This window comes from Jaculus jaculus, chromosome 1 (assembly GCF_020740685.1).
Source record: "Jaculus jaculus isolate mJacJac1 chromosome 1, mJacJac1.mat.Y.cur, whole genome shotgun sequence".
Lineage (NCBI taxonomy): Eukaryota > Metazoa > Chordata > Mammalia > Rodentia > Dipodidae > Jaculus > Jaculus jaculus.
Window position 1 is genome coordinate 92,112,708 of NC_059102.1, and position 288,358 is coordinate 92,401,065.

General features: G+C 39.6%; 1 protein-coding gene across 13 annotated transcripts; it reads right to left on the bottom strand.

Annotated features, from left to right (window-relative positions):
- Positions 1-1,050: 1,050 nt before the first annotated feature.
- Elavl2 (ELAV like RNA binding protein 2) lies at positions 1,051-231,391 on the bottom strand. 13 transcript variants are annotated; one of them, XM_045132325.1, is made up of 8 exons: positions 231,328-231,391; positions 151,931-152,021; positions 148,969-149,212; positions 119,876-119,979; positions 95,118-95,271; positions 91,868-92,093; positions 84,552-84,590; positions 81,142-83,967 (listed from the first exon to the last, which is right to left on the bottom strand). In XM_045132325.1, the coding sequence occupies exons 2-8, from the start codon at positions 152,000-152,002 to the stop codon at positions 83,637-83,639; spliced, it is 1,170 nt and encodes a 389-aa protein (XP_044988260.1). In that variant the 5' UTR covers positions 152,003-152,021; positions 231,328-231,391; the 3' UTR covers positions 81,142-83,636. The 13 variants fall into 13 exon arrangements, with proteins under 13 accessions (XP_044988334.1, XP_044988260.1, XP_044988280.1 ...); XM_045132345.1 differs by lacking the exon at positions 231,328-231,391 and adding an exon at positions 219,908-220,456 and having other exon boundaries at positions 81,142-83,964; positions 148,969-149,209; XM_045132339.1 differs by lacking the exon at positions 231,328-231,391 and adding an exon at positions 219,908-220,456 and having other exon boundaries at positions 148,969-149,209.
- Between the last annotated feature and the right edge of the window lie 56,967 nt (positions 231,392-288,358).

The following is a 288,358-nucleotide window of genomic DNA, read 5'->3' on the forward strand; positions in this document are numbered from 1 at the left end:
TCTCCTTTGCTCAAGCAACCCAGGTTTGCTTTCTGCTTCTGAGGTCAGCACAGTTATACCTGCTTCCACTTGGGTGCCTTTGTGCATGTTCTTTCCTTAGTACTTGTTTCAAAATACACATATAATAAATAGTTGAATCTTCTCTAACTTGAGAGCTCATCTTAGTAGCCCTTCTCCCAAAATGCCTTCCCTGTCCTTCACCCTACAAGAGCATTATCTGAAATCTTCATATTCCTTTACTTGATTATCATGTGTCTTCAACATTAGAGACCAGGATCTCCTGTCCTATTACCTGTATTACTAGTGCTAGTCCCCATTGGGCCACTTTTTTGTATGTGGGCCATCTATCCTATCAGGGATACTGAGAAAACTGATCAGAGGGTACCTGGGATGGTTGGGAGACTCCAAGCTACATGACAGAAAGGGGAAACTGGTGTGTAGTCCGTCTGACAACATGGAAGAGACTACAGCTATTTTGGTAGCTTTTTTGTTTGTTTGCAGTGGGGGGACTAAGAGAGGGCGGAGAGAGAGAGAGAGGAGAGAAACTATAGGGCCTGAGATATTTATTCTAGCAAAAATACTTTTAATGATGCATATTCTTCTCAGAGCCTGTAGGGCACCATGTAGAAGAAGGTCTAGAATTGGTCTGAATTGGTTTCCAAGAGGAAAGACTACAGAGTAGAAGCCATGGGAGTAAGATTTCAGGCCCATTTTAGGAAGGGTAGTATAGAGAAAGTAAGTCAAAGTACAAAAGGGCCCTTCAAAGGTTCAGGGTTTCTGTCAGTAAAGCTGGTTAAGCAGAAGCTGGCCAACTAGTCCTACAGAGATGAAAAGCTCTGCATAGGCAGGACATCAGAGCAAATAACTAGTATCTGTATGTCACTTACTGCATGCCAGGAAGACTCTTTCAGGTAGATGACAAATACTAACGCATTTCATCCTTACAAAGACCTGAGGAGGCAGGTGCTATTATCATCACTTTACAGAACACATCAAGATGCAGACGTCAAATAACTTGACCAAGTTCACCTTGCCAGTAAGCGGCAGAGCCAGCTTTTCAAATGACCTTTAATGTCTGCTCTGTATTTCACAGTAATTCTTTTTTATGCCCCAACTGGAAATGAGTTGCTATCCTATTTTTATCATCTTCAGAAAAAAAAATTGTTCCAAAATGTCCAAGCGTGACTGTCCAGCTCCTCAGAGGCTCAGCGTGTAGGTGGTATATAATACAGCCCTTGCCTGAACAGACACCCTGAAATCCTGGGCCATACGGAGGGACTCAGCTCCTCCCAGAACATGTATGTCTTCATTTTCTTTCTAATATATTTTCTGTCAACCTTCTGATCCACCCAGGATGGGATTTCATTTTGTCAGCTACTATATCCCCAAGTATTAAGCAATATTTGTTAAAAAATAGAAGAAAAACAAAAGGAGAGAGGAAGAATGTTGGTATCTTCAAGGCTTCTTTGACCTGGTGTCTACTCCAGGATCTTACAGTCCTCTTCATTGGAACCTGTCGAGAGAAGGAAAGCACTGAGAAGCCAGATCACAGGCAAACTAAAGACATAGCCCTTGTGGCTTTAAAAAAAAAAAAAAAAAAAAAAAAAAAATCCATTGCAAATAGTTTGGCTTCTAGGTTAAAAGGAAAATAAAAACAAGTATTTTTCAAACCCAGTACCTGCAGCATGGATAAAAGTTTAGTGTATCTCTGGGTTGCTGTCAGAAATTCCACTCTGATTAAATGTAATAAAATAGAGTCAATACTAAAATATTAATAAAATGCTGTTTTTCCCCTAGTCACTAGCATCTAATAAAGGTGTTTTGATCCTATTTATGAAATAAATTATATTACTTGGTACCCAAAGGTGCTATTTTGTCTGTGGGAGGTAATCATATTCTAATTTAATGACAGAGGAGAAAAAAAATCATGCATGACTAAAATAACTCTAACACAGGCCATCCAGCTTCGAGAAGACTACATCTTGTGAGAGGCTACAGACATGCCAGTGCTTGTTAAAGTATTAAAATTAACATGTCTAAATTTTTTCATTTACTATATATTCAGTTTGCCTTCTTCCAGATCCCAGAAGCCCACACTATCTTTCTCATGAATGTTTAATTGTCCCTCCCCCCCCCCCGCCCTGGGAAGTCAACTCCGCAACCACCCCTCCAGAAAAAGAACTGTAAACAAGGCTGAAGGGAAAAGTGAGAGAGGAGATGAGGCGAGCACAAACGTAAAAGGACAGATGGCGAAGCTAAGCAGAGCATCACCGAGTCACCCCCCAAGGAAGGCAGAGAAACAATTAGAAGCCAGGAGTGGACAGATAAATTCTGGAGTCATTTAAAGCTCTAATACCTTCCACAAATGGAGAGGTGGGTTCTATTTTGAGGCCAAGAGGAGGTTTATAAATACTTTATCATGTTTGCATTAGAGAGCCTGTGTCAGCATGAATAGATTGCATCCTTTGGTTGAGTAGCCACTCTCTGGTCAGTGGTTAGAAATTTTCAATGTCTTCTGTGAAACAAACTTCCTGGAGGCTGTTGAGTCACCAAATAAGGTGATTTACAGGCAGACAGAAAACCTTTAGTGGAATAATGAACTACTTCGTATGCATCCCTTGGGCTCAAGTGTACACTTGGCCTCCCAGAAGAGTTACATAGAAACCATTAGTGTACCCACATTCTGGATGACATAGACAACCAGAGAATAGTGATATCATCACTTCCTACTTTTAGTTGCAATGGAACACCTGGGATGTTGCTCTGCTAGAAAACAGTTTAGGGGTCACAATGATTTCTTAACATTCCTGTGGTTGAATCCAGATATCTAGGAAGATCTTCTTGTACAATATCCAGGTGAGCATTACTTTGCCTGCCCCACTGTCAAAGCACATTTTCCTTTACATGAGCATGGGAAGTACTATGTCTGAGTCCTAGATTTAGAAGAGTTACTGAGGAAGTACCTGCTTTCCTATAAGACAGCTAAGGGCTAACTATATTTTATGCCTAATTAACTTCATTAAAATGGCATGTGGCTAGAAAAATATTTTATAGTTTATGTCCCATCCCCTGCCAGAAAGGAAATAGTGTTGGATAGTGGAATGGTCATGGGAATTGTTTCTGTAACAACTCCAGCAAAATTGAGAGGGGGGGGAGGGAGGGAGAGAAGGAGGGACAGAGACAGAGACAGAGACAGACAGACAGGAAATGAGAGAAAAGCCAATAGAAGGTTCATTATAAATAAATCGTCAGAATGAGCATTTGGAGCTTTAATCCAGTGAGAAATTCTGAGAAGTAGCCTAGAAAACACTCAAACTTACCCTAGCTGGGAGGAGGAGGTGGTATAGAATAACAGATGCTTACTACAGACTGCTGGGGTAAAAGGAAGGTCTTACTTGTCCAGGCATGCCAACCTGCTGTGTGCCTGCTAGGGGCTAAGTGGTGGCAGGGAGGGCTCCAGCATCAAGAGAGGGTACTTAGGAAAGAGGGCGCCTGTGTTGGCACTGGAAATCAGGCTAGTATATAGTGACAAGCCAAAGGTATAAGGGACATGGGCAGTGAAACATGATGCTACAGGAAGAAAGGGCAAAAAATATGCACCTCCCATAGATTGGGGCTGTTCACACTTTTGGTTAAAGAAGCTTCTTTTTGTAGATGGTAGTGAATCCCAGGGAGACACAAATTGATTAAGGTGCTGAGAAGAGACAGTGGTACCTAGCATTGGATGAAACATCTGCATCATGCCCACCACAATGCAAGGAACATTGTATGAGGTGGCAGAAGGAATATTAGTGCTGCTGTCACTGCTAGTCAGAGAAACTTCTTGATGGAGATGGTGATGGACACTGAAGACACTCAAAACTCATCAAAATGCTGAATGTGAGAGCCCACTAAAGAGATATCTCTATCAAGCCCTTCGAGGTTCAAGAAGCTTTATGGATGAGGGTTGCAAAGAATATAAAAGCCACAGGGTAAGAAAGAGTGTTTCTTGGCAGTATTCTTTGGGCACATCTGACTAGTGCATTCATGATCTCACAGTAGAGGTCATGCATCCACAGCATCGAGCCCAGGAACACTCTGACACAGAGAATGAAGTAGGACAAAAAATAATGAGAATCAAAACAGAAGGACTATTTGGAAAGAGGAGGGTGTCCAGTGGAAAGGGGGGGCGGTGAGGGAGGACAAAAGAAGGTGATAGTAGGGAAATGCCATGAAGTTACACATACTAAACTCCTCAGTGAAAAATGAAAACAGAGGTGCAGCTGCAGATGGACTGCAATGAACTAGCAAACATGGGCTGGAAGCATACAATGCATAGCTACCAACATTTATTGCTGGTACCACTGAATCAAAAAAAAAAAAGTGACTTGCACATACTCTGCAGCAGTGGCAGTAGCAGTGCCATCCAGTTACCAGAGCAATCAGACATGAAGCAAGGCAGGATTGGACCCTAAAGGGCCCAGATGAAACCATGGGTTGAAAACAGGTGCCTAGAGCCTGGGTGTGAGGAGAACAGATCCCTCCATCCTGGTTCCAACCCAGGCAAGGATTGTGTGAAAAAGACTAAAGTAGTAGATGAGCAATGTTAACATCACTTTTCTTGCTTGTTAGTGGAGGATAAGCATATGTACCTATGATAAAATTCCTCTCCCTCTAGTTTTCAAGTCTTATGTACTTTTCTACAACTCACTGTGCTGAGGGTGGCAGAAGACAGTGACATCCAGACCGTCACCATGGTCAGCACTTTCTCTTCTAATACCAGAACTCTAAAATGGGTGACCTGAAGGCTAATTCAGTTGTAGACATCGATACGGCACACTCTAAGTGCAATGTTTAAAATGCTGAAACCAACATTTTTCATACGAGATTTCACATAAAACCCTGACTTCCAGAAGAAAAAAAAAATCACAAATTTTTATATACAGGGGCAATTTCCTGGTAACAATCAGTCAAACAGTATGATTATTTAAATTGCTCAAATCCCTACCAATAGTTGCTGTTCTCCAAACATCACACTTGTTTTGTTTCAGTATAAAAAATGGCTGGGCCTATAGGTCAATGCCTTTAATTCCTTCACTTAGGAAATAGACAGGGGGTCTTGAGTTCCATGCGAGCATGGGCTCCATAGTGAGACTCTCCAAAACTAAACAAACAAAACCAAAAATTATAAATAAATAGATAAATTGGGCTGGAGAGATGGCTTAGCGGTTAAGCGCTTGCCTGTGAAGCCTAAGGACCCCGGTTCGAGGCTCGGTTCCCCAGGTCCCACGTTAGCCAGATGTACAAGGGGGCGCACGCGTCTGGAGTTCGTTTGCACTGGCTGGAAGCCCTGGCGCGCCCATTCTCTCTCTCTCCCTCTATCTGTCTCTCTGTGTCTGTCGCTCTCAAATAAATAAAAATTAAAAAAAAAATAAATAGATAAATTAATAAAGGAAAGCTTGTGTATCTAGAACATTGTGCTATGGGGGAGGGGAGGTAAAAATAAAAAGAATTCTGTATACTTCTCTATGGAAGTAAAGAAAAAAATTATATTCAAAACAAAAAGTGTGTGCTACATATGTACTTTCTAGAGTCCTTAAGGGTAACCTTTATGCTCAGAAAAGATCAGTCTTATAGTATTTTGGTTTTAACTATTAATATATTTTATTTATTTATTTATTTGAAAGTGACAGACAGAGAGAGAAAGAGGTAGACAGAGAGAGAGGGAGGGGGGAATATAATGGGCATGCCAGGGCCTCCAGCCACTGCAAACGAACTCCAGACACACGTGTCCCCTTGTGCATCTGGCTAACATGGGACTCCTGAGGAATTGAGACTCGAACCAGGGTCCTTAGACTTCATAGGCAAGCACTTAACCGCTAAGCCATCTCTCCATCCCTATCAATATATTTTTCATGCAACAAATTGAAAAGCATAGTTTTCCTTCAGCTTCTCATTTCAGCTTACAAATTCCATTTTGTTTAACATCTAGGAAATTTCAGCAATTGCTTTTAAGGGTACTTAGAGAAATATTTAGCTCCATTTACAAACAGTTAATTAAACCTCTTTAAACATTTTAAAATTCATTTATAAATTTAATATATTTGATTTGCTCTAAGTACATCAATTGTCTGACTTAATTTTTCCTCAGTAATTAAATAAATCTCTCAAATCAAATGAATTAAATTGATAAACATGGTGGATCAAATTTTTAAACATTCCAACACTGTAGATCAATTTAGTAATATTTCAACCTAAAAGCCACAAGTCTAAATCACCAGTTAGTAATGCATTTTACATTGGAATTAAGAAGTTGCTTGTACAGTCTTCAGCAATACCAAGTCTTAAAGATCAAATCAACAGATTCCTTTTTAATATAAAATGCATTTGTCTTAGCTTTAATTCTCTTAAATGTGTTTATATTTCATTTAAAGCCTTGTTTTGTCAAAAGGGAAGACTACTAGTTCTCCAGCTTATGAACAGCTATGGTTTTGATGACTGACTTTTATTGAACTCTTGCTGTAAAAGTAACAAAACTCCTGAGCCATATTCACAGTCTGGAAGAAGAACTTCAGGCTAATGTACACCTCACCTAGCAGGCTCCTGAGTTTTGGCTCACATTTTAAACACTTTTAAATGAGAACATTTATGCTACTGCCACTCTGATGGCTATACCACTTGATTGGATAATGCGTATTTTTTTGGCTTTAAGATTATATGCTTTGTATTTTAAATCTAACGGCCTAGGGGATAATGGCAGAACACCCATTTCTCTTGAATTTCCTACCTCTACTCTCTTTTGTTATATAGCTAAGATGAGACTACTGTCAGTGTCTCATGGCAAGGCCCCTCCAGGACTTACCTGTTCTAAGTAGGAACACGTATTGGCCACCAGCAAGACACAACTAGAGAATGGCAAACCTAAAAGCACTTAAAGTATGGACTCCAGGAAAACCACCAGCACTGAAAATGACAAGAGGAATGCACTTTTCAGTTGCTTTTAATGTTTTAGGGCTACTAATATATCAGTGTATCTGATAAAAGTCACAGACCTTTTGCATATGTAAGTTCTGCTATTTATATTTCTCTGACATTCACTGGTAGACAAGAAAGGTCAATTAAAAAAAACCTTGGGCTAGATGGATCTCTTAGGTCCTTTTCCAGCATGGCACTGAAAATAAACTCTATCAAGGTGATACATTACAGAGTAGATATCTCAAGTTTCACTCAGAGGTTGTCCTTCAAAATGACTAATACAGAGAGCTTGTTAGAATTAAAACAGAAATTAAATAGAGTGCTTTTCTTTCTTTAAAAAAAAGTTGGAGTCTGTCCTAATTCCCACTGAAATCTGTGTCAAGGTAGGGTACAGTGAAAAATTAACCACATGGTTAGACAACAATTTTATCCATCATCCTTGAGAAGCAGCAATGAAGAAAATGTTCACAATTAGACTTCCAAATATGTAGAGCTTTTATGTAATGGAAAACAATGAATTTGTTCTCCATCTTTACAGAAGATAAAAAATACTTTTGCACTTGGGAGACTGAGGCAGCTGGAAAGTTCAAGGCATCCTGGGATATGTAGTAAGGCCTAAATAAAAACAAACAAAACAAGTAAAATACGCTTTTAAGCTATAGGAAGTTTTCTTTAGTCTATCTATGTGTGCTTTCTTTTCTTTTCTTTTCTTTTTTTTTTTTTTTTTTTGATGAGTTACTAAAGGTAATATTGAAAAGCCTTCTCTAGAAATCATGACCTCAAGTGGTCCTCAACTGCCTGGGATAATTAAAGACAACTAAAATGGTTAATTCTGGTTTTCAACTTGACAGGATTTAGTATCACCATGGAAACAAATCTCTAGACATGAGGAGTTTATTAGATTAGGCTAATTTAAGTGGAATAACCTACCTTAACTGTGTGCAATACCATTCCATGGGCTGGGGTCCTAGGCTGCAGAAAAAGGAGAGACCTGTCTGAGCATCAGAATTCATGTATCTGCTTTGTGACAGAGGACTGCATGTGACAAACTGCTTCCCATTCCAGCCACCTCGATGGCTGGACTCTATCCCTTTAAACTACAAGCTGAAATTGACTCTTCTTCCAGTTGCTTTGTCAGGTATTTTGTCCCAACAATGACAAAAGTAACCAATACAACTAAGAAACAGTAAGAAGAATTGCATGTTTTGTAAATGAAGGAATGATCTTTTAGTATTCCTTGAAAACACATAATCCAATGCATTTCATAGGAGACTGAGGTTTTCCATTAGTTTCCACACATTTGATGCCATAATACATTACATACATATATATGCATGAATATTTAACAAGTGATATGGCTGTATTTCTGAGCACTTACATTTTATCTAGGGAAATTAGTTCTGTTGGGCTTTGCTAACGGCAAACTTATAACATGGTTTTACCTTCTGGAGTATTTTTGGAGGTGTGGTTGGGTTTGAAATGATTTTATCTGCAGAGGCCCCAGAGCCAGGCTCCTGCACTGAACACATTTAGGGCTTGAGTTTCAGCTGCCTGGCTCTTAGAGTAACAGAAAATAACACCCTGAAGTATGAGGCTGTCCACAAACGCAACATGCTTTTTTCAAAGCTGTAGTTCAATAACAGCCTTATGGTAAAGGTCTTTGTGCCTTTGAGACTTCACTCCAAAGCTCTTATTTTAAGTCATGTTTTGTTGTTGTTGTTGCTAGAGATAGGAACATCAAGGTGATCACAAATACAATAGGCTTGTAGTGAAGAGAAAAACAAGAGGCTTGAATCCTGTGAACTTGGAAACCTCCTCAAACCCCCGTGACAGAGCAGTGAGAGTAACAGCTAAGATGGAGAGACAGTGAGAAGGAGGGAGCACTGGGTCACATCAAAGTGTGGCTCTGCAAAGTGCATGCCTTCTCCAAAGGCATTCAGATTTGAATTTTAAAAATGCAGAAGGAAAACACATTCATGAGGTGGAACTAGCCCAAGGATTCAGTCTGAAGTACCTTTATTCTTTCTACATTAATGATCTTGATCTATACAGAAGTTGGTAAATTTCCATTTTTTTTTTTTTTTTAAAGACAAGGTCTCCAGCTGGAGAGATGGCTCAGTGGTTAAATGAGCTAGCCTGCAAAGCCTACTGATTCAGTTCCCCAGTACTCACATAAAGCCAGATGAGTAAACTGGTACATGAATCTGGAATTCATTCACAGTGGCAAGAGGCTTTGACACACCCATATTGTCTCTCTCTCCTCACAGTTAAAAAAAAAAAAAATCTTTTAAAAGAAATAGGGTCTCATGTAACACAGGCTGGCCTTGAACTGCAATGTTGCTGAGAATAACCTTGAACTTTTGACTCTTCTACCTCCACCCTGCCCCTCCCCAGTGCTAAAATTACAGACATACACCACCACATCTGATTTGTGTGGTGCTGAAGGTCAAACTCAGAGCACTCTATCAGCTAAGCTACATCCCCAGCCCCTCCTTCTATTTTCTTGTACAAATAGCAGAGAAATTAAAAATAAAATAAAATAAATCTATGAGGTTTCTCTGTGCTTTTGTAGCCAAAACTGTCAATGACTTAGTAAATATTTCTATTTTACCTGAATTTTCTTTAGGCAAGGTCCCTCAATTTCAACAGTGCCTATTTTTCAAAGACTATTCTAACTAGCAATTGGAAAATATGTTTCATATTTACATATTAGAACCTAAAGCCAGGATATATAAATCCATAAAATAGATGCAAAATGACAGGTAACCATAGGATATATATTTTAGTTCAATACTATATAAAATCCAGAAATGATACTGAGCAATCTCTAAAAATGCACCATTCATGTCTCATTCAGTTTTTTATTTAGTCATTTGTGGTCCTGCATTGAGATCTGATGAAATGTATGCTTCTTTAAGGAGGCTGGAACCTGACAGAGAAAAGTATGATGATCATAAGAGAACACAGTGAAGGATTGCAGATGATGTTCTAGCAGCCAAGAGAAGCCATATCTTGTCCAAATAAGGGAAATAGGGGTGATAAAGATTCTTGAGTAAAGAGTTTTAAGGATAATCATGAGATAGTTGGACAGAAAGGATATTTTCAAGTTTTTAAAGAATTTTTTTACATATAACAAATGTATGTCTAGTATGTAAGAGTATTCCAAGTCTATTAAATCTGCTGAAGACTCTGATCTGATCTGAGCATAGCCAACAAAATTATACCTCCAAAGATCATTGGAAGTTGATGTGATTTTTTTTCCTCATGTAGGCTGTTATTCCTCAGATGGTATAGCGTACAGTGTGGACTCTGTGGTGTCTCAAACAAATGCAGCTAAAAGATACTAACTCCTTCTCTTCCATGTGTACACACACACACACACACACACACGGACCCCAAGAGCCTTAAAGACCTACTCTTACAAAGGAACATTCACGTCCTGTTCCAACAATGAACTAATGAACTATTTTTGTAAAAGGGGAAAAACTGAGTGTCAGTCAAGACATTTATTTGAATTTGAAATAAATATGTAAAAGGTGATATAAATTTGTATAATAATCTTCCATTGTCTCAGTTTAGAATCCAAAACTAGGAAATGTGAGTATTAAAAGTAGCTAGTTCTGTGTTTTAAAAAGGGGGTGGGAGAAACTACCTGACAAACATCGTTACCAGGTTGGGGAAATAGCTCAGTTATTAATGGACTTGATTCACAAGCATGAGGGCCTGAGTTTGATCCCCAGTACCCATGTAAAATGTGAGGTGCTTTGGTACATGCCTATAATGCTTGTGCTGGAAGCTCACTGACCAACCATGACTGTCTAACTGATGAGGTATAGACCATCAAGGGACCATGTCTTAAGAAGCTGTGAATGGCATACTTGAAGATAACACCAAAGGCTGTTGCCTGGCCTAAACACACACACACACACACACACACACACACACACACAGAGAGAGAGAGAGAGAGAGAGAGAGAGGGAGGGAGGGAGGGAGGGAGGGAGGGAGGGAGAAACCCAGCTATAAATATACTTAAGGAAAAGTAATTTCTGATTCTATATATTCAAAGAGAGCCAGAAGATAGGTACTTTCATTCTCCCACCTTGCTGAGGTCCCTTTTGTTATTAGCTCACTGTACTTTTATCAATGCAATGTATTTCCTGTCAAGGTTTAGCAATTTTAGATTTTTGTAAGTACTGATTTAATGGCAGTGACATTAATGTTTCTTTTCTACTGGGTCACAAAAAAAGCCCACTGAACTGGGTTGCAGAAGGAGAAGCGCTGAATACCAAAAGGAGTGGGAGGGCAGAGAGATGGATGACAATGTGATCGTCCTGCTGTACAGACACGAGAGCTGGTGCTGGCTCTAGTTATTAGCTCAGCATGCTCAGAGTCTATCAAGAGCTTCTATTGGGCCTCCTCCTGATAAGAAAGGCCCAGGAAGGAGAAGGCAAGAGTCTATATTCTTTGATCTCAGACACTGAATCAAATATGCTCATCTCAGTAGAAACAGCAGAGAAACAGGCCAGTATCCTACACTGGTTCTTTTGAGCTTTTCCCATGAGCTTCAGATCAATTTGGCTACCCTGGTGAAACTTGGAGATTTTTATAGTAATATATAAAACCAAAGGCTTTGAGGAGAGGGGAAAGACATAGGAAGGTGACCAAGAGTTTCAACTTTCTATGCTTACTCTAAACCAAATACTCTTCTATACAGGAGTGAGGCAAGCATTTGTAGGAAACAAGAAAGGTACTGAAAAAGACAACCAGGGCAGAATATTCAGATGCTGCGTAGAGGCAACCAGTATTCAATGCTAGTCCAGAGTATTACCATAATACTGCACACCTTGTGAATGGCAATATCTTACATTTTACAAGAGGTAGAACACATATTTTAATGTGAAGGCTAAGGATGCAATTCAATTAGCAGAGTGCTTGCTTAGCATGCATGATTACCTGGGTTTGATGCTACTGCTGAATATATATGGCGGTTTAAGATTAGTATGTGGTATTCAAAAGATTTTAAAAATTCTAGTGAAATCCTCCAATTATGATATATTGACCATGAAGGTAAGGCTCATAAAGGTCACAGAGAATGTATCTGATATCAAACACAGCTGGTAGACCACTAGTTCGTATGATCTCATCAGAATTATAGGGGATCATTTTACAGCTATTCTTAGTACAACAAAGTAGAAGCCCTACTCAAATTTGGGTTTCTGAACTATGCTGCTTTTTAATTCCAAAGGACCCCAAGAACATACATACTTCTGCTGGTCTTCAGTATAAATTAAATGTTTTTTTTTTCCTTCTCTTCTCTCAAAATAACCTTTATTAAATTCAAGATTTCCAAGGAAGAGAGATAAAAATTGGAAGTTTTAGTATTTGATGTTTCATTTTCATTTCTTTCAACTAAGTCTATATTAAATATTTTAACTATCAATCTTTTTTAAATTTTGACAATTTCACTCATGAAATCAATGCATTTTGATCCTCTATGCTATCCCACTACAACCCCTCCTTCTCATTAAACCCTCATTCTACTTTCATGCCTATTATTTATTTATTGTTTGACTTGTTGACTTAAATTAGTCACTTGCATCACCATGAGCAGGAGGTGGTGACTGGAGAATGGGTAACCCACCAGTGGCTGTACCACTAAAGTGTACTTCCCCTCTCCTAACAATCATCAGTTAACATTATTTACTCTGGCAAGTGCGGGGTCTCATGGACTTCTCCCGCATCTATGAAAATACTGACAGGCTCAATCTTATGCAAGAATCCACAGCTGCTAAGAATTCATGGGTGTAGGGGACTTGTATCCAGAGATGGCATTCCACAGCCCTACTTGTCATCTTTCTTGCTTTTTGACATTTCTGCCCCCCCCCCCAATGTTCCCTTAGCATCGAAGGGGGAAGTTTATACATCATGCTTAGGGCTGAGCACACAATAGTTGCTTATTCTCAACAACTTTGCAAGCTATCTCTGTATTAACCTCTGCCCTTTTTATAATCAAACTTCTGTTTGAGGATGACAGCAATACCAATCTATAGAAACAGATATGTAGAAGGCAGTTTGACATGCTATCTGACTAGCATAGTTACAGTACTGGGCTCCCCCTAGAGCTCAAGTACATAGGTATAGACTTCTGGTCATATTTATATTACTGAACATGATTTCCCCACTGAGGAGCAGGTCCAAATCTAATCAGAGAGCAGTAAGTTACTCCCATAACTTTCATGCTACTATTGCACCAATGAACCTCACCTTGCCTTGCAGGTCAGTTGTGAAGCACAGTTGATGCCTTTTCTTCTCAGCAGCTTGTACAGAGCCTTCTGGCATGAAGGAAGCTGCCAGCTCAGTTCCAATGGTAATAGCTAATATTGTTTTAGGGGTCTCTGTGGTCTCACTAACCAACAACTCATTGGAGGGGTATCTCATTCCTGGGACTCTTTTCTTTTTCAATTCATACCTCATGGCTTCAGATTTCTAGATTACTGGGTATAAGTTGTAATAAATATCTATAGAAGTCATAACGCTAGGAAGAGGCCATGGTGAGGTGGTAGATGTGGTTATTCAGGTGGTTAGTAGAAAAGAATGAGACAAGAAAATATAGGAGAATAACAGTTGAAGGAAAAGGTTTAAGCAGGGATGGGGGTAGGGAGAGATGGTGGTAGTAGAAACTGGGGACAGGTGAATTAGTCATATGGAAACCTACTATGTAGTGAGCCAAGGTGAAATATCAATTTTAAAAAATATTTAAATGAAGTTCCTCTTTATGTACTTGGAGTTTCTTTTAAAGCTTTTATGGGTCATGTGGCAGTACCAATCCTATATCAGTTTTTGTCATTGACATGAATTTTCTAGTTCTTGTTGGAATAGATCTGCATTCTCAGGTGACTTACTTTCATAGTTACTAGACAGAATGATCTGAATTCCCTAGTAAATTGCACAGGTAACAGGAGTGTTTGCAAACATGCCTCCCAGAGCCACAGTACCTTGTAGGGGAGTGCTGTGCTGAACATGTGCTTCATGCCTGTGGGCTGAAGGAAGCCAAGTTCCAGAGAGCTCACAGTTACCTCCACTCTTCATCCTTTTTGCATGTCCAGCTAAAATTTATGCATGAATGAAAAATTTGGCTTTCCTTAGTATTTCAAGGGCTATAAGAATAATATCATTATACAAGGACATCTCAGCTGAATTTTGTGCTGTCCAAAAGGAGTTCAAAGATAGAAGCCATTTATAAGCTACAGGGCTACTTCTCCAAAGTGGGTAGGGGATAGAAAGCATAGCATCCCAAACAAGCAGAGCATCAGCAATGCCTTCTTAGAATCTTTAGCAAGCTACAGTTTTAGGCAGGCTGATGTAGTGGAATAGGAACATACATTTGCTCAGCAAAATGTATTGCCTACTGCCAAACAGATATCAAAGTGGGTAATGGGGATCACAGGAAATTAAATGATTTGTTGCACTAATAAATAAATAAACAGGGCTGGAGAGATGGCTTAGCAGTTAAGCACTTGCCCGTGGATTCTAAGGACCCTGGTTCGAGGCTCGATTCCCCAGGACCCACATTAGCCAGATGCACAAAGGAGGGTGCAAGCATCTGGAATTCTGCAGTGCCTGGAGGCCCTGATGGGTCCATTCCTTCTCACTTTCTCTCTCCCTCTTTCTCTCTGTGTCTGTCTCTCTCAAATAAATAAAGATAAAAAAACCTTTATAAATAAATAAATAAACAAACCAGTACACAAATATATAACACTAGAAAACACCAAGTGTCACATGAGAGGAAGGAAGTAACAGTCAATGGACAAGGAGACAGAATAACAAGGCTGTTTTAAAACATTTTCCCTAAGGTCACAGAGAATATTTCCTGGACAAAAGAAGAAGGAATCACATGATCACAGTGCAGTTCTCTGCTCACATCTTACCTCACCTTGGGGGTGGGGAGCAGTGATGCATAACTTTGAAGCCAAAACTGGTGAGGACATGCATTCTTGGGGTGCTCATACCTGCTGTATTTTAGTTTACTCAGCTGTAAAGTGAGAATAACATTGGTCAACCAGCTCAAATGATTAAACATAGATTGCATGTGTCATCACCAAATATACTGTGCAGAGAGCTGGGAGAGAGTTCAGCATCAGTGCTGCCATATTACAGAATACTGCTCCATCTTCCAGTCACTCACTTGGCTCCTTCTTTCCTTCATCAACATATTCCTTTGGGAGATGGCCCATGGTGTCTGTGCACATGAATGCCATTATTTCAGACAAGGAGGCCCTCAGCACAAGTAGGTTATACTGAAGATTAACTGGGGCTGAAGGAAGCTAGAAGCTCTCCTTGAGCAGGTAGTAGTTAACTCATCTCTTCTTCCTTTCCACAGGCACAGTTAAATTTTAGATATGTAGGCTGGGAAGATGGCTCAATGGGACAAGCACTTGCACTTGTTGATGCCCAGAACAAACTGCAGAAAGCCAGATGTGGTGACATCTATCATCCTAGACATCTTATGGGGAAATGGGAGGCAGACAAAGGAAAATTCTTGGAAGTTCAAGCCAGTTAACCTGGTACACACAGTGACAAACAAGACAGCCTGCCTTAAACAAGGTGGAATGCAAAAACTGACACTCACTGTTGTCCTCTGACCTCCACATCTGTGCCATAGCACATGTGGCCACACTCACACAAATACACATATGAGCACCAATAAACACACACACCCAGCTTAACAAAACTACAACATGAAGGTAGAATTAGGCAAAAACTTGCTAAGACATATTAAGACAACATAATTTTTGTGCTGGACACATGAATCAGCAATTAAAGGTACTTTCTTGCAAAGTCAATTAGCCTAGGTTTGATTCCCCAATGCCCACGTAATGCCAGATGCACAAAGTAGTACATGCATCTGAAGTTACTTTGCAATGGCATGATGCCCTGGTGCATCCATACTCACTCACTCTGTCAGCTTCCTACTCTCTCTCTCTCTCTCAAACAACTTTTTAAAAGACTAGATTATTTCTTTCAAAAAATTACATATTAATTTTATAAAATGGGCTTAACTGTGACATTGTCATATATACTTTAAATATCTTTATCTTCTCCTACTTCCTTTTATTTCTCTTATAACTCTTTCATGGTAACTTCACACTTCCATTAAAAATTAAGTTGCTAAATACTTTTGTTTTCCTTCTTTGAAATGCTATTGTCATAATGGGACATGATGTTAATTTACATTGGTTGACGACTGTCAAAAAGTTGAATAAATTTTCCAATTCAAAAATAATAACTTGTAGGATGATAAATATTCTCTAAACATATATTTGATGAATAAATTTGGGCACTAGTTATATTTACAGATTTTTCAAAGGTTGTTGAAAACAAGTCCCTTTGGCAATGAAGGTGAGAGAAAAGTAAATAAATTGATTTCAAATTAAATTTACAAACTTAATTCCACTGCTGCTTACTTACATTTGGCCAAATATGAACTTAATATTTTTCCTACTCACCATTAAAAAGAGTGTACTGTCTCTTGAAAAAAAATGCCTCTAGGTAATCTATTTGAGAAAGAAGAAGCAACGATTAATTTATGAAGAACAATTAATTTGCAGACGTGCTACACAGCATATAGTCAGCATTTCAACAGATTTATTCCAATTCTTTCAAATTAATTTCACATATTAAATCAGAAGCTGAATAAATCACAATATATTACAAAATTAAAGTTTATTTCTAGTATCAACCTATCTAAAGGAGAAACCATGCCAATTAATTTCCGTTTGGTGTCACAGGTAAATGGACACCAGATCACCATATCATATCTCTGACTCACTTAAATCATGAATCTGCCTTGCCAAGTCAGTTTCCACTATCTGTACAGAAATTTCAGGTAAGCCTTGACTCCAAATAACCAAGCCTAGCCTTCAGTGCATTCAGGATACTGTTTGTTGAGTTCTATTTACTTTCTTAGCAACATCCAATATAAATGAATGCAAATCTAAACCTTTTTATCACTATATTTACTGATGAAAGTTATTCCTCATCCCAATTCCAGATTTCCTTCACAGTATTCTCTTTTTATATTCACAGGTCTTCTTTTGTGTCTGTGTGTATATGTGTACAGTTATGTGATATATAACATTTTGGTCAGTAACAGACTTGTGAACAATGATTGTACTATAAGCTGATGGTGGAACTAAAGAATGCTTAGTATCACAGTCTTTTTAACAACATAGCCTGAGGTATTATGAGTTTGTGATGGCGCATGTATAAATAAAACTATTGTGCTGCCTTGTCATAAAACTATGGCACATGGGATAGGGATGCAGCTCAGTGATAGAATACTTATTTTTAAAATGTGTCAGGCAGTGTATTCAAATACCAGCACCACATATAAAAGAACTATACTACATACAATTTCATATGGTGTATAATACTTGATAACACTAACATTTACATCCTATGTGTTTCTGGCTTATGTATGTAGTCTGCTATAGAATATTTCTGCTTATGGAAGAAGTTTTCCATGAAACAGCATGATCCTTGACTGCATTATTTTATTCTTGCACTGAGTTTAATCTTATATTATTTTTCTAAGTCATAGACCCTAAGCCTATACAACTCACTACCAGTATTGCCTATAATAGGCATGGTGAACTATTGATGGGAAAATGAAATGAAAGTGAGTAAAGAGCCAAAAGGTGGAAAATAAGTGATGGCACTGCAGTCAAGCAAGCCCCATCCCACCAGAGCTACGATCTTGAAGCACAAAGTGATGGAAGTGGGTAAAGGATCTGTTTCATTCAACAAGACTAAACCTTGAGAAGGGCCTGCCATGAAGAAATCTCTAATAATATGAGTTGAAGACCAAATATAGAAATGTAGCTCTCTTAGTACCATGATCATGGTGATACTGAGAGAAGAAGCTAGACTTGACTGTGCTGATGAACTTACCATTAGTTCTGGATAAATGAAACAACGCAAGCATTCTTAATCTGTCACATAATGTAAGAGTGAGCAGTGAGTCTATGACTTCTGATATGAAGACAGCTGGAGAATTTCTTGGAAACCGTAAGTAAACTGATTATGGAGAAAAATTATTTACCAGAGCAAATTTTCCATGTGGACAAAATCTCTTTATTCTGGAAATGGATTCCTGCAAAGACCTTCACCTGTAAAGAATCTAAGTCAATATCAAGTTTCAAGGATTTTAAGGACAGAGTTAACACTCTTACTCAGGGGCAATGGTGCATGCTATGATCTGAGACAGGTCACAAGGACCTGGCATAGTGACAGTTCCCAGAACTTCAAACAAATCAATAAGCTCACACTATCCATGACCTAAAGAGATAGGAAGAAGTCATGGGTGACCCGGTTCTCTTTTCCAGATGCCTCTGGGATTGCTAAATCAGAGAAACCAAGAAGCAGTCTGAAATGTAACATACTGCTCAAGATTTCACTTCTCAAAATTTGCATAGGTATACTACAATGTTTACACAATGATCACATAGTTTCATAACACAGTTCTCAAAAATATATCCCTTCTCTTCAAGAGATGAGTGCCTATACATACTATGTGTAGTGATTGGGGCCTATTTCCTGTCTAAAGAGGATAAAATACCTGAGGGCATAAATCTTTATTGTGTTCAAGGATATGCCTAGAACAACTAGAATATGCACAGAACATAGTAGGCTTTCAATAACACATGTTGTGGATAAATTTACATGCATTATAATACCTCATTAGCTAAACCAATACCGAGGTAGAATTTGGGGTTTTTCCTGTCGTATTTTTGGTAAATGAGTTTTTCTTTTATTTAAAAATGCACATTCATTTCCTAATTGTGAATTTATACCTTTCTCCATCGGGCACTCTTAAAGCAAGGAAAAAGAGAAACAAAAGGCAGTTAAACTACCATGTAGATATGTGGGAACAGGAGGAAAAGGTATGGAAATGCTGCTCACATCCTCATAACCAGCAATCACAGAAGTAACAGCTCTAGGCATATAATTTAGAATACCATGTACCAAAATATTTACAGACTTGCAAGCCTGGTCAGAAATCAAAACCATGCCATTGTGACATTAATGCAAAGAGCAGACCTCCCGCGGGTGACAGCCTCTAACCTCAAGTATTCATTTGGCTACAGGAACAATTTCATCTGTATTTATGCTCACTTATTTTTCTCGTCCAAGGCAAAATGCCAAAATACTTTAGCCGACCGCTTTCAAGAATGAACATAATTGTGAGGTGCAAAGCTCTCCTTCAAAGGGACAGTCAAATGCCTCTTATGTATGGTTTTAAGTGAATCAACAAATCAACATTTCTTTTCTACTTTTTACCATAAAGGAAAACATAGTAAAATTACATATACTAAAAAATTGGTCCTCTGATCTGAGTCCTGTAATTTACCAGCTACATTTCCTAGGCCAAGCCATTTATATGCTTGCAGCCTCAGTTTCCTTCCTTATTTTTTAAACTGATCCAATGCCATGCATAAGGAACAAGGTTCGAAACGTTGGATGCAAAGTTGTGACCTTGATTTCTAGTACATCTACTGATGTAATAATTTTAACTTTACTCCCAGTTGTAAGAAAAAAATCCTGAGCAATATTTTCCCCATTGCAATAATGTATCAGCTTGGGGGGCCTTATCTGAGGACTGAAAGGAACAGAAGGCAGCAAGGGAAAAGAATGGAATTCAACTTCTCATTCTTACCAAGGCATGGGTTGGAAGAAATGATTTTACTTGGGAGAGGGTAAGGTTAGCCTTCCTTGAAGTGAGAAGGCAAATACTCTGCCCAAGAGAATTTATTAAATGAAACATTATGGTGCCTGGAAAGGGTGGACCAACTTCTCCAGCTCTCCAGCTTTTAGCCCTGACAATGAAGGCTGTGCCTAGCTTGCCTTTAAAATGCATGATGCTGATGAGTTATTCCTGACAACCAATGTTTATAACAACAAAGAACATGCAGCAGAATGTCAAAGCTGTACCTTGGTCTCTTACAAAACTCTAGACAGATAGTTTGAATGTGAAATGTTCCCCAAAGGCTCATGGGTTTGAACATTTAGACCCCAGCTGGAGATGCTATTTTCCAAGGCTGTAAAATCTTTAAGGTGGAGTCTTGCTGTAGTAAGTGAGTCACTGAGGTATTATGACCCAAACCCACTTCCTGTCTGCTCTCTGCTTCCTGTTTACAGATAAGAGAGCAGAGCAATACACTCCCGCAATCATGGAGCCACCTGTCTCCATTCCTTCCTCTCTAAAAGCAACTGTATCCTTGCAAGCAGTAAGCCAAAATAAAACCTTCCTCCCTTAAGTTGTCAGGTGTTTGGTCACAGCAATAAGGAAGGTACTTAATGCAGAAAGGTCTCTGTGTTTCTCTGCTTTAGCAAGTAAGGGCTTAGATTCAGATTTGAGACTGAATAGTGGAAAAGGGCAGCATTCATACACCAACATGTTATCAGTCCATGAGGCCCCACATTGATTTTGGGGAGGGCTGTCCTCTTTGAGTGGGGGTAGGTGGAACTGTCCTCATTTCTTTGAATGACAAATAAGGGCATATTTATTATTAGAAAAAATGGCAACTAAGGGTATATTCCTGTGATAATTATCATCTCACTGAATCTTAACCAACAACCAAGCAACCTATTTCTTTTCTAGAGGAAGAATTTGGATTTGCAGAGGTTGCATAAGCTGTTGAAGAATCAACTACCAAATGTCAGAACTAAAGCTCCAAGACCCCATTTCTTGCCTCAAGCATCCTTCTCTCGCATGTGAAAGCATCTCTGGGCTTTTGCTGCTTTCAATTCTATTGAATCAGAGTTCTCAATGAGCCACCCTGTGTTTTGCTCTTTTACCACTCCATGAACTATGCCATAATTACTACATTTTCCATCCCACACTGTTGGTCCTGGGAGGAAATCAGCAACTACACAAATCCTTACCAGAGAGAATTTGTGTAAGAAATTAAATAGGTGTTATGGAATTGAAAAAGTAACCCAAGAACACAGGCAGCACAAAAATAACAACCAAAGGAAACAATAACAACCTCTAGGGAGCAAAGAGTCCCATGTAAAATTAGATGCACAGGGTGGTGCATCTGGAGTTCATTCCTTGCAGTGATTAAAAGCCCTGGCACACCCATTCTCTATCTTTCTCTGCCTCTCTTTCTCTCTCAAATAAATTAAATAAATTAAAATTATTTTATTTATTTATTTGCAAGGAGAGAGAGAGAGGGTAGGGGAAATAATAGGTACACTGGACCTCTAACCACTGCAAATGAAATCCAGATGTATGCACCCCTTTTTGCATGTGTCTTTGTGTATACACTGGAGAATAGAACTAGGGTCATTAGGCATTGCAGGTAAGCACCTTAATTGCTGAGCCATCTCTCCAGCCCAAGAGACAGTCTTTTGCTAAACTCAGAACTCACCAATTTGGCTAAACTAGCTGGCCAGCAATCCCTAGAGAACCTATCTCTGTCGCTTCATGCTGGCATTACAGGCATGTGTGCCACTGTCTTTTAGGTGGGTGTGTGGGATCCAAACTCAGGTCCTTTTGCTTGGGCAGCAGTTACTATATTGACTGAGTGAATTTCCCAGATCATCACTCCATTCAAAAGCAGTCAGAAGCTGGGCGTGGTGGCGCACGCCTTTAATCCCAGCACTGGGAGGCAGAGGTAGCAGGATCGCTGTGAATTCAAGGCCACCCTGAGACTACATAGTGAATTCCAGGTCAACCTGAGCTAGAGTGAGACTCTACCTCAAAAAACAAAATAAACAAACAAAAAGCAGTCAGTTTTGCTTTCATACAACACAGGCATTCCTGATGATCACTGAGCTATGCAAAATCTCAGCGACTAGAGAAATGTAGTAAGAACAGCAGTACAATGCACAATTTCCTGCATATTAATTAAGAAATACATAACAAGTACAGAAAGTATGGAAAGTTGCTTTGAAGTGGGCCTACCTTTGCTTGTGGAAGATGTGTCAGATGGGCTGGGCTGCAGTTTTTGAGTGAGTTATTATGAAATAGCAGAAATTAGAGGGGTAGTTGTGGTGGCATGGCTTGAGGTTTTGTGGAGAACTGAGTTGTAGAGGGTGGACTTCTGAGAGCACTGTGTGTTTACTTTATCCCATAGTATCTCTGGGCAACTGGCTGCAGTTAACTCTGTGTGGTCACCTAATGTGTCTCACTGATAGTCTCACATTAGTGCAAAATCCATGGTAGGATCAAAATGTTCCCTCACAGATCAATCAGATTGGAATAAATTAATGATTTCACAATATCACTAAAGCACAAGTGGCTGTTTCCTGAAATCCAGGAAACATCATCTCCTCTTTTACAGAAAAGAAAACTGATTCTAAAAGAGTAAACGTCTTGCTGAAACTCCTCCAAAAATATTTTTTAAAAAGTCCCATTCTCTTTCTTGGGCCAGCACTGTATTTTCTCATTTCAGATATATTACTTGACAGTATGAGGTCAAAGTAGGACCTGAGGGCAGTTAACAGCGCAGTTTTGCCCATGACCTTTTTCAGGTGGGTGTAATTGCCCTGGGATGAAATGGCTGAAGATCTCAATCTTTAGGTCAATGTTTAACGTACAGCTTCCGAGCAAAGGATTTCATGACCATTCTGTACTTTCTCCTAAATGTACTTCTGGACTGAGTCACGGTGATTCTTAAAAGATGTCTGACGACACTTGAAATCCATGGAAAAAAATGTCCCAACCTCTACAATACAGAAATAAAACAAACCTTGAAAGTCTGCACGCATTCTTTCATCCTGTGCTGTAGTGAACTTTCTAAAATGTGTTAGTGATTTCATTCTCTCTCTTTATATGTTGCTCTGAAGCTAAGGTTCAAGTTTCTCAGGATAGGGGAGGGGCCCTTTCTACACCTCCAGTTGCATCTCCGGCTGACCCTCCCCTGAAATACGAGGATGACGAATTATCTAAATGAAAGCAGCCAGTTATCCTGCCCCATAATGAGTTCAATTTAAACAAAATATACAAGATAATAAAGATAGATCTATGATGTTATAGCATGGAACACACCCAGTGGCTGGCTTGTTTGGAATTTTTCTGGATCCCCATTCTTCAAGAGCTCTCCTGAACTCAAGCATCACCTACTTTTTACTTTCTGTAGCAGCAATGTCAAAAGTGACTCACCATGTTATGGTACACTCGTAACAAGGTCTGCAGCACATTTCTTGAAAATGTACAGACCAAAAATATATCCAGTAAAAGCCTAGTTCTACTTCCCTTGTGAATTGAGTATTTCTTTATGGGGGGGGTGGACTAGGAGGCAGGGGACACATGTCCTCCTTAGAAACGATGGCCATATGGAAGCTTGACACCTGTTCATTCATGGGCTTAAGGAGGACTTCAATGGTGTGTCTCATATTTGCTCAGACTCCTAGGTCTAGGACTCTCTGTGCATGGTCTTTTGCCAAAAAAGCGTTCTGCCTAATAGTGCCATTTCCTATAATTATGACTGTTAGCCTAGTTAGCTTCAGTGGGTAAAACATTCAAATCATTTTTGAGCTCTAGTTTATCTGCTTTCTCACAACTCTCATCACTTCTTCCCTTCAAATGTCAGTGACACACAGACATCTAAACCTTCCCTTGACCATGTTGTGGAAGCACAGCACATATCCACTTAAGCAGCTGTTCTCCAAAACTCTAGGCCTCCTTTCTAGAACTCAGATTTGCTGCTGGGAAGCATGTGCTCACCTGGAAATTCTACTTCTATGGTATGACGAGTTGGTGAATTCGTTTTGGCCTCAGAACGTGGGCAGAAGGGAGGTGTGACCCTCCCAGGCCAGGCGTGGCTGATGAAAACTCCTTCATGATATCAGTTTATGTTATTTCTTCTCTGCCCACAACAATAAAATTTAGGAATTTTAAAGTAAAATGGAAAAATTGTTGCTCCTGTAATACACTGGGAAAGAAAGTTACACTCTTTCCAGTAACATCCACATTTAATGGATAATAAAAATAATTTTATTGTACTAAGACTTTAAAATGCTGGAGTTTGCTTTTTCTCTGCATAAGAAGTAAGAAGATTAGAAGTATTTAAGGTTGTAGTTAAAGCAATCTCCATGTAACTGCCCTTGATGACAATCCAAATCTTTTACCACTGCCTTTTGAAAATAAGGATTCTATTTCATGTATGTGAAATAGGTACAAGTTTTTAACCATTTCCTGTTCTAGGCAGGATCATACTACGTGCATCATGTGTTTTTGTTTTATAAAAATCCTGCAAGGCAGCTTTTGCTGCTATGCCTCTTTTGTGAATAAGAAAGCCCTAGAAGTACAAGGTAAACAGGCAAGCCGCACAACTACAGAACAACTGAAGCCCCACTCTCTGTAAAGCTTCTACCTTAGCCCTCCTCCTTTAAGGGGAGCAAACAGGCAAGCTAGAGTACTGTACGACAGCTCACTTTCCAGTGACTATGTGAAATGCTGCAGTTAACACTGTGAATGTCAATTTGTTTCCACCAGTTTTCATACTTTAGTTAACACCCCTGAAGTATCCCAGAAGTTTAGCTCAAGGGTTCCCCAGCACGACAGCTCCACAGCCAAGATACTTCTCTGCTGTTCCTTTCGGCCTTCCCTGTATACCAAGAAGTGTTTTACTTTTCAGCCCAGGAGCCCCTCACATAGATGATACCAGCTCTACCACCTCTGTCCATCCTTTAACCACCCCTTGCAGAACCTACATTTCATACTTTTGTTTTTAAATCAGGAGATCTCCCCAGGAACATGGGCTAAAGGGGAAAATGCTAAATGAATTTTCACTGGCTGCCTTGATTTTGTTCCTATCTTCAAGAAAATCCATGACAGTTGACTTGCCTTGTATCTTTTAAACATCTTAAGAGACATATTAGATCAAACAACAATTCCACCATAATTTTTAAGTTAATGATCTTTATATAAATAACTTGTTTATGAAAGATATAGCCTTCCAAAGTAATAGCCTATGAGAGCTGCTAATTCCATACAATGCACTTCTCTGACTGTGTCTGACAAAGCATTGCCTAGTAGACAACAGGAGTGCCAATTTGTACAATAGAATAACCAGAGATGACAGAGGTCACTTGTCAAAGGGCACTGACCTTGTAACTTCCAAGGGACATTGCACAGGTATTTTTGTGCCAATTTTGGCATAAAATGCAATTTGCTAACTTAAAATGAAGACAAGGATAAATTAGGCACATCCATGAAAGTACTGATTTTTTTTTCTATTGCTATGGTAACAGGACTCCATTTTAGGAGAGGAAAAGAAAGAGTGGGCCTTAAAAATAAGCTATAAATTTTGTCAATGATGAATCCAAAAGGACTCTAAAAAGAGATTCGTTTTAATTATTTCACGACCAGCAATATATCCAAGAAACTAGTCTGACAAATATGCAAAAAAGGAACACATAAAATGCATATCATAACACCTTATGCAAGAGTCAAATATTCCACAATTAATTAAGTGGGGGTACGTTCACATAGTGGAATTCCGGGGAGCCAATCCAAGTTAGGTTGTGTATATATAGTCACTGACATGGAGGCATGCTCACTGTGTATCACCAAATACCAAAATTACAGGACAACACATTATTTGATTACAATATGAAAATTTCTCAGATGAGAAAGCATCTGAAATATTTGTCAAAATACTAATATCTAATATATGCAGTTATTTCTAGTAAGACAAAATTTGGAGTAAATGGAAATGTTTGTCCTGCACTTTCATTACTACCTGTGGATTTTTTCTTCATTATTTGCACAATAAAGAGAAAAAAATAGACTTATGGGGCTGAAGAGATGGCTCAGGGGTTGTGACACTAGCCTGCAAAGCCTAAGGACCCAGGTTTGATTCCCCAGTTCCCTTGTAAGTCAGATGCACAAGGTGGCACATGTGTCTGGAGTTCATTTGCATTAACACACACACATAGTTAATTATATCATTTATACAGAAATATCTGATGTCTACTTCTATGTGTCTCCTTTTATGGGGGAGGTATAATTTCTGCCTCCAGAAACACTGCGCCTAACTCTGGGCCATGCTTAGATTAATATAAATAAAATGTGAGTGGAAGGAATGATATGTGACCCCTAACACAAACCTTGAGAGCTAACCCTGCACTGCCACAGTTTCTATGTCCTATTCCTTGAGACAGGATTGTTCTACAGAGGAACTGCTTCTTTGGCCTAGATAACTACAGAGACAACAGGAAATAGATAGGAGCTGACTGGCAATGCACCGTGGCTCACAGGAAGCCACAGTGCATAAAAGAGTCTAGCTGTGTGATGCAGCAATTTTACACTGCTCCAATAGGATCAGACTGAGTGTAAGTAAAACAGTCTTTTAATACCCTACCACCAGGTACCTACCTCCAATTCATTCTAGAGCTTCAAGTTTATGAAATGTAAGCCTCTCTGATGTATTCTATGGTTGTTTGTGGGAGAGTTCACTGCCCCACTATTCCAGCTTCCTCCTCCTTCCTTTCTGCTCCCCAACAACCTCCCCCAGTCAGGCTGGTTACTCCTCTCTCTCTTTTTGGCCCTACTGTCCTCCCTCCCTTTAAGCCGGGCAAGTTTATTTCATGTCTGTCTTTGGTGGTCACATGGCCAATAATACTACTCTTCAACCTTTGTCCTAAGTTTTATCTTGTAGACAAATAATTGTATATATCATGTGTTTCTATATATTTAATGTTTACATGTATAGAGTAGGTACCATGTGATTGTTTTGATGTACATTTACACTGTGAAGATGATTACATCAAGAAAATTAATAAATCCATGACTTCACATTTTTATGTACTAAAAATCTTTAAAAACTCTTTCCTGTATGTGTGAGTGGTATGCATGTATGTGAGTTCACATATGTGTGGGCCTACATATGTGTAAACATGCATTCATAAGTGTGTGTTTCATGTTCACATGGAGACCAGAGATTGAGGTCGGGTGTCTGTGGTTCCTCTTCACTTTTATTTGTGAGACAGGGCCTCTCACTTGGATCCAGAGCACGCCACTTCAGTTAGTCCAGCAGGCCAGCTTGCTGCAGGAATTCCCAGGCTCCATATGGGCAGCACTGGAAGTACAGGCTGGTTGCCACAGCTAAGTGGCATTTATATGGGTGCTGGGGATCTGAACTCTGATCCTTATGCTTACAGTGGCAAGGAGACCTCTTCCCAGCCCCCAAACTACTCTTTACGTTGCTATTGTTGGGGCTGGCGAGATGGCTCAACAGTTAAAGGCACTTGATTAAATTACCGTTGTTAATAACACCACATTTGTATTGACAAAAAACTAGAATTAACCCAGAAAATGGTTGTACAAAAAGTGGCTTAACTGGAGTACTCTTCAGCAATAAAAAGAAACATTTGAACCTAGAAAAATCTTGAGAGGAAAAAAATATTCCAAGAGGTTACATACTATATCATTCTATGTGTATTTTCCTAGCAGAATTATGGGCTTTATTATGACATTTTTGCACATGCATATAACAAAATGTGATCGTGCCCACCCCCATTACCTGCTTTTTGTATTTGATTCACTAAAGTCATCAGTCAGAAGTCTTCCTTGCAGCTGTCAGAAAGATTCATTCTCCTTCAACACTGCTCTATGCCAAAAATGGTTCAAAGGCCCTTTAGTATAGAATTCAAGCTGCTACTGTGTTTTTCAAATTCATTATTTTTCTGTGATAAACCTTCAGCACCAGCCAGACTTCTCCAGCCCTTATGTTTTCTTCACACCTCATATCTCAAGGAGCATCATATTGGTTGTAAAAGAAGAATTCCATGGTGACTTGATATACTACAAAATAGGTAATGTGGCCTTGAGAGACATATGATAAGAGTGATTAGATAGGTTAAAATCTTCATATAAAGCACAATAGTGGGCTGGAGAGATGGCTTAGTGGTTAAGCGCTTGCCTATGAAGCTTAAGGAGCTCGGTTCGAGGCTCGGTTCCCCAGGTCCCACGTTAGCCAGATGCACAAGGGGGTGCACGTGTCTGGAGTTCGTTTGCAGAGGCTGGAAGCCCTGGCGCGCCCATTCTCTCTCTCTCCCTCTATCTGTCTTTCTCTCTGTGTCTGTCGCTCTCAAATAAAAAAATAAAATAAAAATTAAAAAAAAAAAATAAAGCACAATAGTGCCTCCCTTCCCTGAACATAGAGCCTACTTCTTTGCTCTTAGAATACAGCAGTTTAGGAACTTGCTGTTATCAGTAAAAATGTGATAGGAATGATGCTCAGACTTCCAGGTTCTTCAGAAACAAGGCAAGCTACTACTGTCTCAGAGCCCCCAGACTGGACTCTGAGACGTCCAGGGCAGTCTACTGAAGGATAGGGGCCACATTGAGAGAGGCTGTGGGGATTGAGTGGTCATTTGGGACTGATCTACTCTGAGTTTCCAGCTGACTCAAGCATTGAATTTACCAGAAACCAGTATGTGGAGCAGAGAAACTGCCCAGAAGAAACAACACAACCTAGAGATTGTGAAGGAAACAACCACAGCTCTATGGGAGTTTATTTCCCAGCAGCAGACAGCAGGTGTTCTTACTATACTGCCCTCAAGGATAGCCTGCAGGACAGAATTCTTGGCACAGGAGCAGCACCAAGATGTCCTTAGGTGACTAAGCAGACAGAGGATTTAAGCAGTGAGAAAGAAGTATACATGAAGAGAACAAACACCGTACGACCAGTACTGCTGATAGATTAGCTTCTCAGTCAGAAGTGTGTCCACCTAGGAATGGTGGAAGATTCCTGCTAAAAGTGTGGTCAAGGACCAGCAAGACTGATTACTTCTGTATCTCTGTCCTGTCCCCATAAGTTAATAAGAACTCCAAAAAAAAAAAAAAAATCAAGTGGCATCAATCACTACTACATGTAGCCCACTTCTCACAGTATCATGCTATAGCATCGGGAGAGGCAAAAAAAAAAAAAAAAAAAAAAAAAAATCAATCAATCATGGGCAGAAGCACAATCTTTTTAAGCATGTCTGTAGATGTGCGTGACCCATGCACATACAGGCAGAGGCCAGAGGAGAACATTTGGTTTCCTCCTTTTGAACATCCATTGAGATTTGTTCATGCTTTAGCAATGTCTCATTTATGTCCTCCTGAAATATGCCAGTAGCCTACAAAGCATTATTTACTATCTATACATGAAAATGTTCTTCAGTGCAGATATCCAACAGGGGTCTCTAGATGCTCTGGAAATGTAACAAAAGTCCTTAGCTATTATCAATATCCAAAATTCTCAAAAGAGACTTTATACTATGCTTACTGGCTAATTAAAATATCAATCATATTTGCTTTTGACTAGGATATGTCACGTAAGCACAGATACTCTGAGGACAATTGGAAGCTATGAGCTAGTTAAGGCAAAATAGCTGTTAATTTTAAATTAGTCAATATAATCTTTTATTAGATTAAATAATAACAGAGATGTATACTTATATAATGATTTAGAACCAAATGCCAAATATGCACAGTTGGCTCATGTTTTGATTTTTCTTAAGAAATTTGAACCACAATAGGAATAATAGCAAACTCAAAGATTACAAAGATATCCATAAATATTACTTTATCTTTTTGAAAGAATCAAGAATGAATCTTGGCCACAGTATTAACTAGCTGGGTTACGTTGGGCATGTTACTTAATCTTTCCAAACTGACCGCAGTTTCAAGTAGGGCTTATTTCACTTACCTGCAAGGGCTCAGACATGGGGCTTATTTCGTGTCAGCTGGAATGGTAGGGGGAGCTTCTTGCTGGTTCAAGGAGAGAATTCCCCCTCCCCATTCAGCAGGTCTGGAGTGGAGCCTAGGGATTTGTATTTCTAACCAATGTCCACCATATGCAACAGGGTTAAAAAGAAACAAACAGGGCTGGAGAGATGGCTTTAGTGGTTAAGGTACTTGCCTGCGAATCCTAAGGACCCAAGTTCAGTTCCTTAATATCCACATAAGATGCATAAGGTAGTGCATACATCTGGAGTTCGTTTGCAGTGGCTGGAGGCCCTGGTGCACCCCTTCTCTCTCACTCTCTGCCTCTTTATCGCTCTCTCTCTCTCTCAAATAACAAACAAACAAACAAACAAACAACAACAAAAACCCAGAACCAATTAAGGTGGTGTAGAGGCAGGGAAAAGAGGAGAATGGAAATGAGCCTTTCAACTTTATGAATTTTAAGGTACTGACCTCCAGGCCTGTGGGCCTGACAAGTGTTTAGCATGCAGGGCAGGCCAGCAGTCCTGAATTCTGGCAGCCATCCATGTTGTGGACATGAGTTTGTCTGGCTAATCCAGAAAGGATTCCTCCCTGTCCTGGAGACCTTGTTCTTTTCTCTTAAGGCCTTCAACTAAGTAAATGAGATCTACCCAAATCACAGAGGACAATCTGCTTTACTCAAAGTCCACTGACCACATCTAAAATAACACCCCACAGCAACATGGAGACTGCTGTTTGCCCTGGAGCCCAGCCTAACTGCACCTAAATCATCATACCAAGAGAGGCTGAAGTCCTCACGTTCCTCTACGCACCACTGTCTGAAAGAACTGTGAAGATAAATTAGCTAAGAGAAACACCACCATTTGGTAACAAAGAGCTTTCAGTTGTAACGACCTCTTCTCAGTCTCTCTGCACACATAATGCACACTGCACATGTGCTTTAAGATAAGGTCTTGCTGTTTTATAGCCAAGACTGGCTTTGGACCTACAATCCTCCTGTCTCAGCCTGCTGACTGCTAGGATTAAAGGAATGTGCCACTAAACCCCACTGTCTTTAAAGAGTTGATCAACTTGATTTACCAGGTTTTGCCTTTTTAATATTTTAGGAGGAATATTGGGTAAAGAGAGCATATAAAAATAAACATCTATGGTTGCTGCCCAATTCTGACAAGCATTCTGGGTCAGCCACTTTATGTTCCCTAAGCCCATCCCTAAATGTAAATATAAAGTGTTAATTGAGGTCCTGATATCACCATTCTCAAAGTTAACGGAGAGAGACACCTAAAAAAAGTCAGCATTGCTTTCCATATAGCCCTGAGATTTCTTAAGCCTTCATAGAGATAAATTTGGAATCCTAAATTTCAGTCAATGCTAGTATTCTGGATAGGCATTTAATAATTACACATTACATAAATATGAATAATTTTGTATGTTGAAAAGTTGTAAAATGATGATACAAATGAAATGTTAATTATTCTCTTTTAAAAAGGAGCTGTTTCCTACTAGGATTACATTCTTGCTTTTTTTTTTGACACATCTTAAAAATCTGCATTTCACAGCAGTTAGGAAATAGCAGAGTTTGATTCTGATTTAATCAGATGAGAACTAATTCAGCTTCAGGCCAAAATGACACTTGGTGGGAAAGGTTGGAAGGATTTCACACTATGTTTAAAAAAAAAAAAAAAAAAAAAAAAAAAAACTCTTTTACTCTTCCCTGAACTTTCACTCAGCTTGATACAATTCCTTGATTTTAATTCCCATTCCCCCAAGGGAGAGGAAAACACTAACTGCATGAAAATGTAAGACATCTGTAATAAGGTGGTTATGAAACTGGGATCAATTGAGCCACTAAAAAAAAACTGATTTGAACAGGTTGTGGTGACACATGCCTTTAGTTCCAACATTCAGGAGACTGAAGAATAAAGATCAACATGAGTTCAAGGCCAGCATGAGTGAAACTCTACCTTGAAACAAAACAAAATAAATAATAATAATAAAATAACTGATTTGAAGAAAGGTGACAATAGTGTTGAAACACATATATACACATATCTTTTTGACCTTTGGTCCTATCATGCCAAAACATTTGCATGTCCCTTATCTAAATTCAACATGGCTGTGTTTCTCACATTATGCTCAACATTCCTTGTATGAGGCATTTAAAAAAATCAATCACTCAAGCTCTCACAACCTCTTATTCTAGAAAGTGCCTGTCTGATATTTTAGAATGTTAATGCTCACTGTGGCTGTTCAGACATGTACATGAGTATAAAGTCATCATTAATTCCCAAAGTTTAGTGTTTATGAACAGTTCTATTATCAGATACATCCCAGGTTTTGTATTTTCCTAAAACCACACTAGAAAGTGGCTTCAAGATGTATTCCAGAAGAATGAGAACTGATGGACTTCCATTTAAGGAAATGCTTACAAATATCAGACTCTGTGATTCTGAATCAAATTAAGGTCAAGTCTTCAGCTAAGGAACAAAGTAGTCTCCAAGCCTCCACATTCTAAGACAAACATTTCCCTGTAGTAGCAATGATGGTGTTTCAAATCAGTATGGAAACATGGCATAGCAACTGCTCAACACTCTGGGGAGAAAACTAATATAATGTAATGGCAGAAGCTAAAATGTCAATAGAGGTCATTTCTAGATTGTTAAACTGGTGAGAATTTTTGCTTTACATGCTCCTTTCAATTTTATAAGTTTCCTAAAATAAGCTATACTTTTCCAGCAGAAAAAAAATACAAACATTATTTTAAAAGGTGAACTAATACAGTTTTTTCTCAGTGGAACTTTTATAACATAAATAGAGCATTATTTTCATCTTCATAACCCACATAGAATATAGAAAATCTAGGGAATATAGAGAGCCCTGAACTGAAATTAAAGCTAAAACATGAAACCTGACCCTGACAAATGCCTGTTTTCCCTTGTCACTGTATGTGAGCTGTCCATTAAGAAAGGAGAACTTTGGATTGGGGGGGGGGGAGGGAAGGCAGGGGGAAGATACTCAGTGGATAAAGCGCTTACCTCACAAATGTAAGGACCAGAGTTTAGATCCTCAGAACCCACGTAAATACTCTGTGACTATGACAGCCTGATGGTAGTTCTAGGGCTCGGATGGAAGAGGAAGGGGTCCCTGAAGCAAGTTGGATAGCTACAATAGCTGAATCTGTTGGCTCTCGGTTCAACTGAATGACCCGGCCTCAATTTAAATAAAGTGGAAAGTAATCAAGAATACACCCAACATTAATCTCTGTCCTCCACATACACCCACATGGCCAATTACACACATAAAGAACTTTCACACGAGAAGGGCAGCTGACCAGTAGAAACTTGTATTTTTGCCTAGCCAGTACACAAGCTAGAAAATAGTCAGTAATAGATTCACTAATCACAAAAGTTACTTCTGGAATGGCTTCTAATGCCTATGGTTGGTTCAAAAATGCCCTCACTCCCCAAACATGAACACATATACCCACACATATTACGTCCTACTCTCTGGAATCTATGGCTATTACTTTACACAGTACAAGGAGATTTTGCAGATGTGAAGAATTTAAAAGTCTTGAAATGGGAAGACAACCTTGGATTATCCAAATGGCATCTACATTCAACCTCCACATCCTTAGGAGGCAGAGGGAGGTGTGACATAGGCAGAAGAGGAGATGGCTTGTGGCCACAGGAGCAGACTGGAGAGATGTGGTCACAAGCCAAGGAGAGCTGGGAGCCAAGTGACAGGGAATGAATTCCCCCTTAGTACTTCTACAACAGAGGCCTGCTCTGTCAATGCTTTGATTGTAGCCCAGTGGAGCTGACTTAGAATTTGGTCCTTCAGAATGGTGACAATATAAATTAAATTTGTTTTTAAGCTGTCAAGTTGCTGGAGATTTATGAAAGCAGTCCAAAAAAATTAACATAATCTAAGCTAGGAGAGGGGTCCTGATGTACCAGTTTACAGGAGCCTAACATGACTGATCTATCTCTGAAAGCAACCTCAACTGTGGGTGATGGTGGTTACCCTCGTACAGGAGCAAGCAGGACACTGGCTTACAACCTCCAGCTACACAGCGTTCGAGTGGCATGCTATTGAAGGGTGTTAGCTCTGGCTGGGAGCAGTGAGCACAGTCACATGAAAATGATCTGGGATAACACCAAAAGAACTTGACACAATTATGTATACACTTACAGTCCTGATGTCCAACCTAAAAATCAGAGAACATCTAAAGTAGGGAACAGTAAAAAGAGAGATAGTTCACTTATCTTAGTTATTGATTAAACTTTGAAAGAATAAAACATATACTGTGGAAAACACTGGCAACTGAGGAAAGAACTGCAATACTTGCAGATCAAATCCATTCCACTTAAGAGCTCCATTATCTAGTGGTAGTACCAAAATTGAAAAGAGGTTATTGGGTTTTAAGGTTTAATTTAAATTTAGGCCTTTCAACAGCAAGTTTGGTGATTTATCACACTGATTGAATTCTAATTCTCTTACTATGTTGAATTCCAGAAAACCATTTCCTTCAAACACTAGTACCACTGAGACATATGCCACACATTTAGGAATGGCTTAATCCTCCAAAAAAAAAAAAAATAATGCAATCTATACATCACTTAATAGAAGGAAGTAGTGTTACTATCACATACTAATAAAAATAGAGGTGCCTGAGGCAAGGCAAAGACAGAGGTTGCCTTCTGAAAAATCTAGCTTTTTAAAATGCTAAATATTGACAGATTAGTGTGCTAAAGTATGGGAAGAATCATATATAATTCTAAGAGAAAATAAACAACTCAATTTTCCCCAAGAGGTATTTAACCTCCTTTCAATCACTGTTCTCCATACCACTTTCTACACAAAAGTGGCTTACTATCTCAATGCAAATTCAAGTAGGAATGTAGATTAGTTCTATGTAAAGGTTATGACAAAACACTTGTTAGCTGATACATAAGCCATTTCATTTTCTTCATGAATGCATAGCTATACTCAACCTTTAAGCCCCACCCAGAGTTGAAACTTGGCTGAGCAACTGTAGGTATAATGATGAGCCTTGAGTGCTTCCTACCCTTGCCCATCAACTCCCAAGACAACAGTCCTCTATATTTCTCTCCCTCCTTTACCAGCCTTGGAAGCCACATGTTCAAAAAGGCTGGCAAAGCGACAGAATGGAAGGAACCTAGAAAAATAAAAAGAAATGATTGGCATGTGTTTACTGCAGTAGTTAACATTAGCTGTAGTAGGACAGTGGTTCTGCCCGAATCCCTTACTTGACTCATTTAAAACACTTACATGCCGAGTGCTCAGCATACACTGGAAGACAAGGAAGTGAATGGAAGCCCACAGAACTCACCAAGTCAAGCAGCAGCACAAGTAGCAAAGAGCCAATGACTCATGGTCCTAAGTCATCCAGATGAAATGTATGCTGGAAGTTTTTGTGGAAATGGAGATTCAGAATTATGGTAGGAAGCCCTAAGTTGATTCTTAAGGCAAGGAGATGGAAGGAGTGGTCCCAAAATCCACCTGCAAAAGCTTCAGGGTTCCAGAGTATATGGGCCCTGTGGGGTGGGGTGAGGTGGGGCAGGGCAATTAGCAAATGATAAGGCAAGGGTGGTTGGCACAGACTCAGCAGCAACACCCTTCACACACTGATAATGTTAATGTGTTGTCTATGATGTCTATGCAGATTGGACTTCATACTGAAGGCAAAGGAAAGTCATGGGGTGGAGGATGAGTTAGAACTGTGATCCGGGGAAAGCAGCTCCACATTGGGTAGTAGGGGGGCTTTCTCCTTCACATAGGAAAGATAGAGAAGCCCAAGACGAGCTATAGGTAGATCACATTTACAAGCAACAGGAATTCTTACATGGCTAATCAAAGGTTCTGTACCCAGCTCTTAATATTTCTTTCAAAAAACATACAGGGCAATGTTTTCTAAAATGCATATATTTGTTTAGGCAAATCACTCCTTTATAAATCTAAAAGTTGTATCATAATTGTTTGAATTATTTATAGATAATTTCTATTACATGACTTTTCCTAGGATATTAAAACCAGTATGTGTGCGCACGCACACACACACAGAATGGGACAATAAAACACCCCAGTAACATAACATCTCTTCAGAGTTTGGCTGTCAAGCAATCATACTTATGAGAGCCATCAGAAAGCACAAAGGTCTTTGAAAAATAAAGAGAGATGTCACACTGACTACTGTAAGACACAGTACTACAGCACTTAATCCCACAGGAAAGTACCTCAAAGTCAGATTTTGATAGTTCATGTTGTATGGATGCAAAACTAAAGAGAAAAGGTAAGCTTCTAATTTTTTTTAAAAGATAATAAACTTTGTATTTAGAGGATTTTTTTAGGGCCACAGAGAAATTTTGCATAAAGTTATACATTCTCTATATAAGCCCCCCATAAACAGAATTGCTATTATTCTTACACTAATGGGCTGTTGTTAGGTTAATGGGCTACTATGAGTATTTTAATGTTAATATTGCAAAGCCCATAATTTGCATGAGAGCTCAATTGAGGTGGACTTGCTCTGGGCCTTTACAAACACACAATGGTATGGATTCATTTCATAGTATTATTATGATACAAAGTTATAAAGCCCTAAAAATCACCTTTGCCCATCAGTTCATCCTCCACTCCTCTATCCTGAACAGCTGTCAATTGATTTATTAACTGTCTCCATAGCTGTGCCTTTTCCAGAATGTCATATAGAAGGGACCACCCATTGTACATCTTCAGACTGGCTCTTTCCTGTAGCAATATGCATTTAAGTTTCCTCTGCGCCTTTTCAGGGCCAGACAGCTCATTTCTCCTTATCAGTGAATAATATTCCATTGTATGCATGCACCACAGTTTGTTTATGCGCTCAACTATTGAACACCTTGTTTGCTTCAAATTTTTGCCAATTATGAATAAAGCTGCTATAAACATCCATGTGCAGTTTTCCTGTGTGGCTGTAAGTTTTTAACTTATTTTGGAAAATAACTAGAAGGCTGATTGCTGAATTGTATGGTCAGACCATGGTTAGCTCTGGAAAAAAAAAACTGTCAAACTGTCTTCCAAAGTGGATACATCATTTTGCATTTCCATAAGCAAAGAATGAGTTGATTTACTTCTCTCCATATTTTCAGCAGTTTCTGGTGTTGCAAGCTTTTTAGACACTTCAGCAGGTGCATCAGAAGTTCATTGTTTTAATCTCCAATTTGATAACAACACTGGACACCAAGTATCTTCATATAAGCTGAATTTTCATCTGCACACATTTCTTAGTGAAATATTTATCTAAACGTTTTTCCTACTTCTTAACTGGCTTTTCTTTGTGTCTGAATTCTGAGATTTTTGTGCATTGTAAGTAACAGTTTGTAGCATTCACATCACTGTGAAGACTTCTTGGGGACCAGGACTCGTGTCTTTATTCTGGCACAGTGGCTTTTGCGAAGCTTAATAGTTTTCTTTCATAGCTCATATCTTTACTATTACAGCTAAAAAACATCACCACCAAGCCCAAAACTACCTAGATTTTCTAAGGAAGCTTAGCAGTTTTACAGATGTATTATTTTTAAAACCAAGATCCATTCTGAGTTAATGGTTGAAAAGGGTTTTTGTTTAGGTTCAGCTTTTACATAAGCAGTGTGATCCAGGTGTACCAGCACTGTTAGGAAGAAGAACTCTCCTCCATCGAATTGCTTTAGCTCTTGCAAGAAGCAGTTGACAATACTTGTGTGATCTTTCTTCTGGTGTTGCCTTTCTGGTCTACTGGTCAACCTTTCTGTTGACCAACAATCACACTGTCTTGATTACTGTCACTTTATAGTAATTCCTGAAGTCAGGAGGTGGTTTCTCAACTGTTAAATAGAGGGGAGGGAGGGGGAGAGAGAGAGAGAGGGAGAGAGGGAGAGAGGGAGAGAGAGAGAGAGAAGGGGGGGGAGGGAGGGAGGGAGAGAGGGAGGGAGGGAGAGGGAGGGGGAGGGGGAGGGAGGGAGAGAAAAGCCCTGTGATAAGAAGGTAGATGAGCAGCTCATTATACAATCTTGAAGCAAAGGGAAGTGCCTAAGACAAGCCTAACTGTCCTTAGTCACAATCCTAGCATGAAGACAATGTGCACAGAGCCTCTGGCTGTAAGGGCTGAATTAGCAAGAAGTAAAGTTATGCCAATGAGTTTTGGAAGTTTTTGATTGTCACTTATTCAAGCAGGTTCATTTCAGCCACAGAGCACTGCTTTGAGAATAGTTTTGACAACTTCAATGAAGGAAAATCACTTTTGATCTCTGAGCTCTCCAAGAACAGAAGTAACACCCCAAAATGCTCCTCTACATGAAGCCATATAACATTAGACATATAGGTTCTAAGAAACAGCTCAAGCTCTCGGCTTTGGCAGATGGAGAGAGGAGCCTCAAACAGTAATCATTCACATGTTTCAGGGAACTGGTAAGGAAAAGATTACCAAGTCCAAACTTCAAAGAGGCAGGAGTCTTATTATGCAACCAAGTAAAATCTCATTCCTCTCACCACTGCAGAGGCTCAAAGTATGGGCAGGAAACCAGTGTGGGTTGCTGTTGGAGCCTCTGACCACACCCAGGGACAGCAGTCCCTGACAAGCATTTGTGAAAGAAACTAGATAAGCATAGACGAGCAATGCAAAGATTCTGTGCTTAAAGATTCAATCAATTTTGTTAGAAGAGATTGAGAAATCTATCCATGAAGTCCTATGGGAAGGACAAGAACAGGGCAGGACAGGAAGACCATCTATGGAACTCACTGGATGAAGGGAGATTATGCTGAGCCACAAGGATCCATGTCTTCACCAGACCCATCGTCACTATAGAGTATCACCGTCTATTCCAGAATTTCGTAATTAATGTGCATGGTCACGTTTCAAAATAGAGGAAGCACAATAGCCATATCTACTATAGTGTATTATCCGCTAATAATGGAGACCTCAGAAAACTAGGTGTGCCATCCCAATCCAGCTGCTATGGGAAATAGTTTCCTTGGAACACAGCCAGGCTAGGGTTGTATGTTATATGAGTCAGGTGACAATAGAGGCGAGTAGTTGCCACACAGACTACATGGCTTGTAATAGCTGAAGCATTTACTGTCCGGTCTTTTATTCAGAGAAAGTGAGCTAACCCCTACCAGGATGAATTTGGTCATCTCACAAGTGCTTCTTTGGAGGAAACTCAACTTTTTAAAGAACATTTCTGTTAGGTCAGGGCAAAATTTAGTCACAGAACATGGCAGGATGGTGACTGACACAAGGAAGCAGGTTATGCACTTTCCTCAAAAAACTGCCCAGCTATTATCCCTTCCTTGTCTAACAATGCTCCAGGTCTAGGTCTCCTGCCTCCTTATCCCCTACCTGATCACTTCTGGTCTCACGACCTAGCTATGTGAAATGGCTAAAGAAAAAAAGGAGTTCCTTCCCTTCCTCACCTTCCCCCAACTGAAGAGCTCTATAAAGCTCTTATAAAGTTGACTGCTCTGCTCCTGAGAGTCAGTCCTGGAAGCTTGAGCTTCCCTATTTGCCTCAGGGTGGTCTCCGTGGTCTTGGTCACTCCTGAACCTTACAACTTCTACTATCTCTATTTTAAGGGTCCTATTTATAGTGGCAAGAAAATGTTTATGACAGCTATTCTGAAGACAAGTCCTCAAAGATGTGGGAAAATAATCTTTGTTGTATTTGATTTATATTGACCACTTTACTCAAGAGTGGGTTTTTTTGTTTATTTTTATTTATTTGAGAGTGACAGAGAAAAAGAGAGAGAGAAGGAGAAAGAATGGGCATGCCAGGGCCTTCAGTCACTGCAAATGAACTCCAGATGCATTGCCACCTTGTGCATCTGGCTTACATGAGTTCTGGGGAATCAAGCCTTGAATCGGAGTCCTTAGGCTTCACAGGCAAGCACTTAACTGCTAAGCCATCTCTGCAGCCCTCAGAGTGTGTTTTATGCTGAATTTCTTTTTGTGTATGGATGCTCATGTATGCACACATTTTTCATCTAATTAAAAGATCATTCTAGGAACCAAATATACGTTAATTAGAGGTTTTATTTGGGTTCATTTTTATTTAACTCAGCAATTATAATGGGAAAGTATCCTCAAATGATTAAGTGTTGAATGACTGCTTATAAGGGTAAAAAATAGAAACTACCTACATATCCTATTTTTCCCTAAAGGGACAGCTTAGGTGAACTCTAGTACTTATACAGTGAATGTCATGTTTTCATTAAAGTGCTGAATTAGGTATACATGTATATACAGGGAAATATGTTAACAAGGATTACATGTATTCATAGGGAAATGTGTTCACTGAGAAATGCTAGATTGTGAAAGTATGAATCTTATACTCCTATATTTATGTTTAAATACGAGTGTGTGTATGTGTGTATGGACATTGAAAAGATTGAGAGAATATGTCAAAATGTTAAAAGGTACGCATTAAAAGGTAGTGTATTTTTTCCCTTTTGCTTCTCTGCTCTTTTAAATTTTTCGACAGTGAATGCAGGCTCCTTTTTATTATCGAAAAGAAGAAATTTTTCAAAGATTTTAGAGTAAGTAGAATTGGGACACAAAGGAAGTGGTGGGGATGCCGGCCTGTAACACCAGATGTCCACAGTGTGAAAATTGATCAAGCAATGTATGCATGTGCACTTTGGGGAAACAAATATACACAATTCAAACTGCAAGCAACAAAGTTGTTTTAAAATGATCATACAGCTCACAAATGAGGAGGAAAATTTTACTTCATTCCTTATGCAATTTCTTCAGTCAACATTACCTACTACCTCCCATAGACGACTACACACTAAAAATGAACACAGCATTAAAATGAAGACACTCCAAAGGAACTTTTACAGAACTCGAAAGTGTTACATGGGCAACATACACATGAGCACACAAATGAAGTGATACATGGATGCAAGCTGTAGGATCTACTTAATCCATAAATATGCAGCTAAATTAGTTGGGCAAAACGGCAATTCCTTGGCCAAGAGATTGCAAGAAGGGCTGAAAAGACAAAACTGATCCATCTTAACCAACAGTTCTCACGTGCAGACGATTTTGTACCCCAGGGAGAGTGGGTACCATCTGAGGACTGATGCAGCTGTCCCAACTATAGGAGGGCTAGTGGCTTCTGGGAGGTAAAGGGCAGGGGTAGGATGGTGCTACACACCTTCCAATGGCCATGACAGCCCTGGACAACAGAAAGTATTTGGCCCAAAATGATAATACTAACAAGGTTTAGAAATGCTGACCTGGGCCTGTGTTATTAAAAGTGTGGGCTAGGGAGATGGCTGAGTCTGTAAAGTGACTTGTTTTGCAGGCATGAGGACCTGAGTCCAGCCCCTAGGGCCCATATGAAGAAGCTGGGCATAGTGACACATGCTTATTTTCCCAGTACTGGGGAGTTAGAAACAGGTGGATCTCTGGAGTTAACTTGCAAGCCAGTTAACCTACATGGCAAATTCATGGCCAAAAGAGACCCTGTCTCATAAAATGAAGACAATGCCTGAGGAACAGTATCTGAGGTTGTCCTCTGGCCTCTACGTGCATGCATAAGTACACAAGCATACACACACACACACACACACACACACACACACACACACACACACACACTGTAGTCTGGTGACCAGTACCATTAAAAGTAGTTAAGATTCCAAATCCTTGCCCCAACCCCACTCTCAGGTTATCTAAATCATAAGCACATAAGTATGTCTTGCTGCATGCCATTCCTTATCTCACCATAGATTAGATTCTGCCTCATGCAGCAGTCTCAGCTGCTGTGGGTTGCTGAGGTTCACACTGGACTTCTCCTGCCATAGGACATATCCTGATTCTCCTCTTCAGATGCTGAACTTTCCAGAGTCACCAAGGAAAGAGAAGGGAGTACCTTAAAATAAACCTATATGGATGCTGAAATTTTAAGCTGCTCTGGGAAAAAAAGGTTCTGGGGAAAAAAATCAGGACATTTGGCAAGGTAATTGAAAACTCTGGTCCAATATTGTGTTACACATACTATGATAGATTGGGGAATGCATTAATGGGAAGAAAAAAAGTCCTGATTTTGCCCCTGAGGTTGTATTCTATTGAACAAAAGCAAATAGCCATGCATACAAAGAAACATTACAATGCAACCACAAACATGAGGAAATGGAGAGGAGGAGGAAAGTACTGAAAAGACAAGAATGACATCCTAAAACACCTAGAGCATAAGGACAAGTATTTTAGGAAGGATTCTCCAAATGAGGCATAATGTGGACTGAGATCTGAAGATAAGAAGCTAGGCAACTGAGGAATTACTGGCACTTTGCAGAGAGATCAGCACATGGGAAGAGAGGGAAGAGAGCTTGGTAGGTTCTACCATAGGAAGGCAAGGTTGAGGGAGCCAAAGAAACATAGATGGATCACAGTGGGGCTGGGCTGTAGCAAGAGGGAGAAAGCAGGCTGGGAAAGCAGGATGAGGCAAACACAGCCAGGCGAATGGACAAACTGGTTCAGAAGAGTGACTACCTTACAGAGCTGTGTGGATGACAATCGATATGGGAAGAAATCTTACAACAGGAATTGGCTAAATCTGGCTTGATTGCCTCTGTTGAAGGACAATATCTTCTTTTCACATTCTTAAAATGTCACATTTGAAATAGTTATGTAATTGTTACCTGATCTTTGATTTTGCTTGGTCCACAACACCTAAAATACATATTGTGTGACCTTTTCCAATGAAGGACTGTCACAGAACCAAGAGACCTGTGCACAAAGGTTCAGGAGGGGGCAGCCATCACTGTCATCAGCAGGGACTGAGACTTCCAGTAGGCACTCCCTGAGGCTCTACATGGGACCTCCACAAGAATCTCCTCATTTATAGCTATGACTCAGGCAGGTGTCGTCCTAAGAACACACCACTTAACCATTTCAAGAATCATAACACAGAGTTATGTATCTGAAGCCCACAAACTTCCAGATTGGCACACAAACTCAACACATGCAAAGCCTCCATCAGTTTGTTTTCCAAACACTCTGTCCTGTGACTATCTGAGATACAGACACTTAAGACATAAGTGAATGAATCTAGATAATGTTGCTTATTCTATGACCTAATAGAAAAGAGTGTGAATATAAGAATGATCTACTTTTGAGGGTGGTGTTTAAACTATTATGCCTCTTTTTACTTTTCTTCTTCTCCAGGTTTCTCTCATGAATATGCTACTTTGTAATAAGGGAAAAATACTTATTTTTATATAAAGAGAGAAGGCAGGAATAATCAGCCTCACCCAGAGTGTCTACATTGTACTTTTTAAAGATGGCACTATTTTGACAGCCAAGAAAAAAAGACACTTAGAAGTGCAGCATTACAAATTCAAGATCATGTCTATGAACTTGGCTTAGGAAAAAAAAAAAACCTCCATAAAAATACAACCTACCATCTGTACAATGTATTCACAAATGATTAGCATAGTATGAAAAAATAATGCTGGAGCAGCAGATTTTTTCTTTATTGTTAAAGAATGTTTCCTACTCACTATTCTTTTTTTGAATTCTCCATGAGGTATAAGCAAATAGAAAATGAAACATTAGGTCAGGAAGATGGAAACAGGAAGAAAATTAAGATGTGAAGAAAACATTAAATACTCTTAACTAAAGACATACCACTGTTCCAGAAATCTCACCAGAGAGACGATCTTTGTGTATGGCAATGTTGATAGTCCTGGAAGCCACCCATGTCTGGCTCTATGTGTCAAACCTGGCTTCTACTTACACTAGCTCAACAAAAGCTGTAACCCCATTCCTCTGACACCAGACTCTCACTCATGTAAGGTGGGTAAGGGATGCAGATGTATGGAGTATGGAAAGTGCCTCCCACAGGGCAGCATACAGAGCCAGGGATGTGGAACTCGTGACAGCAACCTGTGGCCTTCTGCCTTAGACTCTATTTCCCCACCCACTAAGAACGTCTTACATAAGTTTCTCAACCTCCCTGAAACCTGAAGTGAAAATAAGGACATAAATTTCCGGTCCCAAAGCCACTCTATGCTTTTCCAATTTAGGATATAGAGACTTGTTCACATTTGTATGAACATATTCTAATAACATGGATTCTAAAACAATGTCAGTTTTAGGAAATCACAATCAAACTATAGATGTTCAAGTATGTTTCCTCCAATGAAAAAATATTAAATGTGTCAAATTCATACTTAATGAAAATTATTTATCATACTCACATGCAAGACTTGGATCTGAGAAGCAGACTGGGCATGTTTTGCTTATCACTGTTCCCAAGCTTCTGTCTATAGGAAAACTTGGCCACAGCAAGAAGTGATCCACAGAAGGACCTCCAGCCCTGCATGCGGGCCAGAAGCTTGATGCCTGACACAGAACATATCTTTATGGACAGAAGTGCCAGCACGGCAAGAGATAGTACCTGGAGACTGCAAATTCAGTGTGGTCAGTGGTGAATACATCAATCCTCGCTTTTCTTTCTGACAGCCTTCTTGCCCACTGACATGGAGCTAATGAAAGCCTAGTCTACTTCCCTGCCAATGCTGCCCAGCTCACTGCCTGAATGACAGAGGAAACACATCAAAACCCCAGCATAGCAAGTGGTTTTGTTCATCACTCTGGATACCTCCAAGACTGCTCCAGTTTCAGAAGTACTTAATTAATTGGCTGTTAGAACAGGTTGGGGCTCTAATGATGGTGAATGCAGTGCTCCTTTAATGCTGGTTGACTTCAGGCTATAGACAGAAAAGAGAATGTTACAAGTGACTTTGTTATTGCTGAGGTATATAGGGTTAGATGACATGGACATGTCAACATCAACATGTTTTCTCAGACTGCTGCATAAAGTGGCACCTTAACACTGTGGTCAGCAAAGAATAGGTAAGAATTTTTAGGTTTTGTGGGTCATATGGGCTCAGTTGCAACTACTCAGCTATGTTGTTCTAGGGCAGAAGTCATTATAAAAAATACATTCAAAAAATGAGGGAGACTATGCTCCCATGATGCTCTTTATGGATACTGAAATTGAATTTCATATAATTTTTATAGGGAATAATGTATTTTTCCTGTTTAAAAGCACTTTACCAACTATTTACAAGCATAAGAATGAATCTCAGATCACAGAACATACAAAACCAACAGGTGGTAGTTTTTTGATTCCTTGATGAGAGATGACACCTCTGTCCTATTCAGTATCCAACAACAGAACTGGAGAATGGAGACTTTCTGTATGAGCTTGGTAATATTTGGTTCACCATTTCCTTCCTCTGGTTGTTTGAATCAGATGTCCCTAGTGGACACATGCATTTTGAATACTTGGTCCCAAGCTGGTGGCAATTTGGGAAGGGGGTGTCTTGCTAAGAGCAGGCTTAGGAGTGTTATAGCCCAGCTTCCCCCTTGCCAGAGCACAGCTCACTCTTGCTATTTTCTGCCAGCTGCTGTGGAAAGATGTGATGTCTAGCCTCTGCTCTACCATCCTCTCCCTGTCATTCTGAAACTTCCCCTTGAGACTACAAGGCAACATAAACCCTTTCTTCCCATCAGCTGCTTTTGGTTGGCTGTTTTGTCCCAGCAATGTAAAGATTTCTACAACATTCCCCAAACCTAATCTCCAAAACAGTCCTCTGATGTATCTCATTGTTTTTACCTCTCTTGTCTCTGCTCCTATCACCTCCCCAACACCTTCCACCTCATCTTATACAACCTCACACTTTTTAAAAAGAATGATTAAGTATCAAAAGAAGTGGGGTTATGGCTAAGCTCCTTCAATAGCTGACCCTTAAATAAATGCCAAATCTCTTTCCATGCCTCAAGGCTCTGCTTCTCTCCAGTTTCCTATATGTTCATCTCCTTTTCCCCCTGGCCTGTGAGATCTTTTTGTATCAAATTGACTGGACCAAGGAATACTGCAATATCTCACCAAATGTTTTTCTGAGTATGTCATCAACTGAATGGGATCAGCAGTTGAAATGGTAGACTGAGTAAAAGAGATTATGCTCTGTATTAGTCAGGATTCTCCAAAGACATAGAACTAATATGATGGAGAAATAGATATGTATTCTAAGGAAGTGGTTCACATGACTACAGAGTCTGAAAAATCTGATGATCTCTCATCTGCAAATTGGGAGAGTCAGGAAAAGCTTGTGCTATAAATTACAATCTGAGAACTGAGAGTGTTAAGATTTAAGTCCCAAATACAAGGGCAGGAAATGACTGACATCTCAGCTAGGCACAAGGTTAAGGACAGTAATCTTCTAGTTTGTTTAATCCAGCCATTAAAGGGTCAGATGTTGCCCATCCACATTGAGAAGGACAGTCTGCTATCTTGGTTCAATTAAAATGCCAATCTCTTCCAGAAACACCCACAGACACATTTGAGTGTTAATGTTTAACTAAAATCTGGGAATCTGCTAATACACACACACAAAATTGACCTTCACAAACTCCCTAGCTCTATTTGACCAGCTGCAGTTCTGTATAAAACATGATAAGCTCTCCCTCTCATGATTTGAAAGGGACGCCCCCTGCCTGACTCCTCTGAATGAGCATTTCAGCTTTCTTCTGTCCTCAGACTCACACTGTGCCATCAGTTCCTCTTGGGTCTTAAGCCTGGCTCCTTTGAACAGGAACTACACAGGTAGCTCTTGCCCTTCTGAGGCCTTAGGGCTTGATTGTTACACTGCAGGCTCACCAGCTCACTGAGTGTCTGTAACGTCTCCATAACCGTATGAAGAAATTCCTTAGAACCGATGTCTTTACATGTATACACCCAAGCATAGACATAGCCGATTGGTTCTGTTTCTCTGGACAGTCTTGACTTACGCAACCGTGGACTGTCACACACAAACACAGGATGCCCTTTTCACTACAGAGCTTCGGCACATCTTTCTTTGGTGAATGTTTATCACTCAGTCTTCTCAGCAAAGAGTCAGCTCAAATTTCTCCAAACCTAACAGTCTTTGAAAAATGGCTTTCTTTTACTCTCCAACTCTTTAGTTAAGCCTCTATTTTTTAAATTAAAAAATTTTATTACTTTTTTGAGGGGGGCAGATAGAGAATGGGCATACCAGGGTCTCTAGCCACATGCTGGTGCATGTGCCCTCTTGTGCATTTGGCTTATGTGGGTACTGGGGAATAGAAACTGGGTACTTAGGCTTCGCAGGCAAGCACTTTAACTGCCAGGCCATCTCTCCAGTACTAGGTTAGCCCCCTCTTAAAGATATTTACTTGATCTGTAATTATTTTGACTATTTACTTATTTCTGCATATCTTCCTCAACTGGAGGGAAAGCTGGAGTAGATTACACACTATGTCGGTGCTCCTTCTATGACATTCTTTCAACTAATGATGTGAAATGAATGAATATCCCATCTCCCCTACCCTCTTCTTTGGATCATCCATTTGCTTTCTTAGAAAATGCCCTTTGTAGGAAGCAAATGACACTAGTGGTGATGAAAGTCCTTCATTCCACTGTGAGGTCCTCTGCCCTCTACACTGGTCCTGCTCTCTGGACTCATCACTGAGATGAGAATTTGCTCTTGTCAAAGGATATATATGCCCGTGTAACTGGGTTCACATTGGTGATTCGGGTTAATAGGTCATTCCAAATCATTCACAGACTATTGTATTTTGCAATACCAGCTGACATGCAGCTTAGAGTTGAATACCTCCAGATCCCAGGAACATGGTAGGTGCTTAAGATTTGGCAAATGAAATCTACGTATCCCTTCCACTTCATTAATTCACTGGCTCCTCTTAAATCACAATAACCACAGATAAGAATGCTGGATCAGCAGTGGGATAAAACTTAGTATGAGCTGGGTGTGGTGGTGCACGCCTTTAATCCCAGCACTTGGGAGGCAGAGGTAGGAAGATCGCCGTGAGTTCAAGGCTGACTTGAGACTACAGAGTGAGTTGAGTGAGTTCCAGGTCAGCCCGGACTAGAGTGAGCTCTACCTTGAAAAGCAAAACAAAAAAAAATTAATAAGTATAAACTAGAATAAGAAGTCTTTTCTAAGAAAAGTAAGATTTGCGAGCTTGCCAGCTTAATGTCAGTTTCCAGTATAAAAATTACCTTTTCTCTGTAATTAAAAGCAACCTTTGGCAGATTGCACATAGTTACTGCCTCCTCTCTGTTCCTTATCCTGGCCTATGAGGAGAGTTAATCCTTCTACACAGCAAGTGAAAGTGAAAGTGAAAGTGAAAATGGGGTGGGATTCACTGATTTGTTTATGGTTGGCAAGTGTTGAGGCTTCTCACTGCTATACCAGCTCCTCTCTGGGCCTTCTCTCTTGTTTCACAGACTGCAACAGGAAGCACAAACTGAACTTAGTGCATGCTACAACTTAACTGAAAATGAAATAACCAGTCAGCACTAGTTACTGAGTTTGCCCCCTATACCTCAAAGGCCCCAAATGAATGCAAGCATCTGAAATCTGCCAGCAAACCAGGAAACTGCATTTTGGGAAATCTTCCTTGGCTAGAACTGCACTACTTCAGGGAAAATCACAGACCCTAAAAGATCTTTAGGCTCTATGTGCCTGGGACAGTATCCTGCTCATTTAGTTATTTTAACTTATTCAAAGGAGGAAGGGAAGGAGAGAAATTATAGGCATATCAGGGTCTCCTGCCACTGCAAATAAACTCCAGCTGCATGCACCACTTTGTGCATCTGGCTTTATGTTGGTTGTGGGGAATCAAACCGCAAGTTGTTAGGTTTTGTAGGCAAGTGCCTTAACTGCTAAACCATCTCAAGGGGCTGATTTTTATAAAATATTTCTTGTTTTCATTTTTAATTATTTATGTGCAAGTAAAGAGAGAGAGGAGGGAGAGAGAAGAGAGAGAATGGGCACAGCAGGGCCTCCTGCCATTGCACACACACTCCAGATGCATGTGCCACTTTGTGTATATGGCTTTACATGGGTACTCGGAAATCAAATTTGGGTCATTAATTAGGCTTGCAGGTAAGCACCTTAACTGCTGAGCCATCTCTCCAGCCCTACAATACTTCTTTACATGGTTCAAAGTACTTATTTGTGAGTTATTACTAAAAGTCACAGAGGGAAAAACATTCACTGATCATGCATCTCCTAAAGCTGTATTTCCACAATCTATGGTACGTGCTGCAAATGAAGAAATGTCTCAACCTGTCCACATACCTCCAAAGAGGCTTTCTTATAAGGCTATAGGGAAAAACATTCCCTAGCACTGGAATAGTAAAGATTCCCATGGCTGCGAAGATTAGGTTTCTAACAGGACTTTGCCACGGCCTTCTCTACTACATGTGAGAGAAATACAATGGTCTCAGTTTGATTCCCTGAACTTAGACTTTGTTTTTCTTAGGTCAAGGATAGGCTATTTAAAGCCAACTGCAGGCCAAGGGAAGAGACTGAGTAAAGGAAGGGTGTGTGTGTGTGTGTGGGGGGGGGGTCAACCAAAATTTCAAACATTCTGAATAAGACAAATAAATGCCCACATTTTTGGATAATGGCACAACCAGAAGCCATAGATTGTTACTAGAAAATTTTCAGTGCCAGGGATGGGATACCTTCCAGTGAGTTCTTGGCCAGGGAGGTCCCTGTTGTCTCTAAAACATTACAGGCTATTGCCAAGGCCTTTGGTTTACAATAAGAAACAAATAGTAAGACCTTACTGCTGAAGACTCCACATGTCTGGGCAGCACGGTCATTGAGAAATAAAGCTGAGGCTGAGCTGAAAACCTCTTCTCTATAGACCAACTGACTGAAAGCTGGAAAAAGCTGCACTGTATGCAACCCCATGGGAGACAGAAGTCATCAGTGGTGAAAGCAATAGACACTGGATAACTCAAGATTGGCCAGGCATGCCAAATGAGCAAACAGGTGCAATAATGGCATGTCTGCTCTGGGGAAAACCAACTGCTCTCTAATTTGACTGGAGACCCACTCTATGGGAGGGAATACATGCCTGGTACTAAAGACATAATCAAAAGCCTTTGACAGGCGAAGTCATGAGCCTTAGGGGTATAAAGCCTGCTCTTATCTGGTTAAATGCATATATAATGCTTACCAAACTATCCTGTAAGCACTATACTTAATGTTCATACTCACATACTAATGATACTCACACTTTTGGTTAGAAAAGTTTCTCTTTTCAGATGGCTATAACCACTGGGATGACCCAAAAGGCAACACACTGCTGAGAAAAAGTGACAGGAGTGCTCAGCACTGAACCATCTCTATCACACCTTCCAAGGCTCAGGGTCCATTGAGGAAGAGGTGGCGGAAAGAAAGTAAGAGCCAAAGGAAGAGTACGACTCCTTACAAGGCAACTGTCCAGACAGAAATTGGCCTCAATATCCATGATCTTGCAGTGCCTAGCCATACCTTCACAGGACCCTCCCAATAGGAGAAAAAGATGACATCAAAATAAAAGAGAGACTAATGGAGAGAGGGAGGGGATCTGATGGAGAGTGGTGTTGTGAAGAGAAAAGTGTGTGTGGGGGGATTATGGTTTATTGTCTGCAAGTATAGAAGTTGTCAATAAAAAAATACACATTAAAATGTGGAAAATGCCATGAATGTTGTAGTTGAAACCCACAACATTTTATTTGGACACCCCACTTCTCCAAGAATTTTAGATCATAAATGCTGATTGAAGTAACAAGGTATGTCTATCCCTACAATCACAAGACTGTAGCATTTCTGAAAGTGAAATTCATTAAGTGGAGGAGGCAAACTTATTAGGAACAAATAAGTTCAGAATAGAGAGACACATAAAAAGTTTAATGGGTTATTTTCTGTAGACTTTCTCAGAGCCTTTAATATTCACATATAATTCTGTCTTTGAAACCTTTTCCCCAATAAATTATTTTTCATAAAATGTTTAACATTTTGTAGGGCATTTTGTATGCTCTGTAGAATCTCTGGAATAAATAATTTAAAGTGTCTGAAATATTTTATTACCCGCCTTATCTTTCATCCACATACATACCAATCTGCCTTTCTATTGTAAAGACTTTCTGTTCATGGCAATGCACAACACAGCATTATAAAAGAGAAAAGAAACAGGACATTGACATGGTTCAAAATGCTCTTCCATCACAACTCATTTCCCATTGGGCTGACACCTTGAGCAATTCTGGTAAGGGGTTTTCCTTCAAACCAAAGGGGATTTGATGAAAGCATGAATGAATAAGGTGAGGAGCTGCAGAGAAGTGTGACTGCCACATCTGTTAGCAGTGCACTTGGTAAGCCTTCCACTGTCACCATATAGATTTAGAAATAATGACAAAGAAATGTAGTTCCTCTGGGCAAATGAAATGGAGGTGCAAATTAGAATCGCACCTCTAGTCTCATTTTGGTATCACTTCTTGTCTAGATAAACAACACTTACTCTCACTCTCTTACTCATGGCAAGTAGCCACTGTTAACACTTGCATTAGGGATCAGTCACAACAAATTACAGTTAAGTTTCACATTGCACTGCAGGAGGGAGCCTGGGCCCCAGGAGAGTACAGAGTTAAGCAGGGCTGCATTACCAATTTTGAGATAACTAGCATTGTAGCTGAAAAGGCCCCTGTGCTTCAGCCACATGAAGTGGTTAAAATTCTAATACTCTAAGTGGTATCTTAATATTTCTGTGTATGGGAGTTTATTATTCTCTGTGGAAAGCAGCAGTGGGTAGCTGCTTGCAAAAGGGGTGATTTTAATCACCAATCATTTTCAAGAACACAAGAGATCAGTGGCACTTGACTGTGAAAGCTCTACTGTAATGAGAAACTGCCTGTGTGGCTTAAAAATACAAACAGATTTCACTTCAGGATAATTGTGTTGGGTGTTAAACTTTCAAGTTCTGCAGTGTACTTATCTGTAAGCCATGGGCCCCATCAAAATATCCATAGGAAAAATGAGGAAAATAAGACTTCAGACTCAGGTCACCCATGAATTGCCCTATCCAATAGGTGGGCAGAAAAGAAGGGGGTGGGGAGTTATGTAACTTAGATCCTAGGATGACTAGTAATTGCTCAGCTAGGGCAAAATCTACCTTTAAGTAACAATTATAGGAAAATATGGGTGAACAATGTCTTTAGAATGTATGCAATTAATCTTTTTTAAAAAACATAAAAGTAAGGGACAGAATCAGTATAGTGATATAAATGTAACTAGTGTCAAACAATATTTAAATAAAACAAATATAGATGAACTCACTTATCAGATTTACTACTTCCTAAGGCACAATACTTTTTCAGGGCACCTGTGTTTCCTGAGAGATCTTGACTTTTCAAGGAAGGGAGGAACTGAGGCATTGTGTGGCACAGAACCACAAGACTGCTTGAAATCTGGGGAGAGGATTCATTCCAGAATTTGGTAGAGTGAGGAGGGAAAAGGTTTCTGATATGCATTAATACCAAGTCCAACACAGTTGGGCTTATAGTGCTGGAGGTTCTCGTTTCCATAAGGCTTCCTGTTGGTGAGCCTCAGGAATCTACCTAATTCTCTGAAGTAGAGAAAATGAGGATGCATCATTTAACATGCTCTGCATCCTACATTCTGCTTTACCCATGTCTGTTTATAGGAAGTCACTCTGTGAAAGGTTCCTCCAGTATGTGCACTGCTGCCAGCATAGGGGCAGCTGCCATGTGTCACACCCAGCACAGGACAGTGCCTTACACCTGACTTAACCCTCCCACCAAATCGGCCAGGGGAGTTTTACTACACTCTGTACAAGTTAAGGAAGTCCAGGCTCAAAGATATGAGCTACGCTGCTCCAAGTTTCAAAGCCAATTAGAAATATGGCATTCAATCAACGCCATCCTGTTTTGACTCCAATAAGCACATGTATATTTTTATTGAGAGGGAAACTAACATGAATAAATCATGACATGTGCCATCAATGAACTTCAGACTTAGTGCAGCCAGATGCATGGCCCATTGGCCATGGCACAGACCCCACAGCAGGAGAAAAAAGTGGAACTCAGGAAGAGGAAAAGCGTTCTCTTTCTCATTAGAACCCTACTTTTGTCTCCAGGCTGACAGAGCCCAATAAACAGCAAAAGACATTAAGATAAAGGGGAAACGGGGGTGAGAATGCAAAAAAAAATGAAGTTCACCTGAGAGCTGATAAAAACTGAAGAGCCCAGGTGTGTGAAGGTACAAGCATGTGAAAAGACCGTAGGACCAGAAATGTAGGAGACAGGCAATTGTGCAAGCTTTGAAATTTTCAGAAACATTCTTACCACTGGCAGAGTCTAACAATGCCAACCTTGCACTATCTGGTGTGCTCTCCTTGTCTACACAGTGGTCTCCACTGCTTGCCCCTGGCTTATGGCAGTGCTACTCAGGCCCTTCCTCATCTTGACTTCAAGTACAGGTCAGAATATGTCATCATTCCTCATCTGAAAACCTGGTTTCATAGAGCTTTCCTAGACCTCTGTAACTTGGGTTCAAGTGTCATGTTTTGTTCAGTCTCCTTGGGAACATTACACCTTAGGTAAAATGGCTTTCACAAGAAACAGTGAACTCATTTCCCCAGTCCTGCTCTTCCGCACTGTTCCTCATCCAACAATGAGCTTCCACATATGAACAGATGATGGCAAACACAAATCCAAGAGATACCTCAGCATCATTCCAAGTCCTTCGTTTTCTCTGAATCCAACCATAACTTTGAAAAGCCTTCACAGGCCCTGATTCCTTTATAGAAGAGTATGATATGACTTCCCATTTGCTTACAGAAAAATCATTTCAATGATCTGTTGCCAATCTTCACTTTCTCCCAATCCATCAGCCAAAAATTTTCCCCACTTAAAACACATCAAAGTATGTCAGGTGTCTGGTGGGAAGGAGGTCATCCTTTTTATAAAATTATATTTATTCGCAAGGGGGGGAGGGAGAGGAACGGATGGAAGATGAGAATGGGCACACCAGGACCTGGTACTCCTGGGGACAAACTCCAGAAACATGCACCACTTTGTGTATGTGGCTTTACTTGGGAACTGGGAAACTGAACTCAGGCCTTCAAACTTTGCAAGCAACCATCTTTAATTACTGAGCCATCTCCCTGGCCTGGGTTTCTCTCTTTGACGTGAAGTGTGTGTGGTGGTTAATCTTGTAAACAGTATTTGTAGTTCCTGAGAGCACCTAGGAGATAGTGCAACACACTGGTGTGTATGGTTGGAAGGGCATTTCCAAAGAGCATGAACTAAGGGGAATGCCCATCCTGCCTGCACGGAAGAAAAGCAGGGAAAGGAAAATGCTTTCTAGCACCATCATTTGGTCTTTGATTTCTAGCTGCCATGATGTGTGCTGCCATACCCTGCTGCCATGAGGGACTGAAACATCTGAAATTGGAGCAAAAAAAATTCATCCCAGTGATTTTCTCAGGTATCTCTCACAGTAAGGACAGTCCCACACAGATCACTAGGCTACAAATGTTTGGCTTCACTCAGATCCATTATTCTAGCCTTTTCCATCTTGTCCCTAGACTATGGTTAAAAGCAACTATTGGAAAATTCCCAAGTCCCGCATACTCTTTCCTCACTCCTGATATTTACACAGCATTGCTCTTGCCTCCCCCTGCTTTTCAAATGTCTTTAGATATGTCCTCTCATGTTTCTGAGTCTGTTTAGACTGTTTATGTCATCGTGTCAACACTAGTGTTCTTCAAGTATAATCAGCACCCTCATCACACTTCCCCTCACCATTTCACACCAAAGTCCTTCCTGCTCAGCTTTCTTACTCATTCTTGTAAGAAGCTATTGAAGATCACCAGACTGGAGAGAGGCTCTGTGTTTAAAGTGCTTGCTTGCAAAGCTTAGCAGCTGGAGTTCAATTCCCCAGTATTCACGTAAAGTCAGATGCACAAAGTAGCACATGCAGCTGGAGTTCATTTGCAGCAGCAAGAGACACTGAAACAGCCATTCTCATATAGTCATTCTTTCTCTAATATGTATTTGTAAATAGGTAAAATTTAAAAGAAGTTATTGAAGATCACAACTATATGACCTATACATCAAAAATGAACTGGTTTCTAAAGAAGCTAATACTATATTTACTCATAATTACTATTTGTATGCTTTCATAACTTCCTGCAATTCTGAAGGATAAAGAGATTTTTCCAATACTAAAGAATGATAAAGGAAAAATTATTTACATGTTTTCTGCTCTCTTCCTTTCATTTCCTCTACTTTAAGAAAGAAGCGATTGCTGTGGGCTCTTTGGAGGACTCCACACTGGTCGATATAAAATACAGTAACACTGACCTGTAACTCCCAGTACCAGCATGGGGCTATCATCCACAATGAGCTTTTGATAAGAGAGACCTACAAGGTTTTCTAAAAGAATGACAGATTTCTGTCAGAGTACTTGATGACCCACTAAAGGTTAGTGGTAAGACCCTACTGCTGAAGACACCATATGCAGTTGACACGTAAAATGGAATGGCATGGCTGGAAGCTAGAAGAGAGACAGTCAGCGCATCTAGTGCCAGAAGGTGCTACATGGGCGACTAGGGGAAAATGACCAATATCTGTCCAAGCAACTCATGGCCTAACCTTCTTAGCAGCAAATAACCTGTTTTGATGCCCACACAATGCAATAGTGGCACACAGCCATGGTGGGGAACCAACTGCTCTTGATTTGGCTAACTGATCCCCTCAGTGGTGTGGGACCCATAGCTGGAGCTGGGAAATAAGTCAGAACCATATCCAAACATTAGCCCACTCTCCAATATCAAGCTACCATCAATCATGGACTACAAGGGGGCCTACATCTATTAAATTCTCTATAAAAAAGTAAGGGTTATCTCATTTGTCCTGGTGCTAACTTACTCTCCACTGGAAAATCTGCTTCTCTTTTGCAGATAGATGTAGATCCTAAGGACAGAGCCACCCCATCATACCTCAAAAGGGCCCCAGGTGAAACTAAGAAAATTGGCAAAACAAGCAAGGGTGCTGTTTTCCTGATGAACTAGATACCAGCCCAAGGAGGAAGGAGACCATCACAGAGAAAAATCAACTCCTACCAAATCAGAGAGCCAGAGCCTCAGAGGCCCCCAACACCTCATCACTGAAGCAGACCAAATATAAACCCAACATGGCTCAGGGAAATTTTGTGGAAGAGGGGGCAGAAAGAATGTCAGAGCCACATGTTGGGTCATGATACACAGAGACATTTATCTTACCCATAACTTTGGGCTAACTCCACAATGCATGGCCCATATACCTCAACAAGGAGGGGCCAATAGGGAGGGGGTAGGTCACAGATGTGCCTAATAACGGTACCAAGCTGACTGTATTTGCTGAATACAAAACTAATTAATAAAAAAAAATTTTTTTAAATACAGTAACAGTCAATAGAGTCAACTCTGAGAAGATCACAGGCAGTAACTTCAGCTACCATTTTTCACGGGACTGCCCCATACACTCTGCTCACATTAGTTGCTGCCTTGAAGCTGGATCCCTGGGTAGGAATAAGATGGGAAAGTCTATTTACCCTCTATCTGTCTGTTACAGTCATGTTTGCACTGCTGACAGAAATCATCCAAGAGCAGCTTGTGGGGGGAGGGGAAGGTTTATTTTGGCTTACAGATTCAAGAAGCTCCACGATGGCAGGGGGAAATCATGGCATGAGCAGAGGGTGGACATCACCTCTTGGCCAACATCAGGTAGACAATAGCAACAGGAGAGTGTGCCAAATACCAGCAAGGGAACACTGGCTATAATACCCATAAGCACGCCCCCAACAATACACTGCTAAAGGAGGCATCAATTCCCCCATACCACCAGCTGAGGAGACTAGCATTCAAAACACCTGAGTTTATGGGGGAACACTTGAATGAAGTCACCACGTTCTGCCCCTGGCCCCCATAAACTGTTAACCATCCATGGTGTAAAATGCAATGCATTCAGTCCAACTTTGAAAGTCCCTACTTTTATCAATCCTAAGGTCTTTCAATGGAGCCATAATACCAAAAAAGAAAATACCCTGCCCCAAACCCATAATGGCACAGAATAAACACACTGCAAAAGATGGCACTGGGAACAGAAAAGAAATATTAACCAATACAAGATTTAAACAGGGCAAACACCAAACTCTGTAGCTCCAAGTCCAAAAACTCAAGTGCAACAATTATAACCAACTAACTGGAGTTCCAATCTGCCCGTACAGTTAGGCTACTCACAGTCCTGGAAAACTTCGGGCTGGCAACTCTCCTTGGCAGCCATCCCGTGGTCCCTGCATCTCCACTGGGTCTCCACTGCAACCCACGGTTCATCCTCACAGCTCCATCAGGTCTCCATGGAAGCAATCCTGCTTCACACTGCCCATGCCCATTTCCAAAACATAAGAATGTGTTGCAAATTCAATGACCCTCTCTTTCTTACCTTTCTTACACTCCACAATACCAGGTAGGATGCCAATTTATTAATCCAGGGAAGGAATAAAACAGACTTTGAAGAACAGAATACTCCTTGAGCACTCAGGCCCCTTCAAAGAGTGTACATTCTTCCTGTTGCCCCAGTGTAGGTCAGCTGGCCCAGTCTCAAAGGTTGTAATCTCTCAATTGCAGCTGAATGGGCAGCAGTTCACCCAAAGATTTCATTTTTTTCTGTGCCATATCTCTCTGCTCACACCAGTCCATTTCTACGCAATGCAGCCCTGCACGACTTCTCAGAACATGGCCATAACAGCAAGCCTCTCACACAAACTGCTTCTAGCCCAGTCCAGGCAACGCTCTTTCTTATCCTCACAAGCCAAACCTCACAGTCCATAGTTCTCACTGCATTCAGGTCTTTCATCTCTGACCAGAATAGTCCATCAAGCTGTACTTAAAGCACTGCAAGGTGTTTTTTAGGCCAAGTTTACAAATCCTTCCACATTCCTCTTGAAAATCAGCTCCAAAAGGCCAAAGCCACAGAATCAGGTGTTTAGCAGGAATCCTACTCCTAGGTACCACTTTACTATTGTAGTCAGGTTCACATTGTTGTTAGAAATCATCCGACCAAGAACAGCTTGTGAGAAAAAGTTTATTTTGGCTTACAGACTCAAGGGGAAGCTCCATGATGGCAGGGGAAAATGATGGCTTGATCACAGGGTAGACATCACCTCCAGGAGGCATTAATTCCCAATTACCATCAGCTGGGGAGACTAGCATTCAGAATACCTAAGTTTGTGGGGGACAGCTACATCAAACCACCACACTGTCTCTCTATTGTTCTTCACTTTTCTATTTTATTCATTCTTGTCTCTCAGTGAATTCTCCTCAGAGATGTACATATTTATATATACAAACACATACACATATATGCACACATACATCACCCTTAAGCACCTAAGGTCCTATTGGTACTAGGTATGTTCATGGAACTACTAGATGTACCAGATTCTAGATGTGCCTGTGGCTCTGCTGGATGTACTTGATCTGAGATGTGTCCTCAGATCTTCTAAATGTACTGGGTCCTAGATGTATCCACAGATCTACTAGATGTATTAGATACTAGATGTGTCCACAGATTGAGTAGATGTAGTAGGTTGTAGATGTGCCCATGGATCTGTTAGACATACTAGATCCTAGATGTACCTACAAATCTGCTAGATATACTGGATCCCAGATATGTCCACAGATCTACTTGGTCCAAGTTGTATCTATGGATCTACTAGGTGTACTAGATCCTAGGTGTGTCTATGTATCTAGTAAATGTATTGGATATTAGAAGTGTCCATGGATCTCCAATATTGACATATCTAAACCAGGTGAAGGTAATTCTGCCTCTCTTGACTCATGTAATCAAGGAAAATTAAGTCTCAAACTGATGTCGAGGGGCTGGAGAGATGGCTTAGCAGAAAATGCATTTGCCTGCTAAGCCTAAGGACCTAGGTTTAATTCTCTAGAACCCAAATACGTTAGCCAGATGCACATGGTGGCACATAAATCTGGAGTTTGTTTGCAGTGTCTAGAGGTCCTTGAGTCCCTATTCACGCTATCATAAATAACTAAATAAACTGATGTAGAAATGTCATTCTTGTCCTTTAATCACCCCAAATAAAAGATTAATATCTCTCCTTGTCTGTAAAGTTGATCACAACAGAAAAGCAAATACTGCACCACAAGTAAAATGATGTCTCTTTAAGCAGGATGGCTAAAATAGAACTGTCAGATGGGCACAATTACCCTTGCACCAAAGAGAATGAGGGTAGAGGAAACTATGCAGAATTATGCAAACATCTCACTGGTACTCAAATTCTAGCTCAGTTTCTAATTCACTTGCCTCAACAGTTAACCACCAGTCTGGGTATAAAGAATTTCAGCCTAACCAAGAAACAGGAAACATGCATTCTATTACAAGTGTGTTTATTTTGGTGGCTCACATCTGCAGCTTTCCCCTCTCACTGTATCCTTTCAGAGCCAAAACGGGGACAAAAACAAAGGTACTGGGCCAAACTCCATCACTGTGATTGTGATGTGCCGAACCACCCACCGCATCATGAGAAGGAAGTTATTAGTCTCATGCTGAAAAACTAACTCCAACCCACATATGGGCAAAGCCAGAAGTAAAGAACAGTCTATTAAACATGATTAACTTTATTCAGTACACTCAAGTGATTGGGCTAGAAACACTCTGTTTCAAGTAATATATAAATGTGTATGTTCTGATTGACTTTCAAGGGCCCCAGTCCTATGCTGAGAGCCCAGCAACCACCTGATCTTCTTGGCATTATGTGTGGGGCAAGAAATTACTTCCTGTAGAGAAAAAAAAGTCAAAGTGATCTTAAATAAAATCTACAAAACCAAGAGACTTGACATCATCAACCTGAACAATTACAGTGCATGAATATTAATTTTTTTACTGAATTATTATCGCATGGACCAAAGGACCACAAACTATGTTCTAAAGGCCAAATCCTGCTGAAAATTATACCAATAAAGATGTATCAGCACATGGCTATAAGAGCTTTTTAATCCATTATCTATAGCTGCTTTTGTACAAGCACAGAAGAGGTGAAGAGTTGAGTAGCTGTGGCAAAAGTCATGTGGTGGCAAAACTATAAAATATTACACAAATGTTTTATCAATTCCTAGCTTAGAATCATGGGTCACTTGCATTGCTCTAAAAAACCAGATCCTGGAAAATTATTATTTTGTCATGATTCTTTAACTCCTCATTGAAGATCTCAGTAGTTAAGGCTTTGGAACTGGTCCAAAGATATCCCAGTCCTCTTGCTTGGAGACACTATAGGAACACGTCCAGGTGGCAACCCCATAAATCTGAACAGATGCCTATTTTTCTTGTGCCCATGAGACAGATGGTCCTCGGAGAGGGGAAGAAGAATTAGTCCATGAGAGAGAAATTTTTGTGCAGCACTAATTTTGGAAATACGTCCCTGATCCATCTGACCAAGGAGGATTCCTCAGGAGTGCCTTTGCTGTTCAAGTCTGCTTTGCATTCAGGAGAGGAATCCTCGAACCCAAAGCTAGAACCTCAAGTATGTACTCTGTCAAATGTCAACACAGCATTCCAGCTCTGCCCTCCCTCCAGACAGGACGTCTGAAATAATTAGAGGACATGTGATGCTAAGGATGAAGTTGGTGGTAGCTCCTCACCCAGGAATTCCATTTCAGACTGTCTTCACTTTCCTGATGGTGACCATTCCCTGGGGTGTAGGAAAAAAAAAAAAAAAGAACACAACAGAAATTCCTCCATGCACACAAAGTAGGAGGCACCGTCCTTATTTATGCCCTGCTAATAGTAGCTTTCCTCTGCTTGGTACAGCATGCTTCCTTCCCATTAGCCACTCTAATTCATCTTTGATATCTCGACCTTGTTACTCCACAGCGTATTTCTCCCTGAACAACAAACCATAAATTTACAAAGTTAATTAGAACTCAGGTCTGACATTTTTGCCTGTTCCGTTCCTAATACTTCACAGCATGGAATGCTGGCACATAAATAGGAAAGAGATAAAATTAAGATTAGACATAGGGGAAAAGTTAGATAACAAGAAGCAGAGGTATTAAAGGAAGCAACTGCTGACAGATTCTTTTCATTTAGTCTCAACCAACAGGCTTCTGAAGTCTGACAGACTTGGGCTCAAATCCCTGTTCTGCCATTTACTACCCAGGTAATCTGAGTCCTTGTCTATAAAACAAAATAATAACCTACCTCCTTGTAGCATCATCATGGGGATTGAGTAAAATGCACATAAGTCATGTAGCTATGCCTGATTTACAGTAAGTCCTCCATGTGAATTTAACTATCAGTACTGAATAAAGTTCCCACTAAGAACAGCTGCTGTCTAAGGCAGACACAGAACAAGACACAAGAAATATTTTGTAACTTTCTTCTAAAGTATACTTAGAAACACACAAAAAAGAAATTACATTAAAAAATGTTTACACACACACACACACACACACACACACACACACACACGTATTTGTGTAGGCATGCCAGGACCCTGTGCTATTGCAAATGTCAGATCACATGTCTTCTTGTATCAGTTTTACATGGGTGGCTTTGGAATTGAACTTGGGCCAGTAGACTCTGCAAGCAAGTGCCTTTAACCAGTAAGCCATCTCTGTAGTCTGCTAAAAAAGATAGCACTTTCTATACTCATATTCTTACTAGGAATACTACAATTCCCACTTTTAAAGTTCTTTTGGTCCCATAACACTGTGTTGGTTTCCCTTGCCAGGCTAGTAAGCCCATTCAGCACTACCTCAGAGTTTCAGGATCAGGGAGAAGAGCATCAAGTCTGGTAACTGGAGGCTTGTATAGATGATGCATGGTGCATAAATCCATCAGGTTATATTTACGTACCCAACATTATGCAGGGTTGTGAAAGAGTCTCTTCCACAAACATAGTATTAGTAGCTACAACATTAGGATGATTGTATTATAATTGACCTTAATGTGGGAAAGTACCTACTTACATCCAGATTCACAACTTTTTAACAGTTTTCAGTTTACGTACAAAATATTTAATAGTTGTCTAAAATTATAACTCCTACATGAGATTTCCTAATCACATATGCAAAATGTAGAGACAGGGATTGCAGTTGTTACTTTTCTCCTTGCTGTGGTGACATACCTAACAGGAAGCAACTCACAGGAGGGTTTATTCTGATTTATAGTCTGAGAGCATTATAGTTTGTCACGGTAGGGAAGGCACGGCAGCAGTGTGAGGCTGCCTGCTCACATCTGTTGGGAGTCAGAAAGCACTCAGCTCACTTGCTTTCTCCTTTTTCCTCCTGTATTCAGTTTAGGACCTCTGCCCAAGGGATAGTACCACCCACATTCAGTTTCTGTAGCAGTCAGCGCCATGTGGTTGGGATCAACTTCCAAACCAGTTTATTTGAGGAAGGGATTTATTTGAGGCTTACACATCCAAGAGAAGCTCCATAATGGAGGAAGAAACTCCTCCTCCCCCTGCCCCCGATTAACAGATCCAAAAAGAGAGAAACTACTACCAAAAGCAAGCACAAATGGATAGCAAATAGCAGGGACCCAGGCAGAGCTCAGAGTACTCCACATACCTTTTGTTTAAAATTCAGATCCAGCCCCAGCAACATCGTAGGGCTGGACCCCATGATCCACCCACAGTGACACTTCTTCCATCCAGGTGGCTGGAAATCCAAGTTACAAGCTTTAATACCCAGGTGTGGTGGCACATGCTTTTAATCTCAGCACTCTGGAGACTGAGACAGGATGATCACCATGAGTTCAAGACCAGCCTGAGACTACATAGTGAGTTCCAGACCAGCTTGGGCTAGAACCAGACCCTAACTTGAAAAAACAACAACAAGCCCATGTGAATCTCGGGGGGACATACATTCAAATACCACATCCTCCCTAAGTTAAGACATACCCAAAGGTGTGCCTTTTTAATGCCCAAGGAGTTTATTAAATCCAATTAAGCTGATAATCAAAATTGAGCATAAAAGGGACAATGAATACATCTTAAAGTAAGAACTAATGTGATTTTCGTGACAACCAGGATGGGAACAAAGAAGACAATTTATAAATAAAACAAATGCTTGTGTTGTATCTGAAAGCAAATACACAACACAGATGTAATGACTTTTAGATGCTGATCTCATAAAGCTCACCTCTAGGGGCACTCCTAAAGCAAACCTATCCTGTCTCTGTCAGATGCTTTTTTCCTAGGTCCCTCAGTTTACATTACATCTGAGCTGACTTTCACACATGTTGTGTGAACTAGTAACAAAGAATCCAGGAATGTAGAAATGAACTGAGGTTGCTTTAACAAACCTTAGCACCATCTGCCAAAATATTAGGAGGACTGCTTAAAAAGTTGGCTGTCAGAGAAGAAGGTCAAGGCATAGAGGCAGGAGCTTACTGGTGCCCAAACAGCATGCCCCATGGAGACAACACACAGACCCAAAGGGACCTGAGAGACTGCGGGCAGCATGGACTTATGTATTTCCACTACTGAGTGCCACAGCTGCTGAGACTCATCTGCACTACCTGCTTTACCTTCTGTCTTGCTTCCCCGGCCTTAATTGGCTTGTGTCATTCATGGTCTACCTCGAAGAATGAAGAGTTCACACAGCTGAGGCCTCACACATGAGCATGGACAGCAAGGACTGCTGATACTCTAACTTCAGCTGGCATTATGGGATAACCCTGAGAGGCTTTATGCATGGGTAATGTGCTGCTCCTGTACTGAAGAGAATGGCTCTGTATCCTGCTGGTATCCTGCCTCACATTCTTGGCATGTATACACATTATTGTGTAAGTAATGGTAAGTACCTTTACAATATAATGAGCACACAATATTATTTCTGTCTTGGAAGTCTGTGTGTAATAAACACACAGAAGAATATACTTGAAGGCCTTTCCTACAAGAAAGTGCAAGAAAATACTAGCAAGGACAGATGGCTAAGTTAGGATAGGGTTTCCTTCTCCTCCTCCTCTTCCTCTGTATTGCTTATTTAAAAGTCCTGTTTATCAGAATTCAAAGTTGCCTGGGTCCTGATTTCCACTTACCAGGAAGCTGGTCATTTTTCTTCATTACGTAGAGGGTGGCTCTGAGTTTAGCCCAACCATCTGTCGTCCCTCACAAGCCTGAGGGATTCACAGCAGGACCAGGAGAGTTTGCCAACCCTCTCCAGCAGGCTCTCAGGGAAGAGGTGACAAATCACTTCCCAGGCCTGGTTGGACCAGACAGAAAGAACACTACCCTTACCCCATGACTAGACAGAGCAAGACATTCAGGGACAGCAGGTCACAACAAAAGCAATGTCATTCCTCAGAAAGAAAACCCACCCTGCAACAACAACCATCAGTCATGTGGGTTCACACCAGACACAGCCTTCAAACTCTAAAGTTCACTCCAGAACAAAAAGGCCAGTTAATGTTCTTGTGGCAAGAAATACCTTCAGACCTTGCAAACAAAAATTAATGATGTTAACACAAAGCTGTAACACAAGCCAAAAGATCAACAAATCTTTACAGTAAACATGATTCATCCACTGGAAAGAATGCTTAACTTTAAAACTGGCAGAGCACTAAATCATAATCTTCTCGGAACATTAATCTCTGAAGACATGAACATTGAATATGACTGCATTAGAACCCATCTATTACCCATTCCATCTAGGCGTTCCTCAGCACCATACAGCCTCCTATTGCTGATCCTTTTAGAAAGGAGGAGGGGTTACATTTTATATCTCTCTATGTGAAAAGTTAGGATCTTGAAATATTCTTGCTTTACAACCTCCTTGGCCTATTTTAATAGTATTTGTGACAATCTGATAGATTAGGCACCAGACATCATATCATACTGGATGTCTACAAGAGCAATAGGAGCAAATGTGATTCCAGACCCTGACATTTAACAGCCTTGTTACATTCAACAAGTCCTCTAGCATGGGAGTTTCAAATTCTTCCTACTTGACTTGCCTTCATCTCAACTGTAAGTAAGGGATTAGTACTTTCCCTATTCACTTCATGTAGGTACTGAAGATTTTCATTCTCCACCCCCCTTTCTTCCCTGCCTCACAGATGCAACTGCTCTAGTTCACATTGGCCTCAAACTCAATGATCTTGCCTCAGCCTACCATGGTGATGTGCATGCACTACAATGGGCAGCCTTGATATTTTTCATTTCACTTTTGAAGATACAAGGTTCATGTTGAGAATCGGTTCCAGAGCCCATGTTCAATTCACAAATTTAAATATCAGCTCTGCAAATAAATCTTGGCAACTGATGCTCCTATTTTCTTCACTGTAAGTGAGTGGAATACACAAGTCATTGTTGAACTGTGTCATGCCACACACAGAACTAGGGTAAAAGTGGATACTCAGTGAAATTCAGTTATCTTCTAACCTTCTGTGTCACTTGTCTCTTTCAACTAAAACCTCCAGAATCAGCCCTGAATAAGTACATGAGAAGGCAAACTCATCATGTACTTAACAAATGCCAGGACAAAAATAAACACAAAACCCAGGTATCCCTAGGACAGATTTTTCAGAACATATCCTTCCAACTTTAAATATATATATATATATATATATATATATATATATATATATATATATATATTTGACAGAGAAAGAGGGAGAGAGAGGGAAAGAGAATGGGCATGGCAGGGCCTCCAGCCACTGCAAATGAACTCCAGATGTGTGTGCCCCCTTGTGCACCTGGCTAACAGGCATCCTGGGGAATTGATCCTAGATCCTTTGGCTTTGCAGGCAAATGCATTAACTGCTAAGCCATCCCTCCAACCCCCTTCCAACTTTTAAAACTCATCCATTGTCCCCCCAGACACCTCTATATAAACTAAAACAATACATGCGTAAGAAGTCAAGCTTTTAAAATCTTGATGCTTGTCACAGGGGGACTTCTCTTGGTAGATATTTGCCTATCAATGAATGAGTTACTTTTTATTAATAAGAGCTAATAGTGGACAGTTACAAGGCAAATGAGCAAACTCTCACATCTCCAAGCTTCAAGTAGAAGAGCTCGCAGGCTGAGGCTGTAGCTAGCATGCCTTGCATGTGCACATCCTAGGGTTCAAATCCCAGCACCAAAAAAATTAAGAAAACAGTAATAAAAGTAGAGCTTGCAAATACTGTAAACACTACAAGTAGTGAAACCATGCCTTTATTTTTCTTCCTGAGTATTTAATGCCAACACAGAAAATCCATGATGGTTTATAAACCAGAGAGTAAAAAAAAAAAATGTCTAGGAAAGAACTTACTTGTAAAATGAGAATTTCCCAGTGCCACTGTTGTTTAAAAAATTTGTGGTTCAACAAATAGGCTTTAACTCAGAATTTCCATTGTGTCAAGAACACAAACATACGTATTAAAACCCACTCTGGGACTATAGAGATGGCTCAATGGTTAAAAGTACTTGCTTGCAAAGTTTGACAGCCTGTGTTCAATTCCTCAGTAATCCAGATAAAGTCAGATGCACAAAGTGCCGCAAGCGTCTGGAGTTTGTTTTCTGTGGCAGGAGGACTTGCAACACCCATTCGCACTCTCTTTATGTCTATCTCTTTCTGTCACAAATAAATAATTTTTAAAAATCCAAGAATCCTTAGTGCAGCCAGTCAAGGTGGAAGTCGTCTTCACTTCCTGGCCATGCCCATCAGCAGACTATTCAGGAGCCTCAAATGTGACCACTTTCCCAGGAACAAGGCAGACAGGTGCCTAAAGGAAAGCAGCAGACAGCCCAGGCCAGCTACTGAGAATGGCTCCAAATCAACTTAAAGAGGAAAAACTAGATGGCTATCAGAGGTAGAGTTCTAGTCTGTGTTAGTGGTTCTAAGAGGTGTGAAATTCTAATTATATGGCTAGAGCACAACATCTGTCAAGTCAATGGCTTCTGCGTTACCCGAGTTCCTGTCAAATGAAGTCATTTACACTACTGTATTCACAGATGTGTACTCACACCACTGCACTAGCATGCATGTCCAACAGAAAGCAGCAGACAGAAATGGCTATAACCATGACTGAGGTAAGTTTCTGGCCTGATGAGATAGTTCAGCAGTTAAAGGTACTTGCTTGAAAAGCCTACCAGCTTGGGTTTAATTCTGCAGCACTCATGTAAAGCCAGATGCAAAGTACTACATCCATCTGTGATCCCAAAGTGCCTACAACACTGGAAGATGGAAACAGAAGAATCTAAAATTCATGGGCCAGTCAGTCAGATGTTTCTTTGCAGTCTGGTAGCTTATTTGCAATCTTAAGAAACCCTGTGCCAAAGAAGGTAGAATACAGATACCTCAAAGTTGTCCTATAACCTACCTACCTACACACACACACACACACACACACACACACACACAGAGGCATGGTCACCCCACAGAAAAAACTTTAAAAGAAGTTTCTACATACAAAAAGCAGTAGAATATTTGATTATCTCCTCATCAAAAGAACAAGTACTCCTCTACCTTCAAGAGCAGGAGGTTTGTTTTTTTTTTTTTTTTTGGTTTTTCGAGGTAGGGTCTCACTCTGGTCCAGGCTGACCTGGAATTAACTCTGTAGTCTCAGGGTGGCCTTGAACTCATGGCAATCCTCCTACCTCTGCCTCCCGAGTGCTGGGATTAAAGGTGTGCGCCACCATGCCCGGCTAGGAGCAGGAGTTTTAATCTTAATTCTATTCCAGTGCATCTTCAAAGCTTCTGACTTCATAGAGGTTCAGATACCATAAGCCAGAGAGGAATTACCTGGGAATTAGTCCCAAATTACATCTCCTGGTTGCACTTTAGTTACAAGTGTGTCATATGTCAATTACACATCTACCTAGACAAATAACCCTTATTTTAATTTTATTTACATATTATGATAGAAGGTAGAACATTTATACTCTATTAGCAATTATTTTGCTTCCCCAAACCTGAGGTTTTCCTATATGTAAAATGGGGTAAAATGTTAATTTCAGAAAACATGTATCCTTCATGAAAATTATCCCAGCCTAGTGACTTGTTTATGGTAAAAGTCAAACAACCAAAAGCCACTTAAAAATATTTTTTTTTTAAATTTTTATTTATTTATTTGAGAGCGACAGACACAGAGAGAAAGACAGATAGAGGGAGAGAGAGAGAATGGGCGCGCCAGGGCTTCCAGCCTCTGCAAACGAACTCCAGACGCGTGCGCCCCCTTGTGCATCTGGCTAACGTGGGACCTGGGGAACCGAGCCTCGAACCGGGGTCCTTAGGCTTCACAGGCAAGCGCTTAACCGCTAAGCCATCTCTCCAGCCCAAAAATATTTTTTAAATGAGGTGAGTCTGACAATAATCAGAGATCTCTGGCTACATACACTTTAGAACTTTGAAGAGTACACATATTATCCTGATACGCTTCTTTGACTCTTAGGACTAGATTTTGTCAAGAAATGGCATCAGTCATACTGTAAGTTTTAAGCAGAAAACATTCTACCACTGTGAGTAAACTCAAGCCAAGTTACTTTCTGAGTATCACCACGGTATTTCTATCAAAAAGGAAAAAGCTACTATGTCTTATATTTATAAATGTTCACAAAATACTATTCACTTGAGAATCCTGAGAAATACAGCTGAAGGCATTTCACATACTTTTCTGTCTTTCTTACTAACACACACATACTTATTCAACATAGAATCAGTTAAAACTTTATCCAATGAAAACACATTGTAATTAAATGTTCATCTCTTATATAAGAAAAAAACATTCATACTAGAAATCCTGTTAAAGAACAAAATCAGATTGTGTAGTAAAATTCACTGGGTACATAGACTTGCACTTTGTCCTAGGGCCCAGTGATTCCCTGTCTTGTCTATACAGCTGCTGGAACTGTTTCTTTTTTTAATAATGCAAACATTACTTTTATATTATCTTACTATCAAAGCAAGTAAGAAAACTTCAATGAAAAAACGTAGTGCTATGAATTGGACAGGTCCGAGTTACCTCCAAAATTCCACATATTTCAATGCAATGTCTACTGTGACTGTAATGTGAAATGCTCTGACTATGTTTAGGGTACCATGTATACCTAATTTGGGGAGAGGCAATTGGGGTTAGATGAAGTTATCCCACCAAATGCTTGAATCCATCACACACAGATGTGCACACACATGTACACATAGCACTTGCTGTGTGACATTACATGCCTTACACTACCTTGGACCTCTGACAGAATGGGGCCACTGCTAGATGTGATCCCTTGATCTTGAACTGGAATTGTAAGCAATATATGCCTCTTTTTAACTTACAGAGTTTGGATTACTGTGTTATTACCAAAGAAAATGACCATTCCACAGGGACATGATCGTATCTTTCTGATACACAAAATCAAGTTTAGGATGAACCTTAACTGAGTAAGCACCAGCTCCTCAAACCTCAGCCTTTATAAAAATATACACAGTACCATTCTGAGCAATTGTGACACACAAGGCCCTGTGGCAGACCGACTGGGAAAGAAGCAACATGCTGAACTGCATGCAGAAACATACCACACTGAGGAATTTTCTGGTTTAGAAAGCTAGAATATAAACAAACATGCCTATATGTTATGGCTTAAATACAAACTGTTCTGCACAGGCTCATGTGTTAACTACTTGGTTCTCAAAAGTTGTGATGTCTTAGAGGTCTTAGAAATGGTAGTTGAGGGCTTGGTGGTTAAGTGCTTGCCCATGGAGCCTAAGGACCCCAGTTCAAGGCTCAATTCCCCACCACCCACGTAAGCCAGATGCACAAGGGGGCACACATGTCTGGAGTTCGTTTGCAGTGGCTGGAGGCCCTGGCGGGCCCATTCTCTCTCTCCCTCTCTATCTGCCTCTTTCTCTGTCTGTTGATCTCAAATAAATAATAAATTATTCATATATATGTGTGTATATGTGTGTGTGTGTGTGTGTGTGTGTGTGTGTGTGTGTATGAATGCTAGTTGAGGCTCAGCTAGAGAAGTATATTGCTAGGGGTATGCCTTTGATGGCTATTAGTCTCTACCCTAGGCTCCTGCCACCAAGTGTTGTGTTTCAACCAAAGTCCACAATCAAAACAGCCAAGGACTGTGGCTGAACCTTCCAAAAGGGTGAGTGAAACTTAGCCCTCTCTGGAAGAAGTTGCTTATATCAGGTATTTTGACCAGTAGCTGGTATTATATTACAAATAATCCTCCACTTTGAAATAGGCTTAGCTGGATTGCTTTCCAAAAGGTGTATTTTCAGTACTAAAACCAAACCACCTCAGAGAGAAGAGTCAATTTATCCTATGGCTGTCCACTACCAACCAATGGAGGCCTTAGCCCAACAATTACTAATTACAGCCTTTTAAGTTTTTAAACCCCTTAGTCTCTTTCCTTCCTATGTAAGACAGGGGTTATTGGAGTGACTCCTTCATTACATGAAGAAAACTACAGATGAATGCTCAGTACAGTGTGTGGTGGCTTGATTCAGGTGTCCCCCATAAACTTAGGTGTTCAGAATGCTAGGTTCCCAGCTGATGGAGATTTGGGAATTAATACCTCCTGGGGGGAGTGTATTATTGGGAATGGGCTTATGGGTATTACAGCCAGTTTCTCCTTGCCAGTGTCTGGTACACTCTCCTATTGCTGTTATGCACCTAATGTTGGCAAGGTGGTGATGTTCACCTTGTGCTCATGTTGTTGTTTTCACCTGCCATAATGGAACTTCCCCTCAAGTCTGTAAGCCAAAATAACCCCTCCCCCCCCCCCCAAGCTGCTCTTGTCTGGGTGATTTCTGCCAGCAATGCAAACCTGACTGCAACAGTACAGTTGGTACCAGGGGAGTTTCTGCTAGATACCTGTGTGGCTTTGGCCTTTTGGAGCTGATTTTCAAGAGGAATTTGAACCTGACTGCAACAAAGGGCCTCACCCATAGCATGCAGTCAAAATAAGTTTTCTATATAAATGCTGGGGTAGGAATAGGAGCCAGGGCTTCATGGAACCTGAAAAGACTCACTTAGGGCAAGAACACCTCAGGTTTTCTACACCATCTTCAGCTGGTGCCAGCACTAACAGTGTGAAGCTCTTGTGGCCAAGACAGCCCTTGGTTATGGAGATATGTGGAACTCACTGCAGAATCTCTGAATGCAAACACAAAGGGCAAACTGAAGCCTCTGTGGGAGAAATTGGAGGGTGATCACCATGCACATGAGGAAATGTTAACTATTTTGGTATTTGCCTTACATATGATTCAGCTAAGATCCAATGTTCTTCTTGGAGGTGAACATGGTGCTACTTTTTTATATGCAGTTTATTTATCTGTGATCACCAACTTAGCAGCTCAAAAAGAAAAGTATAAGGTATTTTGACAGATCATATTCACAGATCTTTTTTGAAAGCATCCTACCTTAATTATTCTACTTTATTTTTATCATCACCACTATTAATTTTACTATTATTACTATAACTGTGTCTAACTATCACAGTTCTCTAGGTCCCTAAAGAACAAATTATAGTCACTAACATAAGGTTTGAGATATAACATTATGACTTCTTAATGGTACAGCAGAAATAACATTTGATAGAAAATGTAATCTGAATTTTAATCATTTCCCAGGCTGGTATTCACTCTGTCATCTCAGGGTAGCCTTGAACTCTCGGCAATCGTCCTGCCTCTGCTTCCCAAGTGCTGGGATTAAAGGTGTGTGCCACCACGCCCAGCCACTAGGGGTCTTAGAAAGTACTCAAAAACCTACTGAAGAGCTATAAAATCTTTTCAAACCTCAGTACCCTTAGCCCAAATTCCATTCAAAAGTCTTTCTAATCAAGTTCCTCCTGAATCATCAGCATCCCTTAACCTCAAGTTCATTCTACAGAGAGAGGAATGAGACCAAATGGTACTGGTGTGCTTTCGTTGAAACGCTTGGCCCCACCTATCTATCCTCACTCACAGATAATTCTGTTCTTATCGTACTGATCCATGCAACTGCTGAGTCCCTAATTCATGCAAGCCCATCTTGTTATCATATTGTTATCAAGGATACTTGTCACCTAATCTATTAAAAACATGTCTAATGGATATGCTTCAAGTCTAAGATTTTTGGTGCCTAAGCATATGTTTTGGGTTCCATGCAATTAAAATATGAAAATATATTGTCCATAGAGTCTCAAGAAATGAGAGCTATCAATAATTCATATCCCTACAATTTCTTAATTTTCATGAGATGAAATATTACATTTTGTAGACACTTCTACATGATCCTTTCCAAACATGAAAATAAAGTCATCTAAAAACACAAAAATTGTTTACAAAAAAACCTTCACTAAAAAAATTAGATGAGGGCTCAGTGGTTAAGGCACTTGCCTGCAAAACCTAATGAAATGAGTTCTATTATCCAATACCCATGTAAAGCCAGATGCACAAAAGAGCCACATGCATCTTAAGTTTGTTAGCAACAGCTAGAGGCCCTGGCATCCCCATTCTCTTTCTCCCCCCTCCCCACTTATAAATAAGCAAAACACAATTTTTTTTTGAAAGAACAGATGAACTTTGCATTTTCCAGTTTTCCTCCTTCTGCCATTAATGAAAGCCACTGTTGGAAAGGGATGTGATTAAAGAAAACTCCACCTGACCAGTTACAGATCCAAGCTGGCCAATCCACAAGATTAACAGCTGGTCAATCAATTGACACATGAAAAGCTGTTCTAAAAATAGATTCATGTAAGTGTCTAAAATCTCACCACAATCTAATGATTTCTAATTTCGTTAGAGTAGCTGCCAGGAAACAAAATTTAAGTATACACTTTAGACTCCACTTGCAATACAATTACCAAAGCCTTCCAAAACTCTCAAATTATCCTTCCACCAAAAAGTCAACATACTGATTCTACACTATCAATAAAGCACTAAATCATTATTCATGTAAGAACAATCTCTACTAGTTTTTGACATCAAGTTGAATCTACCAAACTCTTTCAACTAGCAGTAAAAATATAGAAAATATGCAGATTAAATGGCTGTAGTACAGAAAAGCGAGCAGATGGCTGTCCACTCACCAACTCTGAGTTGTTCATCTACTCTTCTATAAAATGGGGACTAGATAGAATTGTGCCTCACAGGTGACCATAAGAACCAACTTTTAAAATGTACATAAAAGCATACTATGACCCCTAAGCGGGAAGGTAATGGAAATGGGCAGAAAAATTCAGTCCTCCCTTGAGATGACCATCACAATAAATAATAATACAACAAATAAATAAAAAAAAACACAATAAATAATAGGGAAACAATCCCTTCATTTGAGCTATGGTATGTGTTAGACATTAAACTAGAGCCAAAATACATTAAGAAGCTCTTCTCAAAAAAGACATACGTGGGTACCAAGCTGTACTTGATAATCTCTTTATCATAATTGTACATACCCGGCATATCACAAAAGCCTCAGCAAATCAAATCAAGAGAAGGCAACAAGAAGACAAAAAGAAAAACTCCCAAGAAAACAATATAATGTGCTGATGAGTCACAACCAGGTTTGCACTGGGAGGATCTGGAGGAAGGAAGAGTATATGGTTACTGCATACAGCATTTCTAGCCTTCATGGCTCCCACAACCCAGCAAGGTGCTCAATGACACTGACCGGCACGGCAAGCTTCCGATCCTGCAGCACACTTGACTTGGCTCACAATGGCCCAATCGAATTTGCTAACACACTACACTCCAGAAGAATCACCCATTAAAAGCCATCCATATACAGACTCTCAGTGTGCAGGAGGCCCTTTGTGATCTCCACTGGAGCTCATAGTATCTAACAGCTGCAACTGTGACTGTTCCAGCTAATTGCTCTCAGCAACAAAAATAAACAATCGCTCTAGGAAGAAGACTGTAACCATCAAATATTAATGAATTTTTTAACAGTCAAACTTCAAATCTTGGTTTAAAAGCCTTGCTACTGGTAAAAGTCTCAAACAACAAGCCTAAGGCTGAGTAGCCTCCCCACCAAGTCCCTGTTTTGTATTTAACCCACCCCTCCACCCACCTCAGTCCCCTCAAAAATAAAAAGGGAATGTGCCTCAAGTCTGGAAGAGCTTAAGCAATCTGAGATATTTTAACTCATGCATAACTTTTTAACATATGGGGGAAAAGAGTCACACTGATTGGAGCTATTTTTAAAGTGTAGCTCTATCATAAAAATAGACATTTACTCATAAGGATGCTTGAATAGAGAACAAGCCCAATCTACGTCTCATTGTTAAGAAAGGGGTGAAAAAAGGCTGGTACACTTCAGAGAGCCTCCAATGGTCCGCCTGTGACGTCATGGCAAGATCCAGGTGCACTTTAATGAGACTTTCAGTCTCCTCAATGCCTTTAAAGTACCCTGCTACCATCAGCTCCATGTGTGAGCACATGCAGTAAGGAAACAGTATTTACCCAGACCCTTTTCAGGGGAAAAGAGTGCTGCAATCAGAGACCCAAGTAAGGAGAGAGAAAAATCACTCACCACAATGGGTTTAGAGGTGTCGCCTTTGTCCCCATTAGGGAAGAAAGCATCTTCTTTCGCTAAGGAAAAAAGAGGTAGAAGAAGCTGACTTTCTGGTGCTCGAGGGTATTGAGCTGGCCACTGACCAAAAGAAAACACGTTAGTTTAATGCTCCTCCCCTCTCCATCAGGACCCTGCTACACCAATGAGGCCTGTAGTCAGCCTTTCCCTTGAAGGTGATGACCATTATTCATTCAAAGCATCTCCACTCCAAGGTTTAGTTTGGGGAGACAATCCAAGTTTGGAGTTTCAACTTGTCTTTAGTCTATTTACGCAAGCCTAGAAAATGAGGCATTATGGGAGAGCATGTAGATTTACAATTATATGCCTTTCTTGACATGTCAGCAATCATCAATACAATAAAAAATAACTAGAGGGCTGGAGGGACGGCTTAGTGGTTAAGGCGTTTGCCTGCAAAGCCAAAAGACCTAGGTTTAATTCCCCAGGACCCAAGTTAGCCAGTTGCACAAGGGGGCATACACATCTGGAGTTTGTTTGCAGTGGCTGGAAGACCTGGCACGCTCATTCATTTTCTCTCGTTCTCCTCTTTCTGTCAAATAAATAAAAATGAAATAAAATAACCATGTCAGCTTTTATCTGACATGGCTTATACCCAAAATGTATTATTCTTGGCTGTTAAAAATGTTTTCATACACTGAATAATGACAAATATCCTATCAAGGGAGTAGGGAGCAAATACAAAAGTTTAAAAAGTATATGAAGGCTGGAGAGGTAGATTAGCAGTTCAATGTGCTTCCCATGCAAGCATGAAGACTTGAGGGGACCTGAAACTGCAGGGAGTTACAATCTCCAGATTCCAAATAAATACATGGCCTGTAACTTCAGTCCCTTAAAGGGGAGCAGACACTAGGGTAATTGCCTAGGCTCATAAAAAGCAGCAAGCTCTGGTATCAGTAAGAGACTCTGGCTCAAACAAGAACAGGTGGAAGAGTGATGGAGCAGGAGACCTGATGTTATGCTCCAGCTATCACAAGTGAACACCTCCCCCCACTGCAGGCCAGTGCTACCTGCTACAGGTGAGTACATGAGGTACCACAAAGGCACGTACATGTTCATACAATATACCACACATATCACATACACACAAACTAACAAAAAAGTATATGTAAGTCAGGTCATGGGGGCTCACACCTTTAATCCCAGCAATTGGGTGGCTCAGGTTTATGAATCGTTTTTGCGTTCAAAACCATCGTGGGCTAGATGAGATCCTGCCTCATAAGACACAAAAGGCATATAGAAAAAATTGTATACATAATCTAAACAAACTGAGAAAGAAATTAAAAACCTCTTTAGTAGAGGACTAAGTAAATACTGACATAATTTGTATACTTTCTACAGTGACTAATATTGAAATTATTCACAAAGATATAGATGATAATAAGTGTACCACAGTAAAATCCTATAGGCATTTGCCTGTGTTCTACTTCTAGATGTCATCCATTTCCTTTTGATTTTGAAATCAAGATTCCACCCAAGCAAGTAGCCAAGAGCTACTTCCCTTGCTTTTAGTGCTTCAGTGACAATGACTGTGGGGTTCCAACAGTTAGGAGAATTGGGTCAATTCTGCTAATAAAGCAACCTCAGGGACCCTCATTTCTCTGTCTGGTTCCTATAACTGCAAAATAAGGTGAGTCTCCTAAATGTCTTCTAGCTCAAAACAAGAGCGAAAGACAAAAAATTTTCATTCATGAAACATGTAGTAATGAACTTTTAGTAAAAGAATAAAAATTTAAAAAGAAGCATTACTAAAACAGAGCTTTGCAAACTGTGTACTGCTGACCCTGAACATGTAGTTTTGTTAAAATAGAGTTCCCACCAGGACAGGAGCCAATACTATGAAATAATTAGGGAAAATACTTTTTCAAATGTGCTACCACTGAAGCACAAACCAATTTTTTTTCTATGTGTCAGGCTAAGATTACCAAAGTTTTTATTGTGTTTGTTTTAAAAAGATAGAGTATTTGTCTTATCATCTGGTATGAAGGCTTCTAATCTAAAACAAACATGAGCTGCATCTTACTATCTTTATGCAACCTATGGATACAAAATGGAAACTTCTCTAAGAACAACTTCTGAAATACAGAATACTTTTAACAAACAGTTGGGTGCGTAGGGAGGACACAGCAGCAACATTGAGATAAACTTGTATTGAACAGTTTGTGAAATTATAACTTCTGGCTCAACATTCTGAAAGCAATTTGGAGATTTCTGGTATTGGCATTTTCATAACCTCTTATAATTATGACTTAATATTTGCATTTACAAAACCTGCCTTTAAAAATAAGGAGAATTATAGCATGTATGTCAAAGTGTTACAACACAGTACTCAATGTTTTATTTGGTACACTGGTTTTAACTTACAGTCCAAAAAATAAAAGCTCTCCATCTGTAGAATGCCTGATCACCTATGTTTATGGCTCTAGCTCACACGTAATCACCTTTGCAATAAGGTTGCAATCCACTTCACAAAGCTACCTTGCCTGCTGTGCTTCATGCCAAAGGGTGGCTCACTCTGAAAGACAGCTGCTGGTATCGTCATAACAGCCAGGAGATTCACAGATAGGATAGCTGCTTCTGAAACATATTCAGTTATAATGAAAGACATGACAGAACACCAACAAAAAAGTGGCAAAACTATTATGTTCAAGGGTCTCAAGCTCTACCTTATTTATTAAATGTCTTTTCATTTGATTCCTTTATTTATTTATTTACTTTTGGTTTTGGATTTTCAAGGTAAGGTCTCACTCTAGCCCAGGCTAACCTGAAATTCGCTATGTAGAGTCAGGTTAGTCTCGAACTCACAGCAATCCTCCTACCTCTGCCTCCCGAGTGCTCAGATCAAATCGTGTGCCACCACAAAAAAAAAAATAAGGCTATTAAACATGTTTCTATATAGAGTAAATGCTAACAATCATTTTGTCAGGGATAAACTCTTCATTTGTAATTAGAAGTAGATCATATTAGTACTCTATTACTAGGGAAACTAGGGTTGTGGTTAGTCTCTTTGCACATAGTATATAATGTGCTCCAAATAAATACCTCCTAAAAGATAACATACTTGCTAGCAATATCTATGCAACACCCCAAACCACATACAAATGTATTGTGTTACAGTCAAAATGGGCACAAGCACAGGGCCAAAGTTTCAATATTCAGGTACTTTATTTTTTAAATATTTTATTTATTTTTTGGAGAGAAGGAGAAAAAAAAAAAAGAGGAGGAGGCAGATAGAGAGAATGGGCACACCAGGGCCTCCAGCCACTGCTAATGAACTCCAGATGCATGTGCCACCTTGTGCATCTGGCTTACGTGGTGCCTGGGAAATCAAACCTGAGATTTTAGGCTTCACAGGCAGGCATCCTAACCATTAGCCATCTCTCCAGCCCTTAGGTATTTTATATTTCATCATGGTGTCAAATTTCTGACTTAGATATAACTGAACAAAGTGGTTATAGAAGTCACAGGCCTACAGTTAGTATAACTGAGGATGTTAATTTCCCAAAAATATTAATGGCAGAGGCTTACCTATGCCTGTGGTCAAAGAGTTCTCTTCTTGAATTATTCCTTCTCCCAGTAGCTTTTAAATCCCACCTAATCTCAATGACCATTGCAACTGCTACCACTTTTGTAGGAATTAGAATGTCTGTTCCACTAATCCCTCAACACCTCTAACACATTAAGAGATAACCTCTCCCTCCTTTTAAAACAATGTACTTTGTGCACAGGACTCTGATGTTTCACTGAGCATCTATAGATGTGGAATACAAAACCTTCTGGACTTCTTTAAAAAGGTCCAAAGACAGCAGTAAGGCACATCTTCCACACATTATGTCAGCATAAATAGTTTCTTGCATTTATGTATGTAAATATGCTGTAAGATATTTGGTTTGAAAAACTAACACCCATAAGTATTTCTAAGGATCCATATCAACTTAGTACTAAAACTAAATCTTTGGTTATTCGAACTAAAAGTAATGTTTTTATGATTGAGTTTGAGGCTCAAGATTCTAGTGTAACTTAATTCAAAGTTGAGTAACAACAGACATCTTTTTAATATTCAGGGAATTTTACAATATTATAGGGTGTAGCAAGCTCTCCTTCCACATGACACACATATAGAAAAGATCTGTCCACATTTCTTGATGGACTCAAATCTTCAGGTATGCAGTATGCTACTCCATAGTAACTCTTGCTTTCTTTTAGCAAGGATCTGAACAACTTAACAGGAATTAAGAGTTGCTAAAGGTTACCTACACAAAATGAAAACAATGTATTGAAAACTGCATAAATAGGGCTGGAGAGATGGCTCACTAAAGTCTTTGCCTGCAAAGCCTAATGATCTCGATTTGATTCCACAATACCTATGGAAAGCCAGATGTACAAAGTGGTGCATGCAATCAGGAGGTCATCTGCAGTGGCTAAAAGCCCTAGCATGCCCATTCTTTCTACCCTCACTCTCTCCCTATCTCTCTTTGTGTGCAAATAAAATATTTGTAAAAACGCATAAATGAGCTAATAATCTACAAAAGGAAAAGCTAGAAGTTTATCTTTTTTTAAGTAGTGACTGGGTTCCTAAGATAACTGATTTTAGGACCCCAGAACTCCAAGACTGATCATATTACAGTCATAGCCTGCTGGTTTGTCTGTCTTCCTTTTAAAGTAACAACTGCTCATTCTTATAGACCCAGGGCATGATACAGTAGGCAACCTAAAAGCCCTGTTGCTAATTTTTAAGACAAGTAATTCTGGGATAGTCAATCTAAGAGAGGCACATCCTACACTGACAGGCTGCCTGTATTAATGTTGTATGGGCTTCATCGTCCCACCTCGAAGGGGAATGAGCCATCTCTGAGATTTTGCGGAGGAAGATGGAAAGAACACTATGTAGCAAAATGGACCATTCACTCCAATAGGAGACCATCAATGCTAACCATTCAAATACACTGCTACAGCTTTCTCAGTGTTTCTGCTTGCTCCCCTGTTCTAGGTTCTACCAGGGTAACAGAAACCAGTAGTGTCAAACAATTGCCTTTTTAAAAGTTCAACGCAATAAGAGGTATAGGCATAGTGTGTGGAAATATATTAAAAGACTCATATTGAAAGTTCAATGTACTTATTAATAAATGCATTTTTCTAGATAACCCTGCAGGCAAGTAGCTGTAGAAATAAACTACAAGTTATTTCTGAACCTCTTATTAAGGATAGAACCCTGATAATTTATTTCATAAAGGAAAGATCAGGCTGCTAATATTTTTTCCAATCAGATTAAAATAATGTAAAATGACATAAGACGCGTTAGCCACTCTAACAGTAAACTGCCATTCCATTCAAATGCTGGCACACGTGGAAAAGGAGTCTGAAGAAAAAAAATGTAGACAAAATATCTGCTCTGATAGCGCAGAAACACAGTTTCATAAACCCTCTTACAAGCTCCCCATTATCTGCTTAAACGTAATAGAACATGAAAAACAGTCAAGGGCTGGAGAGATGGCTTAGCGGTTAAGCGCTTGCCTGTGAAGCCTAAGGACCCCGGTTCCAGGCTCGGTTCTCCAGGTCCCACGTTAGCCAGATGCACAAGGGGGCGCACGCGTCTGGAGTTCGTTTGCAGAGGCTGGAAGCCCTGGCGCGCCCATTCTCTCTCTCTCCCTCTATCTGTCTTTCTCTCTGTGTCTGTCGCTCTCAAATAAATAAATAAAAATTTAAAAAAAAAACAGTCAAAATAGTAATAAAGAGAGAGGTGGGTAAGATATTCCAATGTCACAGAATTACAGTGTTAAATTCATATGATAAAAAGGAAGTATAGAGGTTTAAGTTTAATTTGCATGTTGAATATTATCATTCAGCCACTCTTGACTGCCAGGTTGTAAATCCAGGATGATTAGTTTTAAAATGGATTTTACTCTCACACACACTCTCTCCATAAAGACAGACAGACACATACACACATACACACACGCATGCACGCACGCACATATATGCATTCCAGCTTAAAATAGTCTTTTAGTATACTTTACATTTAAAAAAAATTCATTCAAATATTCAAATTTGTTAGGTTCTGTAGCAGAATTCCTGCATAAAAATCATATCAATAAGCCAGGCACTGTGGAGCAGGCCTTTGATCCCAGCACTTGGGAGGCAGAGGTAGGAGGATCGCCTTGAGTATGAGGCCATCCTGAGTCTACATTGTGAATTCCAGGTCAGCCTGGGCTACAGTGAAACACTCCCTCAAGAAACCAAAAATAAATAAACAAGAAAAAAAGTTTAAAAAAAACACAGCAAGAAATTTTTTCCTATCCACAGACAGATCTGTTGAGGGTATGCTGTATTTGAAAATAAATGCACATAAAGCATGGGTCAGAACAGCTCATGGCTGTATGTGTATGTTATGCCTAGGGGGCTAACATGACAGGACATACACATATGTCTATGAAGCATGGGGTCAGCACAGTTCATGATTTGTATGTGTGAAATAATAGAAAATGAGCTATGTATAATTCAAGGAAACACTCTGAATTATACAGAAATTGTGCAACAAAAGTATTACACACCAACAATCCCATGGGAGAACTGAATTTTGCTCTTGGAAGCAGAATGTTACCTTTCTGCTTCTGATTTCTCCTCTAACTCAAGTAAATGAGCTAGGTCAATTTCCATTTATGCAAAAGGTTGGAGGCTGAATCCCAGTTACAGTGGGTAATCACCATCTGACTCCCCAAATTCTACAACTAGCAGATGGAGGTGCCTGCTCCTTCAAGAACCATCCCGTAATATTTGACAGCTAGCTACTCAAGAGTATCATTTACTCTAGAACTTTTGTTTTGGCTTTTGCACATTCTCTTTTCAATATGCTTGCCTTTTAGAGGTCTTCACAAAGTACTACTTTCAACTAAAGTTCCGAGGGCACCCCTTAATTCACAACAGTTTAAGTCGTTACACTGAGCACCAGAGCCCCCACCCCCACGTGTATAAAGACCTACTCACCACACTGTTCTTTCCCTTCAACTTTGTTTATTGATGTACTGAACATGAAAAAGTACAAAGAATCCAAACACAAAAGAAAACATGTACAGCCTCTTAAATACTCAACAGAATATATTTTCTATTCCAACAGATGTGAATTAAGTCATACTGTACAACTTCAAATAAATACCAGCCTTACATTTTATTAAGTGCTCTGATAAACACTGTCAAGTGAAGCACAATTTGCATGCCCTCTCATCAATGCCTCGGTTTGCTACAGTAGTATAGGAAAGAAGCATGTAGCTGCTGGTTTCCCGTGAGGGAAACCTAATATTTTTTTTTAAAGTATATACATGTATTTTTTTGTTATTTATTTATTATTTTTTTACCGCAGGTTAACTCTGACAATCTAAATGCACCTAAGGATATGAGAAAGTGCTAAGCCAATTGAGTTCTGAGTAGCATTGAGTGGGTCAGCATGAAAACTCGCTTATTCACTTTAGCACGCGCCTCACAGTATATGTACTGTACTATACTGAAAATTTTTTATAACTACAATTTTAAATAATAAAAAATAAAACTCAAAGCAACTGCAAAGATAATGTACAACTATGTTATGCATAGCACACTGCCTGTTCTAAGGGGAAGCATATGAGCATCTCAGTTTATACAAAAAGCAGGACGTAACTATATAGTTCTCAGTGCATCCTGATGAAGGCAAGTTTTACCTTCAGCTTTTTTGAAAATTTAATATAAGCTAGATGCTAATCAGAAAATATTTTGTATTTTTTAAAATTTCTTTCATACATGGTAAAGACTTATTTTATTATTTCCCCAAATAGTGGTTTAAGCATCATACAAAGTTAAATTTCAATAGCATACAGATATTTATGATTTTTGTATGAAAAATGTAAGGAAATTTGTTCAAAACCTATGGTTATACTCATTTTTCTTTTTTACCACAAACATATTTATCAACGAAAATGTTGCATCACCATAAACAGCTGAAGCTAGACTATCTACAGACAAAATTAGCAACAAATCTGATGCACTGTAAATTCAAGTCCTCAGGACAACAAAAGTGATGAAGCAAGACCTCAAGTAACAATGTTAATGCCATTTACAAAGGAAAAAACGGATACAAAAACATTCAAAACCTGAACATCACTTGGCATGTAAGGGGAAAAAAATCAAATTAGCTGAAAGGTTCATAAACACAAGGTCTTATTTACATTACACAAAGCTCAGGTGTTAGCCTTAAACATAACTTTCAAAATACCTTCAAATATATCCAACTCAGATCACTTTTGCTGACTTGCTGCAGTACAATTCGTGTGCAACATCTTTTATTCCTTAAGACAAAACAATTCTTCAAACAATACTGCAAGTACATCACTAAACACCATGAGCTCTATCTGAAGGGATTTCTTTAGGAAGAACAGATTTTTCCCCCATCTCTTGGTAATTTAAATTTCTTGCCTGCTCTTATATATTCTTTTGTAAATTTTTTATTTGTTTCAAAATCACAAATCAATGTGAGCCATCTATCGCATAATAACCAGGATGGTCAGACGCTCCACTGGTGATTACAAAAACGAAACCAGCAGTGTTTCCCTCATTGATTCTATTCCTCTCATACAAAGATCTCAAAAGTATTTTCTACATCATAAATCTTTCTAAATTTTCCAACCACTGCAAATTTCCTGGTAAATTTTAAAAGCTCACTAGGTGTCATATGAAGAGATTTCTCAAAGTATTCAAGTCAAAATATTTGTTCCAGGACCAGTAAAAAGTTTCTCCAAATTTTCTTTTTTATAAAAATAGATGCTTTTTTTAAACCCACATCAAAGAGGCTCTTATCTCTTTGGCAAGGTACTGCTTTACGAAAAGTTCTCCAGTATTCTTACAATAAGCGTTTATAATGTAGCCCCCCCCTTCCCCAACCCAAATCATAATTACAAAATAAATACTGTTTTAACTTCATAAATAAAAATGTAAACTTCAAAATACTTTTCTTAGACGTAACAGCAATGCTTTAAATGTAAACCAAACACAAAGCTAATCAGAGAAAGGAAACAAACAAACAAACAAACAAAAAAAAAATGCCACCACCAACAACAACAAAAAAAAACCGGGGGGAAAAAAGACACAACCAACTGAAGAAATACAACACAAAGCCTCAATATTTACTCACAGGTTCAAGGCAGTTATGTAAAAAGAAAAGAAATGTCTTCCCTTAGCTGAAACACTTTAAAAGGTCCACCTTCTTCAAAGAAGGCAATAGAATGCAATGTGACAGGTAAAAACCCTGTACCTCTTGTCCATATTCAAACATAAAAGATATTTAAGAAGTTTTAATTCAAATACTAGCAATAAAAAATCTCACATATTTCTTAGGATGCTAAGTAGTCATTTTATCCCCATCTCAACACTGACTTACAAAGACATTTACTAATGTATAAAGTTTCTCTTAACTCGCCTTTGTTGGATAGTTTCATATAGAAATGGACTGAGGACAAGGGCTCATTAGGCTTTGTGCGTTTTGTTTGTCTTAAAGGAGACCTGGAGAACTCTGTCTCCCAGACGATATCCGTTGAGGCTAGCTATTGCCATGGCAGCCTCATCATAGTTTGTCATAGTCACAAATCCAAAACCTTTGCATTTATTGGTGTTAAAGTCACGGATGACCTTCACGTTGGTGACAGCTCCAAAAGGCCCAAACATTTGCCACAGAATACTCTCGTCTGCATCAGGAGCCAGGTTGTACACGAATATACACCACCCTGTTCCAGGGTGACCAGGGATATTAATTCCAGCCAAACTGGTCATTCCATCAATGGTCATTGGAGAAAACCTACTAAACAAAACGGAAACAGACACACATACACACACACACACACAAAAAAAAAAAAAAAAAAAAAAACAGAAACAGAAACAGAGATTGGTTATAGCAATGGATTTAGCTTCTTTTCCATCCCCCAGAGTTCCCCTCCCCCAACCGATACAAACAGCTATTTATGCTCCAACGAAACCTCTATGCATGGCTTGCAGTGACATGCTATACTCTCCAGTTACTGATACATTATGAAATGGCCATTATTTGCTGGACTGAATCATAACATACACAATGGCAAAGAAATGTACTTAAAACTTGCTTCATAAATCAAGCAGGATTGGGGGAGAAAAACAAGCATATAACAAACATGCTACAATGTCGCAACACAATGTGAAACAAATAATGAGCTTTAAAAAAGACTAGGTAGGTGGCATCCAATGATATAATATTCTATAAATCAAATATGCTTTAGAAGAATTTCCATGAGGTTGTACATGCAAAAGAAAACCCAACACAAACTTATGAGGGTGGAAGTACTGCTCCCCAAATCAAAGAAACTAATCAATTGTGGAAGGAATTATGAGTATGTGAACCTCTGTCATTACCTCTTTACTCCATAAGCCATATTGAGCAGATTGTCCAACCTGCAAAACACATTTAGCAAACTTCAGTGTTTAATTTTTTTCCCCTTCATGTTCATGAAAGCTGGGCTTGTTAACGCCATCTTCCAAGGGGATAACTGTGTACTGAATATGTATTATTGATATCTCAAAACACTGGGTTTTTAACCATTCCTGAATGAATGGGCACCCACTGTCCTAGAACACTGGCTGTTAGTGCAGGGCAGTCAACAGTGGTGGTCACCTGACCAAAGCACCTGGGAGTTGGATGTAGAGGTATTTGCAGTAGTTCTCACCAGGCATGTCCCAAGGATTCCACCTACATTACCTGTACTTGTTACTCTATTATAAAAATACTACTTTCAATTTTTATAATCCCACTGGTTCCTGAGAATACTAAGTCATGCTGAGATTAATTTGCTAGCAAAAGCCCAGATTCAGTAACTTTAAAAAACTTTGTCTTGGGCTGGAGAGATGGCTTAGTGGCTAAAGTGCTTGCCTGTAAAGTCTAAAGACCCTGGTTCAAGGCTCGATTCCCCAGGACCCACGTTAGCCAGATGCACAAGGGGGCACACGCGTCTGGAGTTTGTTTACAGTGGCTGGAGGCCCTGGCGTGCCCACTCTCTCTCTCTCTCTCTGCCTCTTTCTCTGTCTGTCGCTCTCAAATAAATAAAAAATAACCAAAATTTTTTTTTTAACTTTGTCTTTTAGAATCAAAGACAGAATTGCAAGTGCTAAGGTTCTAACAGATAATGGTTTTTATGGACTATGCCTCTTCCTGCTTTGTCAGTTTCAAAAAACAAAACAAAACAAAACAAAAAACTATCATGACATTCAAAAACAAATTCCAAGTGTTTACCAATAGGAGATAATTTGAGGAACAAGCATACCTCAAAACATAGCCATATAACCACTCAGTAATTTTTTATACCATTAACACCTATGAAAGGTAAATTTGGAAAAAAAAAAACTCATTTTGGTCTAACTCAGGAACACAGACTACAGCATAGTTGAAAAAGAACCCCTTTTGGTATTATAAAAGCTCAAACATCTCTTCTAGTCTTTCAGACTTAGAAGAATACTGACTCTATATTCCTGCCCTCAATTCCACTGCACATGTGTATGTTTTATAAAAATAAGAAGGAAAGTGTTGGGCAAATGTAATGTAAAGTGTAAGGAAACAGAACAAATCACAACAACAATGGACCTTCCTTCATCTGTGAGTTTGACATGGTCCACTATCCTCAACAATTTATCAGCATAGAGCACCAGCCTAGGTCACTGCAGGTTTACAGTTAAGTATCTGGTGATTAAATAAAGGCAGTAAGGCTACAAAAATTTCCACCAAAAATATGTGGGAAAGAAAACTCCTAGGAGATACTGCTAGGTGAGGCTGTGCATGCAAGGTATAGAGACAGCACATTTGTGAGGAGTACAGTATGTGAAAGGACTGCATATTTTGCTGAAGTGATGAGTAGAGACTCCAAGCCTTTACACAAAAGAATCCAAATCACAAACACCAGAAAAAAAAATGATGAATGCAAATTGGCAACACCAATCACCAAGTTATGTAATATGAAAGTTCCATCAAATTATTAGAATAACTATAGAATTTATCTTTTATATAATTCCCATACAACAGAAAAGTACACTGATCTCTGTCCACCATTGTATATCAGCTTCAAGCAGAGTTACACTATGCACATGTTGCTAACTGCAACCATGCAGGGCCTACCATGATTTCCTGCCACCCAACTCCAGAAACGAATTTCCTTTAAATTTTTCATTTTTAAATAGTGTATAAAGCAAACCTGCCACAGGTGTGCTTTACCTGTACTGAGGGAAAAGTATCTCAGCTTGCCAATTCCACCACATCCATGGGATCTCCAGGCAGAATGTAATGAACTTTTACAACTAGGCACTCTGAGGATCCCATGATATGCCTATGCCTATTTACCTGACCTGTGATCTAGATAATTACATGATTCCCATCTTCCAAATTTGGAGGAATTCCAGTCCATAGGTATTTAAAGAAAATGTGCTTCCCTTCTTATCCCCCTCTCTACCCCATCAGCAGAGAGAGTAGAAGAATCACTTGTCCAGGAAAAAGGCCAGGTACTGCTGAAGCCCTTTGGCGATAATTAGCTCAACAGTTTTCCTTGCTTTCTCAGCGTCACACATGCATGTTTCCTATGCACATTCCAAGGAGGCAGTGGGTGGTTCAGTAGGTACCCATGTCTAGTACCAGCTAGCATAACTAGACATGGGCAGCAGGACACACACACGGACACACACACACACACACACACAGCAGAAAATGACATAGTGCTTTGGACACAGCCACTGCTTTCAAGTGTCCATAGCTCAAGGACAATTTTTATACATAATCATTTAAAAATGAAAGTCATTTTATAAATGGAGACCAACCTAGGATCCTCCAGAATGAATGAAGGCACACGAATATGTTATGTACTATACTTTGGGACTGATGTATATGTATTTTGCTACTTAAAAATAACTTGTTAATTATATTTACCAGAAGTACTGCACCCAGCAGTACGTGCATCCAGTCCGCATGCATAGTATGTTTCCCAGAGGAAGACCAACCTTCCTGTGAAGGGGAGGTGACCAATGTCACTCTCATTTGGTCATTAGCCCAGATATAACCCAATTTAGAAATAACATGAAGTGGATCTGGAAGATAAGATTGGATAAACTAGCTTTAATTAAAAAGTATTTACTTAAAGAACAGATAGCTTGAGAAAGAGTCCCAAGAGAGGGAAAATTAAGTTGAGGATGGTAAGTAAGAGTAAGGTGAACCAATTATTTCTCCTATTGCTTATTAAAAAATTCACATTATAATGTCAGGTACAAGATAATCCAACACACCTTATATGGAAAACACACAATTATCAACAGTAACATTTTATGAATATTGCTTAAAGCAAGATACCATGTTCTAAGCTACATTACATAAATCCAATGCAGCCATCACAAGTACCAATACATCTGATAGTTTGAATTTCATCGTTATCCTATCTTTATTCTGTAAGTTTGATTACAGCTTAGGGCAAAAGCCATTGTGCATATGTAATTTAACAAATACACAATAAAGGCATTTGCAAGCATTCTCATCAAAGGGAATATAACTCGAGTTATCACTAAATACAATTATGAAGCAAATCCTGTATTAAATAGAGCACTTTCATTTCAAAGATGAGTGTCTTTGATAAAACTAAGGCAACTACTAATATATCGGTCAGGTTATAAGAAGATCCACATTCAAGAAGAATTAAAAATCAATTTAAGTTAAAAATAAAATATGAAGACTACTAATAAACAAAAATCACAACCCAGAGCACTGTAAAGAATTATAAAAACCTCTTCAAACACAAACCAGTACTTGCTTTGAAGTTAACCAAGACCATCAGCTCATCCCCTTGGCACATTGCATGGCATCATCCATCACCAAAGAATGAGGAGAAATACTCAAGAGCCTTGATACCATTCTCTTCCAAAATGAAATTGTCTTAATGCAACCAGCAACAAGCTCTGAACACAACTCAAGGGCCAATTTAAGAGGCACTTTTTAAATGCATAAAGGCTCACAGAAGTAGACACATAGGCCATTAGACTAGATCACACTCAATAAAATTAAAGCTGCCTCACAAAGGAAGAACATGAAAAAATTTGGCTTAAATTTTAATTTGGATTATCAAGTTGCAAGAGTATTCTTAAGGGACTGGAATTATGCTATCCATCCAAATAAATACAGTTCTGTCTCATTTGGAAAACTGTACTCAATTAAATAAACATATTTAATTAGCATACTTAGATTAGCACTGCTCATGTTTATAATAATTCTCTAATTTTTAATATTGATTAACCAAACTCATAAATTCACAAGATCATTTTAAAGTTAATCCAAGTTACATGGATTTTTAACATTTTTACAAAACTTCATGAACAATGAAAGTTCTTTGACTATTACTATAACTCTTGTCTATATTTTATTTATTTTTATTTAGGTATTTGAGAGATGTTGAGGGAGGGAGGAGGAAGGGATGAATGGGGGACATGACAGGGCCTCTAGTCCCTGCAAATGAATCCCAAATGCATACACTACCATGTGCATCTGGCTTACATGGGTGCTGGGAAATTGAACCTGGGTCCTTCGGCTTTGCATGCAAGCACCCGAACCGCAGGGCCATATCTCCAGGCCTATTACTATAACTCTTACTGTTTGAATTCTTCAATCTCTCTCAGGACCCAAGGTACAGTGATAATAAAAGTAACAAGAAGTTTCCTCAAACATGTGCTAGAAAATGATAAACTCAAAGCCAAGAGCATTAAAGTATAAAAATTGGGGACAAAAATCACTGTGAAACTATAGACTTCAACTACAGAAGAGCAAAGACCAGCAAAAACATCCTTACTCCAAGTATCTTTTCAAGCTCAACAAAGATAGTTCAAACTTTTATTCAACAAAAGTTTGGGGGAAGGGAATCAAGGTAATGACAGCCAAAGTAGATATTCTTTATCTTTCAAAATTTTATTTGCATATGCACATCATCTGTATGTCAGGGTCTTTCCCCCTGGAAAGGTACACCAGATGCTTGTGCCATTTTTTCCCTCTGGCTTACATGGTAGGCTCGGGAAGGGAACCCAATCTAGTAGGTTTTGCAATTTGCTAAGCGCTAAATTCTCAGTCATCTTCCCAGCTCCAAGTAACAAATCAGGTTAAACCTAAACTCTAGGGATAAGGACTCAATTTTACCAACACCCAATCTAGAGCAAACACCTTCCCTAAGCACATTCAGCCAAGTTCCATTTTACCATCTGAGCAGACATTGCAAACATGGGACATGGGGTAAGGGAATCTGAAGACAGAACCATCTTTCTCCACTTTCTCACCTTCCCAGAAGGTCTTCACTGCTGATGCCCAACTAAGTGCCAATAACAGATCAGAACTGCACAGGACAGCCCTGAATGCTGAGTGATCCTGCTGTTTCATTCTTTAGAGTAGCTGGGACTATAGACCCTCCATCTTCCCAAATACCAGGTTTCCCTTTCAACTGATAACCCTGCTTCTGTTCTCTACAATGCCTTTCTATAAGAGTTGAGGGAAGAACTTTAAAGATAATGGTAACACATGGTATTAAAATATTAAGAAAAATAATTCAACAGAAGATAAAGCTATTACATTTAACCATCAGAAAATTCTTGATTCTAATCTGGCTTTATTCCATCAAATATGAAAAGCCTGGGACACTGGAGAGTGGGGAAGGAAGACAGAGAGGGTAGGCAGTCTTGACACTGAAGCATAAGCCACCTGCAAGCAACATCACTACTCAGGCTTGCTCCCTAAGGCTGTCAGTGTGTCCTTGGGCCTAGTCTTCCTCAGCATACAAAACAGCATTCAATCTGAAGTCTAGGAGCACTGTTCTACCTAATGAACAGCTACCAGGAAAAGAAAACACAGTTTAATCAGAAAAACAAACCCATTAAATTTACTGGAACTTATTTGTCCTAAATTTAAAGAAACAAACTCAAGAAAGATGCCCTAGTAGAAACCTACAGGCAGAGCCATAAAGGAGGAGTCTTGTGAGTATGAAGCAACCTTATGAGCCTCTCTTCTAGTTCAATTGCTATTGTCATTCACTAAGTCAAGGGTGACACACATTTCTATTTTACCAATGCCAAGTTACTGCAGCATAACTCAATCAACAGGAAAGCCAGTCATCCAGGTCAAGTATATACACCGAGAACCATTACTCCTCCCCCCAAACAAACGCCAATGTAAGGAGATACTCAACACAGCATTTATGGAAATATTATTTTATACCTTAGGCAATATATTAACTATTTTTATACAGGAGGTGGGCTGAAGAGATGGCTCAGCACTTAAGGCACTTGCCTATAAAGTCTAAGGACTCAGGTTCAATTCCCCAAGACCCACATAAGCCAGATGCACATGGTAGCACATGCATCTGGAGTTCGTTTGCAGTGGCCAGACACCCTCTCTATCTGCCTCTTTCTGTCTCCCTCTCTCAAATAAAGTTATTATTTTGAAAGATTTGGATCTCTATTCTCTTGCATCTAATACCCAAAATTTAAAAAATGCATGTAATTCAAGCTGGAAAACATGAGGGTCCTCCATCTTACTAGGTTGTTTGTGATTTTATATATATTTTGATAATTAAAATATTTTGTCTCAGGAATGAATGAATTAAAATTGACATGAACTTGTTATAGAAAAAAAAGAGGTCAGTATGGGGGTGAACTGGCATTATGGCTTCAGTGTATCATAAAAGGGATTTTAAATTATTTTGGAAAATAAAACTTGGGTGACTTGTTCATAAAGCCACAAGCTTTTGGTGCTCCGTTGAACTTCTGAAGTCACTCTTCCTTTCACATGCAGATGAGGTGTGCTTTGAATGACTCTTGGTTTGACTGTTTTCCCAGGATTAGATTAAAACTTGAAGTTGGGCTATTTATGTCTGTTAACAACCCAGAGGTGTCCTCTTTGGTTTATAGACAGTAAATTACCATTCACAGGCCAAATTCAGGAAATCACTAGTTGCTATCTGGCCCAAGAGTGAGTTAAGAGTGGCTTTCTGCATTTTTAAATTTTTTTTTTCCTAAAGAATAAAAAAGACATAGGTACAGTACCCATACCCTATAAAGTTTGATATATTTACTACCTAGTCGTTTAAAGCTACATCATGAGAAACAACAGTAAAAGGGGAGAAGGGCCCATTTATAAACAGGTTATATACACAGGTGGATGTAATAGAAAAACAAAGCTCATTGACAGAGCTTCACCTGACCACCGAAACACAAAAATAAATTCTTTTCAAGGAAAAAAGATGGCAAAATCAGGAGCTCTCTAGCAATCTACAGGGAAGGGGTCCTCAACTGCTGCCTAGGGTCAGGAAACACGCTGCTGCTGGCTGTCCTGCATCCTGCAGGTGCTAGGCAGATCCCCGGGCTCCACCCAAAACAGGTGAGTCACTCACTCCACCCCAATCTTGCCCACACAAATGACTCTCGGCCTTGCCAAATGTCTCTGAAGGCAAAATCACCCTGGACAAGAAGTACTCTCAGTTGTGCAGGTGTCCTTCCTCTTCAATAATGTCAGAAGACTACTCCCCAAATGTTCTCTCTGGGGCCCATTAAAAAAAAAAAAAGGAACCAGCAATAACAACAAAGCAGCGATCCTATCAATCAAGTACCAGACAGTGAACCTGAGCATTTTCTTTCAGTTTAGTAGCTGGGCACAAGAACTAGACCAGACTTACCTAAAACGCTGTGCCTGCTGAGCTAGCGGTCCTGGATACCTTCTGTTTGGAGACTGGTACAGCTGGGAAAGGATGGCCTGATTGGTTTTTTGGCTTGGATTATTAGCAAACTTTACAGTGATTGGCTCTGTGGCACCAGGAGGTTTCTGGCCATTTAGGCCTTTGATAGCTTCTTCTGCCTCAATCCGCTTGTCAAATCGAATAAACCCTACACCCCTTGATATGCCTATGGTAGATTTAAGTAAAGATTTGGGAAAAGGGGAGTAGGAGAGGGGAAGGAGAGAAGAAACGATAAATTAATTTTTCCTTCTCATGAACATCTTTTCACTCACATATAACATTTGCCACAAAATCATATAAGGAGGAAAATTTTAGCTTAGCAAGTGAATCTAGAATCACAATTATGCATCTCTTTTAAATGCATGGAGTGACATGGTGAGTTCTCACTTTAACTTTCTTCCAGGAAAACAAGAAAGCACAAGTACCTGAGGCCCATGCTTTCTGCCCCTCCATTTCCTCTCTCCCATGCACACTTAAATATTCAACTGCATGCCCGAGTATCATTTTTCAAGCCATATGATTAAACCATATGATTAAACAAGTAACTCAGAAATGAAAGACCCTGTAGTTCTCTTCTTTGAAACAAGAACAGAACCAGGCATTTGCTAAAAATTCTGAAACACTATGCTGAAAATATAGTCACTGTGGTACAAAGATGCAGTTTAGCTAAAATTTTAAATAATATATTCAGTTCAATAATATATTCAAATTTTAAATAATATACTCAATAATATTGTGTAGGATAAGGGTCTTTTAAGGGGAAAAAATAAAAATGAAGTGTCTCCTCCAGTTAGAATGTCCCTCATGCTTGTAATTAGCTATACTTTCCATCAAAGACATAATGTTGCATGGAGAAAAAGGTAGAGGACCTAGATTTAAAATGTAAGTCAGTAGAACATGAAAGCTTTCTGGCCTCTCCAACATTACTCTTAACTGTGGAAAGCCACTCACTGCCCCCTTTTATAAGACAAGAATGGCAAAGCAGGAGGATGGACTAGACCCTGCCAGCTCCTAAGAAATGACCCAGCTTTAATTAGCATAAGCAGGCTAGTGGGAATAGTTATAAGCAGTTGCAGGGAAATGCTTTCTTGGCAACAAAACAGGATGTAACAGTACCAAGTTTTGGAAGAATAGGTAGAAAAATATAAATATGCAGAGTATGTGAGTGAAGAAAAGGAACTACTGAGAAAATGCTCTTGATCACCAAGACTCAGAAATAACTTCAAAAAAGAAATGAAGGGCAACTTATTTACAACTATATCAAGACAGGGTGGAAGGAATTTTCTAAAACAACTAAAATATTTTTCCCAAATGTTTGATCTCCAGTAGCACAGTCACTTTACATGTTCTATCTGAAAACTATATCCATTTTATATTGTTATTTCAATGGCTGAAGGGAAAACTGTAGGATTTTGTATTTTCTCATTTCAGGTAAAGTAAGTTTTCCTTGAAAGCAGTAAGTATAAATACATCCTTTATCTACTAGCTACTATTCTATTAACAACTAACAAATCAGCTGGCATGGTGCTCCATGCCTATCAAGACCAGTACTCAGGAGGCTGAAGCAGGATTGCCATGAGTCTCAGTGGCCAGCCTGTGTTATATAATGAGTTTGAGATCATCTTAGGCCACAGCGTGAAACCACATCTCAAATTTAAAAGAAGAGTGAGAGGAGAAGGGAGAGGTAACAAGAAAACCAGAAAGATGAAAAGGAAAGGAAGAAAAGATAAAAGTTAACCCTGTACTCTTTGTTGTTCCATAAAGAATGCATGGATTAATAATGAAATGGCTCAGGATGTCTCCTAAACTCGAGTGCAGAATGCCCACGAATGTGCAAATCTATCAAGGTTCCAGCTGCTGCTGCAGGTGCACAGCATATTGAGAAGCACTGGCCTGCCTAGTCCAGGTGATGAACTAGATGCACCTGTCATCCATGTGCTCCGGATGGACTTTACTTAAGAGATGACATAGGCTTTCAAGACACAAATGTTGCCACTCTCAATTCACCATGTTCTCATTAAAATAAAGGTGTTTTTTACCCCTTTTAAAACCCAATCATATGAACAAAACTAAAGGGTATGTCTGTAACTTTGAACAAATTTTATTTGGGCTGTTATGCCTGTATTTCTATTAACCTGATTAGCAGTGTGTGACAGATAGAATGCATAAGAAGAATATAATTACTCCAGCTAAAGTTGTTTTTTATATGCTCTCACTTGGCTACATTTTCTGATGGCAGGACCATCTACAAGCCATTTTCCAGGCATGTATATCAGTGGTACTTCTCTACCCAGAAGTCTAAAAGTGGCATTCTTGTGAAGTGAAATAATATCACAGAAGAACATAATACAGGCTGCTCTGATCAAATTCTTATTAAACTTAAACTGAACTCTACTTAGCCCAATTTTATTGTGCAATATACAATATCTCAATGAAGCCATTTGGATACAGAGCATTCCAGGTGATTCCCCCCCCCCAATCTTGTTGTCTACTTTCAAAATAGCTCTAAAACAGCAAGAACTGCTTTTCTAATAAAAAAAATTAATCTGTACCTTGTTTAAAAATCTGTTATCAAATCTATATCACCAGCTTTCTATTAGCTAGCAGCTTTAGAAGACATACTCCCTAACCTGCAAAAGTTTTGATAAACATCTTATTCTTCATTTCATTTTGGTCAAGTTATATTAGGTATAAAACCAACTGGTAATAATCAAGCTTTTGCATTCTTGTATTTGCTTATGCAGCACAGCAGAGGGCTGTGAAACAGCTCCCACTGCAATTACAGAGTGCATGAGACACGACCCTCATGCAGAGAACTGGCTGCAATAAGCTTTGCTTTGCACAAAGCAACACTGTTTATTACTACTTTATAAGGAGGATAGGGGCTGTTTTCACGCAGGGGTTTGAAAATGTAGATTATAGCATCTATAAACTTATTACAAGCCATGAAACGGGCTTCAAACCTGCACCTTCAGGGTGGAAATGACTCAAGCTCACTCACTACTCTCCACAATCTATTTTTGTCCATGCATATTTATGAACAATTCCAGCAGAAAATTGCATTTTCTGGCCCACATATACCTTTGATGTGTTTCAGAGGCAAGACTTCTATATGAGAAGACAGCATCTTTCACAATCTGCCAGCCAGAGGGAGACAGCAAAAGAATGCCCAAACCTGCTGCCTACTTACCAGTGACCTGGTCGACAAGAATTCGAGAGGTAATAATGCGTCCGTACTGTGAAAAAAGCTGTTCCAACTCCTTCTGGGTCATTGTTTTTGGAAGTCCACTGACATATAAATTTGCATCTCTGATAGAAGCTGAACTTGGGCGAGCATAGGAAACCTGGGGAAAAGGAACAAGATTAAGTTCACTGGTACACTCAGTCATCTCTTTTCAGAAGCTCAATGCCTGCTCAAGCAACTGTCCATGAGGAGTATGTATGTGGCACATTGTTTTCTTGTCCACAAGTTTCTATAACTTTCATGTTCAGATGCAATCTGCCATTTAATATATTCCCCAAGAAGTCTCTAATATTTTAACCATAACAATTACAGCTGTGCAAGAGTGCAAGATCAAGAGTCTGTATTGACTTCTAATCATCATTATGCATGTCTCACTCCACACTGTACCTTCAATTTCTAGTCAATGCCCAGCAATATCTGATTGGTAAATTCTATCCACTACCTAATTGATCCTAAAGTTACACAGCACTTATGACACAGTTCATCATCTCATTCAGATGTCTTGTGCAAACAAATCATTAGCTCTTTTGTGCATCATCTACATTATCAGCCAATATTTAGACAACTGTGGATTCCCTGAGCAATTCCTGACCACTTTCCCTTTGTGGTAAGCTTCTGAACTAGCCAATTACTAAGACAGAACTTTGCACATCACTCATAAAAATGGTCAATATATTTAACTCTGGGACTGATTTGATAAGTTAGAACAGTATGATCGCCTCTACTGGATAATGATTAATTCTGCCTAATCATTTTATCCAGGAGTACCCACTCCTAATCAGGTTTTTTACTACTAATATAATCTTTTCTGACATTAATATTTTTGGAATAATACATCAAACATTTTCTCCTTCATTTAAATTATGCCCACAGTTCTTTAATTTAAAAAAAAATTCTGTATGGGGAACAGGAGGGGGAAGTATAGGCCAAGTTTCATATTACTTTATAAAGTTCTTGCTAACTTTCACCTTTACACCAATGGTGCTTACATTTAATATTCCTACCCTTTATTCATCCAATTTGCTCACCTACAAGTGAAAATGGATCAATGAGGTACTGAATAGAATTTACTGATCAAATACTGCTGGGCATTGACTAGAAACTGAAGGCTCTATTTGAAAATCACACTAGAACACTACAGAAGGTATGAACCTAGAATAGTTGCAGAAAGAAAATACATACATTCTTCTTTCCCTTAGGAATAATGGAGATGGAGAACTTATGTGTAAGTGCACAGTAAGACAGGAAGGAAAATTTGATGTGATCAAGATGATTTATGTGAGAATCTATCTTGGGACTGCTCTAAGTGTTTACCCACACAACCACTGAATTATGCAAGTATTGGGAGATGTGGACAAATGAGTACCCAAGGTTCTTCTCTGAACTACATTCCTCAGTTAGCTCAGGAAGCTGTACACCTTGACACTTGGCCTATGTCTGTATTCAGGCTTCCATGGTCTCATTTCTGTAACAAGGAGCAAGTCAGCAATCACTTTGCTCTATCAGAGGGAGTGTTCTCACTTATGAAGAACCATTTGCCATGTGCTACAGGCAAAGATATATACACTATACATTCTCAAGGAAGGTTAACTTTCAAGGACTGGCAAAGCAGGCAGGAAAGGAAGGCAGATGGCTCAGGTCTAGCATAGGTCAGTGTCACAGTGGTTCAAGATGATGGTACTCTGATCAATGTGCCTGGACTTAAAACTAGACTCCAGTTCATTACAGGCTCTCTGAACTTGAAACAAACTCGTTAAGTGTGTTATAGCACTTAATTATATAATTAAATAATTATACTGTATAGTTCCTTAGATAAAATTAAATAATTTTTAGTCTATATGAGATACTCAGCAGAGGCGAAAATTGAGGTATCCATCACAAATGTCATTTATTTCCATGTGCAACCAAGTATGCCAGTAAAGACCTAGACCATTAAAGTTGAGAGGAACCTAGTCCAGTACAGTGTTCCAGAATAACTGGCTTATGCAATGACATTCACTGCCTTGTATATTTCAGTAAATATGAGTGAAGTGTTTTGTAAGTTACTCTAAAATGAATTTAGGAAAAAGGCTTATATTTAGTGCTTATATAAAGCCAAAACAATATTTCTACCAGCTGTTTCTATTCCCTCTTTGTTTAATCCTTTGGTACAATGTCTTTTTCTTGTCATTATTGTTTGGTTGAGCTTTGGAGATAGAGTGTGCTTTTTAGTCCAAGCTGGCCTGGAACTCACAATGTAGCCCAAACTTGGGACAACTCTTTGGCCTTCATCTCCTTATGTGTTGAGTTTGACAGACTTGAGTCACCATGCAGGTTGAACATGTTTCTTTAATTCAAAGTCATATTAAATCATTAAAATGGCTATTTTCCTATTACCTTGTCCATTACTATAGGCTAGACAAGATAATTGGACCATATGTAACCCCACAGTAGTAACAAACATCATTTAACACTGAACTTACATTTCAGGATTACGAGGCTTTTCCTTTTACAAATGACCAAAAATAGCTTGCTTTCTGTGCCTTACAATGACCCTGTGAGTCAAGAAGGAAACTCCTAAGAGCAATTGATGTACAGGGGAATAGGCACAGAAGATAAATCACTTGCTCTGGGTGGTACACAGCTGGTGCTAAATTCTAGATTCATGCTCTCTTCTTGGCTTGGTATCTCTTGTCCTTTGTCCAGTTTTCTTTCCAAAGTACTGATAAGGATTGAGAAAGGTAACCATTTTGCTGATAGGTAGTTAGCTAGGGACGGCCCACAGAAACGGATGCCACCTTGCCTGCTGTAGCAGGACAAGAACCCACATGTGATCCAGTTTCATCCAAGATATCTGCAAGCAACAACTCCTCAGCAACAGCTTGTTTCTTCCTAAGCCTTTCACATCTTAACACACCTGAGAGGCTACCCTTTCATGAGTTAGTTTCTTGAATACAGCAAACCCATCCGGTGTCTCCATTACACTCCTGAGTGGTGATGAGGCCCATTCATGTTGGGTGCTTGATTCATATAAATGAGCCTGAAACATATATGTAGTAAACCTCTTGGCCCTTAGTAAGATTTTGTTTCCCAGACCCCTCTCCTTCTACTCTCTTAGCCCTATGTGAGGGGCAATCTTCTTGGTCTCCCCCTCTCCCTTTTCAGCCATGATGGGAAGGGGGAGAATTTTTTGCCTAAGTGGGTGCTTTCCTGTTTGCATGGTGTGTGAGGCCATCCCCTGAGGCTTTCCCAGGGAAAGGGGCCTTCCTTATGTGAGGGAGGTTTTCTCCAACTCCCCTCCTCCTATCCAACCAAGCTGGGAAGGAGAGGGATTTCTCTTGGTTTGGGCTTTTCTGCTTTCTTTTCCCTCTTAATACGCCCTAAAATAAATCTCATAATTGATAATTTAGCGTCCATGTTTTCAATTCTTTGCTAACTTGGACAAAGACTCCTTGCTGGGTTCATTGCCCTGTGGTCTATGAAGATCTGATCCCTTCTAGGACACTAGCCCCACACCATTATGGTAATTTGCTCATCAGTTTACCTGTTCTAACAGCTTGGAAAATTTAACTGACTCCTGGCTACTTCCTAAATGCATACAAAGATACTAAAAGCTTAGACTACAGAGAAGAAGTGGCACTGAACTAGTTACATTATTGCACCTCCACTAATAATTTTTTTTTTTTTTTTTTTTTTGGTTTTTCGAGGTAGGGTCTCACTCTGGTCCAGGCTGACCTGGAATTAACTCTGTAGTCTCAGGGTGGCCTTGAACTCACGGCGATCCTCCTACCTCTGCCTCCTGAGTGCTGGGATTAAAGGCGTGCGCCACCACGCCCGGCTCCACTAATAATTTTTACAGAAGCATATCCTGAGGAGAGTGTCAAAGACTGAGATTAATTATACAAACTATGCTTCATCATTAAAATAAGTCTTAGTATGCTCTAATCCACAGAAATAAGCATCTTATCCCCCACCATCTTCCAGCAGTATAGGAAGAGACCCTGCACACCCCTCCTCCCCTAGTATACCAGGTAGGCACTACTCTACACTTGTGATGTTTCTTAGGAATAAATCTGTTCATTTTCCGCTATTCGGTCAAGGATATCACTGTTCTCCACATCCTCTCTTCCAAGAAAAGGGAAAACACTTCTTCCATAGGCAACAAATATAAATACAAAATACACTTAAGGTGAGAAGAATTGCACACGAAGACGGATTTGCCCTTTGGGAATTTAAATCAGTTACCAGCCCAGATTTTTTATCTAGTAATGATCAGTCAACTTTCACCATTCTGATCTTGTGGATCAGGATCTTGAAGGGGTCCCTTAATTTAATACTATCCTAGAGAACCATGTAGCAGTTGTCTCCAGCCTCAATGTTGTAAGTGTTTTTATGGATCTTCAAAACTAACTCTGGGCTACTCTCCTGGGCTAGAGAGTTTGCTTTCCGTAAGTTCTATACTACAAATTCTGCAACAGAGTGAGCTATAATCTATATCCTAATAGACCAACGGCTTCTTCCTTCAGCAACTGAAAGCTGATCTCCAATCTACATTCACTAGATTAATATATGGGTTTGGATTTTAAATTTTCACTGCCATTTGAACAGGTGAATATTTAATGCCTGAGGAGCAAGGTTATGAAATGTCAAAACTACTAAGTGAAGGATCTAATTTAAGAGGCAGCCAGAGAGTCTGCAATTTAAATATTTAAAGATGATACAGAGAGTACAAAACTGAACACCAATCTGCTCCAAAGATAGCAATTTAAATCTCAGGTTGAATCTGGAAGTCTCACAACCCTACAAGTGATATAATAAACTAAGACAAGCAATACTGAGATTACTTGAGGAAACTGGAAAAGAGGAAGTGAGAAGTACCATAGTAATAAATGCTCTAGCCAATGGCTTCTCACATTGTTCTTCACAAATAAGATTAGACTGGACAAAATAGACAAAAATAGATTTACAAAAGTAATTAGGTTTCAAAAAAAGAATAGCTTAAAGCACACTATATTCTTTGTTAAAACCTCATTCTTCATCAGCACCCTAAACTTATTATATGTTAAGCATGCAAGGATGAAAAATGTATATATTAAGAATAGGTCACTAAAACACACATTAAAAACACAGAATTAAAAGAACAAAAGTATCTCAGAACTGATATTTTATTAACTATGAGATCTAAGATCCCAAGACATTACTTTCAATATACATCCATGTGAGATGTTTCTGTCTATAAGCACTACTGCTCTTTCTCTAATTTATCAATGGAAAGATCAATGACAAGGACATTAATACTAATAGATTAAAGTGGTATATTCATAAATGAACAAAGCAATTCTTTCTTTTGAAAACTAACAACATTTGAAAAATCACCCACTGACAAGATCACTAAGAAACAACTCTTGTAACTTCTTAAGTACTGAAATGGGTTTATAAACATTAAATCTGAAAATTTGATGCTTGCTACTATTGCCTTTTAGTAAAAAGCTCTATTTAGACTCTCTGGCTAAAAGCAGTGGGCAAAGTCACAGTTATGCCCATGGAAACTGCAATTTAATTGCTGTCCATGTCAAAACTAAAGCCCTGATTGAGCCCATTTAAAAAAAAAATGACTATCACTAAGTAAAACTTGTCTCTCATTGTAGTAAGTAGAAGCAAAGGTCAGAACACTACAATTGTCTGGAAGCACTGCTCCCCCATGCAGAGCTCAGAAGTAATATGCACAGGGATGTAGCCACTGACCATAATTCAAGCCACAGACCTGAAAGTTCTCCCCAAAGAAAGACACGTGCTTTAATCTGCTTGCAAATGCAAAACCCTAACAGGAACAGGCTCAAAACACGTGACACCATATGCATATCATAGTCCAAAATTAAGTTTTCAAGGAGTAAGGATGTGCTTCGCCACTGGTGGCAAATAAGCAAGCTTGAGAGAACAGGTGGAATAAAGATTAGCTCAGCAAAGGACAGGGGCCAGAAGAAATAATCACATCTGAAAGAGGCTTATAACTGGTACTGCAGATTAGGACAGTTACCTTTGATATTCAAGACACAGAACTTGGGAAACTGTATTAGTAGAAAAATATGGAATCTTAAATCTTAGCTGAATTGGATTTGCTGAATGTTTTGACTAAATTATGATTGCTTTAACTCAACTGAGAAGTTCAGAGACACCATTTGATGGAATACATTTGATGGTGATAGTCTCCTTTTTAAATCCCTCAGGGGTTCCCTAATGCTTTTAGGTTAATGTAAAATTTCTTGCTCCTTTATACTTAAGGCACTGCCTACCCGTTCTATATAAACTCACAGAACCTTTTGGAGATTCCCCAAGGCTTCCTACTCATTCACTTCCTGTGTTAATATCAGCTGCTCCTACTCACCTAACATCAGTCATTCCAGACTTCACACAGGCATCATGTAAAGTCAATGCTCACAGGTGTGTCCACTGTGGCTCCAGTGTGGTATCTCTGACCTGTACCCAAACTGCATCAAATGTGTTGTTCTCTCCCATGCTGACAGAAACAGGGTGTGCTCATCTGGTACTGTGTCTGTGTCAGCCGTAACCCCTAACAATAAAGCACCTTTTTATCATGCCACTCTGCAAACTCTGGTACCCACCACACATTTACAGCAATAAGGATGATGAAAATCAAATTGGAGAGTTTGTTTCTGAAATCTTATTTAAAAGATAAGGCTACAATCTTGGATGAAATGCCCAAAATCATAAGTGTTGATGACATTTAGTGCAAAAAGGAATGAAGCTCCTTATTAAATGTTTTTAAAAACTTCCACTATCACATATAAGATTAAAGTCTCTGAAGAAAACAGACCTCAGAAGAACATGCTGCTGAGTAGGAAATGTCTTCATTTTGGAACACAAAGAAAACAGATCCTTTCAGTACCATTTCTTTATATTTAGAAAAGAAAACTGAGGCACAGAAAGGCAAAGTAGCTTGTCCAGAGACACAGCTGAGGAACTGGATGTAGGACTCAGGTGCTGTGACCTCCGTCAACACATTTTTCTTTATACCATTTGCTGCAACACAACCACTGAAATCACAAGTCACTGGCAAAACAACAGGCAATGAAGGATGAACAGGTATTTCCAAGGAAATATTCAAACGGCCACTGCAAGAAGGTATAAACCTTTGCAAAATACATTTTCTTACATACATATACACATCAAATTGAGCAACTCAGTACAGGTACTGAATTTTTTTCTGCATTTAAAAAAAGAAAGACTATGCAGGCTTCTCAGCCTGGGATCAGTTTCAACTTTTAACACAATATTACTGTGCAAAAGTCACCACAGCTGATCTTAAAGATGAAGCTGAGATTAAGTAATGCCCTAAACATAATTAATCATAAATATTGTTTTAAAAAATACTAAAAATACAGTACAGCCATGGGAAAACAAAAGCACAGATGTAAGGCTTGTGTTTAGTAATTAACTGTCAACTGAAGAGTGGCTATTAGCTTTCCTTTTACACATGTGGAAACTTGGCCTCTGAAAACAACCCTGAGCAGTCACATGCTGCTCAGTTCCACCCATGTGCACTAGCTAAATAAGGGCCTAAATAAGCTGTCCTGAAAGACATTTATTTCTTATTAAAGCTGGAGGACTGGTAATATAGTGCAGAGGTTAAGGTGACCTGCTTGCAAAGCCTGTAGGTTCAATACTCAAGCCACTAATGTAAGGTGGATGCAAAAAGTGGCTCAGGTATCTGGAATTTGTTTGCAGCAGCAAAAGGTTCTGGTATACTCATACACACACATGCAAATAAATAGAATTTTTAAAGTAGGATAGCTGGGAGATCATTCCAGACCACTGCCTCTCCATGACTTTATTAGGCAGCTGGTTCCACAAACATGTTTCATGTTAGTAAAGGCTAAGAGGAAGTTATATGGTAAAGATATCCCTGAAACACAATTTAGGATATGAATGTCTCCCAAATTCCTAGTTATCTCAACATGTGGGAAATAAGAATGAAATGTATTACTATCATCAGGCCAAATTTGTGGAGGAAAAGCTAAAGTACCACTATTATCTTTAAGATCAGGTAATATAATGTAGACAAGGCAACATGGTTCAAGGATGGTGTGTATGTTTAAAGAGAATAGCAGTTGAAATGTTACAAATATAAGTTCTGCCCAAATCCATGGAATTCATTACTGAAATCAATTTGTGAATGGACTTGCTAAAATGATGGCAGAGAAGATCATCGGAATGCCTACATGCTGTCTGAAGCATGAGTTATAATCAGAATTCAACCATTCATATTCATTCTCTCTTTTTCCGTTCTTCTTCTTCTCCACCACCCTCCCATTCTGATGCAGGGGTGGAGGTCTTGCTACCATGCAACCTATGCTGGCCTTTCACCTGCGGTTCTTGTCCTCAACCTTCTAAGGGCTGGGATTACAATGATACCACCACAGTGACCAGGAATAATCTTTAAACAGATTAATAAAGTATTCAAAACTCAACTTTATATCTCCAACAAAATTAGTTCATATGAAATCTGTCCTCTACTTCATTCTTTCCTGTAGGCATTAATTAAAATCTGCACCAAATCAAGAAAGATACAGGATGAGAAACAAGGGGTGCTTCTGGGTAACAACAGCAGAAATACTAAATGGATATGATGAAATCGGACCTGGGTATGTGCATTTTTGTTTGTGTAGGACAGGTTACAAGTCAAGACACAACCAAAGGACCTAATGATGCAATGTGATTCCCCAGTAGGATGACTATCAGGTAGCGTTGTATATACTTACACAACATATACAAGGAACATAGTCATGAGATTTAAAGAAATGTTAGGGGGCTACATAGATGGCTTAGCAGTTAAGGCTGTTTGCATGTGAAGCCTAAGGACCCAGGTTCAATTTCCCAGTACCCATGTAAGCCAGATGCACAAGTGGCACATGTGTCTGGAGTTAGTTTGCAGCGGCTAGAGGTCCTGGCATGCCCGTTCTGTCTGTCTGACTGTCTCTCTCTCTCTCTCTCTGCTTACACATAAATAATTTTTTTTAATAAAAAAGGAATCTTAGGACTTAGTATACAGGACTTAGGTGTATGTGAACCTTCTTCAATACTGCCAAAGTACCAGCTGCCTCACAGCTTCCTCCCATGGTAACAACTAAAACTCAAAGGTTTTACAGTCTTAGCTTTTAAGCTCCTAGAGGGCTGAAACTGATTCTTAAATGTATGGCCTATCTCGTGGTCCAGCCTACCAAGTAGATACTCTAATATCTAGTGAGTGAATATATCACATGACCTTGTACAGAAGCTATTTCTCAAGTACCTCTTAGGCAAGATATGAGAAGTTGTGATATTTGCCCAAACACCTTGAGTTTTATGCTTCCTTGAAAACACTACAGGTAAAATTAGCTTGTACAGAAAAAGGCTCCTCTAATTCACATTTTCCAGTGATGGTTTCTCAAGGGTTCCATCAAGATCCTGAAACACAATCAGAAGACTTCTTCAACAGAAGCCATGCTATCAACATAACTGCTGCAATAAGATCTCAAAAACATTCTCTGGATATAATGTGTGCAGTATTGCAATACTTAGTATGTTTACAGTACTGTCCAAGGTAAGAAAGTCTATGTACTATCTGGTATAAATAACCCAGGACTGCTTAAAAATAAAAGCCAACTAGTACTGGTTGGTCATGTGTGGCAAAAGTAAACGAACTTATCAAGCCAATTTTGGCAAATTTGGTATCCTACGGCTTTCATATTCTCAAGCTAAAACTCTAAAAGGAAGAGAAAAATGTATTAAAGAGACACAGATGAAAACAAAAAACAGATATTACAGGGGAAAAAAGCTCACATGAAAGGAAGGTTTTGTTAAGTCTTGGAAAAGGGTAAGCCCTTCACACAGTCTTCATTTGGCCATATCTTCGATGCATAGTGACGCCTACCAGGAAGTGCCAGAGTTTAGAACCACCTACCCAACATTAAAGATGGTTTACAAAACTTAAAGCTGTACTGAAAGTGTGAGGTTTTTCTATCTTTAACCACATGCAGCAGGTCTACACACTTTCTCATAAGCAATATGTAGAAACTTATGTAGATGTCATAAATAATATAAGCATTCTATAAGGCGCTCTGAGACAGGCATCCCTTCTGCTCCAATGAGCAGACCACTAAACAGAAGACAAATGTAATGCATAGTGAAAACTAAGTGCTCTAATGGTAAATGAAACTAGATAAATAATAGAAGGGGTGCAGGGCAGGAGTGACACTGCAAAGCAGGGAGGTAAAAGTTAGACTTGCAGATTGAAATATGACAAGCCCAGCCAGGACAAAACTAAGATTTCTAAAAGGCCCTGACAACACTAGGATGATGAGCCGGGGTACAGCCTAGAAACACTCCACTGTCAGGGTACAGCTCACAAGGGCACAACAAGAACAGTTCTAAAGTAGAAAAGCCACCACTTTCCCATCCTCTCTTGTTGCCTAGGACATAATACTCAGAAGTAGCTTAAGGAAGGGCAGTGTTTATCTTTAGTTGACAGTTTTGGGGGAAGCGTCCATCATGGCAGGGAAGACATGGCAGGCCTAAGCAGGAAGACTATATCAAATCTTCATATTATCTCAGAGGAAGCAGAGAAGGCCATCTCAAGTCTAGCCCCCAGTGACATACATTCTCCAGCAAAGAAAGACCCACCTCCCAAAGGTTCTCTATCGTTCCTGAAATTTGCCACCAATTTTCAGGGGATTACTAATTGAAAGGCATGAGGCTATGGGGGTCACTTTACATTCAGATCACCTTACATTAACAACCTAGGTGAGATGAATGGTCAAAATTAACATGGCAGGTAAAGCGGCTAATTTAAATCCCATCTATAGTAAGATACCCTTTGTTCTAGAACTAGCGGAAAGATTACTTCACCAAATTACTGCAGGTGCCCAAGTACTCTCTGATCCACCAACATACACAGAGATGGCTATTTAATAGTCCTCTGTGTATGCAGTAAATATGCAGAGAAATTTCACCTTGGTGTTGCCTATAAGCAGCTAAAGTGTGCCCTATAGGTCATCATGGAGCTTTGTTAAACAAGCCATGCACATTTCTAAGAATAAATGATTAAGTTACCAAAAATTCATTTTTATAGTTCCTCTATAACCAGTTAGGACTTCACTAAAGAAGTTTAGCTACAAAACACATGGCTAGGTTTAGTCAAATTTCCTTACCAATCTTTTCTGCCAAGGGTGATTATCTGATGTAATATGCACACATTAATTCTCAGATTTAAGTTTCTTGCAAAAGGAAATCACATAAAAGCCTCTGTCTAACACCAGATAAAAACCTGTTGTGTTAAATTCTATCACCTCTGCCATCCTTGCACACAGGCATTGGCCAGCAAGTTCTGCAGTCCCAAATTCTCTACATTCACTTATCTTTCATCCAAATGATGGTGCTATCTCTTCTACTTCACAATGACATCAATGTTAGCACTGTCTCTTGCCTTATTCTAAAACTGTTCCAGTATGCTGACTAGTCCACACTGCGCAACAAAAAGCTTGACAAATTAAATTTTAATTATTCACAGGCATTCCCTGTCTAACCAATTTAGCCATGATTATATGCTCAGAAAAATATAACTTGCCAGTAAATAGCTATTTAGAAATTGTCCATTTGTTCTTTGTCCTTCGTGAGGTGTGAGGAAAAGATAAAAGTACATGTGTGATGGATCACAATTAAATTTATTATTATTTATATATGAGCAAGAGTGAGAGGAGGAGGGGAGAGGGAGAGAGAAAGGGAGAAAGAGGGAGAGAGAGAAAAAGAATGGATGCACCAGAGCCTCTAACCACTGCAACTAATATCCAGACATGTACGCCACCTTGGGCATCTGGCCTACGTGGGTCCTGGGAAATTAAACCTGGGTCCTTTGGCTTTGTAGGCAAATGCCTTAACCACTAAGCCATCTCTCCAAAACCATAATCACTTTTAACTAGCACCCTTCCCCACAAACCTGGAGGATAAGGTCTTGTTATAGCTCTCAACAGTATTACAAGGCTTACAAGGACAGGACTACTGAACATGATAAGACTCATTTTTACTAGCCCTTGCCACACATGGTAGCTCATGCTGAAATCCCAACAATTTGAAGGCAGAGGTAGGAGAATTTCAAGTTTGGCAGACCTAATTTTCATAGTGTGTTTTAGACAAGTAAGGTTATACTGCAAGTATTTATTTTTATTTATTTGAGAGAAATACAGAAATAGGCAGGTAGAGAGAGAAAGAGAATGGGCACTCCAGCGCCTCTAGCCACTGCAAATGAACTCCAGATGTGTGTGCTTCCTTGTGCATCTAACTTACATCCTGGGGAGTTGAACCTGGGTCCTTTGGCTTTGCAGGCAAGTACTGCTAAGCCATCTGTCCAGATCCAAAAGTATTTTTAGGAAGTTCTTTCTCATTCCTCCCAAGAGGAATTTATAACAATTATTCTGATTTAAACAAGTGACGATGTTTTTCCCAGTACCACAAAACATCCCTTCAGATACCTATTTTAAATTTAAAAATCTAACACTCATATTTGTATTACAAGTGAACCATACAACATTTAAGAGTATTTGGGGATCTGATTTGACTTAATTTTGATTCAATTTATGGGTGCATGTACACATATTCATATATTTTTAAAAACCCTAGGAAACTAATTGTTTTCAAAAGTAGCTTGCATTTGGTACCAGTCAAAAATCAATAATAACTATAAAAACCCAAGTAGTAACAGGAAATATTTTAGATTGCCTGTAGTATTTAGCCTTTACATAGAGCAAAGTGAGGTTTTGTGAAAGAGAAATCTATACATGCATGGTAATGGGGGAAAAGGTTAATATAAAAATGAGTTCTTTTTATGGAACCAAAGGAACTTTTTCCAACATGTATTTTGTAGAGCTGATACAGGTTATGCAGCTGTAGAAAATGTATTCAATATATATGGGGATAACCCCTGAAACATTACTGAGTGTTATATGACTTTAAATCTACAAGGATAGTTCTCTCTCAACATGATTATACATTAGAGAATAACCATAGGGAAAGCTTTTTATAAATGAACTGATTTGCAAGACTAATAACAGATTTAACAAAAAAATAATTATTCCTAAAGCCCTTTCTGTGGCAGTTGTAAAGATTTTACAATAGGGTTTTAGAAGAAACCATGACAGCCTTCACAGGACACAATGAAGACAGGATCACAGCTGCTTACAATACAACACAGAAACTTAAAGAGTAGGCAGTGAGGAGGAGGCAGCCCCCTTCAACTTTGTTCCACAGCAAAGTGTTCTGCTTCAGATCTGTGGAAACACCTCACTTTACCTTGAGAATCCTGTCCAGAGGTATTTAATTACACTAAGTGATCTGGCATTGGTCTTGCTGATTGATAACATCAATAACACTCACTAGCTGTAATTATATCTCCCAATGGTATCCCGTTTGCCACTGGTACATCAATGCTCTTTAATACCCAAAGAATGAAGCACAAAGGTGGGGGTGTTTTTAATCTTCACTTTCACAGCTTACCTGACTCTGTAGACAATTTATGCCTCACCATACCCTGCCCAAAATGTGCTTAATGAAGAAGACTGAAGAAATTCTTTGATTGTGACAATTTCTTATCTGTTGTTTTGCATTATCTGCGCACACTCCTGGCCACTGTATGCACTGCTTTCATGGAGCTGTGGCAAAATACAGATCGCAGCCAAAAGGTTTCTAAATTAAAGTAGCAGATAGCAAATATTTTTTTTTTTTTTGATTACTGGTAGCATAGTTTGGTTTTCAGGATAATAGAACAAATTCTCATTTATTTAGACTCTGGTAGAAAGCCCAAATATACAGATACTAAAGAAGGGTAAGTGAGGGGTGTGGTCAGCTTATAAATGAGTAAATTTTAATGATAAAAGCATCTAAACAACCATCTGGGATCATGTTACTCATTTCCCCATCTCTACACAGATCCCTATGAAACACCCACTTTCAAAGCACAGGCTCTAAACAGTTACAAGAGTTAAATATGCAGCATTCAAAAGAATACAATGATCAGAGCCAGGGGCACATACTTTTAGTACCAGCACTTGGAAGAGAAGGGTAGGAGGATCACTGTGAGTTCCAGGCCAGCCTGGAGCTACAGAAGGCTAGGTAAGTCTAGGCTAGGGTAAGACCCTACTTCAAAAAAAAAGAGGGGGGGGAGCTGGAGAGATGGCATAGTGGTTATGACATTTGTCTGCAAAGCCAAAGGGCACATGCATCCGGAGTTCCTTTGCAATGGCTGGAGGCCCTAGCACACCCATCCTCCCTTTCCCTCTCCCTCCCTCTCTCTCAAATATATAAAATATATTTTTAAAAAATTTATAAAAAGGCATATAAGCACCTAAAAAAATGTTCTACGTCACTAGTCATCAGGGAAATGCAGATTAAAACTACATTGAGATTCCATCTCACTCCTGTCAGATTGGCCACCATCATGAAAACAAATGATCATAAATGTTGGCGGGGATGTGGAAAAAAAGGAACCCTTCTGCACTGCTGGTGGGAATGCAATCTGGTCCAGCCATTGTGGAAAACAGTGTGGAGGTTCCTAAAGCAGCTAGAGATTGATCTACCATATGACCCAGCTATAGCACTCCTAGGCATATATCCAAAGGACTCATCTCATTTCCTTAGAAGTACATGCTCAACCATGTTTATTGCTGCTCAATTTATAATAGCTGGGAAATGGAACCAGCCTAGATGTCCCTCAACAGATGAGTGGATAATGAAGATGTGGTACATTTATACAATGGAGTTCTACTCAGCGGTAAAGAAAAATGAAGTTATGAAATTTGCAGAAAAATGGATGGACCTGGAAAGTATTATACTAAGTCAGGTAACCCAGGCCCAGAAAGCCAAGCGCCACATGTTCTCCCTCATATGGGGATCCTAACTACAGATGACTGGGCTTCTGTGTGAGAATGAAAATACTTAGTAGCAGAGGCCAGTAAGTTGAAAAGGAGACATAAAGGGTGGAGAAAGGAAGGGAGGAGGATACTTAATAGGTTGATATTGTATATATGTAATTACAATGATTGTAATGGGGAGGTAATATGATTGAGAATGGAATTTCAAACGGGAAAGTGTGGGGGTGGGGAGGGAGGGAATTACCATGGGATATATTTTATAATCATGGAAAATGTTAATAAAAATTTAAAAAAAAAATTTATAAAAAAAGAGCTGGGCATGGTGGTGCACGCCTTTAATCCCAGCACTCGGGAGGCAGAGGTAAGTGGATCGCGGTTCAAGGCCGCCCTGTGACTACGTAGTGAATTCCAGGTCAGTCTGGGCTAGAGTGAAACCCTACCTCAAAACACCAAAAAATAAAAATAAAAAAAATAAAAAAAGAATGCAATGATCTACACTAATGCTCTGAAAATGATCAAACTGTGTGAGAGGAAGACTTTTTTTTTTGTTAAATCCAGCATTATATTCATGAAAAACACAATTATCCATCATTGGAGACAGTTTGATACTATGCAAATATTATTTAAATGTATATTTGTTTGAAATAAGCCTGAATGCAAATTACCAAGGTCCACTAAACCAAGGTTCTCAGATAAGGTAACCACTTATTTAAGAACCACCTGTGGAGCTGTTAAGATACACTTTCTGGGCTGGAGAGATGGCTTAGCGGTTAAGCGCTTGCCTGTGCGACTCCCCAGGACCCACATTAGCCAGATGCACAAGGGGGCTCATGCATCTGGAGTTCGTTTGCAGTGGCTGGAGGCCCTGGCGTGCCCATTCTCTCTCCCTCTCTCTATCTGCCTCTTTCTGTTCCTCTCTGTCTCTCTCAAATAAATAAACAAAAATAACAAAAGAAAAGAAAAAAAAAGATACACTTTTCTTGGCTTCATCCTGCAGGTGATCAGATTCAGGAGAACTTGGTTTGGGCCTAGAATGAGAAATCTGCATTTTGTCAACCAATCCACCCCAGTAATTCTGAGGAACAAGGAGGATTTGGCAGTCCCTTGTGTGAAGGATTTAAAATTGGCCTAGGCCTTGTTACGGTTTCCTGGAGAGCTCATAAAAAAAAATAAAATTAAATAAATAAATAAATAAATAAATAAATAAATAAATAAATAAATCACAGCCACTAAGTCCTCCTCGCCATCCACCGATGTTATTTTCTGAATGAAGCAATCCCCATGCTGCTGATTGAAAGCATTTACAGGAATATAAATCTCCAACAAATGCAAAAATGCAGTGTAAGCCCACAGAATCCATTCACAGATATTTCAGACTGCCTAGATATGGCTCTGTTGGACCAGGAAGCTGGCTGGCCTAGGCAGTCCTCTGCAAAATGGCTGCCACACTTAGCCTTAGGAAGTGGCAGCCTCCTAACCTTTCTAGGAAAGTGAGGAGGGTCATAGGGCCAACAAATGCAATAACAGGGAAATGTCCAAATACAGATCATTAACAACTCAGTGTTGTCCTTCCTGTGGTCACCTGAGGGCCACTTCTAAACTGATTAGTCAACTTAGAACCTGAGCAGGAAGGATTAAACTTTCTATTCCTGTGAGAGGAAGTAACCTTACACTAATGACCAAAAATGTAGAACGCTTTCACAATATTTATTGCTTCCCCCCCCCCTCCATTTTAACAGTTAAAGGGATTAAGCATTTGCTGATATGACCATTGTTTCCACATGAATTCCAACAAGAAGGGAAAACTTATGGTATCGTGAGGAAAAGCAGACAAGGAAGAAAATTAAGGGCTCCTTCTTGGGCACTTAGGGAATTCATCCTAACCATTAAATTAGTGGAGGTCCATCAGGCTTAGGCCAAGTGCATCGCCACCAGCTCTTCTGGGTTACCAAGGAAAGGAAAGCACTACCTACTCTTGCCCTTAGGCCATAGGAGCAAAGTGGAATAACCCAAGCCAACAAGTCAAGGACAAATGCTTCTGCTGATGCAAAGGTATTCGACACCCTGGGAAGTCTTCTAGCCATTCAAGTCAGTTTTCCTGTCTTACTGCTTAGAACCCAGACCAAAACGTATTTGAGCACATAGTACTACTATTTCCAATAGCATATTCCAAGATACACATGGTGTACTTGGGCCTTTCCTTGGCGTCATAATGAAAAGGACTCTGCATTTACATTCTAAACCAACCAGTGGTCTCCTCCTTTTGTGGTGCTGCAAGGGTCTGGTTAAATGACTCAAAGTTCTTCTAATCAACTGTTTCAAATATATCACCCTCCACAAGTAACAAAAAAGAGGGAGGAAGGGAGGACCAACCAACCAACCGAGCACTCTCCTAAACTCATCCAGTCATTCATTCATGGCCCTCTCCTTACCTTACACAGACACATATTGGCCAGCAGGTCTTTATAAAACCTAAAACTCTCCAGGCTGGTTACACAAAAGAAACTGCCAGAATTTTCTTACATAGACCTCTTTTCACCTAAGTTGAAGCATCTATCAAAGCCATATGTCCTGTGGTACATGATCAGGTAATAAAGCCTCAAACAACTTCTTCCTAAGGAGGCAGGGGTTCAGACAACTGCTGAAACTTCCCACCATCACCATACTCTGTAGTCCATGAGCAGGGATGGGGAACAAGATAGCTGGGAGCAGGGCCAGGGACCTCCCCAATCCTCTCCGAGCTCAGCCTCTGCACTAGTACACCTAAAAAAAAAAAAAAAAGCCTGCTCAGATCAGGGCAGATTAGAGGCCTTTGCAATCTAACCCTGAGTTGGGAGAGGCAGAGGAACACAGCAGGCAGAACAGCTGATGGGGACACCACTGGCTACCTGACTACACCTAGACCACACTGGTTAGTAAGGACTTTTATGGAAGCCATTGGGGCATTCTATGAAACACATGAAGAGAACTCTATGGTATATTCATTGAAAAGTAACTTATTACTGCTCACCTGAAGAAAACACTCATGCATGAACTCCTGTCTTAAACCCCTCAGAACTGTACTGCAGGCCACTTTAACAAAGACCTTCCAAGTGGCAAATCCTTACCCCAACTTTTGTGCCCTTTCTCCTATACTGGGAGCCTTTTACACAGGATCTACATAATAGTTTTCTGTTAGAAGAATTAAATGTTGTAGAATAATTTACAATAATAGAAGACATCCAACCCCATGCCAATCCTATAGCAAAAAGAAGTTGAGGCAGAAGAGATCTCACTATGACTACTAAATGTTCAACAATGGTAGAAGAAAGCAATTCAAACTATCAACTCCTCAGGGTAGAATGGTTATTTTACCAAATCATTCTGTAAGTAGGGGTTCATTAACAAATAGACTGGGGGCTAGAAAAATTGCTTAGTGGTTAAAGCACTTGCCTGCAAAGCCTAAGAACTCATGTTCGAATCTCCAGGTCCCATATAGCCAGATGCACACCGACACAGGCATTCAATGTCATACAAGTACACAAGGGGGCACATATATCTGAAGTTCGTTCTCAGTGTCTGAAGGTGCTGGTGCGTCCATTCTCATTCTCTCTCTCTCAAAATAGATTTAAAAAACAATACTCTGGGCATGGGGGTGCATACCCAAACACGCACACTCAACAGGTAAGATGATCCTGACTTCATGGTCAACCTGAGCAATATGACTGCCCCTATGCCAAGAAAGAAAAGTAGTTCTTTTCCTTAGTATACAATTTAGCATAGAACATGAAAATATTATGTTCTCCAATAATGTGTATAATAAACATTACTACAAGGTAAATAATAGTATAAGTTATTAGTGTAAGTTAATTAATTGCAGCATTTTTTGAGTACCTTTTATCCAAAGTGGGACCAGAAATGTTTTAGATGCCAGATTTTTGTTCTTCTGATTTTGGAATGTTCATATACACATACATACTGAGATAACTTGAGAATAGCAACCAAACCTAAGCAGAAAATGCACTTGTGATTCATGCACACCTTTTCCACACACTGACATAGTGCATGGCAGCATCATAGCATGGAATTCTCCACTTGTGCTATCAGGAAACATACCAATTTTTCAAATTTTCAACTATTTCAGATTAACAGGTGGTCAATCTGTGTAATCCATTTCACAAATATTAGAAAAATGACCTAATGGTTAAGAATTGCTCAAGATCACACATCCAGGCGATGCAGGCAGAGCAACATTTCAGAAATACAGGGGGTTTTGTCCTCATATATTAAAGGTCTAGCTCATATTAAACAGGAAGAAAGTTACACTTTCTAATTAAGAAATATGAAAGATTATAATGCTTTAAAAAATTACTGAAAAGTACTACAGTGGCCAATAACAAAGCTTTATTAGCTTTCTTCAAGTACTGCCAAACTGAACACTTTAAGTAATAGATATTAATATTTAATATTCCAATATCTATAATAGAATTTTCTATAAGCACTTAAATAGTAGCTTAATTATTTTAATAAAAATATTTCATATTATTAGGTACCAATTAGTAATTTTGGGCAAAGTTTAATTTTTAGGTTAGCATATGCCTGAATGATTAAGGAAAAGATCTATTTAACCAAAGCCAAATGTAGGCACTCTATGTTATTGATACTTCCAGACAGGGTTTTCTTTTGTAGGAGCAGAAAGAAGTAGGGAGAGATGCTGAACTAAGAATCCACTCATTACAGGTCATACTTGTCCATCCAGAGGATGTGCTGGGGAGTCTACAGGAAATAATTTTACTTCATTACAGTCATTATTTCGCTCCTAATCATGAATTTAAGTCTGCCATGTTAGTGTACACAAGAAAATCTTTAGCTTTAAGTCAGGTATGTTTGATACACTACTTAAACCTTATCAATTATTAAGGTGCCCAAAACCAAAATGAGTATGGAAAAGGCAGAAACAATAATCACAACCAACAACCCCTTGAATACTTCTCAGGAATTGTTCCCATGAGAACAGGGAGATACTTAGGATAAACACCCCACTTCCAGCATATTTCTGATGCTGCCATGAAACTTCTTTTTGCCCCTGGGTGTCTGACTACGTATGTTAGACTTTTCTCTACTCTCCCTAACATCAGAAGTTAGTATCTGGTTACAGTCACACATTATCTACCATGTCAGAAACAAACATGGGCAAGGTGTAGCCCAGAACAGCTAAAGCTATGCTCCATCTATGTACTGAAGGATGAATGATATGTCACTAGGAAGGTAAGATGTAACACATTTCCCCAACCAGGAAAAAAAAAAATGACCCCTAGGAAAATCAGGCAATGGCCTTAAGGATTTTAACCTATTAAATGTTCCTTTCAATAAAATAAAGTAACATTCTAACATAAAATGAACATATTAAATATTTCTCATTTCTAAATGACACTTAAGACTGAATTACATCAAACTCCAAATGCTGACCCTATCATCAAGCATGCTTAAGAAAACGCAGAAGCATTTTGGTTAACAGAACTAACTACAGAGGATTATTAAGGTTAAAAACTAGAAGACAAGCTCAACTGCGTATGCAAAGCATCAAATGTGCAAAGAATCCACAAATTCTGTGTGTGTGTGTGTGTGTGTGTGTGTGTGTTTATATTTTTTATTTTTATGTTTTATTTTTACAAGAGAGAGAGAGAAAGAGAGGATGGGCACAACAGGGCCTTCAGCCATTGCAAATGAACTCCAGAAGATGCACTACCTTGTGCATCTGGCTTATATCTGTCCTGGTGAATCAATCTTAGGTCCTTTGACTTTGCAGGCAAACAACTTAACCACAAAGCCATCCCCCAGCCCCTGCTATGTGTGTGTGTGTAAATTGTCAATAAAAAGTTTCTCTGTAAGTAGCCTCAGTGGCAGACCAAGTAAATTATGATAGTTCCTGAGGTCTTCCACCCTAACTTAAATTTTGTATCATAGAACAAAATTACACAATTAGCATTATTTGCTGGTGAAATAACCATATTCTAATATACTTGTTTTATAATACAATTGATGTTGGAGAATAATGAATCACACTTAGTTGTATGTATTTAAGTGTCTATGACATCACTTTTTGTACCCATGTACAGTAATACTACTGTAGTTGGAAAACATGACACTGTAACACCTTATATGGAGACTATGGCAGTGAATTTTAATTATCTGTTTCCATATTATCTCTCCTGTTACATGCTGAGCTTTTGTTATGTCCGGGGCTAGTTTTTTTTTTTTTTCTTTTTTTTTTTTGATTTTGTAGTGTGACTTTTATTAGTAGCCACTGCCCAACATGCTAGTATTAGGTGGGAATATACAGCATGACAAAGCAACTTTTGAGACATGGGCAGGGCACGAGAATCCACAAATTCTTAAAGGACCATTTTGGTGGTTCTTAAGTACTAGGCTTTCAAGACGCTTTCCGGAAGCTTCCAGGAAGCAGAGTGCTAAATCTCACCTTAAGACTTGATTCTATAAACTGAAGGTGGTCCTAGAACCTGTTTCTAGCTCACTCCTCTCCTGATTATGAAGTCAGCAAGTTTGGAAACGAATGCTTGAGGATCTCTCAGTGCTTAGGGACTTGCAGTCAGTTAATATATGTCACTGATTAGCACAACATCTATTATTAAAAAAAAAAATGGAAACGACTGGGCTCATGCTGTAAGGAAACTCAAGAAATTTCTAAATAAGCCAGATTTGGTCACTGTTTCAATATTCCAATAACCAGGAATTTTAGCACTGGGGAGTAGCCTGGAAGATAGAAGCCTCAATTCAAGAAGTACACAGACACTCTTGTACAAAGCCCACTGTAGCCTTCTGAAGGAGTGCAGGGAGTAAGAGCAGACCTGTGGTAGAGACATCAGAAGTATGGATTGGGTCATAGCTCTGTCTTCACCTGCACAGGTTGGCTGAACTACAAGATGAGCAGCATTTCTACTTTCACTATGCATGGTGATGCCAAAAGTTCTGTGGTTACTCGTGGTAAATAGCAAAGTGTTGAAAGAAAGGAGAACCCAACATAAGTTGAAACAACCCGGCAAGGCAGCAGCTAAAAACACAACTTCAGATGGGCTCCAAATGTTAAGATGGCCAAAATTCCACTAAAAATGAGAAAGGGTCCATAGGAAGTATGAGGCTCAGAACACACACACAGGCTGGGAATCAGACCCAATGGCCACAGTAGGGTACAGCACTGGCATCAGGACTCCCAAGCTGAGCCAAATGGTACAGTAAAAGGAGGATGAAGCATGGCAGAATTTAGAGTGAGAAACAATAATAATAAAGGGGTAAGACTGGCCTGAAAGCCATCATCAGGATGGACTGGGGAAATGGAAAAACTTCAGTGGAATTTCCAGCCTTACTTAGGGCTGCTAACACCAGAAAAGCCTAGCTCAAGATCTTGTATTAAGAATATAATACATAACTGAAAATAGTGGGGGGAGAAACAAACAGGAAAATTGCACAATATACTCCTGAAGGATGGTCTGCTCTGCCTCTCAGAGGAATCTGGGCCAAATTGAGGATACCAGCTGTTAATATTTTTTGCAGGAACCAAATGGGGATGGGAGAGAAGTAGCCTACTGTTTACCCATCACCCCAACACCCACACTTCAGAACCTTGGAAGTAGCAGATGTCACTGCAGAAAAACCATAAAGCTTTACTGTCCTTTCTTCCACATATTCAAGGACCAAGCAGCTGTGCCCTGAAGACAGAAAGCCAGATCATGGATAGCAAGGAAGTGGCTGTCATCAATGATCTCTTTACAGGATGTGGATGTTTCTCCTATGGTCATCTGTTTCCTATGTATTTCTACCTCTTTCTGGATCTTTATGTATAGCAAAATAAGTGACCCACTAAAAATGAAATAAGATTGGTTACTTCTGGAATTAAGAAAAGAATCACTTCCTGGGACAAGCCAACTCAGTCATATATGCCATTTTCTTCTTCACAACTGGGGTTTTCAGCACTAAGACCAAATGACTTCCAGAACTCCTGTTAGTTCAGTCTAAATACATGGCAGGAAATATAATACACAAAATGGCCTGGCAATATGATACTGCATATCAATTAAGATTTTATTACTACTATTAAAAGATAATCTCTTTGGATGGAGGAATGGCTTAGCTGTTAAGGCACTTGTCTTCAAAGCCAAAGGGCCCAGGTTTGTTTCCCCACATAAGGCAGATGCATGAAGTGGCACATGCATCTGGAGTTTGTTTGCAGTAGCTGGAGGCCCTGGAACACCAGTCTTTCTATCTCTTTCTCTCTGTCTCAAATAAATAAAAATATCAAAAAGAGATAATATCCACACAAAATTATGCCTAAAAGTGTAGACAATTAGAAAAAAAAGCAATTCAGATAAGAAGACAAAGACAAACTTGTCTTTATTATCTTATACTTCCTTAGTGTTTTTCCTCCAATTTTGATAACAATATGACCAGTTCCTTTTCTGATTATAGGATGTATCTTCCCATTGGTCATTCTCTCTATCAAGAAACATCCATAATTCTTGGAACTCTTATATCTAAGTATATTTGAAGGCCACCATACAGCTTCCTCTAGATGAAAAGAGTTGACAGAAATTTTTTATGGGCCAATAAATATAAAGAATGAGGTGTCAAAACTACCCAGCGCTAACAAATCACCTTAACTGACAATTCAGAGAAGTAACTTTTGAGCACAAAAAAAGACACTGCATTTCCTGATCCCTGGGGGGGAAAAAAAGAGCAGAAATCTTCTAGACAAGTCTCTAAGCAAGACGGATGCTGCAGTCAGCCTTGACTAACTTCCTCTTACCACTTTAGGCTATAGCCTGAGCTGGCTTCTTAAATCACAGGTGGAAAACAGGCTCCAACTTGAGTCAATTGATAGAGACTGTCTGGAACACTATTTTGAAAAATATTTGGGAACCACATCTAGATTCAATGAGATAGCACACTATGATTGATTTGTCCACACCGGGCAGGAGAGAAAATTGATGGTACAGGGATGGACGATTTGCTGGAGGACACATCCCTTTTATTTTCTAAAGGAAAAGAAATCTCTGTTGTAAACTGGATCAATTTCTTATCCTAACAATCCAGGTAAGAATTTAAAAAACACCAAACATAAGAATGTCCACAGAATTATTTACTATATATACATCTTGAAAGGAAAAATGACCAGTGTGCCCATCTGTTCAGAGAAAATATAAGTCCATCTGTTCAGAGAAAGCTGAATCTGTTAGGACTGAGTAAAACTATGGCCCAACCACCAAATCCTGCCTGCTTTGGCATGACTTGTACACTAAAACTTGTTTTTACATTTTCAAATTTAAAAAAATTAATGCTTTAGAACTCAGTTTATGAAATTCAAGTTTCAGTTGCCATAAAGAAGGCTGTCTTAGATCACACCACACCCGTTCACTGAAGTTGTGGTCACCATCACTTACCTTCTTAAACGGGAGAGATGAGAAGGTGTGACACACTTACTAATTTGCAAAGCCTCAAACAGAATTCAGACAAGTCTAAGGAGCCCTTAAGCAACAGGATAAGGCAGCTTCTCCATGGGAAGGACCTAATTCCCTGGGCTTCATGCAGCGCTCGTCTGAGAGCACTGCTGCCTGTTCCTCAATGGCAGTACTCATGCAGAGTACTCATGAAGGGTTTTCCCAGTTGTGTACCAAGTGCAAAAATACTCTGCTATCTCTCCCAGGGAAGGGCTTCTAGAGCCCCAAAAGTGAAGAAAGGAAAGAACTACAAATAAGCCTTGATTTTGTTAACTCTGGTTCTATAAATAAATTTTTTAAAAATGTTACAACATACTTTTATTGTTTTGGTTTGAAGTCTCAGTCCATTCAGAGTGTTGATAGCTTTCTCTGCATCCTTGGGGTCAATGTAGTTCACAAAGCCATATCCCAAGCTCTGCCCTAATGAAAGGAAAGGGAAAAAACACGTATTAGTTCTATACTGTTAATGGAAACAAACTGTCATTTTGGTCTTGTCATTCACTCAACTGTTAATTAACTCCGGTTAATTCTTTCAGAAATATACATGTAGACTTTTTCATCTCTAATTTATTATACTTGCAAATTTAAACATCAGTTAGAGCCTAGTAAGCAGTGCTGTTTAAAACTTAAATCCAACATGTTCCATTACACATGGCCTTCCTGAGCCACAGCATGCCAGCTCCAAGGCCACATTCAGTATCAGAAACTTGGTGTACATCTCCCCTGAGTTACAAAAGGCACTCAGTGGCAAGACCTTGTCAGTTCTAGTTTCCTTACCTATAAAATGGAAAATGATAATATCAACCAAGAACCTGTCAGGACTGGGTAAATTATACTCTAACAAAAGTACAATTACTTCAGAGATTAAAATGGTAAAGATCATGTGTTGATGATGTGTGCATATGATCATGTGCCACATAATGACATTTTCGTCAAGAATGCAATAGGATGGTAGTCTCACAGAAGTCTAATAGAGTTGAAATCTCCCTACAACCTAGTGGCATAATTAAGGCAGCTTCATAGCACAATGCATTACTAATGCACTTGAGGTGATGCTGGTGTGCAGTGAACCAGTCATATAAAAAGACAGCGCATACAATTATGCACAGTAAACTCTTGATAATTATTACTAACTTACATGTTTTTTGTATTATGCTGCTTATTTTAGTGTGCACTCCATTTAAAAACTTAGCATCTACTCTTTTAAAGTAGAACATAGCAAAAACCTGCTCAATGAACCAACTTAAGGAAAGAATATAGGATTTAGGAATAGACACAGCTGGATTCCAATCCCGGCTCTGCCATTTATCAACTGTGGTGGTTTGATTCAGGTGTCCCCCATAAACTTAGGTGTTATGAATGCTAGGTTCCCAGCTGATGGATATTTGGGAATTAATGCCTCCTGGAGGGAGTGTATTGTTGGGGGCGGGCTTACGGGTGTTATAGCCAGTTTCCCCATGCCAGTGTTTGGCACACCCTCCTGTTGCTGTGGTCCACCTTATGTTGGCCAGGGAGTGATGTCCACCCTCTGCTCATGCCATCGTTTTCCCCTGCCATCGTGGAGCTTCCCCTCAAGCCTGTAAGCCAAAATAAATCTCTTTTTCCCAGAAGCTGCTCTTGGTTGGGTGATTTCTAACAGCAATGCAAACCGGACTGCAACACCAACTGTATGACTTTGAATAAATTACTTAACCTCTCAGGATCACACCTTCCTTATCCCAAAAATGATGATTCTTATGTGTGCTGAGACAAGTATGACATCACTTTGTACTGTTAAAAGTGCATCACCCTAGTCAAAGATGACAAGGAAAGGACTATAAGTCAAGGACCTGGAGCATATTCATTTAAGGCTAACATGGGAAGATGTTATAAATACAATGAGAAAAGGAAAAGGCAAATCAAACATCAGAGTACAGTTTTGTCATACCACTGTTGTACAACAAAATAAATCAAACAAACTCTTCCACCTGCATTTTAGTAACATATAACCACTGTGATTTTCAACCCCACACTCCTTGATTCTGATACTGTTGGTTTTTGCTGAAGCACAGACAGCAGCTTTCTACAATCCTGCTGAGTGTAAGTTACCACCAGGTTGAGCCATCAAGGCTTTATTGGAATGAAATAATTTGGGCCACATGTCCCAGGAGAGGAGCCAAGCTACCAAAGGTCTGAGTATATGAAGAGACCTCACAGGGAAGACACCATTTTGCAGGCACATTTCTGAGACATGATTGGAGGTATCTTTTCACATTATCTACTGTTTCAAGGACCAGCTCACTGGCCACCTGAGGTAAGTGTGGAACACAGCAGTGGCTGATGGGGCTGGTTCACAGGGAGAAAGAAGTGTGCTCTGCTCCTTCCTATTTAACTACCTTCTAGGCTATTTACTATTAGTATGCTGTGGGCACTTGAAAGTTTTCAAAATGAAGCCATAAGAAGGTAAAACAGCCCCATATATTTAACCAAAGTACCATAAACATCACCATCACAGAGCCCGTCCTTTGACCTGCCTGTCATGCACTCAAGACCAGTTGGGCTGACAAATCAAATTTCTATTGCTATTTATTATACTAATACATACTTTTCTCCATATAATCTCTCCTCATAAAATTTCTGATTTGGCACTATCAGGAAGAATGTCATCCATCAATTAGAATGGGATGACATGAAAGGAGTCATCTGTTGCTAAAAGCCACACCTAAATGCACTTTTAGCATACTACATTAAGATGTTGGCATGTGATGAATGAAATAGAAATACAGATTTTCGTTGTTAAGTGAGCCAGCAAGTCAGTAAATATGTATCAGAAGCCTAAAACAGATAAAGGCATCAAAGATTGTGTGTTCTTTCTTTTCAGCTATGTGGTAATCTATTGTTGAGCTGTAGCCTCATATTTGTCATGTTCAATAGCCACATTCTCTGAAAGGTAGGAATGACAACTGTAGATATCATTGGCAAAGTCAGTCAGCTTCTGCACACCAAGAAGCATGGTATGGACTGGTAAAACTGTGCTTCAACTGCAGGACAGGTTCACCATGCATTTTCATTCTTAGTTCCCAAGACTCTATGATATGCCTGAACTATAAGGTCACTAGGTATTTTCAGACTGTTTTATTACCCCCCCCCAAAAGACACTTCTCTGTTGCCCACTGTCTTATTTCTATAAATTTTGTGCAAAGTTCATTTTCACTATTTGAATTTTTATGCTGTTAGTTTTTGACAAAAATGTTATATTACATTATGTTTATTTCTGGCTATATGTAGGTATTAAAAAGGTAGTAAACGCAGCAGTAAACCAAACACCAGAGCACAGTCTTCCCACTGGACTCTTTAAGACCCCAGGGGAGGTAAGAAAAGTAAGCTTCAGCTTTCCTAACTCTCAGAGGAACTTTTTAGAATGTGCATATTTATTATCCGCAAACTAATAATCATTTTCTAAAAACTTTATACAGCTCTACATTTAAGTTCCAAGTATAAACATTAAGGAAGTCAATCTTCATTGAAAGGAAATTCTGGTGAAAACTGTTTTAAATTTTTGTTTTGAGGAAGAGTCTTAGGTTTTGTCAAACAAATCTTAATATAAAAGCCAAAAATTTATGAAGAACAGGATCAACACTATTCATCACTAGCTACCTATGACCACAATCTCTCAAGGAGTTTGATTCACTAGTTCAACTACAAACAAGCTGCTCCAACAACAGGCAATACCAGCCAGCACAGAGCTTTGACACGCGACAGCCTCTAATGGTGTCACACAAGACCACTGCAAATAGTGTGGGATCAAGAGTATGAAAAGCTGAACAGGAAGAGGATCTGTGTAGTGACAAAGTGCTTCTGTGGGAAACACAGTAAACTCCAATGTAGCCCACACTGTGTGTAATTCAAAGCATCGGTCATATCCCTACCACCTGCATTGCTTTTCATAGCATACTTTAATTAAAAACGCAATTGCATATTTTAATTAAAAATGCACAAACTTCTGGACCTGTTTTGTTCAAAGGTCACTTTAGTTAGTCTTTTCTTTTTTCTATTTCAAATTACTACCAATGTTCAGAATATCACATTATCCCCATAGGTCCTAAGCTAAATACAGCAGACTATCATATTCTTGATTACAACCCCAACACATTAATTTCATGTTACAGTATGAAATGAGGCACATGAAATTGTGGAAGAGTAACTACGTATTTTTTGCCTACATTTAGCATCCGTTCATTCAAGGATGATGGAAAGCCTACATTTTGTAGGCCCTAAGGATGCAAAAAAGTAAGATAAGACCAATGTTCCTCTTCACAAAGCTTGCATTCTGAGAGAAGAAAATCTGAACTGAGAAACAAGCAGCAAGGGTGACAGCGGAATGAAGGAGTAGAGCTCCTTCTTAAAAACAGTGGTCAGGTGGGCTTCATGAGGTAGTATTTGGTGTAAGACTGGATGGAAGCAGCTCCAGAGCAGCTTGTTCCATCCTTGGCCTTGTTCCAGCTCCAGCTCTACCATCAGGTCATCCTGCCAGTTCCCCTTTCCTCCCCCGCTAGCAGCATGAGTTTCCACTGCTCTTCTGACCTGGATTATTGCTATACTACCCTAACTGACCAGTCACTTCCCTTGGCTCCTGGAATCTCCAAGTCCAGCTGTCCTCCACTAAAATGTTGCCTGGATAAACTCCTAAAAGACAAGTCTGACCATGCCTTTGCTACCAAGATCACCACTGGTTTTTGCTTACTTACTGGTTTTTGCAGCTCAGTTTCCTAGAGTCCTACACAACTCCCCCCCCCCCCCCCCCCCCGCACACCCCCCGCTAAAATGGACACTCAAGTTGCCAGATTTGGAACAGGCCTCCAGAACTGCCCAATTCTCAGAGTCTTTGAAACCATATCCTGGTACCCATTACCAATGTTCTTTATTCACCATTCATCCATAGTACCCCAAAAGCACTTATGGTATGCCTTATTTTACCATATAGTGAGACAACTTGCATAAACACTGTCCTACTTTACAACTAAGCAAGTGCAAACTGACCTTATTTTCTGACCGTGGCCTTACCACATACTGTGAAGTAACCGCTCAGTGAGGGAAAGTGTGAAACAGGAAAAATAAAGCAACACAGTGTCATTCCAAGGAGCTTCTGGCTTCAGAGTTGCCCTGATGAACATGTTCTCTGTGTCCCTGTATTGTACCAGATGGATTACAGAACATGTACACAAGATACTCAAATGTTACATTATTATGCCTTCATAAGGAGTGATATGAGCTAGTTTTTAAAATAGTTCATGTAAAATTTCTCAGAAAAAGTCTATAAATACTGCTAAAATGAAATCTCTATTTTAAAAAAAATAATGTCATCTAGAGTAATTTGATAGATTTACATAAATCTGTTTCACAAATCTGTAAGTATGAATTATGGGATGTCAGCATATAATTTTGTTGAAAGTGCTTTTTCACTAATATAATTAAGTCTGCCGAGACTACTCATGTACAAGTCAAATAAAATGCAGAGTGAATTCTGTAAAAACCTGGTAGTTGAATCAACAATAAGAGGTGACTACAGTGATTGATGTGTATCTATTATTTCATTTAAATGTTTTATGAAATAACAGAACAAAAGCAGCATGGATCATTTTTTAAATCCCACAGTTATCAGAGCAGGTTACCTATGGTCCTTTGTCAAACAAAGTGTTTTCACCTGAGGTCTAACAAGAATAAATATATAAATGTATTGCTACCTCCAAACAGGCCCTGTGTAAAACTATGTATCTTAACAAATGGAGGGGAACAAATAACTATATTTGGGGGAAGTCTGATTTCTAAGGGAGGAAAATTCTTATTTCTAATAACGATAAGTACCCTCATTGTACTTCCTGCGAGCACACAATGAAGTTGTGAGTGTGCTATCTTTCTTCAGATGGACTTGCTGTTCCTGGGCACCCATCATGTGTCTGTTCAGACACGCTGTTCACTGTGGCTCTAGCATCAGAGCAGTGTGCTCCAGACCTCACCAGGGAACTTACGTTAATATCAGCAAAACCACACACCTAACATAGGCAGGGGAGAAGGCTGGGAGAATCTGGGGACAGAGGTATGCAATCCTCATAATTAAGTTTCTTTCCAAATGTCCAGTCCTGACTTAGTCAATCTCCTCCAATGCAGTCTGTCTTTCCCACCAATTCAGGTCACACAAACATTCCTCCTTGCTGTCAAGATCCCATTAGTGTGCTACAGTCCATGCCAACTCTATGTACATGAAGCACTGTCACCAGCTTCCCAAAGGACATGACGTGGAATTATCACAAGGATTGAGAACTCAACTTAGATGCTCATACAATACAGAAAGCAGATGGCTCACTCCAAAACTTATCTTCTGCCCAAATACTACTAAAGCTGGTGAAGACTTTAAGGACCTAATATTTTTCATGGTTTTGGAACTTCAGATATATGGGGATATTAAAGAGAGTTTAAATTATAACATTTCTGCTGAAATCTGTTGTGAATATTGATTATTTAGTAAATGTTACCTAAGCAGCCTAATTCTAGAGAGAACAGCTAATGTCCTCTGCACCATGCATTTTGTCTTTGAGTTAATTTTAATGGTCATATCTGTTCCGATTATGCAAGTGGTCAAAGCTCCATTTTCTTATAGTTCTAGTCTCAGTAATTATGAATCTGCTAGCAATGCAGCATAACCTTGCTTAAGCTGGCGAAAGTGTGGATTCTTAATACATCACATTTCCAGACAGAATTAAAAACTCCCACACGATTCGGTTTTAGGCTATGAAGAACAGCTACAGCACATTAATCCTCTATATTCTCATCAAGGACTTGCATCTAAAACCAGAAAAATTAGGAAAATTTATCTTTATCTGGAGAAAGAAAATATTCCTCTAGATGCAAGATTTCAGATGAGACTAATCCATCAGCATTACTTAGAGATTTTGGTAGTTGTTTAAAGAGAAGGAGCAACAATTCAAAAAATTCAAATAATGGGGCTGCCACCACAGTATGAGCAGAAGCCACAGGGATGTCAGGTAGCCAGAAAATCAGGCCATAAAGTTTAAAGAAAGTCAGGATATTTACAACTCTGAGCTAATGCCAACCTCCTCTCATAGAAAGGTTTGTCTCTGATGCAGTACTCTTTTCTTGCTAGGGATAATTAACTAGGTGCAGGCCTCCAGATACACACTTTACTATCTGCTTCATCTTGGGCTTACTTGAAAGGCAATGAAGTTGTTCAAGTAAATATCATTTGGGGTGAGGGTAAAGGAAGTAAATCCTCAAAATAGGATTGTGGTAAAGGAGGAAACCAGTTAGCTGCAGTAGTAAAAAGGGGCATCTGCTGTTGCTTGCACTGCCAGCTGGTGTCAATCTCCACATGGGCGCATGTGCACACACAAAGAACTCAGCAAGCAGTCCATCTAGAAGCCTTACAGCTTCTTAGTGGCTTTTTCTTTCTGGAAGAGATCAGTTTTTATTCAGATATTGCAAGAACAATTAAAGCCCTTAAGTACTTCAATGAGCTCAGTATTCATTTTGAAATTCTATTAGTCTTACAACTACTATGGACAGGTCCCTATTTTGCCCACAAGTTCATGAAAAAATATTAGATTTTGCAAACTACCAGATCACATGATAAATACTCCTGCTAGAAATATTTTTTAAAGTATACGTTAAAGAAGAAAATCTATCTCCTCCTTAGCCAAAAGTTAAAAATTTTTTTAAAAGTACTTATTTATTTGAGAAAGAGTGGGGGCAGAGAGAAAGAGAGAATGGGCACACCAGGGCCTCCAGCCAATGCAAAGAACTCCAGACACATATACCTCCTCTTGTGTAAGTCCTGGGGAATCAGATCAGGGTCCTAAGAGTTCACAGGCAAATGCCTTATCTACTAAGCCATTTCTCCAGCCCAAAAGTTAAAACTTTTAACAGCCCAAATCTTCCACTGTAAATGGGTCAGTACATTTGTAGGGAAGAATCCATTCCTGATGCATGAACATCACTAGCTGGAAACAAATGGCCTAACATTGCCCTGGGAACACTTATGGTCCTTACATTACAGGATTCCTAATACTTTATTCGCACAACAAGGTTCTGTGCAGATACATCACAGAATTTATCTGGAGGTCCAGAGGAGCTCACTAGCTTGTTCACAGTCATACCACTAACTTGTAAATGGCAACTAGGTTTTGAAACTAGGACTGACCTTGACAAACCCAGTCTTTCGGAGTTCACTGCCTTTGGTGAGGCTTGGAAATCATTTTGAAGCAGGTTCCTATGCATAAAATATCACAACTTTCCAACCAGAAACTTAACTCTCTAAGTATACCTACATTTTGTTTCTTGTTCTTTGTCATGTAATCAATTGATTGAAACTTTACAATTCTTTCTTAATCCAGCCAAGAGACCACATGTAAATGAAAAGGCCTGAAAGAAAAAGAATAGCATTCTGCAGGTGCACAAACCACTCAAATCCTCAAAGCAAACCCATCATTATAAAAGATAGAGGAGAGATAGCTGCATTATAACAAGACGCATTTTAAATGGGGCTTGATTTGCATACTCCTCTTCCAGAAACCCAGAAAGCAAATCTTACCACTAAAGCCAAACATGCTTGCTACTGCCAAGGCTCTCTCCCACACAAGGCACTTCTCTCCTCAGCAGATTGCTTAAAAAGCTTTCATACACAGAGTACAGCTTCCTAGCTGTAGAAAAGGAGGTGGGATCAATACCACACGGTCACTGCTCCCAAAGATGCTCAAAAATGCAAAATCCCAACATCAACAGGAGATGGGAGTTACCTAATGAACATGGAACCAGTAAGTGAGTCACTGAGTGTTTGTGCTTAACTAATGATGAGGCTGAAAAACAGAATTCTCTAGTGTGTCAAGAGATGAAATTTGGGCTTTTCTTGACAAAGAAAATTGAAGAAATAATCACATGAAGGAGGAGCATATGGGGAGAAGTATGAAGGAGATGACCAGGACAAAAAATTACCCCAAGCAGGAAGCCGTCTACATAGGCACAAACACTGATTCTTCCCGAGAGTAGGCCTGCCCTGGGAAAGGTGTATGACGTCCACAATGCAAGGACACACCATGCAACTTGTCAAACTGAGAGATAGGGAAACCTGGGACAGCGATATTGGTGGTCTGGAGCAATCACTGAGGAAATGCTAGACTAAACCAAGTAGAGGACAAAAGCCTACCTCTCTACATATTCTCAAAGACCACCTCTCATCTGGGTAAGACATACCTGTTCCATGGTATCCACTCCTGTTCTGAGCCTAGGCCAGAGGCACCCAGGTTCATGATGGGCATAACTGACTCCAACAATGCAAGCTCTTTCACACAAAACTACACTTCTCAACAGTTGCCCTATCCCACAGTGGACCTTCTAGAATAAAAATCAAAAATTTAAGGCAACCTCTTGTAGCCCCAGGAGATGTATATTTCCTGCATGGTAACATCTTACCTTTCTATGTAAGAGAAGCAAGGAGGCAAGGAACCTACTGACCTATAGGTGAGTATCCAGAGAGAATGTAGTGCCACCCACCAGTAGCCATGCAACTACCCACTGGTTATCGAACAGAGACTGATTATCTCACCTCCAAAAGGCACAAGCAAAGATGACTATCCCAGGTAAGATTTATGACTTTGAGGCCTCTTTTACATTGCTGTAAAAATGTGCAGCTCTGAAGTTCCCTCAACCAGTTGCACTGTTATTACAGGTAGACAGAAGATGTTGATAACAGAAATGGAAAGAAAGTACCATTAAGTAATAAACCTCACTTTGACATCATATGCAAGGATCACAAGGCTATGCATGAATTCTAAATGCATGTATGTAACTGCGTCCAACACATAATACAGTGACACCAACTTAAAAAGAGTAAGAAGGGAGGAGGCAGGGCCATTACAAGGCAAACAGTGAGTAACATCACATAATTAGAAAAAGTTCAATAACATGAAAAACATTTCACTTTAAAGTAACCACCACAAAGTGGTATGTACAAGGCTTCTACTTCAGGACAAAGAAAAAGCTGAATTCAATTAGGGATATTTTTAGCCAAGATAAACTAAACTTCCAAAGGACTTCTGTTGTCCTCATTCAATACATATTCAGGCATAAATAATAAGATTCCTCTTCATAGAGGATATTTGGCTTGTTATATTTAATGGATAAAGGCAGTTAACATTTTCAGGAGTATGAAGAATATATTTTTCTTCCTTTCTCTTAAATATAAAAAGTCACATCAAAGCACCCATTTTGGCATATAGGATAAATCCCCAAACAGAGACTGCTCAGGCCATTGGAGTATAAATGCTGAGTGCAAAGAAGCCTAACTCAACACTGTAGACATAGCTTCCAGACCTCAAGAAAGTGCTCTCTACAGCACTGGTGTGAAGAATCCAGAGGGCCACAACCAGTAGGGCAAACTGGGAAGTCCACATGCTCAAATGGGAACCATGGCTACAAGTGCAGTTAACAAAAGTACCCTGATGCAAATAAACATCCACTTTGTTTTTGCTAAGGGACAGCTCATGTTATAACAAACCACTTAGACCACAGGGAAATTTGCCCATCACTTAAAAGATGGCTTCTAAAAAGAAATATTAAGTGATACATGCAGCATCTCCAACTGCCACATTCGTATCACACATAGGCATTTCTTCACAAACCACCTTATCTAAAACTTGAAAAGATGTGGTATTACAAAACCTCCAAAGTCTAAAATCCACATGTTACTCAGGAAAGATGACCTAGGCAAGGACTCCTTAGCATGTGGAAGACAGGTAGCATTGCTGGCATCAGACTGCAGTTAAACACACCTTCTCACTGAATGAGAGGAACACTGAGGTTTGCCTTTCTATCATGTATTAACAGTGAAATATTTCAATTCCATGCCAAGGATTTCACTGCACTCAAACCACTAATGCTGATTCTAGATATGTCTTCCCCATAAAACAAGTAAGCTAAACATAATAATCTCACTTCCAGTTCTATCACCTCAAGTATAGCCATGAATCTATAGCTTAATCCATGAATAAAGTTAAAAGGGGCATATTGACAATTACCTAAGTTTTTATTCATCCTAACAGGAGACTGGTGCTCTCTCTCATATGTTGCTACAGAACTTATTTTCTTGGGGTACATGTTGTACTTTTATGGCACCAGATTAAACAATATTAAGCATCACATGATAGGGACATAACTTCTATACTCAACTATTTGGATAGTATTACATGGCAATTCTGTAAACACATTTCAAAATTAGGACAAGGACAGATGGGTTCTTCTGAGCTAGGAATTGAAGGCTTCCTGAGATACCACCTTTATGACCTTGAGGCCTACATCAACTAAGGAATCTCATTTGTGGAAAAGAGCTAGGCCAGAGGTGCTCTTAATACTAGTGCCATTGATGGTTCCTATCTGTCGTACTCATATCAAGTTAATAATTCAGACACATGTAAAAAAGTCAGTATTGTTAAAGAGCTTCCTACGCTAGAGAATGTTACACAAAACACTGAGTATTCTACATAAATACCACTCAATGCCAGGCATGGTGGTACACACCTTTAATTTCGGCATTTGGGAGGCAGAGGTAGGAAGATTACTGGGAGTTTCAGGCCAGCCTAACACTACATAGTGAACTCCAGGTCAGCTTGGGGTAGAGTGTCAAAAAAAAAAAAAAAATCACCAAAGATTGAAACTTGTATAAACACTAACCATTTGGTTCATTTCCAGTTCAACAGTGTTTATTGTCAAAGAACTTTCCAATTCTGTCGCTTACAACTTTTTCAGTGCTATTTATACAGGACCAGGGAAGAAAATAGTTCTATGTTATAAACTGATCTCTTATTTGGGAAAAACCATAAAATATTTTGAGTGCTGTCAGATCACATAGTTGTTGAGCCCTGCTCCCGAATATACAATGTGAGCACTGAGGTGCTCACTAGGTTCTCCGGTTGATACTAACATGATTAAGGTATTTCACTTATATTCAGACTACTCAATTTATTTTTTTTTCAAGTAAGACATTCTCCAGATAGAAAATATGTATACACTGAAACACATTTGAAAAAGAAATTCTACTATACTATAATTGAGTTGTTTATCCTACACTTACAAAAGTACATCTACCACTAGCAAGGAAGTAAATGTGGCCCATGTATAAAATCTCTTGTACATCTCTCTATTACAGTTCTGATTTACTCAAGTACTAAAAATTTCAGGTGCCTCAGATTAGTGACCATTCAGATGAAGCCTGCTCCAGTGGAGTTTTTAGTTTTTTGTTCCTATGGGATTCTCCCTATATGAACTATAGTTCATAGACCACAGAATTTAGAGGAAATATCACATTCAGTTGGCATGATTGACCAGTGTTTAAGTCTCTGGTTTGTGAAAATTAAAGTCTGCAGCAGCCATCCAAGTAGCAAGTTATCCCTGAATCTATGAACCAACATAGCCCATGTGCTTTTTTGAGTTCCCGTAACTCCACAGGGAACATCTGCTAGACAAACAGTCACACGTGACTCTGTCTTCATCTGAAATTCTCACTCAGGATTGGTCACTTCATGTCAGGACATAAAACTGGAGAATCCACAATTGATATCCTAATGAAACAACAACAACTATGACAATGCTTAACAACTCATCATTACCTTTATAACTGGGCATCTTCAGCACTGCGTGTGCATGACAAGACAAGGTCATAGGGTTAGATTCATCAATAAATTGCACAAAGAACTTTGTGTTTTTCTAGTATGGTCTCTCTGGACCTAAGTGTGTCATCACCACAATCTTCCATGGCAGATTTCACACAAACCAAGGAGGCGCAAAAGCCAAAATAAACTGAAGTGCTGGACAGTGACCTAAAAAACCCTGGGAGCACCAATTGGTGTCTTCGTTTCTCCTTCACTGTGTCCAAAAAGGCATGGATTTTTTTTTTTCTTCTGTGATGTGATCACCACCTCTCAGATCTAGCAGATGTTTGGCCAGTTTGGCCAGCTAGAGGGCATCCTTCACCCCATAAACACCATTGTACAGAGGCACTATACTTCATTTTCATCCCCCTAGGTGGTTTTCCTCTGTCTCAAGGCTTCTGTTTCGTGGTTCACCTTCTGAGATGTGAACTTGGTCTCCTCAAGTTCCAAGTTACTTACAGATTCCTCTGGGGCAAGGCCTCAGTGACAGGGACAGCTCATCTCTGTGGTCTCCTGAGTGAAGAAGTTGTGGTCCTTGTCATTCACCTGCTGCTCCATGAGCACAGGTTTCACTGCCATCAGGGTGGTCCTATACCTTTCCCAAGGCCTTGTCTTCTTTCCTTCCTTCTGCTCTTGCCTCACTGGCTTTTGCCCTACCACCTTGGAAAGTCTTGCCAACATGCCCACAGGCCAGCCTGATAGGTAGTACACAAATCTCCAAGAAAGATCTGTTAACATCAGAATACTATGTTTTATGGGTTACGGAAGGGAGAGGAAACTGCTGAACTCACGAAGAACAGTGATATCCTATGTAACTCTCAATGCCTCCCTACTGACTTCTTTTCCCCAGTCCACCAAAAGCCCAGCTGCCTTAAAAAAAAATCGTGTGTGTGTGTGTGTGTGTGTGTGTGTGTGTGTGTGTGTAAATAATTTTTATTTATTTACCAGCAAGAATAGGGGAAAAGATGGAGATAGAGATGGGGGGACACGGGTTCTGGGGAATTGAACCAAGGCTGTCAGCCTTTGCAAATAAGCACTTTAACCATCTCACCAGCCCCCAGATACCCTTTTCAGTTGCTTTCTTTTCCACATATGGGAAGATCTTTGGTTCAGGAACTGTTTCTTAAATGTTTGTTAAATGTACAATCTATTGCCCAATTAAGATAAGATTTTCTTCAATGGTATGGTAGTTTGAATGTATGGTGCCATAGACTCAGGTGTTTGTTATTAAAATCGAGCTTGCAACTTGAGCCGCTAGCAGACAGATCCCTGCTACAAGGGGAATGGATCTTTTAGTCCAGCCCTAAGGTGTGCAGAGAGCAGTTTGGAATTCTAGCTGTTTTTCAGAGCTGGCTGCTGGTGGTGTCCCTATTGCTTGGATCTATAGAAATAAGCCAGCTTCTTCTGCCATTGGTGGTATTCCCTCGCAATCTGTAAGCTGTAAATAAGCCCTTTTCTCCAGTAAGCTGTTTTGGAGTAGGTGTTTGTCCAGCAACTCGAAGCCACCTGAGACAAATGGTTTCTTTATCACTTTTCAAAGCCAGTGCCATCACAGCCAGGTTTTCTCTGTGCCACAACTATGTCCTCATTTAAAGCCACCTGAACAGACACCCCATTCTATTCCTTTAAACTTGCACTCACACAGATTGTGAGGTAAGAGCATCAAATTTACTAGATTTATTTTTAAATAATTACCATTTCTGGTCTGGAGAGATGGCTTAACAGTTAAGGCACTGGCCTGCAAAGCAAAAGGACCCAGGTTCAAGTTCCAGGACCCATGTAAAACCAGATGCACAGGATGGTGCATGCATCTAGAGTATGTTTGCAATGGCTAGAGGCCCTGATGTACCCATTCTCTCCCTACCTGGTCCCCATAAAAAAATAAAATATTTTAAAAAACAATTACTATTTCTGCATCAGTAACTTAGGAGGAATAAGCGCCCTTTAAGTAAAGATGAAAGTGACTTAAGCCTCCTCCAAGAGAACCAAAGACTGCCTTAAAAATGGATAACTATTGTGAATAGTGCTGAAAAGCAAGTTATTTGAGGGTAAATGAATGCAACAGAAATTATCAGTATCATAGTAAGCATATTAATTAAGACAATTATGTTTCTGTGGATCTTGGATTTTATACAGATATATAAAACCATGTATGTCTGTATGACAGAAAGTAGAAAAAAACATTTGTAGAGGAACAAAGGAAGAGAGAGAAGGGGAGAAAGGTAGGGTAGGGGCACATGGGGAAATATGCCCAAATACATCATATAGAGGTATAGAAATGTCCCTGTGAAACCTAATATCAGGCACAAAAATGGAGACCAGCAAGTGAAATGTATGCACAAAATACACATCCTAAACAATTACACAAGTTACTCTCTTCTAGATTGAGCTAAGATCAACCAAATATTAATACCCTTCCTTTGAGGTATATTCAAAACTGACCTCTGATAGAAAGTGTTGGACACATGAATCACACAACATGATTTCATTATAATCTAACTCACAAGTGATACAAATTCACTCAATCCAGTAAAAAGAAATTCACTGAAAGAGACAAGTTTTCATGAGGGCAGAGGTGCTATAAACCAGTTTTCAGAGTTAAGCAGGACGTCAAACTTCATCTACACAGGAGAGGTTATCATCATCATCTCCTCCTATCATTATTTCCTCAAGAGCTTAGGTCCTGCTAAACCTGATATTCACAACTGTAATCCCAACACTCAGCAGGCTAACGCAGGAGAATTGCTATGAGTTGGAGGCCAGCCTAATAACCACCACCACCACAAAAAAGAGAGAGAGAGGCTATCACAATGGTTTAGCCCAGGTTCAATTCCCCAGCATTCACACAAAAGAAGGTGCAAAGTGGTGTACAAATCTGGTGTTAGTAGCAGCAAGAGAGCCTGGCACACTCATATATACATATACACACACACACACACAAATAACAATATTTCCCCTCCCCCAAAAAAAGGAGGAAGAGGAAAAGGATAAGAGCCACTACTCTCCAAGGCCATCTAAGGTCTGGGGGTAAAGCTTCTAATTGATTCTGAGTCCTTTAAGACTCCTAGCTCCTGCTATGCACAGCAGGGAGAAGAAGGAAATATTCCCTGTCCTTGAGAAGTACTTTTCCACTAACTACATAACAGAAAAGAAAATTCACATACATAATAATCTGTAAAAACATGAAAGAATTTTTCCTTGAACTCGTGAAAGTCCTTACAAATCTTTCCATATGAACTGAAGAGATATTCTCCCACTTTTGTTCAACTAAAGGGTTGTATCAAGCAATGTAATCAACAAATCATTCAGTGAACCAGAAGATATTGCTTCAACACCCTAGCTCAGAAACAAAGCTGGCAACAATATAGAACATGACCAGTCCCCAATATGACCAATTCTCAGCCCTCTGCCCAACCACAAGGTGACTCAGAACACTGCCTGGATCAATCTGCCTTGAAATCAGTGGTCAAGGTTCCTGGGTACAGTCAAAAGTCTTAAGACAAAAGACCACCACACAACAGGTTAAGTATAAGTACTTTGCACTGCACTTCTAGTGACAGAACTACCTCACTCACCTTACCCCCAATGGACAACTCTGATAGCTTCTCATAAACACAGACAAAGCAGACCGTGGGGAAAAGTATAAATAAGTTTATATTAAGACCTTAATCATGGGACCAAAGTTATAGCTCAGAGGTAGAACATGTGCTTAGCATGTGCAAAACCTTGGCTTCAGTCCAACATCAAAAAATAAGTTTTGGGGGGCTGGACAAATGCCTTAGTGGGTACAGTATTTGCCTGTGCAAATTCCCCAGGACCCATGTAAGCCAGATGCACAAGGGGACACGTGTGTGGAGTTCGTATGCAGTGGCCAGAGGCCCTGATGTCCCCATTCTCTCTCTCTCTCTCTCTCTCTCATAAAGAAATAAAATATTTTAAAAAACAAAATTTTAAAGACCTTAACAATAAGAAGTATTGCTTATCATTTTTAAATTCCTAAAACCCAGGGAAAGCTTTCTGTTAAACCCCAACACAAAAGCAACTGTTTTTCCTTTATCAATGGCCAAGTTTTGAGAGTAAATACAGTCACTAATAATGGAATGGTGTTTGGCTGAGCCAACTGACTAAAAAGGCAGGAGGCCAAAATACAAGACTCAAAATTTAAAGGAAGACTGCTGTACTCAGAAACACAGTCTGAAATGGCATCCATGCAAAAATAACCACAAATCTGTCATTAAAGTCAACAGAGATCAGCATCTGCTTCCCAAAGGTGCTTCAGAGAGACAATTAACTCCTTTAACAAGAATTATTGTTCCTGTCATCTCAAAAGAAAACATAATAGACTAGCTCCACCATAAAGGTCTGGATGTTATTAGTGAATTGATAGCCTTTTTGATGGGGGAGTTTTTGAGGAATATGTAGGAATATTAAGGAAGGGAAAGAGAAAATGGAAAAACTAAAATTTCAGAAGGTAATTTCAACATCTATTTGGCTTCTCCCTACTTAAGAAATCTGCTAAGACTTTAGGGTCTCAGCAGAAGAAAGGATCCAGTGATATAACGTGAAGCAGGTCTGGAAATGTGTCCTAAGACCCCACACAGATGTTCGAGCCTAGATAATCTGGAAAAACAAGTGGAAAATGTGTAAAGGAAGCAAAACTCCTTGGGTTCTTCTTCCCCATCTTGAGGTTCATGTCTCTGTCTCCTCCTCCTTGGGGTAGCTAGCCATTAGATGCTACTTTAACAGAGATCTGCAACTTCTGAAAGAACAAAAGTAACCTAATCCAGGCTGAAGAATTACAAACAGACACTATGAAACCCCTGCAAGGGATCAGCAATGTGATAAAATACTATACAAACACTTTTAACTAAGTATTTCTTTTACAGGGAAGGTGGCAAGAAATGAGTTTGAAGACAAAGAGGCCATGTAGAGATAAAAGGGAATAAAATACACAAAAGAATCCACATAGCCCAAGGGAGGAAAATTAAGCACTGTAACTTACTTTGTAAATTCTTTGGCATGACAAATACTATATGAGTTTACTTCTTCGAGGTGGCTACCATAGGCATATTCATATATTCACAAATAGGAAAATGGTTTCATGGACTAAGGCAGTGAGATGTGGATTTATTGTTTCACAGGTACAGAACTTCTGTTGGGAATATGAAAAACTTCTGAAAAGGTAATGGATGAAAGGTGCAAGTAGGCAGAGTGGAATGGAAAAGTCCACATGACGCTTGAATTAAGACTTAACTGTGGGACTGGAGAGATGGCTTAGCGGCTAAGCACTTGCTGCGTGCCTGTGAAGCCTAAGGACCCCGGTTCAAGGCTCAATTCCCCAGGACCCATGTAAGCCAAATGCACAAGGTGGCGCATGCATCTAGAGTTTGTTTGCAGTGGCTGGAGGCCCTCACGCACCCATTCTATCTCTCACTACTTCTTTCTCTCCCTCTCTCTCTCTCTCTCCCTCCCCCCCCCCCTCTCTCTCTCTCTCTCTCTCTCAAATAAATAAATAAAAATAAAACAAAGCCGGGCGTGGTGGCACAGGCCTTTAATCCCAGCACTTGTGAGGCAGAGGTAGGAGGATCGCAGTGAGTTCAAGGCCACCTTGAGACTACATAGTAAATTCCAGGTCAGCCTGAGCTAGAGTGAAACCCTTCCTCAAAAAAACAGCAGCACGGGCTGGAGAGATGGCTTAGCGGTTAAGCGCTTGCCTGTGAAGCCTAAGGACCCCGGTTCCAGGCTCGGTTCCCCAGGTCCCACGTTAGCCGGGCGCACGCGTCTGGAGTTCATTTGCAGAGGCTGGAAGCCCTGGCGTGCCCATTCTCTCTCTCTCCCTCTATCTGTCTTTCTCTCTGTGTCTGTCGCTCTCAAATAAAAAAAAAAAAAAATTAAAAAAAAAAACAGCAGCAACAACAACAACAATAATAATAATAATACAAAAAATTTAAAAAGACTTAACTGTGGAACCAGGGGTATATAATTTAGTGAATGAGCATGTGTTTAGCATGTACTAGGCCTGGAGATCCATCTAGCACAAATAAATACAATTTTAGAGCTTAACCATGGAGTATTAGTGTTTTTATTTTAAATTCATACAACACAGGAAGGGTTTGTTAGGCCCCAACACATGCAATGACTTCTGAGCTTATCAAGAGGCAACATTTGAGAGTAAATGCAGTCACCAAGAGTGGAATGATGCTCCTGCAGCCAGCAGGCACACTGTCAGTGTACTCAGTGCACTGAACTGCATGCTTAAGATGACAAATATGTTATGTATATTTTATCACAATAGATTTTATTAAAAACTTACAATGCTGTATGTATACCAGTAGTATAAGCCTCAGTTCCAGGAGTAGCCATCTAACATACTGTTTAATGGGCAATTTCAAGAGTAGCTAACTAGTACAAAATAGGTCAGGCTAAAATCTCAAAGTGGCTAATACCTACTAATTATATTTAAATCAAAACCCAGGTCTGGAGCTGGACAGATAGCTTAGTGATTAAGGCACTTGCCTACAAAGCCAAAAGACCCAGGTTTATTTTCCCATGACTTATGTAAGCAAGATCAAGGTGGCACATACCTCAGAAGTTAGTTTGCAGTGGCTAGAGGCCCTGGGTGCCTGTGCTCATTCTTTTATCCTCTCTCTCTTTCTCAAAGAAATAATATAAAATATTTTAAAAACAACAAGTTTGCTAATGTGCATAATGATTATCAATGAGTTTTCCCCCATAACCTAGTTGTTAGTCAGTATAATGAGGGTTAGAAATAGTGTCATGATTAGTAAAGATTAAAGAAACTCTAAATATAGCCAGGTGTGGTGGCACATGCCTTTAATCCCAGCACTCAGAGGCAGAGGTAGGAGGATCATCATGAGTTCGAGGCCACCCTGAGACAACATAGTGAATTCCAGGTCAGCCTGGGCTAGAGCAAGACCCTACCTTTAAAAATAAAAAAGGAAATCAAAATATATAGATTAATTAAAGACAATACCACTCTAGCATAAACAAAGCACAAGTTTCCAAAGTGGCATAATCCAAAATGGTCCTATCACTTTGGATAACATTTTTTAGTATTAAGTGGAACTGGGGCCCAGTTTTTATTTAAATGGATTTGTTTTCTGCATGACACAAGTGCAGGACAATAATCCTTAAGTGAACATGCATATGGGATACATTCAAAGCATATGACAAAGACTAGAACTGGACTTCGTCAAGCAGCTGAGCAGCTATCCACATCACCCGAAATGTGCTAAATACCTATGTATGTGTCAGAACCGGTGCTAAGGCCAGCTTCTATTAAACTGGGGCATGGCTAAGCTTCACTGCTCTTTCTGTGGTGCTTGTTATTCACCCATAACTTCATGAGCATCACACACACTAGCCTGACATCCTCTGCAGTATCTCCTCCCACCTCCACAAAGGAAGTGGCTCTTTAGAGACAGGAGCCAGGACAGATTACCAGGCACTCCTTATTCTAAAGGTGAGAAGGTCCAGGACTGGAGAGGTGGCTCAGCAGTTAGGGCACTTGCTTGCAAAACCTAAAAATCCAAGTTGAATTCCCCAGGGCCCATGTAAAGCAAGATGCACAAAGAGCCACATGCATCTGGCACTGATTTGTAGTGGCTGGAAGCCCTGAAGCACTCATCCTCTGTTTCTCTACCTCTCTCTTCTTGCACATAAGTATACACAAACATACATACATACATAGATTTAAGAAATAAAGGTGAGCTTCAAATATTTGATTCCACATACACATTCAGAGAAGTAAAAATTCTGTATCTATTTTGAACTAGCATACCAGGTCTAGCTTTGAATATTCTATAATCTGAAATTGGGGGACATAATACACTGAACATTCAAAGCTCCTGATTTCTAGCACTTAAATTACTGATATAAAACACAATTCAAATCGGAATTATTAGTTCTATATTTGGATCTTATAACAAATGAAGGAACGTACCCCTTAGATAAAGGCCTAGAAATACCAAGAATATATGGGCTAAAAGCAAACCTAGTTTAATATCATGAAATTTTCAGATGTTAAATCATTCTGTTTGAGAGGGTTGCTGCTGTGTACACCACACACAGCAAACCACTTGGCACTGTATTTAATTAGAGCTAGAACAGTACTCAGGTTCACAAAAGAAAAGTCACAGAATGCTAGAGAGAAGATGGGAGACATCAGTCAGGAGAGCTCCTGCATTTTATACATGAAGAAATGTCAACTGGTTTGATACACAAGCAACAACAATAGAAGAAGTGGGCTAAGCAAAGCTATAACTTATTTTAGTGATATGAAAAAAAGTTCTCACAGACTACGAAGGACAGGAAGAATTCAGAAGACAGCATCATGGAGGAACTTCATTAATGACTAGTGAGTGACTCTTTAAGACTCCATTAGAGCATCAATATGTGAGGAAATAAAGCTATTTATTCCCTTGGGTTCCAATGACCTTGAAAACAACACAATGATTCTGGTTTAACAGTTTACACACATCTATACCTCCAATAAGCTTTCTTTCTTTAAAGGTGGGGTTGAGGGGAGAAGGGAAGAACTTTACTTCAAGGGCAAACAGATTAGGAGGGGTCAAGGACATTTGTAACCTTCAAGTTAATAATCATGCCTATTAACCAACACCAAAAAAGTATAAATTCTGGGCTGGAGAAATGGTTCAGTAGTTAAAGTGCTTGACTACAAAGACTAATAACCCAGCTTCCATTCTCTAGCATCCATATGAAGTCAGATACACAAAGTGGTTCATGATTCTGGAGTTGATTTTCAGTGGTTGGAGGCCCTGGTGTACTCTTATTCATTCTGTCTCTCCCTCTCTCCCTCCCTTTCTTCCTCCTTTCTCCTTGCAAATAAGTAAATTTAAAAAATGCAAATTCTAGTTGAGCTAGAGGCTGGATGCAGGACTGATAGGCCATGTATATGCTCCCTTCAAAATCAAAACATTATGAAGAAAACAGAGCCCCTACAAAAACAACAATGAGGAGAAAAGAACTCATTAAGACCTAAAAATAAATGCTAACTCACAATACACATAAGGATTTAACACACACACACACACACACACACACACACACACACGGAAAACAAGATGTAAAATTACATCTGCAAAGTTAACCATGGCCCCATCCCCCACACACACACACAAGTCTGTGGAATCTGTGATAACTGGATGAAGTACTGCCTCAAATGTTTTCAATGAATATTTCAACAGAAGGAAAAAAAAAAGCAGCAGCTGGTTTTTCTAAACCCCATGATCTACTAACACTACAGAAATGATGAGCTTCTTTTCTCCCAAGCACAAAGTTCTCTATATTTCTCCATGTCTTTGTTAATGAAATCCAAATTTTATTAAGAGTACTTATGATTGATATCAACAGGTTATTCATCTTGAAGAAGAACATGCCAATAAAAGAACAACCAATCCCCAGATAGTTTTTATCTAAACAATACCTCATGGCTAAACTTAAATCCTAGGCCAGTAATAATTCACTGGGGAAAGTTGGCAGGAAAAACTTTCCTATGTAAAGTAAGGTAAACTCATTCTGAATAGCACACACACAAACCACACACAGCAGTACTCAAGATTTTTTGGGCTGCACAGTGTCATCACTCAGCCTGTACTTCCCATTTCTGTTTTACCCCACACCCTAGAAAAATCAATTGTGGTGATCAAATCACCTACAAGGCAAAACAAAAAAAGCAGCTCTTCTTGGAGGCGTTTTATCAAAAACAGATTTCCAAAAATGAGGCAACTCTTGCCATCATGTTACTTTACAAAGTTTACTGAAGGGTACAAAAGTCCTGTAGTCAGGACTTTTGGAAGAAATTAAAGATCAACACCAAGCAGCTTCTATAAGGCCACAAGTTAAAGTCAGGTTGGTCTTGACCCCAAGGGTAACAGTAGACATCTCTGTTACAGCTCTACAGCTAATGCTCATGGAGACTGCCTCTCTAACTTTTCTATAGTAGGAAAACACAGCTTAAATTAATGTAATGTGTTAGTTTTCCTTCTTTGAAGGAGGCATAAAGTCTCAAGTTAGACTAGTTGCTCTAATTTAGCACTTAGACTGATTACATCAGAACAAGTTAGAAATGATGATGTCTGACCCAGTCGACTGCTGAGCAATTAGATCACAGATTTATCTGAGAATCTCTTCCTTCACAATACTTGGAAGAAGTACCAATGCTACTTGACCACTAGAAGACCACATGAAACATCTGGAGTGGTACATACCTATAATTCCAGAATTCAGAAGGTAAAGGCAAGAGGATTGGATATTTGAAGCCATCCTAGGCTAAATAGTTCAAAGTCAGTCTGGGCTATACAGTGAGACCCTGTCTCAAAAATTAAGAAGACCAATATATTATATGTACTATTCCCAATAAAGTAGGCCCCCAATGATGTCAAAATCATAACATTCTCTAACTTTAAAGAGAAAAGAAAGTTAAAGAGTAAAAAACAAAAGAAACTAATTAAGTGACTGTATATAGTCCTAACAAATCAAATGACATTCACAAGTAAAATGCCAGAAAATATTTGTTAAAGTTGACCTTTTCATTGAAAATCTATGCTCTGAGAGTTTGTACACCCAGACTTCAACAGCAACGGTGCAGTTGAAAAGTCAATGAAGGTACAAGAAGCTCAAGAGAACCTGGCAAGTTCTGAGGCCCAATTTCAGTTTGAGTGGTCAAGCCCTCTGTTCAGGAATATCAAAAGAAATATTTCAGTAGATACTAATGAAAATGCTCCACCTACTCAGAATTTAGACAGAAAGTTAAAGAAAACAAAGCTAATGTTAGGATAATCAAATAAATAAGGTACTGAGAGATTTAAAAATTCAAAAGGATTTTTGTACTACATTCTAAAGATGGACTGGATAACTCAATTTCATGCCTCAGAAAATCCAACATGTATCACCCTAAGATTGTTCACTTTAATGCGTTAAAGATGAAGATGAATGAGGATCCACAAATCAACCAATAGTTCTCTGACTTTCTATTCTCTGCCCATAAGCAAGCAAAAGTTCTCCCAGGTGAATGGGTTCCCCATCCCATCCTAGTAAGAGAAGAATGACTCTCATTAGAGGTAGTCAGTGCAGAGGCCAGTCTGTACCAACCACACCCTGCTAAGTAATAATAACTTTTCTTGGATCTATTTCCCCTGTAGACTTCCTAACCAATACCTATAATTACCAGTTTTCACAAACTTGCTACATGATTTCCTTTATGTTCAGATTTAGCCACTGGTATCAAAAACTAAATCTAAATATTGTGTTCCAATTCACATACTAGCTTGGGCACTACCAAGCACTTACCCCCTTCCCCCCACCAACTTCATGCACTCCAGACCTGGGAGCATGAGCAGCTTTCTGCCACCTTTAAAAGTGACAGCACAAGCACATGGGGCTCACAGCAGGGCTTACTCGGTCACTGCCCACCCACTCACAAGAAGGTGTGTATAGAGGGGACTGATATCAAAACATATTACATTTATGTATAAAAATTATCAAAAACATTAAAATACTACTTAAAAATTAGTGTTCACATAGAATACACAAGGATCAAAACAGTTTTAAAGTTCTCACAAAACTAAAAACACTCAAAGGTTTTACTACATTAGCCTAATGGAAAGAAAAGGAAGTTACAGTTATTCTCCCTCCCCCCCCCCCCCCCCCCCCCCCCGTGTGACTTGTTCAGGGGTGATGGACATCTGCATAGTGTCTTTGGGCCCCTGGAGTTGACATTTGTCTCCTTTGTTAATGTCTTTCCTTTTTGTCTAACTGGTACTGAAGGGCATGGCATTAGCAGTGAAGCCACCATTAAACAATTCAGATTATGAGAGAGGCACCACCATCAAGTTAAGCAAGAACCACTCATTAGCTGAGGTCTCTACCCAGAACTGACTAGCCTTGCTTTTAGAAAAAAATGAGAAATGACAAAGACAGAACAATCTGCCTTGGTGTTTTAAGAACTAATTGCATGGGGACACACTCTGTCTGGGCAAGGTGAGCCGTAAAGACTCAGATCAGTAACTTTGAACCTTGCCATCTCTGGCCTTTGTCCCCAGGAGTTATCTCACCAGAGACAATGCTGAAGAGAGGACAACACTTCCAACAAACTTGTGACAGATTTAGTACTGCAACTATGTATCTTTCTCACCAAAAGACATACACTGGGAAATCTCTGGTTCTGTCTTCTAGAAAAATGTACAGAAAAATTCATGGGTAACTCCCAGGTATCTAGAACATTCTGAGACTTGCCTATGCAGGAGATCTCGACAGGGCCTAGGTGACTGCATTTTCTGGCAATTGTCATAACTAAGATAGAGGCAGGTGTCCTAGTGGCCACACTTCAACAGATACTTGTGATTCCCAGAACAGAACCTATGTTAGGGGCAGAGAACTAAAATATCCAAGTCCACCACCCCAGAGCATATTTCTACAGAAGCATGGATGTTCCTGTCCATGTGTGCCCTTCTGTCCTTGACCTCAAAAATGTTCCACTCCCTTCCAAAGACAGCAATCTCACCAAAAATGACCAGTTGGTGCACACTAAAAATTGTAGATCTCACTACTGCTATATCAGTTTACCCTGTGGTTGATTTTTAAAGTGACCTTTGACTCCTACAACTGGAAAATAGGAAATACCCAAGTAAAATTCCAGGAAACAAGCACTCACACTATTGAACTGCTGAGGTGGCCTTGGGCTAGTCATTTCACAAATCAAATGTCTGCTGGAAGAATGAGAAGAGGCTGGCTGAGGTCACCTCCAGGCTTCTCTGGCTCTAATGCTAGAAGACCCATGCCTTACAGGAGAAAATCCATTCTGCTCTCTAGGAGGCAGCATGGCATCGCCAGGTGTTGACAACTCCCATTTAAGAGCTACAAGGGATGGACCAATGTCCTCTAAGCTGTAAACGGCAAGGGATTTATTTCATGATAATGCCTGAAAACAGGAACCAGACAGCAACATTAGCTGGGAGCAAGTCTAAAGGGAAAGCCCCACAAACTACCTATAAACATAACATAGGCCCACAAGGTCACTAATATTTGCTTTTGTTCCCCTAATCCTCATTCTATCAAATGGCATTCATTTGCTAACACTGACAGACTGAAGATTACATATTCTCTCATAAGACTCTGGAAAGGGAAACACTTTTCCTAAGTAGACAGATTTGTACTTGATAAGAGTTTTCTAATCATCATTATGATTTAGAAAAAAGTGTGTACCCCCAGACAATTACTGTTCATGTACCTACAAAAATAAAAATACAAGATTTTGGCTCGATTGTTCCATAGGAGTTGGACAATTAAAAGGAAACTAAAGAATTCTTACCCATCTCTAAAATATATACTCAGAAGCTGAATAATACAGCTAATGCACAACTCCAAAGGAAGGGTCCAAACTTCCACACATTCTTACCAAGCCTTTCCAGAGTCCTTCTTAGAAAGATAAGCCTACTTGGCAAAGAGCAAGTGTTCAGAATTAATTCTAACTTATGAATGGAGCAAAATAATCAAAAATTACTAAGAAATAGAATTTTGTATAATGAGGACATGGCTCGGTGGTTCCCTATGCCCATGTAAAGCCAGATACACAAAGTGGAGCAGGCATCTTGATTTCATTTGCAGTAGCAAGAGGCCTTTGTGTGCTCACACAAAAACACGTAATATCACTTTCTGTCTGTCTCTCTCTCAATTAATAATATTTTTTTTTAAAAAAGAACTTTTTAATTAGGAAATTTATACTTAAACTAGATCAGATCATGAGCCACTAACTTATCATATAAGTAAGATGCCAACAGCGCAAATCCAAATAGACTAGATAAGTAGAGATCTACAACATTCCTATTCACCCACTTAACTTTAAAATTTGACTGCATTATTATTGCATTCAGTTTATGAATATACCCATTACCACTGACACATTAAGTTAGGGAAAAAATTTCAGATTAAACTTCCTGACAACCAATCTAAAAACTGTAAAAGCTTTGGAGCATTTATAAAAAAATTTTAGGGGTCCATACCTGTAATATCAGCATTTGGGAAGCTGAGGCAAGAGGACTGACTGCTAGTTCAAGAACAGCCTGAGCTACAAAGTTACACTTTCAAAAGGGAAAAAAGGTAAATAGATGGGAGGAAAAATGCAGTTTTCCAGGAGCTAATTATATGTCTCAGATGAGCCACATGCTGTTCACCACACTGGAACCAGGGCCAAAGGGTATGAAGATGTAGAGCTCAAACATACCTTTATGCCACATAACAGCCCTGTAAAAGGATCATAAAGAATAAGATGTTGGGAGTGGTGGTGCACGCCTTTAGTCCTAGCACTTGGGAGGCAGAGGTAAGAGGACTGCCATAAGTTCAAGGCCACCTTGAGACTCCACAGTGAATTCCAGGTCAGCCTGGACTAGAATGAGACCCTACCTCAAAAAAACAAACAACAACAAAAAAAGATAATTCAAGTCTGTCCAAGTTGGGGGGAGGGGATCTCTAAGATGTTTCCTATGGCATCTCATATAAAAGAAGCGTGATTTCTTTAATATCTTCACTTACCTAGTATCTTAATAAAGAAATGTGATTTTTTTTCATGCACTATACTTTTCAAAATGGCCATGGAGTAACCAAACAAGAAATCACAAAAATTTGTGTCAAAGCCTCCATGCCACTTATCCAATTTCAACACTGATGTCAAGTAAGTTTCAAAGTCCACATGCAAATGATATTGTTTTGCAAACTGTACAGAGATATAAGAAGTGCCTTTTGTTCACTAGTTTGTCACAAAATGTGATTCTCTACTAATCACGTATGCTCTTTAGCCTCATACTGCAAAAGAAACTGAAGCATGGGGTAGGTTTCTATCTCAGTGATAGAGCCTTATCCACCATGGGTGAAGCTTGGGTTCAATACCACAAAAAAGAAAAATGTACACTAACAATGTCATCTATCTAATTATTAGTATACAATATACAATCTCCCCAACAAAATCATGGTATACACTAAAGTAATAAAATTAGTTAAAATGTAAGTACTCAGTTGGTATTGGTAGCAATCTTTTTTTTTTTTTTTTTTTTTGCAAGTTTAATAATGATCTCTCTGTGAATATCACACGGCAGCATTAGGAAGCAGGACAGTGAGACCATACCCAGATTATGGCTCTAGGAACTTACGAGGATATTTTGGAGACATTGAGCCCTGAGTTAAGCTCAGGAAATTCAAACTGACCTCAGTATGACCTCTTGCTCTGCCCTAGACCTCATTTAAGCAAAGGACAACTGAAGCCAAGAACTAACTTGTACAAAGTCACGTGAGTTCATAAAGAGTTCACACTTCTAGTTCCCTTTTCACAGTGTTTTTATTTATTTAAATTAATTAATTGATTTTGGTATTTATTTGTTTATTGGTTTTCACTTTAGTCCAATCTGACCTTGGAATTCACTATGTAGTCTCAAGATGGCCTCAAACTCACAGCAATCCTCAAGCCACCCAAGTGCTGGGATTAAAGGCATGAGCCACCACACCCAACTCACACAGCTTTTAAAATATTCAAATATTCAGTTTGATAGTATTGGTTATAAATCACATAAAGCAACTGTACTTACTGCCACTCAAATTTAGCAATAGCTTGAAATCCCATGGAGTATGCCTACATTGTATGGTATCAGAGTTTGAAAACATCTGTACTCAGGAACATTAACATTTCAATCCCAAGAACATGATCCTTAATTTGGTTTTGGCTTAATTAAAAATGTACTCAAATTTTTTAAAAATACACTAAGATTTTTCTACTCCCTAAGACTCAAAATGTCCCATCATTTGGCCATAAGTGGGACACACCTCTCCTTGTTATGGAACAGAATATAAAGTTTTGTTATTCTCAAGATTAGATCATGAGTGTTGATACACTGACAATGAACATTATCAATTATTTTGTCATATACATTATTAGCAGAAGGACTGAACATTAAGAATTACTTTGTCATATACATTATTAGCCAAAGGACTAAAACTGACTTAAGGGAAATATATTTTATGATTTATTTTCTCTCTCCCAAACAGAATACTTTCATTACTGAAATGTTCAATAATGTAAGCTCATGGGAAATAAAAACTAAAGGTGAACTTAGAATTTTTAACATCTAGACAGACAGACACATGCACACATATACTTTTAAAACATTTTTCAAAGGAATTATCCTCTGAAGGCATTTCAAAGGTATTATCTCAGCACAGCTTAAAAGTCCTGGGCTGGAGAGATGGCTTAGTGGTTATGGCACTTGCCTATGAAGCCTACAGCCCCAGGTCCAAGTCTCCTGACCCTATGTATGCCAGAGGTACAAGGTGGTGCAATTGCACAAGGTGAAGCACATGTCAAGTTCTATTGCCGTGTTTGGAGGCCCTGGTTGCCAGTTCTCTCCCTTCAGCATGTGCTCTCTCGCTAGCTCTCACTCATTTAAAAAAAAAAAAAACTACCAAAAAAAAATTCCAGCTAAAATATATACTGTCAGCATAGATTGCCCAAATGTATTTTGTGCTTTAAAAGAAAATCTTTCAAGTCTCAAAACTAATTTCATATTGCTTAGTCATGAACAGAAAATCAAATATGTTAAAATACAGCACTGAATGATTTACACATTCAAAGTTATTTTCTCCTATCTTGAAACAAGATCTTTAATAAGACCTACATAAGAATGCATACCTGTTATTTTGTCTCTTACAAGCTTACAGGACTCTATCTCACCAATGCTCCCAAAAAGACTCTTTAGTTCCTCCTGTGTCATATTTTGAGGAAGATAGTTGACTATCAGGTTGGTCTTGCTGTCCTCTGTGTTCCCAGAGTCAACTGGTGATGAGCAGTTGTTGTTTATGGTAGTTGGACCATTGGCTGTGTTATTGCAAGTTGGCCCATTAGACAGTTGTGTTTCCATGGCAGCAATTACCTGCTAAAAAGAGAAAATAAGAAATGTCAGAATTCATATTTCACAACCTATTAGAGATTCTACTGAAGAGTTTAAACACTTGTCACTAAACACAAGTCATTTTGCTGAAATTACAATAAAGCTTCAACAAAAAGTGCAACACCTACGCTAATCTTCATATTAAGCTATTTGACTTAAGATGACAATTAGAGTTACACACACTCTCTCTCTCTCTCTCCATACATGCACGTAAGTACAATTTAAATGTTAAGCATTTTCTTAAATCACATTTTGGGTCTATTCACACAACACCTCACTCACCTGCAATGTCCACAAAGGCCAAAAATTAGTGCCAAATGGCACTGAACTGAGCTCTGAATAAAAATCACACTAGAAAATAAATTGCTATGCATGCTACTAAAATAAACTAAAAAATGACCTACTAACTCTGAAAAGGATTGTTAGTTAGCCTAAGAGGCTCAATGTTTTAAAACTGACAGACATCCATTAACAAAATCAAGGAGCAAGAGAACTTTCAAAAACAAAATTTTCAACATGTACTGTTTTGGTTACATATTAAAAATGTTTGATTGACAATATCTCATACATCTATCATTGGTAAGAAATAAGAAAAATAGATTTGATCTGCTTGGAAGTAAAAGGGATGTGGAAGATATCTTGGGAGTAAAACTATGAATATCATGTCAACATTTGTAAACTATCGGCCACTCTTGTCAAACTTGGCAGCTAAAGACAACACAACAAGGCAACTGACTGATCGAAAGCATCAAAATGAAATCCCCACAGAATTCAGTATGAGATTTGTCTTGACTTGGATTTCAGAGCAAAACAAAAACACATATCCAGTTCATCAAAACTATAACATAAACATATCAACTTTTCCAAATGGGTCAGCCTAAGCCTGCTGAAAATGAAAGTAAAGAAAGTATAAAACTCCAAATAGCAGATAAATAGCAGAGTTGGAGAATGTGGTCTCAAACAGTTCAAATGACTCTAAAAAATCACTTGATAAGCAATTTTAGACTTAGTTTCTTTAAAAAAAAAATCCTGTGCTATTTGTAGAAAAGAGCCACAACAGTCCCAGATTTTCCAACACCAATCTCCTTGGGACAGCCAAGACAGTGGGGGGCAGTTCCAAAAAGCAAAGCCTCAGGGAAGAAATTACACTCTGTCTCATCCTTATACCTCTCAGCTCCCCCAAAGAACAACTCTAAACTGCCAAGTCTAACTGATGGGATGTTAGCTTCAGGGAAGCTTTCATATACAAAAAGCAAAGAATTCCAGACAAAGAATAAAAGCCAATATAGGGAAAGAGGGTGGGTTACAAGGAAACAGGAAAAAAAAAAAAAGACTTTTCAAAAGCAAATTGCCTAAGAAAAATAGAAGGATACATCAGCAAAATCTCCAGTAGCAAAAGATGGTTTCTACAAGAAGGCCACATCAGGCCAACTGAGACTGGTCCACTGACCCAATTTAGACCAGTCAGAGTAGACAAGGATCAGTACTGGGAGGGTAAAAAACACTCAATCCACTGTAGTTCAGAAACAGAATGACCTGTACCCTTTCCACATCTTCACTGTCAGAGAAATGGGCATGTTTTTTTCTCCAAGATTCAAGTTACTTTTCTCAGGTAAGCATTCTTAGCAAATACTTTAAGAGATAAAGAATCATAAATAAATAGAAATTTGTAGAAAAAAATCAAACATTCTAAGATACAAGTTATACTATGATAAACCAATCTACTTAAAACTAAGAAGGGAGGTTTCAGATTTTCTAATAAAAGTGAGCTGTTCAATGTCAAAATGAGCAGCTATAGATTGCTCCATACCAATATTCTCATAGGGTTACCTCTGCCCAGTAGTTATGAAAACACTGAACTTGTAGAGGCGAGTGGCCAAGGTCAATTAAAATAAGTCATCATTCAAAAGTTAGGGTACATGTAGAAAGTATGAAAACCCTAAGTGTGAGATTTGGACTAAAGCTCATTGGGATGAAGTTGAAAATATAAAAGTGTTCGTTGGCTGAAATTAGCAGGACTTAGCAAGGACAACAAACTCCTCACTTAATTGCACATTTATTTCTATGTTCAGGTGGCAAGAATGATCTCCTAAGCCAACATTCAAGTGAACAGCTGCAGTAGGCTGTGTACGCTGAAAATTACAGCATCTCTCAGCTATAGGACCATCTGCTCAGAATAAAATGATACCAATGTGCTATATTTTACAAATAATGCATATCCCATTGAGAGGCTCAACACAACTGTTCATAGAATGCACAGTCTTTCAACAGTTACTGGGCAAATAATTTTCAGCCAGATTTACAATTTCAACTTTTTTTTTGCAACAGGAATTGTAAACGTCAAAATGTAGTAACCAAAAAAATACATAGTAAACAGAATGTAAAGAATTACGGTAACTTAGTATTCAGACCATACCAAAACTTTTGTTTTGTAAAGAAAACAGCTTGTCACTCTTTGGAGTCTGCACTAAATCCTGATTTTGATTATAGAAAGTTTTATACTAGAGCATGGTTCTGATCTACGGATACTGCTACAGTTAGTTAAAATTGCAATGTGCTGTAAGTCCTCATGATGGCCATACCACAATAGGTAAGATTAATTAGTATGCCAAATCAAAGGTTCAAGTGTTTGGTATGGCCTCGGCACTTCTGCAACATGCTAAAAAAAAGTAGCCTACAGAATTTAAGAAAAATCCCACAGACCCCGGTCCAAGGCTCTGCTGCCCACGAACCACTTCTAAGCAGAGAAGCCACATCACACAGTCTGACTGCCATGTTAGTTTGGAGTTGCCGTCTGCAATATGGACACAAAAAGTACCGTATGTTAGATGAGCAAGATAACGCAACAAATCAGTTTGTACAAAATTTACAGTGACTGTATTGATATTCCCAGCACGTCCATGCAGTGTGGCTTAATTAAGTTTGAGGCAATTCCAATCTAATCTTTCCAAATTCATTTTAACATGTAGTTTTCTTACACAAATGTAAGCATTTTTAATTAAGAGCCTGATTTTTAAAACAATATTAACTAGTTATCTTGGCATCTATCCTAATGAACTACCTTAAACTACATCTCAAAAATTAAAAATAAAATAAAAAAGATGAAGCAAGATAGTGCATGCAGTCCTCTCAGGAATGTAGGAGGAGGGAAATGCGAATGAAATTTTATACTGAGAAAAGCAGTCATGCAACTCATAAGTGGTTACTTTGCATAAAAGCACTCTTTCTCCTAAATATCAAAAGGGCATTAAGAGAAGCTGTATTTGCCCACACTGTTACATTATACTACAAATGATCCTTAATTCTGGGACTTAAAATTAAAAGTGAATCAAAACCCCGGAGGTTATTCTGCCTCTATAGTCAAACTGGTCTCTAACAGTTTCACTGAGAATTGCTCACATATACTAAGAGGCAGTAAACCAGCATCTTTCAATTGAAATAATTGGACCAAGAAATAGGACTGTTTAGAGTAATGCTTGTATATGATGTCAGTTTTGTCCCTGAACAAAATAAGCGAACATTTTTAATATGTAAATTGTAAACCCAGCACGATTTGAAATTAGTGCTGCTATGAGACCTCCAATAGTCAATGGGCCATTTACCACTTATTACAACTTGCCAGAATACTAAGCAGAGTCCATGTTACTGGTACAGAAGCTGAAGTTTACTTTTTAGTATAGATGTATATGCTTTAATGGCCAGCATAGCAATCAGAAAACTTGGGCTCCAAAAATAAGCAATGAACAAACAAAAATGGTTAAAAATGTCTTGTGCTTTTTTTTATAATTTACAAATTTCATCTTTAGAGTAAAGCCTGGCTGTGATTTATTCACCTTGGTGGCAATGAATTAATGACAGTCTGTTTCCTGAACATCGACTCACAGCATACATAAAAAATGCCTGACTCCTCTCCTCCCACTATAGCCACAGAATCCCGTCTAACCCTGTATTATTTCAGAGAATCTACTTATATTCCAGCTGATCCTGTGAAAGTCAAGTGTTTTAATATCTGTAACAGAACCCACCTGGGGTTAGACAAGTGTGCAGGGCATGAAGATGCACCCAACAGCCTCAATTCGTGTCCCAAATACCATCAGGGGTGGCTATCTTAAAATCCCTCACTATATAAAACCATGGATTCATAATTAATGGCCTCTATTCCTTCTATTCAATAGGAGGTGGACACTAATGAGCTAATCTATAGACCCCTCTTTCTCAAAACACCAGGGATGTGAACAATCACTTGACTGAAGGAGTGAAACCGAGAAGGCCATGGATGGAAAGTGATTCCACTGCACTTTTTCATTTCTAGCACCCAGACAACCTCCCCGCTTGAGGCAGACACACACCTTTATGGGAAGTTATAAATAAGTTGCTCACATGGCCCTTACCTTTATCCTAGCCAACAATTCAGTTGCTAAAAATGTAAAGCTACTTCCCCTTCACTTAAGGACAAGGCGATTCTGCTCTACTCAATCTACCACAGACAACCAGGCTGTGTGCTATTTATAGATTCCACTGCTCTGAAACGCTTGGGAAAGGAATAAAAAGGCTATATTCCTGGGAAACAGAGCCATTAATTTTAAGGTTTAAAAAATAATGTTTCAACATATGTACATCTCTTCATTTAGACATCAATTGTCCCAATTCAGGCTGCTTTTCCTCCTCTTGCCCTCCATGTCATTATTTATGAAAAGGCACTTTTGCACAGATCAACCTAGAATATTCTACTCTGCACTGGCTTTAAGAGATAATGGTAAGGCATGGTATGGCAGGAGTGTACAGCTGATTCAAGAGGGAGAGAACGGAGGCCATTACCTTCTTGCAGTTGCGTACTTCACTTCTAAAAGGCAATTAGAGGCATAGAAGCTTTCCAAATTCAATTGTTTTTTTTATTTGTTTTTTTGTTCTTGTTTTTGTTTTTCTTGGTAGGGTCTCACTCTAGCCCAGGCTGACCTGGAATTCATGCTGTAGTCTCAGGGTGGCCTCAAACTTACGGTGATCCTCCTACCCCTGCCTCCCAAGTGCTGGGATTAAAGGCGTGTACCCAGCTTCAAATTCAATTTTTATAAAAGTCTCTATTTCCAAGTATTCTTAGTAAAAGAAAAGCTAATCAGTTGTTTGCTATCTTCAACCCTGTTCTAGCCAGCCACCAAGTAAGACAGTCTGCTAGTTAAAACATCTTCAATTCTGAGAAGTCTCATTAAGCTAATCTTGTATTACGTCTGTCAGGTGAATAAAACCTTGAACCACCTTATGTGGGTACCAGACCACTGTAGGTTAATGTCTATAGGATACTGAGATGGTTACTATATAGCTTCTGGTACGACTGGTTCTGCCTGCCCCATCACTCCACTGCTATGATTACCATCCTATTTTGACCTCTCAGGCTGGGGATGTAGCTTAGTGGTTGGAGCATGTATCTACCATAAGCTAAACCTTAAAACATTAAAAAGTCCAACTAATGGCCTCTCATCTTCCTCTCACTACAAAACTATACCATCTCCAAAAACCCTCCTCATCCTAATTCACATTATTTCCAGAAGATTTTCCTGAGCCATCCACAGCTACCTGTCACTGTAAATGCAAGATCCTCAATGCTAACATTGTACATACTTGAAGTCCTCTACTGTTACCAGCCTGCTCAGTCAGAAACCTGAAAAATACAAGCCCCTTCTTGTGCCTCAAACAATCCCAGTGCATTCTGCCCTAGGTCTGCTCATGCAGTTCCATCTGCCAAGAAGGATCTCAACCCAAACCACCTCACCCCATTTCAGGTATGTGAAAAGACAAAGAACAAGGCACACTTCCTCAGAAGTTGGAGAAAGAGCAAGCCACCTTCCCTAATGCATGCTTGTTTTTCTATCCCAGTCTAAGCATCTCATACCAGAGGTATAATTACAAATTTTGGTGCACTACATCAGCCACCCTCACCCACTGAGATCCAGATTCCTATATACATGTAGCATGGCACAAAAAAGATCACCATTTATCTTTCAAGTGATCAGTTACATGATTTTAACTCAATCTGTCATACCAACTTGCCAATTATAAAGATGTGGAAGCCAGCTAGAAAGGTGACACACACCTTTAATCCCAGCACTTAGGAGGCAGAGGTAGGAGAACTGCAACAAGTTCAAGGCCACCCTGACACTACTTACTGAATTCTGGGTCAGCCTGAGCTAGAGCAGTAGAGCAAAACCCTACCTGGAAATATTAAGGGGGAAAAAGATGCAAAGCCAAAGCAAATCTCATAAGTTGGCATATGTGTATTACAAGCCTCTGGCTAGTGGGGTTCGAGGATAAAGCACATGGGATTTAGGTATGAATTTAGAAAAATGGCAGAAGCCAATGATAAATACAGACAGAAAATGATGCAAGAAAATTTAGAAGCCCATCATGCTTATAAGTTATAGGTATTAAATGGTTTTAACTTGATACTAAGAAAGTTTAGGCAAAAATAAGTGATAATGTCTCCAAAGAGAATCATGGCTAGAGGCAAGGGCAACTATTTCAAGCTAAAATCGTCTGGATATTTCAGCTTGAGCTAGAGTGAGAACCTACCTTGAAAAACCAAAAAGAAAAAAAAAAAAAAGTCTGCATGAGATGTGACCTTGGAGTCCATCTTACTTGGAGCTAGGTTTTCAATTCTTCTGGTGGCCCAGCACCAGGGCAAACCAGTGTGGTACCTTTCCTCTAGTCACTTCAAGTCTTTCTCTAACAGCCAAGTTCAACTTACAAGGTAAAATGAAGACATTTGGCTCTAAAGTTTGAAATAACCAAGAAACATCACCTTTGGAGAACTCCAGACAGAGAACTAAGTTAGCCAGTGAAATGGATACTGGCATTTATGGATAAGAGCAGGGGAAGCAGCTTTCTGGAAGACAACATTTCTGGGAGACAGCAAATGCTTTACCTTTCTCACTGACATCATGAAAGTACTATCTTACCATACATTCTGATTTTTCTGAATTAAGCAAGAAAACAGCCAACCAAGTACTTGAAATGACAAGGATAACCTGTCAGTTACAAGAATAGTTCATTAGCTTGTTTTCTTCAAACATTTTGCTTTGTGGTTCCTAAAATAATTTGTATCTCTAAGTTAAATAAGATTTCCTCCATGCTAGAATCCTTATCACTCTCCACCTCACCCTATACCATTTTACCTGTCTCACCAGCTCCATGGTTTCTCAACCTTAAGCAAAGATTCTAGGCCTCGTGGTTAATCAGGGTCCATGATCTGCCAGAAACAGCACACCAGACAACTGCAGGAATTGCGGGGAGACTGATCTCTACCAGCAACCACTGTCTCTTAGCTCTTATGGCTCTTACATGTGAATGAGTCTCCCCTATGCCTGTCATTCCAAAGGTTTACTAGTCTAGAACTGGCAGGAGTAAGCTTTGAGGTTAGTGGAGTAAGAAAATGAGTGCAGTCCTACGTTTTTCCCTTTACTCTGGGTCCACTTCAGGATCCACATTAGACAATGGGAAACCAAAGAGCCAGTGAAAAGACCTCAGTTATGTTTCCATGCTGGTCATGGCTCTTACATGTGAATGAGTCTCCCCTATGCCTGTCATTCCAAAGGTTTACTAGTCTAGAACTGGCAGGAGTAAGCTTTGAGGTTAGTGGAGTAAGAAAATGAGTGCAGTCCTACGTTTTTCCCTTTACTCTGGGTCCACTTCAGGATCCACATTAGACAATGGGAAACCAAAGAGCCAGTGAAAAGACCTCAGTTATGTTTCCATGCTGGTCATGGCCTCAGTACCTGTGTGAGACCTCTTGAAGCTAAGATCAGCTTTAGATGCCTGATATGCTGCAACAAACACCCTGGAATGTGATATAAAATGGGAGAGGTGGACAGCTGATCAAAAAGGAACATATACAGGAAAATGTTATAGTAGCAACAGTAAATATGATTTGGAATAAATGAAAATGTAGGCAGAATAAAGGGAATCAAGAATGTAGAAATGGGCTAGAGAGATGGTTTAGTGGTTTAGGTGTTTGTCTGAAAGCCAAAAGACCCAGGTTCAATTCTTCAGGGCCTATGCATGCCAGATGCACAAGGTGGCACATCCATGTGGAGTTCATTGCAGTAGCTCAAGGTCCTGATATGCCCATTCTCTCCCTTTCCCTGGTATGCGCCCTTTCTCTATCTGCCTCTGCCTCTCCCTTTCTCTCTAATAAATTATTTTTTAAAATATACTGTGGAAATGGGGGGCGGGTCTATCCTGAACTTTTAGACAGTAGGTTTCATAGAAGGTAAATTTTGAGCCAAAGTTTCAAAGAGGTGAGCTGGCTTCTCTGGTAGAGAAAATCAACATGTCCACATCCTACTCCCCTCTCCCACAGTCTTTACAAAGCAAAGTATAAGTAAGGTGGCGGGTAGAATTAAGGCTGCCAATCAACTGATTTTATCCATACTAGATAATCCTGTATAATCAAGGTGAGTCTAGTGTAATTCCATGAACCCTTACAAGTGAAAAGTCAGCAGCAGAATGGCACAGCATCAAGACTTCAGTCTATGACTGACATCTAAAGGACCCACCAGCGAAGAAATATAGGCAGCCAATAGTCACTGAAAGACACAAAGGAACTTGTTCCCCTTCCAGAGGAAATGGAGCCCTGCCAACGCTTTCTCCTTGGCTCCATGAGCCCCATTCTAGATGGACTTCTGATATTCAGAACAGTCAATGTATGTGTGATGCCACAAAATTTACAGTAATTTGTTGTGGACAGGATGGGAAACAAACAGGGCCCCTAAGAGGTTATCTAGAAGAGGAATATTTTAAGCAGAGAAACCAGTCAGGGAAAAACTAGTCTGCTGTGTAGAACAGAAAGGTGCTGGATGGAGAAGAGGAGGAGATGAGTCAAAGAGGTAATGAGGCCAGACCACATAGGGCCTTGAAGGCCAGCACAAGAAAGAAAAACCACAAAAAGGTTTAGAGCAGGAGAGGAGTATAGCATGTGGCTAGAATGAAAATAAACTGTGTGTGGGTGTGCAAGAGGACTCAGCAAGTCTGGAAGCAGTTAAGCCAGGCAAGGAGCAATAGCAGTAACCCAATGGAGGATGAAAATGAGTCTGATTAGGGTGATGTTGGGGGTAAAATCATTGGATTCTAGATAGACTCAGGAGGAAAGCACATTACTGAAGTGCTACCACACTTAAATTATAGCAGCAAACTGTTTCAATCCATCCATCATAAAAAAAGAAAACTAGTAAACATTCCAACTGCTAGCATTCAAACAACCAACCAAAATATTTATTATGTGTTGGTATTACGAATGCAAGATAATATGAATACACAGAGGAAGAACTTCTTAGAGAACTGTATCTTCAAAAAGGGAAGCAACCTCCCTTAATAAAATACCATATACAAAAGCTGCATTTGTAAGCATCAAAATAAAGCTATTCTCTCTATGTATAGAATCCTTTAAAAAAAAATCAGTAACCAATTCATTTAATAGCAAATATAAAATCAAAAGTCAGCAACTTAAAATATGCAACTAGAGCCAGGTATGGTAGAACATGCCTGTAATATCAACACTCAGAGCCTGAAGCAGGAGGATCAGAAGTTCAAAGACAGCTTGGTATGACCCTGTCTCAAAAACACAAGACTATTTTGTGAACATGAGAGACCCCCCCCAAAAAAAAAAAACATTCAAAATTCAAAGTAAAAAGACATCTCAGAGTTTCCCCAAAGTTTAAAAATAAAGTGGATAAAAATCATAAGCTTAATAAGTGGTATTTGGTGAAGTGGAAGCAAATTCTTAAATTTTTTTTCTCATAAAGCCATTTATTTATCCCTGGGTAGTGATGTGAAGCCATGGGTTAATGCAGTCTTGGTTATAGGCTAGAGTGTACTAAATCACTACTTCCTGGTGATCAAACACCCTACCTCATTCTCACATTCCGATCTCAGTGGGCCTAACTGATTTCCATACCATTACTTGTTACAAAACCTAGACTAAGAATGAGTACAAGAAGTATAAAATCAACTCTCCTACAGTTTTTGTAGCAGAATTTTTGTTTCATATAGGCACATAGAATTGAACTGCTAAATTAAGACAGTTAACATAGTAATCAACATAGAAATTGGATTAACTTCACATTCTTCTATAAAAATCACAGCTATCAGGAACCCCCTTAGGGTAGTACAAGTTGTGAAAAGCTGATTGGAAATCCTCAAATTAATCCCAGTAGTTGAGTGTTTTCATTAGGTAGGTTAAAAGCATAACTCCTCGGCAGGATAGAGACGTGAAAATACTCTGCCATACTTAAGTTCCTGCACAGGGAGAATGAAGTTTAATCTTAAAGGGATACAGAAGACAAAGGAGGCTTCTGGACAAAAATGCCAGTTTTTAAGTCACAGATGTTTTAAAGGGCCACAATCCTCCATGTTGCAATTTAGGCTAACATTTTGTTCTTCACTGTCATTTTAGCTGGATTTATGCTATGTTAGTGTTTAACCCCAAGCATTTTATACCAAACTAAAGGTTATCTGAAATGTCAACTAGTAGAACAAGGTATGTGTATTTTCTTAGTAATGCTGGTGGGTACAGGTATTTCTATTATGACTTTTGAGAAACTGAAAATTAAGAGATGCATATAAAAGCTTGTAGTGCATTAAGAGGTGTCATGGAGAGCAAAGCAATGCTCTCTTCCTCTCCGGAGTAACCCTGATCAATACGGGTAGCCAGCTTCCTTCCTCTCTGAAATGTGGATCCTCTCACAGGCATTTGCTCATGACACATTATTTCTTTTCAGTTGATGTCTTAAAGCCCAAGAGCCCCAAGATTACTATTTACAATCAGACTCATGACTACAAATTATTTGGTAAGTTATGGGCATATTAAAAGATTCACAAGAAAGTTATTTCCTTTGGCTCAACTTTCTCCCTGCCTCCCCAGAAGACAGTTTTCTTTAAAATCTATGACCCAGCTACTAAAAAAGACCTAGGTGCATCTATGACTTTGTATGATAACTAAACCCCTGGTTATTTACTACATTTCAAGAATCTGCATTCAATAAAGGGCTATTTTTACCTATAGTAGTTCCAATGCAGGAGAGGCTGAAGGAGAATAAGCTCTAATCGGTTGCCTCAGGATGTGCAAGAGCTAGCGCTTTCGGGGGGAATGCCACACACTGCAGAACCTAAGAGCCTTCTTAGCCTCAGATCCTGTCTACTCACTATATCCATGCAAGCCCAGATCTCAGAAAAAGTGAGGATGCTTCCGCCCTTCAAAGACCCCTGACCATTGTACCCAGTAGTCTCGAATCCTACTTTCTTCAGATTTCCTACTTCCCATGTTATCTTCACATCAGTTAGGTATATCAAACACATCTGACCCACTCCTATGAACTTTTAAGGGTCCTTTACCATGGAAGTTCCCTCAAGTTAGACTTGAACAACAAATGCTACAAAGATAGCTTGGCAGCTAAAGACACCTACTCACGAAGCCTATCCACCAAGGCTTAAAGTCCAAGCCACCCACAAAAAGTGGCACAAGAATATGATGATCCTTTGCAGTGGCAAGAGGCCTTGCCATACATATATGCACACACATACATACACATGGGCAAATAAATAAATGTAGATAAAATAGTAGAAGAGGGGCCTTAGGTGATGGCTCAGTAGTTATAGGTACTTATTTGCAAAGCCTGCCAGTCCTGATTTAATTCCCCATACACCAACCAAGAATTCCATACCCATCCACATAAAGCCAAACAAACACCCATTTGCAGAGGCAAGAGACCCTGACATGTACCCATGCATACACATACATAAATACACACACACAAATGCAAATAAAATTAGTAAGACCCGAATGATGGAGCAAATGGTTGTGCATGTATGTGCAGCATAACCTGTGTAATTACATGCAAACATATTTCCAGTAATTTTGCAAAACAATCTACCTCCAGTAGATTGAAAATGGGTACAGATGTATTTGCAGGCTACATTTTAACAGAAGAGAAATTTCCAAAGACTCAAACAACGAAAGCATTTAGCCTTTGAATTATTCCTACTCTGGGAAGAGAGAAAGAGGGTAAAGGGGCCTATTTTCTTTAAAAGCTTTCATTATATACAAATATTAAGCAGATAATGTGTCAAAGCACTTTACAAACTAAAGTGCTAGGTGAATATTTGGGGCTATTATCATTAATGTCAGACAAAGGATGATGCTTCTTTCAAACATGACCACAGAAAATTGGTCCTTCAGGTTAAAGGCTTCGACACACCTTCAGCCTCCAACATCTAAATGGGCAACAAGGCTGAAGGGTTCTGCTGGAAGCTTCTGAATATGACACTGCTTCTTCTTAACATTCTGTGGACAGAATGAACTTTTCCTAATCATGACTGTCATCTCCTGTGCTGGGTCTCTGAAGCCAATGTTATGTTAACCTACATTAAGCATACAACCACAAATGATGACTAAGAGATATGGGAATTTTTACTTAAATTGCTACAATTCTTAATGCCAGATCTCCAAAAACTACACTTAAATACAGAGAGTGCTTAAAGTCTATGTGCTTCACATGTGAATTACAGCCTTATCTATTTTATCTCATTTTAAAAAGCATGTGCCCCTCCGCCCAAAAGTGCACACTGTTGGCTTCAGTTGGCTTTTATCCATCCCAACTTCTTGTCCTAGACTGCTCTCTTTAGAATTCACCATCCCCATGTTACTTTTACTAAGAACCCCAAGGATGAGCCAAGCATTTGACTTACATTTGGAATTCTTATTTACAATACAAACTGCAGGACAGAAGCCTGATCCATCCAAGCACTCTAACTCAGGATTGATAATGTAAGCACTACAAGACCTTCATGTAGTATCACAACCATTACCATTTACAATCAGGGAAATTACCCACAACCACACCAGGCCATACAGTGTGTTAGCCTTCTATCATAATTTCAAACCAATTTGAATTGAAACATTTTGTTGCAGTCTGGTTCACATTGTTGGTAGAAATCACCTGACCAAGAGCAGCTTGTGGAAAAAAGAGGTTTATTTTGGCTTACAGGCTCGAGGCGGGAAGCTCAAAATGGCAAGGAAAATGATAGTATGAGCAGAGAGTGGACATCACCCCCTGGCCAACATAAGGCGGACCATAGCAACAGGAGAGTGTGCCAAACACTGGCATGGGGAAACTGGCCATAACACCCATAAGGCCAGTCCCAACAATGGGAAGGGTTAATTCCCAAATCTCCCCTCAGCTGAGAACCTGGCATTCTGAACACCTAAGTTTATAGGGGACACCTGAATCAAACCACCACACATTTTCTCTCTACCTGCACTAAAACTGTGGCATTAAGATTGTATTTTTAAAAAGACATTCCGAGTTAACAGGATTTTCACAATGTGACTGACTTTTGTAGTAGAAATCAATGAATTCTACAACTAAAAGATGGTAAGAAAAAGGAAAAATATTAGCGTTTATTAAATACTTATTCTATGTCAGGCCTTCAGCTAACTAATTTACAAATAAAATCTAAACATCTCATCTTCTTGTATGCTATTTCTTCAATTTACAAATTTTTTTTGGGGGGGGCGTTTGTATGTGGAGATGGAACCTAGGGCCTCATACACACTAGGCTTCACCTCTATGCCATATTCATGGCCTTCTTTTTTATTTTGAGACAGGGTCTAAGCTGCCCATGTCGGGCTGGACTTGACTTACTTGTATAGTTCAGAGAGTCCTTGAACTTGTGTTCCTCATGCCTCAACTGCCCAAGGAGCTAGGACTGCAGGCCTGTACTATCAGACCCGGCTACAAATGAAGATTTCAGAACACAAATACTAAGCAAAACATATGAAAACAAAGTCAAGATTCCAAGGCCTTGTCACTGCTCTATCTGCCCCTTTTCTAATCCACCTTCCCATCCCTGGCTACATAACGCTTCCCCCAAATGTAAGCCTCCTGAAACGTTTCTTCCTGAAGCTTTTGCTGACTCCATACTGCCTACAAAGCAAAAGTTCCGCTCCTTAGTGAAGCATCCAGCTAGACCTACTTCCCGCTTACTTCTGCTTTACATGCCCACCACACCATGGCATACTACAAGCTCTAACAAATTTCCAGTACTCCCACCCACTCCCAGGCTGCTTCCCACTGTTACTCAATCTCTTTTCTCTATCTGCAACATCTTCACTACCTTTCATCTCCTGAAAAAAAGCAGCATCCTCAGCCTAAGACAAGGTGTCGCACTGCCTCCAGAAAGTACTCTGCAAACTGGTGAACTGGGGAAGAGAATGTGGCCCTGTGATCCCATAAACCCACATCTATCACATAAGCCTTACTTCACCTTTGTCTTCCTAGCAGTAACAATGCAAAGAAAAGTTATAAGTTATACACACCAAGAAAATAGGTAATAGTCAGGAAGACAAATCAAGGTGGCAAGTAAAATATTCACTGATGCACCCATTAACTATGTGGCTTTCCATTCCTTGCTGAAAGAAGAGACTTTTCTACTGCAACCTTATATACCTGCTGCTGCAGGAGTCAAAGTCATGTTAAGACGTTTACAAAGGAGAAGGCTAACGTATAGCAGGCTGTTAGGGTGAAGGGGGCAGTTTCAATTAGGGGCAGGAAACTAAACAGAACCAGAAAAGGCCACCCAGTCTTGGCAGGAATGGGATCCACAACAGCTACAGTGCCCGCTGCTGCCTCCAGTCCAGCACACTACCTAGGTGGGCTGGCCTTTAGGATCTGCCCTTTGAATCTCCAAACCATCTGGGTCTTCTCATTACGTACCTGAGTCTGACAAAAGAATACATTTTCAGTAGACTATAAAGGCTTGTCCATGTGGTTTCCATCTCTCTCTGCCCTGTGATCTCTGCCTGGATCCATGTAGTCTGTCTGAGTACAGAGAGAGTGAAGTACTATTTCTTGGTCTGGGTAACTTTCTGCTTGCCTCTGCTTTGTGCTTTGGGGTAAGTTCTCACTTTAATTACATGTATGATTTTCCTTTGATCTCTGAGTCTATTATGTGTATATTTCCTTTATACTCTAGATCTACCACATGGGTATTTCCTCTAAACTCTGCGCCTGCTACCTGTGCTAGTTTCTCTAAACTCAGGGTTACCATATGTTGCAGTCAGGCTCCCATTGCTGGCAGAAATTACCCAACCAAGAGCAGCTTTGGGGAGAGGGGAACGGTTTATTTTGGCTTACATACTCAAGGGGAAACTCCATGATGGCAGAGGAAAATAATGGCATGAGCAGAGGGTGGACATCACCCCTGGCCAACATCAGGTGGACAATAGCAACAGGAGAGTGTGCCATACACACTGACATGAGGAAACTGGCTTATAACACCCATAAGCCTGCTTCCAACATTACACTGCCTCCAGGAGTCTTTACTTGCCAATTACCATCAGATGGAGAGATTAGCATTCAGAATAACTAATAACTTTATTATGAGGGACACCTGAACCAAACCACCACATTCCACCCCTTACACCCATAAACTGATATCCATACATTATATAAAATACAATGCATTCAGAGCAAGTGAGATTCCCCATAGTTTTTATCAATCCTAATGATGTTCAAACATTCCGATAGTCCAAGGTCTTTTAACTGAGCCATAATATCAAAAAATACCCCCAAACCCATAATGGTACAGAATAAACACTCACACTGCAAAAGATGGCATTGGGCATAGCAAAGAAATATTCAACCAATACATGATTTAAACATGGCAAACACCAAACTCTGTAGCTCTAAGTCCAACAACTCTAGCCAGTGACAAGTCTCCAAGTCCAATAATTCTAACCAGCAACAAGTCTCGGGAGTTCCAATTCTGCCCCTCCATTTGGCTACTCACAGTCCTAGAAAACTTCATCCAGAGCCGGTACCTCTCCTTACTCTCCTTGGCAGCCAGTTTGTGGTCCCAGCATCTCCACTGGGTCTCCACCATAAACCACGGTCCATTCTCATAGCCCCATCAGGTCTCCATGCAGGCAAGCGTGCTTCACACTGCCCATGCCCATTTCCAAAACACAAGACCACATTGCAAACTCAATGGTCCTCTCTTTCCTGCGTTTCTTATACTCCACAATAGTAGGTAGGGTGCCAATTTGTTAATGGGGAGGGGAGCATAAGGGAGCAAACTTTTAACAACAGGACACTGGATCACTCAGGCCCCTTCAAAAGAATCTACATTCTTCCTGTTGCCCCAATGGACATCAGCTCAATGGTTGTAATTTCTCAATTGCAGCTGAATGGGCAGCAGTTTCACCCAAAGATTTTTTTCTGTGCCATATCCCTCTTCGCACACCAATCTATTTCTATACAATGCACACACAATGCAACCCTGCACAACTTCTCAGGACACAGGTATAACAACAAGCCTCTCACACAAACTGCTTCTAGCCCAGTCCAAGCAAAGCTCTTTCTTACCCTCACAAGCCAAACCTCAAAATTCATAGTTCTTACTGCATTCAGGTCTGTCAACTCTGACCAGAATAGACCATCAAGCTGTACTTATAGCACTACAACACATCTCTTAGGCCAAGTTTTCAAATCCTTCCACATTCCTCTTAAAAAGCAGCTTCAAAAGGCCAAAGCCACACAGTCAGGTGTCTAGCAGCAATGCCACTCCTCAGTACCAACATTACTGCTGCCATCAGGTTTGCATTGCTGGCAGAAACCACCTGACCATGAGCAGCTTTTTTGGGGGGGGAGGGGTAAGGGTTTAATTTGGCTTACAGACTCAAGGGGAAGCTCCACGATGGTAGTGGAAAACAATGGCATTAGTAGATGTTGGACATCACCCCCTGGCCAATTTCAGGTGGACAATAGGAACTGGAGAGTGTGACAAACACTGACATAGGGAAACTGGCCATAACACCCATAAGCCCAGACCCAACAATACACTGCCTCCAGGAGGCTTTAATTCCCAATTGCAATCAGCTGGGAAGACCAGCATTCAGAACATCTAAGTTTATGGGGGACACCTGAATCAAACTACCACACAATAGGTATAGCTCTCTTTATTACCCATTTCTCACTGCCCTGGCACTCACTTTCCTATTCCCAAGCCATCACCATTTCTTAACTTTCTTCCAGGGGGAGACTCAGGGCAGATACTATGCTTTCCACCCTTGTGTTTCTTCTAAATCTCCCTACATAGACTCCTAAGTCCTATCTTCCATGTGCTTGTGGCTCTGCCCAGGCTCTTCCCCGACCCTCATTTCCCTTAAATGATCCTCATGAATTTTACTCTTCTTTACACTTAAGTGTGCACTTCCGACTCTGTTCCAGCCTTTCACTGGATCCCATTTCCCTTAAAGCCTCACAATTTGTGATTTCTCCCTAAATAATCTCAATAATTCTTAATTTATGCCTCGAACCTGTTTTTATCAATTCTTTGTTAAAAAATGGTAAGGTCTCAAAATTGAGGTTCATGGGTTTGGGAGACCCCTCATGAACCCTAAAGTCCTGCATCATACACTACTAACATAAATCTCTTTCCAAATATTGCTATAATTTGACTATAAGCTCAAATTTCCAGGTGACTTAACGTTAATAACAAGTTAACAACAATGTGAGCCTCAGTAACAAAAAGAGCAACGAAACGACAGCACTGTTATCCCCTATTACATCATAGGTTGAAAAGCAGAAAATCTCATCAAAGCACATAAATTAAAGAAAGGACAAACCTAAAGTTAACAACTCTCTCATGCATCCCAGCCAAGGTCTACTATGTAAAGGAAGAGTATTGAAGAAGTCATCTAAGACCAGAGAGCAAACTCCCTAACTCACTGGATATGCTGAGTACTGTACTTGACACAGGTATGACAAACATTACATTTCACCCCTCCAAGAACTTCTCCTCAGCAGCTCTGTAAGTCAAGGCAGGCATGAAAACCTTTTAGAACCCATAGCCAGGAATAATCATCTCACTGGCTGACCTACGCTCAACATTTCACTATCTAAGAAAAAGACAAAAGGGCAAAGTCACTGCTGCTATGGAAACTACCTCTGACTTAAACATCTGAGTTTGGACATGTATGTGAGCAAAAAGAAATGAGGCATTTTGCTTCCCAACATATAAATGCTAGAGAACAGGAGTTAGTGCATGGCATTCACAATGGAGTTAGCATTAAATTAGATTTCTGCCTCACCATCAAAGTTTGAAATTACATGGCTAGAGAGATGGCTTAGCAGTTACAGTGTTTGCCAGCAAAGCCAAAGGACCCAGGTTTGATTTACCAGTTACCCAAGAAACGCCGGTAAGGTGGCACATGAGTTGAGTTCGTTCACAGTGGCTAGAGGCCCTGGTGCACTCGTTCTCATTTATTCATTCTCTCTCTCAAATAAATTTTTTTTGGGGGGGGGGCTGGAGAGCTGGCTTAGCAGTTAAGCGCTTGCCTGTGAAGCCAAAGGACCCTGGTTCGAGGCTCAATTCCCCAGGACCCACGTTAGCCAGATGCACAAGGGGGCGCACGCGTCTAGAGTTCGTTTGCAGTGGCTAGAGGCCCCGGCACGCCCATTCTCTCGCTCTATCTGCCTCTTTCTCTCTCTGTCGCTCTCCAATAAAAAAAAATAAAAGTAAACAAAAAAATTTTAAATTTTTTTTTTTTTTTTTTTTTTTTTTGGTTTTTCACTTTAGCTCAGGCTGACCTGGAATTCTCTATGTATTTTCAGGATGACCTCAAACTCACGGTGATCCTCCTACCTCTGCCTCCCAAGGGCTGGTATTAAAGGCGTGTGCCACCACGCCTGGCAATAAAATATTTTTAAATGTTTGAAATTACAAAAGAGAACAGGCTGAAGTACTCATATTCGTTTCTGAGTACTCACCCCCTGCTATGATTTTATCCACTATGAAATATAAGTTTCTTTCAAAGAATTCTCCTAGAATAGTAGCTTTAATATGCAAACCCGTTTGGTGATAAACAATCTTTCATTATTGACAAGACTTTCAGAAATGCCTACCTACACACCCAGCAATATGCTAATTTAGAACAATTATGACTGCATTCTCCATCACCTAATACTTTAATCTCCAATGGTTTAGACAAAAGACTTCCTAACCATTTTTCTGAAGGTAACTATAGCTCCAACTCCAAATGTTTTGTTCTTTTTCACTGAAGACGTGTAGAATTAGAGGTGTTCAAAATTGTTCCTTGACTTTACTCTTGTTGAGAATTGCTATTAAGGAAAGAAGTCAGGGTGGAAAAAAAAAGTCAGGGTGGGAAGGGGCACATCAAAAGTCTTAAAATAGTGTGTATTCATAAGAAGCCATGCATGTTGGTGCATGCCATTAATCCCAGCACCTGGGAGGCAGAAATAGGAGAATTGACTTGAGTTTGAGACCACCTTGAGACTACATAGTGAATTCTAGGTGAGCCTGGGTTAGAGTGAACCCCTACCTCAAAAAAAAAAAAAATTAAGTAGGTAGAAGATTAGATGGACAGTTAGTGAAACTCAAAGGTAACCATAGCTTCTACTGAACTAATTCATGCTCAAAGTTAAAAAGATGTCACAAAATGTCTGAAAGGAGAAAAAGCAGAAAACGGCAGAACTCAGTCATAGGTAAACACTTTGTAAGCATGCACATCCCTGCCCCCTGAGAGAGAAAGCCAACAGACAGAGGGAAGGAGAGAGGTAAACAAGCAGGCCTGTGCTGCACCCAAGACTTGCATGCCAGCGGCAAGAGAAGACAACGGAGATTCCATCAGCAGACATGTCATTTGGTCCATCATCGTTTTATTTTTTTTTTAATTAGTCATACCCAGTGAATACTAAAACTTAACCAATTTACATTTTTTGATATTTAATAATATTACAATGTAAATGCTATGTAAATAACATACTGAGGAAATAATGACAAGAATAATATACTTTTTCACTTCCGATCATTTCTTTTTTGTCCACTTATATTTACAAGCAGACAGAGAGAGAGAAAAGAAAGAGAGAGAATGGGTGTGCCAGGGCCTCCAGCCACTGCAAAAGAACTCCAGACATATGTGCCACTTTGTGCATCTGGTTTTACTTGGGTACTAGGGAATTGAACTCAAGTCTTTAGGATTCAGGCAACTGAACCATCTCTCCAGCCCCAGTTTACCTTTTTAAAAAATGTTGCCTTCTCTTTAAAGGGAGGGAGAAAGAAGACAGAGGAGAAGGAGAGCAATATGGACAAAGAAGGGAGGATGGAGGGGGGATAGAGGAAAAAAGGGAAGAGGGAAGGGAGGGATCTGCAGCAAAGTACACATTTCCATAGAGCTACCATTCATCAGGACATCCTTTCTAAATACAGTTTAACCTCTCTAGTTTTCCCAGCACTGTCTGGACATCCCTGTCCCCACAAGAGTAGTGTTCCAAGTAGAAGAAAACAGAGCTTAGAGGGCAACCATCCTGAATAATGTACCAATGGTCTACCAATCAGCAGACAGATTCAGAACTACAGAAAACTGGAGGTGGGAGCAGGGATTGTCCTGCCATAAAAATCTTGGAAACATAAACACACACAGCAAACATAGAACTGAAGGAGAGAGTGAATTAATCCACCTATTTCACATGTTATCCTGGTCATCCAAACTGAGGGTCTATAATTTTATACTAGTCACTTATAAAAATATTCCATTAAATAAAGATAGGAAATGAGACCCAAAAAAGCAGCAATTTTGTCATTAAGCATCCTAATATCACCAACACACACATTCAATGCACAAATACCTATTTTGACTACTTTTCTGGATTTGGAACAGAACACCGTCTTGCCCATAAAAGTTCAGTGTAGCCTCTCCCTTATAGAGTTAAGGAGAAAGCTAACTCAGAGCCAATTACGTAGTTTGACACTAGAAATAAAAGAAAAAATATAGAGAGCTTTATCTCAAAATGGAGGGGAGGAGGAAAGTTCCTTGCCACAAATACACAACAAAAAAAAAACCAGTTAAAGTACACCAGAACCTCTTGAATTAAGATTAAATTTGAAGGTAGGTTTGGTGCATAAATTCATGTCTGTGATCTCAGAGCATGTACAGAAAGAAGAGAGGTGTCATGTGTAAAGAAATCTTGTTTTACATTGTCTGCTGCCTTCAGTTTACCAAATAGATTCCCATGAAGACCTATTTCAAAAGCAGAGTGGCAGGTCAAACAAAGGCAATTCCCAGCCATGCAAAAAATTGTTTGAAGGCAAGCAGCACAAAACAGCAAAGCCTTCCCTAAAGATTGGTTGCATTAAACAGAGTAAATGAATGACCTGGGAGTGGCTAATGGGATACACGCCTTACGGAGGGCTTCCTTCCCATTTTAGAGACTCAATCTAATGCATTCCTCCATGCCCACAAAGGCTCTCTTCATTTCCTGTATAGGCTGTGAAAGTAGTGTTACAAAACTGTCTCTAAATCCACCTGGAAGAAAAATCAGCCATTACAATTTAGTTAAAATCCTGAGGATAGGAACTCTCTATTTTTGTTTCTGTTTTCTTCCTATTTTCTAGAAACATATCTAAACAAAGGAGACACCATCATACAATGAATAATCATGGTCTCCAAGTATCTCTGAAACTTGCACAGCACTGAAAGTTTCAGTTATTTTTTAAGCAAAGACCAAGGGGAAAGCATACTTTTCACCTCTTGTTAACTAAAAAGCCATAGCTAAAAATAAAAAGCTGGAGAAACTCCTAAATTGAAGGTTTTATAGGGCACATAAAATTATTCTTTATCAACTGCACATCTTTAAAGTTGCAGAGTATTACTTTTAGGCTATATACTGCTTCTTTTTCTGCCCCAGAATCCACGGCAATTTTCAAAAAAAAAAAAAAAATAAGGAGAGAAAGAAAGAGGGAAAGAGAGAAGGAGAGAGGAAAGGAAAGAAGAAACAAGTTTGCACTTTCAATTCAACCTCTTTTATGTGGACAAGTATGACTCCTAAATGTGCAGGACAGGGCTCCATTCTTCAAAACCTCACATATAACAAAAGCCATGTCTCTTCTTCCCAGACCCTATTATAAAATGTCAATTGAGAACAGATCAGCACTTGTCTGAAATAGTAGCATGCTCCAATAATCATTTTAAAGATGTGTACATGAGATTCAAAAATAGTAACAAAGATAACATAGTAGAGAACTTAGTAAACAGAACCTGAAATTCTGAGATTTTATTTAAATATAAACACAAATCTTTATAGGTTTTATTTGACACAATTATCACTACCCCTTCTAAATGCCCAAACTAATAAACACACTGAACCCTTCCATGAAGTTTACTAATTCTGAGTCTTCAGGAGCCACAGTAGAGGCACTTTCTCATGGTATCTCTGGTCAATTTACTGTGATTTTACAAGTTAAACTCTAGGATATATGAATATCAAACTAAGGGATAACTTCTGATTTATATTTATAACTTTGTTGTCCCACACCAAGAGTCCTATATTCAGTGAATATCAAGGTTATAGAAATAAATGTGGAGGGGAGGGGGGAGGGGAGGGGACAGAGGGGGAAAGGAGAGGAGAGGGGAGGGGAGGGGAGAGGAGGAGAGAGGGGAGAGAGGAGGCGAGAGGGGAATGGAGGGGAGGCGAGAGGGGAATGGAGGGGAGGCGAGAGGGGAATGGAGGGGAGGGGAGAGGGGAATGGAGGGGAGGGGAGAGGGGAATGGAGGGGAGGGGAGAGGGGAATGGAGGGGAGGGGAGGGGAGAGGGGAATGGAGGGGAGGGGAGAGGGGAATGGAGGGGAGGGGAGAGGGGAATGGAGGGGAGGGGAGAGGGGAGGGGGGAGAGGGGAGGGGAGGGGAGGAAGGGGGGAGGAGAGGAGAGGGGAGGGGGGAGGGGAGAGGGGAGGGGACAGAGGGGGAGAGGAAAGAGGGGGTGGGAGGGGAGGAGACAGGAGAGGAGAGGAGGGGGAGGGGAGGGGAGAAGACAGAGGGGGAGAGGAAGGGACAGAGGGGGAGAGGAAGGGACAGATGGGGAGAGGAGGGGGAGAGGGAGCAGAGGGAACAGAGAGGGGAGAGGAGGGGGAGAGGAGGGGAGAGGGAGCAGAGGGGGGAGAGGAGGGGGAGAGAGGGGGGAGAGGAGGGGGAGAGGAGGGGGAGAGGGAGAGGAGGGGGAGAGGAGGGGGAGAGGAGGGGGAGAGGGAGAGGAGGGGGAGAGGAGGGGGAGAGGGAGAGGAGGGGGAGAGGAGGGGGAGAGGGAGAGGAGGGGGAGAGGGAGAGGAGGGGGAGAGGAGGGGGAGCGGAGGGGGAGAGGAGGGGGAGAGGGAGCAGAGGGGGGAGAGGAGGGGGAGAGGGAGCAGAGGGGGGAGAGGAGGGGGAGAGGGAGCAGAGGGGGGAGAGGAGGGGGAGAGGGAGCAGAGGGGGGAGAGGAGGGGGAGAGGGAGCAGAGGGGGGAGAGGAGGGGGAGAGGGAGCAGAGGGGGGAGAGGAGGGGGAGAGGGAGCAGAGGGGGGAGAGGAGGGGGAGAGGGAGCAGAGGGGGGAGGGGAGAAGAGGGGGAAGGAGGGGGAGGAGGGATGGGGAGGAGGGAGGGGAGAGGAGGAGGAGGGAGGGGAGAGGAGGGGGAGGGAGGGGAGAGGGGGGAGGGGAGAGAAGCAGGAAGAGAAGGGATGGGGAGAGAAGGGGGAGAATGGGGGAAGAGGGAGGGAAGAGAATGGGGGGGAGAGAATGGGGGGGAGAGAATGGGGGGGAGAGAATGGGGGGGAGAGAATGGGGGGGAGAGAATGGGGGGGAGAGAATGGGGGGGGAGAGAATGGGGGGGAGAATGGGGGGGGGAGAATGGGGGGAGAGAATGGGGGGGAGAGAATGGGGGGGAGAGAATGGGGGGGAGAGAATGGGGGGGAGAGAATGGGGGGGAGAGAATGGGGGGGAGAGAATGGGGGGAGAGAATGGGGGGAGAGAATGGGGGGGAGAGAATGGGGGGGAGAGAATGGGGGGGAGAGAATGGGGGGGAGAGAATGGGGGGGAGAGAATGGGGGGGAGAGAATGGGGGGGAGAGAATGGGGGGGAGAGAATGGGGGGGAGAGAATGGGGGGGAGAGAATGGGGGGGAGAGAATGGGGGGGAGAGAATGGGGGGGAGAGAATGGGGGGGAGAGAAGGGGGAAGGGAGGGGACAGACATCAACTATGTAAGTCACCATAGCACACAGCACCAATTACTTGAGAAAAATTTTGTTAACAAGAATATTTGAGCAGATGGCCAAGTAACTTTATCACTAAACACTTGACAGTGATGTTTAGAAGTCAATTTAAGAATCAAACACAATATTCTCTGATAAGTCAAACCTGTATGTGGCAGGCATTTGCTCAGAACCTAGCATAGAACAGGGTCTCAAAAGGGTCAGGAAACTGCAATAAGCTGAGGTTAATACTCAAAGCCTGGAATTCTTAAAATCATACAAGAGATTAAACTGCTTTAAAGAGCTAGAATCCTGAACTAAGATTAATCCTAGAGATAATTAGTTCATACCATCCCACACCAAGAAAGTCATTTTGTACAGCCAAATACAACTTCGTGTAGTCTGAGTCAATTCCACCTGAACTTGCTTATAAAAAGGCAGTACAAGACTGCCTAACCACCAAGGATTTTGCAAATATACTTGGGTACAATGAGAAAGTGTGTTAATAATGGTGATCCAGAGGTGTGGGTGGTGATGGCAGCACGGAGGCTAGGAGAAGCAGCTAGGGAGAAAAGCAGAAGGAAGTCAAAGTACCTCCATGGTCATGCACTTCTGCCATGAGGCTCTTTCCTACTTTTCCATCGCAGCTGCTCACTGGACCCTCATGGCCTTTCCTATTTGAGAGAATGGACTGAGTCCCCAGATAGCCCAAGATACTAAACTGGTAAATATATGGCAGGATGGTTTGGATGTAAGGTGTTCCCCCATAGTCTCCTGTGTTTGTGGTTAAGCTTCATATTTGATCCCCAGCTGATAGAGCCTTTGGGCTTGATGAAGGAACTGTGTCACCGGGAACAGGCCTTGTGACTATATAGCTCAGCCCACCTCCCTGGCCAGTTCTAGCTAGCTAGCTCCCTCTCTGAACTTACTCCAAAACTGCTGTGGTGATGTGATTGATACCCTCTTGTCTGTTCCTACTATACTTACCCATCATGAAGAAACTTCCCCCACCTTGAAAACTGTAGGCAGAAATAATCTATTTCCTTCCATCAGCTGTTTCTGGTCAGGTGTTTTGCCTTGGCAATGAGAAGGTTACTGTTAACAACTGGCAATAGAAGAAACTCCCTCACAACATCCTGTAGATATCTAACCTACTCATAAAGGGCAAGAAACACTGAGAACTCATTCCAACAGTTGTGAAAGGTAGGCAACCTCTTCTCTCGAGTCTAGTCATCCCACTTCTAGATGATTCACTGGGCAGAATTAACTGCTTCCTATCTTACACTATAGCCCCCCCCAAACACAAATAGCTGGTTAACATAAAAAGAAATGCTCCAAGTGCCAAAAATGGAAGGCAGCAACATCTCCACTCAGCCTGTGACCACTGGCATGGAGTAGCTGCAAGCAAGGCGACAGCTGTCAAGTTGAAGAAATGTAGACAGCTTTAGAGGGATGACGAACCAGCACAACTCGGAGGACTACAAAATGAGTGTTCACCAACCTGAATCAAGAAGCTGCACTGTTGGTAAAAGGCATCATGGATCCCTGGAGATGAGCTTCCAAGTAAGCTTTAGTCACAACTCAAAGGTCATCAGGAAAAAAAAAAAAAATTGAAATGCTTCAAATATCAACACATTTGAAGGACCAAGATGTCTACATTCATTCTAATGGGCAAATCTCATATCACGCAGTGTATCGTGCTGGATACTCTGATGACTCAGTTAAGGATGCCCACTTTCTAGCAAGGAACAGAACACACATGCAGAACCGCAACACAGGACACAATCTGGTAAGTGTGGGGGGTGTTAAATCTGGATGACAGAGGGGAAGAAAAAAATGAGGAAGGCTCAGAACGAAGAAAGAGCATTTACAATAGGCTGTGTAAACAGGGGCACAAGACCCACATGGAACCAACCACTTAACAAATGCCTACTCTATTGTTTCCTGGCTGTGCTGTCCAGAGCACAAGCATAAACACAGGCATGCAGCGAACATAGCAGAAAACACGAATACTAAAACCAAGCCAGGGATGGAGAGATGGCTTAAGGTTAAGCACTTGCCTGTGCAGCCTAAGGATCCCAGTTTGAGGCTCAATTCCCCAGGACCCACGTTAGCCAGATGCACAAGGGGCACACGTGTCTGGAGTTCATTTACAGTGGCTGGAAGCCCTGGCATGCCCATACTCATTCTCTCTCTCTCTCTCTCTGTCACTGTCACTCTCAAAAAAAAAGAAAATATTAAAAAAAAAAAAAAAAAAAACAATGGGCTGGAGAGACAGCTTAGCAGTTAAGCGCTTGCCTGTGAAGCCTGAGGACCCCGGTTCGAGGCTTGATTCCCCAGGACCCACGTTAGCCAGATGCACGAGGGGGCGCACATGTCTGGAGTTCGTCTGCAGTGGCTGGAGGCCCTGGCGCGCCCATTCTCTCTATCTCCCTCTTTCCCTCTCTGTCTGTCACTCTCAAATAAATAAATAAATAAAATAATTTAAAAAAAAAAAAAAAACAAGCCAAAGGACAATCAGTGTGCTTACTGCCTCCCAAGCCATGAAGAAAAACATGATGCCATGGAAATAAAATGGAGTGACGAGATGGAAAGGCCTCTCTGAAGCAGTGACAATAAGAAAAATGTTTTCATGCATCTGCTCTTCAAAGGACAGAGGGTAATACCACTACAATGTGCTAGGTACGGCAAGGTGGGAAAGATGGAGAGCCCTGAGGGAAACTCTTCTGAGGCTGAGTCACTACAAGCAGCATGTGGCAGTGTTGTAGACAGAACAGTTCAAATTAGGGAAACAAACTTTTTTCAAATGAAGGAAATTAAGCCTAGAGATTGACTGTCATTAAAGTACTGGCCCGGACAATAACCCTCTTGCCAACTAACTGCTCTAAAAAATATATTTGCAAGAGAGAAAGAGGTAGATCTAGAAAAAGTAGGCACTGCTAAAGAACTCCAGACACACATGCCACCCTGTGCATCTGGCTTCATGTGGGTGCTGGGGAATTGAACCTTGGTCTTTTGGCTTTGCCAGTAAGCACCTTAACTACCATGCCATCTTTCCAGCCCCAATTAACTTTCTAATTAGAAAATTCCTCTAGAAAGTCAAAGCTCAATAAACTGGCCAAGTGTATGAAATACTATTATCTTCAGGTAAAATAAGCAGATTAGGTGCTACTAGACGTAGAAAATAATTTTCACCCATTCAGGGCAAAAAAGAAAGAAAATGTAGGTTTTCATAAAGTAAATGCATTCAGTTTCTTTTCTGAAAAGATGAACATCCTATATAGCCTTTTTTTTATGTCTAAGCATTTAGGAAATGGTGGTGATAACAGAACCATCAAATTATTTTAAACATGTCTCCTTGGCAAAACAGTTGGCAATCCCAACAGCTCCACAACACACTTACTTTATACCATATTTCCCAGAGACATGGGAGCATCAAGGGAAATAGGTACTGGAGATTTGGAAGAGAGCACACTAATGGGGTTCATTGATCGTTATTTATCAAAACAATGAAACAGGAAAAAAGACACATTATTCCAACAAAACAATCACAAAGTAAGAAGGTCCATGCAGAGACCAAAGCTTGTCATGATTGTTTCATGAATTCTGTGTCCTGGGGGAGCAAAAGTAGAGTTTAGGATCTTTCAATTGCCATTGCCCTCAAAAAAAAAAAAAAAAAAACAATCAAATACTGTCAAAACAAAGCATTGATTTTTAATCACATTATTTTCCAAAACTCTTTAGCATTATAATTGCAGGGTTTGTGTGGGAACAAAACCAAGGGTGAGGAGGGTCCTTGGAAGCCACTGTAGGTGATCCTTCACTTCCTCCTATTGCAGTAATTATAACTGTAATACAGAAACCTGCACCTATTCTGCCAATCTGCAGCTGCTCAAAGTTTGAGTCAACCTGTGAACACATTATATCTGAAGCATGTGACCAGTTCCAGCCTGAGACTATCAAGTCAAAACTGAAAAAGGCACATGGGGGTAAATAGTTCCACAGCTTATGAAACTCTTCTCAGAGCAAAAGACTGGATCCTGGTCCATTAAGATTTATCTCAACATTTTCATTTAATTTACAGTCTGAAAGAAGTAATGGTGACCTAAGTAAGAATTCCAGGCTTCAGTGTCCTTGAGAATCACCAGATGAGGTCACCCTCAAAAAGATGAGGTCATCTGAAATGCTGATAGACCTCCTGGACAAACAATGGAGCTGGGCTTCACTGAGGCTATACTCAGTTTGGATCCTTAGTGTCTCCAGTGAGCTGAACTTGAGAGATTTCTACATATTTCAAGGACATCAGAACCATCTGAGTTGGTACCTAAGCATTTATCTCAGTTACTAAAGAAAAGTCACCTTCCAAAAGAATAACATAAAGGCTCACATCATGTGTAATAATTTATAAAAAGTAATCTGAAAAGAAAAAGTAGTCTAAAAACAAAACTACTTATCAAGAAAGTCAAGGGGACCTCATTTTATCAAGATGACGTAAGCATTCAAGATTTAATTTATGGGAGAATTCTAGAGCTCAGACTATTCCAGGTTAAAAAAAAAAAAAAAAACTCAGGTGAGTGCTGATTTCTTATTTTTTACAAGGCATGAGCAATGTGGAAGTGCATATAGACTCTAAGCAGTGGAGATGAGGACAACACAAAGAACAGTAGTGGGAGATATGAGAGTCCCTTCTGCCCTTAAAAGCCTCAATTCAATGAAAATCTACCTTTTAAAACTAGAAAGACAACGATTTCAATCGAGCCTTAATCACTAGAGACAGAATATTTCACTATCAAAAGCTATCAGAAGTGAAGAGAAAAAAACTTAACTTCGGGCTGGAGAGATGTCTTAGCGGCTAAGCACTTGCCTGTGAAGCCTAAGGAACCCGGTTCGAGGCTCGATTCCCCAGGACCCACGTTAGCCAGATGCACAAGGGGGCTTACACATCTGGAGTTCGTTCACAGTGGCTGGAGGCCCTGGTGCACCATTCATTCATTCTCTTCCTCTCCCTCTTTATCTGTCTGTCACTCTCAAATAAATAAAAAAATAAACAAAATTTTTTTAAAATTTAACTTCAAGGTAAAGACAGGACTAAACACTAAGATTAAAAAAATGTAAGGGCTAGAGAGATGGCTTAGCAGTTAAGCGCTTGCCTATGAAGCCTAAGGACCCCAGTTCGAGGCTCGGTTCCCCAGGACCCACGTTAGCCAGATGCACAAGGGGGCACATGCGTCTGGAGTTCGTTTGCAGAGGCTGGAAGCCCTGGCGCACCCATTCTCTCTCTCTCCCTCTATCTGTCTTTCTCTCTGTGTCTGTTGCTCTCAAATAAATTAATTAATTTAAAAAAAAGTGCTGGAAAAAAATGTAAGTATTCAAAAAGGGCACTGGGGGGCTGAAAGTTTGCTCTGCAGTTAAGTCACTTGGTTGCAAAATATAACAACCTGGGGTAGATTCTCCAGTACCCACATAAAGCCAGATGCAGAGTGGCACATGTATCTGCAGTTAATCTGCAGCAGCTAGAGGCCCTGGCGTAATGCCCATTCTCTATCCCTTTCTCTCTTTTTCCTCCCTGTCCCATGTATCTAACTGCTTGGAAATAAATAAAAATATTTTTAAAGTGTATTAGAAGAAAATTCACAGTGGTCTCACTTAGGGATTTCAGTGAGGGAAGAGAAGACATGGAAAAAGAAGGGAGAAAAAGATAAAGGGAGTGGAAAGAAAGGTGAAGAGGGGAGGTGTCTGAAAAAAATCTAAGCCACTGAAAATCCAAAATGACACCCATGTAACCCAGTTTACTTTCTATTCAAAGAAATCTTCATGCTGTTTCTCTCGTTCTCTTTGGAGGCATCCTTTCATGTCTAATAGATTAAAAGGTAAGAGGTATGCTTTTATCAGCAGCACACAATGGACTAAACCACCACAGAGGACCTTGGACCTGTAAATAAATTTTAATGGGAAAGACATGAATTCAAACAAGGGGAAAGGGCAGTAGATAAATAGTGAATGTCAGAAAGTATGTGGACATCTGCAAACTGGAGACAACACTGTTGGACAGGTATGACTTATTACTAGGTTCATTTACATGGTATGCCAGGCAGTGTGTGAAGCCCCTTAAAACACATTAATCTTATGTGATACTAACAGTCCAATACAATGGGTTATTTTAACCACCATTTCCAAGTGAAATAGACTTATAAAAGATTAACTTGCCAAGAACTACAAAAAAAAAAAAAAAAACAAAATTGCTAATTCAGTTCTACCAAACTCCAAAATGCATGATATTTTTACTTCAGAGTAAAGCAGTTAAAATACCCAGGGCACTGTTTCACACCAGAACAATTAAAAAAGAATCTCTCCTAAGAGCTCAGACACTGATATTCTTTAAGCATTCAATTTGATTATAATTTATAGCCAAAGTTGAGAGACATTGTAAAAAAATATTTTTTTTTCAGGACATCAGACAAAAGTTAACTTAATCATTAGAGACCTAAGGCATCCACCTTCTTGAGAAGGAGGACTTTTCTAAGAACACTAATATAGCTCAGCATGGGATCGCACCCTGTTAAGCCAGCACTGGGAAGGTAGGAGCAGGAGGATCACAAATTTGAAGCCATCCTGTGCCACACTGCAAATCGCTGTCTCCTAAAAGAAGAATCAGTGGAAGCCGTGAGCAGAGGGAAGGTCTGACCACAAGCGTGTCTCAAACAGTACTCAAAACATAAAAGTAATCTGGGCGTGGTTATGTGCACACCTTTCATCCCAGCACTGCAGAAACTGAGGTAGGAGGATGGTCATGCGTTCAAAGACAGCCTGGGACTACAGAGTGAGTTCCAGGTTAGCCTGGACTACAATGAGACCCTACCACAGGGGGAAAAAAGTAGACTAGAGCCATTCAGTGGTGTTCTCTCTCTGGTGTTCAATATATATGTTAGATTTATTTTGTGTCCAGTACAAAATAAGTGAGCAGGAACCAGACTTATCACTTCTTTCAAGTGGTTCTTTAGCCAGGGAATAACTTAGGAGAAAAAAAATTTCATTTTTTGCATCCATTTTTTATCCATTCATAGATAGGAAGAACAAACATAAAATCAACTTGTAACTAATGTGACAAATGAAATATGACCTTCCGGAAGACACTGAACTCACAGCTGATTAACCCAAAGCCCAAGGACAGTGATATAAATCCCTAGGAAGGGCAGTGAGCAGGGATTGCCAAGCCACTGCAGACAGCACAGTGGTCACAGCCATGGACTCACCCGTGACCCTTGCCAGCACTGGCCATTTTCATCCTCAATTTATTCACTTACAAAATCAAGACGGTAATTGTGTTATCCTGTTTAGTAACTGGAATGAAAAAATGAAATAATATAAGCAAAAGAAAACAGGACAAGAGCTTCTATAATCAAATAGGATGCTGTATAAGACAATCATCTTCCACTACTACCGTATATCTTGAAAGTACCTTGATAGTTCTAAAGGCTCAGGACCTGCAGCAGTGTGGCCTGGCTGTTCTGTCTCTGTGTTCAGTTATCATCTATGTCAGCACAGGCAGTGCCCATTGTTGGATGCAGCCATAAAAAACAAAGTCTTTCAAAACAGCACGCAACCAACCACAAACAAAATAATCATGACTTTCAAATTATATAGTAAATGATGTATTATCATCAATACAGTTTATAGACAAACTGACCTATTAAGTGACTATACACTCTCAATTGTAAATAATACTTGGGATCAAGTATTATTTAGAAAACAGTAATATAGTTTTGGAATTTGATTTAACTTTCAATTATCATTCAAAAGAACCCATACAACTTAAAACCTGTCACCCATCAAATAATAAAGCACGGCCACCAGCATGGTATCCTGTCTTTCATTTTCACATGTCTAAGAAAATCTCTACATGCTGCATTGGTAATCGTTTAGCTAAGTAATCTTAAGAACCCTAATCTAGATGACAAAAAACTTGCTTCTTAAATAATGTGTTATATTCTATATGCTATAGCTTCGGTCATTATAATGGAAGCCTAAGGTGGTGATTAGGGTGCCACTAGCTTCTTTTTCTTCAAAATCACGCAAGTAAATATTCCTGGTAGAGCAATAAATAATTGCCATGAAAAGTTAACTCTGTGTATCTGCCAAGCCTTTGTTAAACATCTCTCCAAAATGCAAAGGAATAAATATGAACATCTGAGACCTTTATGAAAGTTTTTTGTGTCTTTAACCCTTTCTTGGAGTCACACTACTCTGTGTAATTAGAGGTCAGGGCACTATGCTCCTAGAGGAAAGAAATTATACATTATAAGGCCCTAAAGCCATAGTTTCTGAGGGTAGTAATTCTAACACTGGGGTAACCCATTAAGACACATACACAAAATGGCAGCTGTAAGTAAGAATTTTAAAAAGCTTTACAAAAAATGAAATTTTTTTCTCCTAAATTATTCCCTGGCTAAAGAACCACTTGAAAGAAGTGATAAGTCTGGTTCCTGCTCACTTATTTTGTACTGGACACAAAATAAATCTAACATTAAAAAAAACTACATTGAAACACCTGCTTGAGTGAAAGGATGGACCATGGATATTTTCACCAATCCACTTGAATCATCAGAAACCTACACACCCTTATTCCCACTCATGCCTACCACATAATGCAAAAATACATTTTGGACTTACTGTGAATGTTTTGCTTAGGAATAATTACAGGCATATCAGCCACCCTGGGAATTCGCTTCCAAACAAAATGAGGTCACATTAAAACCCCAACTGGAGGAACTGGAATAATACCCTTCATCTCATCTCTCAGTAACACCTATGCACCTCAGCCTAAAAAGCAGACAGTTCCACTGCAGGTCTTCATGTGAATAAAGGGTTACCTACTTACCTTGAAGAAACAGGAAAGCAACCGTTAACTAGGTTGGGACCAATAATTTTAAACTGATTAGCGTATGTCAGTGAGTACTAGGCATTCATTCTACAGCTTTCCTTTGTGCTTTAACTACAAGAGTGTCTATAAAGGTCCATTGCTAGTTTTCCCTTTAATTTGAAAAGCAGAGCACCATTAAGAAACTGATTTTTAGGTGCTTGCTCTGGGTAAGTTCCCAGAGCAAAACAACAGAAAACACTTCACCTTCACATCAGATTTCCAACACAAACATCACAGGTTCCAGGGTAAACACTTAAATTCATGTTCCTTCTGTAGTGGGGCCTAGAGTCTGTGAGCCAGCAGATGCCTAAGGACATTCCGTGAAAACACTGCCAAGACCCTCTTGACACCTGTTACCAAAGCATCATGTCTTTTAAATATATGTTCTGTTTAAGTGGTTTTTAAAAGCATAAGCATGGTTCCTTTAAGAGCTGCTCATAACAAGAGGTCAAGCTGTAAAATTGAAGAGGCCAGGAAGAAAATCAACTCTCTATCAACTGTCAAAACCCAACTCAAAACGGCAGTCAGAGTTGGTCAGAAATTGTTGCACATAGTGGAAGGGGGAGGAACCTGTAGATTGGAAACACCCCATTGCTAGGGTGAGAGGAAGAAGTCTTAACCAAAACTGCAGATCAGAAATGCATAAAAAAGACATTTATTGCCAGTTAAATAAAAGATAAATTCCTTTGTTGAAGCCCTAGTACCCAATGCGGACTATGTGTTTGCACACTGAAATTCTAAAAACAAGGTAGTGAGATCATACGAGGAGCTTCTTAACCAGTGGGACTAGAGTCTATCCAAGAGCTAGAGGACACAACAGAGATTGCTATCTACATCCAGAGATGAAAGGTCATGCAAGAACACAATGAGAAGATGGCTCTTTACCAGACACAAAGAAAGGCCTTGTCAGAAACCAACCCAGCTAGCACCTTGATCTTGAACTTCTAGTCTCCACCACCACTGAGACAAAATAAATAGCTGGCTTATGCTGCCCTGCCCCTTGCACTCTGTTATGGAAGGTCAAGCTGACCAATAGAATCCAAAAAAAATTCACACGGCCTTTTTCTTCCTAATACTTCCACCCAATTTTGGTAGATTCCATATTACTACTCAACCATAATCCCTTGCTAACTGCCCCTCTAGCCACTCTTCACTTCAGTCTTTATGGACCAACTACCTTCAGCTTCCCCAGAACATCTCATGTTTCCACCTGCTTAAACACTCGCAATAGTAAACATGTAGATGAGCATTGAAGGGCCTTGCCTCCCAATTGCTCATGTAAAACTCCTGCACAGGTCAAAATGACTCCTATGAAGATCTCTTGCAGTCTGTGATTCCCACATTTTATTCTCAAAAGTGTAATATCTTAGAATGTCCTCTCTGGTTACTACTTCTTATTAAATGGTGGGTGGAAGAGAGAAGTTATTGAATAAGGAGTATTATGCAATCATGGGGGACTATGGCATAATCTTTCCAAAATGCTGCTCTACCACACAAGTGGTTTTATCCAAATAAGCTTTGGGGCCCACGAAATCACACCTGCAGGTGCTTATAGATGGCTAGAACAAGGGCACAATCTAGTAAAAACAAAATTATACAAGTAATATTTTAAAACTGGGAAAAATTCTAAATCCTGTATAGCATGTCCTCAAGCAGGTGCAGACCACTTTGGTTAAGAGGGAGGAGGAGAGAACCCTACGGCTTTCTCAAGCCTAACAAAACAGACTTGATGCTGTTCCTCCGAGACATGGAAGCTTAACTTCACAATACAGAAAAATTTCACCCCATGTAAACAGGAATAGAAATGTGGCCCAAATGCAACTCCAAAGGCTTTCACAGGTTCCTATTATTCCTGCAGCTCAGGTGGCCCTGAGCCCTGCAGAATGTAGAGGTGACAAGGGCACCACCAGATTTGACCTCCAGTTGTGTTCTCCACTCCTGGTTTCATAGAAGCCACCACCAAAATCTCGGCCACAGAGCTTCCGATTTCCCCAATGCTCAATTATCTCTTCCTGTCAATCCTCTCTTATTTATTTTTGTTAATTAGAAACTTTGCACAAACCATGTGTTGGTCCCATTCCTCTTCTCCCCAACTCCATTTCACTGAGGGCCAGCACCATGGAGTTAAGGGTTATGAATGCAGCAGTCATTGTAGGAGGGGAGAATGCAATACCTCCTTCCTACCCCTGTGGCTCTTACAATCTTTCTACCCCCTCTCCTCAATGTTCCCTGAGCCTTGGCACGTATAATAGCAGTCTACTTCAATTTCAATCCTCTTTTGATGATACCATCACTGAGTTTCACAGCCTATGGATCTTTCACTATGTGGGTAGCAAAATGTAGTATTATACTATGAAGATTTCTAGCATATTGAATACATATCTGCTTTTTGGTTTTGTTTTTTTTTTTGTTTTTGTTTTTTGTTTTGTTTTGTTTTTTTGGTTTTTCAAGGTAGGTTCTCACTCTACTCCAAGTTGACCTGGAACTACGTAGTCTCAGGGTAGCCTTGAACTCACAGCGATCCACCTACCTCTGCCTCCCAAGTGCTGGGATTAAAGGTGTGCGCCACCACGCCCGGCAAGCTGTTTGTTTTATATGGTCCCAAAACAGTGGCTGTCCCACTCACTAGACTTTCCATTTACACGCTTTCCTAACTGCTGTTTTCTCCACTTGGCATCTTCTCCCATCTAGTTTCAACTCAGAGTCCTACCTTTGATAACAATGACTTTCTCTGGGACCTGTGAAAACAGTCATCCAAGGGTTCTTTACATGCACTGTATCCATAATGAGATACCTATAAGAGACTTCCAACAACTTCATTTCTATGTGACAGTTTTAATGGAGAGATGTGAGCAGGGTAAAGACTTAAAACTCTACAGGAGCCTTATTTCTCTCATTCCTTTGACCCAAATCAAAATGCACAGTGGCTAGAGACACCCAGGGATACTCCAAGGTCACTGGTTAGCACCTAAAAACATCTAAGTTGTCTGATGAGGGAAACTTTCCCTTCTTGGGCATTACAGGGGAAGAGAAATGATGCCCAGCAGATCTACAACTGGAGCCCAGAGTCACGCACAAATTGATAGTGTAACATCCAAGGACTTTAGTGACTATTTCCTAGAACATCAAGTGCCCACAAAGGCTGGGCACTCAGCTTCCCATCGACAGGGGAAAGAACCACCCACTTCTATGACAGATTGACTGCTAAGCACATGTACAGCAGGCCTTGCAGGAGAAAAGGCAAGCTGTCCTGCCAGACTTCTACAAAGCTTCTGAGGCCAATAATTTCTTAAGGAGTAAAAAGATACACTCTAACCTATATTAGACAGAGCCCCTTACTGCAAATTCAAGGTAGAATAATATGCCTTCAGATTTAAAAATTCATAGAATTTGAAAATTCCAATATGTCAGCCATTTTGTGTAAGTCTATTAATCAAAAAGTAGTAATCATTGAAATGGCACAGAGCTTGTATAGCCAGTGCCTCGTGCTTAAGAAAATAATTTGGAAATATTTGGTCAGAGCCAGCACACTGTCCACTTGCTCCCTAAAGTCAGGGAAACAGTCATGTCCAGTGGACTATAGATGAATTCTCCAAAGAAGCACTATGTTTCCACCATCTACCACATCAGTGAGAAGCAAAGTAGGACCATTCAGTATGAGCAGTTCCTAGAAAAATAAAAATTAACCAAAGCTACAAACATTGACACTCTCTTAAACAAATCTCCCTGTCCCCGAGACACAAAAGGAAAATATCTGTACACACATGCTACAAAAGCCAACAATAATCAAAAACTGCAGGAATAAAATACAATCATTGTTCCTTTCATGTCAAAACATTTCTAGGTGCTATTTTTTAAAGTCAACAGCTAAGAAAAACATTCAGAGACCATAGGTGTTATAGGCTCATCATGATTAAGCCAGTAATTTATTTGTATTTCACATAAAGATAATCTAAGATTCCAAGATCCTACTAATAACTAAGAAACTCAGAATAGTGTTGTATGGGAAAATAATGTACATTCAGTCATTAATATCGCATAAAATGACTCTAAAAAGAGTGAGTGTCTCATAAAATATAGAACATCTTGCAATTAAGAAACAACTTTACAGTGCTAGTATTAAAAATGAAATTTAAAAGTCTCAAGATTCTTTATAAGTACTTAAGAAACAGTATTCCTTTGCTCATTACAAAGCTGAGACAAAAACAAGGCATTTAATGGCAATGTGTTTTCTCTCAGAAAGCTGATTTATTACTATTTAGTGTTTCCAAGAAAGTATTTCCAAGAGCTGAGTGATCGTTTTTCATATCGACTCCTCTTCACAGCCTGCTCTGCAGCACAACCACCTCCTTACAGACCAGAGAAAAAACTGAAATGGATGCTTAAGTTACTTTCTTTATCTCAATATTTTCCCCCACCGGATTTTTTGGAATATCATACAAAATCAAGTACCCATTTACTTCTTGGATTTTCTACTATGTCTTACTTTTAAACGGCACACAAACTAGAAGAGTAAAATAATTTAGTGATATAAGGAAGGATTAAAACAGCCAAATGTCAAACAAGGACCATTCTGGGTCCTGTTATAAAATGTTACCGGTTAGAACAGTGATCGATGTTAAAGCATAACTCTGGTCTGAGCGCCAGACTAGGGCATTCACTGGTTTATTACAGTTCCTGTTATTTACAAACGTGGGAGCTTATTACACATAAAAGCCCTAGTTCCAATCAGCTCTGGATAACTTGCTACCTCCATCTGAAAAGCCTCTTCCTCACAATTACCATCCATTTGAAGTGATTTGACCCACACTCTGTCCTCTGAGACATCACATAAAAGGACTCTCACCTACTCAAAAATCAATCTTTTCAATTAGATGAAACCTTAATGAAAGCTGAGATCATCTTGATGAAAGCAAAGTACTGCCAAAAGGCAAAAACAGCTTCACACTTTTAACGGAAAACCCACAAAGTTGCCAGATTACAATCCTGCTGCTTAGTCATGGGGGCCCAGAGACTTATGACTTGCTACAGTCCAGCAATGATTTTCTGTAAGGGACCCAGGGTTCACCATCCATATAGAAAACCCCACTACCAAATCAGTATTTGAAGATTTTATTCACTGCACAGGAAACTAACCTCCAAATATGCAGAGGCATCATAGTGTACTTGTCTATACCCTTTTGATAGGTTACCCTACTGATTCAATACCATGATCATGAGATACAAAAAAGGGAATGAGCCAGGAGTAGTGATGCACACCTTTAATCCCAGCACTCAGGAGACAAAAGTAGAAGGATCACCATGAGTTCAAGGCCACCCTGAGGTGACAAGAGTGAATTCCAGGTCAGCCTGTGCTAGAGTAAATGAGACGTTGCCTCGAAAAACCAAAAATCAAAAGCAAAAAAAAAAAAAAAAAGAATGAATTTGGGTCTGCTTACTCACAGTCACTTTAATGACATTGGACACATGGCCAGTATATGGACACATCTGAAGAGAGCTGGCCATGATGGATGAGAACAGGGACAATGCTGGTGGATGCAGAGTCCAACTCAGAGGATAATGTGATAACTAATGCAGCAAGTAGACACAGGCTGAATTAACCTGACCTTAATGTTTCAATGTTTTGATTTGTACATCAGCCACCATCTGCTCAGCTGAGTCCTGAGTACTAACAACAGAAATCGAAGAATTTAAGATTGGAGAAAAAAGTGAACCAAAATCCAGAATGAAACCTACTTTTTACTTAATGCCTGGGAGTGAATCTCTACCCTCTTTGCTTACAAAACCAACCATAAGTATTTTTTTCCAAAATGTAGAACAAACACTCAAAAAAAATTTTCTAAACTCCTCAAGCTCAATCTTAAAATGTAAGAACTCCTGAAGTCTATTTTGCACACTAAGTCCCTAAGGCATCCCAAAGCAGTGTAAATACAAACTAAAGAATGTAAACTTTGTGGTTTAAAACATGTGCAGAACACACTTGCAGGATCCTTTAATGCTAGATTCTGGGAACTTAAAATTGACAATTAGGGTGCTGGAGGAGGGGAGCTTGATGACAACTAATAAATAGTACAGTCTGAAAAAGTTTGTAAAGGAGCATCAACATTAAGGGCTGCCACGGTGAAATATGAGTAAATGGGTAGTGTGACGTAAGAACTCACTGGCCATACCAAAGGGAAAATTATCTGGCTACTTTACAAAGCAAATATTGTATATGGCAAAGAAGGAACTATGCATTTCTGAAAGTGTTTGACATCTGTCCTACAAGGCACCATGGAATCAGAGTTTCAGGTAGGGGTGTGTCTATCTCATATAAGATTCTATTCAATCATAACTAAATTCTGTAATGTCATGTGTATTTAAGGAAATAGTCCATAAAGCTAGTGTTGAAACAGTTACAAAACTGTAATATAACTGATCTACATTTAAGGTATATCACCTAGGCACACAGAATTCTAGAGTAGTTGCCAAATTCATGCCCTCTGTAATCAGATAGGCTAGATGAGTTCTTTCTAATTCAGTCACTTACAGATCCTTTGGACCCATAACTAAAACTTCTCTGTGGTGCAGTTTATTCATCTCTAAAATGGAGAAATACACACTACCTATGAGTTCTGTGAGAAGCTTAGGGTGTAAATATATGCAGACTGCTTAGGATAAAATCATATGGAAGACTTTGTTGGAAATTATGAATTATTCTAGGATAAACAGAAAGAAACTTCAAATGATGCTGACACAACCACTTTTTTTTTAAGTGAGAGAAAAGGAATTGGCATGCCAGAGCCTTAGCCATGGCAATCGCACTCCAGATGCTTGTGCCACATAGTGTGTACATGCAACCCTGTGCTTGGTGTCACCTTTGTGCATCTGGCTTACATAGGATCTTGAGATAGATCAAACATGGGTCCTTAGGCTTTGCAGTCAAGTACCTTAACCACTAAGCCAACTCTCCATCCTCTAGACAACCACTTCTATGTACCACTGACATCTGATCACTATTATTGGGATATTTCATATGAAATGAAGATCTGTTGATCTGATGCCTTTGTAAGGGTGTACCGTGTAAGAAGGACATGAAAAGGAGTTGAATACTTTTTCTCCTACCCTTCCAAAAACACATGGTAAAAGCTGTATACCTAGATGAGCACTCTCTCAGTATACCTTGCATGTTCCCACCACCCAACACACTCAATAGCTTAAAATGGTTCACAGGCACGCATATAATTAAAATTCATTATCTTGAAACACTGCTTTAGGAAACCCAGAAATCAAATCTAATATCCATTTTTACAAATTGATATAATTACAACCTGATAGACATTATTTTATCTAGACTTAACAATTAGGTTCTTAAATCCAAAACTTAATCATTTTCTTCCTTATAGGTACACAAAATTTTCTCCCATGTGGTAGCATGTAAAATCAAGGACATAATAACTATTATATCCCTTGTTATGATGGCCTTCCTAAATTGCTAATGAGCCAATTATGACAGGCATAATCAGAGTGGCCAGCCTAACAAAGCCTGATGAGATCTCACACCCAACACCCTCCTGTTTGATTTTGTTTTTAAATGTTCGGCGTGTGTCTCCCAGCAGCTACCATGACTAAAATAAAATACATAGTGAGAGCACTCATTTAAGATAATAAAAATGACATGTACAAGTATATAATATTAAAAAAAATAGTAAAAACAAAGCATGGGTAGCAACACCAACCTTCCCTGGATCAGATGTCAGCCGATCACAACTTGAAGGTACAAGCAGCCCTGTGGTGTCTGGGTTTCCATTCTACACTTGGAGAGGACAAACACACCCTGAGAAGAGACTTGTACTCCTCCAACACTCAGGGTCATCCAAGTCTACAACCTGAGCATCCCATACAAACAAACCTGCCCCACTCTACGTATGGGTGAAAAGAAGTGGAATAATTTTAAAAGCATTTATTTTTAAGTCAGGTTACCACTCTCTTACATCTAATTACAATATCTATCCCCACTTGCAGCTAAATGGGATTAATTCTTAGTCACTGATCTTTAATAGTAACTCCTGCTACTCCCGGCAGCCAGCATTCTCCTTTCAAAGAGATGCAGATCACTAATTAGAGAACCTTCTAGTGTGAGCTTCTAATTGCCTTAACATACCCAAGTACCTTCCAGTCAGCCCAAGATTCTTTACAGGTCTCATATACCAACAAGAGGGACTGGGTGAGGGATAAAAAAAAAAATAAAATAAAAATAAAAATATGAAGAATTAAAAACACTCAAAGGGCTATATCATTGGAAAGAGAAATATAGTTTCCTTAGTTTCTCCAATCTTTTTTCCCCCTTTTCCAAAATCTATGAGCAGTCTCCCTGTAGATCTAAACCAAGTCCTTAAACATAACTATTCCAGAGCACAATAAGTACAAGGGACAAACTTCCCTTTTATTATTACTTATTTGAGAGATACTGATTATTATATAAGTAAAGTCCAGTAATTGCTCCTAAAATAATCTCATTTATCGAATGAATCTTCATTCTTAAAAAAAAAAAAAAATCCACCTCAGGAATAAAGAAAGGTAGCTACTGGTTTTGAGGGCTTTCCTATAAAGCATACTGTCAATTTGCTGGAACAGTATCCTCATATTTGTATCTGAATGCACAACAAGGCTGAGGATCATGAGGAGGGACCCAGAATGACAAATTCCTAATCCCAACCAACCTAATACTAGCACGTCGTGTAGCTAGGCCAGTATCAAGGCTGAAGAGTGCAGATCTTAGCTGCTGGCTTGGGAAAGGAGAACCATGCTTAAATGCTCAGTAACAGTTATTTGGAGCTTATTCCCAACCAGCTCCCTTCTTTCTCATTCAAGTAGAACTTCTAGTCAACTATAGCCCCACTTGTTTTTTTTCTTTGTTTTCTTGGGGGAAAGGGTGACACAGGTTTTAGATGGAGGATCACAATCCTATCTCTATTGCTGGTGTGTTTACAGGAAATTGGACACCATTCCTGATCTTCCATTTATTTTCTTTCTTAGAAAAGTAACATGTAATATTTGGAGGTGCTTCAAAGAACATGGGTCATTGTTGTCACCTTTACTAAAGTTACTTCTCAAATACAAACAAGTGAGCAACCACTTCCCACTATCTGGTTTCAGTGAATGAACAATCAGTATAGAACGCTTCTCAGCAATTAATGAAACTCAGTGAAAAATTACAGCAAACTTTTAAATCTAGTATGGGAAAGCATCCAGTTTGTACTTTTTATTCAGATACTAATTTAGATCTCTCTTCTTTCAACACAGTGCCTTCCTGGACCATGAATGCTTTATAAATCTCAGATCTCATTCTCAGTTATTATACAGAAGCCAGGGGAAAACTGCCATTAAAATCCACTTCCTGCTCTAATGAAGAGTGCTGCATTTGAGCTTTCATATCAAGAACACATTTAAAAACAGTAACCCTGCCAGGCATACCCCATGGTGGCACACACCTTTAATCTCAACACTTGGGAGGCAGAGGTAGGAGGATTGCCATGAGTTTGAGGCCACCCTAAGACTCCATAGTGAATTCTAGGTCAGCTAGAGTGAGACCCTACCTCGAAAAATTTAAAAAAAAAAAACAGTAACCCACACAGTTGGACCCAAAAAAGAACCACAAGTCCAGCCTAAATACTGTTGGGTTGTTGGCACTGCTTTCCTCCATACCCTCTCCTTCCTCACATCTCTACTTCTTACCTACACTTAGAGCACAGATCAGATGCATCAGCGCTTGCTTTCTAGATTTTTTTCTCAATAGTCCTTTGCCTTTGATGATACCCAGAAACACCTTAAATATGAAACAAACACAAAAGTCCAGAAGAAATATGAGCACTACTAGAAATAGTCTCAAATTTAATATTTAAAAAATTAAGAGTTGGAGAGATGACTTAGCAGTTAAGGCACTTGCCTAAAAAGCCCAAGGACTCAGGTTTGATTCCCCAGTACCCACATAAACCAGATGCACAAGATGGCACATGAATCTGGAGTTCGTTTACAGTGTCTGGAGACCCTGGCATGCCCATTCTCTCTATATGCCTCTTTCAAATAAATAAAAATAAGTAAGTTCACTGTTGCCTTTCATCTTAAGCTACACAGAATTTTTCTGTTTGAAAACTTTATTTTTATAGCTATAAGGCAAAATAAAATTAATGTTTCTTATCTTGAGTTTTATATTTCAGCAAAATTTTACTACCAATGTATTCAAGATATATTAAGAAACTATCAAAATAAAAAATAGTGTCTTTCCTTTAAAGGGCTACCCAGTTCTCAAAGCAGAAAATTTCTTACAACCTAAAATTCTAGGATGTCAGTAATACCTACTATCACCCATCCAGTAGAAGTATCAAACCACAGACTTTTTAGTTTTAAATAGAAATCAACATCATTAGCATTACCATTGTCCTTGTTATTGACATTTGTATAGGTGGTTCAGGCATATAAAGGTGTCAATATTTAACAAGATAGTATATTTGTTATCTAAATCAAAACACAGAAAATATCTAAACTGGTCCATTTAACAAGTGAAAGAAACTATCAGAATATGAAATACTTAACCATAAAAGAAAAACAATGAATGGGAGCTGGGAGATGGCTTAGCAGTTAAGGTGCTTGCCAGCAAAGCCAAAAGACCCAGGTTTGATTCCCCAGTACCCATGTCAGCCAGATATGTGTGGTGCCATATGTGTCTGGAGATTGTTTGCAGTGACTGGAAGCCCTGGCATGCCCATTCTCCCCCTTCTGCCCCCCCCCAGCACCTCTGTGTCTCTCAAATAAATAAAAACAAAAATAAATGGGCACGCCTGGCCACCACCCCCTTCTGCACATTTAAAGGAGGAAGGGACCACAGGGGCATTTCTTCTCCCAACAACCCATCAAGTGTCTAACAAGAGAAGTTTAGAAGATACCCAGTTCCCTCCTCCTTTCCAACCTAACCGTAACAAATAGTGGGAAATGGGCATAAATGCAGTAGAGACTTAAATAAAAGTTCAGGCTGCTCAATTATGGACAAAAGAGGTTAGAATTCCTTATATACATACAGAACATTTAGTCAATTTCTATTTAAGAAATAAAATAGAACAAGGAAACCAATATGGGGGGATGCTTAGGTGAACTACTCCAAGGTATATTTCTAGCTCATGTGACCTTCACTTACATTGATGTGTGGGACATGTGTTGAGAGCACTATAAAAATACATTAATAAATCATAGCATGTCCATGCTACAAAGGCCTTACCAGTGTTGGTCCACAGACTCAATTTTTAGGTAAGAAAAGAAAGACCTGAGATCTAGATCAAAGTAAAACATGCTAGTGACAGAACCTTGTCATAAGTCTCACCTTCAATGATGCTAAACACACACACACACACACACACACACACACACACACACACACACACGCTGCTGGGAACTAACACAGGGCTTTGAGCATGCCAGGCAAGTGCTATACCACTGAGTTCCATTCCCCCCCAACCCCAAACACAAGTACTATTAAATATGTATTTCCTCTAAAGAAATGACTGTCTGGTCCTCAGTACAATACAGATTCTCAGTTTTCCTTTAAGGCTTTTAAGGATGGACATGGCCTTATTTCTTTAAGAAGCCATTAGTCAAACCCAGTATTCCTAAAAGTGTGGTCTAGAAACCCCCATGGGTCCACTGAGACCTTTTTCACAGATCTAGGGATTTAGAATGATGTCTTTCTCTCTCATAAATACACAAAAAAAGAGCTTTCTAAAGGCTGTATGATGTGCTCTCTATTTCTGCATTCAGTTTGCTGTAGCATAAGAATAGAGATGACTGTTGGTATGCCATTTCCAAAGGGAAATGTAGAACTCTGCCACTACATCACTACTTTTTGGTTTAGAAAAGCATTTCTTTTTCATTTGAAAGATTTGTTACTATGTACTGGGCTTACTATTTTTTGAACTAAGCATTTTTTAAACTTTCACATCTGACCCTCTACTATAGTAAATATTGCTTAGTGTAACCTATATAAACAAAAGGTCCATAGGGGTCCTCAATAACTTAAATATATTAAGCTATCTTACGACCTATGGCTTGTGAAATGCTGGTCCAATATGTTGTTAAGGATCCTTTCTTTCCTGGTGAACTCCTTCAGCACACAGAGATAAACCTTAGGTCAGCTTCTTTCTGTTCTCCTGACTTGAAGAGGCTGCTCCTCCAGCCTGCACAAATATAAGCTACTTCTTGTGGCCAAGATTACCTTGACCTTTAAGGAAGAAAATATGCTAATCATGTTAGTTTCCTCTGAAGCTGAATTATTATACAACTTTGTGAAACTTTAAGGCATTCTGACTGTCCACAAAGACACCCTATAGAAATCACCATAACTGATTGCACATTGTACACTTACTTTGAGAGTCTTATACAGGTGGGTCCTCTTCTAACTGCAAAGACTGCCAACAAAGTTTTTCACACTCATTTGATAAATCCCACAATCAGGTACTCAGTCATCTTCCATTGTTTTGTCCAGAACCTGTCAGCACACTTCCTTTTCTTCTATTTTCTTTTTTAATATTTGACAGAGAAGAGGGGGGGAGAGGGAGGGAGGGCAAGGGAAGGAAGGAAGGGCATGCCAGGTCCTCTAGCCACTGCAAACGAACTCCAGACACATGCATCCCCTTGTACATCTGGCTAATGTGGGTACTGGAGAATCCAACCTGGGTCCTTTGACTTTGCAGGCAAACTAACTGCTAAGCCATCCCTCCAGCCCCTTTTCTTCTCTTTTCCCTACCCCAAGCCCTCCTACCAATCTTTCTCAAATGTGGTTCTTGGAACCAAGAAACTCTTGAAACCCAGTCAATTTAAGAATCAAAACTGTTTCCTCGGGGCATCATGATTAATCCCCTACTCCTAGGGAAAAAGTCTTCTCACACAGAACTCTCAGGTGTACCCCTCACATCTACCTGGTCTCAAGAGACTTTTCCCAAATACTACAATGCTCTCCCAAATCCCCCCATCACCGCCATGCTCCCAGGGCTTCCTAGCCATGGACTATGGAGTAGACATAGCACAGCAGCAGCCACATCCTATTCCTCCTGGACTACCAGACACCAGACCAAAGCCAGGCTCAATACAAGCCTAATCAAGAGTTCACATGAAGTATTGAAAATCTAGTGAAATGCTCTGAAGAATACAAAGAGGATCACCTGTTGAAGTAATTAGAAATTCCATTTTAATACTAATTTTACAAATTAAAAAATATATATTTGGCATAAAAATCATAAGTACAGAAATATAAAAACTATGTCTTTAACTCCTCCAAATTATACCTGAGAGGTTAACCATATCATGAACTATTTGAACATTTCAAAGCAAATACAAGCAGAGGTGAGGAAAATATTACCCCTTCATAGACACAAACACATATTTGTCTGTGCTGTCTCTTTTTTTACATTTCATTATCAACACAAACAGATATCTTTCTTTATAGATGATTCTGCAATAAAGATATACTTACTTAAGCCAACCCTCTACTGATAAATATCCAGGTTTTGCTATTTCAGACATAGTAAGTACCTTATCCAGGAGAACTATGTAAATTAAAAGCCAGAAATTGCTGTTTCCTAGTCAATAATACAGTACATTTTAATTATACTAGCTGCTGGGGGGGCGGGGACTTTTAAAATTTACCGATACACAATCTCTTCAGGCAATACACCTGCTGTAGTACATAGGAAGGCGGAAGGTTGGAACAGGAAAGGCAAGTCTGAAAACATCTCTAAGTCTAGTTACCAGTCACTGTCACTATCCTGAAGATATTAGGCAACAAAAGAGCCTTACCATCATGGGTTCTGAATATATAAAGGAGTGTTGGTCCACACTGTAGCCCTTTTAGATCAGATATTTGCCTATGACCCTAAGTTTGCTATACATAAGAAATGCATTTTAAGATGGAATGGTTATTCCTGTTTGGCTGCCCAGGAACAAACACTGCATAAGTCTAATCACTGCTTTAGGGAAGTGAATGTCCCAATCAAATTCTGCTAGGAATTTGAAAATGGAAGTGAAATTGAGATTGTAGGAAATGACTACCTAATACTATTAGAAAGACTTAGAATCTATTTCAGAAAAAGATATGTAATGGAACAGGATTATAGCCACTGGTTTTCTTAGTTTAAGACAAACTACATGTGAATAGAAGAGAAATAGCTAAATGGCTACAAGAAGCAAGGGTCAAAACACATTGGTGATCACTCATTAATAGAAAGTTATAGACATCCATTTCATGTTTACTATTAGAGAGTGAATGCTGACAAGAGACAAGATTTGCTCAGCCAAACGAAGGCCTTCATTAACAGGAAATGACAGGATCACTGCCCTGACACTGTTAAACTGCCAATATTGCAGAGGCATTAAGTAAAGGGCTGACCAGGTAATGTGCTGCACCTGTAAAATGGGTTTGCTTTAGAACACACAGGCCTGTGATAAGGCAGCATACCAGACAGGGCTGCTGCTACACATGGATTGTGTTCACATGCACACACATACATATGCCAATGTAGGGGAACCTGGCCCGCCAACCCGTGAGTGAGCCATCCATGACTACAGCATGTACCTCAGATCTCAAATGCTCATCATCTGCTTCCAAATACATTTGGTGATACCCAGAAAGCAGCCCCTCCAACAGCCAGTAGTAGTTCACAAGGCTATTAAAAGATTAGCCCAGAGGTCATCACTGGAACATGTTCCTTATTCCCAGTAAACCTACCCACTTCAGTCCAACCCTGAAACAGTCAATTTTTTTTTTTTAAGATACCATGCTTTGAAATTGTATACACAGGCCACAGATACATGCAAAGGACAGTTTCTGCCTAGTTAAACTGGTTACAAAGCCATCACAGGATTGTTTCATGTATGGTACAATGGTGAAAACTCAACAGCTACAATGATTAATCAAATGGCACATGCCTTTAATCCCAGCACTCAGGAGGCAGAGGTTAAGTCGATTGCCATGAGCTCAAGGCCACCTTAAAACTACATAGTGAATTCCAGGTCAGCCTGGGCTAGAGTGAGACCCTACCTCAATAAACAAAAACAAAACCAAAAAAAATATTTTTTTAAAGTTGCATGTTCTGAGGTGTTAACTCTAGAGTGCTTCCTGGAGACCAGCATGAGTATCTAAATTCAGATTTCCAGATGCCACTAAAAAAAGCTGAAAGTGGGCTGGAGAGATGGATTAGCAGTTAAGGTTCTTGCCAGCAAAGCTAAAGGACCCAGGTTCAATCTCCCAGTAGCCATGTAAAGGCCAGCTGCACAAGGTTGTACATACATCGGGAGTTCGTTTGCAGTGGCTAGAAACCCAGGTGTGCCCATTCTCTCTCTCTGCTCCCCTCTCTGTATCTGCTCCTCTCTGAAATAAATAAATAAAAGTTGGATGCTGTGGCAGGGTTCTATATTTCCAGTATGTCTACTGCAAGATGGGAGGCAGAGACAGAAGAATTTTCTAGGTCACAGACAAACCAGGCAAATGGAGCGGTGAACAAGAGACATCTGCATAAAACAAGGTGGAAGGCATAGAAGAAGAAAAACATTGTCTTCTGACTGCTACACACACACACTAAGGCATGTGCATTTGGATACTCACACACATGAACATGTCAAACACATGACAAAAAATATATATACACATAATAATTACCTTCTGTGTGTGTAACTTTATCTTTGTTTTAAATATTTATTTGTAAAAGGAGAGAGAATAGGTATACCAGAGCCTCTTGATACTGCAAACAAACTCGAGATGGATGTACCACTTTGCACCTGGCTTTTCATGGGTACTAGGAAACTCAACCTGGGCCAGCAGGATTTGCAAGCAAATGGTTTTAATCACTTAGCTATCTCACTAAATATTACTTTAAAATATTGATCTTGGTTTTTTTTTTTCAGTAACAGAACCCATTTTTCAAGAAACTGGACCTACTGTGTTCAAAAAGCAAGGATGAGCTGGCCCTGATAGCACAGGCTTGTAATCTCAGCTACTCTAAAGGCCAAGGCAGGAAGGTGGGATGATAAGGTCAAGGCCAGTCTGGGCTACAAAGCTAGTTCAAAGCCAGCCTAGACAACTCAATGGGGACCCTATCTCAAAGTAAAGAATAAAAAAAGAGCTGAGAATGTAGAGCTCAGTGTAGAGCACTGGCCTGGCATGTGCAAGCTTTATAAGCTTAATGCCCAGTATAGAAAAAAGCAAAAAAGAAAGAAATGAACAGATATAAGGCAGAATCGGTGGTAAATTTCCAATGTAAGTGGAATTGCTATCAACATGTTAGCAGTGTCCTAAAACCTCAAACCAACTTAAAAGTCATTAAGAACAGTGCAGACACTCAAGGCCATGGGAAGCTGTTAGCCAAGCACCCATTCCCTTAACTCCTGCCTATGCTACCCAGGCCACAGACAATACTAAAACTTGTTTCACTTCTCTCAATATTCCATTAAGAATGGATGTAATGCATGTATTTAGGTTGAATTTCCTTAAAAAGAAAAGACTAGGTAATATTAATAAAGAAATCCATTTTAGCCACTTGTCTCTATCTCTGAGGAAACTAAGTGCATCGTCAAGTAAATGGAATGATGTAATAAGCAGGTCAGCAAACTGTGAGAATACATTATATATATTCTGTACCATTCAACTTTAATGAGGTGTAAAGAAACTAGCCAGGGTTTACGTTCTCCTTTTACTTAGCCTCTTCCTTCTTTGTCAAGTCTGATTCCTTAGAGTAATTACAACTATATTAATCTCTTACAAATATTTATAATCGTTAGGATTTAGGGACTGCACAAAGGTCACTGTTGTCATTTTAAGAAAAATGTAGGGCTGGGAATGGCATTCAATGGTAAAAACATGTGTCCTAGGTTCCATCTCCAGCACCAGAAAGAAAAAAAAAAATCTCTCTTAAATGTCTTCCAAGGTTTCTACAAAGAAAACTGCCTGAGCCTCTTCCGCAACAAGAAATGTTTTAAAGACAATGCCAAAGTAACATGGTTTGTTCCTTTCCTGTACACTCAATGAATACTGGGAGGGGCACACTACTTTAAAGAAATGAAGTGGCCTGTCAAGATCTGGCAAATAGAAGGAGTATATAAAGGACACCCAAAAACCAACATTTTCATCAATGACAAAATAAAACTTTGGATGAACTGATGAAGTCCTTTAAACCTAGCAAAACGCCCAACAGATACACTTAAATTCTTACTGCCTGAATCAATATACTGGACAAGTATTATTTAAAAGCACTGATAATTTTTATTTCAAAATCAAACACAGACAGCCCATTTTTAAAGCCATGAATAAAAAGAATGATGTAGGAATGTAGATCTCATCATCTCATCTCTAGACCTGGCACTGTGTATAGCTGCCAGAGCAAAAGCTGCTTAATTATGTTGTCTTTAAAAGCACATAAAAACTTGCTTCTCAGCTGTTAAAGAATTCAGGATATATGGTGGATACAAACCAGGTGGCAGGCATCAGATCCAAGCCTCAGAGCTCACGAATTTACCAAGAACAGAATTTAATTTTAGGATCACTGTCTATGCAAATATCCTAACACTTGTAAAATTTAAAACTAAAATGCCTCCTGTGTTAGGCTAGAAGTAGCTAGGAGGGAAGATAAAAATTAACAAAGGACCTTCCCTATGGCCCTTTCACAAGTGAGGAGGCCCACAATCTCTCTTCATTCTCGAATCATTACTGTAACAGTAATATGTAGAACTTTACCACATATCCTTTGCAATAAACCCTAAGTCCCACATCATTAGGGACTAGCTATAGTGCTCACTACCACTTCTCAGTACTTTGATTACAGATGACATATTGTACAAATGCAAGCATTTGCTGCACAAATTAATTCTTGTACAAGAAAAGACAGTTGCCCACATAAACTAGCAAAGTAATTGTAAGTTGGTGCAAGGCAAAAAAAAAAAAAAAAAAGTAGATGGAGTCAACAATCAGAACCAATGGATGAATACTTCACCAAAATAAACCAAATTATCATGAATGTCAGAAGGTAAGGAAAAAAAACACAAAATTGTACATTCTATGAAAACAGATCTGGAGAAAAGATTTTTAAGAAGTTTCTTCCACAGAAAAGTTTTTAGTTTTAGGTGACTTCTCCACACCCCACCTCCAAGGTAGGGTCTCACTCTAACCCAGGCTGGCCTCAAATTCAGTGATCCTCCTACATCTACCTTCCATGTGCTGGAATCAAAGGTATGTGCCACCATGCCTGGCTTTTAAAACTTATCAGTAAAAATGTTAGCTGTCAAAAAAAGCATGGTGGAGCTGGAGAGCAGGCTTAGTGGTTAAGCGCTTGCCTGTGAAGCCTAAGGACCCGGGTTCGAGACTCGATTTCCCAGGACCCATGTTACCCAGATGCACAAGGGGATGCACTCGTCTGGAGTTCGTTTGCAGTGGCTGGAGGCCCTGGTACATCCATTCTCAATCTCAATCTCTCAATCTCTCCCTCTCCCCCAAATAAAAAAACAAATGATTTTAAAAAAAGCATAGTGAACATTTTAAGTTTTTCATCAGCTATTTAACAAAGTGTCATCACATTTGCCTCAAGAACATGTATTGAGCATGGGGAGTAGGGAGAGAAAAGGCTGCTCTGTTATATATACGGGGGGGGGGGGGGGGGAGGGGGAGACCACCACGGGTCCGTGCATATTACCCTCGGGGAGCGTGTCCTCCACGGGTCAGTGCGTGTTACCCTCGGGAAAGCATGTCCTCCACGGGTCCGTGCATGTTACCCTCGGGGATGTTACCTTTGGTACCATGTCCTCCAGGGGTCCGTGCATGTTACACTTTGGTACCATGTCCTCCAGGGGTCCGTGCGTGTTACACGTTGGTACCGTGTCCTCCAGGGGTCTGTGCATGTTACACTTGGGGAGCATGTCCTCCAGGGGTCCGTGCATGTTACACTTGGGGAGCGTGTCCTCCAGGGGTCCGTGCATGTTACACTTGGGGAGCGTGTCCTCCAGGGGTCCGTGAATGTTACACTTGGGGACCATGTCCTTCATGGGTCCATGCATTCAAGGCTTGTCCCTAGGTTGACACTATAAAGGGATGGTGGAATTTTGGAACTAAGAGAGTGGGGGACCCTCAGTCATAGGTAGCATGCCCCAGAAAGTGTTTGTGGGACCTGTCTTTGTTTCTTTTTTGTTTTTCAAGGTAGGCTCTTGCTCTAGCCCAGGCTGACCTGGAATTGATGTAGTCTCTGAGTGGCCTCGAACTCACTGTGATCCACCTACTTCTGCTTCTTGAGTGCCGGGGTTAAATTAAAGGCACATGCCACCACTTTTCTCAATCTCTTCCTCTTTGCTCTTCACTCCACAACTTACTCCCACCAGGCTATGCTGCCTCCAAACAGGCCAAAAATCATGAGACCACTTGATTATGCCTAGAACCTCTAAATTGATAAGCAAAATAAAACCCTTTTTCTTTACAAGTTAATTGCCTTGGGCAGTCTGTTATGGTGGCAGAAATCTAATACATAAAGCATAACAAAATTCCTCAGGGATAAGGTTCCAGGGCCCTTTAATGAGGAAGAAATACAAGACCTAGCAAATCTTTAGGTCTCTTCATGCCTTTGAGTATGTTGAGTATGTTAGGGGACTAGGGAAGATCTATTAGGAACACTGACTTAATAAAATCTTTGGGTGTTTTACTAATTGTTTTAAAAAACACATGCTGAGAAATGAAAAGTGGTACATGTGAACTCATGGAGCTAAAGCTTAAAATTGCTATAGAATATTCTACATTAGGAAATGATGGGAAATGATATTCTGCATTTAAGTTATTTAAATTATCAACAACTACTTTAACTTCTGTTCTATCTTTATTATATGTATTTATTTTTTAATGAGAGAGATAGAGGGTGAGTATGGGCACACCCAGGCCTCTTACTGTGTGTACTAAAGAATGCATCTCAGGGCATGAGGATTTGTGAGCAATGGACCATCTCCCCACCCCAAACTTCTGTTTCATTTTATGATGTCCTAATTTACAATTAGCCAGTATGGGGTATGCTGAGCAGGAGCGCGCACACACATACCCACAGTTCTGCTCTATTCTGTCTTTGTGCATAGCCTATCAAGCCAATTTTATGTCACAAGTACTCTCTTGAAATATGGAGACACATACTGACAACCTGATTTTCTTATATACCAGCTTCACATAGCACATGGGTAACATTTATACTCTAGAAAGAATGAAATATACACAAACAATAAATCACAAAGCATGTAGGCATGCATCTTATTCAGTTTCTCGTTATAAGACACCATGAACTGAAAGGTGCATATCACAAACCTCACAGCTTTGGGACAAGTGTACATATTTGTAAGATTCAAAGCTGATGAAAAAGCTACACATCCAAGACATGTGGAAATAAAGCATTGAAGAAAGACCCTAATAAGATCACCTATTATGGTTTATCTACAGATTCAAATAAATTTTCTCAGTCTATTTTAATTTTCAAGAACTGTATTATATTTGTCTTTATCTGTAGTCCAAACTTGGTGAATTCAATGTGAATTTAATAAATAGATCCTGAATTTCTACTGTAAAACATACAAAGTGCAATAAAGAAAGCAGATGTGCCTACCTAGAGAAGAAAACAGATTATCCTGAATATTTATTTTTTCAGTTCACTCCCACTGATCTCCAACAGTACAGTTGAAGGGATACACCTGGCAATGACAACTTACTGGAAGAAGGTAAATCAGAACTGGCTTTAGCTTGTGATTATTTTCTCAGTTCACGTTTGAACACCCAACCTGAATTTTTTTTTCTCTCAGAATAAAATCAGTGATATTTCTAAAAGCTCACCAGATTTGGAACATATGTTTCATAAAACTAACAAGCTTAAAAGAATAGGCCTTACCAATTCTCTACAATGAACCAGGGTTCTTTGAATGTCACCTTGACTGGGAATAGAACATTTCAATCTTTTTATTTGATCTCAAAAGGATCCACGCAAAACAGAGAATCCTTATTTCATATGGTTCCAAAAAGTAATTCTACATGTCAAGACTGGCAGCTGGCACTAGGGCAACAGCAGCCTGTGACCGAATGGCTTACGGAAGTCACCTCCTAACTGACCTAAAATAATGCAAGGGTAGAAAGCTAACTAAAGGAACAAGTTGTGGGCATCTATCTGGAAGTGTTACAGGACCAGATGAAGCTAAAATATAAAATGGTACAGCTGCCCACCACTGAGGCACCAAAGAATCAGGCCTGAAGATGAGACGTGACTGCAGTTGGCCTGACCAAACAGAATACACAGCATAGAAATAAGACATCTCCACACATGAGGGTTGCCTATGAACATGTGTCTCTGGCCTCAGGAGTCAGGTGGGGCAGTACTTCCTCACTCTTCCACTGCATTTCTGCAACCTCATGCTCCTGTCTGTAAAGTGATCATCCAGACAGTTCCACATCACTGTATAGGAGCAAATATGTTATCTCCTGGCTCCATCACTCCAAGTGGTCCACTACCTACCTGTCAGTGTTGATGCCACAGATTTTCCCACCTTAAAAAAAAAAAAAAATCAAGGGGCTGGAGAGATGGCTTAGCAGTTAAGATGCTTGCCTGCAAAGCCAAACAACCCAGGTTCAATTCCCCAATACCAACATAAAGCCAGATGCACAAGGTAGCAGCACATGGATCTGGAGTTCATTTGCAGTGCCTAGAGGACCTAAAGGCCCCGCTGTGCCCATTCAAGTTCATGCATGCACGCATTCCCCTCTCCCTCCCTTCCTCCGTCCCTCCCTCCCTCTCTCTCAAATAAGTATAGATAAAAATCTCAAGATCAGGAAATTTTATTTTTTGTTATTGCAGTGTTGGTGATGGAACCTGGGGTCTTCATCATATTCTGCCATGATGATGTGGCACTCTTTACTCCTTAAAGCCCATCATAATTCAACAGCAAGCTCACTACTGCCTATCAACACACTGCCAATTGCACTAACCAACATAAAATGTCCGACTCTGTCTTCTTCAGAGGCAGGTGGTAATTCAGAGGTTACTGTAAAAGTTCTACAAGAGGAAAACCAAAGCAGATATCCTCACTCTTCCTGTCTAGATCACAAATTATGGTATTCACTTATGAACTTAAACTTCACCCTTTGGTCCAAAAAATGTTTATAAATCACCCAAACCTGGGGTGGAAGCCCCAAACAATAAGAGCCAAGAATATAAATTATTCTCTAATCATCCAGTTCCAATACAGGGAATGAATGAACCTCTCCAGCAAATCAGAATGGTAAAGTAAAATATAAACCCCATCCAATCACCTTCCAGAAGTAAACACATATATGTAAATGCTAACAATACAGAAAGGCAACATACAGGCCAGAGGTCATGGAAAAGTGGCAGGGAAGAACGCTTGCTTCAGGAGGACTCAAGAAGACTTGGAAATGCCAATTCCGAAAAGCATCACAGCTTCTGGCCTGTCACTCCCCTATGTTCTGGAACTAAATTCTTTAAAAGGAGCCAAAGAAATTAATCATTTTAGGTTTCACAAAGCAGTTGTTATACCTAAAGGAAGCAGCTGGCATACAATGCTGTTGAGAACATAAAACTGGAGGAAAAGACTGGGCCTCACACAGTTTCACACACATTTTGGATCCATTCTTCTGAGACATCAGAATCTAGATAGTCCCAGCACCTCTCTCCAGCCACAACTTAACACTTGGCAGGTTTTGCATAAATACTTTCTGTGATGGGGATCCTGGCAAACCAGGAAATTGTCATGCATGCTATAAGAGAACTAAAGCAACAAAAACGACATGGGAGAAAAGGTGACACAAAAATAAAGCCGATACATATAAACAAAACTGGCTGAGGAAAGCCACACGTCTGTCCCCAAAGAAGTATGCCAAAATCTGACCTATTTCCTGATGCTAGCAACATACTCAGTTTCTCAGTGTTTCCACTATTAAGTGGCTAGGGGTGGGCAAATTGCCTGTGGGTTTTGCTTTTGTTTTCTTTTAATCAATATTTCTCAGTCTCCTCCTGAAGCAGACAGACAAGGAATACATTTATGTTCTATAAACTTTTCCAAGTCTCTCTCAATATTTATTACTTTAGTCACGTGATGACACAGTCAGTATTCCTGGCTTCCGAGCATAATGCCAAGACAAAAACATGACTGGAGAGATTGCTTAGTGGTTAAGGTAACTGTCTGAAAAGGGAAAGGACATAGGTTCAATTCCCCAGGACTCATATAAGCCAGATGTACAAGGTAATACATCCATCTGTAGTTCATTTTCAGGAGCTGAAGGCCCTGGGGCACCCATTCTCTTTACCTACTTCTTTCCTTCTCTCTCAATAAATAAAATAAGTAATTTTTAAATCATGATTGTATTTGAGGTTGTGTGTATGTATGTGGCGCATGTGTGCATGTATGTAGGTATACATATGTGTTAGAGTTTATATGCACATGTGTGCATGTGAAAGTCACAGGCTGGTATCACATGTCTTCTGTAATCCATATCCATATTATTTTGTTGAGATAGAGACTCTCACTGAACCCACAGCTCACTGATTCACCTAGACTAGCAAGCAAGTCAACTCTACGGATCCTCCTGTTTTTGCCTCCCCAGCCAGACCTTACAGGTGGGCTCAACCACACCCAGCATTTTAAGTGGGTGCTGGGAATGCAATCTCAGTTCCTTGTGCTTACACCACAAGCATTTTGCCCACATACACACCCTAGATGAATTTGGAAAAGATGTAAATTCCAAGTTAACCAACAACCCACACGTATCAGTCGGTATTATTGCACAGTGAAGGCTCCTTGAGATTGATTCCAAACTTTCAAGGGAATAAGAGACGCAGTTTTTTAACCAATTCTCAATTCCTTGCTCCTACCTAATAACTAAGATCTTTGAGCATTTCAACCCTATAGGGGAACTGCAAAACCAAGCAACATCTTCACTTCAAAGAATCATGTCATCAGAGAACATAGGTTGATACTGAGAATTAAATCCCTCTCAAAAATAAGTTCAGGGTCGTGGGAGATTGCTCAGTGGTTTAAAGGTGCTTGTTTGCAAGTTGGCTGACCCAGGTTTAGTTCCCTGGCACTCACATAAAGCTGTATGCAAAAAGCAGCACTTGGTATTTGTTTGCAGCAGCAAGAGGCCCACTCTGGTGGTGCACCCATGCAAACACACACACACACACACATACAGATATAAATATAAACATACACACACACACACATATATAAGTTCACAGTGTACATATGCTAAATTCAAAAATACAGCTAATTCAAAAGTAATTTCTAAAGTAATGCTTTTATTCACATCCAAAATATTAATGAAAATTAGCTGAGCTATATATACTGTGCCAATTTTTAGAACTGCCAGCCTTAGGATCCTATTATTCTGAAGAGTTTTGCTAAGATGTTCAACACAGGGACGCATTCTGACTCATCGTTATAACTGGCCTAGCTCAAGTGGCTGCTAGGAGAGCAGAGCTTTGTGGGCATTGTTCATCCTCAGAACCTGCATTATTGCTAGGCTAATAGAACAGATCTTCATATCTGTTTGCCGGTTTGAAAAAAAAGTTATCTAGAAATGTAAGTGCTTGAAGTCACCAAAGGAAGACTCTACACTGACATTTTCTACCTACTTAGCATTCATCTGTATTCATCTGAGTAGATATTAACACACTAAAGTTGCTCTCTGCTATTCAAATCATGCTATTATGTTCAGGAGGAGATTAATAATATCCACCTTCCTTATTGTAAAATAAAATTACAGCATTGGTCCAAACATGACATGTGGTATCTCTTCCTACTTCTGCTGGCACATCAGCTTGCTGTACTACACACAGGGGAGAGAGTTTGCTAACGGTGCCCTGCTGTTTCCAAAGAGGGGAAGAAAGAGCAGAAAACTGAGAATAAGGAGGTGGAAGGGACAGAAACTACACACATAAACCACTCACCTGGTAGCCTGTCCTATCAGCTCTTTCTCTTGGACATCTGAGAAGAGAATGTCTTTTCTAAGCTGACACCATCAGCAATGAGGCTAGCAGGTGGGCCAAGAGCTTCTTTTAAACAGATCGTAAAATCCTATCTGCTTTCCCAATGACAGGAATCTTCTGCTGACCCCAAAGCATCTGAACAAACTGTGCAGACAACTGAGAGAATGGAAAAATTCCACTCCCAAAGGGAGCAGTTCTAAAATCCATTCCTTTCCTGCCCCAAAGGAAGAATGGAAAAAACAAACAGAAGCACATCTCCCAAAAGAAAGAAACACTGGGGGGAGGGGTTGTTTTTATTTCATTTAACTTTTTAATAGTGTATTTGAAAGTTGCAAGAAGTGAGAGAGAGAATGGATGCACCCAGGGCCTCTCACTGCGCCAAATGAACTCCAGATGCATGCAACACTGTGCATCTGGCTTTACATGGTAGCTACTGAAGGAAACAAAGCCAGGTTATTTGGCACTGCAGGCAAGTGCCTTAACCACCGACCCACCTCTATGACCTGTTTTTGCAACCATAGGTGAAGGAAAGAAAGGCCCAAAAGAACCTATCCCTAAGTGAAGAAAATTACAAGATCTACATGTGTAACAATCCAACATAATTCAAAGCATTATTTGTAAGCACAAGACTAAAATATTTAGAACTACTGCCTTTTGCCTTCAAATGCAAGCAAACATTTGAATTCCCATGGCTTTGGGAAAGGCAGCATTAGAGTCAGAATCTCAAACACCTGCAAAGGCCATGTGATAACTTACTGGAAAATTAAGTTGACCATACTTCATTGTCAAGGGCAGTTGATGAAGGGGGCTTGGTGTTATTCAGTCCCTACAATTTTTCAACAGGCAAGAAATATGGCTCTAGATATTTATATCTTTCAATCCAAAACCAATTATTCACAACTTAAAAAACAGTCCAAAGGTTGGAGCATAAAGCCATGGGGGTTTGATTCTCAACACCACATAAACTGTGTATGGCAGTGCATACCAATAATCCTAGCACTTGGGAGAAGAGCAGATGTTCAAGGTCATCTGTGACTACCCAGTGAGTTTGTAACCAACCTGAGCTACAAGAGACATGGTCATTCGTAAGTAGGGTAGGCAGATAAGTAGACAGTTGACAAATGTGGGAGAAAATAGTTAAATAAGTTCAGGAAAAATTGAATAGTTCCACATCACGCTTCCCATGAGCCACCATGTGTGCGTAAGTGTAGCACAAAGATTCCCCTATTTATACCCATGTTTCCCTCTTGGAGACTCACTTAGTCACAGAAGATAGTCAATAAGTAAAAAAATGCATCAAAGAATGCAAAAGCACCAGAAGAGGACAACTAAGGAACAAGTGATAGGTTTCACCTGAGCCAACATTAACAAGGCTCAAAGTAAAACTAGCACAAGGCTCAGAGGCATAAACAAGGGACAGAGGTTAGTACACCAGGAATCACAGCGCAGAAAGTAAGGCTTCAGCTAGTCCACGTTCCCTGCACACAACGTAAGTGAAGGAATGATTGTCAAAAGCTCTGATGACTGGGTATTTGGGGAAAGTCCATGAGTCATTCACAGCATAGGGCTGAGAGAACCCTGGGTCTAAACAAAATAAGCCAGCTATCAGTAGCACCCAGGGAGAAGAGAGACAGAGGCTGACTAACCTCATACAGAAATAAGCCTTATCTGAAAATAGATTATAAAAATGCATTCGCTCCATAATAAACATTGTATATTGAACACATTCCGAATAGCTGTGCAATTAAAGTAGGCGACTTGCTGTCCTTCTCCCTGGACAGCATGTCCCCAGAGGCACCTCCAAAAAGGAGCAGCATCAGTGAAACAGGGAAAGAAAAAAAAAAAAAAAAAACTTTCTATTTTGAAAATCAGCTCAAAGGAAACAAGATCAAGTGTGATTGGTTCCAGAAATATTTTCCCCACTATACTCGATACACTGAATATATTTTCAAATACACTGTGATTTATTTGCTTTGTGAAATACTTCTTGTACATCTGATACACACAAATGATGCCGAAAGAATAAAACAGTGCTAAACATCCTTTAAAAACTGAACAAGTGAGCAGTTTCCAATAACTCACTTGGCAGGGCATTCATCAATGACTTTTCACTTGGGGTGGGTAAGAGGCAATGGAAAAAAATAGGGAAAAATGTGTTTTGGTGAAGGCCATTGTGTAACATACGGGAGTAGACAATTGGTAAGGGATGAAGAAAAATTCAAAAATGAACTGATTATTCTAATGTAAATGTTCAAATGTGAGCATCTGATTGCTCACTGAAATTTCAAAGTAAGAAATTTATAGCTGGGTGTAGTGGCAAATGCCTTTAATCCTAGCACTTGGGAGGCAGAGGTAGGAAAATCGCCGCTGTGAATTCATCACCACTTTGAGACTATATAATGAATTCCAGGTTATTGTGGGCTATAGCAATACCCCACCACAAAAAAAAAAAAAAAGGAAAAAGAAAAATTTATATTTCTGGTATATTTGGTAGCAAAATTCTCATCTCACATGGCATCTTGTAGCAGTATTCACATCTTCAAGAAAAATGCATTCTAAATTTTCCATATTCAGGAATGTATTGAAATATTCAGTCATAGCTCTCAAAATTCCCGTACCTTGAATTTTTCTTTTCTTTCAAGCTAGAAGTAAACGTACCATGTGTTAACACACATAGGATTACAAGCACAGCTCAGTAGGAGAACATGTCCTAAACATGCATGTGGGTCTGTACTCAGTACCCAGCACCAAAAAAAAAAAAAAAAAAAAATCACTAAAAATGGTCAATAATAGTACACTGAAAGCCAAAAATACATAAATCTAACCCACAGGTCTCACCAACTGGCACTCTTCTAATTCAGTAAACATGGTTCAAAACATCCTGTACTTAGATATAGTCATCTTTACCTGGTCCTTGAGGTGTAAAGGATAAGTTGCTTTTTTTTTTTCTACAAAGAATTATACATAAACATATGCATGTATGTGCATATATATGTGTGTAATAATTATGAAAAGAAATTAAAGACAAGCAACTGAGCCAAAATCAGACATTGGAAACTTCAGACTTCAAGCCTAGTATTTTCTACCTGGCTCTGCTAAATTAAGAATTTCAGCCTAAATGACAAAACCTACTGAGGCAAGACGACTTAGCAGAAAACTGGCAGCCCTGTGCTCACAAGAAAACCTGACATGTGTAATATTTGTTTATAAAAACCGGATGGATTCTAAAACAAACTAGTAGGAGACAAGCAAGCTTAGTGGCATCCTTCAAAGAAAGCTACGGGCCCACAATGCTAACTCAACCAGAGACAAGAACTCATCTGTACTGCTAGTATAAGGCAACTCTGGTTTCTAAAGCCCCATTTTCCAAATACAGATTAATTTTAATAATCTTTGCTCCAGAGGGAAAGGTGCTTTAAAAAAATATATATCTGTCTGCCTTTCTTTCAAATCAATAAATATATTAAAGAAGAAGAAGAAATAAAGGGCTAGAGGGATGGCTTAGCAGTTAAGGCACTTGCCTGCAATGCCAAAAGACCCATGTTCAATTCCCTAGGACCCACATAAGCCAGATGCAAAGGTGGTGCATGAGTCTGGAGTTCATTTAACAACTGGAGGCCCTGGTGTGCCCATCCTTTCCCCCACCCACCTCTTTCTCTGTCAAATAAAAATAATAAATTTTTTTTTATAAAAGAAAAAACTGCATGAAAATTTCTGTATATGGACATTTTTCTACTTACAAAAGGCCTACAAGTTACAAGCTCTTTTCAAATGATCAAAGATGCCCAGACGCTCCATATTAACATGCACCTCTCTCATAATGATTCCACAGTAAACAAAGAGAATGAGATGAAGAATTCCAAACCACCTATTTCCTTTATTGTCACAAGAAAAGAAGTCAAAAAATGTCAACAAAAGCTGTCATGATTTTGACCACCGCTCACAAAAGTTGAATGACATAGGATGGAATAAAATACCATTCTAAATGAAGAGTTTACCTATTCAATTTTCACATAATCTTAAGTGATAGCTCACCAATGTCATCTTTCAAGTTGTTAAAATAAGGAAGATCCACAGCAATAAAATTATGGAGAAAAACAAAGCTATCTGGAGTACAAATTTCCTTTTTACAACATCTTTTTCCCACTTTTAAGAAAATGGTATTTAATGTGTTAAAATTTCTTTCCCCAACTTTTTAAAGTTAGTTTTTTGAGACAAACTTTTCTGAGTTAAAGAAAGAAGTCTGGAATTTATCATTATTAAATTGGACAAGGAAAAAATATACATACCTCCACCGCTAAGTCTAAAATTGTACCAAAAAAAAAAAGCAAAGCCTTCAGTGTGCTTTTAAAAAGTCATTTTACTTTTTACCACAAAAAGTCATTGAGAAAAATTATAATTAAAAAAAAATACTAAAGTTTTTTTTTAAGTGGGAAGTGGGGGGAATACCTGACAGATCTTAGTCAGAAACCAACACACACAAGTGCAATAGGTGTATAATAGGAAAGTGCACATTTAAAAGAGAATAAGTATCTATTAATCTGGTGCTAGTGAGACAACCTACAAACTGATTTGGTCTTAGCATCATGCCACCTACTCTTATGAACTTTTTGGTTTTTATTCTTCATTCTCCTTGCCAGAGCCTTTCCTCTTGGCAGAAAGATGCTTTGCAGGGAAAGCCCTGTCATTATATGAAACTATACAGCAATATTACAAAGGGAAATTAAGAGCATCAGTAAAACTAATGTATTCAAAGCCTAACCCGTACCTCTGAGAAAATAACCTTCCCAAAAGTGGATATTTTCATGAAGATTTACCTCCGGAGAGTTAGCATTGGTACTGAAGGGACAAAGTGAGGGAGAATGCACTCAAAATAGTGTTCCTCACTCAAGGGTCACATTAAGCATCATGTTTTGTTTCATATGATGAAAACCTGCCTTTGAATTAAGAAACTTTCAATTTAAAAAAACTTCCCAAGCCGGGTGTGGTGACATATGCCTTTTAATCCCAGCACTCGGGAGGCAGAGGTAGGAGGATTGCCGCCATGAGTTCAAGGCCACCCTGAGACTCACAGTGAATTCCAGGTCAGCCTGGGCTAGAGTGAGACCCTACATCAGGGAAAAAAAAAAAAAAAATGAAAATTATGATGCACATAACAAAAGCTAAGTCTAATTTGATTATTTCATTTTACTAAAAATTTTCCTAAATACTCCTGACATTGCCATTTAAGCTAATAAAACATGTATCTTTTATGTGCACCAGAGTCTTAAAGCAAACATTGACTTTCAAACACAAGCGTCTTCTGTTTGTGTTTAGAAGATTTACATTACTTAAAATCCAAAAGGAAAAATCAACTAGCCATAAACCAGCCAGTATCTTCAACTCAGCAAACATATAATTAACATAACATTCTTCTCAAATTAGAAATAGATGGAGCAGAGAATTTGGCATAAAACTTCTATGTACAGATTCTGCGAGCACCAGTGCAAACATGAATATCAGTAAATGAACATTAAAGATATTTCAAATCTTCCATAGTTGGGTGTGGCATTACCAGTGCATAAGGCCTGTAAATAGCTGAACATCAACACCACTGACAAGTGGGAAGGAAAAAAGCTACCCTGGAATAAGCTACATAAAAATAAGGCTCAGCACAAAATAAAAAAGCAGAGTGCCCTTGTTAACAAACTCTTGAGAATTTCAAGATGGGGTATATGTGTAAAACCATGCAAGTCACAAACACAAAATGCAGCCTTGCTGAATGAATAAATGAACAAATGAATGAAAGAGTGGTAGCTAAAATGTGGCCTTTCCAGCCAAGTATCCAAGGTAACAAAAAGAACTGGGGTGGACTGCTATGGACAGGTTTTCCACAGGGTGGCACACCATTCAGACCCAGTATCACCCCACCTATACAGTGACCCCCATACACAATGCTAACAGAAAAGTAACCTAAGGCAGCCAAATAACACAGATCCTCAGCCTCTTTCTCTTCCAAATAAACAAAACGCTGCTAAAGGTGGCAACAAACAAAAGCTAAAGAACAGAGTCTACCGCGTGGACAAGCAATCAGATGAATGAAGAGTGGATTCAGAGTACCCAGTGCTTTAGGGGAAAAACACTAAGGGTAATCTACCACTGAGGTGCTCTTGAACCATACTAACGTTTAAAAATTGTAACTAGTTTAGAATTATTTTTCCAAGTCACAAGAAAAAGGCTTAATCCCATCTTAGAAGTCAAGAGTGTTCTGGATGAATTTGGTATTTCCTTAAAGAGAACTTAGGAATTGCTTCTAGAAGAGAAAATTGTGAAGAGAAATTGATGGTTTCAAGGGTTCAGCAAAGAGCCAGGTAGAAAAAGACTCGTTCAAGCAATGTGGCAGTAGAAATGTCACTTATAATGTCACTTACAACTTTAAGAGCTGGACCTTAACCACAATTACAGAAACAGAAAAGGGAGCTTGTTTCTCTCTTGAAGAGCTAACCAACCAACCAACCAAAAAAAAAAAAACACAGAACCCAACACACACATCTTGGGCCTAGGTAAGGAAAATCAGGTTCCCTGGTAAACAAGTAGTATGGTAGACATTGACCAGTATTGGGTACTAATTTATATTTTACACAAGACACATGCAGCTGGAACATACAGTACAATGAGGAAGAAACACCTACAGAAAAGGCCAAGACCTAGGTTTATAAATCCTTTTTAAAACTCCTTCATCTAAAGTGGCAACACAAGGTTACTCAAGAAAGCAATAAGATGCCCGTTTTAACCTCATGGACATAAAAATACCCACAAGGAGGAAAAGGGGAAATGCAGGTAATGTGTTTCTTTGTGTTTTTTTTTCCCCCCTATCCCTCCAATAACTGGAAAACAAATACGGGAAAGATGCTGGTCCACCGGGCAAAATTGTCTGCATCTGCATACCCAAGAGGACCAGACAAGAAAGTGAAGCCAGGAGAACTCTTCCATCTGCTTACCAAAATGGCGATTTCAGGTCACTGTCTACTAGGAAGCTGCACCTAGCACAAATGTGATGGTCAAGAGACTCTGGAAAACCAAGTCTGGAGAAAACTGTCTTTCTTCCACAGCGACTGAACAGTATTTCAAAGACACAGAGTTCTCTTAAGGAATGGGCAAATAATTCCACAACTGGCATTCAAGTTAATGGACCAATTCGCCCTAAGTTTTTCAAACTAGGGTATGTTTTTATGAAAACAGAATTATTAGGGGAAGGAAAAACAGAAAAGTAAGTCTAAAAAGCTGTTTTGTCTTTCCCTTAGGCATTGCATCCTGGCATTGTTAATCACCATTCTTTGAAAGAGAATAAAAGAGGGCAAAATGATTGGTTACAATTCCCGCATTTTCAGAACATGTAGAGAAAAGGGAAGTTTTCCTCATAAAGATGATCTTATTGAATATGCATACAATTTGAAATGACCATCAGGTGAGCTACAAGTCTAGGCTCAGTTCACACCTTGAGGCATGGTGTTTGCGCCCCGGCCCTGAAGGGTAACTACTAGGCTTTTCCATACAAAAACTGTTGGCTGGTCACCATCCTCGCCGCTTGGAGATGCATCAGCAAGGGAACCGGGGAATGGTAGGTCTGCTGGGCTCCTGCAATGTCCCAGTCTTCCAACCAAGGTCTTAGACCAGGGTCCAAGGCGGCCGACCCTCCAGACGGGCAGGGCTGAGATAACAAATGCTGCAACCTGGGCGAGGGCGCTGAAGCCCGAGCATCCAGCCCTCCCGGAAGAGCGTCCGCGTTTCGCGCGCAGCTCAGCGCACCGCCAGCGCGCTGCCCCGGCGACCGCCCGCTCCGCGCTCCGCGCTCCGCGCGCCGCCGCCGCCGCCGCCGCACCCGCGCCTGGGGACGGTCCTCGCTGCCGCCCGGCCAAGCGCCCGCGGCCTCGGGCCACCCGACTCCGCGCGCGCGCCTCCAGCCGCCCCGGGAGCTCCGAGGACCGCGCGCCAGCACACACCCATCACCCCCACTCCCCCAGCAGTGGCGGGGTGGCCGGGGCTCCGCAGGAATGCGGGCATTCCCGCGTCTTCGAGGAGCCCCCTCCCCCACCGCCCTCCACGACACTCACCTGCGTGTGGACGCAGATTCCCGGTGGCGCTACACGCGGCCGCGCAGAGTACGTCCACGCCCGTGCACGCCGCCTGGCGCCGCCGGACCTCCCGGGTTCCCGCCGTCGGCCCCCACCCCAGCGCCGGTGCCCGCAAGAGGGGCGGCGCCACTTCCTAGGGCGCCCAATTCCCGGCCGAGCTCGAGGAACTTCGCCCGCGCACCTTTCATCCGAGCGGGAGCGACGCGGGCCGGGGCCGTCCACCATCACCCACGCCGACCCCGGCCAGGCGCCGAGCCCTCACCTCGGCGTCCCAGGAGGACGGGCCCCAGCGCGCCGTCCCCGCCCCCCGCGCCCACGCCCACCCCGGCACTTGCCTGCGGCGACTCGGGGCTGCAGCTACTCCGGCTCGCTCGCGCCGCCGGCCGCCAGCACCGCCGCGGACCACGCGCTCCGGACGGGCTCCTCACAGAAGCGCTGGTGGCGGCGCGAAGATTCGCTGGAAGCCGGCGGAACCCCGCCCCGCCCGGCCCGAGCCGCCGCCGCGCGCCCTGCTCACCCGGCCGGCCGCTGCCTCAGTGACGCCGGGACACCGCGGGCCCGCCGTTTGTAGTGGGGCGGGGAGGAGGGGCCTGCCTGGAAGCGCGCCAGGAGGCGGGGCCGACGGCGAGTTCGCGGCGCCGCCCGCGCGTGCCCTGCCCCGCCACCCTGCGGGCCGGTGCCTCCGGGAGACGCGGCGCCGCCCGCGCACGCTGCGCCACGACCCCACAGCCTCGAGACCTCCGCCCGGCCCCGCCACGAGGCGAAGCTGCCAGGGCCGCTGGGGAGCGGGGGTAGGAGGAGGACGGTCACGCACCCGGAGGCGGCCGGTTCCAGGAGCAAGTTTGCAAAGCCACCCCAGAGCTCCGAGCAGTGCTGCCCCGAGAGCGCGGCTGGCACGGGGTTACTGCTCACGTTGTGTGCACCCAACACATGAACATGGACACACACACGGAATACGTATGTAATTCAAGCACAAGGTTAGGAGGGGTTCTCCCCACTACCCCCAAGCCCTTCGACGGGAAAATCTAAATGCTTAGCCCCTGCTGCGCCTCCCTAGGCATCCAGACAGAATTTCGGCTCTTAAACCCTGGATACCTGCGCGTGGTGCTCCACTCGGCTTCCCGGGAAAGTAGGAAATCCTGCCCTCGACCGTGGAAGAACCTGCCTTCAGCTGCATCTTTCCAGGGACCCCACGCCAACCCCAAACAGACAGCTCTCTTCCGAGGGAGAGTCCCATCGCCTGGCTCAATCAATCCCTTTCCCACCAGGGGGAAAAAAATAAAAACTGTCTGCCCCCAACCCGGTTCTAAAGCTGGGAGACAAAACCGACACGAGAGAGAGCCACGCTGCTCCAGCACGTTTTTACACCTGTTCGGCTGCTTAATTACCACAGCACCTGTCCTGCTGGGATTTTTTTTCCCCTTAATTGTAAAGCCTTCTGTTTTATCCCTCCCCACCCCCAGAAAACTACATTTAAAAATATCACCTGTCATACCTACCTGAAATTGCAGGAGGCAAGGAAAAAAAAGAACTGAGCAGTGGGCGATTGAGTCGCCGCAAGAACGTGACCGAGGTTACAGCTTCAAGGGCATGATGCGGGTTTGATGCAGCAAGGTCCGCTAAGGGCGCCCAGCGCTCCCCGCCCCCACGCGACGGGCGGGGTGGGGGGGAGGGAGGACTCCTCTAACCAAGGCCGGAGTGGGGAAGGCAAATTTACCTTCTTGAGCGACGTCAAATCTAGGCATAGTAAATTAAGGTTCTCTACCATAGTCAAAATGGGAGACAGGCCATTCCTCAATTTGGGGAACCCAGGCTAGGGACACCAGAAACACCTAAATGATTCCACATCAACAATTCCGTGTCACCCCAAATCTGATTTACAATAAAATGACCTTAATTGACTTTGTACGTGTTCCTGGGAAAACCTCTCAGAGCGCCTGCGCCTCTTTGACCCCCCTCTAAGCAGTTAATTATAATACTCCCAATCCCAGGCACGCGAGATTGCTAAAAACGCCAGTTTGGAGATGTTGAGGGGGATGGGCCTACCTAATTTGCTAATCCAGACCTAAAACTCCAAGAGTGTCCTTCACCCTACTTTCTGAAGCTGTCTTCTTGAAGTTATGGGAGAGCTCTCTCAACAGATTTTCCCAAGTCTAACAAACCACTTCTGCCAACAACCTTGAGTTTCCTGGAGAACTCCGGAACAGGTTAGCTTTATAAAGGCGGGTGCCCAAGCATTTAGTTAAAAGAAGCGGGGAGAAGCCATAAGGGCCTGCTGTTAAAGATAGACATAGTTAAAGATAGTTATTAAAAGTAATAACTATGGAAAATCATTTTTAATTAATCTCGTAAAAGGTGACTTTGAAATACTCATTTTTTTTCCTTTTTGAGGATATGTTTGCTTGAATTCTGACAAACCTCTCAGATGTCCCACTTATGAAACCATTTTACAAGAAGTCATTGGAGCCCAAATAGATTTCCTACCTTTCATTTCCCCAAAACAGAAACACAACACCTTTTTCTTGACCTGTAGGACCTAATTTTCAATTAGGAAAACAATTTGTTCTGTTACCATTGTCTGCTCTGCGTCCCCCTCTTATTTTATGCCTAGTTTTATAGGTTGCAGTTAATAGCATAGGCCTAGAAAATAAAACATATGCATTTCCTGCCCCTTCCATACTGAAGACAGCTGTAATAAATAGGTGTGGAGAAGGACTGGGCGTTCAGATTCTAAACCAAATGGGATGGTTGTCCACGAGTGGGGGAGGGGAGAGAAAGAACCTGTGCATTTCGGGGAAGAAGTACACGGACGTTTATTCTGTCAGGACAACGTAAGGAGTAAATACTGAATGGTTGATTATTTTTCCTCACCCTCGCCACAATAAAGCCAGACCTGCAGCTGACGATTATAAGCGGGGTGGGGGGGGGGGAATTACCCAGTCTCGACGTCAGTTTTACTAGCAGATACTTGAAAATGGAAAAACGGGGAAACGTATCCAACCTCCAATTTCCCACAGTTTTGTATAGCCCTCCTATTAATTCTTTACGGACGTGAAATAGGTGGATACAAGCAACGTGCTGGGCATAAATTAAGCAACAATGGCCACGCGAAGTCGTGCCCGCAGATGAGAGTCCATGGTGGGCACTGCCACCTCGACTAGCCCCCTACCACCCTGGGCAGAGTCCAGCCCCAGGAAAGCTGGCAGTGCATACATAGGCTTTTCGAGCCAGAGGGAGGGTGGGTGGGGAGCCATGAGAAATGACCCACCTCAGCCGGCTTTGTACCTCGTCCCCATCCTCTACCTCTCCTCACGCACACACTCACCCACACCCCTTCATGCCAATAATTTAAACTTCTCGGAGGCAAAGCCAGCACCTCGCCCCCCCCACCTCCCCCGCCCTCCTCGCCCCGTGCACATCCTCCCCTTTTCCCACGTCTCCCCTTGGATTCGCTCTTTCGCAGCAGCAGCAGCAGCAGCAGTAGCAAAGCCAGCTGGTTTCTCCTAAACCCCGAGAAATGACAAAAGTTAAAACGAAGCGTGTGCCTGTCTGCCCGGCTTCGCGTCCCCAACCATCTTTCTCCCGGCGTCAGTTTTAACAATAGCTATTGGAAGCAGGGAAGCGGCGAGGCGGGGGCGAGGGCTCCGGGGCTGGCTGCGAGCCTGGCGGCGGCGAGGGGGTTCCCCGCTCCCCAAGGCGGATCCGCCGCGTAGGACCAAGGACAGGGCTCGGAATCCACGTCCCAGCGCCCGCGCCGCCGGGCTCGCAGGCAGCCCCCACTTCACAGACACGGCTCCAAGGATCTCATTTACGTTTTTCTGAACAAAGGGAATCTCAGACCCGGTACAGGCTTGCGGATTCGGCCCCAAATTAGCTATCTTTTTTAAAAAATCTGAATTATGGCCATCGGCGTGGGTGAATTAGAATCCGCGTACCTGGCAGGGATGAGTTTTGACAGCTTCTACCAGCCCCAGCCCCAGCCCAGCCCCAGCCCTCAGGCGGCATGTACTTTTTCCAGGCAACTACAACTCGCTGCCTGGTGCAGCATCTAAATTCCGTCTCCCCAGCACATGCTATCTGGTTAATGCAATTAAGCCCAGGGTTTTGCTGGTCTAATCTGCAAAGTCCAGGCTCCTGATTCCGCTTAATGATACTAAAGCCTCTCCCGTCCTCTGGTTCCTTGGCGAAAGTAGAGGCATGCATTCCCCCAGCACTCAAGTTATCCCTCTCTTCCCACGAAATGAACTTCCAACCCCGATCCCCGAGCTCACTCAACATCTAGCCTCCCATTGTATCCCTGCTCTATCCTGACCACATTTACCACTTAAGTTTCTGCTTACTGACATTTTCGAATATTCAGTACGTTGAGCATGCGTCCACTGTCTTTTCGCCTAGCTCTCTAGAATTAAAAAAAAAAAAAATGCAGAGCAGTAGCTTTGAAATGAGACAAACATGTGCAATTAACTTCACATTCTGTATTCCGCTCACTTACAGGTTTTCTGTGTTTGCCAGCGCATTGCTGCAACTAATGATTAAAGAAACCAAACCGAAACTTACCTTTCTCCCTTAAGGTTTTTGTGTATGTGTGTTTTTAAAGTAACGGTGCAGTTCTCCCAATAAGGATGAGCAAGAAGCTGCTGGATAGTTCTCTTAAGACAGCACGAAACCTAAACTGTGCTCGGCTTAAAAGAAGCAAATAAAAAGAAATGCTTTCGACCCCAAAGTCCAATGCTAAAAGAAATGGCGAAAAAAAAATATGAAGGGGGAGGGGAAACTTAAAAAAGCGAGTTTTTAAAAGACGGAGAGACTACCCTCCTACTGCCAGCGTTGAACTAAACAAAAAGGGGCAAGAAAAACAAACCAAGGAACAAAGAAAAGAGCGAAAGAACGTTTTTTTTTTTTTTTCAAAAAGACGATGTCTTTCTCCTTGTTGCTTTTTAGTAGGTCGCTACAGGAGTAAGCTGCTGCATCTCTAAGTGAGAACAGAAATGAGGGGGGAGGACGTCTTAAAAGGGAGGTGGACTGGACCACAGATTTATAGCACCGTATCACCAAGCCCTTCTCTGCCTCCGCACTGCCGTGTGTGCAGCTGCTCTGCCAGGCTCCTATCCCGGGCAGCGCGCGCGGAAGTATACGCCGAGTCGCGCCACAACGTAACTTGCTCATCGTCCCGGGCTCCTGATTGGACTAGACCCTCCCAGTGAGGCCGCCCAGGCGAAGCTACGCGATACGATTGGACAGGACCTGGTGTCACTCTAGAGAGCTCAATGGAGTCCCGTTTCAAGGTAAGTTGTGCGGGGAGATACAACACTGGCGGCGAAGGGAAATGCAAGAAGCAAAAAAGAGATGGGGAGAAAACAACGTGGGAGGGTTGGAATTGTACTATCAGAGTTTGCGATGAGGCACGATCTCCTTCCCTCTTAAATATTTCTGCTTCTGAAAGGTCCATTTTCTTTGCCATCACTCCTGCATCTTTGGCATATTTCTTTATAACATTAAACTCTACTTAGCCGGTATGTATGAGTTTTTCAGAGCTCCCTCTCTTTGATCTGAGTGAAAAGGATGAATGCACATCCATTACTTGCCCGCATGCCTTTTTCAGTTGTGTTCCGGTATTGTGTATTTATATAAGGCAGCTGCATGACTTTTTCTATTTAAATATGTGTACATTGCAGGTTTTTAGATTCTCTCTCCCCCCCTTCCCTCTCCTCCCTCCTCGCCTTATTCCCCCTCTCCTCCTTCCTCCCTCACTTTCTGGATAAGAATGAAGTCACAAATGCTTTCAACTAAAGCTATACAGTTTGAATTAGGTTCAATTCATGTAACATAGAAAAAATGGTAGGATAAACATCCTGTCCAGGAAAACAGGTACTGGGTAGAGATAAGGTCCTTCACTTGATGGCGTATGATGACTCAAAAAGAGCAGCTGTGTATAAAATTAGAACAAGCCACTTCTTTGCATTTGCTGGCAGTTGTTGGACCACACATGGACTGCTGACAGTAAAGAAAGTGGAACCTTTACCAAGGTTTTTCTTTGGAGTATTGGAAGCTTAACCAATAGAGCAAGTGCTGTCAATATTCTGCTTTATAGATGAAGATTACTTTATTACAACCCTATATTTATTAATTATTCAGGAGGTCATATACAGTTTTATTAATGGCATTTATTTCTTCCTTTAAGTGAAAATGAGATTACTGAAGTAATATTGAGTTACAAGTAGAGACAATATCCACTTGACCTATGTTCATTTTGAGCTAGAATGTCTTCTTTCAGCATTGAAGATAGAGTAAACTTCCTAATCAATACATATATTTTTTACATAATTTAATATATCATTAATATAGACCCATATTTTTATTTAAAAAAAACTTTCACCTGTTCATTTGCTAATAATCACTGTCATTGGAGATGCTGAAGTAACATGTAAGAATTAAAGATTATAGGAAGGTGGGACATTGTGGAGGGGAAAGAGAACAATGATTAGAGAGCAAAATGGCTTGAGAGTGTAAAGTACATCAGTGTTCCTTCAGAGTGTCCTTGAATGTTGATAAATGATTAATGACAAACAAAAGAGGACCTGTTTATCTGCAGCATAGCCTGAGTAATAACGTCTAAGGACTGTTTCTTCACATAAAAATTACTAGGAGTTGGGAAAGAAGGCCCATATCTAAATATATTATCTTCTTGTTGGCACATATAATTATTACTTCTTAGCTCCCAATCCAACTTTTTGTAAAACAGGGGTCTCCATTTAAACTTAAAACTATTCTCTATTCCTGTTTAAAAGCAGGGGCAAGAATTACCCTACTTTTAAGTCATCAAAGAAATCAACTCAAGAGTCACATTCCTTCACCCACCAGCTCAATACAAAAAAAGAAATAAAAGCTCAGTTTAAGTAACCTTGTGATACTATTTGATTTAGTCACACTTATCTGTGAAATGAATTGTCTTTTCTTCTTGTGTCCATGTTCTCATATTGGTACTATATTGGTTTCATGTATTCACATCTTATTCTCAACACGGTAAAGAAAATATTGATGATGGCAATTATATAAGTTCCTTCTGAGTGGATAGAATCTGTTCTTTTATGCTCATATATATTTTTGTATATCTCCACAAGAAAAACTTGTCTATAACACTGGCACATTTTTCAAAAGGATAAAGAGATATGGCATGATGGGGGGGGGATATAGAATAATGAAAACAGCATGTGTGTATTGTAAGGATATGACACTGAAAAAAGTAAACATTTTCATTCAAATGCAAAATACTGACTTCTGAAGATTCATTATATGTGCTTTTTTGGTTTGGGCAGAGGATCAAATAGTTTCCAAAATCTTGTCATTTTCATGTATTGTCTTTTGCTTTAGGTAAGACAGACTCAGATAATTTAAGAAATTGAGAAATCTCATAAACATTCCTTTACTTCATAAAATAAACCAGTTTTTAAATTTTAAAACTTCCAAATGGACAAGCAACATGGACTTTCCCAACTTTTAAAAATAAAACACAGCTGTTTTAAGACAAGTGGTATCTGGATGTATATTTCACTTTGAAACTCATGAGTCATCTCTGAAACATTAGCATATACTTTGCTTCTTACAATTAATGAAATCTATGTGAAAACACCTCAGCCTAAATTAAGCAAAAATATAATAAACCCCTCTTTATTTCTGGTTAGGTAAAAGAATTATCCTTGACATCTAAACCTGCATTAGATAAACATTTTAAAGATATTCAAGATTTGATTCAGTTGTGTTAGCTCTGATATTCTCTCAAAATCCTTAGTATTTTGAATTGCAGCAAAAAGGAGAGAGATGAGGGGACTGATGAAAGCTGAGGGGAGAAAGTTTGTTGTTGGTCAAATCACCAAATAATGGTTCTCAAACCTGAAAAAGTGATGAATTCAATTGATTGTTTTACTGAAGTTTCCTTATAAAAGAATATGTCCCTCACAGGGATACTTAAAGATATTGTGGACAATGCTTGTGATAAATAACCCCTTACACTAGTCCTCCTAAGGGTAGGATGACTTTGATATTTTATTTAAAAGGGGGGGGAAGGAGCTCTGTAAACTACTTATAACTTTTTTAAAACAGTACATAAATCAGTCAGGTTATGTAAACAGGTGTATAATGTTTGGCTTAGGATGAAAATTCCTAACAGTGTACCCTCTCAGATAAAATAAAATGTTGTGTACCTTACTTTTTGAGTTTTGGGGCGATTTTATGTTCCTAACGTTGGAAATGCGGTGTTTTAATGCCTTATAAGTACAGATATCATATAATCTGATGAGCTCTATTTTACTTATCCTTCTGAAAGGAGTGTGTTAACTTTCTTTCCACAGTTTCAAAAACAGTTGTGGAACAAGTTGTGTAGAAAGTTAACACCGTTTCAGAAAATGTTGTGGAGAAATTTGACACCTCTTTGATTTTGGGTCCAGGCAGCCAGGCTGGAAGGACAGGAATTAGCACCATGGACAGAGACTAGCAGACTGGGTGGTTTGCAGAGTCGGGTTGACAGTGTTTTTCTGCCCCTCCCTTTGAGAATGGGAAACTGCACTTGATTGGGAATGTTTCAGTCCACGGACTTTGAGGAACAGACTGTTCTCCGTGTAAACACGTTTGTTTTGAATTAGGCTTGCTTTTGTTAGGTAGTAACAAACCACCCTTACAGCCCAGCATTTGCAAGGTAGTCTTCCTCTTTTCTCCTTGTCTGAATGAACGTTTTCATAAGGTGTTCGTGCAAAAGAAATGTAAATCCAGAGTCTTCAAAAGGTGGTGTTAATCTACTCCACAGTTTTTCATCCAGGAATTTCCCAGAGAATGGCAACCAGAACCCTTATGCTCATCCTTGCTCCCCTCCCCCAATACTCCATGGGGTCCTTTAACCCCCTTGCAAAAAGGCACATCTTTTGCTCTAAAGTGAGTAACCTCCAAGACTTTTGCAAAAGAGCCTTCATATGCAAACGCTTCCGAGAGTTACGGTGTCCAGGCGGCGGGGAGCAGGATCACAAACATCTACTTTTTACCTTCTGTCTTTAAACTCCTGTTCCAGGGGACACTGGAGAGAATTCGTCCTACACCCGAGGTTCCTGCGTTCACTAAAATACACGTGAATTATTTCAATATTTTAAAAACTAATTTACAGTCAATCTTGGAGAACACCCTACTTTGCACCTCTCTCCACCCACATACACACTCCTTTTCCTGCCTGGGTGAAATTTGTATGAGCCTCGTCCTCCCTTAAATCATCTCCCTGCCAAGTTCAGACTGAGATCTGTTGCACGTGCCCCTCAGTATTTCAGAAAATGTGTTTGCAGCCTCGGATCAACAGCCATTTATGAAATCGCTCTCACAAATGTTCTCGGATTTTCTTCCGTCTCTACCTCAGCAGGAACTTTCAGGGAGATACACTTCAACCTCGGTAACTTTTAAGGAGATAAGCTCACAGCTGTGTTAGTATGAAAAGGGGCACCGAGGCAAGCAGGCGTGGGTAAGAGAAACCAGAGGTGAGAAAGAGCACACCAGAGCCTCACGTCCGTTTCTTTCAACGATGGCCCCAGCCTTTTCTAAGCGTCCTCCTGCAGCCGATCCAGCTCATGCAAAATTAATACAAGTAATTAAAAATAGCACTTTCTAAAGTTAAAGGAAACCATCTGTCTCGGGTGGTAGCAGTCGTTCTTTTCGCAGGTCCCTTTACCGGGACCAGGAAAGAAACGGTTTTTCTGCTTCCGATGCTCTGAGGCTCTTTCTTATATGGAAGATTTATGCTTCCACTTGTGTGCGAACCACGTCTAATTTGAAATAATAAAGCCGGGCTGAGCGATCAGTCGGTCAGAGGTATCCACCGCACTCGGCACGCGCCCTGCCCCCAGCTCCCTCTGGTCCTCAACTCTCTTCCTCCCCCACCCAGTCCTCTCTCCCTCCCTCCTCTGCTCACACGCACACACTCACTCGGTCCCCTCACGTGTGTGCAAATCAAACCTTTCCGCCCCCCCCCCGCCCCGCCCCTGAGCGAGCGCTGGCACCGAGGCTTGGTGACAAAGGCGGAATTTGTATATGAAGAAGACTGAGGCCCGGGAGACCGCGGCTGGAGAGACAGCTGTGTTATCAGCCCGCCGCAGAGATGGACATGGCTAGAGACGTCCTCGACAGATAATCACTTGAATAGGTTTGCAACGCGCCAAACTTCACGCTTGATAAGCCCAGCCCAATGTCGAGGGCAGTCCAGATCCTGCTCCATTCTGTTTCATCCGGGCTGTAAATTAAGAAATTGAAATTCAGGTGGCAGAGGCAGACCTCTGCTGAGACACTGCTACAATCCACTGTCGTCAGAGTGTTTTCAGCGGGCAGAGAGGGGGCGCCTGCATGGGATACTATTTGTAGTTTTCCTTATGGTGTGGGGGCTGTGAAAGGACAAAGCCCAACAGGTTTAAAAGTCAATCTGGAAGGGGAATGGTGAAGAGTGGAAAAGGACACAGCATTCAGCCACAATTCTTAAACATACAGAAATCAACAGTTTCAAAACTATGAAGGGGTGTTAAGTTTACTAAGGTCATGCTGAAGGAACAGTTTAAGTCACTATGACCTAAAAGGGAACTCTGTATCAGAGCAGTTGGGGGAAGAAAGTGGGTTCCAAGTGGATTTGAAAGTTTGCTTTTCGTTGTAAGAAAAGCAAATGAACAAGAAACTGGAGTTCCCCCAAACTGAGACTACCCTGGCCTTTCTCTTGTAGGAATAAGGGCCTTCAAACACAATCTGAGTAATTTAGAACTTAAAATATCAACTACAGAATAGAATCAGCTTAGCTATTTATAAGAATAGCACTGATATTTAGTTCCCTTCTTCCTTATCCAGGTCATTACAACAGGATAATTCAGGGAATTCAAAAAAATCCAGGTATGTGTTGTGACACCAGCTGGTTCCCAATGCACACTTTATATGGACATGCCTCTATTTGCTTTTCAGCTAGGTGGTCTGAATATTATTGGAATAAATGTTACCTTCCAAATTTAATATGCATAAAGACAAATAGCCACTGATCTTGCCTGGATACACCAATGACCTAGAACTGTACATTCTTCTTTGTGTGTGATGGACTGACTGCAAGTTCACTGGTGTTCAGTCATGATTATGAGAGGATTCATTACATTTTTTTCACAGCAACATATGTAAGTTATGTTAAGAATGTTATAAAACATAGCTCCAGATGACAATACATACTTGACATAGCTTCAGAAACCCAATCTTTATTTGGTCTAATACTCAAATTTAGATGAATGTCAGAATACGTGAATCTGACAATGTAAAACCTACTTTAATCACTCCAAAAAGAGGGAAACAGATACATTTATTGGGAAAACTGATACAAATTTAAGACTATATATTTCAGTAATTATTACACTTATTTTGACATATTAAAAAAGTTCTAAACTTCATAGTTATCTGATTATTCATATTAGTAATAAACAAAGTCATATATTATGAGTCATAAATGCTCAAAGCTATTTCTGCTGAATAATTATTTTTAAAAATCCTTTATGTCATGCAACAAAGAATAAATGTCTGGGTTTTTCTTCTTTAAAAATAATCAACTGTCTATAGAAATCAATATTAGTTATCCTTTAGTTAGGCAAAGATTTAGGGTTATAACATTTCTTTTTTATGTTAACATTTTCCATAATGTTACATTGACTTAATTAATAGTTAATATACAAGCATAAAAGAAATATTATTTTAATGAATTCCACCATTTTAGGCATTATGATATTATCTTCAGTATTCAGATCAACAAATTACTTTCCACCTTGAAACAAAAAAACAAGTTTCAATTGTCAACTTTAAAAAATACTAAAGCTATGGGCTCTATTTAATCAAATTAAAACTACACATACAGTAGACAGCTTTAACTATTCTTTATCTTTGAGGCAGGGCACTCTAAATTTGAAAGATAAAAGAGATATTTCATAACTTTAAATTACTATAACATTTCAAAACTAGAAGATAACTTTAAAATTTGTCATTGAAAAGAAAAATGTTTTCACGTAAAATTACTATAAAAACTATCTCATCTCTTTTTGTCACTAATTAATATTTGTAGTTACTAAGGGCATGATAAAATATACAGAGTTATAAAATTTATTTTAGAAGAATTTTCTTGTATCAATTTCTCTCTTTGGAAAATAAGACAGCATATAGATAAGGCAAAGAATCTTTCTGTGTTGTATAAAGGCAAAAATATTAGAAGTGTTTGAAATATCCAAATATTGCAATATTGTTGTTTATAAGTAATAAAAATTATGTTACCAAAAATATCAGTTATAACTAATTATAGCTTTATAAATATAATGTTCACCATCAGGTAAGGGTTAAATAAGTGACAATCAGTTTCTGTTCTCAAGTACTTATTCCTATCTTTGACTAAAGGTTCATTTCAATTTAATTCCATCATATTTGAGAGTACAGCATGTACTGGAATAACAGAATTAGATTAAAAACAAGAAATTTTTACTGCAAATTAGGTTACATTTTTAAAAAGTTTTAATAAAAGAAAAAGGTTAGTCAAGCTAAATAGCTCAGTAAATATGTTATACAAAACATATTTGCAATGTTCCTGTTTTGCTGTTACTGTTTATTCTTCTAAATTTTTGTGTACTGTAACTTTTCAAAAATAGTATAGCTTGTCAAAATTTTCTCCTTGAGATAGAAATTGCGAGATTACCCTTTCAGGAGCAATAGTTTTGCAAACTGTTAAGGGCTTGAGCTTTGGCTTCAGACACATGTGAACTTGAGCTTGACTCTAGTACCATGGGGCCTTGGACAAAATCTTATTCAAACTTATGTTATCACTTGTAAGCTTTGGTTTGTTGGTCTATAAAACAATGATAATGATGATCAATTTGGTATCACAGTGAGGTTAAATGTAATTGTAAGTGTAAGATAATCAAACTTTCAGTATGAAGGAAGTGGTAACTATGCTTATGAGCTCATTTGTTTCATGAACACAGAATTAGACTTACTGTTTTCATGAGCTCTTAAATATTTTCATTTGCTCTCATGAATGTTCCACCTGATATATTCTATGATAAATATCTTCTCACATTTCTAATTGTAACAAAGTTTAAAAGGCCCCTGAAGGCATAAAATCTTCTGTCTGCTCTGTTATGTGGCTTCAATATATTTCCCAATACAATTTCATGATTCACTCATAAAATGTTGTAGGTCTTCAAAAAGGAACTGAGTCTAAGATCCCATTTGACTGATATAATAATAAAAACACCTTAGATTTTTATAGTGCTTTTTATCACAAAAAGCTCAATGCACTTTTACATATTTATCATTGTAACCCCTGGAGGTAAGAAGGAACATAAATTATTTCACCTTTTCAGGGACACTGCAGAGGCATTACAAATTTAGGTAATATTTCTAAGGTTAAGAGAAATAGAGAGCAGGTTTGCTGAATGTCAGTCTTCCTGCAATCGTTACTCTCTTTAGCATTAATTACGGCTATTGTTACTGTAGTTAGGCTCTAATGTTAGTGCATGACATTAAGTATAACTTATCGTTCAGTTAATTACTTGAAGAAATCACATTTAGTCAAACACATGCCATAGAAATTTAACCCAATTAAAATATTTTTATTTTATGTGGAAACATCTTATTTCATCATGAAAAGCATACATGAGCTATGCTTACTTGCTATTCTTTGTTAATTCCAAAGCATAACATTAATACTTACCATTCATTTATGACATTGAAAGAAATCAGTTACAATGTTAATGTCACTCACTTGTTCTACACTCATTCCCCCTTTCCACATATATTTTTATAGGCACATATTGGCTCCACTTACATAGACTTATTTTCTACTCTCATATTTGTGTTCTTGGATTGTCTGTGCTTGAAAAATTTACCAAAATAAACACCCAAAGGAACATAAAGGCAGACTATATAAAGGACTTTTAATAATAGTTGTTTGTTAGAAACAAAATGAAAGAAAGAACTAATATCCACTTGACATTGTAAAACAGACTATTAGAAGAATACTAAAACTTGCGTGTGGTTTATTGCTTTGTAATTTCCTCCAGGGCTTACGTTTTGCGATGGATTGATGAAGACTAGGTGACTTGGAAAGAAACAAAATTTTACAGCCTGATAAATGAATGAATTTAAACGTATTTAAACCTTACTTCATTTTAGGTCATTATGGAAAATAGATGAGATGTTTCTTTTTAACCTTTAGCCAGTATCTGTCTGCATTCTCTAAAGTACCCTATAATTTGAGAAGATTCACCCACTCAAGGTCAAGCTTAGTCTTGTAACTAACAGACTTCCATAAGAAGTTTAATCAGCACCAGGAGGAAACCCACATGTATACAGAGAAGAGACAGGGCTCTTGTTTATTCCACATCCATTCCTCTTAACTCTTCATGTTGATAAGATTAAATAGAAAATCTATTTATCTGATCAAGCACATGTATGTGCATTTTAAACCCAAGGATAATGTTGTAATAGAAATACAATTATCTTCCTTTGGTCACTGTCAGCCTGATATTAAAAATTAGAGGATATGGTTGTTTAAAATGTCAGTTTTTGTAAACATGACTTGGAAGTTATAACACAAATGAATAGTGTCGCAGACTGTTAAGCTGTTTGAGTAAGAAATAGATGTTTCCTTGAATTATTTCAACACAATTTACTATGAACATTATTTTTTCCTCTTGCTGATATTTACAGATTCCTTGTGTAGATAATAAAAATAAAAAGCCTTTCTTTTATGTTAGTGTTCATTATTTAACTCATGGAACACTAATGCTCTCTGGACTACTGATTGTTCCTAGATGTAAAATGACTACTAAAAGAGGTATGTCTGTGTTTTAATCATATCAAAGTTATACATGAAAGTTTGCACCCCTTTGTCAAATCTGTATAAGAGAAGAAACTATCAATTGTATTAGAGTTTCAGTCCTCAGTTTTGAAGCTCTTTATATAAATCTACTCCATGATGGTGGCGGGGAGGAGGGGGAAAGTGTCAGAACAGAGCAAACAAAACTAAGTTTGCAGGTGCACATGTCAGCACCTTGGTGGAGGCTAGGCTACTAGAGTGGAGGCCGAGGGCTAGAAAGCATAGGGGGTCAAGTTAGTTAAGAATGGTTAAGCAGCATTCTGGCTTAGAAAGTCAGCAGGAGAAAATATAGATATAAACCTACAAGTACAGGTTATCCTATTGACAGCTGTGAATTTTGGACATGCCAAGCAGGAAGAGGATGGAAGGTATAGGAGTCAGAACCAAAACATAAACAATGTTAAGAAGCCTTTGTCCAAAATCCAATACTTTTTGGAATGAAGTGGAAGGATCAAATAATAATAGAGAGAGAGGAAATCGGCAGGGAATGAAGAGGGATTCATGACACTAATAATAGTGAATGTGTTCAGATGATCATAATATGTATACCTGGCACTGGGAAAGTGATAGGACTCTAGACAAATAATGTGTTTGCACCAAGAAGCTTACGACAGCTGTGAAGGGGAGACTGGAGCTAGTGCCCATGAGGCTAACAACCCCTTTAGCTTTCGATGTCTCTAAGATACTTTTGTCCCTATGGAAGATGGTCTTTGAAAACAAATTGTGACATTAAGCAAAGATCCGTGGAGGTGAGATCTAACATTAGTTTTTTCCCACTAACTGGCTGATTCCCTTTAGAAAATCACTATGATCAAACCTCAGGATTCCCAGAAGACTGGATTGGTCATAATAATATTAACTGTAACATATACTATGTGCTAGGTGATGTCCTAATGATCCACATGCCCTAAATTAGGTATTTTCACAACACTCATCATTTTATAGTTGAAGACACTAAGGAAGGTAAGTAATTTGCCCAAGATCAGACAACTAGAAATTCGTGGAGAAAAATTAGACTCCAAATCATGTCTCCAGAACCCATATACTTAAGCAATATTTAGTACATTACCTCTAAGGTACCTTCTAGATGTAAAATGCAGCATCTTGAGAAGAAATTACAGATGACATAACAACTTCAAAGAGAACAAACTAATAAGGAAAAGAAATGTTACAATTAATGTGAGCAGACAAGCTGTTTTTATATTAAAAGTAATCAAGTTTTTATGACTTACCATTCTATTTATCACTGATAAATGGAATAGAGATAAAATTGGTAGCTGTGTATTTAAATTTGTTCAGATAAAATATAGGATTTTAAAAAACATAAGATGTCCTAACCCCCAGGTAATATTGTTTTGAACTTTGAGGGAAAGTTACTTAGCTTTTGTATTTTTAGAGGTATTTTTCATAACTACACAGTAAACAGTTATAAAGTTATTCAGATGGATAGCATATACTTGTCATTTAATGATATGTGAAAATTTTCATGAAATATCATTAAGGTTATGAAACCTTATACAAAGAAAGCTCACTAGAATGTTAAATAGCCACAATTTTGAGGGAATAGGGACTAGATTTACAGTTACTTTTTTTCTTCTTCACATTTTCTGCATTATTGCTTCTATAAAAAAATCCTGAGCATGAATCAGTTTTTACATATTGGAAAGACAAGCATTTTGACAGGAAACAAAAAAGTCAACAACTCAAGCTTCAGGCCCTGATAGCCACCAGGTGGGAGCAGTTGCTAGACACTGGGTGGTAAGGACCAGTGACATCCTGGAAGGAAACTTAGATTCCAAGAGAGGTAAAATAGGCAGTCCTGAACTTTATAGGTTCTAAACAAAATATTCACTGGCAAAAATGAATGCTGAGATTTAATATATATGAGAAGTAAACATGACAGAGCAATATAAACAGAATCTCAGAAATTGGTCTAACAGTTTCTCAAACTGAAGCAGATATAATTATCCTGTCCATTTAGAATTGCTGAATATTAATATTATAACGAAATTAAACTATTTCCTTCATTTACTTCCTATCTGTATTGTGGTCAAGGGAAGCTTCTTTCTTCATTAATTAATAATTTCTTTTACCCATTAAAATCCTTTCTTGCAGATGCTGAAGAATCTCATAAAACAAACCTTCCTTCTTAACCAGAAAAGCTCTTAAAGTGATTTGGTCCTATTTCTATGGTATATAAATAAGTTAAAACCATAACACAGTAAATAATTATAATGAGATTGAACAAAAACTGGCTTCCTGACAAGGTACCATTTAGTAAATTGCTATTTCAATGCCCTAAACAGTCACCCACGTTAAATTCAATTTTCATATTGTTTAATTTTTGTCTTTCAAATCATTCCTCAGAGAATGAAAAAGTGGCTTACTGTTTCAGCTCTATAGGATGATGCAGTCTCTGAACAATCTAATGTATCCCCTCGTACTACTTTGACTTATGCTAAAATCACAGTCTGTCCTTAACAAGAGCTGTGGGTGGGTGTTATTTATCTTAAAGGAATATAAGGATTAAATTGTTATGACTAGAAAAGAAGGTACCAAGAAACAATAGAAAATTAGAGAAAGACCTCTGTGATATGATGTGTCATAAGGGGCTCTGAGACTATACTTTCTGTTTTATGAACTACAGACCATTAATTTTTAGATATGATTGTTTTACACAACATATTTGTTGTGAATAGAAGATATAACATGCTGCATTTGCTCATGCACTCATTTGATTCATGGCAGTCTTGAAGTATTTTAAACCAAACATGACTATAGCAAAGAGTTTTCATCCATTTGATTGGGCATGAGTTAAAGCCAATTAAAAAAACATTTTTGGTGCAATTCAAGGGGAAATATTTATAAAATCATGATAAACAAATTTGAGTCCTAGACATGAGTCATCACTATTTTTAAATGTTGGTGTCATTCCTAAATGAGAAAGGGATAAGAATCCTAAAATTGTAGAGTCAACTCTGAAAACTGCATTTATCAGCAATAAGTTTAGATTTGAATATATATTTTAGATTTTAATATTTTTTTATCATAATTTTAATATTTTAGAAGAAATTGTCCTGGAGGAAAATCATGCATTGTCTCCTATCCAAACGATTTTTTTGCAGTGAAATTACAGCAGCACCTAAATTCATGAATTAGGAGCTGAGATAGAAAGTGACCTTTAAACAAAGAAAGGAAAATATTGTACTAACAATTTTCAAGTATCTTTTACCTATCAGACCATGTCGCCTTTCACATGAATACAGTGGCACTCTTTTAAGGCTATAAAATGAGACAATCCCTGTATGCTCTGCATAATCTTAGGGTAATCAAAGTAGCAAAATTGAAGCTTCTAGGTGGGCAACTGCAACTATAAAATATAGCCATACATTTGAAGTCTGTATTTTACAAGGGCTTTTTGAGTTCAGGGTTGTTGCAGTCAACAGTATTCAAGCAAACCTAAATTCTGGTTCTGTGTCTCCAGTGTCCTTTCTTGATGGGTTTGGGCATGTTGCTCAACCATTCTAGGCCTCAGCTTTGTCAATGGTAAAATGGGTATTAAAAATCACAGCCTTTTAAGGCTTCTGTGAGCAGTGAGTGACAAAAGTAGCTGTCAAATGCTTAAGAAGAAGCCTGCCTCAGAAGATACTCTGAGGATCCCAAGATGCCTCTACTAACAAGAGAGGGTTTTTCTGTAAGTACATATCCCTGGTCTCTACCCTGAAAGATTACACTCATAAATTCTGAGGTAAGGTTTATGCACATGTTTATAAAAAGCTCTGGAGATTGCCAAATTTGTACTTAATCTTATACTAAAAGACATTTAGCTGAGATATCTTAAGGTTTTATTTACATTTATGTGGTGGCGATGTCACAGAATAAGCATGATTTCCCACAATTTCCTTCCAGGAAAATGAAATAACATATGTGAGATAATCCTAGGAAATTAGGCAAATTAGGCAATCATTCCACTGGCAAATATATATTTCAGTGTGTATAGTACTTGTAGCTTTACTTTTATTTAATAAATACAGATAAGCCAATATGAGCAAATTATTTTTTTTGAGTTATACTTTCTTGTTGTGAGTTCATTTCTGTCACATTTCAAGATAGTATGCACTGTCCTCAGTGATAATGATCAAGGAATGCCATACAGTTCTGAAAAGTAACCACCAGAGAAATACAAACATGCTGGCCTGAAATGACCACCCCACACACAAGTCATTTATTGTGCCTGAAAGTGACTTTAATTAACCACCACCAGGACTATCCTTAATATTTTTCCCTTAGTGGAAATGAATTTAGTATATTAACAACTTGTCTGTCACCTTGGAAGGGAAGGAGGTATTTTCCTACTAGATTCTGGGCATTAACAATGTCAGTGAAGGGGTACAGCAAAACCTGAGAAGAAAGGGCAGTCACGTTCTAAGGGGGAGGAAGAGAAGGTGAAGGCAAGGTGAGAAGGCAATCAGACCCTTCTCACTCACAGTCTTTGTCAGGACAGGTGCATTCTCAGACTTATGGCTTCTAAAGGACTTGGTAGGAAATCAGAGTGATATATACCCTGGCATATCTATACACCGGAATTCAGGAAAATTCCAATGCTGCCATACTACCAAATAGAGGTTTTAATTTAGAGTTTCTAGAGAGCAGGCCATTGATATACTCTCCCTGGATTTAAGCATGCAAATTGCATAGATTACCTAGGAGCTTACTGTGAAAATACTGATTCCCTAGGGGCATTCTACGTTCAGGCTTCAGAAATGACTCTGCAGTCTAGATATAATTTAAAGTCATGCATTGGCAAGCTGTTGTAGATCAACGAGACATTGATTAAGATGTAGATGAGAGGGGGTGATAGGTCCAGATTCCAGTTTTCAAACTGTTTTCAATTTCTATGTTTCTATACACAAAATGAAGCTTATCATTGGCTTTTCTTACTTCCCAAAGCTATTATGAAGCTAAAATCAAAGTACACATATGGGCAATGAAATTTTTTTTATTATGGGATAGAAATTGAAAGAAAAATATGTTTTAATGTACATAGCTATCTAGTAAATTATCCAAAAGAACAGAACATTCAAATATCCAAAGGAACATACTTCTTTTTTCTGAATTATTGTGTTGTTTTATTTTTCAATATGATTCTGCAAAGATTTAAAGTCAAGTTTCAATATTATGGGCTGGAGAAATGACTCAGTAGTTGAAAGTGCTTGCTTGCAAAGCCTGACAGTTTAAGTTTGATTCTCCAGTACCCGTGTAAAGCCAGATGCACAAAGAGGTATATCCATCTGGAGTTTGTTGGTAGCAGCAGGAGGACCTGACAAACCCATTCTCTCAAATAAATATTGAAGAAAAAAATTACAAACCCATCTTAAAAGTCAGTTGAAACTAGCCACAACCTGCTGAACGTGAGGCATAAATATCAGGAAAAAATAGGAAAAATGAAACCTCTCATTTTCTTATTTATGAAGGTAAGATTTTATGTAAAACTATCTTTCTACAGTTGGTTTCCAATTTGTGGCTCTTCAACATGTAGATAGGAGAGAGTCCTTTCAGTGTTTCCATGTAACCAGCAGAGTTGCTTTCTCACAGCTGGAAGCTTGAATAGCTATGGGCTCTATCATTCTCTGGGTGAGAGTTCAAGGACCTTATCAGGGCAGGGATCAGTATGTGCTATTAGATAGAGTCCAGTGCCACCCAATTCCAAGACCACCTTAGGACTGAACATATAACTCAGTGCCTGTGTCACCCAAACAGGAAAACATTCTCCCTTCTGAGGAACCCCAGCCTCCCCGAGCGTCTGCTTTCTGACCTGTGGTCAGTTCATGAGGCTCATATAATCATAAGGAGTCCTTGAAGGGCACTTGATGTCAGGCTCAAAATTTCATATACTTTTAGAATTAAGAAAATTATAGGAAATTTCCTTGCTATGGAGAGTAGATTTTGAGCATCTTTATCTGCATAGTAAATAGATATATTTACTATAAAACTCCACTTTGAAATTACTGGAAGGAAAACAAGCAAAAAGAATATTTCAGAAGAACTGTCAGCTGTCATTGCAGTACTATTTACTGTATCCACTAGAGGACTCTTCTCAGAATAACTCAAAATATCTCCCCTCTCACGCTCAATGGCCTCTGGCATTTGATGCTCAGCTAACTCTTGAGTTGAGCCACTGGCTACATATCAGTGTTAGAATGAAAACATTCTCCCTACTTTATCACCTCCTGCTAGTTCAATAAAGTGATGTTTAAATAACTGAACTGGCTTCAATGAACTGTACTTGCCTTTTTTTCTTGCTTCTTAGCTAGATAAAATGGAGATAATTATGAAGTGGATGAGCAGGTTTAATGAAAGCCAGTTTCTTTTGGTATACTCCTGAAGCAGCAATCATCATCGGTTTGGCTTTTGAAGAGCAACAATTATAATCACTTAAACCCCCAAGGGGAACAAAAATAGAATTTTCATTAGCATATAAAATATACAGCTGGATTGGACAAGCCTACAAAATTCTGGGGAAATCATCCTAATCTGAATGCTATTCAAAACTCACAAGTAAAATGAGTTCAAGTGTATTTTACATACTTCCTTCCTATAAAATAATATGTGTAACAATGTGAGAGGATTTTCCTAAAAATGAACATAGGGAAATAAAAAATCATTGCCAGGAGAGAATCCCAGTGGGGATGGGCTAAAGTGTATTGCCAAGGTATCAGAGGCAGGATGTGTAATACTCTTCACACAAAGTTCTAATCACTCTCAAGTGAAGGGTTTTCACAGCAACACTACCTACACCTGAGAGATCCAGAGAGAAAGCAGGGTGGTTTGAGACTGACCAGTGTTGAAAATGTATTATTAAGAAGGAAGCTCTCCAATGTGTTAGTACTTCCCTTTTCTGTTGCAGATGTGAGAGCAATGCAAGGAGACTGAAACCACTGAGGAAGCAAAATTCTTTTTTCCTATATTAAAATATTTTATATCAATTGCTCTCAAATACCCTCTTTATTGCACCCCCTTTCCCATTGTAGTCCAGTTCATAGGCAATCTGCCTGGGCACTTCATTATTTAATTACCTTTCTTTCTGTGGTCCTTGCACAGTTTGCAAGATACCTTATTTTTTCCTTGGGCATAGAAGAATAAAAACAGTCCTTTTGCTGGATCCATCATGCTACCAGCAGCAAAACACTAGCATAATCAATATATTAAAGGCTTTCCCAGCTGTATACATTTGTAAAAGGCAGTGTATCTGAGAATGTACACTAATGAATCTTGGAAAATTCAGCATCCTATATAGAAAATTTGCTCTCCCTCATCATAAGTGCATATCAACATGTAAAGATAAGAAAAAAATGTATACTTTCATCTTCTGCAAATAATTGCATGTTTCTAAATGAAAAGAAGAAAGAGTACAAAACTGAGGGGCCTCCTTGGATACAAGAATAATACCAACTGCAGGGATATGGGAGATATCTTTCTCTGTGTTCCCAAAAGCACTTTGTACAGACTTTTGACACCAGTCATCTTGCCTGCCTGCCTATAGTCATTTGTTGACATATCTGTCTAAGACACAAGCTGCACCTTCCTTCACAATGTGGTCATAATATCTAGCAAGGCATTCCCACCCATGCTCTAGCATCATGCTGAACCAGGCAGTGTACACAGATGTCTTTTGAGACAAGTTTTGTTTGTAAGACATATTAAAATGTGGTAAGAATGGTAAGAATGATAAAAATCAAAGTTATATACTGAATACCATCTTGCTACACTATCAATTTTAATGCTGATAGATTAATCACTCTGAAATTAGAAAATTTAAGCCTGCATTTTTATAGTAATCTTAGCACTCATTAGCCTTAATAAAGGATAGTTGCAATTTTTAAGATTTTATTAAATATTTATAATGTTAATTAGCTCCTTAAACTATCTATCCTGTGTTTTTTTTTTTTTTTGAAACATTAGAAAGCTGGAATCTTGTTTCTGAAGTAATGATTTCATATCTTATTAAGTTTACAATTTCTATTTAAAAAATTAAAACCATTACTATCGCCTTCTTAACTTTTGTCAATATCTGCACACTTTTATGCTCTGAGTGGCATTAAAATACACAACATAAAACTTTATTCTAAACTGAAAATGTAATGATTTTATTTTCAAAGGAATTTACAAAGGGGGTTGGGGAGATAGCTTAGCAGTTAAGGTGTTTCCTGGCAAAGCCAAAGGACCCAGGTCCAATTTCTCAGGACCCATATAAGCCAGGTAGTACATGCATCTGGAGTTCATCTGCAGTGGTAGAAGCCCTGGTGTGCCCATTCTCTATCTGTCTCTCTCTTTCAATTTCTCATAAATACATAAAAATTAAAAAAAAAAAGAATTTACAAAGGATAATCATGGTGCATGTCTAGAAGGATTCCAGAATCTATGGAGGACATTCTTAAGGTATTTTGGATTTTTTCCCTCCACTTTCATCATCATATTTTTATCACTAGCCTTTTAATAAAATTATAATTTTATATGATCTTGTGAAAAAATAATGGAGAAGACAAAAAAGGCTCCAAAATACTATCCTAAAATATTCCTGGATTTTTAGCTAATATGAAATGTAACTAATATTCTTACTTGTCATTTGATCTAATTAGGTTTTATGTTATCAGTTATCTCAGAACTTTAAAAGTGAATAATTTTCCTCTTTTGCTCCATACTGATATAGCCATAACCGTTTATATGTATTTATTATTTATATGAAGTTTTTACATGTTTTATAAATTAGAATAGAAAGGGAAATTGTCTGGACATTCTTTTGCTTTTAGTATAAAATAAATTTCAATTTAATAAATAAGATATAAAATTTTATAAACATTTTATTGACAAATACTAAAAACTAGGAAAAATTTTATTTTAAATGAGCAAATAAACAATATTTATTTCTTGGAGTTAAAATAACATATTTTTAAGGCATGTGCTCTAGGGAAAAGTATTAGACTTGAGTGGTATGTGCCCCTTCTGGTGTGGTATGGGGTTTAGCATTCACCATCACAGTTCTTCCCTTGATAGCATGGCTTCTCAAAATTCACTATTACCTGACTTGAAAAAAAAATCCATTGATAGTCTCATAGTAATACAGTTTAAATATGGAGGCTCTGTATAATTTTATTTTATAAAAGTCTGAAATTTAGGGGCTGGGTATGGTGGCACACATCTTTAATCCCAGCACTTGAGAGGTAGATATAGGAGGATCACCATAAGTTCAAGGTCGCCCTGAGACTACATAGTGAATTTCAGGTTAGCCTGAGCTAGAATTAGACCCTACCTCAAAAAAACCAAAGAAAAAGTCAGAAATTTAAAAAGTGGATGAATCAATTTTTAAAAAGGTCTACATTTACCAAAATCATTAATTCAAATACTAATATATATATGTATATGTACAAATGTATATTATATATATTTTTTTCTAAGTAGGAACTCAGTGTGTTATTCAGATTGACCTTGAATGCATGATCTCTCTGTCTCACCTTCCCTAAAGTTGGGATTATAGGTGTGTACCAGTGTGCTCAGCTTCAAGTGCCCTTTTAATGAATAAGTTTTCTTTATTTTTTTAAAAAAGGCAGTATAATTAAAAAAAAAAAGATTTGCATAAAACGGCTCAGAAGCCCATTTACTGCATAAAGTCAGAAAGAGTTTTCTTGGTGCTTTCCTTTTTCCTCAGTGAACGTGAAATACTGAGCATTTTCTCTTGAATGTAAATGATGCCCTTAAAACTTTTTTCCATTAGTATTTGGGGTACTTGACTCAATTATCTTGATCAAGTCTAAGCAGCTCCACTTTTGCAGATCTAAGCTAATAAATAAGAAAATTGGAACAGAGACAATATTCATGCCCCAAACTCTCAGGTAAAAAGATGTAAAAAATATTTTAAAGGTAAAGACTATTCTCTTAGTATTTATTAGATAGAGACTTTTGGCATTGTGGGGTGTGGTTGAGACAGAGACACACACTGTAGCTCAGGCTGCACTGGAACTGATTGCAATCCTCCTTCCTCAGCTTCCCAAATGCTCAGATTTCAGGTTTGAGTCTTCTCCTTCTCTTCCTCCTCATTATTATTATCATTTTAATTATTATTATTTGGGCTTTTCAAGGTAGAGTCTGGCCCTGGCTGACGTAGAATTCACTGTGTAGTCTCAGGCTGGTTTTGATCTCACAGCACTCCTCCTACTTCTGCCTCTCAAGGACTGGGATTAAAGGTGTGCATCACCATGCCAGCCTGAGTCATCCTCTAAAAAAATATTTATATTTATTTGCAGGAAGGAAGAAAGGGAGGGATGAGAGAGAGACTGAAAATGAATGGGCATTCCAGAGCTTCTTGCTGCTGCAAACTAACTCTAGATTCCAGACACATGCACCACTTTGAGCTGGTGTTTTACATGGATATTGGAGAACTGAACTAAGGCTAGCAGGCTTTACAAGTAAGTGCCTTTAACCACTCAGCAATCTCACTAGCCCTGTAATCTTTTGTGTTTCAAAATAAATTATACTGGGCTGAAGAGATTGATTAGTGGCTAAGGTGCTTGCCTGTTAAAATTAAACCTGAGGATCCAGGTTCTCTAGTACCCATGTAAGCCAGATGTACAAGGTTGAACATGTATCTTGGGTTCATTTGCAGTGGCTAGAGGCCCTGGCACACCCATTCTCTCTCTCTATCTGCCACTTTCTCACTCTCTCTCAAATAAATAAGCAAAATATTTTTTTTCAAAAAGGAAATCATATTGTGGGGCTCTATTTGCAACTTTCAGTGTCATTTTATAGTCTTCTACTTCTTTTAGTTCACTGAATAGAGATCCCTTAATCACTGAATAATTAAGGTAGAGATTGAGTATATCTACTTAAATAATGACATAAAATACATATTATAGCAAAAACTCAGAAAATTATTTCCTTTTAAAATCATAAAGGATTGTATTACTTTGGAAAATATTAGCATGATAAAAATTCTGAAGTCTTTGAAAATTAAATCTCATTTAAGTTGCTAAAATAAAGTAACAAATCACTCTGCTTATTTAGTTTTAGGTTCCATTGTAAAGAAAACTGGGTTTTCAGTTACATTTTCCTTTTATTTGGGTATTTATCTTAACATGATTTGTCATTAAAATTAAATTAATTTCCTTTTTTATTAGGATGGGGTATAGAATGCAATAAGTTCTCTACAAATAATACCCCACAAACAAATTACCTGCCATACTAAGTTTTATTATATACAAACCCAATTTGAGGATGTAGTTAGGAATATTTAGATGGTTTTCCTTCACTTTGAAAATTTTTTTTATCATGAAAACTGCTGAGTAACAAATGATAAGAATTTCTGGACATTATTTGGATTTTATGTAAAAGGTCTTTTAAATCTAGCAGGAAATCTCATGTTTTTTGTTCTTTGTTTCTCAATTTATTTCATTTTGGATTTAAGTTTAGAGTATAGCAGATTTTTATTCAGTGTACTTTGTTTCTAAGAAAAGCCTGTATACTGTCAAGAGGCTTAGCTGAGATCATATATACAAAGCACTTACCTATATATTTGGGTCCTATCAAGTAGACTAAGAATGTTAAGTATTAAACTTAACCACTTTGCCATTTTACATTATATATTTGATATACATGATTCACATTAAGTTTAATGCTAATTGGAAAAATACATGAAAATTATTTTTGCTTCTTAAAAAATTTGTTTTACTTCACCCATTCCTTTATTGCTTTTTGCACACTGGTACACTTCATGTCCTGTACATGGTACAGGATTCCAATCTGGAATGTAGCATAACATTAAGCAATATGGCTGCCCCTATCTCTGCTTCTTCAGTTCACCTACTTTCTCAAAGTAAGCCATTATAGGAAGCAATAACTACTTCTAATACTTAAAACCATTTAGAGCTTCCTTTTTCTGAGCATAAGTTTTCTGCTGCTTGTAAAATATGCTTGGCTGGACTGAGATTTATGAAAAATAACAGAACGTGCTCACTGTGTTCCTAATGTGATAATCACACATAAAAATAAAAATTATATATTATGCATGAAAACAAACTTGAATTACTTGCATTTTCTATAAAAAATAGGTTGTAACATTACATTCTGTAATTAGGAAATTTACATATTTTTCCAGGTGTGGTGGCACACGCCTTTAATCCCAGCATTTAGGAGGCAGAGATTGCCATGAGTTCAAGGCCACCCTGAGACAACATAGTAAATTCCAGGTCAGCCTGGGCTAGGCGAGAACCTACCTCAAAAAAAAAAAAAGAAAAAGAAATTTACATATTGACAATATTTAGCAACCTTAAAACTGGCAGAGAACTATAAGATTATTGATGGAAAATATTATGAATTATTTCAATCACCCAATTTATTTGAAATGATTTTTTGGAACAGTATTTTTAAAGTGTAGGTAGAGAGAAATAATAAAACTGAAGGTTTATTTTTTGTTGAAATGGTGACAAAATAACTGATTAAAAATATTTTTCTAAATGAAAGTGCTATGTAGACTATTTTTACCTTTGTACAAGGCACTCATTTTATTTCAATCATCTATACATCAAGTAATAATGAATTCTTAGTTTAATATGGTATAAATATTTTTAGAGATTTATCAAAAACTCCCAGATAGCGCTAGTATAGTTGAAGACTAATTATAACCAGTAGAATACCAACATAGCTTGGAAAGTTAAGAAGTAATATCCAAAATAAGTTACTTATCTAGGAACATTGTTAGTGGGTTATATGAGGTCTAATATAAGAACCAAATTAAAACAAACTTCCCTTTGGAACTTCTTGCTACTACAAATGCATAATGCTGTATTCCAAATTTCAGAAAAAACTCCCCATAAATTTTACATAACTCATTGTTATATACAAACCATTATAAAGTTTAATTGGACATTTGGTTTAGAAGCTCTAAATGTAAAAAGTTTGGGGGATGTTAATTGCAAACAGTAAGACTAGAAATAACATTAATAATTTTAGATACTGACTTTATAAGGAAACAGTTCCTGTTATAGTCACTGGAAAGTAACAGTAACTTCATGTAGAATAGGCCAAGTCAGCTAAAATAAGTTATTAAAATGTATGTCCAAGACAACATTTTTGTCTGTTTTACCATTGAGTTTAAAAATCACTTTTGTGTGCTGCCTGGATTCACAGGAAGTTTATAGCTACTGAAAAGAACTTTAGGATGCATCTTGGGAAACATAGGCACACATAGTCATAACAATACACATGGACATTAAAGTTGAGAATGGGCTCAAACAAGAGCAAAAACAAAATTGCTTTCAATAAGAATTTTTGTTTCCATCCCATCCTTCAATTTTGAAACTTTGCTTTGCTTCATCAGAGACTATGCCGATCCATTCCAATATAGGGCATCCAAATAATTTCCATGGCAACAGCCCTAGATAACTTAAAAGGCAACTACATCCACACAAAAGAAAAGCTCTAGGACCACTGAGCACTATTAATTCTTTTTTTAAAAGTACAAATATAGTTTGGAAATCTCTAGAGCCAAAGTTGAGCTTTTCACCAAACTTAGAGTTGCTAACTTTGCCACAAACACTGATTGGATAGTCATTCTCAGAAAATGGAGATAAAAAGAAAACCTCAGAAATTTTTCATGGCAGTAACTCTTCCTGTTTCTAAACAAATACAAGGGATCAGAGAGCTGCTGAGGAAGGACTTTTAAAAGATCTATACACTTAGTTTTAAAAAGGGCTAGGGGAGGGAGAGTAAGTAGAGGTGCTTAAGGAGGCTGTAACTGAGTTCTTTCTCAAATCTGTTTAAATCACAACTTTCCAGGTCCATTGTTTTGCCTTCTTTCATCATTTAGAATTATTCTAAGAAGGCTGGCTTCTGATGCTGCTACCTGAGAGGGGAAAGTGTGCAGGGAGGGTCACAGAGTCCGTACAGCTGAGGGTGACCCCATTGTTCCTTTCCCCTTTAGTATTTCGTCAGGAGTGACCTGGCTACGGTGACAAGTTCAGGAAGTCAAAGATTTTTTTTTTTTTTTTTAAACAGACAATAGCCTAGTTTCCCTTGCCTCCCTTCCACCTTCCCTGGTGACTGTCAACTCTCGCCTACTTTAAATGCACTAAGGCCACTGCCATCCCCATAGCATCAAATGAACACATAACTTGTCTACTGACCATATGCCAAGAAAAAACAAATCAAAATAAGTACTGTTTTTTTTGTTTGTTCACTTAACCCCTCCTCCCCGTCCCCAACCCTTTGTGTGTGTGTGTGAATCCCCTTAAACCACCCGCAGACCCAGCATAAGATAAGAAATGGTAATTTTTGGTTTAAAAGTTCACTTACCACAGCAACCTCATATTGCTTTGTCATGCTTTTTGCACTTAATTTTTCAAAACTGCTTGTTCAGGGCGCAGAACTGGGAAGGCAGGACTAAAGTGTCTCTAGTAATCACAACAAAAAGGAGAGAACATTCACCAATCAGAATTCCATTTAAATGCACAATCAAACCCCAGAGCAAGGTGCAAGGTTCACACCATGAGGGAGGAGGAGGGGTTGGTAAAGCCAAGCTAACAAAAGGTAATGGGGAGAGTTGAGTGGTTGGAGGGGAAATTGATCCAAGCCGCCTTTTGACCAAGGACTGGCTAAAAACCACCAGCATCCCGTCCCCAGCACCCCGCGATACCCGAACGACGGCACTTGCCTCCAGCCGGTTCAACTGCTCGACGGGAAAGCCCCATCTAAGTTCACTAGCCCTGCCACGGTCGTCCAACGCCTGGTGGGTTCCGTCAGGAAAACACTTCCAGAGGCATCCGTCCACTTGAGGTCTGTGCTAAACTGCTGCTGAGGGGCTGTCGCAGCCGGGGATGCTGCGAGCAGCTGTTAGGATCCTGGCCGTCTCCGTGCCTGCTTCATTCGCGCTGCACAATAGCCCCGGCTGGGGGCTGGGGGCACCTCATTAAACCAGCCCGAGAGCCCAGGAAGCGGGCAAGCCGTGTGACAGCGCGGCCCCTTTGTAATGACTGTGTGATGGATGCATCCGAAGGGTGGGGTCTGGGTGGGTCAAAACTGTTAATGACAGTATGTATCATTCTGTCTGTCCTAGAGAGAAGCCCCCCTGCGTTTCTCTCTGTCTCCCTCTCTCTCTCTCTCTTCCTCTGCTCTCCTACTCCCTCCTATTCCAATACCCTATATAGCATTTTCTGCAATCAGCCTTCAAAGAAGTAGGAAAACATCGGATCATTTCCAGAGGAACAGATTAGGAATCGCGAATTTATGCAAACACTTCAGGAGAAGACCGCTCGAGCTGCAAGCGGCAGGCCGAGGGAGGGAGCACGGCGGGCAGGGGTGTGTCGGCTGAGCAGAGAGCGGGATGCCGGCCGGAGTTTCGCACCTGTCCCTCCCTGCGCTCGCGCGTCCACTCTGCGCGCCTCTGGGCCGCGCGCAGCGATGCTGGGGACCCCGCCACCTAGAAGACCGCGATGCTGGGGAATCCGCCACCTAGAGGACCGTGATGCTGAGGACCCCGCCACCTACAGGACAGCGAGACTGGGGACCCCGCTACCTAGAGGACCGCGACACTCGGGGCCTCGCCACCCAGAGGACCGGGGCGGGGTGATCCGAGGCCAGAACGAGTCTGCAGAACACAGCCGGACCCCGACCGAGCCGCCCCGCACCCACCCGAAACTCCCACCCTCCCCAAAGTGTGGGGGACCGAGCCTGGCCGAGGCGGCCACCGCCCGCGCCTGCAGGTGCGCTGTGAGGACAGTGGCAAGGTGTGGCCCTCACACCTGCCCAAGCAGTTCATCCTGGGGCTCGCCCCGGGGGTTCCCAAAAGGAAGGCCATTTGCAACCATCCTGCTCAGGTTCCCACTGTGGGGAGTCTAGGCACCTGCCTCCCTCCACTGCCAAGCAGACTAGAACATCCCCCAATATGGTTTCTCTTGATCCTTTCAATTTTGTTAATGGTCCCAAGGACCCAATTGAGAGGTCCCAGTTTGCCACTTATCCAAAAGCCTTTCCAATACTTTTATTTGCCTGTGTGGACAAATAAACACTTATTTTGCACTAAACTTTGCGTTTCCAACGTATGTGATGCTGCTGCACGTCTTGATGTAGCCACATAGCACCTTCCAGGTGTCCTGAGCCATTTTTCCAGAACCATCTGGGTAATGCCTATTTATCTTTATTAGAATTTAGGGACCATTCCTTGTCGGACACTATGTAATGGACTTCTTTGTTTGTATCATTGACACTTTATAGTAGATAAGAGAAAGCAAGAAGCTGACATAAACAGCATTTATGGCTAACAAAGCACCTCTCCTTTTTTATGTTAGCTGTTTGTTTATTAATCACTTAAAATGTGTGCATACACAGGTTCTGTGGTGTGTTCTGGGCCACAGAAAATGGAATGGAAACTGTAGTCCACTTCTCCATAGCCCCTGATTCCCAAGGCAGGTGAAAGAATCAATAGCTCTTAATTGCTTTGATTTTGAAACTTGGGAGGGGATCCATACAAGAGCACCCCATGTAGCTCAGGCTAGCTCTCAAACTCTCTGGAACCAGGCTGACCTTGATTTGTGATATACCTGTCTCAGCCTTGCCATAGCTGGGATTACAGGGAACACACCACCACAACTATGAAACTACCTTTAACAATGGAAAGGAGAGAACTGGGCAGAAGACCTAAAGCAAAGGGAAGCAAAGGTGAAGTGATGTAACCCTACAGAAGTTTTCTGATTGACTGACTGGTTGAGACAGGGTCTCATGTACCTCAGGCTGGCCTCAAAGTGTGTCTGCAGCCAGTGATGACCTTGAAATTCTTATTCTTCTGCCTCTACCTTACAAAGTCTGAGGTTACAGGTGTGTGCTGCCAAGCCCAGCTTCCCCCACTTCAAACAAACAACAGCAACAACACCACCAAAAAAAGTTGTTTTTCACAGGTTTTTCCAATTCTTTGCTTTGAAGGTACCATCAGACTTCTGTTCACATATTTCCTATAAATAAATATAATGGCAGGAGGGAGAGTGAAAGGTTGGGGAGGAAAGAGAAGATCATTTGGAATTATTGAGAAATAGGAATTAATTGCCTGGTTAATTTATTGATTAGCAGTAACACCAACTTAATAAAAGTTTGCCTAGAAGAAAGCCTTAGAGATAAACTTTAGGAAATAAGAATTATGTATAATTAGCAAAATAACTATTTCTAGGTAAATAACTTTTGTTTTTGAGGCTGGCTTTAACATATTTTCTTCCTGTCTTCCTGTCTGAAGTGCTGGGATTACAAGGGTGCACCACCCCAACAGGCTAAATTGCTCTTCTTAAGGACTCTGAAAAATTTTTTTTACCCAAATATTTCCTTTTACATCGCTTTACTTGTAATTTGAATAAATTTGTAAAATAGTTGAGAGTGGAGTTGGGGAATGGATTTACATTATTAATTGTAAGCATAGTAGTAAACAATAAAAGATTATTATCAAAGGCGTTCTTCATTTCCTCAAAACCTATTTAGGCAGGACACTAAGTATTTTTCTCTGACTGTGTTCTCCTGATTGAAAACTCCAAGGACTTTTTTTTTTTTTGAAAAATAGTCATTAGGTGAGTGGATGAGTTCATTTGTTTGTTGCTGACTTTTAAATGATTTCTGAAGACCTACCTACTGAAAAATACTTACTTTACAAAGTTCATTTTGTTTGATTTTCCTCCCCACTCTTTTAACCTACAACTTTGGTTGTTGAGAATGAACAGTGGAAAGAAGGAATTCTAACATGTGAAAAATTGGGATATTTTCCTTGACACTTTGAATAACAGAATAATAAATGAACAATGAATTTAGAAATTATTAAATGAAAAGTTTATGTGATTAAAAACAGCTCCAGTAAATATATGCATTACATGTATTAACCTTGTGAAACATAAATTGCACCTGGAGAAGTTAACACAGTTGGAAGTAAAGATGTATCAATTCACAGCTTAACAAGCAGAGTTTGAATTTAGTGTGGAACTCATTACTGGATTTGCAGGAATTAAGTACCAAGCCAAAAATTGCAATTTTTTCCAGGAGGTAAAGTTGCATCAAGCTGCCCACAAAAAGCCATAGACACATTTAAAAAAAAAAAACCTCCAAAAATGTTTACTACAAATTTCTAGAATATCCTGTAAATCTATGTGGTAGTATTGGTACAACTTTAAGAAGTTACTACTTAATATTTGAACAAAGCACTGTTTTCTTTTCTTTTTTTAAAATTATCATTATTATCAGTGTGATTTATTTTGGGCCCTGTTCCATCTGTAGCAAGGAAAAGCAGTGGGCAAAATAGTTTCACTGGCATATATCAAGGGCTACATTATAATCTATAAGAGAAAACCAAGTTTGGAAAATATATAAGCTACATATTAAATGAGTAATTCACTGTCTATAAATCTCCCACCAATGAGTGAATGCAGGGAGTCTTAGGAAAGCTTCAGTGACTAACAGGATATTCTGGTCAATCTCTGGTGACCTTGGCAATCTCCTTGTGGAAATTTCTCACCAAGTTTTGCTACATGTAAGGATAGGATCACTAAGTAAGAATCCAATAAGGATCTAATATTCTCCTGCAAGCTCCTTTCATATCTAATCTTTGGGAAAGTTTTTATTTCCATGCTGTTATGATTTCTTCACCTATAATTGAAAGCAGGTTCTTGAGTCCTGTAGAAATGGATTCTAATGGAGCTGGGTAACTTGGGCAATTTCCTTAACCATTCTAGATTCCACTTGCTTCTTTAGTAAAATTAAAAGAAAAAAGACCAACTCCCACCATTGTGATGATTTAATGATACAAAGTGTGAAAACAGACTGCCTAGGAAAATGTCAGCCCTATTGAGACAGATATTATAATTTGGCTCACTCAACACGAATTCTCAACATCCTCTTTCCTTGTCTTACTCTCATTTAGAGATAGGAAAATGGAATATTTAATTTCTCAGTTTTCTTTGCAGCTTGTAATGGCTGTTTGACACAGTCTGACAAATGAAATACAAATTTGCTGAGGGGGCCTTTTGGATATAAATTTGCCTTCCTGATGAAAGAGGAATAGATGTAACTGGTACCAAGTTCCTTCTTCTTTGCCCTTGTCTCCTTTTTCTACCTGGATTGTTATGTGATGTCTAAATGCAGAATAGCTATCTCGCAATCATGAAGCAATTTATATGAGTTGAAGGCCAATCTCGGTGAAGAAAGATGGGAATACTCTTAGTTATCTAATGGCAACCTTAGGTTGCTCAATTAGTCTGGAACTGCCTGTCTATTTTCATATGTAAAGAAAATAAAAGAAAGAAACTGCTCCTTACACAAGAAATTTTAGCTGGGCAAAGTGGTGCACACCTTTAATACCAGCACTGTGGAGACAGAGGTAGGAGGATATCGTATGTTCAAGGACATCCTGAGAATCCATAGTAAATTCTAGGTCAGCCTGAGCTAGAGTGAGACCCTATCTCAAACCGCCCCCCCCCCAAGGAAAACAAAGAAATTTTGGCTGAATATTATTTAACTTGAAATTTTATTAACTGACATCTGATACTGTTCAGAATTTTCTACTTTCAAATGAAATCTGCCTTGATTATTTATATGACCTACAAGGTCAGGTGCTTTGGAACATTCCAGAAGAAAATTCTTTGAAATGCTATCCAGAGCTAGATATGGGGAAAAAAGGTGTACTAAAATGATTGAACTAGGAAATAAGCTTTTGCAGATCAATTTTCCTAAAATAGATTGACTGAATCTAAATTTTGAGTCCTAATATCTTTTCCTTTCTGATTTGTGATTATCCTACATCAATCCTACAGAGTGCTAGGATTGCAGGTATGTACCAATCAAAACCAGACATAGTTTATGGGAGGAAGGAATTTATGTCAAGCTTACAGATCCAGGGGAAGTTCTATCCATGGCAGGGAAGTTGGTTACCATTCATAAACCCAAAAAGAGATACCACCACAACCAGTAAACACCAAAACCAACAAAGACAAACTGGCAGCAAGCAGGGACCCAGGCAGAGTTCAAACCTCTCTGCATGCCTTTTTTTTTTTTTTAATATGTTTTGTTCATTTTTTTATTTATTTATTTGAGAGCAACAGACACAGAGAGAAAGACAGATGGAGAGAGAGAGAATGGGCGCGCCAGGGCCTCCAGCCACTGCAAACGAACTCCAGACGCGTGCGCCCCCTTGAGCATCTGGCTAACGTGGGACCTGGGGAATCGAGCCTCGAACCGGGGTCCTTAGGCTTCACAGGCAAGCGCTTAACCACTAAGCCATCTCTCCAGCTCTCTCTGCATGCCTTTTGTCTGGAGATCAGATCTTGCTCAAACACACCTGAGGGCTGGACCCAGGATCTAGCCTCAGCGATACCTCCTCCAGCCAAATGGATAGGACTCAAGTTACAAGCTTTAATAAAACATCTGAGCCTATGGGGCTCATTCAAACCACTGCAACCAACATACCTGGACTTGTATATATACATAGACATACATATGTATGTATGTGTATGTGTATGTATATATATATATATATATATATATATATATATATATATATATGTGTGTGTGTGTGTGTGTATGTGTGTGTATAAAACTTTGAAGTATTAATACTAAAATATTCAAAATATTTATAAAATCTCATTACTGGACCCAAACGGCAATGGTACCATAAAATTCTACTTCCTAAAAGAAAGACCAAATGGCTGGACCTTCACTAGACCCTTACAGGAAACACCTGAACAACAAGACACTGGAGAGGGTAGGATCAAGACTAACCTAAATCTTCTACATCTTCCCTCCCTCCTTCTCCCCTTCTCCCCTCTCTCTCTCTCCTCTCTAACTCTTGTATATTAGTTATGTTTTTCCTCAATTTTGTTTTGGGCACTGACCTGTAACCCCCACTTCCAGCTTGGGGCTACCATCCACAATGAGCTATTGATCAGAGAAACCTACAAGGTTTCCCAAAACAGTGAGACTTCTGTCAGAGTACTTGATGACCCACCAAAGGCCAGTGGTAAGGCCCTATTGCTGAAGACTCCATATGCAGCTGACACGTAAAATGGAATGGTATGACTGGAAGCCAGGAGAGAGTCAGTCCCCAGACAGTCAGCGTGTCTAGTGCTAGAAGGTGCTACATGGGCGACTGGGGGAAATGACCAATATCTGTCCAAACAACGCATTGTCTAACCTAATTAGCAACAAATAACCTGATGTGATGCCCGCACAAGTGCAATAGTGGCACACAGCCATGGTGGGGAACCAACTGCTCTTGATTTGGCTAACTGATCCCCTCAGTGGTATGAGACCCATAGTTGGAGCTGGGAAACAAGTCAGAACCATACCCAAACATAAGCCCACTCTCCAATATTAAGCTACCATCAATCATGGGCTACAAGAGGGCCTACACCTATCAAACTCTCTATCAAAAAAGTAATTGTTATCTCAATTTTCCGGGTGCTAACTTACTCTCCATTGGAGAATCTGCTTCTCTTTTTCAGATAGATGCAGATCCTAAGGAGAGAGCTGCCCCAACATACCTCAGAAGGGGCCTGACTGGAAGTAAGGACAATTGGCCAAACAAGCAAGGGTGATGTTTTCCTGATGAACCGGATACCAGCACAAAGGGGAAGGAGACCAACACAGAGAAAAATCAACTCCTACCAAATCAGAGAGCCAGAGCCTCAGAGGCCCCCAACACCTCAGCACTGAAGCAGACCAAAAATGAACCCAACATGGCTCAGTGAAATTTTGTGGAAGAGGGGGCTGAAAGAATGTCAGAGTCACATGTTGGGTCATGATATGCAGAGAAATAACTGTGGGCTAACTCCACAATGCACGACCCATTTACATCAACAAGGAGGGTCCAATGGGAGGGGGTAGATCACGGATGAGCCTAAACAATGGTACCAAACTGCCTGTATTTACTGAAAAAAAAACTAATAAATTAAATTAAAAAAAAACTCATTACTATATATTATATGCAAGATATTTATTTGCTATAGTCTTAGCTTCAGTCATACTATGGTCATAGCTTTGAAAAATTTCAGTGTCCTTTTCAGGAATTATCTTCAAAGTCTGAATTATAATTTTAGTGAACTAAAGTACTGAGGTAAGCAAGCATAGGGAATGATTTAGCCACCCTGGCTTAAGGACAAACACACCCTTATTTCACACAATGCACCTGGCAACCTGTTGGTATCCTTTTACCCCCACCTGGGTCTAGCTTCATGTGCACCCTTCCCTACACAATGAACTTCCCTAAGTGACAATTTTTCTGCTCAGTTCCTATTCTAATATATCCTTAGATAGATTTGGGATTAGAACTGCAGAGGGCTATCCAGTCTGAACTGGTTTAGTATACATGAATAGTAAGGTAAACTGTGACCTTTAAGTGAACGTTTTGGGAGAAATCTCTATTTGCCATCTTACGCTTCTAACTGGGTGTAGGTATTATAAAAATCAGATGCATCATCAGAAGGAATCTGCATGCTTGAGAAATTGTTATCTATCCCAGGCCTGTTAGTCAAACCGTGGTACCAGGCAAACTATTCCCCTAGCAACTGAACCATCCTCTTCTGAAAAGAGAAGCTCTATCCCACTTCTGAGGATCCTTTACTCTCCTCTCGAGTGACAAGCTGCCTCTCTGGCAATGTATGCAAGTCTTTACTATCACTATGGTTTCAATAAAGTATCTTGCTGATTGACTGTGCATATATGCCTTTCTTCAGTCCTTTGAGTGAGATGTTGAACACCTGGAAATATCTGGAGACCACTGGTAACAGCACTGTTAGCAAACATGCTCTCTAAGTTTATTTGATTTATGAAAGTGTCCAAAAATTCATCAGTGTCAGATGTAATAAGTTTGTGAGCAAATGCCCAAAGCCTAGTGAAATAAGGTGAATTTTATTGTTTTGGAGAAAATAAATCAATTATGTGTGTACACAGAATAGTTAGACTCCAGAAAGGTCTAAAATGTGTTGTAGCAATGATGGCATTGCTCAAGTGAGCATATGTCTCCCCAAGGTGCCTTGAAGGTCCAGACCCTCGGTCACATATGTTAGCTAAACATGTCAGTTTCATGACTACTTTCTCTGATAATTTGTTTGAGTAGGCCAGATGTTTACTTTTCACCTTTCCTCTTAGACTCTGTCACAAATTTCTTTTTCTGTACCCGACTGAGTGTTCAATTTATTCCATGCCATATGTGCAGTGGCATCACATTATAACAGTATTTTTCTGTGGTTGTATAGTACATATTTATGTGTATTACTGCAAACAGTTTCAGGTTTGCTGAGATGAACTTCCAGAAAAGGCACAGTTATGGAGGAAGGGATATTTATTGAAGCTTACATATCCAGAGGAAGCTCCATAATGGTAGAAGAAGCTGGCCCTGCTTTCACAGGTCAAAGGAAAGAGAGAGAGAGAGAAGGGGGGGGAGGGAGGGAGGGAGGGAGGGAGATACACCATAAGCCAAATCCCAAAAGCAATACAGCACATGTCAGGAATACCAGGCAGATCTAGGTACTTTTCATATCTTTAGATTGGAATTTCAAACTCACCATCACACCTTAAAATCTGTGACACCTCCTCCAGCCAGTGGCTGCAGATCCAAACTACAAACTAATAAAACACTGAATATATTGGGGGGCATCTATTAAAACCACCACATATGCATGTTCTAATGCATGTGTATGTGTATATGTGTACATGCATGTATGTGTGTACATATGTATTCTTTCATTGAACCAATTCAGTTAGATAATCTAACTAGCCATACCCTAAGAGCCTCTTATTACTGCTTTCCCTAGCAGTGAGAATGCAGATGTAGATCACCATATCCACCATTTTACATGGGTCCTAGGGATCTGAACTCAGGTTCTAATGCTTGCCCAGCAAACACTTTACCAACTAAGCTATCTCCCCTAATAGTCAATTTTTAATAGGAGTAGGACAGAATAGTGCCACAGACAATACAGTTAATTTTTTAAATGTACTTATTTATTTGTAAGCAGAGAGGGATAGAAAGATAGAGAGAATGATAATTGGTGTGCCAGGGCCTAAAGATACTAGAGATGAACTCCAGACACATGCACCACCTTGTACATCTGGCTTACATGGGTCCTTAGGCTTACCTAGGTCCTTAGGTTTTGCAGACAAGTACCTTAACCACTAAGCCATTTCTCCAGCTCAATACAGTCTTTTTAAATCAAATAGAATTTTATTTGAGCTCCAGCCTTCTTAATTACTAGCTGTGTGATATGCAAGTTGAATAGTTATTTAATTGCTTAAATCAGTTTTTTAATCTGTAAAAATGAAGATAAAAATAACACCTATTTGTGTTAGAGAGATGGCTCAAGTGTTAAGCATGCTTCCTGTGCAAGCATGATGGCGTGGCCTGGGGAGGCCTGAGACAACATGAGTTTGAATTTCCAGAACCCACATAAACATTTGGACATGGTCACACACATCTATACACACATCTACACAGTCATGTGGGGTATGGAAAGTGGAGTATCACTGATACTCTCAAATAGCAGACTCCAGAATATGTAAGAGATTTCATTGAAAGGATGGAATGGCACACCTGTTGTTCTTCTCTGGTAAACCACAGATGAGCTTCTGTGATGCCATAGGCAAGTGTATGAGGCATCTCATCAACATACAGATATCCATACCACACATCCACATACCATACCACACATCCCACACACACACACCTATCTTAAAAGGTTTTTTAAAATATAAAATATAATAGTTCTTGGTATATAAGGTGTTATCCCTTCTCATTGCTGGGACAAACACCCGACCAGAAACAACTTATGGGAGGAAAGAGTTTATTTCAGACTTATAGATTCCAGTGGAAACTTCATCATGGTAAAAGAAGTTGACTCAATTCATCATACATCCATAGCAAAGCACCAACAGCCAGCATCAGCAAGTTCAAGCTGACTCTGAACACAAACTATCTCTAGGCTTAAGATCTGTCTCCATGACACACCTCTTCCCTCAAGCTCCACCTACTGGAGACTAAGTAGAAGGCTTAATCAAAAATACCTGAGGCTATTTACATTCAAACCACCACAGTAGGTGATTATAACTAATGTTAATGTAATGTTAGGCAAATAATGAAGTCTTTAAAATGCTTAAAGTGTAAATAGTAGCCCCTTTAGGGGATTACCAATGGTTAAGAATTGAAACTTTAAGTATAATTTAAGGTAATTTATAAGCCAATCATGGCTAGTTAATATGAGCTGATGTACAGTCATGGGCTACAAGAGGGCCTACACCTATTAAACTCTCTATAAAAAACATAAGGGCTATCTCATTTGTCCTGGTGCTAACTTACTCTCAGTTGGAGAATCTGCTTCTCTTTTTCAGATAGACGCAGATTCTAAGGAGAGAGCCAGCCCATCATACCTCAAAAGGGCCCTGGCTGAAACTAAGGAAAATTGGCAAGACAAGCAAGGGTGCTGTTTTCCTGATGAGCCAGATATCAGCACAAGGGGGAAGGAGACCAACACAGAGAAAAATCAACGCCTACCAAATCAGAGAGCCAGAGCCTCAGAGGCCCCCAACACCTCAGCACTGAAGCAGACCAAAAATGAACTCAACATGGCTCAGGGAAATTTTGTGGAAGAGGGGGCTGAAAGAATGTCAGAGCCACATGTTGGTCATGATATACAGAGACATTTATCGTACCAATAACTGTGGGCTAACTTCACAATGCACGACCCATACACCTCAACAAGCAGGGGCCAATGGGGATGGGGTAGGTCATGGATGAGCCTAATAATGGTACCAAACTTCCTGTACTTGCAGAATAGAAAACTAATTAAAAAAATTAAAAAATAAAAAAAAAATGAGCTGATCTAGATACTTTTTTTTTAGTATAAAAAAAGTAACTTGGATCTAGAAAAACTAGTGTTAGATTCATTGTATAATTCCAGATAAATCTCTTAGCTGTCTTGCCAGGTATGTTAGTTAATTTCTCATTGCTCTGAGTATCTTAAGGAAGCAAAAGGCTTAATTTGGCTTAACTTCCTAGAGGCATATATTTCATCATGGCAGGGAAGGCACTTTGGTAGAAGCAGGGAGCTGACTCCTCACATCCTTAGGCAGGAAAAAAAAAAAAGAGGACAACCAGGAAGTGGGGCCAGGGTATAAAAACCTCAAGGACCCCCCCCCCCAACTGACTCATTTCCTCCAGCAAGGCTTGACTTCTAGAATGTTCTATAACCTTTTAAAAACAGTACTACTAACTAGAGACCAAATATTCAAATACTTGGGCCCATGGGGGACATTTCACATCCAAACCACAACAGTTTTTTCCTTGGTACCTATAGGCTGTAGGCCAATTCATGAAGACTAAGGACCCAGGTTCAATATCCCAGTACCCATGTAGACTAGATGCACAAGGTGGCACATACATCTGGAGTCTGTTTGCAGTGGATAGGGCCCCAGGCAGGTCCATTCTCTCTGTCTTTCTTTCACTTAAATAAATAAATAAAATTCCTATGGGGTTGGAGAGATTGCTTTGCAGTAAGATGCTTGCATACAAAGCCCAATGACCCATGTTCAATTCCCCAGTACCCACATAAAGCCAAAGGCACAAAGTGACACATATATTGGACTTCTCTACCTCCCTCTCTCTTTCTCTGTTTGCTTGCAAAAAAATAAATAGAAATTAAAAAATTTCCCATGGTCTTTAATAGTCCCAATATTTTTCAAAAGTCCAAATTCCCATGAGTCTCAAAGTAATCTCCTAACTGTAAGACCTACAAATCAAAACACAACTTGTATGTTCTAAACTTCCAACATACATAGGCATAAAGTTAAACATACCTTTTCTAAAAGGGAGAGATGGGCGCATAACAAGGAAAGGTTGAATCAAAGCAAGTCTGAAACCCAGCAGGGCAAATGCCAAAGCTTGCATCTCCATGTCTGGTAATTGGGTCTCTTGATGAAATCTGTTGTGCTCCAAGAGGTCTGGGTATCCCTACTCCTTCAGCTCTGTTGTTTATAGAGCACAACACAAAATATTTCTTGTGGAATGGCTTCACTCTGAGCACATAGATTCCTACCCCTCATCCTGGGGATGAAACTTCGAATTTACCTTCACCAGCTCACCCAGGAACCTCTCAAGGCATCCTGGCAAGAATTCTACCATCAATTGCTTGGCCTCAGAAGCTCTCTGGAACCATAGTGCAATACTTTATGACCTCCTCAATCGTGTATTTTTCATGCTTATGAAACCAGCAGCATATGAAGAACACTGCCAAGTTCTCCTGTGAGATCTGGATCTCAGCTGTAACAGTGTCTATACGCCTTGATTGCTGAATTGGAAAACAACAACAACAACAACAAAACACTCTCCTAGGTCACTGTTTTTGAGCAGGGAACCCTTTCTTCTGCATTTCTCTTCAGGCCTTCTTTCAAAAGAACGTGCATTCTCATAAGCTAGAGTCTTCATCATGTGGGGTCTTGCCTTCATGGCGTCCTTTCCATTGTTGTAGTGCAGAGCATCAGGTTTCTCTGTAATGGTGCCATCTCCCTGACAATTACATCAATTTTTCAACACATCATTTTCCTTGTGGGACATTTCTTCTCCATATCTTTGCTCTGCTTGTTACTTCAATTCACAATAGATCCAAATAAAAGCAGCCAACAGAAATGTTGTGGCAGACTCAATATAATTTTGCTTTAAATTTCCTCAGCCATTTACTTAAAAAAAATATTTAGTTAGTTGCAGAGAGAGAGAGAGAGGGAGAGAGAGAGAGAAAGAGAGAGAGAGAAGAAAGACAGAGAGACAGAGTGGGAGTGCCAGGGCCTCCAGCCACTTCAAATGAACTCCAAGTCCAAGTACATGTGCCACTTTGTGCATCTGGCTTTATGTAAGTACTGGGAATCAAACCTGGGTCCTTGGGCTTTGCAGGCAAGAACGGTAACTGCTGAGCCATCCCTCCAACCCTCTATTACCTTTACATCAATCCTATTCAAGTTTTTAGGACACAGGCAAAAATAGCCAATTCCTTTAGCATAATATCACATAAAATACCACTATCCCAGTTCCTGACATAGTCCTTCTTCCCCTCTGAAACCTCATGAATCTGGCCTTCTGATCCTCAAAACTCTCACCAGAATGGCCCATAAGCTCTCTTTATGATACAGAATAGGAGCAAGATGAACTTTTCTGTAGGTTGTCTGTCAGGGATATAGGCCCAAGAAGAACATAGATAATCCATCCTGGCCAGACTACCTGGGAACTTTAGCTTGAGTTAGTACTGACATCCAGAGGTACTTCTCAGTCCTTTACTCTGGAAAATTTGTATATGCTTTCTCCAAACCTGCATCCCCATCCCTCTCATGTTTGTATGAACCTATGCCCTTTATGAACCTACACTCCCTTCCTGGACAAACAATCAATTAGGGTCCTTCATATAAATTTGAACTTGGCAATGAGGCTCATCCCAATTAGATTCCTGATTTGCATTTCTATGGCTATAAAGAAATCCAGTTTGAGCCACCATTTGGCAAACTGTTCAGGACACCTTTCAGCTTTTTGGCTTGCCAGCTTTACTATTTTTCTCTAGTTCTCTCTTACTCTTTTAAAATAAATCTTTCATAATTACCCTGCTTCATGTCTGAATTCTTAAATTTTTTGCTAATAATTGTCAAGAACTTGAAAGTCAGTGACTTGGTGACTTCAGAAGTTCTTTCAGAGCCCCTGGCTTAGAGCTCTGAATTCTGCTGCACTTAGGGTATTCAAGAGTTTTTCTAAGATTCAAACCTCTTCCACATTATACACACAAACCAGTTCCAAAGGCTTACAAAGCACAAATTCAGGTTTATCACATCAATGGCCTACTCCTGGATCTAGTTTTCTGTATTAGTTACTTTCTTATCACTGTGAACAAATACATGACTATAAAAAATTTTGAGGAAGCAAAAGGTTATATTTATCTTACAGTCCCAGGGAGCTATGTTTCATCATAGTGAGGAAGACATGATGGATCAACTGGGAAATTGGCTCCTTATATAGGCAACCAAGAATCAAATGACAAACGGGAACTGGGATAAGGCTAAATAACTTCAAAGCCTGCCCTCAGTGACCCACTTCCTCCATCAAATATCCACCTCTTAAAGATTCAACAATCTCCCCAAAGTCACCAGCTGGGGTCCAAATGTTACACATAAACCTATCAGAAGCATTTTGCATTCAAACCACAGTACCAAGGAAATATTCTAAAAGCAGATAAGAATTTTATAATTAGTTCTGTCTCTCCTGTTAATAAAGCACAGAAAATCTGGACATTTCCTATAAATCATAAACCATAATTAACTTGGAGTTTATAAAAGCTTTCTAGATGGGTGTGGTGGCGCATGCCTTTAATCCCAGTACTGAGGAGGCTGAGGTAGGAGGATTACTGGTAGTTTGAGGCCAGCCTGAGATGACATAGTGAATTCTAGGTCAGTCTGAGCTAAAGTGAGACCTTACCTCAAAAAAAAAAAACAAAAAAACAAAGCAACAACAACAACAACAACAACAACAACAACAAACCCAAAAAACTTCTGGATGCACCTTATTATTTGAATATCTAAGACAGAAGTTGAAAGTAGACAACTATTGACTTAAATCATATGTGGTTATGACATATCAAGCATGTATACACAAATTAGAGTTTAGGTACAATTCCTTGGAGCATGTTAATCCACATATACCATAACTAGGTATAATATGCATGTACTTTCAGTTTTTCAAGTGTTTTAGTAAGTTTTTAAAACAGTTTTTATTAATATTTTATTATTTATTAGAGAGAAAGAGAGAGAGAGAGAGGAAGAGGCAGATATATATATATAGAGAGAGAGAGAATGGGCATACCAGAGCCTTAAGCCACTGAACTCCAGTGCTTGGACCATCTTATGAATTTGGCTTACCTGGGTACTGGGGAATCAAATGTAGGCCCTTTGGCCTTGTCAGCAAGCACGTTAACTGCTAAGCCAGCTCTCCAGCCCTGTTTCAGTAAATTTTAACCAAATACTAGAGGCCATTTTTTTGGCTCAATAAGACTTTTCCCTTATCTACCTAATTGTATTTGGTACAAAGGAGTATAGAATGCAGAAGTAGACACAGGAAGACATGAAATAAAATCTTTTAGGTTGGGGATTTAGCTCAGTGGCCAAAGAACACTTGTTTAGTAAGTGCAAGGACCCTGAGCACTGAAAAAAAATCACAAAAAGACCAAATACACACACACACACACACACACACACACACATCCTCGGGCTTGGGAGATGGCTTAGAACACTTGTCAAAGCATGAAGGCCTTAGAGGAGGAGGATGAAAATGCCCAAGTTCGACTCCTCAGAACTTATGTAAAAAACTGGGGAATGATGACCAAAACAAAACAAAACACTATGGTGCCAGGTTGAGAGAGACCCTGTCTCAAAGACATATACAGTTGAATAATAAAGAGGGGGCACCCAGAGTCCTCCTCTAGCCTCTGTATGCACATACATGATGCACATGTATGTGACACCATGTATATATACTACACAATATACCACACCACACACACACCCACAGACACACACACACAAATATCTTTCAATGGCTTTTGGTTCATTAGCACTTATGTGTTTAAAGACAGGATCTAAGAAAAGTCATCTTTTTAGTCTTTTCTTTTTCCCTAGGACAAAGGGACAATCAAAACCCCTGTTGAGGTCAGGTTCATATTGCTGGCAGAAAACACCCAGCTAAGAGCAGTTTATGAGGATTAAAAGGTTTATTTTGGCTTAAGGGCTAAAGAGGAAGCTCCATGATGGCAGAGGAAAATTATGGCATGAGCAGAGGGGGGAACGTCACCTCCTGGCCAATATCAGATGGACAACAGCAATAGGGGAGTGCACCAAACTGGCAAGAGGAAGCTGGCTATAACATGCATAAGCCTGCCCCCAGCAATACACTGCCTCCAGGAGGATTCAATTTCCAAATTGCTATCAGCTTTGAACCTAGCATTCAGAACACCTAAGTTTATGGGGGATACCTGAATCAAACCACCACACTCCCCTAAGAAGCATTTAATATTTTACTGTCTTTGTTAGTTGTCTAGTGCTATGACAGAATGACTGGCATAAATAGTAACAGTTGAAAGGCTTGTTTCTGCATATAGTTTCACTAATTTCGGTTCATAATCTGTTCCTTGGTCCATGATAAAGCAGAACCTATGTCACAGAGCATGTGGAGGTCTCTATCTAGCAGTTCTCTTTAAATAGAGAGATATACAGGTAGGGTCCAGGAGGAAACAAACAAACAAACAAACAAACAAACAAACAAACAAACAAACCTTTCAAAGGCACATCCCAATTGCCTACTTTCTCCTATCAAGTCTCACCTCTTACTTGTCCACTCAGTTATGAATTTATTGATGCTTGAATCAGTGAATCCACTGATGAAGTTAGAGTTCTCATGGTGAACTCATCCTTGAGAGCTTAGCAAGTGACAGTTATACCTTTAACACAGGAGTCATTTGTAGGTTTAAGCCATAATAAATGTTTCATATTCTGGTTGGAGAGGAATGTATCATGAAAACATGATATATTATACAGGGAATTTAGTTAAAAATAAAATTAAATTCAAAAAACAGTTTTGAAACAAAGGAAACTCCACTGCATACTAAAAGTTCTCAAATTATGACCTAAAGTAAGCACCACCATCACCTGGGAAATTGTTAGAAATGCAAATTATTCCCACCCTCTTCATGAATCTACTACATTAAAAGCTCAGGTGGACCCAGCAACCTATGCTTTCACAAGCCTTCTAGGATATTCTGAAAGTTACTAAGCCTAAAAAACCACTGTTTTAGACTTAAGCAAATAAGCATGACCTTTTAATATGTGTTAGTTTTTTTCTCCCGTCAAGAGAAGGCATACTTTGATTCTGGCTTTAATATTTACTTTGAGCAGAAGAATGTAGCAGAAGCAACAACAGGCCAGTTTTGGATCTTGGCCTCATGATTCCTTCATGTTTCCTTTCTCAGTACTCACACACTGCTGTGTAACAGCCCTAGAGGAGAGTAGCAGCTATCACATGGAGACTAACCCGCTGATTCTAACAAAGGCCATCCAGACCAGCATTCATGCAGCCAAGATAAGGACTGCCTCCTCTAGGATATATAGCTGATTCATTAATAAGACCAGCCAAGCATAGCACTACCCAGCTCACCTATATATCCTTCCATAGTTATAAATGCGTATTGTCCTGAGCTACTTAAGGTTTTTTCTTCCTTTATTAGTTATGTACAAAGTGTGTAAACAGCCATGTTGGTACCATCCTTAGCATCCTCCCTGCCCTCCCCCCTCCAAAGGGACCCTCCTCATTGGGGAATATGGGTTGTGCTTTGTGGGGTTAGCCATCAGTAGTGGGGAAGAGGCAATGGCTTTGTACATAATGTCACAACTTGTGGCTCTACCAATATTTCTGCCCCCTCTTCCATGAATTTCCCTGAGCCATGTTAGATTCATTTTAGGTCTAATTCAGTGATGAGGTCATGGGAGCCTCTGTGTCTCTGGATATCTGCTTTGGTAGGAGCTAAGCGTTTTCTGTGTCTATATTCTTCACCCTTGTGCTGGTACCAAGTTCACCAAGAAAGCAGCACTCTTGCTCATATCCCCAATTACTCTATGGTTTCAGTTGGGGCCCTGGTGAGGTGCAATGGGCTGATTCTTTCCTCAGGTTCTGCATCCATCTGAAAAAGAGAAGCAAATTCTCCATGAATTTGCATGAAGTCAGTGCCACATAAATGGGATATGGGGACCTGATTTCATCTAGTTTTATTATGGCTTGTCACATAGTAATGTGTATGGCACATATAGTAGTAGTTTGTGCTTAAACTGCCCTACCCTAAGAGGTAGAATTCCTATCTTCAAAAACTTTTACAGTAGTTAAAATTATAAGATCCTAACAAGATTTTGTTGAGGTTACATCATCATTATTTGAAAGTGATCAGATTTTTTCTATGGAAAATTTCACAAAGATCATTTTAAGAATTACCAATCTGAGCCAGGCATGATGATGCACACCTTTAATCCCAGCACTCAAGATCCAAAGGTAGGAGGATCACTGAGAGTTTGAGGCCACCCTGAGATTACATAGTGAATTCTAGGTCATCCAAGTCATTCTAGGCTTCAGTGAGACCCTGGAGACCCCATCTTGAAAAACCACATAATAAAAGAAAGAAAATGAAAAGAATCACTAATCTCTATATATCATTGCTAGTTTGTTAATTCTCACACTAATCCTAAAACTGGGTATTATTATTTGCCACAATTTGCAGATGAAGAAATTAAGGGTATTAGAAAGTAAATCATTCACTGCATGCCACACAGGAAGTGGTAAAGTTGATATTGGAACCTATATGCTTTAAGTTCCAAAGTCCAATTATTTCTACTCTGCCACAATGTAGGAACTGGAAAGTTGTAAATATGTTCTAGTGAAAATGGCTTTGATATGTAAGAAACCAAAGAAGTTCAACAAATTGGCAAAAGTCATTTCCAATAGGATATTTGATTCCTTTTTCATGTGGAGATCAAACCCAGGATCACAGTCATGCTTGGCAAATGCTGTTCCACTATGCTATACTATTGCCCTCCTAAATATTTTCATCTTTATAATGACAAAAGCCTACAACTATAAAAAAAGAGACCCCTCCAAGCAAAAACTTCAGAGAATTTTTATTTGCTTTTTATGGTTGTTTGTTTTTGAGACAAAGCCTCACTATATAGTGAGGCTAGCCTTAAACTTGGGATCTTCCTGCTTTGGCTTCCTGAGTTCTGTGGTTACAGTCATATCTTATTACACTCTACTCATAATCTTCATGATTAAATGAAAATTATAGATGATTCTATTACATTTGTATCATGGATTACCCAAGAAAGTCTTAGTCATTATGGTAGTTATGGACCTTGGCCTCAAATCCTAGTCTGACTTCCAGTGAGGTCAATTTTAAACTATACCATTGTTTCAACAAAGTAGTTCTAGTGGTACAGTGTGGGCAGGATATAAAATATAGCAGAATCCTCTTAAGGTTTGTTTTTTTAAAATCACACCTTTATGATGAGACACATTATTTTCATAAATCAGAAAACTTGCCATAGTAAACCACTATTACTAAAAGGGTTATGGTGCCTTCTCCAGTCATCTGGTGCATAAAAATTAACAAAAAAAATAATAAAACAAAACACCAGAAATAGCTGGACATGGTGGTGAATGCCTGGAATCTTAGAACTTTAGAAACTGAGTTAGGAGGGTCACAAGTTCAATGACAATCTGAGCTATCTATCAAGGTATTGTCTCAACAAATAAACAAACAAACAAACAAACAAACAAACAAACTCCTATGGCAACACAGGTTGTGAAGTGCTCCTACATGGTATTAAGCTACCTCAGTCAGTTTATCTGGCTGAATTTACTCTCATCGAGTAAAAGCTGATGTTTCCACAGCAGTAAGTATATAGTGATGAGCTTGGGTCCTGCTCATATCACTCTCCTCTATTAATGGGGACATTAAACTTCATTGTCACATTTACAGAACACCTGTCTCTGAGTAGGGCACTTTGTGTATTTGCTCAACATCAACTCAAGCCAACTGTTTTTCTTTGATCGTGATTTTATAGTAAATATTCTCTTACCTACTTTTCTTTACTTTGCTAATGGATATTAAATAAAACCTTGGAAAAATTATGCATCTTTCACAATCTTATTTAAGCCCTACTTTTTTTTTTTTTTTTTGAGGTAAGGTCTCACTCCAGCTCAAGCTGACCTGGAATTCACTATGTAGTCTCAGGATGGCCTTGAACTCGTGGCAATCCTCCTACCTCTGCCTCCCTAGTGCTGGGATTAAAGGCGTGGGCCACAACACTCGGCTAAGCCCTACTTCTTGATAGTTGTATTTCAACTCCCTGATATCACCTGCTATCCCTCTGACTGGATAGCTACTGAAGTTTTTTTTTTTTTTTTTTTTTCTGCAGGATTTACTTGTTGAGATTGTTAATCTTGATGGTCCCCTTGACCAGAAAAAGAAGTACTAAGGAGATTAGTCAAGCACACCTCTATCTGTGTCTATGATGACATTTCCAGAAAGAATTGGAGGCCATCCTAAATGTGGGTAGCACCATTCCATAGACTGAGAGCCCAGACAGAAGAAAAGAGAACAGGGAGAAAGCCTGCTAGAATGAGTGCAAACACAATCCTCTCTGCTTCCTGGTTGGCATAAATATCATCTTCTGTGCTCCTTTGGACTCAAACATCTGAAACTGTGAAATAAAATAAATCTTTCCTTCCTTAACTAGTTTCTCACAGTTAGTTTTCACAATAATAGATAGGCTAATGCCCCTAAAATGTGTTACTATAAGACTGGGGTCATTGCTGTAACTGAACATGGCCATATGGCTCTTAAGCTTATGGAATTGGTTTGTTGTAAGAATTGGGAAAAGTCTGGAGAAGTAGGATATAGAAAGAATAAAATGTAATAAATGGAGCTTATTGAGTGACTTTGGTAGGAGTTTCAAAACAAGAATACCAAGAGAAGTGTGGAAAGCATTCTGTTTGTGTGGTTTAAGGTGACATAGATATGCTGTTGGGAATTGGACTACATGTCACACGATGGTGAAAGACCTGTCTACAATTTGTCCATATTGTGAGACTCTGTGAGAGGTTGAATTTCAAGGTGATGGACTAAGCTGAGTGTGGTGGGTCATACTTGTAATACCAGAACTTGGGAGGTAGAGGGAGGAGCATCAGGAGGTCAAGGTCTTCCTTGGCTACATGACAAATTACATGCCATCATGCGCTATGTGAAACTTCTTTTTTTCTGTTTTTGGTTTTTCAAGGTAGGGTCTCACTCTGGTCCAGGCTGACCTGGAATTAACTCTGTCATCTCAGGGTGGCCTTGAACGCATGGCAATCCTCCTACATCTGCCTCCCGAGTGCTGGGATTAAAGGCGTGCGCCACCACGCCCAGCTTATGTGAAACTTCTTAAAACAAGTAAATCAAATAAATGAGCAGATCTATAAATAGATACATGATAGATAAATAGATAGTAGATAATAGATACATACATAGATAGAAATATATATACATATATGATAGATAAGGTAGAAGTGATGTACTTATTTGGTGGAGAATATTCAGGCTATAGTACAGTTATTTCCAGTTGATATTTAAAAAATATACTTCAATTTTTAAATTTATTTTTATTTGAGACAGAAAGGGAGAGAGAGAGAGACAGAGATAACAGGCATGTCAGGGCTTCTAGTCACTGTAAATGAACTCCAGACACATGCACCACCTTGTGCATCTGGCTTACATGGGACCTGGAGAATAGAACTTGGATCCTTAGGCTTTGCAGGCAAGTACATTAACCGTTAAGCCATCTTTCCAACCCTCCAGCTACTTTTTAGTCAAGTTTATAGTGAAAATTAAGAGCAAGAAGTAGGGCAGAAAGGTTTAAAAATGTGTACTCTGGACAGAAAAGGCACAATTTTAAATTGATAGATGAAGAGTTCATGGTTGCTGTGGTGTTTTGATTCAGGTGTCCCCCATAAGCTTAGATATTCTGGGGGTTAGTTTCCCCAGCTGATGATAATTGGAAATTAAAGCCTCCTGGAGGCAGAGTTGGGGGCGGGTTTATGGATGTTATAGTCAATTTCCCCATGCCAGTGTTTGGCACACTCTCCTGTTGCTATTGTCCACCTTATGTTGGCCAGGGGGTAATGTCCGTCCTCTGCTCATGCCATCATTTCCCCCTGCCATCATGGAGCTTCCCGTCAAGGCTCCAAGCCAAAATTAACCTCTTTTTCCCAGAAGTTGCTCTTAGTTGGGTGATTTCTACCAGCAATGTGAACCTGACTGCAACAGTTGCTAAAGAGATTAGTACCATTCAAAAGTACTTTGCATTGGGACAAGAGGAAAGATGCTCTAAGAAGACTTTAGGAATTGACCAGAACCTAACTATTGCAGGCTCATGGTTTTAACTCATTTGAGAAAGAATGCATTGAGGAGAGATCTTTTGGGTACCCTATTCACAGAGGGCTGTCTAAGAAGTGCTTTTCTGGATTCAGCTAATCAGGCACTCTGAAGTCATTGCAGCCAGGTCCAAGGTGTCCTGGCTGTTGCTCAGCTGGTGTCAGATTTTAGCATCACTTTACAACTGTTTTTTCAGGTAGGCAGAAGACTAGGGCTGTGGAGTCATGGATGCTTCCCACCCAGATTTTGAGGAAGGTTGGAGAATCAGGAAAAGTGTGGCAAGGTGAGAATCCCTTCAAGCAGATCTCTTAGAGGTCATTCAGAATGGTATGAAGGCAAAGCTGAAGAAACCATGGAGACCAGGAGAAATTAGAAAGTGGAACATCTGCTGAGGAAAGCAATGGGCAATGTGTAGAATCAGCCAAGAGAGGGCATTTAGACTAATACCAGCAAGGCTGAAGCCCTTTGGAGCACAAATGACATCACATACCCCATATGCCAGATTTGGTACTGTAGGACTTCATGATTTTCTTTCAGTTACATCCCTCCTTTCTGTGACCTGTGCTTCTTTTTGAAGTGGAGGAACTTCTTAACCAGTCCATTGGTAGTATATAACATGCTTTTGATTTTACAGTGGTCCACAGCTAAGATTTTGCTTTGAGTCTCAGAGGAAGTTTTGAACTTGAACTTTTTGAACAATGTTAGAACTGTTAAGACTGTAGGGATGTGTGGAGACCCAGTGCATTTTGCATCATGAGATGGGCTTGAGCCTTTGGTGGGGGGGGGGGGGGAACCAAAGGATCAATGTTAAGGTTGGAAAGTGAAATGTCCCCCACAGGCTCACATAATAGGAGAGAGAAGGGACAAAGGTGAGCAAAGTACAATGATATATGTGTAAAATGTCCTAGTAAGATGCATTACAAAAATACAGTCATTAAAAGTTTGTAATAAAGACTAAAACAAAAAAGCAGAAGTGGGTCTCACTGGGATAAATCCTGCTGGAGACTGCTTTTATGAATCTGTCTCTTGCCTTTGCCACCTTCTAGAAGGAGTCACATTCCTTGGCTAGTGTCCCAGTTCCCTCTTTAAAGCTAGAAATGAGTCAGATCTTTCTCTCATTTCATCACTGACACTGACTCTCTTGCCTTCTTTGTACTTACAGGATCCTCATGAGTACATGGAGTCCACCCAGATGAAGTGAAGTCATCTCAAGATTGGTAGATCATCTATTAGCAACTTCAATTTCACCTGTAACTTGAATTCCCCTTGTCATAAATATATCTGCAATTTATTCAAATTAGGATATACATGTTTCTTCTGGTAATGTTCTTTTGTCTATCATATCTACATAATAAGAAAGCAAATTTGCATAGTATGTGACTACCTTTACATAAGACTATTTGCTTTTTTCTTTCTTTCTTTCTTTCTTTTCTTTTTTTTTTTTTTTTTGTTTTTTGAGGTAAGGTCTCACTCTAAGCCCAGGCTGACCTGGAGTTCACTATGTATTCTCAGGCTGGCCTCAAACTCACAGAGATTCTTCCTCTCTCTGCCTCTCTAGTGTGGGATTAAAGGCATGCACCACCATGCCTGGCTTGCTGTTTCCTTTGGTGGTTTGAATTTCAAGTGTCCTCTGAAGCCTCATGTGTTTGTGATTAGGCCTCATACTTAGTCCCAAACTGATGGAGTCTTTGGAATACAAAGCCTTGCTGAAGGACATATGATATTTATAGCTCAGTTTCCCTAGCCAGTGCTAGATAGCTTGCTTTTCTACATCCTCTTTGCTGGTATATGGTGATGCGAGGCAGCTTCCTGCTCTTTCAATGCTTTTCCAACCAGGGTGGCTCTTCCCTACAAACCTTAAGCTGGAAATAAACTTTTTCTTTCTGTAACCTGCTTCTGGTTGGATGTTTTTTCTCAACAATGAGAAAATATCTGCTTGCTGCAATACTTAAAGACAAAACAAACAAACAAAAACCACAAAACAACAACAATAAAAACATGCCAGGCTTTTCACATTTAGGGAATACATAGAATATGCTAAAAGTTCTGATGAGATCCAGGTGGGAACTGCTATGCTATAGCATGTATGATTGTACGGATTTAAAAACACTTGTGATTTGATAATCCATATTTTCTAAGTATTGGTTTTCATCTGGAGACATCACACATGTATGTATAAAGAATGTATTTATTGCCAGGCATGGTGGTGCATGCCTTTAATCCCAGCACTCAGGAGGCAGGGGTAGAAGGATCGCCGTGAGTTCGAGGCCACCCTGAGACTCCTTAGTGAATTCCAGGTTAGCCTCGGCTACAGTGAGACCCTACCTCAAAAAAACCAAAAAAAAAAAAAATGCATTTATTAAAAACCAGCCTGCCTACCTCCCCCAAAAGAAAGGGGGATCAACTCAAATGCAACGTGTATATGTGAAAACAGAACAAATGGAACAATAGATGGCTTTATTAAAGAAAAAGCTTTTTTTCTGTTTTTAAATAATGTAATAATTCTCAGTCTTAAACCTTCCTCATTTCTTCTAGCTTCAACCCTAGATCAAGTCTATGCTGTTGATTTAGCAGCTGAGTAAGTTAAGTGCTGGGACTTATGCTGCATGCTAAATTCTCTTTACAGAACCAAAGAATTTTCAAATGGAAGTGCTTATCTGGAATTTGGAGATGATACCCAGTCAATTGCAGAGGAAATCTTAAATCTGAGATATAATTAAATTACAACACTATGTTTATTGAGCTCAAAATCAGTTTGTTGAAAAAAAACACCTTCCTGTTTTTATCTTTTCTGTTCTTTTTTAAAAACAAAATATTACTTTATTGATTTTGTAAATATAGCACTTGTTCGTTATAATGAGCTTGAGTCATGCAGAAAAGTGAAAGAAAGGGGTTCTAAAACCGGTAACTCCAAATCTCTTTTTACCATTATTAATATATTACATATGCTATTTTTATAAATAAGCAATGGGGTAGAAGAAAGCCAAATGAAGCTGAAATAAATCAGCATGCATTGTTAAATTCCAAACAAATGTTACATTCAGCACAAGTACATTATTCTTTTTTTTTCTTACTTTCTGCATCAAAACTTTAATGAACTGAAAAATACTACATCTGTGAAATTCACATACCTACAGAAAAAATAAGCTGTATTTGAAAACTATACAATGGCTGTTGATCAACTCCTTCCTTGGCACACTGGTATTTAAATGTCAAGGGTTAAGGTTTCTTCTGGTCTTTACCCTGCTTAGCTTTTGGAGGTGTGTTTGCTGCCACTGCTGCTGGTAACCCTGTAATCACTTGTAAGTTTTGATTCTCAAGAATCACATGCATTAGGTTATTCTGCATTATTTCCTTGCAACGGGCCTTTTCAGCAGGTGTCAGAGCATACCATTCCTCCTTAGTGAAGTGCTCGGCCCTATTCTCCAGAGCCTCTGGATCCTTAGAATTTGGTGGGACATGCCCAGGAGACATCACAAAATCTCTTATTCTTGTCTGGGGCAAACACAAGTGTCAGGAGCAACAAATTCAAAACGGCTGCCCACGCTTCCCAGCAGGCATAGGTCTGAGGAACCACGCAGCCGAACTCCCATTATTATTATTTTTTTATTTTTATTTTTTCAAATTTAATTTATTAGTTTTCTTTTCAGTAAATACAGGCAGTTTGGTACCATTGTTTAGGCTCATCTGTGATCTATCCCCTCCCATTGGACCCTCCTTGTTGATGTAAATGGGTCGTGCATTGTGGAGTTAGCCCTCAGTTATTGGTATGATAAATGTCTCTGCAAATCATGACCCAACATGTGACTCTGACATGCTTTCCGCCCCCTCTTCCGCAAAATTTCCCTGAGCCATGTTGGGTTCATTTTTGGTCTGCTTCAGTGGTGAGGCCCTGGCTCTCTGATTTGGTAGGATTTTTCTCTGTGTTGGTCTCCTTCCCCTTTGTGCTGGTATCCGGTTCATCAGGAAAACATCACCCTTGCATGTTTTGCCAATTGTCCTTAGTTTCAGTTGGGCCACTTTTGAGGCATTATTCTTTGTTTTTTTTTAAAATTATTTATTTATTTATTTGAGAGTGACAGAGAGAGAGGGAGAGGGAGAGAGAGAGAGGGAGGGAGAGGCAGGCAGAGAGCGAGAGAGAGAATGGGCGTGCCAGGGCTTCTAGCCACTGCAAACAAATGCCAGATGCGTGGGCCCCCTTGTACATCTGGCTAACGTGGGTCCTGGGGAATCGAGCCTCAAACTGGGGTCCTTAGGCTTCATAGGCAAGCACTTAACTGCTAGACTCCTCTAAACTAAAGAAAAGGTTACTAAATTGTGAAGATATTGAGATCATAACTTTAGCATTGGCTTCTTTGGCTTGTAGATGTCATCAATAATCCCATGTTCTGAAGGTTGAAGATATTAACCTCCTTTCTCCACCTCCTCCCTTTTCCCATCTCTTTGTTTCTATTAGTATTACTTATATATTTCCAATATATATTATAATTATTAAATGCATTTAAAATTAATCCATTATTTACTCTAGACCTTTTACATATTTCCCCCTTTCCTTTTCAGTCATTATTTTTCCCAATTAAAACATTTATTTATTTGAGAGGGAAAGATATATATATATATATATATATATATATATATATATATATATATATATATAGAGAGAGAGAGAGAGAGAGAGAGAGAGAGAGAGAGAGAACATGAATATGAGTACACCAGGATCTCTAGCCACTGCAAACAAACTCCAGATACATGAGTCACCTTGTGCATCTGTCCTTGCCAGTACTGATGAATTGATCCAGGGTCCTTAGGTTTGCAGGCAAGTACCTTAACCACTAAGCAATCTCTCCAGCTCTCTGTTGAATATTTGGGCTAGAATACTGGTCTCCATTCTTAGGCTGAGATCATTGGCTTTCTTAGGTCTTTGGACTCAAATTCATTTTATCATTGGTTTCCTTAGATGTCTTTAACTTGCAGTTGGCAGATAACAATAGACTCAGCCTCCATCCCCACAACTACTTAAGCTAATTCCTCACAATAAATCACATATACCGTATATGGGGGTTATGTTTTACTGGAGGATCTCAACCATCCCACTATTGAAGGAGATGCATTGGCACTTTATTCTAGTACCTCTTTCTCAATTCTTTTAAAAGAAATGAAATGTCTTCTCTGGAGGATACTACTGTCTGTGACTAGGTTGGAAAATCTGCTTAGTAAGGATTTTAGTTGGTGGCTATTTTGCTTTAGCCCTGCACTATGTCTCTAACTTCACCTTTTACAAATATAAATACAATATTTATGATTCATATGTATCTATATATAGAATTTCTTCCTCATTCTCTCCTAGTCACAACACAGAGAGGCTACAAGTATACCTTTAGAGACCTTCACATATACAGTTTGTGTAGGAATGGCTTGAATTGACAGCCGAAGTTGGGAAGCTCATTAAGGTCCTTATAAGTTTCTCTACTTTTTCAAGGACAGGGTATTTTTCTTTTCCTATTTCTTTGTAGTTAGCTCTTAATTTACTTTCATTTGGTTATCTTTACATATACAGCTAAACTCAATTTTTCTTACTGTGAAAAGAAAGGATCCTATCCACTTCATCCTATAATCCATATATATTTTCAAGGGAATGGCTTCTGGACAAGGGTATATTCATTTGTTATGCTTTTTCATGTCTGGGATTTAGCAACTCACTACCTTTGTTCATGCTAGACCAACTCTGTACCACTGAGCCACACTTTCAACTCTTTTCTTACTTTTCATGTTCTGTTCCTCTGAGGAAACAAGTCTCCTATAATGGTTTTGCCATAAATACACACTCAATACAGGAATCAAAATGCACATGTCACAATGTATTCAAAGCCTAGAGAGTCATAATAAAATGAACTCAGCACACAATCTTCTCTCCAGGTAACCTTCATGTTGGAATTTTGGAGATGAAAATGGAAGAACTCTAATGTGAAACTTATCTTCCCTATAGACACTTCCCCTGCCACACACACATGCACGCGCGTGTGCACACACACACACACACTCACATACATACACCAAAAATGCTAGTTTCTAAGCTCTTCACCATCAGAGGTCAAAGGACGAGGAAGAGCAAGACATTTGGACCAGTGTCCTCCCACAAACCCTTTTGAGCCATGATATCACTATGTAGCTCAGGATGTCCTAGAACTTCTTTTTTTATTTTCAATTTTTTATTGACAACTTCCATAATTGTAGACAATAACCCATGGTAATTCCCTCCCTCCACTCACTTTTCCCTTTGAAACTCCACTCTCCATCATACCCTTATCCCCCCCCCAGTCAGTCTCTCCTTTATTTTGATGTCATCATCTTTTCTTCCTATTATGATGGTCTTGTGTAGGTAGCGTCAGGCTCTGTGAGGTCATGGATATCCAGGCCATTTTGTGTCTGAAGGAACACATTATAAGGATCCCTACCCTTCCTTTGGATCTAATATTCTTTCTGCCACCTCTTCCACAACGGACCTTGAGCCTTGGAAGGTGTGATAAGAGATGTTTCAGTGCTGAGCACTTTTCTGCCACTTTTCAGCACTATGGTGCCTTTTGAGTCATCCCAGAAGTCACCACCAAGGATGGCCTAGAACTTCTGATCCTTCTTCCTTAGCTTCATGAGTGCTGGAATTATGGATATCTGCCACTATGACCGGCTTGGGCTGATCCTTTAGGAGTCATTTTGTGCCCTGTAGACCTGGCATATCTGATGGGATGCTGAGTGCCACCAAAAAAGGCCCTCTTACAGGGGTCATCTTGCTTTTCCTTCAGCAGTTTCCATTCTGTTTGGTTCCACCTTATGATTCTCTGGTGGACAACCCTTGAGAGTTTGTCAGTGATGAGTGCCTTAATTCTTTGCCAATGCCTTGCAGCTCTTTTAGGCCAAACTGAAGATGTCCTCTACTTGGGGCTTTCTCTTCTGTCTATAGTCACTCCCTGGTTATATATCTTTCACTTGACAATGGAGAAGGTAGCCACTTTCAACACAGTGGAACACTTTAATTTTATTTTAAATCTATTTTATTTATTTATTCAAGGGGTGGGGCATGGACACACCAGGTCCCTTTTCACTGCAAATGAACTCCAGATGTATGCACCCACCACTTCGTACATCTGGCTTTATGTGGGTATTCTGGAATTTAACTCAGTTGTGAGGCTTTATGAGCCTTTATAAGGCTTTAATGGCTGAGCAATCTCCTCATCCCTCATAACCATTAATTTCATCAAGTAATTAGTCCTTTTTTATCCACAGAAAATCTCAGCTCTGAGAGAGTAGATGCCATGCCAAAAAAAAAATAAAGATCCCTAGTTCTCACTGTGCTTAGTGAAGTTTCTTCAGTTCTATGCTGAGCCATCATGAGATGTAAGTAAAAAAAATGTTCACACCTGCATGTACTTATCAAAATATCCTCCTAAGGATAAAGTCAAAACTCTTACCAACTCAAAACACACACCAAATATAGGAAAAGCCACATTGTCAGTATTTTTACAAGAAGGTGTCAGCCCATGTAAACATACCTAGCAGGAAAACACATGAAGTTGTTTTGCTTTGGGTGGACTTTGGAAATATGACTGGAATAAAAGGAGCACAACTTCATCGGGGGACTAATCTAGTGATGGATTCATAATCTGATGGCACTGGGTGGTGTTGGTGACCAAGATGTATGGACTAGATGGAATCGCTGACAGGCTTTGAAGGCCTATGTTGTTTCTGACCTCTTCTCCCTCTTTGTTTCTGACTATTATGAGGTGAACAATTTGATTGCCTTATATCTTTCTTCCATGAGGGAATGAATTTTTTAGCTGTGAGTTAAATCTTTCTTCCTTTAAATTGTTTCTTGTCAGACATTTTGTCATAGCACCAAAAAGCTGGCTAATTATAGCTATTTTGTCCTGGCTTCAAGGAAAACAAATGCTTCTGTTACACAACAAAGCAGATCAGAAAGCAAACTCAAAGCAGAATGCCTTGATTTACATTTTTGTTGTACTAGTTTTAGATTATCTTTGATTTTTCACAAATCTGGTGTTGAACTATTGTCGTGCTTACTGTGTTTGGGCATCCTCTTAAACATTTTTAAATAGTGCTTTATTGAAATATATTTTTTATATCATAGAATTTACCTATTAAAAGTATACAATTAAATGGTCTTTAGTATATTCTATGAATTTTCAACCACCAGAATTATAACTCATTTTAATCAACCTATGAAAAAAATAAAAAGAATATTAGCAAACATTCTCCCGTCCCCAAGCCAGCTCTAGGCCTAAGCAATCACTAATCTCTTTTTTGTTCTACTGAAATGAAAACATTTGTCCATCTCCATGAGTACATGGTGACACCATGAGTGTATGGAGTAGCAGTATTCCTTGCTGTCTGAGATGCCTTCTTTGTGCCTCATCTGTGCTTGCCTCCTTGGGCTGCAAGAAGGAACATCCTTCATTCTCCCTTCAGACCAATGCATCATTTCTATCTCAGGAAATGACTTCACAAAATCCTCCTTGTTTTCATACTCTCAGCTATTTCTATAGCCTTGATTTAGCTGAGACATCCATTCATCCTGAGATTTCTTTTCAGTAGACAATAAACGAATATAGGCTCATATTTTGAGACATAGATTCTAGAAATAAACTAGCATGTTTATTTGTAACTGAGCCAACTAATTGTCACTGAGATTTTCCTCTGTAAAACTGAGGCAATACAATTAGTTTTCATAGAATTTTTATAGAGTTTAAGTTAATTCATATAATATGCCTATAGTAATGCCAAATACTAAAAAGCAAAAAGTATTATCACTGCTTGGCTTTTATTTAGAATTTTTATTGTGAAAACACATTTCATGAAGTTTACCATCTTTACATTTTAAATATATAATATTGTAATTAAATATATTTACATCATTGTACAGCCAATCTCTAGAACATTTTTTTGCACAAATAAAATTCTAGATCTATTAAACAATAACTCCACTCCTTTCCCATGCTCCTAGTAACTATTACATTACTATTTAGATATCTCATGTAAAGAAATTGTACAGCATTTTTCCTTTTGCTAGTGGATTATGGATTATTATATTTAGCACAATTTAATTTTTCTATTTCTCTCCCTCTGTCCTTTCTTCCTTCTTCCCTTCCTTTCTCCCTCCCTCCCTCCCTCCCTCCCTCCCTCCCTCCCTCCCTCCCTCCCTCCCTTCCTTCCTTCCTTCCTTCCTTCCTTCCTTCCTTCCTTCCTTCCATTCTTCCTTCCTTACTTCTTATTCCCTCCCTCACCCCTCTCTCCTTTCCTTCTTTCTTCCTTTTTATCTCTTTATTTATTTATTTATTTTTTGAGTCAGTATATTCTCTCTTCCCCAAGCTGGCTTGGAATTAATTGTATAGCCCAGGCTAGCCTCATGCTTGTGGTAACCCTCTTGCTTCAGCATTCTAGTCCTGAGTCACCATACCTGCAGGCCTTAGCATAATTTCTTACATTTTTCTGTGGTAGTCAGTTTTTAATCACTGTGGTAAAATCTGAGAAAAAACTTAAAGGAGGATTTTTTTGCTGGCTCACAGTTTCAGAGGTCACTTGACTTAGTTGCTTTTGGTCCATGTGTGGTAAGGTAGAGCAACATCTGGCTATGACATGGTGGCAGAAAGCTGCTCTCTTCATGGATACTTAGAGGCTCAGAGCAAGGCAGGAAGGGTCCAGGAACAAGACATACTCCACAAAGGCATAGATACCTCCACCACAGTGACCTGTTCCTCCAAGTAGACCTCACCTCCTAATAGCTCTTTCAGTATGAACTCATCAATAGATTAACCCATTGATGATACTGTCACTCTAATGATCTATCCTTCAAGGACACCTCATAGTCAAACCATAATATTATTTGTGATTTTACTGGGAACTTTAATATATGAAAATATTGGACATTGGTCATATTTCAATTAGGATATCTTCTTTTGTCCCCTCCCCTCCCCCATTCCACTAAGGACCCTCCTTAGTGGGAGTATCTGTAATCATTGTGAGATCATGAATATACCAGTTACTTCATGTCCTGTCAAGAGAACAATGCCTCACAGTATGCCTTCCAACCCTGTGGCTTACATTCATTCCACCCCACTTCTGCAATGATACCTGAACCTTGATGGGCTTGTTAAAAGTCTTCTTCAGTGTTGAATTCTTGGCAGCCACTTACTTATTTTCTTCTTTGATGAGTTTTGTGAATCTTCAATGTGAAACTATAATATCTACCCATGCTGTATATTATGTGGCAAGATTTTCTTCCCTCTTAAGGCTACATAGTATTTAACTGTGCATCTGTATCACATTGTATTATGCATTCATGTTTCAGTGGATATTGGTCTGCTTATGCCATTTGGCTCCTGTGAAGCTAGTTCTAAAAATATAGGTGTGCAAATGTGTCTTTGAGACTCATGTATTTTGAAAATATACCCAGGAGTGAGATTGTGAGATCATATGGTAGTTCTACGTTTAGTTTTTGAAGGAGCTATATAATACTATTTTCCATAACTCAGCCATTTGCAATCTCACCAATAGTGTGCAAGGGTTCTAACTTTGGTACATAGCCAGGATCACTTATTTCTGAGTTTCAATGGTGCTATCTGAGTGTGTGTGAGGAGACCACTCATTATGATTTGAGTAGCATTTTCTTGTGAGTATTGATGTTGAACCTCATTTTATATGTCCTTTGTTTGTTTGAAGAAATGTTTATGAGTCTCAGACCCCACAGGACTCTGAGAGCATCACTGGCCAACTAGTATACACTGATTTCTCTTGTCTAAATGTATGTTCTGCCTTTGTTTTCTCCTGCCTCAGAGCAGCATGTGGGCTTCCAAAATCAGAGTCCTCTGGCCCAGGTAGCAATGCCATCTTATAGCTTCCTGCTTTATTCAATAATCACAGAGTTTTCCTTTATGTCAATCCCACTGCTACATCGTTGTATTTTTTACAGTCAGTTTTTTTTTCAATCATGTAAGATGGTATTACCATAAATGGCTTCTCTTATATAGCATTTTATATATTTATATTTATATAGCATCTTATGTAGCATTTCTCATTTGACTCTTCACTTTCAGTATATATCCTTCAATAGATAACAAGCTTGGTTCTTACAGAATTCAATAAATTAAACTTCATATAGATGTGCAACTAAGAAAATAATATGTTAATTTACATTCTTACCAGAAAATTATGAAAGTGCTTATTTTATGACACACAGGCTAATATAATACCTGGTGTAATCAAACTTCTGACTTATTTAGCTGACAGAGGTTGTATCTCATTGTCATTTCATTTGTATTTCTCTTATTAAAAGGGGCAAGATAACTCATAATGTAAGAATCTTCTGTTTTGAATTTTTCACGTCCTTTAAAACTTACTTTTTTGAGGCATAATTGAGAAATAGGACTTATACATGTCACATATATATGATATATGATATATATATATATACACACATATATATATGATATACATAAATATGATAGAAATCATATAGATATATATATGTTGGTATTTTGATAAATGTATGTGTTTATCATTGCAACCAATGTTTAACATAGTTACCATTTTCATATTTCCTTTTATGTATTTTTTGTCATGAGAATGCTGAAGATCTGCTTTTTTGCTGAATATCAAGTGGACAAAATAGTATTAACTGTAGTCATCATGCTGTGTATTTGATATCTAGAGGTCACTCATCTCCCACAACTGAAATTATGCATCCTTTGCCTTTTTGTATTTTTATTTGAATTGTAGGAAAGTTTTTCTTATTTTTGTGAAAAATATTTTAGAAATTTGATGAGTATTACATTTAATGTGTAGATCACTTTGGGTACTATGGGCATATTTTTCAGTTTTTGAGCACAAGCTAGCTTTTCCCTTTCCTGAGTCCATTTTCTTCTTTAATGTTTTGTAGCTTTAATTGTATAACTCTTTTCCATCTTTGGTTAAGCTTATACCTAAGATTTTATTATTTTTCTTGCTATTAGATAAGGATTGCTTACTTCATTTCTTTTTCAGATGGCTCATTTTTAGCCTAGGGAAATGCCACTAGTTTCCGTATGTTGATTTTGCATCCTGCAACCTTGCTGAATTCATTTATTACCCCTAACCTTCTTGTTGTAGATATTACCCTGTTATCTTAAGAAATAACTTGATTTCTCCACTTTCAATTTAAGTGAATTGCTCTCTCTCTCTCTCTCTCTCTCTCTTTTGGTTTAATTTCTCTACTTAGGTCCTGAAGTATAGACAATATACTATGATTATAATCCCCTCCTATTACCCCTGTTTCCCCCTCTCAAATCCCACCTCCAGCAAACACCTTCTTACTTCCATTTAGACTCTCTTGTCCTTTTAGGTCATTATGCATGTTTTAGGTAGTTAGTGTCAGCCACTGTGAGGTCATGTATATGAAGGCCACTGTGTGTCTGGACGACAGCATTGTAAGAAGTCTTACCCTTCTTTTGACTTTTACACTCTTTCCACCACCTCTTCCACAATGGTCCCTGAGCTTTGGAAGTTGTGATAGAAATGTCTTACTTAATGCTGAACATTCCTCTATCACTTCTCAGCACTATGGTGGGTTTTGAGTCACACACTACTCACCACCATTTGAAAAGACAATTTTCTTCTCTCTAAAAGTGAGTGTAGCATTAAAATATGGGCACAAACATAAGTGTTTAGTGGGCATTTTGGTGGGCTTAATGTGGTCATCTAGGCAGATCATAGTAGTAGTTTCTCCCTTTGGGTTTATCACCTCCCCAGCCATAGGTTTTTGACTAGGTTTTTGATACCAGGCATATATTACCTCCTGTCCAATCAGAGAGTTGCTGGTTTTCCCCCAAACAGACATGTCACCATTACACCAGTTGGCACATTTGGCTTAGCTGGCAAACTGTAATGTCTGCAGGGTTCACTGCTGGTTAAAACCGTTGAAGATTTCTTTTCCTCCAAAGACTACATGCTGCATAGATCTTTCCAGCATTTTGAAAGCTACTTAATAAGGAGGAGGCTTCCAGCTCAGCTACAGCTGATTTCTCAGTGACCTGCAGCCCAAACATGGAGATTTCAGCAATAGGGTCCTCCTATCAAGTTCTGTTAGGCAACAAAGAGCCTGTAGACTTTGGGAGTGGCATCAGGGGCCTCCTTGGCCAACAATTCACTGAAAAGTGTCCCTTTCCTGGCATGGAACTTATTATTAACTCACAAAGTAGTTTTCCATATTGCTTATTCATAATAACTTAAATTTTTATTAACCCTCCGCCCACCACTCCTCTCCTCCACACCCTCCCTGATCTCACTTAGGCCACTCCATCCCCATGTTCTGTCCCATTGTTTACGTATCTACTACACCTTCCCTTAAAGCACCTCAATCTCTCCCTCATAGCCCCTTTCTATCTTTCTGGCCTCTACTGCTGACTTTTATTTCAATTAACATACAAACCTAAGCATTTGAAGCTATTAATTTTGATGCATTTATTTTAATGCCTTTGTCTTTATTTCTTATTTAATTTCCCTTCTATTTTACAAATCAAAGTAAGGATTCTCTAGTTTTATTTATCTTTTTCCAAAAATCAACTCATATTTTTAGATTTTTTTGTTCTATTTTTATTGCCTGTTACATTATTTCCGATCTAATCTTTATTAATTTCTTTGTTATAAAAGCTTTGTGTTTAGTTTCTTATTCTGATAGCTCTTTGACTATAGTATTGGGTTGTAAAATTAAAATTTGAAATAGGAAAACACTGAGGTATGTTTTGCTTGCTTGTTTTTGATTTTGAAGGTGGGTTCTCACTCTAGACTATGCTGACCTGGAATTCACTATATAGTTTCAGGCTGGCCTTGAACTCACAGTGATCCTCCTATGTCTGCCTCCCAAGTGCTGGGACTAAAGGCAAGCACCACCATGCCTACCTGAGGTACTATCCATTTAAGAGAGTCAGTCTTACATATCACACTATTAGCTGATTGGTTCTGTTGTTACAATAGAAGTAAAATTACTTCTAATTGATTGCTTATTGATTCATAATTTGCCTACACAAACCAAATTATTTCCTGTTAAATATATATATATACAATTTAAATTACTACTTTAAAAATTATGAACAAAGGGTTATTTTTCATTTTACTTATTCCTACAGAGCAAAATAAAACTGTACTCTGTAGTAAATTGATCTGTCATAACTTTGTATGCAAATATATATATATACTTATATGCAAATATATTTTATGTGAAAATGGGCATTTTATAGGAAAACTAGTTGAGGAATATTTAATGACAAGTACTGATACACTGTGCATATACTAGGTAAATCTCTAGAGAGTGCATAAATCACAAGAGTCCCTTCTTGAGATAGGTATCAAGGTGAACATTTTGATAAACTTCTATTTAAATATTTAAATTTTAAATACATTGAAAATTGAGTGTGTCTATGTTTTCTCCAAAGATTGCATTAAAATCAGAGTTGAGGAGTTAAAGAGAAATGAATTCACAAGGACAAAATAAATGAGAGAGGAGATTGCTTATTTATTGATGTAATTGTTATTCTGAGTAATTTATTTATTTATTCACACATGAATCTCTGTGTGCCAGGGTATCTTCCACTGCAACTGGAGCAACAGATGGTTGCACCACATTTTGCATTTGGCTTTACCTGGGTGGCTCAGGTATTGAACCTGGTATGGTAGGCTTTTCAAGCAAGCACCTTTAACTGCAGAGCAATCTCCCCAATTTTTGTTTTAAATTGTAATTATCTAACTAAATGAGACTGTGAGACAAGCATCATAGTTTTGAGGATCTAAGCAATTGGAGCTTTCCCTCCCTGCAGGGAAAAAAGCTTCTTTACAGGATGTTACCCCACCTTTGGTGAGCACTATGGTTTGGATGTGCTTCCTCCATAAAGATTCACCTGCTAAAACGCTGGTCTCCAGCATGGTGATGCTGAGGTGGTGTAACCTGTGGGAGACAAGGCTTAGCTGGAAGTAGTTAGGTTATGGGAACTTAACCTCAGTAGTTACTCAATGCTGCTTCATTACAGGTGGTTGTTGTAAAGCACCTTCTGCAGGCAGATGTTTCTCAGCCACGCGTGCCACACAGAGCTGCTGTGTGTGTGTGTGTGTGTGTGTGTGTGTGTGTGTTTTGTGTCTTTTATGGAGAGTGAATGGGCCTTATAGATGGTATAGAAGAAGGGGATCAGAAGAATATTGTGAATTTTGCTTTTTGAGGCAAGTCCAACAGACCAGCTTTTTTTTTTTTTTTTTTTTAATTTATAAGAGTGAGCGAGCAAGAGAGAGAGAGAGAAGTAGCATGCCATGGTCCCCAGCCACTATAATGGAATTCCAGATAGGTGTCACCTTGTGTGTCTGGCTTATGTGGGATCTGGGGAGTTAAACATGGGTCCTTAGGTTTTGCAGGCAAGTGCCTTAACTGCTAAACCATCTCTCCAGCCTGATTCTTATGGATTTTGATCTTATGTTATACCTGTGATTTAGAGACTATAAAAATACATTGGTAAATATATTTTATTTCTATATTATTGTTTTTAAACATGAGCTAGTTTCATAATAATAAGAGCTAGTAGGTTAGATTTAACCATAATTTGGATGGCTAGTAATTTTTATTCATTGTTTTATGTTTTGGGCATTTGGTAGAATTTAGTCTTATTTGAAATGTAGAAAATTAGACTTATTTACTTAGCTTGCATATATACTTGAACTGTAATGGGGATAGTCAGTCATGAAGCTTTCAGCATACTAGTAAGAGTGTTTTCTAGTTGTAGAGTTATTTGTGTATCCATGCTTTTTAAGTCTCAGATTCTTTACCTGTAAAATGGGAACATAAAACCCATTGTGTTGCATTTATTTGTATTTAATTAAATTAAGCACATGAAGAGTTTAGTCTGATAAATGTTTAGCAATTTTAACTATTGATGATAGAATTGTAATAATATTTTTGAATTTTAGCCCTAGGCATAACAGATATATGATAAATCACATGGCAAAGGTTAATGAAACTCTGTGTTAGATCATAGACACTGTTCCTGGAAGAGGACAGATGTTAGTCCTATGAAGACAAAGTAGCTCCGCCTCCTGCAATTCTTTCTGACCCCAGGTACAGCCTGAAAGCTAGCAGCTTGTGTTGGGACAGCAGGACCAGATGATACTCTGATTGATGACTGTGTAATTTATCCTGTCCTTTCTCTCAACCTCTAACACAACTAACCAGAGTCACATCCACCCTGTAGCAAAGGGCCTTATCTCTAGTTGGAGGCCCCCTACTCTTAAAATAAAGTAAGGGATTTCCTTTGTCCTGAGAGGGTCTGCTTTTCATGGTCTTGAGAACTTCCCACCACAGAGTGCAGAATGGTCAGCGAAATTCCTGCACCTCTTCCTTTGAATGGGGCCAAAATCTTAACTTTTGGGAGCTGGAGAACAATTTCCTGAAAATTTTTACTTGGAAGATTTTCTAAGGAATTCTGTAAAAAGATGTGAATAATAATTTCTGACTTCCCAGAAAAATGCAAAAGGAGATTCAACATATAAAATACTGATAGCTATTTTGGCTTTTTCTTAGATGAGCTAGATAAGAGATAGTACCTGTGCTGGTAAATCTTTCTTCTGTATGTCTTTGGTTATATAAATAGCTATTGTTAGGTCACATCACTGTGTAGGGGTTCAGCTGGTGTAACAAGATGCAGAGGGTCTTAAATGTATGAGCCTGGTATTCCTATGTGACTAAGTGCATTGTTTACTAATGACATTAAGTGTAGGGTAGCTCATTTAAAAAATTGGTCTTTTGTATAAAATGAGCCTGATTTAAAATAAGACCATGTATTTTATTTAATCCGAAAATTAATGTTCCTGAAGCAAATTCAAACCCATTTTTAGTTGTTACCATGCAATTCTAATAAAAATATCTGGCAAAAATGATCAGTAATTACTTACTGTTAAGCCTATTTTACTTGCCCTGAATAGAGAGAGATTTTTGAAATTTTAATTTAAGAAATATATAATAGTAGGAACTCAGAATCATAATGTTCACAGAGAGTAATGATTTATTAACTACAATTCATATACTGGTGACTAGGTGTGAATTCTCTTTGAGTTTCAACATAAAAAAGCAGCAAGCAGAGCTAGTTTGCTTAAAAAGAAATTTACTTCTGTTGTAACTGTTTCCATATGAAGAAAAAGTCAATTAATACTTAGAGCTGTTAATTTTCAGCCTCACCTCAGACATCAAGTTTTCTGATTATATATAATATGAATGGTATATCCATAGAAACAAAACAAAGAGGTGGGAAATCATTTATTTCATGAGAATACTTTTTTTTTTTTTTTTCCAGGTAGTGTTTCACTCTAGCTCAGGCTGACATGGAATTCACTGTGTAGACACAGGGTAGCCTCGAACTCACAGCGATCCTCCTACCTCTGCCTCCGGAGTGCTGGGACTAGAGGCATGTGCCACCATGCCCGGCTCCAAGAATATCTCTTGAAACTTGTAAGCTTAACTGATAACTCAGCCAGAAAAATCACTCTTCATAGTGGCTATAAAGATGGCCTAATGTGAAAGACAATGTGTCTGGTATGCATACCCAGTAGGTTCTTTTCAGCGAACTCTTAAGGTTTCACGTTAATAGAATAACATATTCTCCTGTTCCTTGAAGGTTAAATTTTTCTTTACTACCTTAAATCAATAACCTCAACCTGTTTTGTCTATCGTTGCCTGCATCTACATTTGAAGCTTGATTTGCTAACAATTGTGGGTGGATCTCTTTGATGATTTTCACCTTCTCCTTTTATTCTCCTTCCCACATTCATTTTAATCTTTAAAAATTAGTATTTAGGTGTTCATAACAAACATTAGAATAACAAATGCATAGTTGTTTTTATTCAGGTGTCAGACAGGATATCCATCTGTTACAGTTAATCTTGCTTGTGAAGTTGATTGGATTGAGAGATACCCAAGGGTAACATTTCTGGCTATGTCTGTGAGGGTGTTTGTCGAGAGCATTAATAAGTTGAGAAAGGGGAGACCCAGCTGTGAATGTGGGCAGCACCTGAGGAGAGGCTGGGTTCATGACAAAACCAAATGTGTGAGCCTGAAAAGTAGAGTGTACTTTCACTCTGTCCTGGTATATACTCTTACCACCATGATTTTTTCTATTTATTTATTTAGTATTATAACATGTTATATTCTGTTATCCCCTTCCCCCTGCTCCTGTTACCCTGGAAGCCCTCCTCAGTGGGGTCATGGTATTCATTGTAGGTGTCATGAAAACTTTAGTTTGTCTCTGTGGGGTAGCGGGGTGACCATGCTTCAGGGTATTCCCACCCACTCTACCTCTTACAATGTTTCTTTCCCCTCTTACCTAATGTTCTTTTAGCCATGGGAGGTCTGTTGACAGACTAATTTAGTGTTGAGTTATCTGTAGCCTCTGGATTTCTGCTTTGGTGGGTTTTGATTATCATGTCTATCACCATCGCCTTGGAGTTGGTTTGTTGTCAGGCTAGCAGTAGAAGCAGTATTCATGTTGCTACTTCCTCTGCAATTTTTCCTGGGCCCCCACAGATGTCATAGAGGTGGTGTAGGAAAAACCCCCCGCAGGGGGCCCCCACGCTCTGCCCGGATAAGGCGACACCCCAAATCACTCACGAGAAGCGGTCTTGATGCAAACTGCAAGAGGATTTTATTCCAAGCGCGCTGGGGCCCACAGTCGTACACCTCACAGGGGTAGAGGACTGCAGAGCCCCGAATGCAGGAACAGGACAGTTTTTATAGGGTTTTTAACAAAGCCTGTGCATTAGACCAATCATTTTCTAATATTAGGAGCCCCGCAGGGTGTTAGCCAGTCAGTTTGTGCCACCCCATAGTTTCTAAGCCAATTAGTTTATGACCTTGGTGGTCAGCATTTGCGCAGGTCCTTGGGTGGGAGTAGCAGAGTGTGGTACCAGTCTTCTATGACCTTGGAGGTCAGCCTTTGTGCAATTCCTTAGGTGGGTGTAACAGAGTATGGTATCAGCCTCCTGTGACCTTGGTGGTCTGAGGCAGGCTGTTACGGCTTATGGTGCGAGCTACTAAGGCTAACAGTGTGGGCTATTAAGGCTTATAGTGTAAGGTTTATAGTGCAGGCTATTTACAGAAACCAAATAAGTGGTTCACTTCATTACTCATTTCCCATCCTCGAGGGCTATCTCATGCACTTTTACCTAGTTTTATATTAGGAGCGGGCTCTGATATAATGAGAAGAGGGATTCTTTACTTGCTTCCAACAGAGAGTAAAGCCTGGAGTTTGAGGTATGCAGGGAGCCCGCTTAAGCTCTCCTTGGAGCGTGATAGTATTTCTGAGCTTCTGAATTCTTGGGCCTTTCAGTGGCACATTTCATGGTGAGTAGTTAGCTGTCTTTTGTCTTTTTAATGGATCGTGGTTATCCTCTCTCTTCACTGCCATCTCTAAAATAAAACAGATTCTCCAACCAAGATGACAGAAGCTTGGATTAAAGGGAGGATGCAGAGATATTTGAGAAACATTTTAATGTGCAAGACTGCTCATCTTCTTTAGAGAGCAACAGGGGGCCTCCCTTTAAAGTCTATGAGTTTCCTGACCATGGGATTCTGACTTGGTTTCCAGTACCAGATATAAATTCACTCTCAATGAGCAGGCCTCAAGAACAATCAAGGAACAGTTGGTGTTGCAGTCAGGTTTACATTGCTGCCAGAAATCACCCGGTCAAGAGTAGCTTCTGGGGAACAAAAAAAGTATTTATTTTGGCTTACAGGCTCCAAGAGGAAGCTTCATGATGGCAGGGAAAATGATGGCATGAACAGAGGGTGGACATCACTCCCTGGCCAGCATAAGGTGGACCATAGCAACAGGTTAGTATGCCAAACACTGGCATGGGGAAATTGGCTATAACAGCCTAAGCCTGCCCCCAACAATACACTGCCTCCAGGAGGCTTTGATTTCCAATTGCCATCAGATGGGGAACCTAGCATCCAGAACACCTAAGTTTATGGGGGACAACTGAATCAAACCACCACAGTTGGTTACCTGCATAGTCTATGTGCCACTATTGCACCAGTGCTTACTTCTTGTCTGGGTGGTTGGTTTCATAGTCTGCAGGGTCCCCTGACTATTTATGTTGTTGGTGACCATTGTTATTCAGCAACTCTTATTGGGCTTTCCAGCACTCTGAGGACTAGTCAGGAGGGAGCTAGTTGTCTTTTTGGTTCCAACATTATATTCTGATGCCCTGTGACCACAGCCTGTGGTGTCTTCAGAAATAGGGTATTAACTTTTAGCTTTGTTTTCTAATCAAGTGTTTTGTCAGTGGTCTACATTGTTTTGGGGGCCTCATGGATTTTTCTGGCCATCAGCTCACTATATCACCCTGACTTTTTACCTCAGGCCAAAGTAATGGATCCAGCCAAACAAAGATTGAAACTTTGAAGACCAAAATAAGCATTTCCTCCTTTTAAATGATTTCTCTCAGGTATTTGTCACAGTGATGTAGCTATCGTTGATATAGTGCTGGCAATTGGCTTAACTTCTTTAGACTTTGTAGTGAGGAAATCAAATGTGATTATACTTTAGTCTGGTAAGCTGACCTGAAATTCACTCTGTATTCTCAGGCTGACCTCAAACTCACAGCAATCCTCCTACCTTTGCCTACCAAGTACAGGCATTAAAGGCGTTAACTACCATGTCCTGCTTCTTTTTAAGGTAATCAATTTAATACAATGATAAACTTTTTGAATATAAGGGAAGGACAATTGGTATAGAATGTTGATTATTTTAAAAGATAGTTTAACATATAGCAATAATAAGAAATATATGTATACATCTATAGAACATCTTAACTTATTCTTTCATTTTGGTTTTCTGAGACAGGGTCATTTATGTACTCATGGTGGATTACAACCATGCGCCGCTGTCAGTGGTGAAGTGACAGAGACACAGTAACTCTCAGAAGCCTGAGAAGCTGCCTTAATATTTTAGAGAACTTAACTCAAGCAAACCCAGGATTCATGACTTCAAT

Coding starts and splice junctions, on each gene's coding strand:
- Elavl2 (XM_045132325.1), bottom strand. CDS start 152,002: ATGGCAGTCAGACTGTGTGATGTGGCTTCTCTGCTTAGAAGTGGTTCG. Junction 92,094..95,117: donor TCTTGTCGACCAGGTCACTG/GTAAGTAGGCAG, acceptor AATCTACCATAG/GCATATCAAGGGGTGTAGGG. Junction 84,591..91,867: donor CAGCAGGCACAGCGTTTTAG/GTAAGTCTGGTC, acceptor TGTGTTTTGCAG/GTTGGACAATCTGCTCAATA.